The sequence below is a fragment of the Dendrobates tinctorius genome, unplaced genomic scaffold, assembly GCF_039654945.1.
Source record: "Dendrobates tinctorius isolate UK_male_01 unplaced genomic scaffold, ASM3965494v1 ptg000294l, whole genome shotgun sequence".
In the NCBI taxonomy this organism is placed as follows: Eukaryota; Metazoa; Chordata; class Amphibia; order Anura; family Dendrobatidae; genus Dendrobates; species Dendrobates tinctorius.
In genome coordinates this window covers 3,036,131-3,324,488 of record NW_027361961.1, presented here as the reverse complement: position 1 = coordinate 3,324,488, position 288,358 = coordinate 3,036,131, and the positions used below count along the sequence as shown (strand labels likewise).

The 288,358-nt window shown below is 46.6% G+C and overlaps 2 protein-coding genes across 2 annotated transcripts; one reads left to right on the top strand and one right to left on the bottom strand.

Annotated features, from left to right (window-relative positions):
• Nucleotides 1-10,483: 10,483 nt before the first annotated feature.
• On the top strand, nt 10,484-34,006 carry LOC141073000 (uncharacterized). The gene is made up of 7 exons (XM_073560280.1): nt 10,484-10,687; nt 17,006-17,155; nt 17,285-17,464; nt 17,547-17,670; nt 17,754-17,851; nt 18,050-18,140; nt 32,792-34,006. The coding sequence occupies exons 2-7, from the start codon at nt 17,078-17,080 to the stop codon at nt 33,811-33,813; spliced, it is 1,593 nt and encodes a 530-aa protein (XP_073416381.1). The 5' UTR covers nt 10,484-10,687; nt 17,006-17,077; the 3' UTR covers nt 33,814-34,006.
• A 53,874-nt stretch (nt 34,007-87,880) lies between these two features.
• On the bottom strand, nt 87,881-212,316 carry LOC141073005 (uncharacterized). Its single transcript, XM_073560287.1, is given in 9 exon segments — nt 87,881-89,517; nt 110,954-110,964; nt 170,592-172,144; nt 210,457-210,547; nt 210,746-210,843; nt 211,623-211,746; nt 211,829-212,008; nt 212,138-212,247; nt 212,250-212,316. Coding segments are annotated over 9 exon segments (3,369 nt in total). The 3' UTR covers nt 87,881-88,382.
• Nucleotides 212,317-288,358: the final 76,042 nt, after the last annotated feature.

The window sequence follows — 288,358 nt, the reverse complement described above, 5'->3', positions numbered from 1 at the left end:
CCAGGCGGTCCCAGTCCTTTCGGAGAGGCTCCTTCTTCAGAGGACAGTCAGAGTTTAGGGGCCGGGCGAGGTCTAATAGAAGCTCCTACAAAGGCTCCTTCAGCCAAAGTGGGAGGAACAGAGGTCCCCCATTTGCATCGACATCTAGATCGAGGAGACAATGACGCCATAGGCATTGGGGGGAGACTTCGCCACTTTGCAGCAAACTGGTCACGAGTCACCAACAATCAGTGGGTCCTCAGAACCATCAGGGAAGGTTACAGGATAGAGCTCTATTCTCCTCCCCCCGACAGATATATTGCCCCCACTGTCGTCCAGGAGGACTCCGCAATGTGGTCGGATCTTCAGGACATGTTAGACTCAGGGGTCATAATACCAGTTTCACCGTCAGAAAGAGGGAAAGGGCACTACTCTTCCCTGTTTGCAATCACAAAGAAATCCGGCGAGGCCCGCACCATCATAAACCTGAAGCCACTAAATGCTTGGGTCAGATACAGGAGGTTCCGGATGGAATCAATCCGATCCGCAATTCCTCTGATAGACAGGGACGCAGTTATGTGCACCCTAGACCTAAAAAAGGCATACTATCAGGTTCCTATTCATCCCTCATCCCAGGGCCTACTAAGGTTCGCGATCAGTTCACCAGCCCGGACCTGCCATTTCCAGTTCCAGGGTCTTCCATTCGGGCTGGCCTCAGCTCCCAGGATCTTTACAAAGCTGGTGGTAGAGGTGGTGGCCTACCTGAGAGATCAGGGTATTGTGATTGTGCCGTACCTGGACGACTTCTTACTGGTGGCAAGATCCAAAGAAGCGCTCATCCGAGACAGGATCCGAACAACTACTGTGATGGAGTTCCTGGGCTGGGTGATCAACTGGGAGAAGTCGGACCTCACACCAGACACCAGAAAGGTATTCCTGGGAGTCCTCCTAGACTCAGCCGACAGAATATCCTGGCTACCCGAGCAGAAGCAGAAGTCCATTCAGGCCAGAACCAGAGGCCTGTTGAAGCGTCAATGCTCCATAAGGGAAGCAATGGAGGTCCTGCGCCTCATGACGGCCTGCATCCAGTGTGTCCGTTGGGCTCAATTCCACTCGCGGTTGTTACAAAGAGAGATTCTCGCGAGGTGGGACAGGAGTCAGGCGTCGCTAGACAAACCCCTAAGGCTCTCAGGATGAGTAAAGGAGTCCCTTCGCTGGTGGTTACAGGCCAGGAACCTTCAGGTGGGCGTGCATTGGACAACCTCTCCATACGTGGTAGTCACCACAGACGCAAGTGCGTGGGGATGGGGAGCCCACATAGAAGGGAAGATCTTCCAGGGGAAGTGGCCAGCAAGCATCAAGGCCAGATCCTCCAATTTCAAGGAACTCTTCTCGGTCTGGGAAGCGTTGCGGAGAAACCGGTCGGTACTAAAGAGTCGTCATGTTCGCATTTTATCCGACAATACAACGACAGTGGCATTCCTGAAACACCAAGGAGGAACCAGACATCAACCACTACAGGCACTGGCGGAAAAGATATTCACGTGGGCAGAACGGACAGTTCGATCCGTGACCGCGGTACATCTAGAGGGTTCCCAAAACGAAGTGGCAGACTACCTGAGCAGACAACAGATCCACCCGACAGAGTGGGAATTGAACGTAGAGATCTTCGACCAGCTTTGTCAGCGCTGGGGGAACCCCAGTATAGATCTCTTCGCAAGCCGGAAGAACTCGAAGGTTCCCAGATTCTACTCCCTAAATCCGATGGACCATCCAGAGGGCGTAGACGCCCTGAGTCAGACTTGGGGAGAATCCCTCTCTTATGCGTTCCCACCACTGGCCCTCATACCGGCAGTGCTCAGAAAGATACGCGAGGACCACGCAAGAGTGATATTGATAGTGCCATACTGGCCGAGGAGAAGCTGGTTTTCCCTTCTGGGAGCCATGGCAGTAGAAGATCCAGTCGAGCTGCCCTTGTGGGAGAACATCATCCACCAGGGCCCGATCCACCACCCGGACCCAGCAAGACTCCATTTATCGGCTTGGATCCTGAGAGGGACATCCTGAAGGCAAAAGGATTGTCGGAGCAGGTCATATCCACCCTACAGGCCAAGCAGGAAGCCGGTGACGTCGGCAATTTATCGGAAGATATGGAAAAGATTCTGTCTGGAGGGTGGCAGGTCCGAGCTCGTGGCAGGTACCCCTGATCTCCCTAACATACTAGGGTTCCTGCAGGCAGGTTTTAATAAAGGCCTCAAGCCCAGCACTCTAAAAGTCCAGGTTTCAGCTTTGAGCGCCTTCTTCGATTATCAGTTAGCTGCACATCCCTGGGTGATAAGGTTTATAAAAGCCACACAGCGCCTGCGCCCCACGATTAGGCAGCTCACCCCGCCATGGGACCTGGGCCTGGTACTTCGGTTCCTCTGCTCGGACACTTTCGCCCTTAGTGAGAAGATAGCCATCCCTGCTCTCACTTGTAAAACGGCCTTTCTAGTAGCCATTACCACGGCCAAAAGAATAGGGGAGATCCAGGCCCTATCCACTAAGGATCCATACCTCCAGATAAGAGAGGAGAGTATAATCCTAAGGTTAGACCCGGCATTTACCCCGAAGGTAGCCTCTACAAGAAATCTGAACCAGGAGGTAGTGTTACCCTCTTTCTGCGATAATCCCCGAAATGAGAAGGAGCGGCGGCTCCACTCGCTAGACGTGAGGCGCGCAGTTATAGAATACCTAGAGGCCACCAATAGTTGGCGTGTCGACCCGAACCTGTCCGTTCTCTTTGGAGGTAGGAATAAAGGGAAGAAGGCCTCTAAGGCGTCCATCGCGCGTTGGATTACCTCAGTAATCTCGGACGCCTACCAGGCTGAAGGCGCCAGCCCGCCTGATTCCTTAAAAGCCCACTCTACGAGGGCGGTATCGGCCTCATGGGCCGAGCGGGCGGGGGCGTCAGTTGATCAAATTTGTCGAGCGGCAACCTGGGCTAGTCTTAATACATTCTGCAAACACTACAAACTAGATGTGTTAGCTGGCCAACAAACCGCATTTGGGAGAAAAGTTCTCCAGGCAGTAATCCCACCCTGAGGAGGTGCTTTGGTACTCTCCATGGTGCTGTCAGGTGGACGTCCTGGAAAATAGGTATTAGACCTACCGGTAATGATGTTTCCAGGAGTCCATCCTGACAGCACGGGTAGTTCCCTCCCTGTTATGTTATACTATGTTGTATTATGTTATGTCATATGCTGTAATATGATTGTTTCATTAAACCGTTACTAGCATCATCCACCTTGTGGTACTTGTCAAATCACTGAGGGAAAGGGGGTGGGACATGGCCTTTTAACCTCTCGTGTGCTTTCCTGTCCCTGTAAGGAGGAGGAGGAGGACGTCCTCCATGGTGCTGTCAGGATGGACTCCTGGAAACATCATTACCAGTAGGTCTAATACCTATTTTTTGTACACTTATATCAGAGAGTGGTGTCACACAAAAGTGTTAATAAATAACATTTCCCACTTATCTAGTTTACATCAGAACAATTTTGGAAACAAATTTTTTTTGTTAGGAAGTTATAAGGGTTAAAAGTTGACCAGACCAGCGATTTCTCATTTTTGCAACAAAATTTACAAAGCCTTTTTTTTAGGGACCACCTCACATTTGAAGTCACTTTGAGGGGTCTATATGATAGAAAATACCCAAAAGTGACACCATTCTAAAAAGTGCACCCTTAAAACTGATCAAAACCACATTCAAGAAGTTTATCAACCCTTCAGGTGTTTTACAGGAGCAGAAGCAACATAGAAGGAGAAAATTATTTAACTTTTTAATCACAAAAATGATCTTTTAGCACTAATTTTTTTATTTTCACAAGGTTAAAAGGAGAAAATGGACAGATAAAGTTGTTGTACAACTTCTGAGTATGCCGATACCCCATATGTGGGGGAAAACCACTCTTTGGGCGCATGGCAGGGTTCGGAGAGGAAGGAGGGCCATTTGACTTTTTCAAACTAAAATTGACTGGAATTGAGATTGGACGCCATGTTGCGTTTGGCGAGCCCCTGATGTGCCTAAACAGTGGAAACCCCCCACAAGTGACCCAATTTTGGAAACTAGACCCCCTAAGGAACTTATCTAGCTGTGTGGTGAGCACTTTAAACCCCAAGTGCTTCACAGACGTTTGTAACGCCCAGACGTGAAAATAAAAAATCATATTTTTTCCACAAACATGATCATTTAGTCCCCAATTTTTTATTTTCCCAAGTGTAACAGTAGAAATTGGACTACAAAAGTTGTTGTCCAATTTATCCTGAGTACACTGATACCCCATATGTGGGGGGGAACCACTGTTTGGGTGCACGGCACGGCTCAGAAGGGAAGGAGCGCCGTTTGACTTTTTCAAACTAAAATTGGCTGGAATTGAGATTGGACGCCATGTCGCGTTTGGAGAGCCCCTGATGTGTCTAAACATTGGAAACCCCCCACAAGTGACCCCATTTTGGAAATTAGACCCCCTAAGGAACTTATTTAGATGTGTGGTGAGAACTTTGAAGTGTTTCACTAAAGTTTATAATGCCCGGGCGTGAAAAAAAAAATCATATTTTTTGCCCACAAAAATGATCTTTTAGTCCCCAATTTTTTATTTTCCCAAGAGTAACAGGAGAAATTGGACCCCAAAAGTTGGTGTCCAATTTGTCCTGAGTATGCTGGTACCCCATATGTGGGAAAAAACTGTTTAGGCACATGTCGGGACTTGAAAGGGAAGTAGTGAAGTTTTGGAATGCAGACTTTGATGGAATGGTCTGCGGGTGTCATGTTCCATTCGGCAAGCCCCTGATGTGCCTAAACAGTAAAAAAAAAACCCACAAGTGACATCATTTTGGAAATTAGACCCCCAAGGAACTTATCTAGATGTGCCCCTTTTTGGAACTAATCTACTGTTGCCTCTAAATCTAAGTAAATTAGTAGTGCATGGAGGTGTGGTACAATTTGAAGCAATCTTTCATACACAGGCCAGGTTTTGCGGGGCAGGTTTCGCATTGATAAACTGTGTCCTTGCGTATTCCCCATTTGTAACACACTCGGCACCTTTTTAGCGGCTTACCTTTTCTTCCATTTGGCGGGACCACCCCGGGAAATGCTGACTTGATACGATACGAACACCTTCAGTTCTGGAAGTACTGGGGCCCGCTCCTTCCTGAGTGCCAAATATCAGGGCCTTAACCACTACCTCCTGGAACTGAAGGTACGGTGTGGCATGCACATTGTGACAATAGGAAAGCGGTAAGCATTGCCATTTGTACGATGTGCACAGCCAGCTTTTTGTACCACACCTTGGCCTTTCTCAAAGCACTGTACGGTTGGAGGAGTTGATCGGAGAGATCAAAGCCCCCCCATGTTTTTGTTGTACCCCAGTGCACAGGTCGGTTTGCTGACCTGTGTAGAGGTACCCCGTACAGTGCTGAGTGTGCTGCCATCACTGTGTATGGTGGTCAAGAGAAGGACATCCCTCTTGTCCTTGTACTTGACCACCAGCAGATGGTCGCTGCATTGGGCTCTGCTGTCACCCCTTCTGAGCATCTGCCCAAGTAATATTTTTGGGAGACCTCTCTGATTTTTGCAGACAGTACGGCAGGTGAGGTACTTCGTGCAGAGAGGGACTTGAAGAGTGGGGTGCTGGTATAAAAGTTATCGGTGTAGATATGATAACCTTTATCCAGCAGTGGGTGCAACAAATCCCACACAATTTTCCCACTCCCAGGACAGGAGGATACTCAGGGGGTTCAATCCTGGTGTAATTTCCTTCGTAAACTCTAAACCTGTTGGGTGTATCCTGAGGTACTCTCACACAGTTTGTAGAAGTTGATTCTGTACGTGGTCCTCTTGCTGGCCAGGTACTGATGGAATCTGAGCCGTCCCTTAAAATGAACTAAGGACTCATCCACGCAGATGTCCCTTTGGGGCACGTACACTTCAGCAAACTTTTTGTTGAGGCGTTCGATGACCGGCTGAACTTTGAACAGACTGTCAAAGTTGGGGTCATCTTGTGGGGGACACTGTGCATTATCAGTATAATGCAGAAATTTGTGGATGGCCTCAAAACGCTTCCGGGTCATGACCTTTCTTCATATAAAATATCAACACTCCAATATGGCCGAAGTTCTGGCTTCTTCACGATCCGCATGTGAAGGACCAGGCCTCAAAACTGCATCATTTCAACTGCATCTACAGGAGACCAGTTAGAAAATGATGAACCAGAGTTTTGTGCCAAAAACTGACGAGCGTACAAATTAGTTTGCTCCACCATGAGGTTAATAAAATCCTCAGAGAAAAAGACTGAAAAAGTCAATTTCTGTGAGGCCGGTGGTGTCAAACTTGATTCCTGATTCTGCCACAAAATCAGGAATCAGTGGTTCGTAATTTTTGGGGGGCGAGGTCCACACAGGGTCTGCAATGGGGTGCGCTTGTTCTGCTTCTGGAACGGTGGGCGTTGCCTCATCTTCTGTCCTGGGGTGTCTGTGTGGCAGTTCCGCAGGACCCGAGGAGGAAGATGAGGTGGAGGAGTAGAGGATGAGGGTGAAGAATCGGAAAAGTAAAGAAATGTGGGATTCTCTCCCTCGCTATCAGTGTCGGAGGCAAGGAAAGCATATGCCTCCTCCAACAAATAGCGCTGTTGGGACGAATGTGATGAGTGGGACAGTTCATTTTTTGTGTGAATATGGTGCTTTGTGTGTACTTTATTTATAACTGTGTGTGTGTGTGTGTGTGTGTGTGTGTGGGGGGGGGGGGGAAGGTGATTGGTGCTAACTTGTCTGAAAAGAAAAAGCTAAAAGTAAAAAAGCAAATAGGGAGAAAAAAATGCCTGTGAAAAGAAAAGTCTAAAACAGCCAGCACAAGCTCTGATAAGTGAACTGTAGTCAGGTGACGCAAAGAGGGGCGAAATAAAAAAGGAAATAGGCAGGCAGAAGCTCTGATAAGTGAACTGTGTTACTTATCAAAGTTTGGCAGCTGCGGGATATGCGTACGGAGTTGACGCAAAGGGGGCTGAGAAAAAAAAGCGAGCACGAGTGTTGATTGATTAACTGCGTCACCAATCAAAGCTCGGTGGCTGCTAAATGTGCGCACGGAGGCGACGCAAAAGGGGGGTGGAGGGAGGTAAAAATAGGGGGAAGGGGAAAGAGGGGGATCAGGGATCAACACTTACGGTTGTAGTCAGTTGGCGCAAAGGGGGTGAAAAAAAATGGAAATCGTCAGGCACAAGCTCTGATAATTGAACTGCGGCACTTATCAAAGTTTGGCGGCTGCGGGATGTGCGTACGGAGGAGGCGTAAAGGGGGGTGGAGGGGGGTAAAAAGGGGGAAGGGGGAAGAGGGGAATTGGGGTGGATGAAGAGAGATCGGGCAGCGATTAGGTAACACTTACAGATGTAGTCTCTGTCTTCTTTGTTCTTTCTTTTTTCTTCAGCAGGGATTGTGGTGTCAAAGGCTCCTGTGGCACCATAAATCCCAGCACAGGAGGAGCTCTGGCAGTGTGACCGCTCTCCAGGAATCCTCAGCTAGTGTGAGGACCCCAACAATGTGGTCACACAGGTCACAGGCAGGTGACAGGTCACAAAGCGGTCACATCACTGCTGTGACCTGTCATTGGTGGGATTGAATGATCCCACCAATCAGAGCTTTCCCTGGTGACCCTGGCAACAGCCTAGGATCAGAGCTCACAGCTCTGATTCCTAGGCAGGTCACAGCCAGGTCACCAACAGGGCACAGCGCGGTCACAGCATGACATCGATCATGCCAATCAGCTCCTGAAGGCCCTGCTGAGCTTGTCCTAGGCTTTGGCCAATCCGGGGGGTTTCGCCGGTGCCTACCTTTGCCTGTGTACTCGATCCTAGCCTGAGACCTCATTGTTTCAGCCAATCTGATTGGCTGAAACAATGAGAAAGGCTGCGATTGGCTGTTCAGAATTGAACAGCCAACCACATCGCTCGGGAGGCCGGGGGTGGGATCAGAGCCTAAGGTAAGATAGCATCTGAATTTTAATGCGATCACCGCGACTTAAGTCGTGGTATCGCATTAAAGAGCATGATGTACTATCCCGTCCAGGGTCATACAGGCCCAGGTCACCTGGACGGGTTTGTATGTCTAAGGCTGCTTTTACACTTGCCGTGTTTTTTGTGGCCATATTGCCGTGGTTTTTGCGGTCTCCCACAAAAAACGGGCCACAAAAAACCTTCTCAGATCGCCGTTTTTCCCTGTTGTAGAAAACTGCAGGGAAAAAAATGGCAATCAGCAAATATGGTGTATCGCAAAGCAAGCTACCGTTGTTTTTGCAGTACCATTGTTTTAAATGGAGGCTGTGTCTGCGAGCCATGAAAAATATCGAGCAAGGTCGATATTTTTTCACGGCCGCATATACGGCCCTCACAGCCATACGCACCCAGTGCTCCAATGTAAAAATGGCCCGTAAAAACACGGCAAGTGTAAAAGCAGCCTAAGGTCATAAAGGGGTTAATAAAGCAAAATCAACAAAGAAAGTTCCCCTATTGGACCCAAGAGACAAACAAGAAAAGGGAAAATTCTATCTTTAGATCCATAGGGACCTATGATGACCAAACCCCAGAAGCTATAAATACAGTATACTGCGCAGGTATTGACCTATATTGCAGGCAGATCCTGATTTGAAAGATATAATTGTCTCATATCCATCAGTGTCCTATCGGAGAGGTCCCAACTTACATGAGCAACTGCTGCAGAGCCATTTTACAGTAATAAGGACACCACAAGCACAGGGTAATTGGCCTAATAAACTACAAATGGGCTCTTATCCCTGCAATTCTTGCCACTTTTGCAAATATCTGCCCGGTATTTAACAATTTACGAATCTCCATGACAATCGGAAATTCAATATCAGAGATAGAATAAAGGACGAAAGGAGAATACATAGAAGAATGCTCTGCCCAAAGCTATACATTGGAAAAACAATCCAGGAATTCAGGAGAAGGATCTCCAAACACATTAGCATGATCAACAGCGAAGCCAATATTCGTACACGCTGTACATGTGCTGCTCACACGGCTCCGCTCCGTACACCTCATACACACGCGGCTCCTCTCTGTACACCTTGTACACACGCGCTCTGCTCCGTACACCTCGTGCACATGCGGCTCTGATCCGTACACCCCGTACACACACAGCTCTGCTCCGTACACCTCGTACACACACGGCTCCACTCCGTACACCTCGTACACACGCGGCTCCGCTCCGTACACCTCGTACACACGCGGCTCCGCTCCGCACACCTCGTACACACGCGGCTCCGCTCCGTACACCTCGTACACACACGACTCCGCTCCGTACACCTCGTACGCATGCGGCTCCGCTCCGTACACCTCGTACACACGCGGCTCCTCTCTGTACACCTTGTACACACGCGCTCTGCTCCGTACACCTCGTGCACATGCGGCTCTGATCTGTACACCCCGTACACACACGGCTCCGCTCCGTACACCTCGTACACACGCGGCTCCGCTCCGCACACCTCGTACACACGCGGCTCCGCTCCGCACACCTCGTACACACGCGGCTCCGCTCCGCACACCTCGTACACACGCGGCTCCGCTCCGCACACCTCGTACACACACGGCTCCGCTCCGTACACCTCGTACACACACGGCTCCACTCCGTACACCTCGTACACACGCGGCTCCGCTCCGTACACCTCGTACACACGCGGCTCCGCTCCGTACACCTCATACACACACGGCTCCGCTCCGTACACCTCCTACACACACAGGGCTCCGCTCCGTACACCTCGTACACACACGGCTCCGCTCCGTACACCTCGTACACACGCGGCTCCGCTCCGTACACCTCGTACACACGCGGCTCCGCTCCGTACACCTCGTACACACACGACTCCGCTCCGTACACCTCGTACGCACGCGGCTCCGCTCCGTACACCTCGTACACACGCGGCTCCGCTCCGTACACCTCGTACGCATGCGGCTCTGCTACATCCACCCTGTAAGGCTGTGTTCACACACAGCGTTTTTTTAGCGGTTTTTACCGCGGTTTTCACTATAAGACCGCTAAAAATAAGCTTCCCAGTCATTTGTATTCATTTTGCACTTTTTTTACGCACATCGATGCGTTTTTTACCGCGAAAAAAACGCATCGCGGTAAAAAAATGCAGCATGCTCATTAATTTTGCGGATTTTTCCGCGGTTTATGCTTCTTCCATGTGTTTTGAAACCGCTGCGGAAAAAAACGCATCAAAACCGCGCAAAAACCGCCACGGAAAAATAGGTGCGTTTTCTGGGAAGGGATTCAGGTTTTTGAGCAGAAATTTTCTGCAAGGTGTGCACTTAGCCTAAACCCCTCCTGACCCCACACAGAAACTTCCCCTCATCCAGCACCATGACAACCAGCACAGCAGAGTCCTGCATACACTGAGGGCCCTGATCATGTGACTCCTGACTCCTCCCCTCCTGTGACCTCATCCCAGGTCCTGTGCGCACAGAGCAGCCATATATGTGGAGTGCGGCTCTGCGGGTGGAGGTCGGTGCTGGAGAGTCCCTGTTACTTGGCGCGGGGGACATTAACCCCTTCAGCACTGAGGAGACTCTTTTGGGGTCCCTTTGTGGTGTGAACAGTGAGGTAACAGCTGTGGACAGAGGGGTCGCACTGGTTACACACCGTCGCCTATTGGAGCTTTCCGGTAAGCAGCGTTTCCCGTTTCCCCTCATATATGGAGATTTTGGGGTCACCGCCCTAGAACAAGCAGCGTATAGTTCCCCATGTGACCTCTGCCCCCAGACTCCTGTCGGTGATTGACCTTGTGCTTTGTTTCTGCTCATAGTAAATACAAGTTGGATTGGGAGCTGCAGACTCCTGTAATGGGGACGTGTCGCTCGGTAACGAGGGGGGGACGCGGGATGGAATAGTGGCCCCAATAACGTTGGCCTGAGGCACGACCTTGCGCCGTTACACAATTTGTGGTGACGGTTCCTCAGTAATATTATCGGAGCTCCTATCCTTATAGTGAGCCCCTGCAGTGACATCCAGGAGACCCCACAGAATTCAGGAACTCCCATCGGGACATACCGGGCCTTCACTCTCCATGACTGAAGCAATGGACCTGTCTGTGGTCGCCGGGCCGTCCGTCTCCCCTGTATCTGTAGGTTATGGAGCTGACACTGTTGTTAGTAGGCACGAGGATTGTGCGATCACAAAGCCGCTGATGGGTGTTACAAATATCAGGGAAAACTTGGTCAGTGACCTCCAGTACCGAGGACGACATTCTTCAAGTCTTCTGGGAACGAAATTAATGGAATGGAATCTGTAGGAAACTGTTGTTTGGGGGTAAACGTGTCCGCAGTCGTATTTCCCATCACGTGAACTCGTATATTAGTAGTCAGGGTTAGATTCTGAATCTGTTTCCATAGAGAAGATGTTACACAGCCATTCAGCTCGTCTGCTGGTGTTGGTCCCTTGAGAACAGGTAACGTTTGGCAAAAGTCACCTGTAAAAAACCACAATTCCTCCCATTAAGCGATTGGTTTCCCGCAGATCTTACATGGTGCAATCAAGGGCCTCAACTGCTTTTTTTGTGCCCCATGGTGCAATTAACTTGCAAGTCTGTAATACTTTATCTTCCCCTGAGCCGTTAGTGATATTTCAGATGTTTGTTTCCATGAGCGCTAGATACAGGGGTGATCCTGGTGCTGACTGAGCCGTGCGGCCTCCATCTAAGAGAGCGGCCACAATCCCAGACGATGCAGTGGTCGGAGTAATGTTAGTGATTGAGGGAATTTCTGTGAGCAGCAAATTAATGAAGAATGTTTTCTCGGATCTCCTGGGGCATCAAGGAAAAACAGTCTCCCATTTTCACTTGAAATCTGAGCCAAGAAGCTTATTTAATGTGACATATTTAGGGATGAGTGGACAGGGGGAAGTTCAGGTTCTGGTCCATGACCCAAACTTTTGGTTCGGCTACCAGAACAGCACGCAAACTTCCACCAGAACCTGAACCTCATTGAGAATAGTGGATATCCAAACTGCTAAGAAAGGAAAAAAAGTGTTCTCTCTCCACTCCACCACCATTACCGACTTCTCCTGAACACTAGAGAAACAGAAATTCCGTGTTCTGCTTTCAGGCCCGAACAGTGACGGTCCGGCATAAACACCAAACATTTCAGTTCGGATTCTCTCATCTCTAGACTTAATCTTTCAACTTTTCCAAATCATGGCTTTTTTCTTGCAGAATATCTCTGCCCATATCACCAAAGTCTGGTGGAGCTGGTGCTGGTAAACCTAATTCTATTACAGTTTTCCTACTGATACATTTGCTCCTTTCTTCTAGAGTCAGGAGGATTTTGGTGAATATGTCGGCAGTGTAATTTAAGTCCTTGTCCGGATTACCTCTCCTGTTCACTCTATGAATATCTTCTCTAGGATACTCTTTGTATTGTCCCAAAGAGCCCGGGGATTGGAAGGAGCACAGGTTGTGGTTATTATAGGGAACAGGTTTCGAATTTGAGGTGAGGGACGCTTCCTGTAATGTCATGTCCCAGTGTGGATCATCTTCGATCAGACCACGCTTTTGGTTGCCTCCTTGTAAGTTTGACACAGTTCATCATCAACTGTTTATAAATCTGTGACAGACGTCAGCTCGGGGACAATGTGAAGCAATAAACGTAGGTAGTGACGCTCTGTGTTGTATGGATGAACGGAATATAATAACCTACCCACAAATGGATCTGCTTCTCAGAAGAGAAATAAAGCTGTTAATGTTGGATTAGGTGGTGGAGCCGCTCTTTCATCTGCATTGTTGTGAAATAAACTCGTCCATTTTCGAGCTGGACGCTGAGATGAACTACAGTCTGATGTCTTTCATGGATGGGAAAATATAGTGATCGCCAGGATTCTTTACGACTTATACGCCTTCCCACCTGATTGGACATAATCTCATCAGATGCACATTTTTTTTGTTGTGTTGATGAAGGACTGCCATATCACTGTCCTTATTAGCAAACTCAAAACAATGTCTTTTGTCTCTGGTGCATCAACTTACCGTACATCTGTTCATCTCCCAAAAAGTAAATGTGTAAAACCTTTTGGTTCTTCATTTGCTACTGGAAGCATCAAACCTATTTTGTGATATATTTGTCCCTGGACTTTAAAAGTCGGTATTACTCCTCCTTCATCAAGTCCAGCTGTCGTACCAAAGGATGTCACCTGGAAAAGTGAATTATATCTCCTAGTAATTTCTAGAAAACGCTTAGACTCATGAGTTGTTCCCAACATGTATGAAAAAAGGGGTTCGGGAGGTAGAGTTAAAGATGGCAAAGTGACTTTACCATTTGACCACCACATACCAGAAGATTTAAAGTTAAACCTTTTTGCTTGACAATGTTCTTATATGAAGTCCATTTTACCTATCATAACTTTCAGATGTGATCTATGGTCCTGAATTGGGTCGCTTCCAAACTCAGGTCAGCCTGCCTACGTCTTTGCAAAAGTTGAAAATGTCATATGCCATTATTTTGATGACGTCCATCATTTTGTTCAGATGTTAACTTATCCCTTAGTTCAGCCTGACTCATCCGATTCTCCTGAAGACAACATTCTCTCTTTTCAGATGTTTTGGCTTTCCTTGAATCATCCTGTTTCCTTTCAAGACAGTACTCGCGTTGTTCATTTTTCTGAGCTGTTTGAGACAGTTTTGCTTTCTTAGCTTTTGATTAACTTGATCATTAGATGGTCATTTTTTAGGCGATATTTTAAAACAGTCCTTAGTCTTAAGACTCTTAGGGGTACTTCACACTAAGAGAGATCGCTAGCAAGATCACTGATGCGTCACCGATTTTGTGACGCAACAGCGATCTCACCAGCAATCTCGCTGTGTGTGGCATGCATCAGTGACCGTCCCCCCCCCCCCCCGCCGGGTATCGCTGATCGTGCAGGAATGTCCTGGGCCATTTTTTGATCGCCGGTCTCCCGCTGGCTATCATGCATTGCTGCGTGTGGCAGCGGGAGACCAACGATCAGTGAGCTCCCAGCGCTGTAAGCAGACGCTGGGATCTGGTATCCAGGGTAAACAGCGGGTAACTAAGCGCGTGCGGCGCTTAGTTACCCGCTGTGTACCCTGGATACCAGCTCCCAGCGCGAACACGCTGGTATCCAGGGTACACAGCGGGTAACTGAGCACTGCCCGCGCTTAGTTACCCTCTGTTTACCCTGGATACCAGCAAGCTCGCTGGTCCTGGTCGATGGTGAGTCTGCCTGTTTGCCAGCTCACCAGCGATCATGTAGCGATGCACCAGCGATTCTGACCAGGTTGCATCGTTGTCGGGATCGCTGGTGCGTCGCTAATTGAGACGGGACCCTTAGTAATCACCTCACACTGATCAAAGATCTAATAGGTGACTATATTGTAAGGCAGTGGTAGCACAGTACGCAGTGAAGAGGCAGTGACCCACAAAATTCAAACACAAAAGTCTCTTCTGGCATCAGTCGAACATCCCTTCAGCGGATATTAGCTACTGACAAATGGCGCCCTTACAAAATCCAGCTGCTGCAGCCTCTCAACGAGGATGACCCAGATCAGCATGCTGAATTTGCAGAATGGGCAAAATAAAAATTGGAACAGGACTCTCAGTTTACACAGATTATGTTCAGTGATGAGGGCAAACTTTTCTGGGTGGGCCATGTATATGGATACACCTAATTAAAATGGGAATGGTGACAGTTTTCTTGCGTAAGGCGTCTTGCATTGAAATCTGCTGCAATAACCCGGGTACTGCGTTCACCAGACATCAACACAATTTCTATCCTCTCCTCACGTGTTAACCTCAGTGACATGTTAATGTCTGTAAACAAAGAGAAACTTGTAAATAATTCATGAAAGAATAAACTTATGTTAAAACCAAGCACACCATTGTTTTTCTTATGAAATTCTCAATAAGTTTGATGTGTCACATGACCCTCTTCCAATTGGAAAAAATAAAACTGGATCTAAAATGGCCTCCATGGTCACCACCCATCTTGAAAAGTTTTCCCCCCCTCCCATATACTAATGGGCCACAAACAGGAAGTTGATATCACTAACCATTCCCATTTTATTTAGGTGTATTCATATACAGTAAATGGCCCACCCTGTATATTATGGTAAGTCATCTCACTTGGCGGTACACGGAGTTAGGAAAAAAGAAACACTGTCTCTTTAAGTCTTCGGTTGGTTTATTATAAGGCAGCATAAACCAACTAGACATGGAAACTAAACACAGCCATTTGGTCAAAAACAGGAAAACAACAAAGAAAACAAAATTCTGTAACAGAGTCCATTTGTTGCGGGTAACATCTCGCTCTGGATCAACACAGGTTCAGTCTTTCCTCCACAAGACACAAACCACTGGAGAGTCCTCTCTCCAGTCTTGCTTACCTTCACTCGCCAAGCAGGGGAGTCTGGACAAGCCACCTGTGTTCCCGTGCAACTTTCCTGGCCTATGCTCGACGTGAAATATTGGAGGCCTAAGAACCACCTAGTTACCTGATTATTTTTACCCTCCTTTTCCCTCAACCATCTCGGAGGGGCATGGTCACATACCATCTTAAACCTATTGCCTAGCAGGTGGTACCTCAGGGTATCTAAAGCCCATTTTATAGCACACACTCTTTCTCAACAATGGCATAGTTCCTCGGCACTTCCTGAGGCAGCACGGCTCCCAAGCCAACTTCTAACGCATCTGTCTGGACCAGAAACTCCTTGCTGAAGTCTGGTGTGACCAGAACCGGATGTTTACACAGAGCATGCTTCAGCTCCTGGAAAGCCATCTCAGACTCAGCAGACCATTTAATCAATAACGATCTTGTGCCTTGAATGAGGTCCGTCAACGGCGTGGAAATCATGCCGAACCTTGGCATAAACCCACATTGCCAAGAAATGCCCTCACATGCTTCTTGGAAAGCAGTTGTGTACATTTCTGTTATACCTCAATCTTGTTTATCTGGGGCTTGATTTCGCCCCTCCCAACGACATAGCCTAGGAATTTGACCTCTTCCTTCCCTGTGGCACATTTTTGGGGGTTTATGGTGAACCGAGCATTCCTCAACGCATCCAGGACTTCCTGTACATTTGGTAGTAGTCATCTACCAAAGGTACAGGCAGTTCTGGATGCGTTGACTACCCCAGTCAGGGCTGAAGACCACAATATCATCTAGGTAGGCAGCAGCATACTTCTTATGTTGAGCCAGGACTCGATCCATAGCCTTCTGGAAAGTTGCTGGATCCCCTGCAATCTGAAGGGCATTCTGGTGTATTTGAAACACCCGTCAAGAAAGCCGTCTTCTCCTTAGCACTTTGGGACATGGGGATCTGCCAGTAGCCCAACGTTAGGTCGAGGGTTGTAATGTACCTCACGGTTCTAAGTCAATGAGTTCATCCACCATAGGCATCAGATATGCATCATGTTTGGAAACCTCATTCAGCTTGTGGTAATCCTTGCAAAACCGCCACTCACCGTCGGGCTTCGGCACAAGGACAATGGGACTCGACCTTCCACTTTTCGACTCCTCAATCACCCCGAAGTCTAACATTCTCTTCACCTCATTTGCTATTACCTCCCGACGTGCTTTGGGCCTGAGGTTCACCTTTACATGTGGCTCTTTCCATCATGTGACTGACCACATGATTATGACATCACACGGGTCCTGTCAGCTCTGCACTTGGAGATAAAGTGGACATTCCACCCACTCTACACATGTCCATACAAAACCAGCTCATTGTGCAACTTTAACTTAACCCTCACAGCACGTACTGTGCTGGAGGAAAATACTCTGGTTTCATATCACTGACGCTATTCAGAGCAGTGGCACATATCTCCCCTCTATTACATTACTAGTGACTTTGTCACAATGTAAAAAAGAAAACGAAATACTGTAAAATAATCTTCTCATATGTTTCCCTTATTATCTCCAGTAATTGTATTATTACACAGGATTTTATGATGTTACATCGGCTCATCTTCTCATTCAGGTCTCTACAATATCGGATCCTCTCAGTGAAGATCTTCTATATAAGAGAATTTTCCTGATTTACCCATCAAGGATGGATGTGGACAGAGACAAGATGGCAGAGAGGATATTACACCTCACCCTAGAGATCCTCTTCTGGCTTACTGGAGAGGTGAGAGATTCTGATGGCGTCACATTCCATCATTCTTATCTATGGGAATAACAGATGGACAGAACTGGAGAGGTGAGGACTCTGGAAATGTCTGTAGTGAGATTTATTAATGTGTCTCTCCATAACCAGGATTACACTGTAGTGAAGAAGACCTCTAGTGAGCGCTGTCTGGACCCTGTGTCTGAGAGATGGGGAAAACTCCTGAGCCCAATCACAGTGCCTCCGCCTCACCCCCTGATATATGAGGCCATCAATGACCAGAACATCCTAGAACTCACCTACAAGATGATTGAACTGCTGACTGGAGAGGTGACACTGCTGGGAATGCTGGGACATTATACAGTAACTCTATGAAGGAATCGGGGGATGACGGTATTATTGTATGTGTCAGGTTCCTATAAGGTGTCAGGATGTCGCCGTCTATTTCTCCATGGAGGAGTGGAAGTATTTAGAAGGACACAAAGATCTGTACAAGGATGTCATGATGGAGGTTCCCCAGCCCCTCACATCACCAGGTAATAGACAGGACTAAAGACACATTGCCTATAATTATCTGTATGTAAAGAATGAATTCAGTCCCTGTATGTGTTTTCTCCAGCTCTATCCAGTAAGAGGACAACACCAGAGAGATGTCCCCGTCCTCTTCTTCCACAGGACTGTAAACTAGAAGATGCCAATGTTCCTCAGAAACATCAGGTAGATGGAGAGAAGGTGTCAGGAGATCTCCCCTCTGATGTGTAGACGGCTGTGAAGGTCTTGTGCTCAGTGTTGTTGTATCCACCAGTATTATATGTTTTATACTTGTGTAATGAGAACGGTGGAGATGGCAGGATTAGAGCTGATCATAGATGTGACTTCTCCATCTGATTGTGACTTTTACAATATTTGTTTCAGGGTGAAGATCTGACCCATATTAATACTACAGAGCCATATGTGAGGGGTGATGAGCGGTGTAAAGAGGAGATTCCTACATATGACTACCCAGGTGAGTAGTAACCACTAAATACAGAGAAGTCACAGATTGGTCTGTCACCTACTGTGGCTGCTTTATTGGTGCTCTAGTCTGGCCATATCACAACCATGTGATCGCTATTTTGCCTCTAGTTCACAACATTCTCATCCACCCAAAACTGTTCAAATTACTTTGGATTAAAAACACATGAGACGTGCACAAAATTGAACAGGTCAGTAAGAAACTGTTCACACCACCCAAAGACTAAGACACAGAAAAAGCACACAGTATGACAAATGTGCATGAATACTCTGTTGTAAAATATATGTAACAGTAAGCAGCAAAGTGCTAGTAAAAGATAAGAAACACAGGGTATTTAGTTGATACGTTTTTTTGCAAAAAATGTATACTAAGCCACTCCACCACGTCACGGTAACCCTTCATGGAGCAGTCCTATCTAATGTATTTAATACCTGATCATGTGAACAGTACCTACATGAGTAGGGTTAAGAAAGGCGCTGCACGGTATGGGCACGCTAGGCAAAATGGCTTTTTATGCACGTCCCACGAGAGAGGCGGGGGGTCTCTGTTATGATTGTGTCACTGAGGAGGAAAGCAAGACCAAGCTAAGCCACAGAAAGCCAGAGAGGTTGGTAACTAAGCGGATTGCAGACCCCTGATCCTATCCACACAACTAGCAGTAGCCGTGGAGCGTACCTACGACGATTCTAGACGCCTCGACACAGCCGGAGAACTAAATAAGCCTAAAGCAAGAAAGGGGAAATCTAAACTGCCCCAGAGCAGACCCCAAAGGAATAGACAGCCCCCAAACATATAATGTCGGTGAGACAAGATGAAAACACAAACGCAGGTAGGAAAATAGGCTGAGCAAACGATGGGGCCCACACTAACTAGACAGGACAGGAAAGGAAAGGCACTGTCTGCAATCACGCAAAAAACCCTGCAAAAAAATTCCCAACACATCTGATAGAAAAATACTGAAGTCACTAGACTTCGCCCACTATATCAGCACTCTGGCATATTCTGAGAGCAGTGCAAAAAAGAGGCCAATCTAGTAAGGGACAAAAACAAACTGGCACAAGCAGTAACATAAGGATGGAAATTCAGCACAGCCCCAGCCGGGACAGGCTGACCACACAAAACTGAATAGACAAAACTAAATCAAATGTGAACAATAGCAAAAGAACACTTAGCTTGAGCATGCAGGGACTGAGCTGGAACTAAGACCTCAGGAGGCAGGAAAAAATCACCAGCAGGGATAGAGGGAGTCGGCTGTCTTAAATCCAGTCAAAAACTCCAGATGTCCAATCGTCCTCCTCATTGTCAGGTGGCAGGCCTCTGTTAATTAGATCAGCTCCATTACCTCCTGTAACCACCAGTGGGAGCCCGGAAAGCGAACTCGCGACCCCTCTGTCAATATAACCAGCTCCACTACCTTCACTAGTAAGCAGAGGTAGGCCAGAAAGTGAATTCACAACAGGTCTCCCAAAGCTTGCACAAGCAAGAAATCAATGGATTAAAAACACTTGAGACGTGCACAAAATTGAAGAGGTCAGTAAGAAACTGTTCACACCACCCAAAGACTAAGACACAGAAAAAGCACGCAGTATGACAAACGTGCATGAATACTCTGTTGTAAAATATATGTAACAGTAAGCAGCAAAGTGCTAGTAAAAGATGATAACAAACACAGGGTATTTAGTTGATACGTTTTTTGCAAAAAATGTATACTAAGCCACTCCACCTCGTCACGGTAACCCTTCACGGAGCAGTCCTATCTAATGTATTTAAAACTTGATCATGTGAACAATACCTACATGAGCAGGGTTAAGAAAGGCGCTGCACGGTATGGGCACGCTAGGCAAAATGGCTTTTTATGCATGTCCCACAAGAGAGAGGCGGGAGTCTCCCAAAGCTTGCACAAGCAAGAAATCAATGGATTAAAAACACATGAGACGTGCACAAAATTGAACAGGTCAGTAAGAAACTGTTCACACCACCCAAAGACTAAAACACAGAAAAAGCACAGAGTATGACAAACGTGCATGAATACTTTGGGCATTCAAATTATTTTTCTTCATGACTTACAACCTAGCCCCTGGGATTAGGAAACTCTGACCATTACCTACCCATCTGTAAACTACAAAGCCAAATGACAGCGTACATAGAATGTGCTGACAAGTTAGAAAATGACTTGAAGAAAAATATTATGATTGATCGCTAAGAGAAAATGGAGGATTACAATACTGTTGGCTTCCTAGAACATTGATATCTTACTGGATGTGTAGCGCTGTGCTTTGGTCCCCTGCATGGTGTCCCGTTCTGTCACCTTGCGGGAACACCGGCTTCCTCACCACCCCTGCCCACGGCACGATCCTCGGCATGCTCAATTCCCTGCCTTCTTCTTCCTCTGTGCACACCGCACTGTGTCTCAGTGTTGTGCATAGGGCACAGGTGCACATGTTAAATGCTTCCAGCAAGTTCTAGTAAGCATGCAGTAAAATGTGTTTGCACTTGCAAGGTGTCTCCCATCCAATAGCTGGGAGACATCTTTTATTAAAGGCACCCTTCCGTACTGGGATTTGTGGGAGTTGCCTGAGCAACTCCTATAGTTCTGTTAAGTGGTTGGTGGTAACTGTATGTTGCCAGGTCCCCTTCCCTAGACTGATAGTGTCCCGTGTGCCTGTGAATCCGCCATAGTTGCTCGTGTATTCCTGTGACCACTTTGGCAGTGTTCTGATCCTGTGTTCACATCGGTTGTACCTGTCTGCAACCTGGAGGGCTGAATACCCAGGCCAGAAGATGTGACCTTATCCCTGTGTCCGACCTATCTGCACAGGGTAAACCTGTCCCTGTGGCTGTCCTGTGTGAAATTGTCCCAAGAGACCGTCTTGTCTAAACTTGCCCTAAAAGGATGTCTTTCTGAACTTGTCCCAAGTGGCCATCTGGCTTTTGTCCTTTGGAATCAGCAACTACGGCTGGATGTGGCCCTGGAAATAACCGGCAGCTAACTGCCGCACAAATCTGACCTCACCACTAGAGGCTCCAGCAAATACCAAGGTAGCTGCTTAGTCATGCCCCTCCAGGGTAAGTCTGGTACACAAACCACATGCACCACCTGGGAGCGTAACAGGATGAATCTATCATCTATCTTCTGTGCTGCCGAATGTGGTCATATGGTCCCTACAAGTCCAGGTCCAGTCTTTCTGACCAAACTTCACTTTTATGATCGACGACATTAAATGTGCAGTCAGGGCCAAGTGGGAATTTCTGTACAATAACTTCAAACAGGATTGCTATATACTACATAAAAACATCACATCTGTGCCATGATATATCTCTAAGCTGTGCGTGGCTGATGGCTGTAATATACAGTGGGTACGGAAAGTATTCAGACCCCTTTAAATTCTTCACTCTTTGTTTCATTGCAGCCATTTGGTAAATTCAAAAATTCATTTTTTTCTCATTAATGTACACTTTGCACTCCATCTTGACTGAACAAAAACAGAAATGTAGAAATTTTTGCAAATTTGTTAAAAAAGAAAAACTGAAATATCACATGGTCATAAGTATTCAGACCCTTTGCTCAGACACTCATATTAAAGTCACATGATGCCATTTCCTTGTGATCCTTCTTGAGATGGTTCTACTCCTTCATTGGAGTCCAGCTCTGTTTAATTAAACTGATAGGACATATAATGACGGTGAAGCAAGATGAAAAAACACTCACACAGATAGAAAGATAGGCTGAGCAAATGATGGGGCCCAAGCTAACTAAATAGGACAGGATAGAAAAGCTGCTGTCTGCAATCCGCCAAAACCCTATCGAAACAAGAGCCAACAGACTGATAGGGAAAAAAGCCCTGAAGACGTTAGGCTTCAAAAAGACTATCAGTACCCAGGTATTTTCTGAAGACAGAGCAAAAAGGAACTCAGCTCACCCCAGCAGGGAATGGCAGAAATCCAGCAAAACAAGGCAAAGCAAAACAAGGCAAAACAAAACCAAAACACAAATGCAAAAAGCAGAGCAGAAAACTTAGCTTTTGAGGAGCAGGAATCAGACTGGTCTCCAAGAATCCCTCAGAGAAATCACCGGCAAGGCAGAAGGGCGTCGGCTGCCTTATATCCAGTCAGCAATTCCAGTCACCCAGTCATCATCATTCTGCTCAGCTGTTTGGTAATCAGACTCACTACCTTCCTTCACCAGAAGAGGGAGTTCATCAGACCTAAATGGTGAAGGGGAAAATGAACTCACAACAGGGATCCTAGTTAATGATAAACTTACCTGGAGCAGCCAGTGCCAGGCAGCGGCTGCCAAGGCAAACAGGATCATGGGGTGCATTAAAAGAGGTCTGGATACACATGATGAGAGCATTATACTGCCTCTGTACAAATCTCTGGTTAGACCGCACATGGAGTACTGTGTACAGTTTTGCGCACCGGTGCTCAGGAAGGGTATAATGGAACTAGAGCGGGTACAAAGGAGGGCAACAAAATTAATAAAGGGGTTGGGGGAACTACAATACCCAGAGAGATTAGCAAAATTAGGATTATTTAGTCTAGAAAAAAGACGACTGAGGGGTGATCTAATAACCATGTATAAGTATATAAGGGGACAATACAAATATCTCTCCGAGGATCTGTTTATACCAAGGAAGGTGACGGTCATAAGGGGGCATTCTCTGCGTCTGGAGGAGAAAAGGTTTTTCCACCAACATAGAAGAGGATTCTTTACTGTTAGGGCAGTGAGAATCTGAAATTCCCAGGTGGTGATGGCGAACTCAGTCGAAGGGTTCAAGAGAGGCCTGGATGTCTTTCTGGACCGTAACAATATTGTATCTTAGTTATTGTTAGGTTCTTTAGAAGGACGTAGATCTGGGGATTTATTCTGACAGTATTTTATAGGCTGAACTGGATGGACTAATGTCTTTTTTCGGCCTTACTAACTACTGTATTTTTCGGACCATAAGACGCACTTTTTCCCCAAAAATTTTTGGGGAAAGTGGGGGGTGCGTCTTATGGTCGCAATATACTAATCTCCGATCATGGCTGGAGGCTGGTGCAGGTGTCGCGGGGCTCTGTAGTGCGGTGGTGGCAGCGGGCTGTGCTCCGGTGCAGGGGTAGCGGCTCTCTGTGCTCCGGTGGAGGGGCGGTGGCTCCGCCGGCATTTCCTCCAAACCCGGAGGCCTCCGCAAATCCCTTGCTGGCCGCCACCATGTTGCGGTGGCCTCCGGGAACATGGACGCCGGGAAGATGGCCGCCGGTCTGGGGACGGCCCTTGCGCAGGTTCAGATCTCGTCCCGAGATTTGAATCTCGTCCCCCGAGGTCTCGGGACGAGATCTGAACCTGCGCATGCGCCGTCCCCGGACCGGCAGCCATCTTCCCGGCATCCATGTTCCCGGGCTTGGAGGAAATGCTGGCGGAGCCGCCGGCCCTGCACCAGAGCACAGAGAGCCGCCACCTTCACCCCACAGAGCCCACCTGCCCCAGCCCAGCTGCCCCAGCACAGCTGGCCCAGCCCAGCCCAGCCCACCTGCCCCAGCCCAGCTGCCCCAGTACAGCCCAGCTTCTCCAGCACAACCAACCTGCCCCAGCACAGAGCCGCCACCGCACGAGCCTGGACCACTGAATGACCCCTGTGACCACTCCTCCACCTGTGCCGGATCCCTTCCCAGGTAAGCTGAATTCGGACTGTAAGACGGACCCCCATTTCACACATTATTATTTTTTTCCCTATTTTCCTTCTGAAAATTGGGGTGCGTCTTATGGTCCGGTGCGTCTTATAGTCCGAAAAATACGGTATGTTACTGTAGCCCTGCACCAGTTGGGTCTTTTTGGCAGAGTGGCCCGACGGAAGCCTCTCCTCAGTGCCAGACATATGAAAGCCCTCATAGAGTTTGCTAAAAAACACATAAAGGACTCACAGACTATGAGAAATAAGATTCTTTGGTCTGATGAAAATTTTTGATGATAATTCTAAGTGGTATGTGTGGAGAAAACCAGGCACTGCTCATCACCTGCCCAATACAATCCTAACAGTGAAACATGGTGGTGGCAGCATCATGCTATGGGGGTGTTTTTCAGCTGCAGGGACAGGATGACTGGCTCTGATTTGAAGGAATTAATCCAGCTAGGACTTGTACCCCTAATAATTACAAACTATATAGCATGGAAGGTAAAGTTTAACTTTTAATCACTATAGATTAAAATGAGGTTCAGTAACCAACCTCCTATAAAACAAAGTGCTCATGTGCTCATAACATACAGAAAAAAGACAAAAAAGCAACAACAAAAAATGGGCATTACAGAATGCTGTAGATAAGCCCCTGATGATGGTGCCGGCAGCTGTTAGGCGAAAAATAGGGTGACAGATCCCCTTTAAGAAACTTTTTGCAGCAATTTATAAAATACACTGGCAATGTTGCCCCATATATTCAGTCAGGTCAACATTGCTCAATATTTGCAGCCATTTATAAATTGCATAAGCAATATCAAGTCAAAGGGGGGGGGTAGTCATTGCCACATTCCTTCCTCTTTTATCATCAGGTGGGTGTCCCATTCGTGGCCTCCCTCCCGACGTGTTTCGTCACGACTCATCAGGGGAGCCGCATCCAGGCCGACGTGAAAAAAATCGGTACTCCTATCATCCCAGTGGTTACCAAGGTATCGCTGAGATGTTTCTGATCATTGCTTGGTAAATATAGACATCCTCGCTCACCTCTCTTCATTTTTTCAGTGGAAGCGAGTGTCAGACAGTTACTTCACTCTATCAATGTCCTATAAGGTCTTGTGCCATATTTGTCATAGGCCAATCTAGAAACAGTGGTCCTCCTTTATAAGGAGAAGACAGATTAATCACAGAAAAAGCGCATATTACAATATTGTCTCAGACTCTGGGTGGGGGAAAAATAGAGGGGGGGGGTGGAAAACTAATATTTTGGGGATTAATATGAAAATAAATTATGCGCAAAAATGCAGATCTCAATGGAAAGACCAGAGGGAATTATAATTAGGTTGAAATCCCTACATTCACCCTTACTAAGGAAATCCCTACTTAATGTGAAGGTTGGCACTCTAATTATCCTGCGCAATGGCGCCCCCACTCATCGGCGGCTGTCCCTCGCTAGATTCCCTGTTCCCTATGAGATGAAAGAAAAGAAAGACTGTTGTTCATTTAAGCCTCTGGGGTGAACAGTTTTTCAACGAAATATCAATTGCGTTTCCCTCTGTATAAAATACTCTTGTCCCAATCACCCCCTCTGGGGTGTGGTGTAACCTTCCCTTATCCCCATAAACTTCTCAAAACTATAACTTCTCATAACTAAACTAAAAACTAAAACTTCTCATAAACTTCATAAAGTTCTCTTTGAATGTCTGATATTTCTTCATGAAACTCACGTTATAGAAAATATTGGCCCTTACAGTAGTTTAGATTGCCAAGAGCCACAGAGCACCATACTCTAATTACCCCAGAGAGGTTTCACTACTAGTTACCGTATATACTCGAGTATATGTCGACCTGAGTATAAGCCAAGGCATCTAATTTTGCCATGAAAAACTGGATAAACTTATTGACTTGAGTATAAGCCAAGTATGCATTGTCCCCTCATCCCTATCCTGGTATGCATGGCTCCCCGGTCCCTGTCCTTGTATGCATGGCTCCCCCATCTCTGTCCTTGTATGCATGGCTCCCCCGTCCCATCCTTGTATGTATCGCTCCTTATCCCCTATCCTTGTATGTATGGCTCCTTATCCCCTATCCTTGTGTGCATGGCTCCTATAAAAAAAAATCCTACTTACCTTGCTTGCGCACCGTCGCTGCATCTTGTTCCGGCGCCAGCAGCTCTTCCAGCCGAGCGATCACGTAGCCCCGCTCATTAAGGTTATAAATATTCACTCCACGCCTATGGGAGTGGAGAGGCGTGAATATTCATTAACTTAATGAGTGGGACTACGTGATCGCTCGGCCGGAAGATCTGTGGCTGCTGGCGCTGGAACGAACGAAATGCAGTGATGGCACGCAGGGAAGGTAAGTAGGATGTATGCTGGAAATCGGCGGCTCTGGCTGTCACTGTGTAGAGCAATGAATATTCATTTCTCTTTAACAGCGGCACAGGCTTTAGCCACAGCTGCCGGCTCCTGCCTCTGTGACCCGCCGCTCTGATACTCTCCCTCCCCCGCCATTTTTCTGGGAGAGTTGACTCGTGCATAAGCCGAGGTGGACGTTTTCAGCACAAAATAAGTGCTGAAAACACGGCTTATACACGAGTATATAGGGTACTTACTTTTTACTGATGAAGATTGTTGAGTTTGATAATACAGTAGATGTGTTATTGTCTATATTCACAGTTTTTGACTACAATAGTTCCAATAATATTTTGATTTAACCGCTTCCCGCAACCAGTTTTGTGTTCCCAACCAGGGCCCCATTTTTCAAATCACTTTATGTGGTTATAACTTTGGAATTCTTCACAAAGGATAATAGGAAACAAGGGGACCTTACAAATTATTTCCCAACTGCTCTTGAATCAGACAATACCCTATATACTGTTGTACACTACTGTCTGGGCATATGGCAGGGTTAAGAAGGGAAGGCTTGCCATTTAGCTATTTGAATGCAAATCTTGCTGGAATAGTTTGCGAACACAATGTATTGAAGGCACTGTTCATTGTCACCTTACAGCTCAAAAGATGGCCGCCGTGAACAGGCTTGGGACTACCTAATTCATTTTCCAGGTCCCTGTGTCTTGCTCATCACCCTTTGATCCATAGTTCTCAAACAGGCGACCCATGGATGCGGACCCTGAGGCTGCTTTATGTGGCCTGCAGGCATTGTAGACCTCCTGATGATCATGGCCCAGTACAGGGGCCGCCGACGCCAGTGCTTTATTTCTATTGAATGTTTGTCCTCAGATGCACATTAAAGGGAATCTGTCACCCCATTTTAGCCCTATAAGCTGCGGCCACCGCCATCAGGGGCTTATCTACAGTATTCTGTAATGCTGTAGATAAGCCCCGATGAAACCTGAAAGATAAGGAAAACAGGTTAGATTATACTTACCGGGAGGCGGAGTCGGGTGCAGTGGGTATCGCGGTCTGGTGCGGCGCCTCCCATCTTCATATGATGATGTCCACCATGATGTCCTCCTCCTTGCTTCTCCCTCGTCTCCTGTGCAGGCCTACTTTATCTGCCCTGTTGAGGGCAGAGTAAATTACTGCAGTGCGCAGGCGCCAGGAAAGGTCAGAGAGGTCCCGCACCTGCGCACTGCAGTACTTTACTCTGCCCTCAACAGGGCAGATAAAGTACGCCTGCGCAGAAGCAGAGGGAGAACCAAGGAGGAGGATATCATCGTATGAAGATGGGAGGAGCCTGACAGGACGGCAATACCCATCGGACCAAACGCCAGGGTGAGTATAATCTAACTCTTTTTTTTTCTTATCTTTCAGGTTACATCGGGGACTTATCTACAGCATTACAGAATGCTGTAGATAAGCCCCTGATGGCGGTGGCCACAGCTTATAGCGCTAAAATGGGGTGACAGACTCCCTTTAAATGAAACTGTATTGCCACGTAGAGACAAGTTCTCTGTACTGCAATACTAATGCCAGCCGCCAGACAATCAGAGCCGACAGCTGACATCAGCGTGCCAGCGCATGTCAATGAAGTGATTAGCACGCCGGTTTCAACTGCTATCTTCTGATTGGCTGGTGGCTGGCATTGGTATTGCTGTGCATAGAGCCTGTCTCTGCGTGGCAACACATTTCAATTGCATGTGCGTCCATGGTCACACATTCAACAGCAATAAAAAGCTGACCTGGCCGCGATCATCAAGGGATCTACAGTGCCTGCAGACCGCATGGCAGAAAAGACGAGGAGGGAATGGTAGACAGGTGAGAAGAATTTTTTTTCTTTTAGGCGTATGTGAAGAGCAGCACAATAGTGGATCATAATGGGACATTACTATAAGAAGGGGATCAGGATGAGACATTACTGTAAAAAAGGGACCAGAATGGGGTATTACTACAAAATAAGGAACGCAATGGGGACCTTACTACATGAAAGGGACCAGGATGGGACATTACAAAAACAAGGGGATCAGGATGGATCATTACTATAATAAGGAGACCATGATGCGGCATTACTATTAGAAGGAGACCAGAATGGGGCATTGCTACAAGAAGGGGATCAGGATCAGTCATTACCAAAAGGGATAAGAATGGGGAATATTACAACAAGAAGGGGACCAGGATGGGACATTACTATAAGAAGAGGTTGAGGATGCCGACATGACTACAAGTAGGGGACCAGGATGGGATATTACTATAAGATGTTTACCAGAATTACTATATGGTGATAATTTTAAGACATTGTTACTGTATGGGGCCATTTGGGGGAAACAACCTTGTAAAAATATTTAAAAAAGAATGCAGGAAAAAAATATTTTGCTGCTAAAATAAACCAAAAAAGTGCACATTTGTTATCGCCACTTCCATAACGACCCAAGATATAAAACTGTACCATAACCCATACAATGAATGTCATTTAAAGAAATAAAGTAAGCACACCAAACATGTTAAAATCGCTGGCGCGTCGCTAAGTGAAACGGGACCCTTAAACTCTACATAGATCTGGACTTACACATAGAACCCTAGGCTTGGACCACGGTGTTTTTTTTTTCATAGAATCATAGCTTTGGAAGGGACCTCCTGGGCCATCTGGTCCAACCCCCTGCTCAAAGCAGGATTCGCTAAATCATCCCAGACAGATATCTGTCCAGCCTCTATTTGAAGCCTTCTATTGAAGGAGAACTCACCACCTCTCGTGGCAGCCTGTTCCACTCATTGATCACTCTAACTGTCAAAAAGTTTTTTCTAATATCTAATCTGTGTCTCCTCCCATTCAGTTTCATCCCATTGCTTCTAGTCTTTCCGTGTGCAAATGAGAATAAAGATGATCCTTCTACAATGTGACCGCCCTTGAGATATTTGTAGACAGCTATTAAGTCTCCTCTCAGTCTTCTCTTCTGCAAGCTAAACATTCCCAAATACTGCAACCGTTCCTCATAAGACAGGGTTTGCAGACCGGTCACCATTCTGGTCGCTCTTTTCTGAACTTCCTCCAGTTTGTTGATGTCTTTTTTAAAATGTGGCGCCCAAAACTGGACACAGTATTCCAAATGAGGTCTGAAGAAAGAGGAGTAGAGGGCAATAATGACTTCACGTGATCTAGACTGTATGCTTCTGTTAATACATCCTAGAATTGCATTTGCCTTTTTTGCTGCTGCATCACACTGTTGACTCATATTCAGTCTGTGATCTATCTATTAGTATACCCAAGTCTTTTTCACATGTGCTGTTGCTTACCCCTATTCCTCCCATTCTGTATATGCTTTTTTCATTTTTATTGCCCAGATGTAGTACTTTGCATTTTTCCCTGTTAAAAACCATTCTGTTAGTTGCTGCCCACTGCTCCAGTTTATTTATATCTTTTTGAATCCTCTCTTTTCTCTAGTATTAGCTATCCCTCCTAGCTTTGTGTCAACAACAAATGTAATCAGTTTACCCTCAATTCCTTCATCTAAATCGTTGATAAAGATGTTGAACAATACAGGGCCCAGAACAGAGCCCTGTGGTACCCCACTTGAGACATTCTTCCAACTGGATGTGCAGCCATTTACGACCACTCTTTCTGTCCGATCACTAAGCTAGTTATGAATCCACCTAACGTGCCTTGCCTTGTCCATTCCATACTTAGCCATTTTTTCAATAAGGATTGTGTGAGATACTTTGTCCAATGCTTTGCTGAAGTCAAGATATAATAATAATAAATATAATAATAATTTTTATATAGCGCCAACATATTCCGCAGCACTTTACAATTAAGCGGGGACATGTACAGACAGTAAATTCAATACGAGTTAAGACAATTTAAACAGTGACATTAGGAGTGAGGTCCCTGCACGCAAGCTTACAATCTACAAGGAAATGGAGGGGGACACAGTAGGTGAAAAGTGCTTGTTAATTCAGGTCTGGCAATTATAAAAGGGATTTTCATATAAAGCTGCATGATCCGGTCATCAGCCTGTGTGTTTAAATGCAATAGTCAAGTATCAAGTGCAGTTATCGTGTGCATGGAGGGTGTGGAGACAGATGAATAGTAGGGTGCAGATTCAGAATAATATTTGGAAGGAGGGAACAGGGCAAAGTTAGTTTACTGAGTAGTTGATGTGGTAGGCTTGTTTGAAGAGATGGGTTTTCAAAGCGCGCTTGAATAGGTCGGGGCAAGGTATCAGTCTGATCGTCTGGGGAAGTGCATTCCAGAGAGCTGGAGCAGCACAAGAGAAGTCTTGGAGACGGAGGTGTGAGGTTCGGATTACGGGGGATGTTAGTCTTAGGTCATTTGTAGAACAGAGGGCACGTGTATGGCGATAGACAGAGATGAGAGAGGAGATATAAGGCGGTGCAGAACAGTGAAGAGCTTTGTGGGTGAGAGAGATGAGTTTATACTGGACCCTGTAGCGAATAGGTAGCCAGTGTAATGACTGGCACAAGATGGAGGCATCGGTGAAGCGGCTGGACAGAAATATGACCCTGGCTGCCGCATTCAGGATGGATTGGAGAGGAGAAAGTTTGGTAAGAGGGAGACCGATCAGAAGAGACTTGCAGTAGTCCAGACGAGAATGAATAAGAGCGACACTAAGAGTCTTAGCGGTTTCAAAGGTGAGAAAAGGTCGGATTCTGGAGATGTTTTTAAGATGCAGGTGACAAGAGTGAGTAAGTGATCGGATATAGGGAGTAAAGGAAAGTTCAGTGTCGAATATGACCCCAAGACAGCAGGCATGCTGCTTGGGAGTTATGGTTGAACCCTCCAGGGTTATTTCGATGTTAGGTAGAGTGAGGTTAGTGGAGGGGAGAAACACAAGAAGTTCAGTTTTGGAGAGATTTAGTTTCAGATAGAGGGAGGACATGATGTTAGAGACAGCAGACAGACAATCCTTGGTATTTTGAATTAGGGTAGGGGTGATGTCAGGGGAAGAAGTGTATAATTGGGTGTCATCAGCATAGAGATGATACTGGAACCCAAATCTGCTGATTGTTTGTCCAATAGGGGCAGTGTATAGAGAGAAGAGGAGGGGGCCTAGGACTGAGCCCTGTGGGACCCCGATAGTAAGGGGACGAGGAGAGGAAGAGGAGCTGGCAAAGATATACTATATCTACAGCATTTCCCTGATCCACCCAATTAGTGATTCTGTCACAGAAGGAAATTAAGTTAGTCTGACATGACTTATTAGTTACAAACCCATGCTGACTCTGTTTAATCACTTCATTCTTATCCAGGTACTGACATACATGTTGTTTAATAATTTGTTCAAAGATCTTTCCTGGTATAGAAGTCAGACTCACCGGCCTATAGTTGCCTGGGTCCACCTTCTTCCCCTTTTTGAAGATAGGAACATTTGCTCTTCTCCAGTCTTCTGGCACTTCTCCTGTTCGCCAAGAATTTTCAAAGATTATGGAGAGGTGTTAACTGCTGTTCTGTGGTGTGAGAACCAGTGGAGAACAAGGCTGTATCTGGCAGCTGTCGGCAAAATTCTTTGAGCTTCAGTAGGGTGTGGTGCTTTCCAATTGGCTGAAGTAGGTAGCAGATTACTTCAGCTGGACAGCGCACACACCCATACTATATCACAGGCGGCTACCCCAACTAGCATCATGACTGCAGGTAAATACCATTGATACACTGTCTCAGCAGTTATGGGTGCAGGATTACTTAAGGGATACTGAGGCTATTGTTTATTGATGGCGCTTTGTCATTATGCTAAACGCCACAGTCATCTGTTTATTTAGATGGGTGACGCTTTTCTAGTACTATTTATCCCTTTCTATGCTTATCAGGCAGCTTAGGTATTTATGCATTTGATCTTATGTCACATACCTTTGAATTTATTAATCCGTTTTGGGTTACACCCCCTGTGTGCTTCTTAGAATACCAAATGGTAGGGACCAATTATCAATTTTATTGTGTTATGTGTAGCTCTTTATGTGATATAATAACATTTGAATTTTAGACTTTTTTTTTCAAAATTTTGATCTTTGTCCTTCATTTGCTCTCTCTGGTACACCCATACTGCCAGACTGGACAGTACTACTGGTCCCAGGCACCCTAATAGTGACTGGACAGAGCCTGCTCCACCCAGAGTTTCTGATTCCGACATTTCCTCGTTTACTCGCACAACATGCAGAATGAATAAGTCCACGCCTGATGACAGAAGCAGACGTCACAGGAGCCGACCACAGAGAAGATAGGACACACCATTTACAGAAGCCCTAATATGACAAAATGGCAGAAAACCAGAACAGTAGAAATCCCTATACAGAGACTCCATTTTGGAAATTTTAACTCTCAATGAGTTAATCTTTTATTCCATAAGCTTTTTATTCCATATTTGGGAGGCAGAATGATGAACAAACAGTTGAACACCACGTTCTACTGGTTCATCCTATGCGGTTTTCTTTTAGTCTATGAACTGTCATTGTCTTGGTGAATAATTCAATATTTTTACATAACTTGCCCTTTTTAAAGACAGTTTAAGTAGAAATATTGGAAAATATAAAATTCAATGATTTTTTATTCAAATGTAATAATTGATTTTATTCTTGGCAGATGACTGTACCAGATCAGAGGAACAGCTGACATCTTCAGTTTTTAAATCAGATGATCTTGAAATCCCCCATGAAATGAATGCCATTACTCCAGATACTTCAGATATATCATCATCCCTTCACAGCAAAGATCTCTCATCTAATCCTTTGAAACAGGTCCTCTCTTCTGATTCATTACCAACTACTAAGGAAAATCATAGTAACAAAATAAGCATTAAAAAACGAACTGCTCCTAAAGCAAAGAAGCCATTTTCACGTTCAGAATATGGAAATAGTTTTCCCCTTGAAAAGTCCTTTCTTAAACATCAAAAAATTCTCACAGGGAAAAATAAATTTTTGTGTTCCCAGTGTGGGAAATGTTTTAACCAGAAATTAGATCTTGTTAGTCACCAGAGAACTCACACAGAGGTGAAACCTTTTACATGTTCAGAATGTGGGAAGTGTTTTATCCAACAATCAGTTTTCGCTAAGCACCAGATTATTCACACAGGGGAAAAGCCTTTTTCCTGTTCAGAATGTGGGAAATGTTTTAACCAGAAATCAAATTTTGTTAAGCACCAGAGAACCCACACAGGGGAGAAGCCATTTTCATGTTCAGAATGTGGGAAATGTTTTAACCAGAAATCAGATTTTGTTACGCACCAAAGAACTCACACAGGAGAGAAACCTTTTTCATGTTCAGAATGTGGGAAATGTTTTAACCGGAAATCAAATTTTGTTACGCACCAGAGAACTCACACAGGGGAGAAGCCATTTTCCTGTCCAGAATGTGGAAAATGTTTTACAGATGCATCAAATCTTATTGCACATCAGAGAACTCATACAGGGGAGAAGCCTTTTTTATGTTCAGAATGTGGGAAATGTTTTAACCAGAAATCAAATTTTGTTAAGCACCTGAGAACCCACACAGGGGAGAAGCCTTTTTCATGTTCAGATTGTGGGAAATGTTTTGTGAATAAATCAACTTTTCTAAGCCACCAGAGAAATCACACAAGGGAGAAGCCTTTTTCATGTTCAGAATGAGGAAATTGTTTTACAGACACATCAAATCTTATCACTCCTCAGAGAACCCACAAGCCTTTTTCCTTTTCAGAATGTTGAAAATGTTTTGTGAAGAAATAATCTCTTCTTAGTCACCAAATAATTCACACTGGAGAGTTCTTAATGTTGGAAAATGTACATGGAAATCAACTTTAAATAAACATCAGAGAACTCACACGGGGAGAAGCGTTTTCCTTGTTCAGAATGTTGGAAATGTTTTAACCTGAAATTGTATTTTCTTCAAGGGATTGTACTCTATTAGGACAACCCCTTGTCATTCCTTATGATTGGCCTCGATGTAATGTAAAATGTCTGTAAGATCTGTATTTTAAAGTATGATGTTTCTAGAACTTTCTAGAATCTCTGATTGCTACACATCAAGGAGACAAGCCTGTCATGTAGCTGCAATTCCCCCCCCCTCCCTTACAGCCCCCTCCTTTTGCCCCTTATCAGCTCCCTGCTTGCTGGTAACCTGAAACCGTCCATTTCCTCTCGAAGAACAGCTAGGGGGAAAAGATCTCTTTGTTCTGAAAACACAGGCTGTATGCCAGTATATGGGAAGTATTAAAACAAGTCATATTGAAAAAACCATACACCTCAGAGATATAAAACTCACAGTTCTGCAAAGGGCACGAGGCCAGCTTTCTAAGTCCTGATTTTCACGGTTATAACCTCACCAGTACCTGAGATATGTATTGCTCCCAAATGAAGCGTCCTAGCTAGTGCATTCTTGATGCCTCCTTGTTGGATTCGTTAAATCACAAACAATGATGCCCTATGTGTGGTGGTACGGCCTTTTCTTGTTTAGATATAGTTATTCTAAGTTTTGTAGCCAAATCATAACTTGGAGAGAGGGAGGTGGGACCTCTCCAGACCGCCCATTTCATGAGGTCACAAACCCTAGTCTATAGGTATTCCCTACCAAATTCCAGTCAGTTGAGCTACAGAGTCCGTGCTGACAAGACGTGCCGATGAGTGGAGACGTGTGGCTCCGCCTTCTCCCAGCCACATGGTCTGCCTGATATCGACTGAACGCATGTGAGTGTTACTTTCTGTCTTTTAATCCCTTTGTTTTATATTTGTAATTGTACATATGTAATGTCTCAACTTTTTAGCAACTTTTATCTGTACAGTATAATCACTGCCCTTTTGGGAATAAATCTTAAAATTATCAGTTTGTCTCCATGCTCTAAGAAACGAACTATGCACCTCTTTTAGATAATCGCTACTAATTTGGGGTTTGTCACGGACCCTCTTAATTAACTCTGTGATTAAGTAAAGCGTGGCTGGTAGCAGCGTGGTGTGCACGGCTGGCTCGGCTAGCTGGCAGTACAGACGGGTCTTACATGCTGAATGAGGGGCTGCGGCCACAGCATTGATAATTCCCTTACTGCAGTAGTCTAGTGGCCAGTGCACAACAAGCAGCCCGTCCGGCGACTAATTATCCTAGGTGCAGTTCCCTGACTGACCTGAGGGTAGTTCTTGGAAGGTTGTTAGTGGTGGGTCATCCAAAATAACCCCCCTCGGTAAATTGTTAAAGCAAGGTTAGGTTGCTGCATTTTTGTCACATGATACCAGTGGTGTGATAACTAAGATAAGCCCCCCACTGTGCCTGTGATTGCCATGTGCCGGCCGTGTGTCGCGTCCCTCCGTCCGCTGATACACCCGTGTCAGTGGTGGGATTGTGACATATTGGTGACACAGGGTCCGCTGTCCGTCGCATTCTGGTGGCAGCGGGACCCCCGTTCGTCACATTGGTGGCAGCGGTGGGATAATCCTAGAACATTAGTGATTTGGTTTGAGCAATCATTCCTCTCACTAAAAACCTGCACGGTTCCTGCGGGAATCCTGCGTCATAGGTTTTGGAGAACAGACTCAGTGGTTACTAGTCCTGAGACATTTGTATGTACGTGCGAGTATTCCCTCCTCTCCGTTTTTCTTTTCTATCTTTTATTTGGCAACCATGGCTACGCAGGGAGAATCTTAGTATAAGCAGCTCAATAAGGACACCCTGAGGTCCCTGTGCACGTCAAAGCGGATTGACGTCGCCGACAAGACCAAAGCCCAGTTGGTCACGGCTCTAGTGCAATGGGATGAAAGCCAGGGCGCAGAAGGCAGCGCCAGTGCCGATGGTGCAGCCGCAGGGGTCCAGATGGTGCAAACCGCCAGCCAGGAAGTCCTGGACCCCTATCTGCAATTGGCCCTACAGCAACTCCCTGCCAAAGACCATGGGGGACGTCTGCAGCTGATCCAGCAAGCTCGGGAGAGAGCGGAGCAGAGAGCCGAGCGCCAAGCAGAAGCTCAGAGGGCCCATAAGCTGGAGATGCTCCAGCAGGGGTGGAATGCCCCCACAGCTTGAAGCAGTGAGCCCAGCAGCGTCCAGAGTCCGAAACCCCGGCCAGAGCATTTTCCCGTGATGGAAAAGGACGGGGACTTGGACACGTTTCTGCGTGCCTTTGAGAAAGCCCGAAGATAGTACCAGCTGGATTAGGTCCAATGGGCCAGGTACTTGACTCCAGGGCTAAAAGGCAAAGCTCTGGAGGCGTTTGCTTCTCTTCCGCCAGAAGCTGATGGTGACTATGATGCCATAAAGCAGGCTCTGATCGCCAAATACCGGCTGACACCTGAGGTATACGGAAAGAAGTTCCGGAACCTCCAACGTGGCCTACACGATAGCTATAGTGATGTGGTGCAAGGACTCAGGACCCACCGTGACCAATGGATCCATGGACTGTCCGTTGATTCGTTTGAGCAGCTACGGGACCTGATGATCAAAGACCAGTTCCTGCATCTCTGCCCAGCTGAGGTCCGACAGTTCATCTTGGACCGTGAACCACCGAATGCGGACAAAGCGGCGCAGATCGCCGACAACTATGAGGCCAAACAGAAGCCAGAGACGCGGAGGCCAGTCACCACCAGCTGGAGAGGGGGTAAGCCTGCAACCAACCCCAGTGCAACAGCTAGCCGTCACTCCGGAGGCCCTGTCCCTGTTGCCCACACCAGACCTACTATTGACAGTCGCCTGTGTCACCACTACAAGCAGCCTGGTCACCTTAGTTACACCTGTCCGGAGAGGCCGAAGAACCCCCCCCCCAGCCAAGGCCTCTGGGCCCAACGCCTCTGTTCTTTTGGTGGGAGGTGTGATTGGGAGGATTGACAACAACATTCAACCTGTCCAGGTGGGGGCCCGTCTTGCTACAGGCCTCAAGGACACTGGGGCTGAACTAACCCTCATCCGTCCTGGACTGGCGACCCCTGAAGAGTTTATTGAGGGGAAAACCCTGACTGTCACTGGAATTGGGGGTACCCGCTGTCCCTTGCCAGTGACCCGGGTATTTCTTGATTGGGATGCTGGGAGCGGGGTGAGGGAAGTGGGAGTGTCTGAAAACCTGCCCACTGATGTTTTATTGGGGACTGACTTGGGGAGGATGGTTGTATACTATGTCCCTGACACCCTTCCCAAGTCTGATAATAAGGGTAACGTTAACCCTGATGATGGGAAACTGAATGTGTTACCTGCTAATACCTTGATGAGTAATGATGCAACTAACAACCATTCTTTCCCCAGGAATGATGGTGATGTGAATGTACCAAAGCAATCTGATAACCATTCTTTTCCTAGGAATGATGATATATCTGTGCCGACTGAACCTGTTAACCATTTCTTTGAAACGGTAGATATGTCCACAGGTACCGAAGTGGTCTGCCCCGTCACTGTGGAGTGAGATGGCTGAGGAACCCCTGGCAGGAGCAAGCAACAGTGCTCAAGGAAATGGGGAGGTGCATGGGGACCACGAGGAAGGTAGTGCCATGCAACCGTCCAGTGCCACCGAGGAAGGTAACTGGCCCATAAGTAGCACTGCTCCTGAAGTGTTGGGGGTGGATGGGGAGGTAGAGCCCATGGCAGCGCCGATTGGTGGGTCTGTAGAAATCCCCAGGGAGACAGCCTACATAGCAGCTGTCACACGCAGTCAGAGTGCCCAGATCGCAGGTAGCGCCCTGTCTTCTGGACCCTCTTCTGCTACAGGAGAGACTGAACCAGAGGTGAACCCAGAGCCGGTTCCAGAAGGTCCCAGTAAGGAAGGGACCCTGACGTCACTTCTGGCAGCCTCCAGCAAGGAGTTCCAGGCTGCTCTGCACTCAGATGCCCTCCTGGAGAAATTGAGACGCCGAGACATCCACCTACAAGTCTGATAAGGAGAGGGTGTTCTGGGAACGAGGAAGGTTGTACCGGGAGACAGTACCCGGAGATCCCCAAAAGGAGTGGTTGAGGGAAAGACAGCTAGTCGTCCCCCTGCAGTTCAGAACTGAGTTGATGCGTATTGCCCATAAGATTCCACTCTCTGGACACTTGGGGATCAGCAAAACAAAGGCACTTCTATTGGCCCAAGATGGGGACAGATGTAACACAATACTGCCGCTCCTGTGACACCTGTCAAAAGGTGGGTAAGGCGGGGCCTGCTCTTAAGGCTCCCCTTATTCCTTTGCCTTTGATAGAGGAGCCTTTCCAGAGAATCGCGGTGGACATTGTAGGCCCGCTGGCCGTCCCCAGCAGCTCTGGAAAGCAATACATTCTCACCGTGGTAGACTACGCTACCCGGTACCCAGAGGCAGTAGCTCTGTCTTCAACCAGGGCAGATAAGGTGGCTAATGCACTGGTGACCATCATTTCAAGGGTAGGATTTCCCAGGGAGATGCTTACCAATCAAGGAACCCAATTCATGTCTCGCCTAATGGAGGCTCTCTGTGAGAAAATGCAGGTGAAGCACCTGGTATCGAGTGCATATCACCCACAGACTAATGGTTTGTGTAAACGCTTCAACGGTACCCTCAAAAAGATGCTCCGCATGCTGGTTGAGACCCAAGGGCGTGACTGGGAGTGGTACCTCCCACACCTGCTGTTCACTTACAGAGACGTTCCGCAGGCCTCGACTGGGTTCTCCCCCTTCAAGCTCCTGTTTGGCAGGCGAGTCCGGGGACCCCTTGGGTTGATAAGAGAATCCTGGGAAGATGAGCCAAACCCCACAGAAGTGTCCATTGTGGATTATGTCATGCGCTTCCGTGACAAGATGCAGACCTTGACGCAGTTGGTGCATGACAACATGGCTCAGGCTGACCAGAAGCACTGGTACAACCAGAACGCCCGGGAGCGGACCTACCAGGTGGATCAAAAGGTGTGGGTGCTGGTCCCCGTACCAACGGATAAGCTTCAGGCAGCCTGGGAAGGCCCATACGTTGTCCAACAGCTCAACCCGGTCACCCCCGTGGTCACGCTTGACCATGCTCGGGGTAGGCGCAAGGCCTTTCACGTCAACATGCTGAAGGCGCACCATGAACGTGAAGCTTGCGTCCTACCGGTCTGCAACCTGCCCGAGGATGGGGAGTAAGATCCCCTCCTGGACATGCTGGCCCAAGCCAAGGCCAATGGGTCCATTGAGGACATGGAGATAAGTGGCTTGCTAACCGTATCCCAGCGGTCGCAGTTGGTGGAAGCCCTGGAGCCCTTCCGGGCTGTGTTCACCAACTGACCTGGGAGGACGGAGTTAGCGGTTCATGAGGTGGACACCGGGAATCACGCCCCACTACGGCAAACACCTTATCGGATCTCTGAGGCGGTGCAACAAGTCATGGGCCAAGAGATCGATGAGATGTTAAGGCTGGGGGTGATTCGACGGTCAAAAAGCACGTGGGCTTAACCTGTAGTCCTCGTGCCTAAAAAGGATCGAACCACCCGGCTCTGCGTGGACTACAGGAGGCTCAATGCCATCACAACCTCTGATGCCCACCCGATGCTGCGCATCGAGGATCTGCTTAAGCGGTTGGCTAAAGCAAGGTACATATCCATCATGGATTTGAGTCGGGGATACTGGCAGATCCCCCTGAGGCGCAGGAGAAATTCGCCTTTATCACCCCTTTTGGACTGTACGAGTCCACAGTCATGCCTTTCGGCATGAAAAATGCCCCTGCCACCTTCCAGCGAATGGTCAACCACCTGCTTCGGGGACTGGAGGAGTACGCAGTGGCGTACTTTAGACGACATCGCCATCTTCAGTTCCACCTGGGAGGAACACCTTTAGCATCTCCAGGAGGTGCTCAAGCGTCTTCACCAGGCAGGCCTGACTATCAAGCCGGGAAAGTGCCAGATGGGCATGAGCGAGGTCCACTACCTGGGGCACCGGGTAGGCGGGGGTTTCATGAGTCCGGAGCCCGAAAAGGTGGATGCAATCGTGTCCTGGCCCACCCCCCAGGACCAAGAAACAGGTGAAGTCCTTCTTGGGCACTGCAGGGTACTATAGGCAGTTTGTTCAAGACTATAGCACCCTTGACTGACCTCACCAAGCAGAGTCTACCCCAAACAGTCAACTGGACAGATGACTGTGAGGCGGTCTTCCAAGCTTTGAAAGCAGCCCTGTGCAACTCTCCAGTGTTGAGAGCAGTCGACAGCAGTTGCCCGTTTCTGGTACAGACCGACACCAGCGAGTTTGGCCTCAGTGCTGTGCTCAGCCATGTCGACTCGGGGAGCCAGGAGCACCCCGTGTTGTACCTGAGCCGGAAACTTTTGCCAAGGGAAGTGGCATACTCTACCATCGAGAAGGAGTGTCTGGTCATGGTGTGGGCACTGCAACGTTTGCAGCCCTACCTGTACGGGCGCACCTTCACTGTGCTTACCAATCACAACCCTCTGAGCTGGTTACACACAGTGTCTAGAACCAATGGAAGGTTGCTCCGCTGGAGCCTTGCCCTTCAACAGTACGATTTTACGGTACAACACAAAAAGGGCAGCGAACATGGAAATGCCGATGGGTTGTCCTGCCGGGGCGAACCCGCTGAGGTGCGCATGGCCGATTACCGAGAGGTAATGCCTCCGTAGCGCCCTCTAAAGGGGGAGGTGTAATGTGAAATGTCTGTAAGATCTGTATGTTAAAGTATGATGTTTCTAGAACTTTCTAGAATCTCCCATTGCTACACATCAAGGAGACGAGCCTGTCATGTAGCTGCAATCCCCCCTCCCTTACAGCCCCCTCCTTTTGCCCCTTATCAGCTTCCTGTAACCAGAAACCGTCCATTTCCTTGAAGAACAGCTAGGGGGAAAAGATCTCTTTGTTCTGAAAACACAGGCTGTATGCCAGTATATGGGAAGTATTAAAACAAGTCATATTGAAAAAACCATACACCTCAGAGATATAAAACTCACAGTTCTGCAAAGGGCACGAGGCCAGCTTTCTAAGTCCTGATTTTCACGGTTATAACCTCACCAGAACCTGAGATATGTATTGCTCCCATATGAAGCGTCCTAGCTAGTGCATTCTTGTTGTCTTTTTGTTGGATTCGTTAAATCACAAACAGTGATGCCGTATGTGTGGTGGTACAGCCTTTTCTCGTTTAGATATAGTTATTCTAAGTTTTGTAGCCAAATCATAACTTGGAGAGAGGGAGGTGGGACCTCTCCAGACCGCCCATTTCATGAGGTCACAAACCCTAGTCTATAGGTATTCCCTACCAAATTCCAGTCAGTTGAGCTACAGAGTCCGTGCTGACAAGACGTGCCGATGAGTGGAGACGTGTGGCTCCGCCTTCTCCCAGCCACATGGTCTGCCCGATATCGACTGAACGCATGTGAGTGTTACTTTCTGTCTTTTAATCCCTTTGTTTTATATTTGTAATTGTACATATGTAATGTCTCAACTTTTTAGCAACTTTTATCTGTATAATCACTTCCCTTTTGGGAATAAATCTTAAAATTATCAGTTTGTCTCCATGCTCTAAGAAATGAACTATGTGCCTCTTTTAGATAATCGCTACTAATTTGGGGTTTGTCACGGACCCTCTTAATTAACTCTGTGATTAAGTAAAGCGTGGCTGGTAGCAGCGTGGTGTGCACGGCTGGTTCGGCTAGCTGGCAGTACAGACGGGTCTTACATGCTGAATGAGGGGCTGCGGCCACAGCATTGATAATTCCCTTACTGCAGTAGTCTAGTGGCCAGTGCACAAGCAGCCCGTCCGGAGACTAATAATCCTAGGTGCAGTTCCCTGACTGACCTGAGGGTAAGAGGGGCGCCGGAGAGCTGCGAGTTCCAAAGTGAAACTGAGAAAGTGGGATATACACAAATCCCCGCAGTTCTTGGAAGGTTGTTAGCAGTGGTGGGGCATCCAAAATAACCCCCCTGCGGTAAATTGTTAGAGCATGGTTAGCTTGCTGCATTTTTGTCACATGAAGCCAGTGGTGGGATAACTAAGATAAGCCCCCACTGTGCCTGTGCCTGTGCGTCCGCTGATACACCCGTGTCAGTGGTGGGATTGTGACATTGGTGACACGGTCCGCTGTCCGTCGCGTTTTGGTGGCAGTGGGACCCCCGTTCATCACATATTGGCAGCGGCGGGATTGTGACATATTGGTGACACAGGGTCCGCTGTCCGTCGCGTTTTGGTGGCAGCGGGACCCCCGTTCGTCACACTCGATAAAATAGAAATATACCTCCAGTTGTAGGACCATTCCCGAGGCATTGTAACTTGCTTTCCCAGAGCTCATGTGAGGTTGTTAAATCAAACAAGAAAGGTGCCCAATTAATGCCGGTATCATTGTTCCTGCCTTCGGAAGCCTTGGCTTCAGAACATCAACAGGAAGCCAGGGCTGCGGCTGCTCTCTGATTTCCTTTTAATATTTGATTTGTGTGAAGGTGAGGACAGTGACTCCAGCTCTGATTAGGCGCAGGGCTAATGTGATGTAACAACCTCCCATGATTTCCTGGAATACAAGTGCTGACACAGTTGGAATGGTGCTGGCACGGGATGTGAGTATAAGTGTTTTTATTCCTCTGATAAAGTAATGATAAATACAATGATATCCTTCAAGAATCAGGTGTTATCAACATTGGAGTTCATTGACTGTGGGTCTGCTGCTAACTTAATTGATCTGGGACTGGTTCTGAAGTTAGAGTTAGGGACAGTTAGTTTAGAAAGACCCATTCAAATCATCACCCTTGACAAGACACCGTTAGATCACAACTTGGTTAAGAGACGGTGGATTTCACTCTCTAAGTGGGAGTACTCCACTCTGAATCTCTCCTGTTTTGTGTTGGATAATTTACCTGCTGGATTGGTCCTGGTGTTTCCATGGTTGCAGAGTCACAATCCTGTTATTGATTGGTGTCTGAAGGAGATTGTGAGATGGAGCCCCAAATGTTGCCAAAAATGTCTAAAAAATGTACAAATATGCTCCGCTAGTCTAAGGGTATGTTTCCATGGTCAGCATTGGCTCGGTATTTGCTCAGGATTTGACGCAGGTAAAATCAGCGCTAAATTTGCATCAGAGGTCACTGGCATGTCATCTGTGTTTTTGATGCGTTTTTTTACATGCGGATTTGTATGTGTTTTTTTGTAAGCTAAATAAAGAAATACTGCTCAAAAAATAAAGGGAACACTTAAACAACAAAATGTAACTCCGAGTCAGTCACACTTCTGTGAAATCAACACTGATTGTGATTCAATTGCTCCTGATGTTGTGCTAATGGAATAAACAACAATTAGAAATGATAGGAAGGTCACTGACATCCATGTGTCTGCTCAGTAAGTGTGTCCAGGGTTCCCTTTATTTTTTTGAGCAGTGTATATTATTTAACAAGAAAAAAAGAATTGTGATGTCATTTCCTTGTCCAACCTCTACGTACTCCATTGAATGTTTATACTCCATTGATTTTGATCTCGAAAGCTTGCAATGTATACAGTAGTGAAACAAAGGAGGGCACCACCAAATGAAATGTTGGGATCCTCCTGCAGTCAGCAAAAGACAGCTACTATATAGAAGTAGAAAAGCTACTGACCAAAAACAAGCAGGGATCACCAAAACATAGTAACATAGTAACATAGTTATTAAGGTTGAAGGGAGACTTTAAGTCCATCTAGTTCAACCCATATCCTATCCTAACTTGCCCTAATATGTTGATCCAGAGGAAGGCAAAAAAAACCCATGTGGCAACAGTAAGCTTCACATTGGGGGAAAAAAATTCCTTCCCGACTCCACATACGGCAATCAGACTAGCTCCCTGGATCAACGCAATATTAAGGAGACTAATGTATATACCCTGTAATATTATACTTTTTAAGAAAGGCATCCAGTCCCTTCTTAAATTTTAGTAGTGAATCACTCATTACAACATCATATGGCAGAGAGTTCCATAGTCTCACTGCTCTTACAGTAAAGAATCCGCGTCTGTGAGTATGCTTAAACCTTCTTTCCTCCAGACGTAGAGGATGCCCCCTTGTCCCCGTCACAGGTCTAAGAGTAAAAAGATCATTAGAAAGGTCTTTGTATTGTCCCCACATATATTTATACATTGTAATAAGATCACCCCTAAGCCTTCGATTCTCCAAACTAAATAACCCCAAGTGTAATAACCTGTCTTGGTATTGCAGACCCCCTAGTTCCCTAATAACCTTGGTCGCTCTTCTCTGCACCCGCTCCAGTTCAGCTATGTCTTTCTTATACACCGGAGACCAGAACTGTACACAGTATTCTAAGTGTGGTCGCACTAGTGACTTATATAGAGGTAAAATTATGTTCTCCTCATGAGCATCTATGCCTCTTTTAATGCATCCCATTATTTTATTTGCCTTTGCAGCAGCTGCTTGACTCTGGCCACTAAATGTGAGTTTGTCGTCCACCCATACACCCAGGTCTTTTTCAGTGACTGTTTTGCCCAGTGTTTTACAATTAAGCACATAATTATACAATTTGTTCGTTCTACCCAAGTGCATGACCTTACATTTATCCCCATTAAAGCTCATTTGCCATTTATCAGCCCAAGCTTCTAGTTTACATAAATCCTCCTGTAATATAAAATTGTCCTCCTCTGTATTAATTACCCTGCAGAGTTTAGTGTCATCTGCAAATATTGAAATTCTGCTCTCTATGCCCCCTACAAGGTCATTAATAAATATGTTAAAAAGAAGCGGGCCCAAAACTGACCCCTGTGGTACCCCACTGCTAACCGTGACCCAGTCCGAGTGTGCTCCATTAATAACCACCCTTTGTTTCCTATCCCTGAGCCAGCTCTTAACCCACCTACACATATTTTCCCCTATCCCCATTGTTCTCATTTTATGTATCAACCTTTTGTGTGGCACCGTATCAAAAGCTTTTGAAAAGTCCATGTACACCACGTCCACTGCATTCCCTTGGTCCAGTCCGGAACTTACCTCTTCATAAAAGCTTATCAGATTAGTCTGACAGGAACGGTCCCATGTTGATATTGGGTCATGAGGTTATTCTTCTCCAGATACTCCAGTATAGTATCTCTTAGAAAACCCTCCAGGATTTTACCCACAGTTGAGGTTAAACTTACTGGCCTATAATTTCCAAGTTCAGTTTTTGTCCCCTTTTTGAATATTGGCACCACATTTGCTATACGCCAGTCCTGTGGTACAGACCCTGTTATTATGGAATCTTTAAAGATTAAAAATAGTGGTCTATCTATGACTGTGCTTAATTCCTGCAGTACTCGGGGGTGTATCCCATCCGGGCCCGGGGATTTGTCAATTTTAGTGATTTGTAGACGCCGCCGTACTTCCTGCTGGGTTAAGCAGGTGACATTTAATGGAGAATTTTTATCCCTGATCATGTTATCCGTCATGGGATTTTCTTGTGTAAATACTGTTGAAAAAAAGTCATTTAGCATATTGGCTTTTTCCTCATCCTCATCCACCATTTCACCCAGACTATTTTTAAGGGGACCAACACTATCATTTTTTAGCTTCTTACTATTTATGTAGTTAAAGAATATTTTGGGATTATTTTTACTTTCTCTGGCAATGAGTCTCTCTGTCTCAATCTTTGCTGTCTTGATTTGCTTTTTACAGAATTTATTTAATCTTCTGTATTTATTTAATGCCTCATCACTACCTACTTGCTTTAATTCTCTAAATGCTTTATTTTTATCTCTTATTGCGCCCCTTACAGCTCTATTTAGCCATAGTGGTTTCCTCCTATTTCTCGCATGTTTATTCCCATACGGTATATATTGTGCACAGGTCCTATTCAGGAGGATAATAAACGTCTCCCATTTTCTTTGTGTATTTTTATGTCTCAGGATATCGTCCCAGTTAATTGCACCAAGATCATCTCTCATCCGTTGGAAATTTGCCTTCCTGAAGTTTAGTGTCCTTGTAACCCCTCTACTACACATCTTATTAAAGGATACATGAAAACTTATTAATTTGTGATCACTATTACCCAAGTGACCCTCAACCCTTACATTTGATATGCGGTCTGGCCTGTTGGTTAATATTAGGTCTAGCAGTGCCCCCCCTCTTGTTGGGTCCTGAACCAGTTGTGAAAGGTAATTGTCTCTCATCGTTGTCAGAAACCTATTACCTTTGCTGGAACTGCAGGTTTCGGTTCCCCAATGTATTTCAGGGTAGTTGAAGTCCCCATAATAATGACTTCTCCTTGAGTCGCTGCTTCATCTATTTGCTTTATGAGGATATTCTCTGTAGCTTCCATTATTTTTGGAGATTTATAACAAACCCCTATCAGTAATTTATTATTTTTCCCCCCTCCCCTTATCTCTACCCACAGGGACTCTACATTTTCATTAGATTCATATATATTATCACGAAGGATGGGTTTTAAGGATGATTTTACATATAAACACACGCCTCCCCCTCGCTTATTTGTACGGTCATTTCTGAACAGACTATAGCCCTGTAAATTAACCGCCCAGTCATGGCTCTCGTCCAGCCATGTCTCAGATATCCCCACCATGTCATAATTATGTTCCAACAACATTAACTCCAATTCCTCCATCTTGTTGGCGAGGCTTCTGGCATTAGTGTACATGCACTTTATGTATCTCTCTGTACCTCTATTCTTTCTTAAATTATTAACTGTTCTAACCCCACCCCCCATGCCACCTCCACCCCCAATGTCATTATTTGTGCCCAGGTCTCTATCTGCACTGTCTTCCCCTCCTATAAAAGGAATACCCTCCCCCCCCGTCCCTAGTTTAAACACTCCTCCAACCTTCTAGCCATTTTCTCCCCCAGCACAGCTGCACCCTCCCCATTGAGGTGCAGCCCGTCCCTAGCGTAGAACCTGTAGCCAACTGAGAAGTCGGCCCAGTTCTGCAGGAACCCAAACCCCTCCTTCCTACACCAATTCCTGAGCCACTTATTAACCTCCCTAATCTCCCGTTGCCTCTCTGGCGTGGCACGTGGTACAGGAAGTATTTCCAAAAATACCACCTTGGAGGTCCTTGCTTTAAGCTTACAGCCTAATTCCCTGAAATCATCTTTAAGGACCTTCCACCTACCTCTAACTTTGTCATTTGTGCCAATGTGCACCATGACCGCTGGATCCTCTCCAGCCCCTCCCAGTAATCTGTCAACCCGATCAGCGATGTGTCGAACTCGAGCGCCAGGTAGGCAGCACACCGTTCGACGATCCCTGTCTTTGTGACAGATTGCCCTATCTGTTCCCCTAATAATTGAGTCTCCCACTACCAGAACCTGTCTGGCCTGCCCTGCTCTCCTATTTCCCCCCTTACTGGAGCAGACACTCCTCCGGCTTTCAGAGGACATGCCTTGCTGCAGCAGTGCTACTCCTGCACTAACACTCCCCTCTTCCGCCAACTTAGCAAACTTATTGGGGTGTGCCAGATCAGGACTAGCCTCCCTGGTGCTCTTCCCTCTACCCCGCCTTCTGTCACCCAGCTAGCTGCTTCATTGTCCTGCAGCTCCAACCTAGCATCCCCCCCTCATCTATCCCATTGAGCGTCTGCTCAGTGAGCAGAAGACGCCTTTCCATATTGTCTATGGATCTCAGTGTTGCCAGCTGCACATTTAGATCCAGTATCTGGGCTTCCAAATGCACAACGTGCTCACATCTCGCACAGCAGTATGCACCCTCGACCGGCTGTTCAAGGATTTCATACATGCGGCAAGACGTGCACTGGATGGCATTGGCAATAGTGGAGCACATCCTAATGGGGATTGCACCAGACAATAAGATAAGCAAAAATAAATTAAAAAAAAAAAATAAAAGTATTAATATAACAGCAATTCAGTAAGACCTCCCTTGGAAACTCCCTGAATCTAAAGTCACTGAATTTCAAGTCACACACTTACCACAGTTCGCACTTACGCTCAGGTCACACTCGGCTCGTTCACACTTGCTCAGGAAAAAGATTTAAAAGAGTTTTTTTTTTTTTCCCCTTTTACCAGCACACCAGCAAAACAGTATAGTACATTTTATTAGACAACCATAAACAACACCAAAACAATTTTGGTGATCCCTGCTTGTTTTTGGTCAGTAGCTTTTCTACTTCTATATAATGAAAGCTTGCAATGTGTTACCATCTTTTCAGTTAGCCATTAAAAGGTATCAACCACTAAGGACTCTCAATTCTAAATATTTTTCTATACTCCATTGAAGAATGTTTACACACACAGATAGATATGGGATAGATAGACAGATAGTGAGATAATAGATAGATGATAGATAGATATTGGATAGATAGACGGCACTCGGGACTGGAGTGTGCGGCTGCATGTATTTCTATGCAGCTGAATGCTCCGGTCCCGAGTGCACTGCTGGGTACTGAGGAGCAGGAGTCGTGTGAGTTTCTCGCATGTCTGACCCCAGCCAAACATGCGATGTCCTTTCCTTTTTTTTTTATAAATTTTTTTTTAAAAAATTTCTGCACCAGAGAGGGAAAGCCAGCGACTGGGGGCCGATGTTTATAGCCTGGGAAGGGGTTAATACCCATGGATCTCCCCAGGCTATGAATATCAGGCCGCAGCTGTCTGCATAGCCTTTACTGGCTATTAAAATATGAGGACCCCCCAAAAAAAGACTTGGGGTTCCCCTATAATTAATAGCCAGAAAAGCTATGCAGACAGCTGCGGGCTGATATTCATAGCCTAGGAACGGGCCATGGATAGAGGGCCCCCTGGCTACAAACACCAGCAAACAGCCGCCCCAGAAATGCAGTTCTGGCACTCAGCCTTTCTCTTCCCATGCCATGCAGTGGTGGCATATGGGGTAATAAGGGGTTAATGTCACCTTTGATTGTAAGGTGACATCAAGCCCGATTAGTAATGGAGGGACGTCAATAAGACTCCTATCCATTACTAATCCTACAGTATGTAAAGTGTTAAAAAAAGACACAGCCAGAAAAAAAGCATTTTAATGAAATAAAACGCCACACAGCCATTTTATTTTACGCCTAATTCCCTGAAGCCCTCAATCTCCTGGAAAAAAAATAAAAATTAACAAACACAAATACTTCCTGTCCTATGTAGTCCTTAATAACGAGTGTCCCATGACGAGTCCAGCTATGCTACATCAGGATGCATGACATCCAGAGATAGCAGAGCTTGTAGATGACCACTGGAGATCTCCGGCGGTCACCTATACTATAGTTCTCACGGTCAGTTGACCGTGAGAAGTAGCCTAGTGACTGGAGATAACCTCTGGTCACGTGCATGGCAGTTATCGCTAGAACTGCAGTGGACGGGGACTTCCGGCGGTGGGAGGAGGTAAGACCTTATTTAAATTAGTACACATGCATAGTAAGCTGTGTTTACGCAGTTATTACGCATGTGACTAATCATTAGATGTGGTTTTACCGCATCTAATGATGGTCTATGGTAAATTAACGGAGCGGTGACAGAGCGTCACCGAATTGTAAACAGACATGCCCCTGGAAAGACATGCCGCATGTCAGTTTACGCGGGTCTGCCGCATGCATCTTTTAACGCATAGTGGAGATGGAAACCCTCTCCATTATGCTGTAACATCTGGACGCTGAGTGTTAGACGCTGCGGCTGTACGCAGCATCAAACACGCAGCGTTTCCTGACTGTGGAAACATACCCTAAAAGGTCTACCGGGGTACCTGAAGGACATTGGCGAAAATACCTCTATCTCTTTTTCAGAGAACATATCTCCCTATTGTCCCTATGATTGCACGATTGATCTTTGTGAAGAAACCAGATTGCATCTTAATTTCCAAGACAACCAAGAAGGATTGACTTTTTATCTGTATATTTGCTTGTGGCTTTAAGTATTTATATCTGGTGGGTCAAGAAGACAGTCTTGCATACCATTTAACATACTGTGTAAAGGGCCTGTCACACTAAGCGATATCGCTAGCAATATCGCTATAACGTCACTGGTTTTTGTGACGTTATAGCGATATTGCTAGCGATATCGCTATGTCTGATACTTACCTCCGACCGCTCCCCCGCTGATTATCGCTGATCGCGCGAGAATGTCCTGGGCCGTTTCTCGTCGTCAGCTTCCTGCTGGGCTTCCTGTGGCGCCGACAAGCGACGTGTGGACGCGGGCGGGAGGACGTCAGGATCGCCTCGTCTGACAGGTAAGTAACGACCCCCGACCCCTGCTATGCTGCTGGTGAGATCTGCCTGTGTGGCAGCTTACTAGCGACCACTTAGCGATGCACCAGCGATCCGGACCGCGTCATATCGCTGGTCGGGATTGCTGGTGCATTGCTAAGTGTGACAGTAGGAGGATTTTATTAAAAAAATGTCCCGTGCGGAGAGCCAGTGGATTTTTAATTTGGACTCCCTAATCCCAAGGGGACTTAATTCAGAGGTCGAGCTATTTGCGTTTAACTGAAAATGAGAACAGTGCCTAATGGGTTAACACTCAGAACAGAAACCGCAGGTTTAAAAGATGACCATTCCTATGTCGGACCATCCCTGATGAAGGAAGCTGTGTACTTCCGAAACCGGTAGGAAGGAATTGGTCCGCACTACTCGCTGGATTTGACCACGTGAATTCTGACGTCACGTAGGTCCTGTGACTACCCTGCAGCCGGCAGCACAACGCTCTGAACCGCGCTGTGAAGAACGCTGGCACACCGAGGGAGTAGTGAGTAACCAAAGAGACTCACCGGCCGGGACAGTTCTCTCTAACTAACTTTTGGGAAGTAACGTACTGCCGTTTTTATCTAAAGAAATATATAGAATCGCATGTGGGAAGTGCAGCGTCTCACAACTACCCAAGTAATGGAGCTCTGATCTCGTTCAGCTCCTGGGATACGATCACACTCCTGTCCTCTCCATGCGAATTAGAGTACTCTTGCTGGATACATTTGAGGTATATATACTTCTAATTGTTGTTCTTTGTAGTATTCCCACAATATAATATATATGTATATCATATACATTTTTTTTTCTCCATTTTATATATTTATTATTTTCTTTTCTGAAACGTTTCGGTTCTTTTACAATTTATCTTGGTATTGTGGTGCTCTGCAGTCTCACAACTAAGGTGTTTTTTTTGGATTAGTGTGGATACTTCAGCGCAGACATATTTTAATATTTGTCATTTTAATTTACAACAGTGTGGTGTGTTCTGTCGTGCGGCGGGTATCCCTTTTAGAGTACTAGCGCCCCTGAAGACACATTTCTTTCTTTTTGATATTTGTACACCACTTTTTGGGTGGCAGCAGTACAGTAACATTCTTTAGGCTGTGTGTACACGCTGCGGATTTTGCTGCGGTTCCGCAGTGGTTTTGGCCGCTGCGGACCCGCAGCAGTTTTTGCTGCGGTGTACAGTACCATGATTCCCTATGGGAATCAAAAACCGCAATGCAGACGGTGCGGAATTTTCCGCGCGGATTATCTGCGGTTTTCAATCCGCAGAAAGAATTGACATGTCAATTCTTTCTGCGGATTCTGCTGCGGTTTGCCATCTCCTCAATTGAGGAGAGATGAAAAACCGCAGGGCAAAACCGCAGAGCAATCCGCAGGTAAAACCGCAGGTATTTTGACCTGCGGATTTTACAAAATCCGCGCGGATGAATCCGCACCTAATCCGCAGCGTGTGCACACAGCCTAACACTTACATCATGAGTGACTTATGGCTAGACAGAAAAGCAAGACTCAACAACATTAACCCCTTTCTGACATCAGACATACTATCCCGTCCATGGGAATTTTGTACAGTCCTGTGGGACTTGTTCTCGGTCTAAACTCTGTTCTCGTTCTAGTGGGTTGCTGATGCCCCTGCCGGTACCCAAGAGGCCATGGACCCATATCTCAATGGATTTTATTTCTGATCTTCCTGTCTCTCAGAGAATGACTGTTATCTGGGTAATTTGTGATAGATTTTCGAAGATGGTCCATCTTGTACCACTCCCAAAGTTGCCATCTTCCGCTGAGTTGGTACCCTTGTTTTTACAACAGGTGGTTCGGTTTCACGGGATTCCTGAGAACATTGTGTCCGATAGAGGGGTCCAGTTTGTTTCCAGATTTTGGAAAGCCTTTTGTTCCAGTCTGGGAATTCAGTTATCCTTCTCCTCTGCGTTTTATCCCCAGACCAATTTGCTAACTGAGAGAACAAACCAGACCCTGGAGTCTTATTTAAGATGTTTTATATCTGCTGATCAAGATGATTGGGTCTCATTTTTGCCCTTGGCCGAATTTGCACTGAACAATAGAGCTAGTTCTGCCATTTTGATGTCACCCTTTTTCTGTAATTTTGGGTTTCATCCTCAATTCTCTTCAGGGCAAGTGGAATCTTTGTCCTGCCCAGGTGTGGACACTGTGGTTGTGAGAATGCAACAGATATGGGACCAAGTGGTGGATAAATTGTCACTCTCTCAGGAAAAGGCCCAGCGTTTTTCCAACCGGCATAGGACCATTGGTCCCCGGTTTAAAGTGGGTGATATGGTTTGGTTGTCGTCTAAGAATATTCCTATGAAGGTTGCATCTCCAAAATTTAAGCCAAGATTTATTGGACCTTATAGGATTTTGGAGATTCTTAATCCTGTTTCTTTTCGATTGGCTCTTCCAGTTACATTCAAAATCCATAACGTATTTCACAAATCACTGTTGAAGAGGTTTGTTGCGCCAGTAGTTCCTGTGGCGGCACCTCCTGACCCTGTGTTGGTTAAAGGCAATATGGAATATGAGGTAGAGAAAATATTGGATTCTCGTTTGGTTAGACATCTAGGGAGGTTAGCCACAGTGCCATGGGCTTTAAACTTCTTGATGACACTGCACACGGTAGACACAGGAACATTCAGGTCTTTGGAGATAGACTTGTAGCCTTGAGATTGCTCATGCTTTCTCACAATTTGGTTTCTCAAGTCCTCAGAAAGTTCTTTGGTCTTCTTTCTTTTCTCCATGCTCAATGTGGTACACACAAGGAGACAGGACAGAGGTTGAGTCAACTTTAATCCATGTCAACTGGCTGCAAGTGTGATTTAGTTATTGCCAACACCTGTTAGGTGCCACAGGTAAGTTACAGGTGCTGTTAATTACACAAATTAGAGAAGCATCACAAGATTTCTTGAACAGTGCCAATACTTTTGTCCACCCTCTTTTTTATGTTTGGTGTGGAATTATATCCAATTTGGCTTTAGGACAATTCTTTTTGTGTATTTTTCATCTAAGACAAATTAGAAGATAATAATACCAAAGAATTTGTGTTTGCAATCATTTTCAGGAAGAAACTGAGTATTATCTGACAGAATTGCAGGGGTGTCAATACTTTTGGCCACAACTGTATGGGATTCAGGTCTGGACTCATTGCTGGCCACCTTAGAAGTCTCCAGTGCTTTCTCTCAAACCATTTTCTAGTGCTTTTTGAAGTGTGTTTTGGGTCATTGTCCTGCTGGAAGACCCATGACCTCTGAGGGAGACCCATCTTTCTCACATTGGGCCCTACATTATGCTGCAAAATTTGTTGGTAGTCTTCTGACTTCATAATGCCATGCACACGGTCAAGCAGTCCAGTGCCAGAGGCAGCAAAGCAACCCCAAAACATCAGGGAACCTCCGCCATGTTTGACTGTAGGGACCATGTTCTTTTCTTTGAATGCCTCTTTTTTTCTCCTGTAAACTATGTTGATGCCTTTTCCCAAAAAGCTCTACTTTTGTCTCATCCAACCAGAGAACATTCTTCCAAAACGTTTTAGGCTTTTTCAGGTAGGTTTTGGCAAACTCCAGCCTGGCTTTTTTATGTCTCGGGGTAAGAAGTGGGGTCTTCCTGGGTCTCCTACCATACAGTCCCTTTTCATACAGATGCCGATGGATAGTACGGGTTGACACTGTTGTACCCTCAGACTGCAGGGCAGCTTGAACTTGTTTGAATGTTAGTCGAGGTTCTTTATCCAACATCCGCACAATCTTGCGTTGAAATCTCTTGTCAATTTTTCTTTTCCATCCACATCTAGGGAGGTTAGCCACAGTGCTATGGGCTTTAAACTTCTTGATGGCACTGCGCACGGTAGACACAGGAACATTCAGGTCTTTGGAGATGGACTTGTAGCCTTGAGATTGCTCATGCTTCCTCACAATTTGGTTTTTCAAGTCCTCAGACAGTTCTTTGGTCTTCTTTCTTTTCTCCATGCTCAATGTGGTACACACAAGGACACAGGACAGAGGTTGAGTCAACTTTAATCCATGTCAACTGGCTGCAAGTGTGATTTAGTTATTGCCAACCCCTGTTAGGTGCCACAGGTAAGTTACAGGTGCTGTTAATTACACAAATTAGAGAAGCATCACATGATTTTTTGAACAGTGCCAATACTTTTGTCCACCCTCTTTTTTATGTTTGGTGTGGAGTTATATCCAATTTGGCTTAAGGACAATTCTTTTTAGGTTTTTCATTTAAGACAAATTAAATGAAGATAATAATACCAAAGAATTTGTGTTTGCAATCATTTTCAGGATGAAACTGAGTATTATCTGACAGAATTGCAGGGGTGTTAATACTTTTGGCCACAACTGTACATCCACATGGCCTGCGCACCCAATGTTAAAGATAGGTACGCAGGATGCATAAATATATAGGCGGAGCTGAAGGAAGAGGTGCGGCAGTGGGCACCAAAGCCAGCTAATTCTGGCAAAGTGAAAAAAATCAATTGGTACAATCCATGAAACACAAAGCTATGTGTTGAATTGGTGACGGACAATGTGATAGCCAGGTCACAATGCCAAGTATTGTGTGTGCACTTTCATGGATTTGAAGTCATACAAAATTTGGGACTTTGAGACTTTTCAAGTAACACAAAGCCATAGAAAAACTGGCTGTCCAAACATGTCTAAATAGAGTTTTAGATGGTGGTGTATATGTCCATGTTACGTAGGGATCAGATCAGTGATGAGAGAAGAGTATTCTGACATAGCGCATGAGTTTGATGTGTGGCACTATGCAAATTCTATTAGCAAAAAATGAATTCAAGCAAGTGAAAAACGAAGTTGTGGAGACACAGCTACATGGATATCTGCCATAAAATCATTTCTGGTACTGCTGTTGTACAGCAACAGAAAATGTGGATCTTCTGTGGGAAAGAAGGCTCTTTTGGCATCACATTCCAAATACACTTGTGTCTGAAGGTGATTTAATAACAGAATGTGATCACAGAATCGTAAATGATGACGAGGGCACCATCATGAGCAACTTATCAAGACATGGCCAAGATTGTCACGTACCCAAAATTACTAAATTATTTGGCCCGGTACTGCCATACATCAATATTAGAGGTTTTCCACAGTTTTATTTTAACATATAGAACTTAAAGAATTCACTTTGGTTTTGATGGAATGGAGGCGAGATCAAAACGGGCTACTTTGGCACATAATAATTAAGATCATTTCCAAGCTACAGTTAAGAAAGTGATTCCAAATTTAGATACGCACGGATCTAATAGACACAGTTTGTCCTATTCAAAGATCCACAAAGAAATGGCCAGATAAAAAAGTGTACACAACAATGTGTCACAGACATTTGTTCCCGTTGTTCGTTGATGTTCTAAAAATATGTAAAAGCGGACTGGTGCACAACTGGCGTTCACGCTCATAGATGCTGCCTAGAAACATTGCAAAAAAATGTTTTCTATATATAAATGTTCTAAATGTTAAAATATACAGCTGTGTTGAACTTAAAATTATTTTGAAAAGTTGCAGTTCTCTGTTTCAAATAAAAAAAATGTTTGTTTCAACGATAGCACGGTAGCTCAGTGGTTAGCACTGCAGCCTTACAACACTGGGGTCCTGGGTTCAAATCCCACCAAAGACATCATCTGCAAGGAGTTTGTATGTTTTCCCCATGTTTGTGTGGGTTTCCTCCGTGTACTCCAGTTTCCTCCCACATGTCAAAGACATATACTGATAGGGAATTCAAAATTGTGAGCCCCAATGGGGACATTGATGACAATGTGTGTAAAGCGCTGCGGAATATGATAGCGCTATATAAGAAATGCATAATAAAAAATAAAATCAATGGTCACGGTGACCATTTTACTAAAACTTATGAAAAATAATGACTTACTTACACCCAAAGCCAACAGACAATTCTCTATGCTCCTCCTTCTAGACATGCCCTCGGCCTTCGACACAGTTGAACAATGTCTCCTACTACACATCCTCTCTTCCTTTGGTGTCAAAGACCTTGCCCTCTCCTGGATCCCCTCATACCTTTCCAACAGCACATTTAGTGTCTCCCACTCCCACACTACCTCCTCATCCCGCTTTCTCTCTGTTGGAGTCCATAAATGTTTTGTCCTAGGACCCCTGCTCTTCTCCATTTATACCGTTGGCCTGGGACAACTCAAAGTCCCATGGCTTCCAGTACCATCTGTATGCTGATGACACTCAGATCTACATCTGTGGCACAGACGTCACCTCTCTGCTGTCCAAAATCCCGGAGTGTATCAGCCATAGCCTTCTCTCGCTTCCTCAAGTTCAATGTGGATAAGTCTGAACTCATTATCTTTCCTCCATCTCACCTATCTTCCCTACCTGATCTATCTATCACAATAAATGACATAATGCTTTCACCTATACCAGAAATTCACAGCATCTGAGTAATGCTTGACTCTGTCCTGTCCTCCCAACCACTCATCCAAGCTCTTTCCACATCCTGTCACCTCCATCTCAAAAATGTTTCCATAATCTGTACTTTACTCAACCCTCAAACTACAGTACTAAAATGATCGTGAATGCTTTCATCATCTCCCGCCTTGACTATTGCAACATCCCCCGCTGTGGTCTACCTGCTAATACTCTCGTACTGTTGCAGTCTGATTAGTTCATCCCTCTCCACACTACTCTTCTGCTTCCTCCTTTGAACATCCCTTTATTGGTTCCAAATTCCCAAGTGTATCCAGTTGAAACTATTAACACTGATCTACAAAGCCGACCATAACCTGTCTCCTCCATATATCTCCATATATCTCCCAATATCTTCCCTCGCTTAACCTCTGGTCCTCTTAAAATCTCCTTCCCTCCTCCAAACTTATTCATTTCTCCCCAAATCGCCTCCAATACTTCTACCAAATATCCCCCATCCTCTGGAATTCTGTGCCCGTACACATCCGATTATTCAACCTATTCGGATCCTTCACATGGAACCTGAAAACCCACCTCTTAAAGAAAGCATTTTACCTGCAGTGACGATGTAGCCACCTCAACACCATCGAAGCTACGGCATACCTCAGCCTACTGTCTCCTTTCCCATCATCCTGTAGAATGTAAGTCCACAAGGGGAGAGTCCTCTCCCCTCTGTATCAGTCTGTCATTGTTAGTTTGTTTAGTGTAAATTATATCTGTAATTTGTATGTAACCCCTTCCAATGTACAGCACCATGGAATCAATGGTGCTATATAAATAAATAGTAACAATAAAGGCAAAATAGAGTGGGATCCAAATGGGTGTAAATAAGCATAACATATGTTTTGTGAGTTAGAGGCAGTAAAAAGTGATATTGTTGAAATGACAAAGTACAAACAATGTAATAATAAACAAATTTATTTTACTTTTTATAAATTTTGTGTATAACATTGTCTGAACTGGAGTACAAAATCAACGATAAACATTTTTGTAGTTAGCTATCTGCCATATCGGGGCACAATAGTCAAATGCATGTAGAAAGCCCATATGGTTTCCAGATTCTTCAGGGAACAGGATGGAATTGATCTTCGACTCCCTCCTCTCAGTCTACCACCTTACCCGTCCCCTCTGTTCTGCTGATGACCTACGATTAACATCCTCAATAATCCCAACCTCCCACTCCCGTTTCCAAGACTTCTCGCGTGCTGCGCCAGTTCTTTGGAATGCAATACCCAGGATAATTTAATTGATCCCCTATACCCACAGTTTTAAGTGTTCCCTAAAAACACATTTCTTCAGACTGGCCTACCGCCTCAACATATTTATCCAATGATCCCTTTTTGCCCATATAAAATTTTCTTCAAATCCAGGACCCGCATGTCACCTGTTCTCTCATCCTGTGTTCATTTAATAGCTTTCTGTGTCTGTAGTTTTACACATACTGGTTGGTAAAAGGTTCATGCAGCATTACATGAACACCCGATTTCTTACATTATGGCGTTTCACAATAATAAAAGCAAGTGTTACCATCCACCGTTTATGTCTCCCCTATTTCCTCATAGATTGTAAGCTTGCGAGCCGGACCCTCATTCTTCTTGGTGTCTCTTGATTTATGTGATTATTGTTATTCTGTAAGGTCTTTTATTATTGTCTGTACAAGTCCCCTCTAATAGTGTCCCCTAGAAACACTATTATTATAATTATTAAACATTCTGTAAGCAGCCTTCCTGTAATTTGTTGAAAAGATATACTGTAGATATTTCGAATATACATATAAAATATAAATGGGGGTGTGGAGACATGGGGGTCAACAGGAGCTCCAGGTCCGTTAGCCAGAACCGCATAGACCAGGAATTGTTCCACCAAATGCCCGTTCTCCTTTTATCGTTGGCGTAACGCTACTCAGACAACACAGGGTGAGGGTAAAACAGTGTGCCTGTTTTGTGGTTCAATAAACATTACCAGATAACACATAGAACAGTCCCAGCACAGTACCAAGATGGGGCACATTACAGAGTCTCACCCTTCCGCTGACTCACCGGGATAATGGCGGCTGTTACTTCAGAACTCCCACGGTTGGCTACCCCACCTGTGGCACACACACACACAGTGAGGAGGTAGTAACAAGCGTAGAAAGATGACAGTCCATTCAGGGCCAGTTAAAACTAGAGGCACAACCTAGCTTCTCCGAACATCTCCATGAAGACAGGCGACCAGCGGGTCCCAATCCCGGCTTTCTCCAAACGTATCCATGCTTCAGCAATGTTCAATGAAGCAGATCTGTATTCTTCCAACTGGAGCTGAAAACCCCTAGATTGTTTCCTGTAGAATGATAGACCCGTGTCCCTCGTGATGGTGCCATGATGAATTGGCTGCAGTCCTGTCCATGGTCCTTTGGAAGTTTGGCAGAATCTCTGGCTGTCTCTCTCTCTCAGTATCTCTGTCTCTGAGTCTCTTTATACTTGAGGCATGTAACCTATTTTTATAATTACCCAGTGTCCTCCAGTCCAGCATCAAGATTACACACGCAAAAGTATAGATAACAGCATATAAATGTATGTGGGTCAAACCTCACAAGAACTCTGCAGACGCACACAATAGCACATCTCCAATATTACCTTGGCTAGACAGGATTTGACTAAAGGCAAGACCTTATCCTGTGTTGCTAATCATTTTTTACAGGTTCACTCCAGCAGTACCTGTGGACTATAGGTGGTGGGTATACAAAAACTATCAATATACGTAAGTTTGACCGCCAGTGTGAACTGTTGAGGCTGGAATCCCGGTGGATTTACAGGCTCAACACGGTTACCCCTGCAGGTTTAAATGAAGAATTGTTATTTACAGGGGTTTTGATGTTATGAAAAAAAATCTTTTTGCTTGACAATAACTTGGGACACATTTTTGGGTCCTTCTCATGGTGTTTATTGCTTGCTTGGTTTAGCCATATTTTCATTGCAGATCTTTATTCATATACACCTAATAGGTATGTATTTCACATCTTACTTTTCCTTGTTTTTTTTGGACCCTTGCTGGCATATACAGTGGGGCAAAAAAGTATTTAGACAGTCAGGAATAGTGCAAGTTCCACCACTTAAAAAGATGAGAGGCGTCTGTAATTTACATCATAGGTAGACCTCAACTATGGGAGACAAACTGAGAAAAAAAAATCCAGAAAATCACATTGTCTGGTTTTTTTTTCATTTTATTTGTATATTATGGTGGAAAATAAGTATTTGGTCAGAAACAAAATTTCATCTCAATACTTTGTGATATATCCTTTGTTGGCAATGACAGAGGTCAAACGTTTTCTGTAAGTCTTCACAAGGTTGCCACACACTGTTGTTGGTATGTTGGCCCATTCCTCCATGCAGATCTCCTCTAGAGCAGTGATGTTTTTGGCTTTTCGCTTGGCAACACGGACTTTCAACTCCCTCCAAAGGTTTTCTATAGGGTTGAGATCTGGAGACTGGCTAGGCCACTCCAGGACCTTGAAATGCTTCTTACGAAGCCACTCCTTCGTTGCCCTGGCGGTGTGCTTTGGATCATTGTCATGTTGAAAGACCCAGCCACGTTTCATCTTCAGTGCCCTTGCTGATGGAAGGAGGTTTGCACTCAAAATCTCACGATACATGGCCCCATTCATTCTTTCATGTACCCGGATCAGTCGTCCTGGCCCCTTTGCAGAGAAACAGCCCCAAAGCATGATGTTTCCACCACCATGCTTTACAGTAGGTATGGTGTTTGATGCATGCAACTCAGTATTCTTTTTCTTCCAAACACGACAAGTTGTGTTTCTACCAAACAGTTCCAGTTTGGTTTCATCAGACCATAGGACATTCTCCCAAAACTCCTCTGGATCATCCAAATGCTCTCTAGCAAACTTCAGACGGGCCCGGACATGTACAGGCTTAAGCAGTGGGACACGTCTGGCACTGCAGGATCTGAGTCCATGGTGGCGTAGTGTGTTACTTATGGTAGGCCTTGTTACATTGGTCCCAGCTCTCTGCAGTTCATTCACTAGGTCCCCCCGCGTGGTTCTGGGATTTTTGCTCACCGTTCTTGTGATCATTCTGACCCCACGGGGTGGGATTTTGCGTGGAACACCAGATCGAGGGAGATTATCAGTGGTCTTGTATGTCTTTCATTTTCTAATTATTGCTCCCACAGTTGATTTCTTCACTCCAAGCTGGTTGGCTATTGCAGATTCAGTCTTCCCAGCCTAGTGTAGGGCTACAATTTTGTTTCTGGTGTCCTTTGACAGCTCTTTGGTCTTCACCATAGTGGAGTTTGGAGTCAGACTGTTTGAGGGTGTGCACAGGTGTCTTTTTATACTGATAACAAGTTTTAAACAGGTGCCATTACTACAGGTAATGAGTGGAGGAAAGAGGAGACTCTTAAAGAAGAAGTTACAGGTCTGTGAGAGCCAGAAATCTTGATTGCTTGTTTCTGACCAAATACTTATTTTCCACCATAATATGCAAATAAAATGAAAAAAAAACAGACAATGTGATTTTCTGGATTTTTTTTTTCTCAGTTTGTCTCCCATAGTTGAGGTCTACCTATGATGTAAATTACAGACGCCTCTCATCTTTTTAAGTGGTGGAACTTGCACTATTGCTGACTGACTAAATACTTTTTTGCCCCACTGTATTGCCTTTCAAAATTAGAGTAAAATTATATTAGATTTTATGTATCATTATGGTGATTACTATTATGTTCATTCTTTATTATTTTTCATCTTTTTTTTAATTCGTTTACTAACAAAAAACAACATATACACATGTATACAACCAAGCCAGTACAGTTGTGGCCAAAAGTATTGACACCCCTGCAATTCTGTCAGATAATACTCAGTTTCTTCCTGAAAATGATTGCAAACACAAATTCTTTGGTATTATTATCTTCATTTAATTTGTCTTAAATGAAAAAACACAAAAGAGAATGAAGCAAAAAGCAAAACATTGATCATTTCACACAAAACTCCAAAAATGGGCCAGACAAAAGTATTGGCACCCTCAGCCTAATACTTGGTTGCACAACCTTTAGCCAAAATAACTGCGACCAACCGCTTCCGGTAGCCATCAATGAGTTTCTTACAATGCTCTGCTGGAATTTTAGACCATTCTTCTTTGGCAAACTGCTCCAGGTCCCTGATATTTGAAGGGTGCCTTCTCCAAACTGCCATTTTTAGATCTCTCCACAGGTGTTCTATGGGATTCAGGTCTGGACTCATTGCTGGCCACCTTAGAAGTCTCCAGTGCTTTCTCTCAAACCATTTTCTAGTGCTTTTTGAAGTGTGTTTTGGGTCATTGTCCTGCTGGAAGACCCAAGACCTCTGAGGGAGACCCAGCTTTCTCACACTGGGCCCTATATTATGCTGCAAAATTTGTTGGTAGTCTTCAGACTTCATAATGCCATGCACACGGTCAAGCAGTCCAGTGCCAGAGGCAGCAAAGCAACCCCTAAACATCAGGGAACCTCCGCCATGTTTTACTGTAGGGACCGTGTTTTTTTTCTTTGAATGCCTCTTTTTTTCTCCTGTAAACTCTATGTTGATGCCTTTGCCTAAAAAGCTCTACTTTTGTCTCATCTGACCAGAGAACATTCTTCCAAAACATTTTAGGCTTTTTCAGGTAATTTTTGGCAAACTCCAGCCTGGCTTTTTTATGTCTCGGGGTAAGAAGTGGGGTCTTCCTGGGTCTCCTACCATACAGTCCCTTTTCATTCAGACACCGATAGATAGTACGGGTTGACACTGTTGTACCCTCGGATTGCAGGGCAGCTTGAACTTGTTTGGATGTTAGTTGAGGTTCTTTATCCAACATCCGCACAATCTTGCATTGAAATCTCTTGTCAATTTTTGTTTTCCGTCCACATCTAGGGAGGTTAGCCACAGTGCCATGGGCTTTAAACTTCTTGATGACACTACGCACGGTAGACACAGGAACATTCAGGTCTTTGAAGATGGACTTGTAGCCTTGAGGTTGCTCATGCTTCCTGACAATTTGGTTTCTCAAGTCCTCAGACAGTTCTTTGGTCTTCTTTCTTTTCTCCATGCTCAATGTGGTACACACAAGGACACAGGACAGAGGTTGAGTCAACTTTTAGCCATGTCAACTGGCTGCAAGTGTGATTTAGTTATTGCCAACACCTGTTAGGTGCCACAGGTAAGTTACAGGTGCTGTTAATTACACAAATTAGAGAAGCATCACATGATTTTTCGAACAGTGCCAATGCTTTTGTCCACCCTCTTTTTATGTTTGGTGTGGAATTATATCCAATTTGGCTTTAGGACAATTCTTTTTGTGTTTTTTCATTTAAGACAAATTAAATGAAGATAATAATACCAAAGAATTTGTGTTTGCAATCATTTTCAGGATGAAACTGAGTATTATCTGACAGAATTGCAGGGGTGTCAATACTTTTGGCCACAACTGTATATATACACTCGTCAAGGTAATTACAAAAGGACAACAAATTGTTCATACAGCTTCAGTTTAATGAGTCCATATATTGCTGTACGCATAATAAACCATTGACCAAGTGGACAAAAAACATTACTCATCTTTATATCTACTTGGTAACATATATCCCCAAAATGACATTATGCACCTAATTAAACTATAACTATGCTATCCCACCGCCAAGTACCTTTGTGTAATATTAACAACTATATGATGCCATAGAATATGACTGGATGTATTTTAACCATGACATTCATGATGTCGCCAGGTCACCATGTCCCGCTACAGTAAGATGAGAAGAGTTCCACCTGTCCCAAATCTTGTCAAATTTCCCTAAATAGCCCCTGTTTTGATATAATGTTCGCTCGTACGGTGTAATTGAGTTTACCAATTCAATCCACACCTTTAGAGAGGGATGTGTGCCACCCATCCAGCGTAATGCCAGCACCTTCCTAGCCAGAAAGAGTGTCTCACGCAGAAAAATGTTAACATAGTGTCCCCATATTTCTTTGTCTAGTACCCCAAATAAGCAGACTAGAGGACTGAGAGGAACAGGGGCTTGTACCAGAGATGTCAAAAACGACGTTACTTGACTCCAGTAAGATAGGATAATAGGGCAGCCTCATATCATGTGTATAAAGTTTGCTTCCAACGAGCGACATCTCAAACATTCTGATGCTCGGGATCGACCCATTTAAAAAAGCCGTACCGGAGTTAGATATGACTGGTGTATGATATACAACTGGGTGATTCTATTATTGCCTGATGGGGACACCCCAATTAGAGATTCAAGAATCTCCTCCCAATCCTCCTCTTGAGCATCAGGGATGAGACCCTCCCACCTTCCCTTAATTGACACTATAGCAGAGTTGGTTCCCATGAAACCCTGGGGACCCTGCGACTTAATGATTTCCTATTAGAGGGAAAGATGAGATGATTTGAGCTGAACTCGCATAGCGTAGATGCGACTGGAAAGCTGATCTGAGCTGAAGGTAGCGAAAAAACTGGGACCTTGGGACATTATATTTAGAGTGAATTTGCTCAAAGGACATTAGAACATTACCCTCATATAAATCCTTGATCGAGGAAACATTATGTGAAATCCAGAAATTAGTAGACTGGTGGCCCAGCAACACCGGAAAATAAGTGTTATTCCAAAGCAGCATTTCAGCTATGATATCCTCAAAGTGAATTACTTTTTTAATTTGCCTCCAAACTGACCGCGTCAATCGAAGTAAAGGTAGTAATCTAGGGATATTAAGTTTATCTGCCTCTAAGAAGCCTAATGGGCAATCAACATTTGCAGCATGAATTAAATGATTTTCTGAGTTGGGTAGGAGATTATCGAGCATCCGCTTACTTACAGCCTTGATCTGTCCGGCTAGATAATATAAAGAAAAATCCGGTAAGGCCAGTCCCCCCCATCTGCTTGGACTTCTGTAGAGTGGAGAGTTTGCGCTTGGGTCTGGCTTTCCCCCATATGAAAGACGTGGTCAGGGAATTTAAATTCGTAAAGAAGGATTTTGGAATCAACACCGCACTATGTTCACTATGTTGGAGGGAGTAGCTGAGGAAGTAAAACCATTTTAATTAGATTTATACGGCCGGCTACAGATAACGGAAGTTTACCCCACGAGGAAAATTTAATTTTGACTAATTCCAGTAAGGGAGTGATATTGAGCTGTAGGTCAAGCTCACTATTTTTGGATATATTAATTCCTAAATATTTAAAATGAGACACCACAGGCAACAAAGACAAGGTATCAAGGTGGGGCGTTGGGCTATGAGAGAGGGATAATAGGGCAGATTTATCCCAATTGATATATAGTCCCGAGCATTTACCGTATTTTTTGGACCATAAGACGCACTTTTTTCTCCCAAAATTTTGGGGGAAAATGGGGGGTGCGTCTTATGGTCGCAATATACTAACCTCCGATCATGGCTGGCCGCGGGGCTCTGTAGTGCGGTGGTGGCAGCGGGCTGTGCTCCGGTGCAAGGGTAGCGGCTCTCTGTGCTCTGGTGCAGGGGTGGCGGCTCCGCCGGCATTTCCTCCAAGCCCGGAGGCCCTCGCACATCCCTTGCTGGCCGCCGCCATGTTGCGGTGGCCTCCGGGAACATGGACGCTGGGAAGAAGGCCGCCGGTCCGGGGTCGGCGCCTGTGCAGGTTCAGATCTCATCCCGAGATCTCGGGGGACGAGATCTCGTTGCCGAGATTTGAATCTCGTCCCCCGAGATCTCGGGATGAGATCTGAACCTGCGCATGCGCCGACCCCAGACCGGCGGCCTTCTTCCCAGCGTCCATGTTCCCGGAGGCCACCGCAACATGGCGTCCGGACTTGGAGGAAATGCCGGTGGAGCCGCCGCCTCTGCACCGGAGCACAGAGAGCCACCACCCTCATCCTACAGAGCCCACCTGCCCCAGCCCAGCTGCCCCAGCCCCAGCACAGCTGCTCCAGCCCCAGCACAGCCCAGCTGCCCCAGCCCAGCTGCCCCAGCCCTAGCACAGCCCAGCTGCCCCAGCCCTAGCACAGCCCAGCTGCCCCAGCCCTAGCACAGCCCAGCTGCCCCAGCCCTAGCACAGCCCAGCTGCCCCAGCCCTAGCACAGCCCAGCTGCCCCAGCCCAGCACAGCCCAGCTGCCCCAGCACAGCTGCCCCAGCCCCACCACAGCTGCCCCAGCACAGCTGCCCCAGCACAGCTGCCCCTGCCCCAGCACAGCTGCCACAGCCCAGCTGCCCCAGTACAGCCCAGCTGCTCCAGCACAACCAACCTGCCCCAGCACAGAGCCACCACCACACGAGCCTGGACCACTGAATGACCCCTGTGACCACTCCTCCACCTGTGCCGGATCCCTTCCCAGGTAAGCTGAATTCGGACTTAAAGATGGACCCCCATTTGACACATTATTTTTTACCCTGTTTTCCTTCTGAAAATTGGGGTGCGTCTTATGGTCCGGTGCGTCTTATAGTCCAAAAAATACGGTACTAAATTTATAATAGCAATCACATGTGGGAGCGTCTCTTCTTCCCTATCCATGAAATAAGCTAATAGTGTCTAGACGATCAGCTATGCTTATACCTTTAATATTTGGAGAGGACCGTATGCGTATTGCTAGTGCCTCGATCGCAAGAGCAAAGAGGGGCCGGGGATAGGAGGCATCCCTGACGTGTTCCCCTAGATAGAGAAAACAATTCTGATGCAGAATTATTTATAATTATACGAGCTTTAAGTTTCGCATATATTGCACCGATCCACTTTTGAAACTTAGCACCAAAGCCATATCTCTGTAGACATGCAAACAAGAAGAGCCATTCAAGAGAATCAAGGCTTTAGCGGCGTCCAATGACGCCAAAGTCCAATTATTATCCAGCACTAAAGAACTATATTGAATTACCGATTGGACCCATCTGATATTGATAGAGGTGTTCTTACCAGGCATGAAACCAGTCTGGTCAGGGTATATAAGATTCAATATAACCATGTTCAGTCTAGTTGCCAGAACCTTGTTGAAAATTTTGTAGTCCGCGTTAACCAGCAATATGGGACGTTAAGATCCACAATCAAGAGAGTCTTTCCCCTCTTTCTTAAGTATAATAATATTTGCTTCATAGAAAGAGTCCGGTAAACATTCCCCCTCCCAGATCCCCTGAAACACTCTTAAAAGAAGTGGTGCCAATATGTCCCTATATTTTCTGTACAATTCAATGGGAAACCCGTCTGGCCCAGAAGCCCTCCCAGAGGCCATATCCATCGTAGCACCCTCTATTTCTTCTATGGTGAAGTCAGCGTCCAAAAAAGCTTGTTCAGTAGAACTCGGCGTGGGTAATTTTATATCTGAGAGGTAGTCCAGACATTCTAGGATACCAAGGCCACTCCTAGAGCTGTATAATGCTCTATAATAATCATAAAAATGATGAAGTATATCCTCCGTTGAAGTCGCCACCAAATTATCCATTCTCTGGATTGAGTACGGTGTTAGACGTGATTTGCTGATGCACCAAAAAAGCCAAAAATTTACTTGACTGGTTCCCCAGTGCAAAATCGGACTGACAAGTAAAAATTAATTAATGTTTAGATTTAGTGTCCATGTATTGGGTATATAACCTCTGGGAGGTCAGCCAATAATAATAATACCAAATAATTTGTGTTTGCAATCATTTTCAGGAAGAAACTGAGTATTATCTGACAGAATTGCAGGGGTGTCAATACTTTTGGCCACAACCGTAACAGCAAATGAAATCTCGGCAGCTCAAATTTGTCTATCACTTCCAATCCCGTCAACCAGCGGCCTTCTTATAGATGTAGTAAGTCCCCTAACGTCTGTATACCTTTCCCCAACCACTCTGTGTATAATTTATTTTCTCTTCCTAATCCCTCCAGATGAATTTAGAAAAGGCCCTGTTTAATCTGAGAACATCTGCGTGACGAATTAACATTGGGATAGTTTGAATTGGGTACAGTAATCTGGCAAAGCTTGTCATCTTGATTAGGTGGCAGTGACCCAGCAGCGAGAGGGGTAGATTTTCCCACCTCGCCAACTCCTTCTCTATTTTGTCTATGATAGGCTTATAATTGAGATCATAAATCTGTTTCGGCGTTCTCCCCAAATAAATTCCCATGCACTTTATAGATGTTGTCGCTTTCGGGATACCCATCATATTACTCTCCTGGCCACGTTTTACCTCACTCCTCATAAACAGAATCTCACATTTAGACTTACTTAAACGAAAGCCCTGCAATTTTCCAAACTTTTCAATTTCAAGCAGCAACATAGGGAGATCTTCCTCTGGGTTGTTCATGAACAGAATTATGTCATCTGCAAATAGGGCATTTTTGACTGTCTCATTTCCCACCTTTATCCCTTTGTCGGAACTGCAACCACTTAAATATCTCGACATAGGTTCTATCGCCAAATTAAACAGTAAGGGGGACAGCGGGCACCCCTGCCTCGCTCCCTTTTTCAGCTCGAAGGCATGTGAGAGAAACCCCGGCGTGTATACCCTTGCTTTGGGATTCTGATATAGTACCGCCAAAAATTGTCTAAACGGACCTACCAGATTTATTTTATCCAACACTTGACCCAACCATGGCCACCTCACATTATCGAATGCTTTTTCCGCGTCCAGTGTGACCATAGCTGGATCCTCTCCCTTATCCAAATGCTTCCCTCTAATCTTGTCTAGCAATAACATGGCTTTCCTTATATTAGTAACGGCTGATCTTCCCTTCACAAAACCGGTATGTTGCTTTGATATCAGTCTAGGCAGTATCCTAGCCAGCCTGTCTGCCATTACTTTTGAGAGAAGTTTAACATCTTGATTTATTAATGATATCGGTCTATATCCCGAAGGGTCTTCCAAATCCTTCCCTCCCTTTGGGAAAAGCTTTATGTAGGCCGTATTCATCCCTTCTGACATAGCTTCCCCTTGCAAAATGAACCATTAAAGCCATCGAGCCCTGAAGCCTTATTGGCCCCCAGTCCTTTTATCGCCATACTAATTTCTTTCTCCGTGATGCAACCATATAAATCCTGTAATTCCTCCTCCGTCAGTTTAGGGATATCAACTCTACCCAGCCATGTCTCCCCCGCTACATCTTGATGATTCTCATCCTTGTATAACCTAGCATAGAATTTGCCCAGCACTCTGTTTATATCTTTGGGATTAGTCAGTCGTTGTCCTTTTTTATCTCTAATTGCCATTATAGATGTACCCACATATCTTCCCCTAGCCAAATTAGCCAGTATTCTCCCTGCTTTGTCACCATACCTACCGTATTTAATTCTACCTCCCAGTGATTTCTATATAATTGCTCTCTTTTTTCTGCCCATTCTTCAAAAAAATTTTTGGCCCGCATCCAATTATCTTTATCCTCATCCAGTAGTTCTTAAATTTTGTATAGGTGCGCCTAACTTCGCTGCTTGCTGCCAAGTACTGCTCTTTTATTCTTTTTTTATTCTCTGCGTGTAAGCCATGATCACCATCTTCGCTGTTTCCCAATATAGTTTAGGGTTAGATTTGTGCTCCTCATTATACATTGCAAACTCTGTCCACCATTCCCCCACCCGTTTCACAAAATCTTGCTCTTTTGTCATGTTTCCTGGGAATCGCCATAGATAGTCTGGCCCTTTCTGATGTGCGTCAGCTAAGTCTAGAGATATAGGACTATGATCTGATATCATGTCCTCAATATTGACATCACACATTTTGTGTAGTATCTTGTCTGACACAAAGAACATGTCTATTCTCGACCATGTCTTGTGTGCATGAGAGTAATGTGAAAATTCCCGATCCATAGGGTCTGACGTTCTCCACGCATCTTTCAGCTGCCAATTCGATATCATATCTTCCAAATAACTTTGTTCCCCCTATATCTCTTCCCTTCTCCTGGATTTAATCTTATTAAGCTCCCTTCCTGTCCTCTTCCTCCTTAAGCACCTCATTACAATCTCCTCCTATGATTATGTTGTTGCCACTATCAGCTAAATCATATATATCCCTAAAAATTATCTTTATTGGTTAAAAAACCAAAAGTGCACAAACAAAAACAACCGTGTTCCAAAATTACCAATTAAAAATGGGTAAGCTAGAAGTCCTTCTTACGTCAACTAGGCTGTCGCCTTCCTGGCTGCGGATGTTGGCACCCTAAGGGGGAATGTTGTGGTGCCCTCGCTCCATGATGGCTGACTCTGGGAGCCCTGTAACACCCTACAGCCACTAGGGGAACCCTCCTACCCGATGTCCTAAAGGAACCCCTATCAATAGACATAGACGATCCTATATCTAAGAGGACCCTAGACCCCAATTAAAAACAAAAAAAGAACACGATAGGCAATTGGTGATGATTGACATAATTTCACAACGTGGTCAAAGGATAGCAATACTCCAGGGGTTTGGGCCCTTGGTGTGCCAAAATAGACTGTAGTCTCCTAACATGCAGACTAAATTTCAAAAGTTGCTACAAAAATTAGATACTGCTTACACTGCCAACTAATAGTTAGCATAGATGAAAAAATGGTGCTCAGAAAACTATTAGAGCCAACTCAGATGTGGTGACTGTATGAAAAACCTAATGTTGGTTAAATCCGTGTTTTCTAAGCATGCAGTGTATGCTAACACTTTTTCCAATAGCAACAAAAAGACCAACAATGCCACATTTCAAATGTGACAAAAAATGCTGCATGATATTGCCCAAAAGAAGTTATAACCCCATCATTAACCACGTGTATAAAATGGAAGTGGTTTCTAAGCATGCAGACTGAGTTAAAAAAAACCTGCTGCAATAGATACTTTTAATGCCAATTGTTAATGACACAGATAAGTAACAATGCTAAACCAACTTATAACTACAATAAGGTCAATGAAGGACCCGAAATACAGCACATTCATGGCAAGAAAAAAATGTGGTTTGCACACATATAGATATAATTAGCAGGTTTACTGCAGACTATAATCCAATCTATATGTAACCCCACAACTGATAATCAGCAAAGAGAAACAGCCACATATAACAGATATGATGAGGAATGCTGCATATTGCATATCTGAGTTGGCTCTAAAGGCCCCGTCACACTAAGCGATATCGCTAGCAATATCACTATAACGTCACTGGTTTTGTGACGTTATAGTGATATTGCTAGCGATATCGCTGTGTCTGATACTTACCTCCAACCGCTCCCCCGCTGGTTATCGCTGATCGCGCGAGAACGTCCTGGACCGTTTCTCGTCATCAGCTTCCTGCTGGGCTTCCTGTGGTGCCGACGAGCGACGCGAGGACGCAGGATCGCCTCGTCTGACAGGTAAGTAGTGACCCCCGACCCCTGCTATGTCGCTGGTGAGATCTGCCTGTGTGGCAGCTCACTAGCGACCACTTAGCAATGCACCAGCGATCCTGACCGCGTCATATCGCTGGTCGGGATCGCTGGTGCATCGCTAAGTGTGACAGTACCTTAATAATTTTCTGAGCACCATTTTTTCATCTATGCTAACTATTAGTTGGCAGTGTAAGCAGTATCTAATTTCTGCAGCAACTTTTGAAATTTAGTCTGCATGTTTGGAGACTACAGTCTATTTTGGCAAACCAAGGGCCCAAACCCCATGAGTATTGTTATCCTTTGACCATGTTGTGAAATTATTTCAATCGTCACCAATTGCCTATTGTGTTCTTTTTTGCTTTTAATTGGGGTCTAGGGTCCTCTTAGATATAGGATTGTCTATATCTATTGATAGGGGTTCCTTTAGGACATCGGGTAGGAGGGTTCCCTGTCATGAACTCATTTTCTGCTCCACCTCTGGTTGTGACAGGAGGTAGTGTGGTTGGTTTAAGTGGTAGTGATCTGCCACCTGATGAGGAAGATAACGATTGGATCTCTGGAGTATCAGACTGGATATAAGACAGCCGACGCCCTATCCGGCTGCTGGTGATTCAGTCTGCTTCTCAGGTCCTGGACTTCAGCTCTCTTCCAGTCTTCTCAAGTTAAGTTTGTTTTTTGCTATTGTTCACACTTGCGCTTGTTGGTCAATTCAGTTTTTTGTGTAATCAGCCTGCCCCTGCTGGGGCTATGCTGGATTTCCACTCCTATTAATCAGTATTTGCCAATCTGCTTTTTGTCCCTTATTAGATTGGCCTCTTTTTTGCTCTGTCTCAGAATATTTCAGAGTGCTGATCTAGGTTTAGAAGTCTAGTGACTTCAGGGTTAATTTTGCTATCAGAAGTGTTGGACAATATTTTGTAGGTTTTTTTGGCAGATTGCAGACAGTGTCTTTCCTTTCCTGTCCTTTTTAGTTAGCCGGGCCCCATCGTTTGCTCAGCCTATTTTCCTGCCTTTGTTTGTATTTTCATCTTGTTTCACCGTCAATACATGTGGGGGCTGTCTTTCCCTTGGGGTCTGCTCTGGGGCAGTTAGTTTTCCTCTTTTCCTGCTTTAGGCTTATGTAGTTCTCCGGTTGTGACGAGGCGTCTAGGACCAACATAGGAATGCTCCACGACTGCTGCTAGTTGTGTGGTTAAGATCAGGGATCTGCAATCTGCATAGTTACCAACTTCTCTGGTTTTCTGAGACTTAGTTTTGTCTTTTTTTCCTCCTCGGTTTCCCATTCATAACAGTTCCCCTAGTGGCTGTAGGTTGTTACAGGGCTCCCAGGGTCAGCCATCATGGAGCGGGGGTGCCACAACGTTCCCCCTAGGGTGCCAACCTCCGCAGCCAGGAAGGCGACAGCCTAGTTGACGTAAGAGGGACTTCTAGCTTACCCATTTTTAATTGGTAATTCTGGAACACGGTTGTTTTTGTTTGTGCACTTTTTTTTTTGGTGTGAACCATTGCATATGGTTTTATTAATCAATAATGAAAATTTTTAGGGATATATATGATTTAACAGTTGGATACCCTTTTTGGATCAATTTTTGATAATTTGTTGCCACTTTGTTGCCACTATCAGCCAGTATTTTGTTCTGTAAGGACATAAAAAATTTCTTTTGATTTATGTTCGGGGCATATATATTGTACAGGGTAATACTTTCATTATTTATCTCTAATTTCAAACGGATGACCCTACCCTCCTGGTCCATTTCTACGGATGAAACTCTGTGTGCCAATGCTTTATGTATAAGTATTAGGACTCCTGCTTTTCTGTCTACCGAGCTAGAACCATAAACTTCTCCCACCCATAATTTCTTCATTCTAAAAAAGTCTTCTTTACCCAAGTGTGTCTCCTGAAGCAAGGCTATATCTGTTTTCAGTCTTTTCAGGTGACGAAGTATCATCATCCTTTTATGTGGTGAGCACGACCCTTTTATATTCCATGTTATTAATCTAACCATTATTAATTGCAAAATGGTTTCTTCTGCGAGGGCGTGTGAAGCTTCTCCCTCTCAGGTATGGACTACTTGTCAATGTCATCTCAGTCAGTAATAAATTAATTAGTACAATAGTAGTGGGCTCATGAACTTTAACTTCCCTCCCTTTTCCCCCCCTCCCTTTTTTCCCCCCCCTCCCTTTTTTCCCCCTTCTCATCTCACCCTCTCTCCATATAACAACCTCTTTGTTGACTCCTCTTTATTCCGCCATTATCCAAACCAAAAGAGAAATAATTTCCCACCCGCCTATTATCCCATATTTATCATGTTTTACCTATTTTACATCCATTCTCTATCTGACCCCTGACCCTCATGTAGCCTTGGAACTCTGGAATCTTAGATCAACATCTATTTCCCTTAATTTATCATATAAATTTCCTAACATCTTAATACTCACAACCATATTATCTTAAAGTCCTTCTCCATCTCTCCTTTTGGATGTCAGAGAGGTATAAAAATACTTTACTCCCACCACCTTCATCCCCCCAAGCAATATCTCCCAATGTGAACCTAGCATTTGTATGATACTTTCCCCTGGAAGATATCTGAATTTAGCACAAAATACTCCCATCAACATTCAATGAAGATCTTGTCTTCTACCTAGTATATACATCACATCTGGTCATCATTATCCCAACTTTATATATGTCTTTTTGTTGTGAAAACCTCACAATGTCCATAAATCTGGAAGTCGCAAATTCGCCATCAGCCAGTATGATCAGCTTGTAGATCAATTAAATCAGCACCCCAAATTCTCCATTCAGTCCAATAGAACCTGTGGAAAGAAATAAGATGGGAAAAAAAAAATAGGAGAAGGGGGATCTCTCCACCAGCTGTCCTGTAGTCTTCCTTGAACATACATAGTCCTGTCTGATATTGACCCGGTCGGGTGAATATACCTGTGAATTTGTAAGTTTTGTACACCACCATGTGGTTCACAGATGATATCCCTTATTACTGTACGTCTTCCTATTTTAGGTGATTGGGAGTGTAAGTAGTCTTTCTGTAGCTCAACCTGGACCACAAAAATTTCTCCCTTCCATCTTCATATTATCATGTGAGGTATTCCAGTCATACTTTTCACTTATGCTGACCCCAGGATATATCTTGACACAATCTCATAAGCGTTAGATCACTTAGCATTCTGTCTTGTTTGGTTCTTTCTGAATGCCCTTGTCATTGGGGTTCTTTGTTCCTTAGCCATTGTCTCTCTCTCATTATCTCCTTCCAAATGCAAATCCGACCTCAGGCTATATGGATAGGGTCTCCCCCTCTTGTCCTCAGCATCTCCCCCTGTCTCCTCTCTCAGCGGGCTGGTATTATCAGGTGATTGTTGGCCAGATGAAGGTTGCTGCTGGGACATAATTTTCATGGCCTCCTTAGGATCTGTAAATGACCTCATCACACCATCTCTTGTCCTAAAACACAGCGTTGCTGGGTAGATTCGCTTAATGCCCTTCTTCTCCGTGTCACCTCTGCTGAATAGTCTCCAAATAAATGGACTTTATGTCCCTGAATTATCAGTGGTCGCCTTCTTCCTTTATAAGCCCTGAGTATTTCTTCCTTATCTTTAAAGTTCAAGTACTTTGCCACTGCCTGGCGCTGTCTCTGAGCTTCCTTGTTATTCTGTTTATTTCTGCCCCTCTCAGTCTCAGAGGCCTCTCTGGGGGCCTATCCTGTGTGCACGCTCCACTCTGCAGTTATGTGATGGTCCAAGTTCTTTCGGCAGTTCCACCTCATAAATATCATTTAGCTGCTGTGCGTTTATTGTCTCTGGGAGGCCTATCATTTTCAGATTACTTCTGTGGGACCTATTCTCCAAATCCTCTAGTTTATCCACAGTGTAGGAGGCTTGTTTCTTTAACCCCTTCCTGCCATCCGACATGCTATCCCGTCCATGGGACCTGGGCCCCTATGCCCATGGACGGGATAGTATGTCTACTGCGATCAGCGGCGCCCACGTGGTGAGCGCCGCTGATCGCGGCCGGGTGTCATCTGATTATCACAGCTGACACCCAGCACAATGTGTCAGGGGAGGTCACGGACCGCCCCCGACACGATAACCCCTTGCACACCGCGATCAAACATGATCGCGGTGTACCGGGGGTTAAAGGGAAGCATCGGCAGTGAGGGGGCTCCCTCCGTGCTTCCCTGAGCCCCCCACGGCAGCGCAATGTGCAGCACTGCTGCGGGGGGCTCCTTTCCTGCAGGCCCCCGAATCCAAGATGGTGACGGGGGCCTTCGGGGGCCTGCAGGAAGCTGGCTTCCTCAGTGCCTGTAAAGCGCAGGCATGAGGAAGCCTTCTGCACTGCCTGTGACAGATCGCTGATCTGTCACAGTGATCTGTGATGTGACAGATCAGCGATCTGTCACAGGACAGTGATGTCCCACCTGGGACTATTTAATAAAGTTAGAAAAAAAATAAAAAAAAGTGTTAAAATAATTAAAAAAAAATCGCCAAATAAATTAGAAAAAAAAAAAATATTCCCCCAATAAATCCATTTTTTGGAAATAAAAAAAAAATAAAATAAAAGTACACATATTAGGTATCACCGCGTCCGTAACGACCCGCCCTATAAAACTGTCCCATTAGTTAACCCCTTTAGTGAACCCCTTAAAAAATAAAAATAAAAAACGAAGCAAAAAATAATAATTTATTATCATACCGCCAAACAAAAAGTGTAATAACGCACGATCAAAAAGACGCATATAAATATCCATGGTACCGCTGAAAACGTCATCTTGTCCCGCAAAAAACGAGCCATGATACAGCATCATCAGCGAAAAAATAAAAAAGTTATAGCTCGCAGAATAAAGCGATGCAAAAATAATTATTTTTTATATAAAATAGTTTTCATTGCATAAAACCGACAAAACATAAAAAAAACGACCTAAATGAGGTATCGCTGTAACTGTACTGACCCGAAGAATAAAACCGCTTTATCAATTTTACCACACGCGGAACGGTGTAAACGCACCCCCCCAAAAGAAATTCATGAAACGCTGGTTTTTGTTCATTCTGCGTCCCAAAAATCGGAATAAAAAGCGATCAAAAAATGTCACGTGCCCGAAAATGGTACCAATAAAAACGTCAACTCGTCCCACAAAAAATAAGACCTCACATGACTCGGTGGGTCAAAATACGGAAAAATTATAGCTCTCAATATGTGGTGATGCAAAAACTATTTTTACAATAAAAAGCGTCTTTTAGCGTGCGACAGCTGCCAAACATAAAAACCGCCATAAATAGTAAATCAAACCCCCCGTTATCACCCCCTTAGTTAGGGAAAAGTAATAAAATAAAAAAAATGTATTTATTTCCATTTTTCCATTAGGGTTAGGGTAGGGTTAGGGCTAGGGTTAGGGCTAGGGTTAGGGTTAGGGCTGAGATTAGGGTTAGGGGTGTGTTGGGGTTCGGGTTGGAGTTAGAATTGGGGGTTTCCACTGTTTGGGCACATCAGGGGCTCTCCAAATGCAACATGGCGTCTGATCTCAATTCCAGCCAATTCTGAGTTGAAAAAGTCAAATGGTGCTCCTTCCCTTCCAAGCTCTGCCATGCGCCCAAACAGTGTTTTACCCCCACATGTAGGGTATCAGCCTACTCAGGACAAATTGAAAAACAATTTTTGGGGTCCAATTTCTCCTGTTACCTTTAGGAAAATAAAAAATTGGGGGCAAAAATATCATTTTTGTGGAAAAAAATGATTTTTTTATTTTCACGTCCGAGTGTTATAAACTTCTGTGAAGGACTTGGGGGCTCAATGTGCTCACCACGCAACTAGATAAGTTCCGTAGGGGATCTAGTGTCCAAAATGGGGTCACTTGTGGGGAGTTTCAATAGTTTAGGTACATCAGGGGCTCTCCAAACGCACATGACAGCCGCAGACCATTCCATCAAAGTCTGCATTCCAAAACGTCACTGCTTCCCTTCCGAGCCCCGACGTGTGTCCATACAGTAGTTTTCTCCCACATATGGGGTGTCAGCGTACTCAGGACAAATTAGACAACAACTTTTGGGGTCCAATTTCTCCTGGTACCCTTGGGAAAATAAAAAAAATGGTGACTAAAAGATCATGTTTGTGGAAAAAATACGAATTTTTTATTTTCACGCCCGGGCGTTATAAACTTCTGTGAAGCACTGGGGGGTTCAAAGTGCTCACCCCACATCTAGATAAGTTCCTTAAGGGGTCTAGTTTACAAAGTGGTGTCATTTGTTGGGGGGGGTCCACTATTTAGGCACATCAGGGGTTTTCCAATCGCGACATGGTGTCCGATCTCAATTCCAGCCAAAAACGTCAAATGGCGCTGCTTCCCTTCCGAGCTCTGCCATGCGCCCAAATAGTGGTTTACCCCCACATGTGGGGTATCAGCGTACTCAGGACAAATTGCACAATAACTTTTAGGGTCCTGTTACCCCTGGGAAAATAAAAATTGGGGTGAAAAGATAATTTTTGTGGAAAAAATATGATTTTTTAATTGTACCGCTGTACGTTATAAACTTCTGTAAAGCCCTTGTGGGTTCAAAGTTCTCACCACATATCTAGATAAGTTCCTTGGGGGGTCTAGTTTCCAAAATGGGGTCACTTGTAGGGGGTTTCCACTGATTAGGTACATCAGGGACTCTCCAAACGTGACATGGCGTCCAATCTGAATTCCAGCCAATTTTGCAAACGGCGCTCCTTCCATTCTGAGCTCTGCCATGCGCCGAAACAGTCATTCCCCCCACATATCAGGTATCAGCGTACTCAGGACAAATTGCACAATAACTTTTGCAGTCCAATTTCTCCTGTTACCCTTGGTAAAGTAAAAAAAATTGAACCTGAAGTATTTTTTTTATGAAAAAAAGTTAGATGTTCATTTTTTTTTTAAATATTCAAAAAAATTCCTGTGACGCACCTAAAGGGTTAATAAACTTCTTGAATGTGGTTTTGAGCACCTTAAGGGGTGCAGTTTTTAGAATGGTGTCACTTTTGGGTATTTTCTATCATATAGACCCCTCAAAGTGGCTTCAAATGTGATGTGGTCCTAAAAATAAAATGGTGTTGTAAAAATGAGAAATCGCTGGTCAACTTTTAACCCTTATAACTTCCTAACAAAAAAAAAATTTGGTTCCAAAATTGTGCTGATGTAAAGTAAACATGTGGGAAATGTTAGTTATCAAGTTTTTTGTGTGCCGTATCTCTGTGATTTAAGGGCATAAAAATTCAAAGTTGGAAAATTGCGAAATTTTCAAAATTTTTGCCAAATTTCCGTTTTTCTCACAAATAAACGCAAGTTATTGGAATGAAATTTTACCACTAACATGAAGTACAATATGTCACGAGAAAACAATGTCAGAATCACCGGGATCCATGGAAGCGTTCCAGAGTTATGACCTCATAAAGGTACAGTGGTCAGAATTGTAAAAATTGGCCCGGTCATGAACGTGCAAACCACCCTTGGGGGTGAAGGGGTTAAGTCACTGATTTGTTTTTCTAGCTGAATAACTTTGTCCTCCACCTCAGAGATTCTCTGCTCGGCTTCCTGCAGTTTCTGCTCCTGATGAGTCATATTGCTTTGCAGCTCTTTAGTGGTAGATTGAATCATGTCAGCCACTGCCTGCTTAAAGTCTTCAGCCAGGTATGATGCCATTTCTTTTGCTAGCTGTTTAAAATTTAATAAGCCATGAGCATGTAGCTGCGTTTCCAATGTGCCTCCTGTCTCCACTATCTACCCCTGGCTGAAATTTCCTTCTTTCTCTGGGGCTTCCTCCTCCCATTCTATCTCCTCATGTGCTTGCCTCCGTCTCCGCTGCCATTGCTGTGCTCCCACTCTGCAGGCCTCCTCCCCCTGCTCCTTCCCTGCGCCTCTCGTGACAAACCGATCCATGTCACGGCCGGTCCCGGGTGGTCCCACGATTATCCCGGTACCTTTTGTGAGTCAGGGCTCTGTGTAAATGCAGAGTATTTGCGGCGGTCAGCGGGAGCTCCCTCACATGCATCTGCACATGGTGGCGCCGGAACCGGAAGTCACTTCCACGCTCTTTGACAGGTGACACAGGAGTGGCAGTAGTAGGTTACATCTGTCCCCATCTTGGGCCAATAGATGTGTTGAGACAGCCGGGCCTTAGTTTTTCTGATCTCCAAGTGTCCATTGAGTGAGATCTCATGGGCAATCCGCAACAACTCACCCCTAAATTGGTACGGGACAACAGCTGTGTTTCCCTCAACCACTCCTTTTGGGATTTACCGGGGACTGTTTCCTAGTAAAACCTCCCTCATTCCCAGAACATCAGTCTCGGAGGTGGGCTCCTGGGCAAGGTCTCCAGGCTCACATCTGAGTGCAGAGCAGCCTGGAACTCCTGGCTGGAGGCAGCCAGAAGAGACATCAAGGTCCTTTCCTCACGGGAACCCTCTGGGACCTGCTCTGGATCCATCTCTGCTTCAGTCATCCCTCTGACTGAGGAGGGTCTAGAAGGCAGGGCGTTACCTACATTCTGGGCATTCTGACTGTGGGTGACATCAGCTACGTAGGCTGTCTCCCCGGGGATTTCCACAGACCCATCAGCTGGCACTGCTATGGGTTCTACTTCCCCATCCACCTCATTACCTCAGGAGCAGTGCTATATATTGGGCAGTTACCTTTCTCTGTGGAATTGGTCATTTGCACAGCATCATCTTCCTCATGGTTCCCGTGCATCTCTCTATTTCCCTTAGCACAGTTGCTTGCTCCTGTTAGGGGTTCCTCAGCCATTTCACCCCGCAGCATGACGTGGCTGAGTACTCCTGCACCTGTAGACACATCAGCATTATCAGATAAATTGTTATCAGGTAATTCACTGACAGGTAAAGCAGGCATATTCACATCATTAACATTACCCTCAATATCAGAATGGGGAGGGGTGTCAGGGACATAATACGCGAACATCCTCCCAAATCAGGCCCCAACAAAACGTTGGTGGGCAAGTTTTTGGACAAATCCACTTCCTTCACCCCACTCCCGGGACCTCAATCTAAGATAATCTGGGCCATCGGCAAGGGACAGCGGACGCCCCGGTGACAGTCGGGGTTTTTACCTGGAATAATCTCTTCAAGGGCCGCCAGATCGGGTCAGATGAGGGTTCGTTCAGCCTCGGTGTCCTTGAGGCCTGTAGCGACATGTCCCCCCAAGGTGACGTGCTGCAAATTTTCACAGACCCTCACGCCCGCCCCACCCACAAAAAGAACTGCTGCGTTAGCCCTGCGGCCTTGGCTGGGGGATTCCTCTGCTTCTCCCGACAAGTAGCGCTGAGATGTCCAGTCCGATGGCAAGAAAAACACTTGCGAGTGTCTGATGTAGGTCTTGCGCTGGCAAAGGGAGCCTAAGCCTCCGGTGAGTCGGCTGGCAGGGGCACTTGGGTTGGTTGATAGCTTACCACCTTTCCAGCTGGCGGTGACTGGCTTCCGCACTTCCGGTTAATGGTTGGCCTCATAGGTGTCAGCAGGTGCGCTGCTTTATCCATGTCTTTTGGCTCCAGGTCCATCACAAACTGTCGCAACTCAGCTGGACAAAGATGTAGTAGCTGGTCTTTGATCATCAGGTCCCACAGCATCTCAAAGGTGTCTACTGACAGTCCTTGGATCCACTGGTCAAAGTGGGTCTTGAGTCCATGCACCACATCGCTGTAACTGTCATGTGGGCCACATTGGAGGTTCCGGAACTTTTTACGGTAAACCTCAGGGATTAGCTGGTACTTCTTTATCAAGGCCTGCTTGATGGCCTCATTGTCTCTATCTTGGTCTAGCGGGAGAGAAGCAAATGCCTCCAGAGCTTTTCCTTTGAGTCCTGGGGTCAGATATCGGGCCCATTCGGTCACAGGCAGCTGGTACTGTCTGCAGGCTTTTTCAAATCCCCACAGAAAAATGTCCAAGTCCCCATCCTTTTCCATCACGGGAAATGCTCCCTGCCAAGGTTTAAGGAACGGAGCAATGCTGGACTCACTGCTGGGCAGGGGGGACCTCCGCCCCTGGATTCGGGTTAACTCCAGCTGGTACTCCTGCTCGGCCCTCTCTCACTCTTGGAATTGCAGGATCAGCCTCAGATGTTCCCCATAATCGTCTGTGTGGAGTTGTTCTAAGGTCATCTGCAGGCGGGGGTCCACGCTACCCTGGTTGCAAGTAAGCCCGGCATTCAGCAGTTGGACGTCTAGTGCAGTACCACCTGCACTTGGGCTGGCTATTGCCTCCACTGGGCTCTGACAGTGGCCTTGAGCAGCTTCCAGTTGCACCAGATCCATGACCATTTGGCCCTTGGTTTTGCCCATGGGGTCAATCTGCTTTGATGTGCATAGGGCAATAAGAGTGTCCTTGGACTGCTGCCTATAACAGGCCTCTCCCAGCATAACCATGGTTGCCAAACAAAAGATAGGATAGAAAAACGAACAGAGGGGTGGGGTAATTGCTATACACACTGTACTGTCTCAGCACTAATAAACACTGAATTCGTTCTCCAAAACTTTTAGTGCAGGGTCTTCGCAAGAACCGTACAAGTTTTTAGTGAGAGGAATGATTGCTCAGACCAGATCACTAATGCTCTATTATCCCACCGCTCTGCCACCAATATGTCATGAACTGGGGGTGTTTGGTTGCCCCCAGTTTGTCAGGAATTTATTATATCCCACTTTCCAGTTCCAGTTTTGAACTTGCAGCTCTCTGGCGCCCCCCTTACCCTCAGGTAAGTCAGGGAACTACACCTAGGATAAGTAGTCACCAGAAGGGCTGCCTTGCTGTGTACTGGCTATTGGCGCTCTACAAGGAGGGCGGTATGTATATTCCCATTCCCAGGCAGGAAATACACATGTAAAACCTCCGTTACGTCCATGCCAGAATCTACCAAATACCCCAGAACACACTTTTGCTGCCACCAGCTCCTAGTTCTGATATTAACATCAATATCGGGTCAGGAGCCAACCCTGACGCAATTCTGAACAGCCAATTGCAGCCTTTCTCATTGTTTCAGCCAATCAGATTGGCTGAAACAATGATGTCCCAGGCTAGGATCGGAGTACCAATGTATTCGATCCTAGGCCAGTGCCTAGCAATGCCAGGCACCGGCTAAAAGCCCCCCCCGGATTGGCGCTATTTTTTTCCCTTTTTTTTTCACCCCCCTTGCGCCACCCCCGTGCACGCATACTGCTGCCGCCGAACTTGGATAAATTAAACAGTTCACTTATCAGAGCTCGTGCCGGCTGTTTTAGACACTTTTACTTTTGCCACCCCCGTGCACATATCCAGCAGCTGCTGAATTTTGATGTGACACGCAGTTCACTTATCAGAGCTAAGGCCTGCTGTTTTAGACTTTTTTTTCCACAGCCATTTTTTCTCCCAGTTTTTTCTTTTCAAAATAGTTTACACCAATCACTATCCCACCCCACACATACAGTAATCATTAAAGTAAACACAAAGCACCATATTCACAGAAAAAATGTCCTCCTCATCAAATTCATCCCAACCGCGCTATTCAGTGGAGGAGACATATTCTTTCCTTGCCTCTGACACTGATAGCAAGGGAGAGGATCCCACATTTCTGTACTTTTCAGATTCTTCTCATCTTCTTTCTCTACCCTCTCCTCGGGTCCTGTGGAACTGCCATGCAGATGCCCCAGTACAGAAGATGAGGCAGCGCCCACCATTCCCACAGCTGAACCAGCTCACCCAGTATGGACCTCGCCCCCCGAACCACTGATTCCTGATTTTGTGGCAGAATCAGGAATCAAGTTTGACACCACCGGCCTCACAGAAATAGAGTTTTTCAAAGTATTTTTCTCTGATGATTTTATTAACCTCATGGTGGAGCTAACTAATTTGTACCCTCGTCAATTTTTGGAACAAAACCCGTGTTCATCATTTTCTAACTGATCTGGCAGGGCTAGGCAAAGGGTACAGGACAGAGCCATATGCGAGACAGCATGGCAAAGCCTAGTACGAAATGTGCAAGAGCGCACGAAACAGGGACAAGACAAAGAACGAGGCAGAGACCTGCGCATGCAGAGAGCATGACAGGGACAGTCTAGCAGCGGAGCGTAGGCAGAAGCCCAGAGCCGTGCCAAGGGAGGACCTTGGGACTAGACAGGGTACAGAGCAAGGCCTGCACGTGTAGACACGCCAGGGAGAGGTTCAGAGCGGAGGCCTGCACATGTAGAGACACGCCAGGGAGAGGTTCAGAGCAGAGGCCTGCAGGTGTAGAGACACACCAGGGAGAGGTTCAAAGCAGAGGCCTACACGTGTAGAGACACGCCAGGGAGATGTTCAGAGCGGAGGCCTGCACGTGTAGAGACACGCTAGGGACAGAGACGAAGGCCTGCACGTGTAGGGAGACACATCAGGGCAGGGTACAGAGACGGAGACCTGCATGTGTAAGGACACGTCAGGGCAGGGTACAGAGACGGAGGCCTGCAAGTGTAAGGACACGCCAGGGACAGAGACAGAGGCAGGGTACCTGAAGCCACAAAGCAGAGCGAGACATGACACGTGGACAGAAACATGGAACAGCATCAGAGCAAACAAGGACAAGGCAAAGCAGAGCAGGGACAAAACATGGCACGAAAGACAAACACTAGACAAGACACGAGACCAGAGACAGAATACGAGCACGGAGCGTGTGCAGAGACGCACTACAGAGCAAGGTGCAAGGGCACAGAATAGAGGGAGCGCCCCACAGACCAAGCAGCCTTGCATGGACACCACACAATACTCAGGCCCTGAGCATAGGAAGGGGCGGCCTGATATAGGGCATAGCACCTCCTCTTCCAGGTCAGGACCAGGGGAGCACTTCCGGGTTCAGATCCACAGGATAACAGAGCGTAGTCACATGATCAGAGTTCCAGACATGACGAGACGACTGCAGAATCAGTGCTGAAACCTAGACAGGTCACATGATCAGAGTTCTAGACATGACGAGATGATTACCAAACCAGACAGTGCAGGATCCTAGGAAAGGTCACATGATCAGCGTTCCAGACATGACAAGATGATTGCAGAACCAGACAGTGCAGGATCCAGGCAGGGACACATGATCAGGGATTCTAGACATGACAAGATGATCACAGAAGGCAGAGCAGAAACGCAGGCATCCTGCAGCTCAGACATGAGGTGAGTGTGCACACTGCTCTAGGGAATGAGCAGGATAGCAGACAAGATATGCGCATGCACATCGCTCCAGGAGTTCTTGAGAGAAAACAGACATGACAAACAATTTTCCAGTAATTTATTTTTCACACTATACTGTAGGTATGATAATGGTTTCTCTCTGTGTGGGATTTTTGATGTTTAACCCCTTCATGACCCAGCCTATTTTGACCTTAATGACCTGGCCATTTTTTGCAATTCTGACCAGTGTCCCTTTAGGAGGTAATAACTCAGGAATGCTTCAACGGATCCTAGTGATTCTGAGACTGTTTTTTCGTGACATATTGGGCTTCATGTTAGTGGTAAATTTAGGTCGCTAATTTTTGCGTTTATTTGTGAAAAAAATGGAAATTTGGTGAAAATTTCGCAATTTTCAAATTTTGAATTTTTATTCTGTTAAACCAGAGTTGTGTGACACAAAATAGTTAATAAATAACATTTCCCACATGTCTACTTTACTTTAATTCAGCACAATTTTGGAAACAAATTTTTTTTGTTTGGAAGTTATAAGGGTTAAAAGTTGACCAGCGATTTCTCACTTTTACAACAAAATTTACAAAACCATTTTTTTTAGGAACCACCTCACATTTGAAGTCATTTTGAGGGGTCTATATGGCAGAAAATACCCAAAAGTGACACCATTCTAAAAACTGCAACCCTCAAGGTACTCAAAACCACATTCAAGAAGTTTATTAACCCTTCAGGTGCTTCACAGGAACTAAAGCAACGTGGAAGGAAAAAATGGACGTTTTAATTTTTCCAACAAAAATTTTCTTTTAGCATCAATTTTTTCATTTTCACATCAGTAACAGGATAAAATGGATCCTAAAATTTGTTGGGCAAATTCTCCTGAGTACAACGATACCTCATATGTGATCATAAACCACTGTTTGGGAGCACGGTAGGGCCCGGAAGGGAAAGAACGCCATTTGACTTTTTGAATGGAAAATTAGCTTCAATCGTTAGCGGACACCATGTCGCGTTTGGAGAGCCCCTGTGTGCTTAAACATTGGAGCTCCCCCACAAGTGACCCCATTTTAGAAACTAGACCACCCAAGGAACTTATCTAGATGTGTAGTACGCACTTTGAACCCCCAAGTGCTTCACAGAAATTTATAGCGCAGAGCAGTGAAAATAATCATTTTTTTTCCTCAAAAATGATTTTTTAGCCCGCTTTTTTTATTTTCACAAGGCTAACAGAAGATATTGAACCACAAAAGTTGTTGTGCAATTTGTCCTGAGTACACCGATACCCCATATGTGGGGGGGATCCACTGTTTGGGTGCATGGGAGAGCTCAGAAGGGAAGGAGCGCCATTTTGGAATGCCGACTTGATGGAATGGTCTGTGGGCGTCATGTTACGTTTGCAGAGCCCCTGATGTTCCTAAACAGTGGAAACCCCCGCAAATGACCCCATTTTGGAAACTAGACCCCTTATGGAACTTATCTAGATGTGTAGTGAGCACTTTGAACCCCCAAGTGCTTCACAGAAGTTTATAAACGCAGAGCCATGAAAATAAAAAATCATTCTTTTTCCTCAAAAATGATTTTTTAGCTCGCTATTTTTTATTTTCCCAAGGGTAACAGGATAAATTGGACCCCAAAAGCTGTTGTCCAGTTTGTCCTGAGTACGCTGGTACCCCATATGTGGTCATAAACCACTATTTGGGCGCTCAGCAGGGCTCAGAAGGGAAGGAGCGCCATTTGACTTTTTGAATGGAAAATTAGCTCCAATCGTTAGTGGACACCATGTCGTGTTTGGAGAGCCCCTGTGTGCCTAAACTTTGGAGCTCCCCCACAAATGACCCCATTTTGCTGACTACACCCCCTAAGGAACTTATCTAGATGCATAGTGAGCACTTTGAACCCCCAGATTCTTCACAGACGTTTATAACGTAGAGCCGTGAAAATAAAAATATTTTTTTTCCTCAAAAAATGATTTTTTAGCCCACTATTTTTTATTTTTATAATGGTAACAGGATAAATTGAACCCCAAAAGTTGTTGTCCAGTTTGTCCTGAGTATGCTGGTACCCCATATGTGGGGGGGAACCACTGCATGGGCACACGTCGGGGCTCGGAAGGGAATTAGTGACGTTTTGAAATGCCGATATGATGGAATGCTCTGCATCATGTTACGTTTGCAGAGCCCCTGATGTTCCTAAACAGTGGAAACCCCCCACAAGTGACCCCATTTTGGAAACTAAACCACCCAAGGAACTTATCTAGATGTGTGGTGAGCACTTTGAACCCCCAAGTGCTTCACAGAAGTTTATAATGCAGAGCTGTAAAAATTAAAAATCATTTTTTTTCCACAAAAATATTTTAGCCCCCAATTTTTTATTTTCCCAAGGGTAACAGGAGAAATTAGACCCCCAAACTTGTTGTGCAATTTTTACTGAGTACGCTGATACCCCATATGTGGGGGTAAACCACTGTTTGGGCACACGTCGGGGCTCGGAAAGGAGGGAACACTGTTTGGCTTTTTGAACGCAAAATTGGCTGGAATAATTGGTGGCACCATGTCGCGTTTGGAGACCCCGTGATGTGCCTAAACAGTGGAAACCCCTCAATTCTAACTCCAACCCTATCCCCAACACACCCCTAACCTTAATCCAAACCCTAATCATTACCCTAACAACCCTAACCCCAACACACCCCTAACCCTAATCCCAACTCTACCTCAAGCCACAAGCCTAACCATAATCCCAACCCCAACCCACCCCTAACCTTAACCCTAGTTCCAACCCTAACCCTAATCCCAACCCTAATTCCAACCCTAACCCTAATTCCAACCCTAACCCTAGTTCTAACCCAAATTCCAACCCTAACCCTATTTCTAACCCTATTTCCAACCCTAACCCTAATGGAAAAATAAAAATAATTTCTTTATTTTATTATATGTGCCTGCCTATGGGGGTGATAAACGGGGGGTTTATTTACTATTTTTTTCATTTTGATCACTGTGAAAGAATATCATAGTGATCAAAATGAATGAATGAATCTGCAGTGTTTGCAGATTCAGGCGGGCGCACTGCGCATGCGCCCACCATTTTCCAAGATGGCGGCTCCCATGAATCAGGATGGCGGGACACCGGGAGCCGGAGCGGGACATCGGAGGTACCGGGGGGGTGTCGGAAGGTGGGGGGAGCGGAGAAAAGGGGGAGGGGAGCACATTACCACCGTCAGTCGGTATCGGGGAGCCGATCGGCCCCGTGAGTCGTGGGGGGGGGTCGGAACTGGGTCTCCAGCCATGGCCGATGCTACTGCAGCATCGGCCATGGCTGGATTGTAATATTTCATCAACTTTCATTGATGAAATATTACTATTGTTCTGATTGGCTGTTTCACTTTTAACAGCCAAATAGAGCGATCGTAGACACGTGGGGGTGAAGTCACGCCACGTGGGCGAAGCCACGCCCATGTGAAGTACAAAGCCCCCTGTATCTGCAGGTCAAGTGACCTTTCAGTGAGCCCGGTCACCCGACCCGCAGGGGGGCTTTGAAGTCATGACACAGGGTATGCGTCATGGGTCGGATTGGCACCGACTTTCATGACGCATACGCTGTGTCACAGGTCGGAAGGGGTTAAAGGGGATATCCGCTACTTGGACAAACTCTTCTCACTGGAAAACGAAAGATTGATCCAGCTTCTACTCTACAAATCTAAGACATGTTTAAAATGATGAATTATTTATTTTTTCAAAGTTAAAATATAGTCATATCAAAAAGACTTTTTTTCTTTATTGGTTGAAACATGTAGGAAAAATGTATTCAAAAATCATAAGGAAAAGACTAATAGAATACGAAATGCATTTTGAAAGCAAATACATTCTTAAACTTGGTTCATGGTCTACAATTTTGGATATATCAAACAATAAGAGTAAGTCAGAGAGCAGCGGTGGCCATAGCTTCCTGTTGATGTTCAATATATCCGAAGTCAGGGACAGTGAAGCCAGCGCTGATTTTGTAAAAACCTCACATTAGCTCCAGGAACGTGAGCGCCAAGACCACTGGAACGACACTGGCACGGAGAGGGAGTATGAGTATTTTTACTTGAAATAGGCCAAACATGAGGACTGACAGGGGGTTGTCCTAGTAATGGACAACCTCTTTAATACATTTTTTAGTTAAAATATTTCCAACATTCTGAACATGAAAAATGCTTCACCCCTTTGTGACTTTTCTGATGTTAAAGAGTTGATTTTAGTGTAAAACATTACCTACATTATAAACATGAAAAAGGTTTCTCCCCTGTGTGGGTTCTCTGGTGTATAACGAGGTCTGATTTCTGGTTAAAATATTTCCCACATTCTGGACAGGGAAAAGGCTTCTCCCCTGAGTGGATTCTCTGATGCCTATCCAAATCTGATTTCTGATTAAAACATTTCATACATTCTGAACATGTAAAAGACTTCTCCCCTGTGTGGGTTCTCAGGTGGCGATCACAATTCGCTTTCCGGTTAAAACATTTCCCACATTCTGAACATGAAAAAGGCTTCTCCCCTGTGTGAGTTGTCTCGTGCTTAACCAAATCTGATTTCTGTGTAAAACATTTCCCAGATTCTGAACATGAAAAAGCCTTCTCCCTTGTGTGGGTTCTTTGGTGAGTAATAAGACTTGATTTCTGGTTAAAACATTTCCCACATTCTGGACAGGGAAAAGGTTTCTCGCCTGAGTGGGTTCTCTGGTGCCTATCCAAATCTGATTTCTGATTAAAACATTTCATACATTCTGAACATGGAAAAGGCTTCTCCCCTGTGTGGGATCTTTGGTGAGTAATAAGACTTGATTTCTGGTTAAAACATTTCCCACATTCAGAACATGAAAAAGGTTTCACCCCTGTGTGAGTTCTTTTGTGTATAACAAGATTCCCTTTATCGTTAAAACATTTCCCACATTCTGAACATAAAAAAGGCTTCTCCCCTGTGTGAGTTCTCTGGTGCCTAACCAAATCTGATTTCTCATTAAAACATTTCCCACATTCTGAACATGAAAATGGCTTCTTCCCTGTGTGGTTTCTTTGGTGTACAAGAAGTTTGCATTTCTGGTTAAAACATTTCCCACATTCTGAACAGAAAAAAGGCTTCTCCCCTGTGTGAGTTCTCTGGTGCTTAACCAAATCTGATTTCTGTGTAAAACCTTTCCCACATTCTGAACATGAAAAAAGCTCCCCTGTGTGGGTTCTCTGGTGCTTAACCAAAGTTGATTTCTCGCTAAAACATTTCCCACATTCTGAACATGAAAAAGGCTTCTCTCCTGTGTGGTTTCTTTGGTGTACAACAAGATTGCATTTCTGGTTAAAACATTTCCCACATTCTGAACAGGAAAAAGGCTTCTCTCCTGTGTGAGTTCTCTGGTGACTAACAAGATGTGATTTGTGTTTAAAACATTTTTCACACATGGAACAAGAAAATCGTTTCTCCACTGTGTCAATTTTTGATTGTTTAAGAACAGACTTTTTGATGGGAAAACTGTTTCCATATTCTGAACATGAAAATGGCTTCTCTGATTTAGGAGTATTTCCGTTTTTAATGCTTATTTTGTGACTCTGATTTTCCTTCATTGTCTCTAGTAAATCAGAAGACAGGACCTGTTTCAAAGAATCAGATGAGAGATCTTTGCTGTGAAGGAATGATGGTATATCTGGAGTAATGGCATTAACTTCAATTGTATCCAGTGGCATCTCAAAATCATCCGATTTAAAAATTGAAGATGTCAGCTGTTCTTTTGATCTCCTGGTACAGTCATCTGCCAAGATATAAACCAATTATTATTTTTGAATAAAATATCTTTGAATGTTATTTAACATTTCAACTTAAACTGTCTGTAAAAATGTCAAGTTATGTAAAAATATTGAATTTTTCACCAAGACAATGACAGTTCAAAGTCTAATAGAAACTCTCATAGGATGAACCAGTCGAGCGTGGTGTTCAACTGTTTAATCATTCTGCCTCCCAAATATGGAATAAAAAGCCACAAAGATTCGTTATGTTGACAAACATATTACCAATAAAAACTTCTATTCATCTAACAAAAAAAAACAAGTCCCCACTCAGGTCCATCATCTGTCAGTGGAAAAACAGGTTTCCACTTTATTAGTGGCTCAAAGTCTCTTGAAAACTAACATGGCTTCCATTAACCAATCCGGCAATAACCACTCTCCCGACGTCAAATTTCCCCCTCGCTTCTGAGCCTTTCAGTGAGCCCAAACTACTGTACATGTATTTGGCATTACTATAGTGAGAAGAACCCATTTAATTTACGGTGTGTGTGTCTACTGGAGCACAATCAGGGCACTAAATGCTTGGTAATAAAATGGCAAATGTGCAAATTTTTTTCTCCCACATCCACTGTACGCTAATTTCCAGAAAGTGCATGTGGTTTCAAATATAGTCATTACTCCAATAGATTAGTTCTCTAAGGGTTATAATTTCCAAAATGGAGTCATTTTATGGGGATTTCTACAGCTCTGATTTTCTGAAATTTTGTCATATTAGGGCTTCTGCAGATGGTGTGTCACATCTCTTCTGGGTTCTGCTCCTATGACGTCACCAGGCGTGTCCTTATTCATATGGCAGCTGGGAATGGTAATGGAGTAGACGTTGGAACCAGAAGCTCTGGACGGCATAGGCTTGATTCAGCCACTAAGATTAGGGTGCCTGGGACAAGTAGTACCATCCAGTCTGGCAGTATGGGTGTGTGTACTGTCCAGTTGAAGTAATCTGCTCCCTGATTCAGCCAACTGGATAGCACCATATTCTATGAAAGCTCGAAGCATATTGAAGGCAGCTGCCAGATACTGCCCTGTTCTCCTCTGGTTCAGTCTTCTATGCTCAGATCACGGCTTGTGTATTTGTTTCCTATTGTGATCCCGTCCTGTTTGCTGACTACTCTTGCGTCTTCTGATTTAGTATTTTCTCTACCTTACTGGTTCTAACCCAGCTATCTGATTATTGTTGTTCCCATTTCACACCACCGAACAGCAGACAACACTGTGGCCCAAGCCAAGGGGGTCTCTATGTAAGTCCAGTTCCATGTAGAGGTGTTGAACGGTGATAAGCAAGACAATCCCTGGGATCAGGAAAATGGAGTAGATAGCGCTAAGCCTGTTCGTGTTCATCATCTTTTGAGCTGCCAGATGGCCACAAACACTGCTCCAAATACATTGTGTCTGCAAGTTATTCCAGTAAGATCTGGATTCAAATAGCTAAATAGTGCTCCTTCCCTTCTCCACCATGAAATGTGCCCAGACAGTAATGTATAAGACTGAGTTCACACGTAGCAGAACTTCCGCGGAAGTTACCGCGAGAATTCCGGAATTCCATTCCGCGGGAAAATCGCATTTTAAATTCCCGCGATTTTCCCACGGAAAAACTAGCGTTTTGCAAGCGTAATTAGCTTGCGGAATGCTAGCGTTTTCCAAGCGATCTGTAGCATCGCTTGGAGAACTGATTGACAGGTTGGTCACACTCGTCAAACACAGCGTTTGTCGAGTGTGACCAACTTTTTACTATTGAGGCTGCCTATGCAGCATCAGTAGTAAAAAGATCTAATGTTAAAAATAATTAAAAAAATTAAAAATCGTGTTATATTCACCTTCTGACGTCCCGCGCAGTGTCCCCAGGCCTCTGCGATGCTCCGGCAGGTCCCGTTCCCAATGATGCATTGCGGCAATGACCTTTGATGACGTGACAGTCTTGCGAGACCGCTACAGTATCACGAGACAGCGACGTCAGCAAAGGTCATTATCACAATGCATTACTGGGAACGGGACCTGCCGCGTGTATCGCCTGGGGACACTGCGAAGGACATCGGAAGGTGAATATAACCCGATTTTTTTATTTTAATTCTATTTTTTACAGGGATATGGTACCCAGAGCCTGGAGGACAGTCTTCTCTCCTCCGGACCGTGGGTACCATCTGCAAATGTTCTGCTTACTTTTTACATGGTGGCCACATGCGGAAAGTAAGCATGCTGCTTAGTTTTCCGCGATGCGATTCCGTCGTGGGAAAATCCGCAGCATTAGCACAGCATTGCGGAATCCCATAGGATTGCATGGGATGCTGTTTTTTTGTGTTTTCGCGGCAAAATCGCGCGTTAAAAACCGCCGAGAAAACGGGAAAAAACCGCGACGTGTGAATGCAGCCTAACCGTATATAGGGTATTATCGGATACAAGAGCAGTTGTAAAATAATTTGTAATGGCCATCTGTTTGCTATTACCCTTTTGTGAAAATGAGAAAATTGTGGTTTATATTTTGTGAAAAATTATCACCACATAAAATGACACACATCAGATTTGAAACATGGGGCGTGATTAAGAACACAAAACTGGCTGCAGGAACTGGTTATCAGAGAATTTTGGGAACGAACTACTGTAGTCAAAAACTGTAACTATAGACAATATCACATCTACTGAAATGATCAAAGTCAACAATCTTCATCAGTAATAAATGAGTAACTAGTGGTGAAACCTCTCTGGAGTGACTACACTATGGGGCTCGGTGGCTCTTGCCAATCTAAACTATCGTAAGGACCAATATTTTCTGTCAGATGAGTTTCAAGAAGAAATATTAGATAGTCAAAGATAAGAGTAATGAAAGTATTAGCGCCCCCATTTCAGGAGAGATTGTGCAGTAATCTGAATTCCTTAGGATTGAAAACATAATGGAATTTATGACGTGGAGCGATTAGATGAAATCAGGGCTGGAGCCATGCCAACACATCTCCTGCAGGCGTGAATAAGTGTATATTACAGCCATCAGCCACGCACAGCTTACAGATATATCATGGCACAGGTGTATTTTATGTAGTTTATCTCACAATCCTCCTTGAAGTTAATTGGTTTTAAAAGAAATTGAAAAGTCATTATAAAGGGAAACTCTGTTATTTACAGAAATTCACACTTGGCCCCGACTGCAGATTTAACCCCTAAACTCCTTTACCCCCAAGGGTGGTTTGCATGTTAATGACCAATTCAATTTTTACAATTCTGACCACTGTCCCTTTATATGAGGTCATAACTCTGGAACGCTTCCATGGATCCCGGTGATTCTGACATTGTTTTCTCGTGACATATTGTACTTCATGATAGTTGTAAAATTTCTTTGATATGACTTGCGTTTATTTGTGAAAAAAATGAAATTTGGTGAAAATGTTGAAAATTTCGCTATTTTCCAACTTTGAATTCTTATTTTTAAATCACAGAGATACGGCACACAAAATACTTAAAAAGTAACATTTCCCACATGTTTACTTTACATCAGCACAGTTTTGGAAACAAAAATTTTTTCTGTTAGGAAGTTATAAGGGTTAAAGTTAACCAATGATTTCTCATTTTTATAACACCATTCTTTTTAAGGACCACATCATATTTGAAGTCACTTTGAGGGGTCTATATGATAGAAAATACCCAATAGTGACACCATTCTAAAAACTGCACCTATGAAGGTGCTCAAAACCACATTCAAGAAGTTTATTAACCCTTCAGGTGCTTCACAGGAATTTTTGGAATGTTTTTAAAAAAATGAACATTTGACTTTTTTTCACAGAAAAATTAATTCAGGTCCAATTTTTTTTATTTTACCAAGGGTAATAGGAGAAATTGGACTGAAAAAGTTATTGTGCAGTTTGTCCTGAGTACGCTGATACCTGATATGTGGGGGGGAACCGCTGTTTCGGCGCATGGCAGAGCTCAGAAGGGAAGGAGCACCGTTTGACTTTTTCAACGCAAAATTGGCTGGAATTGAGATTGGACGCCATATCACGTTTGGAGAGCCCCTGATGTGCCTAAACAGTGGAAACCCCCCACAAATGACCCCATTTTGGAAACTAGACCTCCCGAAGGAACTTATCTAGATGTTTGGTGAGAACTTTGAACCCCCATGGGCTTCACATAAGTTTATAACGTACAGCCGTATAATTAAAAAATCATATTTTTTCCAAAAAAATGATAATTTCACCCCCAAGTTTTATTTCCCCAAGGGAAAGAGGACCCCAAAAGTTATTGTGCAATTTGTCCTGAGTACACTGATTCCCCATATGTGGGGGTAAACCACTGTTTGGGCGCATGGCAAAGCTCGGAAGGGAAGGAGCGCTGTTTGACGCAAAATTGCCTGGAATTGAGATTGGGTGCCATGTCACGTTTGGAGAGCCACTGATGTGCCTAAACTGTGGAAACCCCCACATGTGACCACATTTTGGAAACTAGACTCCCCAAGGAACTTATCTAGATGTGTGGTGAGTACTTTGAACCCCCAAGTGCTTCACAGAAGTTTATAACGTAGAGCGATAAAAATAAAAATCATTTTTTTCCACAAAAATGATATTTTTGCCCCCAATTTTTTATTTTCCCAAGGGTAACATGAGAAATTTGACCCCAAAAGTTGTTGTGCAATTTGTTCTGAGTAGGCTGATACCCCAAATGTGGGGTAGGCATGCATGGTAGAGTTCAGAAGGGAAGGAGCACCGTTTCAACGCAGAATTGGCTGGAATTGAGATCAGACGCCATGTTGCATTTGGAGAGCCCCTGATGTGCCTAAACAGTGGAAACCCCCAATTCTAACTCCAACGCACCCCTAACCCTAATCTCAGCCCTAACCGTAGCCTTAACGGGAAAATGGAAAAATACATTTTTTTATTTTATTTTTCCCTAACTAAAGGGGTGATAAAGGGGTGTTTGATTTACTATTTATGGCAGGTTTTTATATTTGGCAGCTGTCACACGCTAAAAGACACTTTTTATTGTAAAAATAGTTTTTGCATCACCACATTTTGAGAGCTATAATTTTTCCATATTTTGACCCACCGAGTCATGTGAGGTCTTATTTTTTGCGGGACGAGTTGACGTTTTTATTAGTACCAATTTCAGGCACATGATATTTTTGATCACTTATTATTCTGATTTTTGGGACGCAGAATGGACAAAAACCAGCATTTCACGAATTTCTTTTGGGGGGGCAGTTACACCGTTCCGCATGTGGTAAAATTGATAAAGTGGTTTTATTCTTCGGGTAAGTATGATTACAGTGATACCTCATTTATATCTTCTTTTACGTTTTGGCACTTTTATACAATAAAAACAGTTTTATATAAAAAATAATTATTTTTGCATCGCTTTATTTTGCGAGCTATAAACTTTTTTATCTTTTTCTGATGACGCTGTATGGCGGCTATTTTTTTGCGGGACAAGATGACGTTTTCAGCAGTACCATGTTTATTTATATCCGTCTTTTTGATCGCGTGTTATTGCACTTTTTGTTTGGTGGTATGATGATAAAGCTTTTTTTTTGCCTTTTTTTTGAAGGGGTTCACTAAAGGGGTTAACTAGTGGGACAGTTTTATAGGGCGGGTCATTACGGAAGCGGCGATACTAAATATGTGTATTTTTATTGTTTTTTTATTTACAAAAAAAATTAGGGATTTTTTTTTATTTAGGATTAGGATATTTTTTTTACTTTTTTACTTTGTCCCACGATCAGCGATCTGACAGGCACTGCAGAGGCTTTCTCAGCGCCTGCTATCAGCAGGCGCTGAGAAAGCCACCTCCATGCAGAACCCCGAAGGCCCCCGAGGTCATATTGGATCCGGGGGCCTGCAGGGAGGAGACCCTCAGAGTGACAGGAGCACATCGCATTGCTCCAAGGGTCTAAGGCAAATGCGCAGGGAGCCCCCTCCCTGCGCGATTCTTCCCTATGCCCCCGGTACACTGTGATCATATTTGATCGCAGTGTGCCAGGGGTTAATGTGTTGGGGCGTGTGCCAGGTGTCAGCTGTGATAATCAACTGACACCCGGCCGCGATCAGCAGGGCTCCACCCGTGAGCGCTGCTGATCGCGTATGACGCACTATTCCGTCCATGGGACTTAAGTCCCTGGTCACATGGATGGAATAGTACATCTAATGTAAGGAAGGTGTAAAATAAATGAATATTTAACTTTTTTTCACAAAAAATTTACTTCAGATTCAATTTTTTTAATTTTACCAAGGGTAACAGGAGAAATTGGACCCCAAAGGTTGTTGTGCAATTTCTCCTGAGTAGGCCGATACCCCATACAGCTCTGGCAAAAATTAAGAGACCACCACATCAAAACCCTGTCATGGGAAGCCCATTCTCCAGACCTGAACCCCATTGAAAACCTCTGGAATATAATTAAGAGGATGAAGGATAGTCATAATCCATCAAATAAGGAAGAACTGCTTAAATTTTTGCACCAGAAGCAGTGTGAAAGTCTGGTAGCAGCAGGTCAAGACACGTGAAAGCTGTTTTTAAAAATCATGGTTATTCCAAAAAATTTCTGAACTCTTCCTGAGTTATAAACATTAATTTTGTTGTTTATAAATGATTATGAACTTGTTAACTTTGCATTATTTGAGGTCTGAAAGCACTGTTTTTTTTCATTTTGACCATTTCTCCTTTTCAGAAAAATAAAACAAATTTTTTTGCTTTGAAATTCGGAGACATGTTGTCAGAAGTTTGTAGACTAAAAGAACAATTTGCATTTTACATAAAAATATACCTATAAAAAGAAAAATCAGACAAACTGAACATTTGGAAGTGGTCTCTTAATTTTTGCCAGAGCTGTATATGCAGGTAAACCACTGTTTGGGTGCATGGCAGAGCTCGGAAGGGAAGGAGCGCCGTTTACTTTTTCAACACAAAATTGTCTGGAATTAAGATCGGATGCCATGTCACGTTTGGAGACTCGCTGATGTGCCTTAACAGTGGAAACCCCCCACAAGTGACACCATTTTGGAAACTAGACCCCCTAAGGAACTTATCTAGATGTGTGGGGAGCACTTTGAACCCCCATGCGCTTCACAGAAGTTTATAAAGTAGAGCCATTAAAATAAAAAATCATTTTTTACACAGAAATGATCTTTTTGCCCCAAATTTTTTATTTTCCCAAGGGTAACATAAGAAATTGGACCCCAAGAGTTATTGTGAGATTTGTCCTGAGTAGGCTGATACCCCATATGTGGGGGTAAACCACTGTTTGGCACATGGCAGAGCTCTGAAGGGAAGGAGAGCCAGATTTTACTGTTATGGTTTGCAGGTGCCATGACCCACTGGGAGAGCCCATGAGGTGCCAAAACAGCAGAACCCCCCATAAGTGACCCCATTTTACAAACAAGAGTCAGTGATAAGCGGTCATAGAGGAGCGCTTAGGAAGCAACCCAGGGGCAGACAAAAATGTCAGGTCTCCACCGCAGCTCCAGCCGGAAACCTTTAAAGGAGGATAGGAGCAATGAGAAAATGGAAACGGTCTTAGTAGCGCAGGAGAGAGACTCAGACAAGAGATGGGGTTAAACCACAATGCGTTTCGACGGAGAATCCGTCTTCATCTTCCACCTGATGAAGACGGATTCTCCATCGAAACGCGTTGTGGTTTAACCCCATCTCTTGTCTGAGTCTCTTTCCTGCGCTCCTAAGACCGTTTCCATTTTCTCATAACCCATTTTACGAACGACACCTTTCAATGAATTCATCTAGGGGTGCAGTGATCATATTGACACCATGGGTGTTTCACAGAATTTTATACTATTTGGCAGCCATGTGGAGAAACTCGGGAGGAACGGAGTGTTATTTGCCTATTCAAGTGAAAGGGTCTGTGCACATGTGTGTTTCCACGGACCGTGTGTCCGTGGGCTAAACATGCTGACGTGTCCATTATTTAACCCCTTAACCCCCAAGGGTGGTTTGCACGTTTATGACCAGGCCAATTTTTACAATTCTGACCACTGTCCCTTTATGAGGTAATAACTCTGAAACGCTTCCATGAATCCTGGTGATTCTGACACTGTTTTCTCATGACATATTGTACTTCATGTCAGTGGTAAAATTTCATTGAAATAACTTGCGTTTATTTGTGAAAAAAACGGAAATTTGGCGAAAATTTTTAAAATTTTGCAATTTTCCAACTTTGAATTTTTATGCCCTTAAATCACAGAGATACGGCACACAAAAAACATAATAAGTAACATTTCCCACATGTTTACTTTACATCAGCACAATTTTGGAACCAAAATTTTTTTTGTTAGGAAGTTATAAGGGTTAAAAGTTGACCAGCGATTTCTTATTTTTGCAACACCATTTTATTTTTACGGACCACATCACATTTGAAGCCACTTTGAGGGGTCTATATGATAGAAAATACCCAAAAGTGACACCATTCTAAAAACTGCACCCCTTAAGGTGCTCAAAACCACATTCAAGAAGTTTATTAACCCTTCAGGTGCGTCACAGGAATTTTTTGAATATTTAAAAAAAAATTTAACTTTTTTTCGCAAAAAAATACTTCAGGTTCAATTTTTTTTATTTTACCAAGGGTAACAGGAGAAGTTGGACTACAAAAGTTATTGTGCAATTTGTCCTGAGTACGCTGATACCTGATATGTGGCGGGGAACCACTGTTTCAGCGCATGGCAGAGCTCAGAAGGGAAGGAGCGCCGTTTGACTTTTTCAATGCAAAATTGGCTGGAATTCAGATCGGACGCCATGTCGCGTTTGGAGAGTCCCTGATGTACCTAAACAGTGGAAACCCCCCACAAGTGACCCCATTTTGGAAACTAGACCCCCCAAGGAACTTATCTAGATATGTGGTGAGAACTTTGAACCCCCAAGGGCTTCACAGAAGTTTATAACGTACAGCCGTACAATTAAAAAATTATTTTTTCCACAAAAATGATCTTTTCACCCTCAATTCTTATTTTTCCAAGGGTAACAGGACCCTAAAAGTTATTGTGCAATTTGTCCTTAGTATGCCGATACCCCACATGTGGAGGTAAACCACTATTTACCAAAACAGTGGAAACCCCCCACAAATGACACCATTTTGGAAACTAGATCCCCCAATGAACTTATCTAGATGTGTGGTGAGAACTTTGAACCCCTCAGTGCTTCACAGAAGTTTATAATGCCTGGGCGTGAAAATAAAAAAATCGTATTTTTTCCACAAACATGATCTTTTAGTCACCAATTTTTTATTTTCCCAAAGGTACCAGGAGAAATTGGACCCCAAAAGTTGTTGTCCAATTTGTCCTGAGTACGCTGATATCTCATATGTGGGAGAAAACTACTGTATGGGCACACGTCGGGGCTCGGAAGGGAAGTAGTGACGTTTTGGAATGCAGACTTTGATGGAATTGTCTGCGGGTGTCATGTTGCTTTTGGAGAGCCCCTGATGTACCTAAACAGTGGAAACCCCCCACAAGTGACCCCATTTTGGAAACTAGACCCCCTAAGGAACTTATCGAGATGTGTGGTGAGCACTTTGAACCCCCAAGGGCTTCACAGAAGTTTATAATGCCCGGGCATGAAAATAAAAAAATCGTATTTTTTCCACAAACATGATCAATTAGTCCCCAATTTTTTTATTTTCTCAAGGGTAACAGGAGAAATTGGACCCCAAAAGTTGTTGTCCAATTTGTCCTGAGTACGCTGATACCTTATATGTGGGAGAAAACTACTGTATGGGCACACGTCGGGGCTCGGAAGGGAAGTAGTGACGTTTTGGAATGCAGACTTTGATGGAATGGTCTGCGGGTGTCAAGTGCGTTTGGAGAGCCCCTGATGTACCTAAACTAGTGACCCCATTTTGGAAACTAGACCCCCCACGGAACTTATCTAGATGTGTGGTGAGCACTTTGAACCCCCAAGTGATTCACAGAAGTTTATAACGCCCGGGCATGAAAATAAAAAAATCATTTTTTTTCCACAAAAATGAAATTTTTGCCCCCAATTTTTTATTTTCCTAAGGGTAACAGGAGAAATTGGACCCCAAAAGTTGTTTTGCAATTTGTCCTGAGTAGGCTGATACCCTATATGTGGGGGTAAAACACTGTTTGGGCGCATGGCAGAGCTTGGAAGGGAAGGAGCACCATTTGACTTTTTCAACGCAGAATTAGCTGGAATTGAGATCCAACGCCATGTTGCGTTTGGAGAGCACCTGATGTGTCCAAACAGTGGAAACCCCAATTCTAACTCCAACCCTAACCCCAACATACCCTAACCCTAATCTCAGCCCTAACCCTAGCCCTAACCCTAATGGGAAAATGGAAATAAATACATTTTCTTTTAATTTTATTATTTTTCCATAACTAAGGGGGTGATAACGGGGGGTTTGATTTACGATTTATGGCGGATTTTTATGTTTGGCGGCTGTCGCACGCTAAAAGACGCTTTTTATTGTAAAAATAGTTTTTGCATCACCACATATTGAGAGCTAGAATTTTTCCATATTTTGACCCACCGAGTCATGTGAGGTCTTATTTTTTGCGGGACGAGTTGACGTTTTTATTGGTATCATTTTCGGGCACGTGACATCTTTTGATCGCTTTTTAGGATGCAGAATGAACAAAAACCAGCGTTTCATGAATTTCTTTTGGGGGGTGCGTGCGGTAAAATTGGTAAAGGGGTTTTATTCTTCAGGTCAGTACGGTTACAGCGATACCTCATTTATTTATTTATTTTTTAACAATAAATTTTTATTGAAAGTTTACATTTTACAAATAAGGTGATAGCAAATCTCAATACAGAGCTGTATTTGCAATATGCATAAGAGAGCATGTAAACTGTTGACAAACAAACAGACAAACTAACAACAGGGTAGGAGGTAAAGGAGGGGAGGGGGGAAGCCTGAGGAGGGGGGTATGTTGTGTCCAATTATCGTTAATGATTCAATCAGATTCAGGGGGATCTGGGTTGGTTAGATGAAATACAGGAGTGGCAAAGGGGGTGTGGTTGGCGTACTCCACCCAGGGAAGCCATATTTTCTCAAACTTACCGACTTTATCTGTAAGTATGGCAGATAATTTTTCGTTGATCATATACCAAGAAAGGCGTGTTTTAACCGCAGATAAATCTAAATTTGTTTTTTTCCATGCCATAGCTATGGTTTGTTTGGCTGCCAGGAATATGAATGCAATGAGGGTTTGAGTGTGTTTAGGGATGTTGGGGATGCGTTTGTTGAGTAAGGCCTCCCAAGGGTTTTTTTTAAGGTTTATATTTGTTATAGAGGAAACCAAATGGTAGATTCTGATCCAAAATCTACGTACGGTCGGGCATAGCCACCATGTATGGAACATATCTCCTGTGGAGTTGCACCCTCTAAAGCAATTTGGAGAATAGTTGGCGACTGCCTTAGCCACTCTGGCTGGGGTCAGGTACCATCGGGTTAACACCTTATAGTTAGTTTCCAGCATAAGGGTATTTAATATTCCTCCAGTAGAGGAGGACCAAATTTGGGACCACTCCGAATCTGTCAAGGTGGAACCAATGTCGGACTCCCAGCGAGAAGTGCATTTTAAGCAGCGCCTATGAGAGGAGGAGTTGATATGTGAGTAGAGGAGAGATATAGTACCTGGAGCATGTGGATTTTGACGGCATTTTTGTTCGAAGGGAGTAAAGGAGTAGGGAGGAGTAGAATTTTTTAGTAATGAGTTGACAAAGCTTTTAAGTTGTAGATAGCGAAATATCTCTCCAGGGGGAAAATTATATTTTTCACTCAGGACCGAGAATGGAATAATCCCATCAACGTTAAAAAGATGGTGGACTCTGGTTATCCCTGCAGTGACCCATAAATGAAAGTTCCTAAGGGATTCCATGCCTGGGGGAAAATGTAGATTGCCCCAAAGGGGGGCGAGGGGTAAAAATGGTGAGATTAGCTGCGAGGAATATTTCAACGAGTCCCAAATCCTAAGAGAGTGCGTTATAATAGGATTCAAGATGTGTTTTCGCTGGGCTGGGAGTATCCATAGTAGTGTGTCGAGGGTACCTGAGTGAAATTCAGGGGCCTCTAGAGATAGCCACAGTGGGGGTTCGGAGTAGGCATGATATAGGGTCAGTTGACCCAATTCGGCTGCATGGTAATATTTAGAAAGATTGGGAACTCCCAAGCCTCCTTTCAAACGGTGACAGTAGAGGGTAGCTCTATTAACCCTGGGGAGGCCACCTCTCCAAACAAAAGCATCTACTAATCGTTGGGCTATTTTGAGGTAGTGTGAAGGGACAGGGACTGGCAAGACACGAAATAAGTAAAGTAATTTGGGGAGAATGGTCATCTTTAGTGCTCGTACCCGGCTGAGCCAGGAGAGATGTAGCTTCTCCCATGACTGAAGTAGTAGACGGAGTTTGCGGAGCATGTTAGGATAATTGGCTGCATAAAGGGAGTCTAAACTGGCAGTCAGTTTCACCCCTAGGTAATCCAGATGGTTAGTGGCCCATTGAAACGGAAAGTCGTGTTGGAGCTGTGAAACAATAGGTGAAGGGAGGGATATATTCATGGCATAAGATTTTGAAGGATTAACTTGTAGACCGGAGATAGATTCAAAATTACTAAGGGTTTGAAGTAGGGCCGGCAAGGACGTCTGAGGGGTTGATAGAAGAAGTAGCATGTCATCTGCGAACAAAAAGAGCTTGTGAGAAACTGACGCTATTTCTACACCCTGTATATTAGAGTTGAGGCGAAGATGAATAGCTAATGGTTCGAATGCCAAAAGGAATAATAAGGGCGAAAGAGGGCATCCTTGCCGAGTGCCTCTACTAATGGGGAAAAGTGCAAAGGAAAAGCCATTGTAGCGTACGTAAGCGGATGGGGAGCTGTAAAGAGCGTGAATCCAAGAAAGAAAGTGGTCAGGGAACTTCCATTTCCGCAAGACCGCAAACAGATAAGGCCAGGAAATGGAGTCAAAGGCTTTTTTAATATCCAGTGACAGTAACATGCTTAATATGTTGCGCTGTTTGCAGAGGTGCAGCAGGTGGGAGACCCTCCGTATTGTGTCTGAGGCTTGTCTACAAGGGACAAAGCCTACTTGATCTCTATGTATTAGGGTTCCCAAACCTGAGTTCAACCGCTGAGATAGAATTTTAGCTAGTATTTTAAGGTCTACGTTAATAAGGGATATTGGTCTATAATTAGACCAGAGTAAGTGGTCTGAGTTGGGTTTTGGTATCATGGATATAGCGGCCATTAAAGAGGCTCCTCCTGGATTGTTACTGTCCCTTAAAGAGTTACAGTAGTTAGTGAGGTGGGGAATTAGTACCAATGCGTATTTTTTATAATAGAGGGCCGTAAATCCGTCGGGACCTGTTTTTTTATTAATTTTCAATTGCTGAATAGCTAGTTCTATTTCACTAGGAGTAATGGCTTGATTTAGGAGTTCAATCATGTCAGAGCTAAGGGCTGGGAGGGGGGTAGAATCTAAAAAAGCATCTAACGTTTCTGAGTTTATAGTGGTAGAGACGTTATACAACTGCCTAATTTTTTGTTGGAACATATGAGTAATCTGTTGTGGGTTGGATGTAATGCCCGAAGGTGTACGTAAACGTATGGGGGGGCGGGGTAGGGGTAGGCATTTTAAGCGACGAGCTAAGTTAGAATTATTCTTATTATTAAGGGCGTAGAAGCGTTGTTGTGACCAGCGTATGGCCCGGTTCGCGTTCTCAGAAAGACAGAGGTCTAATTCTGTACGAGCGTGGGAAAGGTTTTGGTACGTAGCAGCTGAGGGTGAGTTCTTCATCCGGGACTCTAAAACTGATACCTTGCTCTCTAATTCAGCTGCCCTTGCACGTCTGTCTTTTTTCTTGCGCGAGGCCTCTTGAATACAGAAGCCTCTTAGCACTGCCTTATGAGCTTCCCATAGGGAAATTGGCGAGGAAGCTGATTGTTGATTCAAAGAGAAGTAATCATCAAGGTGGTTTTTCAGTTTTTGACCGATATCAGGGTAAGAGAGCAATGAATCGTTCAGAGTCCAGTTGAATGATCGGGGCCGTGGGTGGAGAGTAGAGCATGTGAGTTGAATTGGAGAGTGATCTGACCATGGAGTAGATTGAATAGAAATATTTGACACATTTGGAATAAAGGGTGGATGAACAAAGATATGGTCAATTTTAGTGTACACTAAGTGGCGTGAGAAGTAAGTATAGTCTTTATCTGAGGGATGCAAGTCTCTCCATAAGTCCACCCAATGTTGTTGGGAGAGGAGCTTGTTAAGGGCAGCTGAGTCCGCAGAAGAATATAATGGCAAGGGAGTAGGGGATTGAGGGTTTGTGGACTTGTCAAGGCTGGCTTTAAGTATACAGTTGGAGTCCTCGCATAATAGCGTAGTCCCTTGGGCATGTTCTGAGACTAGTTCCAATAATTGGGATAAAAAGGCAGCTTGATGAGTGTTAGGAGCATAGTAGGAAACAATAGTCACCAATTCATCTGAAATTGAGCCCGTCACCATTAAATAACGGCCTTCTTTGTCTACGACCGAGGATTTAAAAACGAAGGGAACCGATTTTTTGAAGCAGATAGCGACGCCTTTGGTTTTGTTTGGGGCGTTCTCTAAATAAAAAAGTGGGTAAGAGGTGGACATAAACTTAGGGTGAGAGCTAGTTGAGAAGTGTGTCTCTTGGAGACATACCACGTCTGCTTGTTGAGATCTGTAGTAGCGGAAGGCCTTAGTGCGTTTATGCGGAGAATTAAGGCCTCGCACGTTGTGTGATACGATTGTTAGTGGCATGGTGAAAAGATGTTAGACACGCCTTTGATAGCTGTTAATCGTGGTTTGTAGGTAAAAGTAGAGGTATTAATATGGAATGGACTAAATTGGTGGAATTCACTCGGGCAAGTAGTAGGAATGGGAGATTGGGTAGACGGAACAATACATGTAGTTTGAATAGGACAGCAGAAACCTATAGGGGAAAAAGGGGCAACTTTAACATTGGCTAAGCACGACGTGCTGAGCGGCAGTGTGTAAAAACACTGTGGGGTCATGTGGAATTGTTAGGGACAACGCAATATAATATATAATAGGTAAAATTAGATGCAGGGGGAGCATAAGAGTGAGGTGGGTCAAAGTGAGCTGGATATATAAGACAACGGACTTAGGAGTATTCAAACAATTACCAGGATTTTAGATAACTATGTTTATAATGTAGGGAGTGTGGTACGGGTAAGCGAGAAAGTGGATCTAGTTATGGTCTAGTGTCCCTGAAAAAAGAATTAGACAACGCAATTGTAGAAGAGGTGTAATCCTATTAAGTAGTTATGTACCCAAAGTGGAAGGTAACATAGCATAGTATATTACTGGATTAACAAAAGAACAATAGATTTAGAACAAGTCACATAGAGGTAACAGTATTAATTACCAACATAAACAAAGTAAACCGTTATAAAGCATTGTATAATATTTGGTTTGCAACAGTATAGTAAAATATAGAACAAATCTCCGGTATATAATGGAGTAAAAACCATCGACATGTAAATTGAGCATAGTCACTTAACCTTCTTGGAGATCAAGTCGAGGGGCAATCACCAGTCCAGATCGCCAGAAAAAACGAAGAACTCGACTACCTCCGAAGGAATGAATGTTGGAACTGCGTGCTCCGAAGATACCTGAAAAAATAAACTGAGAAACCATATATAACGACTTTGTCAAAGAGGACGTTGAGATATTTCTAGAACTCGGGTGAATATGCACAGTCAAAGTTTCTAAGCAAAAAAGAAGAATAGGCTGACAGTTTGTATATAAGGCCATAGAGACATCATGTAAAATAGCCTATGTCCTAAACTCAAAGTAGAACTAATGTTTACTTAGATTATCAAGGGGAATAGGTGGATCTTGCGGACTGGAGCGGCGATTCCTGGGCCGAGGCTGTGAAGAAGATGGTGGGGTGGAGAAGGGGGATCCATGAGCTGTAGCCTAGTGAGGCAGCGGCTCGCCCCTTCGGGGGAGAGGACTGTGGACCATTTCGAGATGAGTGAGCATCAGTTTAAAGGGGAATCCCCAATGATACTTAATGTTCATGGAGTGGAGAATGTCTAGGTATGGTTTCATAGCTCGCCTTTTGGCGATGGTGGTAGGGGCCAAGTCAGGGAAAAGTTCGTAGTGGTGGCCTTGGAATACCAAAGGTGCTGACTTTCTCGCCGCCTGTAAGAGTTGTTCTTTTGTTTTGTAGAAATGCAGCTTAAGAATTTTGTCCCTTGGTGGGCCTTCTGGCTTGCGTTTGCTCAAAGCTCAGTGGATGGTCCATTTCCAAGCGCTCAATTGAGATACCCGGTAGAAGTTCCTGAAACAGAGCTGTCGCCGTGGACTGAAGATCAGTGATTGTCTCTGGCAGTCCCCTGATTCTAATGTTACTCCTACGGGCTCGATTTTCAAAATCTTCTAATCTATTATTGAGGGTGTAGATCTCGTCATGAAGCATCTCGATATCATTTTCCTGAGTGGCAAGATTTGTGAGGGTAGAGTCCATCTTGTCTTCAAGGTTAGAAGTACGGGAACCCAGCTCTCTGATCTCTTTAGTTAGGTCTTTAGTCAATTTGTCCGACATTTTGAGTAATTCAGAGTGTAAAATAGACTGGAACTGCGAAAGTAGAGCTGTTTGGTCCGAAGTTGGGGTGTTAGGGATTCTGGTTGTAGAAGCTGGAATCATCTCTGAGTCTGCTCCATCTGGTATAGAAGAGTTGGAGGATTCTGACTGGGAGAGTGGTCCAGGGGACATGTTGGCATCCAGATCCGTTAGTGGGAGAAACCTATTGCTAGAGTACTTTGAGTTGGTTTTGCGCAGTTTAGGCATGAGGGCGACTATATACTGTAAGGAATCCCAGTATTATATGTCCAGCTTTAGAAAAATGAAGTCAGAGGTGAAGCATGTGACGCGTTGTCCCCTGCAAGGTGTGAGGGGGTGTGGATTAAGTCATTATGGAAGTCTCAGGGTATAGTATAGAATAGATCTAGGCCGACTGATGGTATATTTTTGACTTGGCCAGCAGGTGGCGTAATTTGACTAAAAGTCTGAAAAGTGGCCAAAGTAGTAGAGTAGAATGGCTTTAGAGCAAGTTATATGGAATGGACACTAGGTGTCTCTGTAGAATCATTGGAAAGAGATATGAATGCAGATCGTGCAAAACAAATAAGATGCAGGTATATTTTGTTCATGAAAATCTTTGTATCCAAAAGGTAATGTAGTCTGTCCTTCTGCAATAATAAAAGGACTTTTATATTTCCGCGTCTCCTCTGCTGTTGTACTCTTCTCCGGGTCGGTGCTGCCGATGTTTCTGCCTCTGTGTCCCACAAGGAGGGTGGAAGGGCTCTCCTGGGGCTGTGGGATTAGTTTGGTAGAGTCTCCGCTGCTGTCCTCTTAAAGTCTGGAAGATGTGGCACTCTGAGGCTGGTTCTTTTGAGAAGCTGTGTGGCAGTGTATCCTTCCGCCTTTCACCCCACAGCTTCAGCTGCAGCTTCTGAGAGGCTGTAACTTCTGATGTCTTTATCCCAGTTCAACCATCCAGGTGTCAGAATGTTCAGTCCGGATTAGGGAATAAAGACAGATAAAATTCTGGATAAAAAAGCCTCTTTTGTGCTTTGTAGGTCGCTTCAAAGAGGTACCAGAGTGGGAGCTCAGATCCCCTGCATCCTACACCAGCAGAGGTCAGGCCCTCATTTATGTCTTTTTTATGTTTTGTCGGTTTTATGCAATGAAAATTATTTTATATAAAAAATAATTATTTTTGCATCGCTTTATTCTGCGAGCTATAACTTTTTTATTTTTTCGCTGATGATGCTGTGTGGGGGCTCGTTTTTTGCGGGACAAGATGATGTTTTCAGCGGTACCATGGATATTTATATGCGTCTTTTTGATCGCGCGTTATTGCACTTTTTGTTTGGCGGTATGATAATAAATCATTATTTTTTTCTTCGTTTTTTATTTTTATTTTTTAAGGGGTTCTCTAAAGGGGTTAACTAATGGGACAGTTTTATAGGGCAGGTCGTTACGGACGCGACAATACCAAATATGTGTACTTCTGTTGTTTTTTTTCTGTTTTTCTTTCCAAAAAATGAATTTATTGGGGAATATTTTTTTTTTTCTAATTTATTTAGTGATTTTTTAAAAATTATTTTTACACTTTTTTTTTAACTTTATTAGGTTGTCCCAGGGGGGACATCACTGTCCTGTCACATCACAGATCATCACAGATCAGCGATCTGTCACAGTCATAGACGCAGACTTCCGACTTCCTCATGCCTTCGCTTTGCAGGCACTGAGGAAGTCAGCTCCCTACATCCAAGATGGCGGCGGGGACCTGTAGTGAAAGAGCCCCCTGCAGCAGCGCTGCACATTGCGCTGCGGTGGGGGGCTCAGGGAAGCACGGAGGGAGCCCCTTCCCTGCCGATGCTTCCCTTTAACCCCCGGTACACCACGATCGTGTTTGATTGCGGTGTGCAAGGGGTTAAAGTGTCGGGGACGGTCCGTGACCGCCCCTGACACATTGTGCCGGGTGTCAGCTGTGATAATTAGCTGACACCCGGCCGCGATCAGCGGCGCTCACCACGTGAGTGCCACTGATCGCTGTGACATACTATCCCGTCCCTGGGAATTCCCAGGGCACATGGACGGGATAGTGCATCACATGGGATTAAGGGGTTAAATTAACTGGCTCCCATAGCGTGTCGGTGTCCCCGCCTGCTCAGGACACCGGCACCTGGCCCCCCCGACGAGAGGTATGTCTTTTTTTTTATTCGCAGCAGCAGCAGCATATGGGCCATAATCTATGGAGCATCTTATGGGGCCATAACCTTTAAGGAGCAGCATATGGAGCATATTCTATGGAGCACCTTATGGGGCCATAACCTTTATGGAGCAGCATATGGGGCATATTCTATGGAGCATCTTATGGGGCTATCAAGATAAATGGACCAGCATATAGGGCATATTCTATGGAGCATCTTATGGGGACATAACCTTTATGGAACATTATATGGGGCATATTTTGTATGGAGCATCATGAACTGTATGGAGCATTATATGGGGCTCCTGATTCAATATGGATATTCAAAAACATTTAACCTACTGATGTCTCAATTAATTTTACTTTTATTGGTATCTTTTTTTATTTTTATTGGTATCTTTTTTTATTTTTGAAATTTACCAGTAGTTGCTGCATTTTCCACCCTAGGCTTATACTCGAGTCAGTTGCCAGTTTTTTTTGGCAAAATTAAGGGCCTCGGCTTATACTCAAGTATAAAGAGTAGACTAATTTGTGTGACACCACTCTCTGATTTAAGTGTACAAAAATTAAAAGTTTGAAATTGCAAAATGTTAAAAAATTTGTCAAATTTGTTTTTTTTTCATAAATAAACGCAAGTTATATTGAGGAAATTTTACCACTAACATGAAGCACAATATGTCACGAAAAAACAATCTCAGAATCAGTGGAATCCGTTGAAGCGTTCCAGATCTATAACCCAAAACTGACATTGGTCAGAATTTTAAAAATTGACTTGGTCAGTAAGTACCAAATTGGCTCTGAGGGGTTAATGTTGTTGATCATAAAAGCAAAGATTGGCCAGAAAGACTACACTGTAATGGTGATCACACAATTGTAATACGATCAGAATAGACAATCTATAAAGCAGCCACAGACGGTGACTGAGAAAAATCTGTGACTTCTCTGCATTTAGTGGCTTCTACTCACCTGGGTAGTCATATGTAGGAATCTCCTCTTTACACCGCTCATCACCCCTCACATATGTCTCTGTAGTATTAATATGGGTCAGATCTTCACCCTGAAACAAATATTGTAAAAGTCACAGACAGATGGAGACGTCACATCTATGATCAGCTCTAATCCTGCCATCTCCATCGTTCTCATTACACAAGTATAAAACATATAATACTGGTGGATAAAACAAGACTGAGCACAAGACCTTCACAGCCGTCTACACATCATAGGGGAGATCTCCTGACACCTTCTCTCCATCTACCTGATGATCCTGAGGAACATTGGGATCTTCTTGTTTACAGTCCTGTGGAAGAAGAGGACGGGGACATCTCCCTGGTGTTGTCCTCTTACTGGATAGATCTGGAGGAAACACATACAGGGACTGAATTCATTCTTTACATACAGATAATTATAGGCCGTGTGTATTTAGTCCTGTCTATTACCTGGTGATGTGAGGGGCTGGGGAACCTCCATCATGACGTCCTTGTACACATCTTTGTGTCCTTCTAAATACTCCCACTCCTCCATGGAGAAATAGACGGTGACATCCTGACACCTTATAGGAACCTGACACATACAATGATATCATCATCCCCCGATCCCTTCATAGCATTACTGTATAATGTCCCAGCATTCCCAGCAGTGTCACCTCTCCAGTCAGCAGCTCAATCATCTTGTAGGTGAGTTCTAGTATCTTCTGGTCATTGATGTCCTCATATACCAGGGGGTTACATGGAGACCTTGGGTTTGGACTCAGGGGTCTTCCCCATCCCTCAGAAACAGGGTCCTGACAGCACTCACTAGAGGTCTTCTTCACTGCTGTGTAATCCTGGTTATGGAGAGACACATTAATAAATCTCACTACAGACATTCCCAGAGTCCTCACCTCTCCAGTTCTGTCCATCTGTTATTCCCATAGATAAGAATGATGTAATGTGACGTCATCAGAATCTCTCACCTCTCCAGTAAGCCGGAAGAGGATCTCTAGGGTGAGGTGTAATATCCTCTCCACCATCTTGTCTCTGTCCATATCCATCCTTGATGGGTAAATCAGGAAAATTCTCTTATATAGAAGATCTTCACTGAGAGGATCCGATATTGTAGAGATCTGAATGAGAAGAAGATGAGACGATGGAACATCATAAAAATCCTGTGTAATGATACAATTACTGGAGATAATAAGGGAAACATATCAGGAGATAGAACATGTAGATGTTGTATTCTCTAGTCTTTTATGGACTGGAACATAAATTGAATTTCTGACTAACACATCTCCTCCATGCTCCCAGTCACTGGCTATGTTACTCACTGCTTCAGTAACTGATTGGCTGCAGGAATCACAAGTTCATTGGGACTGACCAAGTAATACAGAGACTGGCGGGGACCCAAGCAGCAATGGTATTTTTATTATTTTACAACATACTGCGTTCTTCCCTGACATCTAATAAAACCTATATATTTAGGCCACAGACAACAAGCAGTTTCTGCCTCGGAGTCGGCAGCTGAATACGTTCCTCATAGACTCATCTTCCATAACGCTAATTCTCGTCTCATTTCCCGACACTGGAATCGGCATTAGCAATACTGCAGGAGATATTCATTACACGGGACAGGAGAAATAACTACTTCATGATGAGGACGACATCTTCATCTTCTACTACGGCTCTAGGAACATATTTGGCCAGAGTCCGTCACTGACTCCATCCCCACCGGCCGTCTATATGAAGGTTTCCCGTCTTCCCCGCACTGTAATCTTCTATCACGTTAGATCTCAGGTCTGAGTCACACACAGAAGTTTGAGGTTTTTATAAAAGATTTTTGTAAGTACAACAAGACAGGAGTTATTTGATAATGTCTCCATGTACAGCGTTTTATTTTCTCTTTATGTTTTTTTTTTTTAGCATTTTGTTGTAGGCTTCCATATATTACATGAAAAAACACCCCCCCAAAAATTGGGGATGGAGGTACTGTGGAAAAATGATACTGTGTGTGGGAATCAAGAAAGTGGCACTGTATGGTATCAAGAATGTGGATAAGTGAGGATTTATTATCTAGTGGCTTGGGCAGAAGAATATTGTGTGGGGCATCTTGTACTATCATAATGTGTGGGGGAATGGAGGTACTGTGGGAACATTATACTGTGTGGGAGCAATGTACTACAAGAGTAATAAATGTTTCCTTGGTTACCGTCTTTCATAGTTGGGTCGTTTGTATCTATCAGCGGAAAAAGAGCAAAACCATTGTGATGCTTATAAGGAGACAACACAAAAAACCCCTAAATATAAAATTTCTGTACCAACCCCACAATCTGTGACTCTTCAGGGTAAATCGCTCTCTCACCATTGGATTAGAGCTGATACTATGGAGCTAAAGTGACTAAACAGACTTTCTGTCACCTCCATAAAGGGTGTGGTGTAGTGACCACTGTGTCCGCTAGGGGGCGCTGTGTGGGTGTCCCAGGACAGGCGTATAAGCATTTCCAGTGTCCTGATAGGTGAAGGATGCTGAATGATCGCAATGTATCTCAAGGTGGGTGGCCTTGAGATGAAGACTTGTGTATGTGTTGATCAGCAGTGATACTGCTGAGGTTTCGTGCCAATGGGTTATGGAGAGCTACCTACAAATCCACCCAGGGGTGTGGCATAAAACATACATAGATTTCACTTGCACATATACTAACAGCTAATATATACAATATAATCAATTGCTTAAAATGGCCACCATAAACCAGATAATGCCTTGGGACTTTCCATAGACAAAAAGGAAATGAACACCAGAGGTCTCAAATTTTGGCCTAACTGCAGGAAAGGCGACAGTTATACGTTAGTTGCTTAATCATTCTGTTGCTATGCGTTAACCGCAATATTCCATATATTTAGATAACCAAATAACCAATACCAGAGAAGCTTGACCATATGATCCTTAACTAATCTGCCCTTCTATATGCAGCTATAAAAGCATATGTTACTCAATAGCATCAGTATTGATGGAATGTTATTCTGTCACCTGGGTGTGCAGTGTCATTCTTGAGCGCTCTAATACTCAGCCTAATTGGGAACGGACGCCGCACATACAGGGATAGATGTATCCTAACAAACTTTCCTTCACATCTGACGCCTGAACATGGGACTGGACAAAACACATGGGGACCCTGCTGACAGGAGAGATGGGAGTGTCAGCCTCGGTCTCTGCTCACGGGATGGAGACTGTACAGCTCCATAGTAAGGTAAGAAAATTCCGTCATCTTGCCTGAATGTTCCCTGTACCCAGCCTGGGTTTATACCTCTTGCAGGTCAGGTGTGGTCATCATCGCATTCCCAGGTAGTGTAAAAAGTCCACGCCCTTAATCAAACCCTGGGATATAAGCCAAAGTGCCTGCTGTGTGCCGTGCTGTGCGTGATTATGTTTTTAATATAGGTTACCTTGACGCGGTGAAGCAGCTTGGTATACATTTTTTTGCAAAAAAACGTATCGACTAAATACCCTGTATTTGTTATCCAGCACTTGCTGATTACTGTCATATATTTTACTGCAGAGTATTTTTGCAAATCTGTTCTCTTGTTGTGTCTCAGTTAGTGGGTGGTGTGAACGTTGTCTTACCGACTTGTTCACACTTGTGCATGTCACATGTGTTTTTAATCCGTTTTTCCTTGCCTAGCACGGTTTGAGAGACCCCACCCCTCTCTTGTGTGGCATGCACAAAAGAGCTGTCTTGCACCACAAGCCCATACTAAGAAGCGCCTGTCCGAATCCTGCTCATTTTAGACACTGTTCAGATGTTCAGGTTTTAAATACATTAGATAGGGACTGCTTCAATACGGGTTACCTTGACGCGGTGAAGCAGCTTGGTATACATTTTTTTGCAAAAAACGTATCGACTAAATACCCTGTATTTGTTATCCATCACTTGCTGATTACTGTCATATATTTTACTGCAGAGTATTTTTGCAAATCTGTTTTCTTGTTGTGTTTATGTTTGTGTAGTGATCCCAGCAAAGAGCAAACAGATGAACGGCATACTAGGGCACACAAATCACCACATTACCAGACGGAGCTATTTATCTGAAGTATTGCGGCATATAATTCAGTCAAAAAATGGAGGTGCTTGCATGAAAAAACATGAATATTTCAATGTGAAGCGAAAAAAGATGAAATATGCAGCACTCACCGATATGGCTGAAAAACTGTGCGTCTTTATTTCACATAATATCCATCAAATGTGTGGACATGCAGGACGTTAGAGGAATGCTAGGGGAGGGAGGTGCCGGACAACGGCCGATTACTCGCTTCTACGGGTCCAGGTGAGGGGATTACCTAAAGGTCATTCCCTTTATAGGATCACAGACCTTACTAATTAACATACATAAGTTGTGAAGCAAACATTTACAAAAAAATATATAGTTATACAATATACAGAGTGCAAGATACTAGTAAAGAATATATCTTTCCATATTGATTTACAAGATAATCTATATTTTTACAATATCAAAGGAAGATTATAATCTAAATAACTTTATATATAACATTTTTTATAAAAATACTGATAGATCGATCCAGTCATTTAGTCCCAAAGGACCTTGTGCGTTCGCTTTCAGGATCCATTTTGCTTCTTGTTGCAATAAAGCTTTGTCATGGTTACCTCCTTGAGGTGGAAAATTGACCTTTTCAATCCCTGCAAAACTCAAAATTTCTGGGTTAGCTTTATGCACATCTTGAATATGCTTAATTAATCGCAGTGAGCCCTTTCCTGATGTAATAGATCTATAGTGTTCACCAAAACGTATCATAAGTGGTCTTTTAGTTTTTCCAATATAAAAATAACCACATGGACAAAAAATAATATAAACCACGAATTTAGTTTGACAAGAAATGTAGTTTTGTACCTTATTTTCAATAGAGCCAAAATGTATAGAATTCCCTGTCAGGTGAAGATGATAGTATTTGCAGAGACCACATTTATAATTTCATTTTATTGATAAATCTCGTAGCCAATTTTTTTTGAGGAGGACGAAGTCTATGATGTACTAATAAATCACCTATATTATGTGCCCTTTTGTATGCAAATTGAGGAACTAATTTATCATCTGTGTGTAAGGTTTTTTCTGCATCAATGAGATGCCAGTGTTTTCTCACTGCTGCATGTATTGCTCTATCCATTGCACTATGTTTGAAACAAAAATTACATTTTTTTGTAGGTTTGACTACACTATTTAATATTTTAGTCCTTTCCTTTAACCCCTTTCTGACATCAGAGACGTACTATCCCGTCCATGGGACCCGGGCCCCTATGCCCATGGACGGGAAAGTACGTCTGATTATCACAGCTGACACCCGGCACAATGTGTCAGGGGCGGTCACGGACCGCCCCGACACGTTAACCCCTTGCACACCGCGATCAAACATGATCGCGGTGTACCGGGGGTTAAAGGGAAGCATCGGCAGGGAGGGGGCTCCCTCTGTGCTTCCCTGAGCCCCCCACAGCAGCGCAATGTGCATCGCTGCTGCGGCTCTTTCCCTGCAGGCCCCCGAATCCAAGATGGCGACGGGGGCCTGCAGGGAGCTGGCTTCCTCAGTGCCTGCAAAGCGCAGGCATGAGGAAGTCTGCAGTAGTGCCTGTGACAGATCACTGATCTGTCACAGTGATCTGTGATGTGACAGATCAGCGGTCACAGCACAGTGATGTCCCACCTGGGACTATGCAATAAAGTAAAAAAAAAATAAAAAAAAGTGTTAAAATAATTTTAAAAAAATCGCCAAATAAATTAGAAAAAAAAAAAAATATTCCCCCAATAAATCCATTTTTTGGAAATAAAAAAAACAAAACAATAAAAGTACACATATTAGGTATCGCCGCGTCCATAACGACCCGCCCTATAAAACTGTCCCATTAGTTAACCCCTTTAGCGAACCCCTTAAAAAATAAAAATAAAAAACGAAGCAAAAAATAATGATTTATTATCATACCGCCAAACAAAAAGTGTAATAACGCGTGATCAAAAAGACGCATATAAATATCCATGGTACCGCTGAAAACGTCATCTTGTCCCGCAAAAAACGAGCCGCCACACAGCATCATCAGCGAAAAAATAAAAAAGTTATAGCTCGCAGAATAAAGCGATGCATAAATAAATATTTTTTATATAAAATAGTTTTCATTGCAGAAAACCACGAAAACATAAAAAAATGACCTAAATGAGGTATCGCTGTAACCATACTGACCCGAAGAATAAAACCACTTTATCAATTTTACCGCACGCGGAACGGTGTAAACGCACCCCCCCAAAAGAAATTCACAAAACGCTGGTTTTTGTTCATTCTGCGTCCCAAAAATCGGAATAAAAAGCGATCAAAAAATATCACGTGCTCGAAAATGATACCAATAAAAACGTCAACTCGTCCCGCAAAAAATAAGACCTCACATGACTCGGTGGGTCAAAATACGGAAAAATTATAGCTCTCAATATGTGGTGATGCAAAAACTATTTTTACAATAAAAAGCGCCTTTGTGACAGCTGCCAAACATAAAAACCGCCATAAATAGTAAATCAAACCCCCCGTTATCACCCCCTTAGTTAGGGAAAAATAGGACAGATTGGACAACAACTTTTGGGGTTCAATTTCTCCTGTTACCCTTGGGAAAATAAAAAATTGGGGACTAATTGATCATGTTTGTGGAAAAAATTTGATTTTTTTATTTTCATGCCCGGGCATTATAAACTTCTGTGAAGCCCTTGGGGGTTCAAAGTGCTCACCTCACATCTAGATAAGTTCCTTAGGGGGTCTAGTTTTCAAAATGGGGTCATTTGTGGGGGGTTTCCAATGTTTAGGTACATCAGGGGCTCTCCAAAGGCAACATGACACCTGCAGACCATTCCATCAAAGTCTGCATTCCAAAACGTCACTACTTCCCTTCCGAGCCTCGACGTGTGCCCATACAGTAGTTTTCTCCCACATATGGGGTATCAGCATACTCAGGACAAATTGGATAACAACTTTTGGGGTCCAATTTCTCCTGGTACCCTTGGGAAAATAAAAAAATGGTGACTAAAAATCATGTTTGCGGAAAAAATAAGAATTTTTTATTTTCACGCCCGGGCTTTATAAACTTCTGTGAAGCACTGGGGGGTTCAAAGTGCTCACCACACATCTAGATAAGTTCCTTGGGGGGTCTAGTTTACAAAATGGTGTCATTTGTGGGGGGTTTCCACTGTTTTGGTACATCAGGGGTTTTCCAATCGCGACATGGTGTCCGATCTCAATTCCAGCCAAAAACGTCAAATGGCGCTGCTTCCCTTCCGAGCTCTGCCATGCACCCAAATAGTGGTTTACCCCCACATGTGGGGTATCAGCATACTAAGGACAAATTGCACAATAACTTTTAGGGTCCTCTTACCCTTGGAAAAATAAGAATTGACGGTGAAAGATCATTTTTGTGGAAAAAATATGATTTTTTAATTGTACGGCTGTATGTTATAAACTTCTGTGAAGCCCTGTTACACTTGGAAAAATAAAAAAATTGGACCTGAACTAATTTTTTTGTGAAAAAAATGTAAATGTTCATTTTTTTTAAACATTCAAAAAATTCCTGTGAAGCACCTGAAGGGTTAATGAACTTCTTGAATGTGGTTTTGAGTACCATCAGGGGTGCAGTTTTTAGAATGGTGTCACTTTCGGGTATTTTCTATCATATAGACCCTCAAAGTCACGTCAAATGTGATGTGGTCCCTAAAAAATAAATGGTGTTGTAAAAATGAGAAATCGCTGTTTAACTTTTAACCCTTATAACTTCCTAACAAAAAAAAAAATTTTGGCTCCAAAATTGTGCTGATGTAAACATGTGGGAAATGTTACTTATTAAGTATTTAATGTGACATGAAAATTCAAAGTTGGAAAATTGTGAAATTTTCAATATTTTTGCCAAATTTCAGTTTTTTTCCACAAATAAACGCAAGTCATATCAACAAAAGTTTACCACTATCATGAAGTACAATATGTCATGAGAAAACAATGTCAGAATTGTAAAAATTGGCCTGGTCATTAACGTGCAAACCACCCTCGGTGGTAAAGGGGAAAATATTTAATATTACACTTACTGACCCAACTCCACATCATTTGCTGGCTTTAGTTGGTTGTCCAAGACTTTTAACCTTGATCTATCCTTAGGGTCCCATTTCACATAGCGACGCACCAGCGATCCCGACAACGATACGACCTGGTAAGGATCGCTGGTGCGTCGCTACATGGTCACTAGTAAGCTGCCAAATAGGTAGATCTCTTCAACGATGCAGCAGCGATCCCGACAACCATACGACCTGGTAAGGATCGCTGGTGCGTCGCTACATGGTCACTAGTAAGCTGCCAAATAGGTAGATCTCTTCAACGATGCAGCAGCGATCCCGACAACGATACGACCTGGTAAGGATCGCTGGTGCGTCGCTACATGGTCACTAGTAAGCTGCCAAATAGGTAGATCTCTTCAACGATGCAGCAGCGATCCCGACAACCATACGACCTGGTAAGGATCGCTGGTGCGTCGCTACATGGTCACTAGTAAGCTGCCAAATAGGTAGATCTCTTCAACGATGCAGCAGCGATCCCGACAACGATACGACCTGGTAAGGATCGCTGGTGCGTCGCTACATGGTCACTAGTAAGCTGCCAAATAGGTAGATCTCTTCAACGATGCAGCAGCGATCCCGACAACCATACGACCTGGTAAGGATCGCTGGTGCGTCGCTACATGGTCACTAGTAAGCTGCCAAATAGGTAGATCTCTTCAACGATGCACCAGCGATCCCGACAACGATACGACCTGGTAAGGATCGCTGGTGCATTGTCACACAGCAGCTAATCTGAAAGATTCCAGCCTGCGTCCCTGAGTTCTGCGTCGCCAACGAGGTCGCTCATCGGCATCAAACACAGCGATGCATGCTGGCCAGCTGGATGCCGACGATGAAAAAATGGCCCAGGACATTCGAGCACAATCAGCGATATCCAACGGGGGGGGCCGGTCGCCGCTATGTGTCACATGCAGCGAAATCGCTGTTGCGTTACAAAATCGGTGACGCACCAACGATATCGCTATGTGAGACGGTACCTTTAGAAAAGTTCATCATTGGCTGGACTGTGACACACGATCCCCCTACTGAACAGCTGTTCTGTGTCTGCCGCAGTCAGAGCTGCTCGGTTATGGAGCGGCTCCATCTCCTGTATTTCGATAGGGGACGGAAGTGCAGGACGCGGCCACTGTACAGTAGACTGAGCAGCTCAGTAACTGTGGAAGTTCGAGCTGATCGGCCAGGCTTCACAACACCACAGAACAGACATTGATTCTAAGGCCGGGGTCACACTGGCGATTAAATCGGATGAATGCAATGCGATAAAAAAATCGCATTGCATTCGTCCCAATGTTATTCTATGGGGCAGCTCCCATCATGCGATTTTTGATCGGATCCGATCCTCGGACCGAGACAATCGCAGCATGCTGCGATTGTCACCGATTTTCGGATCGGATTCGACAATACAAGTCTATGGGGGCGAGAAAAAATGGGACTAAAAACGGACCAGATGTGTGACTTGCGATAAAATCGCACCCGGTGTCCTTTAGCAAAAGCCGGCAATTCTTGCAATACAGTAAAATCACACTGACCGGTTAAATAATGAATAGATCTAGACACATGTATTATATATATATATATATTAGACATGTCATAGAGACACATTAATATATATTACAGATTCATACAGTTTATCATAGCAGAATAGCCGCAGAAACATTTGCCGGCTTTTGGATATTTATTCTCCTGCCCGACATGAAATGACACATGGTTTACATATAGTTAACCATTTCATTTCATGTTTTTTTTGGTATGTCTATCACTATTAATTAGATGAGGGTTTGTGGTTAAAATTTTGGACTTGTAGGGGTTAATTTAAGGGGTTAATTTGTTGTATGAAATTACGGGGACTCCCTGCAGCCTCAGTGACGTCAGCAGGAGTCCCTGCAATTTAATCCAACGAATTAACCCCTTAAATTAACCCCTACAAGTCCAAAATTTTAACCACAAACCCTCATCTAATTAATAGTGATAGACATACCAAAAAAAACATGAAATGAAATGGTTAACTATATGTAAACCATGTGTCATTTCATGTCGGGCAGGAGAATAAATATCCAAAAGCCGGCAAATGTTTCTGCGGCTATTCTGCCATGATGAACTGTATGAATTTGTAATATATATATATTAATATGTCTCTATGACATGTCTAAAATATATATATATATGTGTGTGTCTAGATCTATTCATTCTTTGTGTGGGGAAACCTGTCATTGGGCTCCATTATATGTCCATTTAGCTACCCTGCAAGAAAATCTCGCCAGACGGATGTCAAACGGATCCTTACATGCGATATGTCCAATGACGGACACAGTCCGTCATCAGACATTTCCCCTGCTTTGATGAGGGCTCCGGCGCTGAGCCTGCATCAAAGCCGGGACATGTCAGCTGTTATGAACAGCTGACATGTGCCCGCAATAGGCGCGAGCGGAATCGCCGTCCTCCTGCGCCTATTAACTAGTTAAATGCCGCTGTCAAAGCTGATCTGCTCATCGCCCATATGTAGCAGAGCCGATCGGGTTGCGCAAGCTTCTAGCCTCCTATGGAGGCTACTGAAGCATGCCAAAAGTAAAAAAAAAATGTTTAAAAATAAAAAAAAATTAAAAAAAACCCTAAAAGTTCAAATCACCCCCCTTTCGCCCCAATCAAAATAAAACAGTAAAAAAAAAATCCCACATACACATATTAGGTATCGCCGCATTCAGAATCGCCCGATCAATAAAAAAAAAGCATTAACCCGATCGCTAAACGGCGTAGCAAGAAAAAAATTCAAAACGCCAGAATTACATTTTTTTGGTCACCAAGACATTGCATTAAAATGCAATAACGGGCGATCAAAAGAACGTATCTGCACAAAAGTGGTATCATTAAAAACGTCAGTCCGGCACGGAAAAAATAAGCCCTCACCCGACCCCAGATCACGAAAAATGGAGACGCTACGGGTCTCGGAAAATTGCGCAATTTTTTTTTTTTTTTTAGCAAACTTTGGAATTTTTTTTCACCACTTAGATAAAAGAGGACATAGACATGTTTGGTGTCTATGAACTCGTAATGACCTGGAGAATCATAATGGCAGGTCAGATTTAGCATCTAGTGAACCTAACAAAAAAGCCAAGCAAAAAACAAGTGTGGGATTGCACTTTTTTTGCAATTTCACTGCACTTGGAATTTTTTCCCCGTTTTCGAGTACACGATATTGTAAAACCAATGATGTCATTTAAAAGTACAACTCGTCCCGCAAAAAATAAGCCCTCACATGGCCATATAAACGGAAAAATAAAAAAGTTATGGCTCTGGAAAGAAGGGGAGGGAAAAATGAAGATGTAAAACCAAAAATACCCCTGGTCGTTAAGGGGTTAAAATCGCATCAATTAAGAAAAATCGCATCAAAAACGGATCAATGGTTAAGATACCTTTGTGCGATTTCGGACCGTTAAAATGGGACCGTTTTTTTAATGTTTGTGTGTGACTCCAGCCTAAGGCCATCAATGGTAAAGTTGTGGACTCCTCTTTACACCTATTACATGCAATACTACCTCAATGATCATTACTATAACTTCACTGTAACTAGAGTTAGTATGTAACCAGTGCTGCAGCCAGATTCTGTGTGACTTGCTGGGAATTGTAGTGCTCTGCACAACCAGCAGGGAAAGTTGGGAGCATTTAGACATTTTTGTTTCAGGATGAAATAAACTCATTTTCCTTTTTCATCTGCTTTGCTTCCATCCTGTAATCTGCATGTGTGCGTTGCAGAGATCAGAGTTACTCTGTAAGGCCTACTTTACACGTCAGTATTTTTGATCAGTATTTCATCAGTATTTGTATGCCAAGACCAGGAGTGTCTCCAAAACAGAGAACATGTGTCAGTCTTTCAGTTATAGTTTTTTTCTGTAAGTTCCACTCCTGGTTTTGGTATACAAATAGGTCGCCCTCCCAGGGCTGTGGGGGTACTCGGTACCAGGCCGGTATCAGTGGGATGTGTCACAGCAGCGGTGACCCGGTCCGTGGCCCTGGGCGCCCAAGTAATAGGAAGATGTGAATGGTGGAATGTAGTTAAATGAATAGTTTGTGACGCCACCTGTGGTGTTCGGCAAGGGAGGTGTTAAGCCGACGCTGCAGACAGATCCTCCGGGACAGATGGTGTGGTGCAGCGATGATGGTATAGCTCTCCACAGGCAGGGCTGCTGTCCCAGGGCAGTGTAGATGTGGGGACATTCAGATGGTGTAGTGTCCGGCGCAGGGCATGTAGCAGTGTCAGGCAGATGGACGCAGGAAGGAATGGAGGACACCAGGGCATGTAGTTCCAAAGCTTTACTCACAGTCAGTAATGCCCGCTTCTGTGCCGTGTCCTCCGGGTCAGGGACTCAGCCAACCTCCAGGCAAGATGGAAAGCTCCCCTCCAACTTATGTGCCTTTCCTGAACGTCTCCTCTATAGCTCCTTTAAGTGTGAAGATCTCCAGTACCGTGGTACTCTGGAGTTCCTCCTGACAGATGTTCCCAAGAACTCTACTTGTACGGCAGACTGCTTCGGGGACTCCCTTCTCCCGTGTCCCGGCTCTCTATCCGTGTTGCTGTTGTGCCCCCAAGTCTTAGATGGGATTAGTGCATTTACAGCCAACTACTCCACCGCTGTCTGCTGCAGAACCATAAGTGTCCATACAACCTCGAGGACCGGGCCCCGGCCTTGCGCTGAGAACCTATAGGCAGGGTTCCTCTTCCAACCCACATCCTCTCTGTTCTCTCTACTCCTTCATTCCGTACTTGTATTTCTTTCTTATGGAAGCTTAGATTTCAGTTTTACGTCTTTCTCCTTCTTTTCCTTTCCCGTGCCAGCTGGCTCAGATCACTGAGGCAGCTGCAGCACTCCTTCCTCCATCCCTTCTTCCAGGGATCCTCACTCCTGTCTGAGTGACTTCCTACCCAACTGACCTTCTGTCAGACTCACCTGTCATCCTACACTTTCCCACTCTTTTATATCTTAACTCCACCCACCTCCCAGCACGTCCAGTGTTCCAAGCAGGGAACCACCAAAGGTGTTCTGCTACTCTCTAAGCACTGAGCCACAATGTGGTTGTGCAGAACTACCCTGTTGTGTGGGGTGCGAGTGTTGGAGCGGGGAAAGGAGTTCCCACCTTATCCGGACGGTGGGGCACTACACCTTAGGAGAAGGTGCAGAACCTCTGTGGCGACTGAGCCTCAGGGGCGCCACACAAACACTGATGCAAAAATACTGACGTGTGAATGAGGCCTAAGGCTAAGTTCACATTAGCGTTCGGGGGTTCTGCGGAGGGCTGCGTACTTCCTCCGTTAAGCTCCACATACTTCTGCATGCGTCCTGCACGTCCTGTGTTTTGTGCGGACGTCAGGCGCGTCAAAATGACGCATCTGCATGTCCTGCATACACAATGTTAAAGATAGGTACACAGGACGCATGCAGAACTATGTGGAGGTTAACGGAGGAAGTACGCATCCCTCCACAGAACCCCCGAACGCTAATGTGAACCCGGCCTAAGAGCCTGGAACATGGCTCCAAGGATTTACTGATAAGAACTTTCTCCAGCGCCGGCCGATGTCACCGCAACGACTAATATAGAAACCACATGGACAAATTATCAAATATTAGAGGATAACACAAGTCACAATACAGAAAGGAGTAAGGGCCTCATCCCAGGAGCTACAGCCTGAGGAAAGGGTTAAAAAGCCTTCACTAGACCCCCGTACAGCTGTATAATGAGGCCCAGGCTTTATAGTGAAGGGACAGGAGTGAGGGCCTGATCCCAGGAGCTACAGTCTGAGGAAAGGGCCAAAAAGCCTTCACTAGACCCCTGTACAGCTGTATAATGAGGCCCAGGCTTTATAGTGAAGGGCCAGGAGTGAGGGCCTGATCCCAGGAGCTACAGTCTGAGGAAAGGGCTAAAAAGCCTTCACTAGACCCGTGTACAGCCATATAATGAGGCCCAGGCTTTATAGTGAAGGGACAGGAGGGGGAAAGGAGCAAGAAGAGCCGGACTGCCCATCACTAACCTGCAGAGCCGCACTCCACATATATGGCTGCTCTGTGCACACAGGACCTGTGATGAGGTCACAGGAGGGGAGGAGTCAGGAGTCACATGATCAGGGCCCTCAGTGTATGCAGGACTCTGCTGTGCTGGTTGTCATGGTGCTGGATGAGGGGAAGTTTCTGTGTGGGGTTAGGAGGGGTTTACAGTGTGGATGTAGCAGAGCCGTGTGTACGAGGTGTATGGAGCGGAGCCGTGCGTGTACGAGGTGTACAGAGTGGAACATGTGTACGATGTGTATGGAGCAGAGTCGTGTGTGTACAAGGTGTACGGAGCGGATCCGCAAGTGTACGGAGCGGAGCCGCGTGTGTACGAGGTGTACGGAGCAGAGCCGCGTGTGTACGAGGTGTACGGAGCAGAGCCGCGTGTGTACGACGTGTACGGAGCAGAGCCGCGTGTGTACGACGTGTACGGAGCAGAGCCGCGTGTGTACGAGGTGTACGGAGCAGAGCCGCGTGTGTACGAGGTGTACGGAGCAGAGCCGCGTGTGTACGAGGTGTACGGAGCAGAGCCGCGTGTGTACGAGGTGTACGGAGCAGAGCCGCGTGTGTACGAGGTGTATGGAGCAGAGCAGTGTGTGTATGAGGTGTATGGAGCAGAGCCGTGTGTGTACGGAGCAGAGCCACGTGTGTACGAGGTGTACGGAGCAGAGGCGCTTGTGTACGAGGTGTACGGAGCAGAGCCGCGTGTGTACGAGGTGTACTGAGCAGAGCCGCGTGTGTACGAGGTGTACGGAGCAGAGCCGCGTGTGTACAAGGTGTACGGAGCAGAGCCGCGTGTGTACAAGGTGTACGGAGCAGAGCCGCGTGTGTACAAGGTGTACGGAGCAGAGCCGCGTGTGTACAAGGTGTACGGAGCAGAGCCGCGTGTGTACAAGGTGTACGGAGCAGAGCCGCGTGTGTACAAGGTGTACGGAGCAGAGCCGTATGTGTACAAGGTGTACGGAGCAGAGCCGCGTGTGTACAAGGTGTACGGAGCAGAGCCGCGTGTGTACAAGGTATATGGAGCGGAGCCATGTGTGTACGAGGTGTACAGAGCGGAGTCACGTGTGTACGAGGTGTACAGAGCGGAGCCGTGTGTGTACGAGGTGTATGGAGCAGAGGCGCGTGTGTACGAGGTGTACGGAGCGGAGCTGTGCGTGTACGAGGAGTACAGAGCGGAACCGTGCGTGTACGAGGTGTACAGAATGGAGCTGTGCGTGTGCGAGGCGGACAGAGTGGAGTCGTGTGTGTAACATGTGTACGATGTGTATGGAGCGGAGTCGTGTGTGTACAAGGTGTACAGAGCAGATCCGCAAGTGTACGAGCTGTACGGAGTAGAACCACATGTGTATGAGGTGTACGGAGCGGGACCGCACGTGCACGGAGCGGAGACATATGTGTACAAGGTGTACGGAGCGGAGCCGCGTGTGTACGAGGTATACGGAGCAGAGCCGCGTGTGTACGAGGTGTACGGAGCAGAGCCGCGTGTGTACGAGGTGTACAGAGCAGAGCCACGTGTGTACGAGGTGTACGGAGCAGAGCCGCGTGTGTACGAGGTGTACAGAGCAGAGCCACGTGTGTACGAGGTGTACGGAGCAGAGGCGCTTGTGTACGAGGTGTACGGAGCAGAGGCGCTTGTGTACGAGGTGTATGGAGCGGAGCTGTGTGTGTACGAGGTGTACGGAGCAGAGCTGCGTGTATGAGGTGTATGTAGCGGAGCCGTGTGTGTACGAGGTGTACGGAGCAGAGGCGCGTGTGTACGAGGTGTACAGAGCAGAGCCACGTGTGTACGAGGTGTACAGAGCAGAGGCGCTTGTGTACGAGGTGTATGGAGCGGAGCTGTGTGTGTACGAGGTGTACGGAGCAGAGCTGCGTGTATGAGGTGTATGGAGCGGAGCCGTGTGTGTACGAGGTGTACGGAGCAGAGGCGCGTGTGTACGAGGTGTACGGAGCGGAGCTGTGCGTGTACGAGGTGTACAGATCGGAGCCGTGCGTGTACGAGGTGTACGGAATGGAGCCGCATGTGTACGAGGCGTACAGAGTGGAGTCGTGTGTGTACGAGGTGTACAGAACGGAGCTGTGCGTGTGCAAGGCGTACAGAGTGGAGTCGTGTGTGTAACATGTGTACGATGTGTATGGAGCGGAGTCATGTGTGTACAAGGTGTACGGAGTGGATCCGCAAGTGTACGAGGTGTACGGAGTGGAACCGCATGTGTATGAGGTGTACGGAGCGGGACCGCATGTGCACGGAGCGGAGACATATGTGTACAAGGTGTGCGGAGTGGAGCCGTGTGTGTACGAGGTGTAAGGAGCAGAGCCGCGTGTGTACAAGGTGTACGGAGCAGAGCTGCGTGTGTACAAGGTGTACGGAGCAGAGCCGCGTGTGTACAAGGTGTACGGAGCAGAGCCGCGTGTGTACAAGGTGTACGGAGCAGAGCCGCGTGTGTACAAGGTGTACGGAGCAGAGCCGCGTGTGTACAAGGTGTACGGAGCAGAGCCGCATGTGTACAAGGTGTACGGAGCAGAGCCGCGTGTGTACAAGGTGTACGGAGCAGAGCCGCGTGTGTACAAGGTGTACGGAGCAGAGCCGCGTGTGTACAAGGTGTACGGAGCAGAGCCGTATGTGTACAAGGTGTACGGAGCAGAGCCGCGTGTGTACAAGGTGTACGGAGCAGAGCCGCGTGTGTACAAGGTATATGGAGCGGAGCCATGTGTGTACGAGGTGTACAGAGCGGAGTCACGTGTGTACGAGGTGTACAGAGCGGAGCCGTGTGTGTACGAGGTGTATGGAGCAGAGGCGCGTGTGTACGAGGTGTACGGAGCGGAGCTGTGCGTGTACGAGGAGTACAGAGCGGAACCGTGCGTGTACGAGGTGTACAGAATGGAGCTGTGCGTGTGCGAGGCGGACAGAGTGGAGTCGTGTGTGTAACATGTGTACGATGTGTATGGAGCGGAGTCGTGTGTGTACAAGGTGTACAGAGCAGATCCGCAAGTGTACGAGCTGTACGGAGTAGAACCACATGTGTATGAGGTGTACGGAGCGGGACCGCACGTGCACGGAGCGGAGACATATGTGTACAAGGTGTACGGAGCGGAGCCGCGTGTGTACGAGGTATACGGAGCAGAGCCGCGTGTGTACGAGGTGTACGGAGCAGAGCCGCGTGTGTACGAGGTGTACAGAGCAGAGCCACGTGTGTACGAGGTGTACGGAGCAGAGCCGCGTGTGTACGAGGTGTACAGAGCAGAGCCACGTGTGTACGAGGTGTACGGAGCAGAGGCGCTTGTGTACGAGGTGTACGGAGCAGAGGCGCTTGTGTACGAGGTGTATGGAGCGGAGCTGTGTGTGTACGAGGTGTACGGAGCAGAGCTGCGTGTATGAGGTGTATGTAGCGGAGCCGTGTGTGTACGAGGTGTACGGAGCAGAGGCGCGTGTGTACGAGGTGTACAGAGCAGAGCCACGTGTGTACGAGGTGTACAGAGCAGAGGCGCTTGTGTACGAGGTGTATGGAGCGGAGCCGTGTGTGTACGAGGTGTACGGAGCAGAGCTGCGTGTATGAGGTGTATGGAGCGGAGCCGTGTGTGTACGAGGTGTACGGAGCAGAGGCGCGTGTGTACGAGGTGTACGGAGCGGAGATGTGCGTGTACGAGGTGTACAGATCGGAGCCGTGCGTGTACGAGGTGTACGGAATGGAGCCGCATGTGTACGAGGCGTACAGAGTGGAGTCGTGTGTGTACGAGGTGTACAGAACGGAGCTGTGCGTGTGCAAGGCGTACAGAGTGGAGTCGTGTGTGTAACATGTGTACGATGTGTATGGAGCGGAGTCATGTGTGTACAAGGTGTACGGAGTGGATCCGCAAGTGTACGAGGTGTACGGAGTGGAACCGCATGTGTATGAGGTGTACGGAGCGGGACCGCATGTGCACGGAGCGGAGACATATGTGTACAAGGTGTGCGGAGTGGAGCCGTGTGTGTACGAGGTGTAAGGAGCAGAGCCGCGTGTGTACAAGGTGTACGGAGCAGAGCTGCGTGTGTACAAGGTGTACGGAGCAGAGCCGCGTGTGTACAAGGTGTACGGAGCAGAGCCGCGTGTGTACAAGGTGTACGGAGCAGAGCCGCGTGTGTACAAGGTGTACGGAGCAGAGCCGCGTGTGTACAAGGTGTACGGAGCAGAGCCGCATGTGTACAAGGTGTACGGAGCAGAGCCGCGTGTGTACAAGGTGTACGGAGCAGAGCCGCGTGTGTACAAGGTGTACGGAGCAGAGCCGCGTGTGTACAAGGTGTACGGAGCAGAGCCGTATGTGTACAAGGTGTACGGAGCAGAGCCGCGTGTGTACAAGGTGTACGGAGCAGAGCCGCGTGTGTACAAGGTATATGGAGCGGAGCCATGTGTGTACGAGGTGTACAGAGCGGAGTCACGTGTGTACGAGGTGTACAGAGCGGAGCCGTGTGTGTACGAGGTGTATGGAGCAGAGGCGCGTGTGTACGAGGTGTACGGAGCGGAGCTGTGCGTGTACGAGGAGTACAGAGCGGAACCGTGCGTGTACGAGGTGTACAGAATGGAGCTGTGCGTGTGCGAGGCGGACAGAGTGGAGTCGTGTGTGTAACATGTGTACGATGTGTATGGAGCGGAGTCGTGTGTGTACAAGGTGTACAGAGCAGATCCGCAAGTGTACGAGCTGTACGGAGTAGAACCACATGTGTATGAGGTGTACGGAGCGGGACCGCACGTGCACGGAGCGGAGACATATGTGTACAAGGTGTACGGAGCGGAGCCGCGTGTGTACGAGGTATACGGAGCAGAGCCGCGTGTGTACGAGGTGTACGGAGCAGAGCCGCGTGTGTACGAGGTGTACAGAGCAGAGCCACGTGTGTACGAGGTGTACGGAGCAGAGCCGCATGTGTACGAGGTGTACAGAGCAGAGCCACGTGTGTACGAGGTGTACGGAGCAGAGGCGCTTGTGTACGAGGTGTACGGAGCAGAGGCGCTTGTGTACGAGGTGTATGGAGCGGAGCTGTGTGTGTACGAGGTGTACGGAGCAGAGCTGCGTGTATGAGGTGTATGTAGCGGAGCCGTGTGTGTACGAGGTGTACGGAGCAGAGGCGCGTGTGTACGAGGTGTACAGAGCAGAGCCACGTGTGTACGAGGTGTACAGAGCAGAGGCGCTTGTGTACGAGGTGTATGGAGCGGAGCTGTGTGTGTACGAGGTGTACGGAGCAGAGCTGCGTGTATGAGGTGTATGGAGCGGAGCCGTGTGTGTACGAGGTGTACGGAGCAGAGGCGCGTGTGTACGAGGTGTACGGAGCGGAGCTGTGCGTGTACGAGGTGTACAGATCGGAGCCGTGCGTGTACGAGGTGTACGGAATGGAGCCGCATGTGTACGAGGCGTACAGAGTGGAGTCGTGTGTGTACGAGGTGTACAGAACGGAGCTGTGCGTGTGCAAGGCGTACAGAGTGGAGTCGTGTGTGTAACATGTGTACGATGTGTATGGAGCGGAGTCATGTGTGTACAAGGTGTACGGAGTGGATCCGCAAGTGTACGAGGTGTACGGAGTGGAACCGCATGTGTATGAGGTGTACGGAGCGGGACCGCATGTGCACGGAGCGGAGACATATGTGTACAAGGTGTGCGGAGTGGAGCCGCGTGTGTACGAGGTGTAAGGAGCAGAGCCGCGTGTGTACAAGGTGTACGGAGCAGAGCCGCGTGTGTACAAGGTGTACGGAGCAGAGCCGCGTGTGTACAAGGTGTACGGAGCAGAGCCGCGTGTGTACAAGGTGTACGGAGCAGAGCCGCGTGTGTACAAGGTGTACGGAGCAGAGCCGCGTGTGTACAAGGTGTACGGAGCAGAGCCGCGTGTGTACAAGGTGTACGGAGCAGAGCCGCGTGTGTACGAGGTGTACGGAGCGAAGTCACGTGTGTACGAGGTGTACAGAGCGGAGCCGTGTGTGTACAAAATGTACAGAGCTGAGCCGCGTGTGTATGAGGTGTACGGAGCAGAGTATCGTGTGTACGAGGTGTGCAGAGTCGCGTGTGTACGAGGTGTACGGAGCGGAGTCGCATGTGTACGAGGTGTACGGAGCGGAGTCGGGTGTGTACGAGGTGTACGGAGCGGAGACATATGTGTACAAGGTGTACGGAGCGGAGCCGCGTGTGTACGGAGCAGAGCCACGTGTGTACGAGGTGTACGGAGCAGAGCCGCGGGTGTACGAGGTGTACGGAGCAGAGCCGCGGGTGTACGAGGTGTGCGGAGCAGAGCCGCGGGTGTACGAGGTGTACGGAGCGGAGCCATGTGTGTACGAGGTGTACGGAGCAGAGCCGCGTGTGTACGAGGTGTACGGAGCAGAGCTGCGTGTGTACGAGGTGTACGGAGCAGAGCCACGTGTACGAGGTGTACGGAGCGGAGCCGTGTGTACGAGGTGTACGGAGCAGAGCCGCGTGTGTACGAGGTGTACGGAGCAGAGCTGCGTGTGTACGAGGTGTACGGAGCAGAGCCACGTGTGTACGAGGTGTACGGAGCAGAGGCGCTTGTGTACGAGGTGTACGGAGCAGAGCCGTGTGTGTACGAGGTGTACGGAGCAGAGCCACGTGTATGAGGTGTATGGAGCGGAGCCGTGTGTGCACGAGGTGTATGGAGCAGAGGCGCGTGTGTACGAGGTGTACGGAGCGGAGCTGTGCGTGTACGAGGTGTACAGAGCGGAGCCGTGCGTGTACGACGTGTACGGAATGGAGCCGCATGTGTACGAGGCGTACAGAGTGGAGTCGTGTGTGTACGAGGTGTACAGAACGGAGATGTGTGTGTGCAAGGCGTACAGAGTGGAGTCGTGTGTGTAACATGTGTACGATGTGTATGGAGCGGAGTCATGTGTGTACAAGGTGTACGGAGTGGAACCGCATGTGTATGAGGTGTACGGAGCGGGACCGCACATGCACGGAGCGGAGACATATGTGTACGAGGTGTACGGAGCAGAGCCGCGTGTGTACGAGGTGTACGGAGCAGAGCCGCGTGTGTACGAGGTGTACGGAGCAGAGCCGCGTGTGTACGAGGTGTACGGAGCAGAGCCGCGTGTGTACGAGGTGTACGGAGCAGAGCCGCGTGTGTACGAGGTGTACGGAGCAGAGCCGCGTGTGTACGAGGTGTACGGAGCAGAGCCGCGTGTGTACGAGGTGTACGGAGCAGAGCCGCGTGTGTACGAGGTGTACGGAGCAGAGCCGCGTGTGTACGAGGTGTACGGAGCAGAGCCGCGTGTGTACGAGGTGTACGGAGCAGAGCCACGTGTACGAGGTGTATGGAGCGGAGCCGTGTGTACGAGGTGTACGGAGCGGAGCCGCGTGTGTACGAGGTGTACGGAGCAGAGCTGCGTGTGTACGAGGTGTACGGAGCAGAGCCACGTGTGTACGAGGTGTACGGAGCAGAGGCGCTTGTGTACGAGGTGTATGGAGCAGAGCCGTGTGTGTACGAGGTGTACGGAGCAGAGCCACGTGTATGAGGTGTATGGAGCGGAGCCGTGTGTGCACGAGGTGTATGGAGCAGAGCCACGTGTGTACAAGGTGTACGGAGCAGAGCCACGTGTGTACAAGGTGTACGGAGCAAAGGCGCTTGTGTACGAGGTATATGGAGCGGAGCCGTGTGTGTACGAGGAGTACAGAGCGGAGTCACGTGTGTACGAGGTGTACAGAGCGGAGCCGTGTGTGTACGAGGTGTATGGAGCAGAGGCGCGTGTGTACGAGGTGTACGGAGCGGAGCTGTGCGTGTACGAGGAGTACAGAGCGGAGCCGTGCGTGTACGAGGTGTACGGAATGGAGCCGCATGTGTACGAGGCGTACAGAGTGGAGTCGTGTGTGTACGAAGTGTACGGAATGGAGCTGTGCGTGTGCGAGGCGGACAGATTGGAGTCGTGTGTGTAACATGTGTACGATGTGTATGGAGCGCAGTCGTGTGTGTACAAGGTGTACGGAGCAGATCCGCAAGTGTACGAGCTGTACGGAGTAGAACCACATGTGTATGAGGTGTACGGAACGGGACCGCACGTGCACGGAGCGGAGACATATGTGTACAAGGTGTACGGAGTGGAGCCGCGTGTGTACGAGGTATACGGAGCAGAGCCGCGTGTGTAGGAGGAGAAGGGAGCAGAGCCGCGTGTGTACGAGGTGTGCAGAGCAGAGCCACGTGTGTACGAGGTGTACGGAGCAGAGCCGCGTGTGTACGAGGTGTACGGAGCACAGGCGCTTGTGTACGAGGTGTACGGAGCGGAGCCGTGTGTGTACGAGGTGTACGGAGCAGAGCCGCGTGTATGAGGTGTATGGAGCGGAGCCGTGTGTGTACGAGGTGTATGGAGCAGAGGCGCGTGTGTACGAGGTGTACGGAGCGGAGCTGTGCGTGTACGAGGTGTACAGAGCGGAGCCGTGCGTGTACGACGTGTACGGAATGGAGCCGCATGTGTACGAGGCATACAGAGTGGAGTCGTGTGTGTACGAGGTGTACAGAACGGAGATGTGCGTGTGCAAGGCGTACAGAGTGGAGTCGTGTGTGTAACATGTGTACGATGTGTATGGAACGGAGTCATGTGTGTACAAGGTGTACGGAGTGGAACCGCATGTGTATGAGGTGTACGGAGCGGGACCGCACATGCACGGAGTGGAGACATATGTGTACAAGGTGTACGGAGCAGAGCCGCGTGTGTACGAGGTGTACGGAGCAGAGCCGCGTGTGTACGAGGTGTACGGAGCAGAGCTGCGTGTGTACGAGGTGTACGGAGCAGAGCCGCGTGTGTACGAGGTGTACGGAGCAGAGCCGCGTGTGTACGAGGTGTACGGAGCAGAGCCGCGTGTGTACGAGGTGTACGGAGCAGAGCCGCGTGTGTACGAGGTGTACGGAGCAGAGCCGCGTGTGTACGAGGTGTACGGAGCAGAGCCGCGTGTGTACGAGGTGTACGGAGCAGAGCCGCGTGTGTACGAGGTGTACGGAGCAGAGCCACGTGTACGAGGTGTATGGAGCGGAGCCGTGTGTACGAGGTGTACGGAGCGGAGCCGCGTGTGTACGAGGTGTACGGAGCAGAGCTGCGTGTGTACGAGGTGTACGGAGCAGAGCCACGTGTGTACGAGGTGTACGGAGCAGAGGCGCTTGTGTACGAGGTGTATGGAGCAGAGCCGTGTGTGTACGAGGTGTACGGAGCAGAGCCACGTGTATGAGGTGTATGGAGCGGAGCCGTGTGTGCACGAGGTGTATGGAGCAGAGCCACGTGTGTACAAGGTGTACGGAGCAGAGCCACGTGTGTACAAGGTGTACGGAGCAAAGGCGCTTGTGTACGAGGTATATGGAGCGGAGCCGTGTGTGTACGAGGAGTACAGAGCGGAGTCACGTGTGTACGAGGTGTACAGAGCGGAGCCGTGTGTGTACGAGGTGTATGGAGCAGAGGCGCGTGTGTACGAGGTGTACGGAGCGGAGCTGTGCGTGTACGAGGAGTACAGAGCGGAGCCGTGCGTGTACGAGGTGTACGGAATGGAGCCGCATGTGTACGAGGCGTACAGAGTGGAGTCGTGTGTGTACGAAGTGTACGGAATGGAGCTGTGCGTGTGCGAGGCGGACAGATTGGAGTCGTGTGTGTAACATGTGTACGATGTGTATGGAGCGCAGTCGTGTGTGTACAAGGTGTACGGAGCAGATCCGCAAGTGTACGAGCTGTACGGAGTAGAACCACATGTGTATGAGGTGTACGGAACGGGACCGCACGTGCACGGAGCGGAGACATATGTGTACAAGGTGTACGGAGTGGAGCTGCGTGTGTACGAGGTATACGGAGCAGAGCCGCGTGTGTAGGAGGAGAAGGGAGCAGAGCCGCGTGTGTACGAGGTGTACAGAGCAGAGCCACGTGTGTACGAGGTGTACGGAGCAGAGCCGCGTGTGTACGAGGTGTACGGAGCACAGGCGCTTGTGTACGAGGTGTACGGAGCGGAGCCGTGTGTGTACGAGGTGTACGGAGCAGAGCCGCGTGTGTACGAGGTGTATGGAGCAGAGGCGCGTGTGTACGAGGTGTACGGAGCGGAGCTGTGCGTGTACGAGGTGTACAGAGCGGAGCCGTGCGTGTACGACGTGTACGGAATGGAGCCGCATGTGTACGAGGCGTACAGAGTGGAGTCGTGTGTGTACGAGGTGTACAGAACGGAGATGTGCGTGTGCAAGGCGTACGGAGCGGAGTCATGTGTGTACAAGGTGTACGGAGTGGAACCGCATGTGTATGAGGTGTACGGAGCGGGACCGCACATGCACGGAGCGGAGACATATGTGTACAAGGTGTACGGAGCAGAGCCGCGTGTGTACGAGGTGTACGGAGCAGAGCCGCGTGTGTACGAGGTGTACGGAGCAGAGCCGCGTGTGTACGAGGTGTACGGAGCAGAGCCGCGTGTGTACGAGGTGTACGGAGCAGAGCCGCGTGTGTACGAGGTGTACGGAGCAGAGCCGCGTGTGTACGAGGTGTACGGAGCAGAGCCGCGTGTGTACGAGGTGTACGGAGCAGAGCCACGTGTGTACGAGGTGTACGGAGCAGAGCCGCGTGTGTACGAGGTGTACGGAGCAGAGGCGCTTGTGTACGAGGTGTACAGAGCGGAGTCACGTGTGTACGAGGTGTACAGAGCGGAGCCGTGTGTGTACAAAATGTACAGAGCAGAGTAGCGTGTGTACGAGGTGTACGGAGCAGAGTAGCGTGTGTACGAGGTGTGCAGAGTCGCGTGTGTACGAGGTGTACGGAGCGGAGTCGCCTGTGTACGAGGTGTACGGATCGGAGTCGGGTGTGTACGAGGTGTACGGAGCGGAGTCGCGTGTGTACGAGGTGTACGGAGCGGAGTCGCGTGTGTACGAGGTGTACGGAGCGGAGCCGCGTGTGTACAAGGTGTACGGAGCGGAGCCGCGAGTGTACGAGGTTACGCAGCAGAGCTGTGCATGTACGAGGTGTACGGAGCAGAGCCATGTGTGTACGAGGTGAACAGAGCGGAGCCGTGTGTTTACGAGGTGTACGAAACGGAGCTGCATGTGTACGAGGCGTACAGAGCGGAGTCGTGTGTGTAACGTGTACGAAGTGTACGGAGCGGAGCCGTGTGTACGAGGTGTATGGAGTGGAGTCGTGTGGGCACAATGTGTACGGAGCGGAGCCGCGTGTGTACGAGGGGTACGGAGCGGAACCGCAAGTGTACGAGGTGTACGGAGCGGAACCGCAAGTGTACGAGGTGTACGGAGCGGAACCGCAAGTGTACGGAGCGGAGCCATATGTGTACGAGGTGTACGGTGCGGAGCCGTGTACGAGGTGTACGGAACAGAGTCATGTGTGTACGAGGTGAACGGGGCAGAGTAGCGTGAGTACGAGGTGTGCAGAGTCGCGTGTGTACGAGGTGTACGGAGCGGAGTCGCGTGTGTACGAGGTGTACGGAGCGGAGTCGCATGTGTACAAGGTGCACGGAGCGGAACCGCATGTGTACAGAGCGGAGCCATATGTGTACGAGGTGTACGGAGCGGAGCCGTGTACGAGGTGTACGGAACAGAGCCATGCGTGTACGAGGTGTACGGAGCGGAGCCGCCTGTACGGAGCAAACCCGTGTGTGTACGAGGTGTACGGAGCAGAGCCGCGTGTGTACGAGATGTACGGAGCAGAGCCGTGTGTATGAGGTGTACGGAGCAGAGCCGCGTGTGTACGAGGTTTACGGAGCAGAGCCGCGTGTGTACGAGATGTACGGAGCAGAGCCGTGTGTGTATGAGGTGTACGAAGTGGAGCCGTGTGTGTACAAAATGTACGGAGCAGTGTGTACGAGGTATACGGAGTGGAGCCGTGTGGGCAAGGTGTACGGAGCGGAGCCGTGTGTGTACAAAATGTGCGGAGCAGTGTGTGTACGAGGTGTATGGAGCGGAGCCGTGTGTGTATGAGGTGTACGGAGCGGAGCCGCGTGTGTACGAGGTGTACAGAGCTGAGCCGCGAGTGTACGAGGTGTACGGAGCAGAGTCGCGAGTGTACGAGGTGTGCGGAGCCATGTGTGTACGAGCTGTGCGGAGCAGACTGTATATAACAGTAGTACTGGGTGTATTCTGCCCTCAGAGCGGAGCCATGTGTGATGCTTCGGGTATATAGTCCACAGTGCAGACACTTGCTGTGTGTGATGAGCGAGTGGAGTAGGATCCCAGTAATAGGTTGGGGTCACACTTGCATGTGCGATGCAAGAAGCTCGCGCATCAATACTTGGCGCTGCCTCTGGGTATTGATGCAAGAGACTTGCGTATCGCACTTGCAAGTGTGACCCCGACCATAGTAAGAGAATCTCAGCTGCTCCCGCCATTCATGCCGTACACAGTGTGCAGTAATAATAAATGTGCTACTTGGATCTGAACATCAAGACGTGTTAGTGTAATAAACTTTCTGAAGCACTCGCTGGATGGGGGCGCTGTGGGCAGGAATATCTTATAGGGCGCTGCACAATTTATAATGCAATTTCTCGAGAATGAGGTGACCCCCGAGAATGTGGCAGAAGATCTCGCTTCCGCACCTCCGGAGGGAATAATCACTGTTTCGTTTTTGGATTGTACATTTGTCTGGAATAATGTGCAGCTGCCAGAGCAGCGACCCCCCCAAACCCCAGAGTGACCCCATTTTAGACACTGTACTCATCAGGGAAGTCATCTAAGGGTGTAATGGGCATTTTATCCTCACTGGTATTTCACTGATTTCTTTACCACTTGGCTGTGAAGATAATCTTACATTTGTTCCGAGGCGTAGCGAGGGGTTCAGCTCAGGGGGGAAACATCTGAGTGGAAACATGGGGAAAAGGGAAACATTATAAATTAAAGAGATAGAAAATGAAACTTGGTCTGTACAGGACAGGCAGGGGAAGGGGTTACAGGACACATATAATACCTTATATATAAAACATTTAAGAGGCCGGAGGGGAAGAGAAGGAATGGGAAAGGCCCAGAAAGAAAAGGGAAAGGAAGAACAGCTGTAAACAGGTGGAGAGACTAGAGAAATACTGACTGATACATAATGTAAGGTGCTGTTAATTAGATCCTAATAGCGGCACAGTTACCGTGAATTCACATCCGCTTTGCTTGGACAGTCAAACACAGCAAACAAAGCAGCAGAAAATACGCAGCCTTTACTCTACATGTGAACACGGTCTACATTTCAAAGCAGAGTGGACGTGATTCCATGAAATCTCCGCTCTCTGTCGTTACGATTACAGGGACACCAAATATGCCCATGTTATTTGCTGATTGGGGATATTTCTTATTTAAATAAAAACATTAAAATGTAATTTTTTTGTTATGGGATGTCAGAGTTTCAAATGCCGTGTATTTTCTTTTCGGTGCTTGCATGCCTGCATAGATGCTGGTAAGCAAACCGTTCATCTAAGTTACGCGCACCTCCAATTTTCCTCATTCAGCGGCTTCCATGATGATGGGCTTGAGAATCCTGTTAAGATGCTGGTGTAACACTGCTGGAATCCAGTGGCCGAAGGAGCATGAGCAAGAAACAGCAGGAGTAGCAGAAGTTCTGACAAGTAGCTGTAGGAGTGGTAGCAACAATTCATAGAGAAGTGAGAACTGTCTGTGTAAGGGCAAGGTTAGACAACTATTTAACCCCCAAAGACTGATTGTCATAGAAAATTGGTGTCATAGAAAATATTAATATCTCTGAAACCCCTCTCACCCCCCTCCCTCCTTTTTCCTCATACCAGTTTCCAGAGAGGAGGCAAAGGGCTGACAGCCTCCTAAACTTAGACAATAGACTGTACAAATTACCTATAGTGAGAAGTGAGCCAGCCTAATTATCATGCAGGCCGCCCTTTGTAAAGAGATAGGACTAAAGCAGACACCTCACAAGGTTTTCCAGTAAGACCACCAGCTGACACTAGTTGCAGAATTGTACAATAGACAAAGAGATGTGAACCATCTTAGTTAAAATGCATGAAGTCCTGTTACAGAGGGATGACTGAAACAAGATGTCTTTTGTAAAAAAAAGACTGAGATTTACACTACACCCTGGCTTACTAAGGAGGACGTCCATTGAGTTGCAGATTGAACAAATCTTATATGCCTTAAGTTTTGAGTGGATTAAAGCAGACACCCTCATCTGTTAGAAAGAGCTATTGTCACCCAGTATACACTTTCCTTTCACCAGAGCAGCTTCACTCAGACATAATGTCTCCGAAAGGAAATATTGAATATAGAAATCTGTATAATTCCAATATTGTTGAAACATACATTTTCAGCACTGGGGCTAACAGGGGAACAAGACGCATAATTTTTCATGTCTGTGAGCCCTGCCTATGAGCCACAAATCCACAGTGGCCAGGTAACTGACAACAGCTATGTCATGTTTACTATCTATGGAAAGCTAAAATCCCGATGGAAAATATAGCGGCAATCTCCAACTTCTGTGACCATCAGGAGTGAAGTTATCGCAGAAGTTGGGATTTCATGAAATCCTGAAGGGCTGAGGACCGCCCACAGCCCGGCCCACGTGAGGTAATCACAGGGGAGGAGAGAGTGTGTGTGTGTGTAACTCAGGGGCTGATAAAAGGTCAAGGCAAATTATGATCTGTGCTCAGTGCTGAGGAAGATACAGTGTAAGGTTGATCCAGCTAACAAGACACTTTCAACAGGATTACTTCCATCCGCTAGCTGACTCATCTCTTGCGAGTGGCGCAGTAAGTTTTTTCTGTTTTATCCCTTTCATTTTCTGTAACTGTATATGCTGTATTGTTTGTCCCCTCTGTAAAATCTTTTGTACAGCGACACAGGCGTGATTTTGCTTTGTCTTTTCAACGCCCCCTCAGCTCCGATTGGGGGCCACTATTGCGCTATCATTCTCTGATTGGGCGACATAGTCATGAAAGAAGACAACGTAGTTGCGCTTCCATACTTTGTTCCTGAGCGCTGTGGATCGTATTATACGGTTTTCCTTTAGCGTCTCCGTGTGAGACGCTAGTGCGTTATTATTCATGAGTTTCACTACGCGGTTTGCTTCAGCGTCCCTGAATCGCTAGTGCGCAATTATTAGTGGATCTTACTACACCTCCTGGTTGCTCCGTCTGCAAGGTAGGCATTGTTTGGGGTCTCAAATTAGGATCTTTGTAGCGTTTCCTTTTATAGGTCAGCTATCTATTATATGCAATCATAACTCAATTCTACTTTTTTATACTTTTACACTTGCAAGCAAATGGAGGACTGCTTGGCTTCTATCTGTGAACATATGCTTTGACGTGGACAGCCATTTTAGATTTTCTGCCGCGCCTGCCCCCCGCCATTGTAGGATCTTTGTAGCATTTCCATTACTTTTCTGTCAGCTATCAATTATATGCAATCCTAACATTTAACATGTACAGTTATAGCAATTGTGTCCTTGTTTTGTTGAAACTTCTCTCATCTTTACATTTTATTTTGCAGTTTGCACATCATGAACGACGTGGAGCATTGCGTTGTGGTTGCTGCATTGCTTTTTGAGGCAGCTCGGCGACAAGATGAGGCACGGATGGTAGAGAGGCGTTCCAAACGAAAGAGGTACAACCAAGAGGTACCACGCCCAATGGTATCGACTATGTCGCTGCCTGAGGAAGAAGAGCCAGAGATCCGGCCTGACTCCCCTGTCGGAGATGTAAGTACCTTATTTGCTTCCCTCTAAGTAGCATTTAAACTTAGTATGTACATGGCATAGTTGAATAGAAAATAGTAACTCCGGTTTTACATGATAACTTTGGTAATATGCAAAATTAATCCCTTCCAGTACAGATAAGTATACTCCTTTACTTGTTTCGGCCCACTCAGTTTTCATGCCGTTTCGTATCCTATAGTACTAGTCCCGCCCTCACATTTGTTTCCAGTGCATGTGAACACTTGTGACTGCTACTCATGATAGCCAATGCAAACGCATTACTGTATTTGGGTGTTGCTGTATGATGTACAATAAGTTTTAGTTTTCGCTTTAACATACATTTTCTGTTCACGCAGGAGCGTTGTGAAGCTTTGTCAACACCAACATGTGGCAGTGATGACATCGCCAGTACGGCAATCAGCACTGAGGAGACTAGTGGAGAAGCTGCACCTTCATCTATACCTCGGCGTCTAACATCATCATGTCGCAAAAGAAAGGCCATCACCTCGCCTTCACCTGATTTGATCGAACTGGCAAAGACAGTTTTAACCCAGCAGAACAAACCCGCCATTAGCGGCTTTGCACACTATCTGGATGACAAACTGCGTACGCTGGATGAAACCCAAAGGATGCATGCCGAAAGGGTAATATTAGAGGTATTAAGTAAAGCAGCAATGGGGAAACTGACTGACACGTCTACTGTGTTCGAGAGAAATCTGTGTTCACAGTACTCATGGACACCTATACAAGAGCCTCTTGACAGCACACCGAGGAGGGGGATTGAGCCTCCACAAATCCTGAACCTTGGGCCCCCACAGTATCCCATGTTACCTCAGGCTTCCCAATTTTGTACTCCGCCAAGGCAACGATTTAACGATTCTGACCCGTATTACCAACAATTGTAGTTCGAGTGATGTTTTCTTTTGTTTACTGTTTACTTATGACATGTTGTGTTTATTTTATTGCTTACATATTTTTGACTCTAATAAAAATGTTAATTTGCTTCAAACTTGTGGCTTGCTTTAATCAATTCTGCATACAGTAATTGGACGGCCTACTAAGGCGGGGTAATGGGCTGGGTGGAGGTCAGGTCAGGGACGCCATCAGGGCAGTACTCCCGCTACAGATGCCCAGATATAATGGGTTTGTTTTTATTAGTTTATTTTAATTATTTTTTTTAAAGTTTATATTTGAAGGGTTTTTTGTGTTTTTTTTTCTTAAGTATTTTTTTTAAGGTTTAGAAATAAGTTGACACAGCAGCGGATCTAAACTAGAAAAAAATATATATATATAATTTCAGACATTATATATAACAATTTGAATTTTAAACTAACAAAAAATAAAAAAATGTTAATGGCTGCCACCCTGTTGTTGGGCCACAACATACCTCCCCAGCATCACTCCATGTTGGTGCACAACTTCCATCATCCGCCGGTGTGATGCCAGCAGGTCCTGTAAGGTTGGCATTTCTGTTGAAGGAATGGTAAGTTAACCAGGCTTGCTCCGTTACAACATCTAACTAAAGGTACATGTTTGTGGTTTAACACTTACAGTTTTGGGGCGCCCCTGTTTCCTCAGATGAGGAGCTGATAGCCCAACCTGATCCTGTGGCACCACAGGCTAGGGAAGCATCCTTCTAACACCCAAGTATCCTTTCCAACTTGTAGGGAACTTATATTATGTGCTTCACTTACCGGAAGCCGAGTCTGCAACAGTGTCACGAAGCGATGCTGGAGAGAAAGCATTTCTGGGTGAAGATGAGGATGACCCCAGATGTGGAGGTGGGGTAGCAGCAGGAGACGGGGTTACAGCTTGGGAAGGGGTAGCAGCAGGAGATGGCTGTGCTGGTGGGGACGGTGGTGCTGCTGAAGATGGTGGTCCTAGGGATAGGAAAAAAAAATTATTGAGCGGAATACTCCTTCAACTTGATTTGGGCTTTTGGGGCAGGGCTTTGGCTACTTTAAATCAACACATAAAGAGAAAACCACAATCAAAAGAGCCCACTTTTTTATATAAAAATCAAAAATTTTTATTATTTCATCAAAGAGAACATGAACATGGGAAAGACATAAAGTGCAAATGTGCATGGACAGGCAATATACCAAAAGAGTACAGATTTATACAGGGCATCAAAGCGTACTAAGTGTTATGATTGAGTCACCGTAGGAGGTAAAAACAGAAATGCTAGCTAAGTCCAGAAAACCAGAGAGGTTGGCAGCTATCGGATTGCAGACCCCTGAACCTATCAACACAACTAGCAGTAGCCGTGGGGGGTTCCTACGATGCCCTAGACCCCTCGATCACAGCCGGAGAATTAAATAGCCTAAAGTAAGAAAGGGAAATCTAAACTGCCCCAGAGCAGACCCAAAAGCAAAAGGCAGCCCCCCACATATAATGACGGTGAAGCAAGAAGAAAGAACACAGACAGAAAGATAGACTGAGCAAAGACGGGGCCCAAGCTAACTAGATAGGAAAGGACAGGAAGGCTGCTGTCTGCAATCCGTGAAAAACCCTATGAAAATAAGAGCCAACAGACTGACTGAAAAAGGCCCTGAAGACGCTAGGCTTCAAAAAGCTATGTCAGTACTTAGGAATATTCTGAAGACAGAGCAACCCGCAAAAGGAGATTCAGCTCACCCCAGCAGGGAATGGCAGAATCCAGAAAAGCAAGGCAAACAAAAACAAAACACAAATGCTAAAAGGCAAAGCAGAAAACTTAGCTTTAGAGGAGCAGGAATCAGAATGGTTTCCTAGAAGTCCACAGAGAAATCACCTGCAGGGCAGAAGGGCGTCGGCAGCCTTATATCCAGTCCGTGACTCCACTCAGCCAGTCATCATCATTAGACTCAGGTGCCTGATAATCAGGCTCATTACCTTCCTTTACCAGAATAGGGAGTTCACCAGACCTCAGTGACGAAGGGGAAAATGAACTCACAACAGTACCTCCCCCTTGAGGAGGGGTCACCGAACCCTCAACCACGCCACCAGGGCGATCAGGGTGAGCCCGATGAAAGGCACGCACCAATCTTTTGGCATGAATATCAGAGGCAGAGACCCAGGAATTATCCTCCTGACCATAACCCTTCCACTTAACCAAATACTGGAGTCTCCGTCTAGCCAGACGGGAATCCAGTATTTATCGGTCGTCCATGACAGCACCACCTGAGAGAGGGGATCCGCCCTTCAGGAACAGGAAACCTACAGATACAAAAGGGCGGCACCTCTCCCACGCATCAGTTGGTTTCCTGTTCCTATAGGACGGGACTTCCTACAGATGGTCCATCATGGAGTCGTCGAGGGATTCCCAGGCCGGCTGACCGACCCAGGTAGCGGGGGGTCTCCTACCTCGGTCAAGCTCGGGTCCCTGGATGCGCCACGGTGGGGCCGGGTAGGTCTCCACGACAGTGGTTGGAGCAGGCGGAGCAGAGGGTCCGGTGGACAACCGTCTCCATAGGGCCGGCACGAGGTATGTATGACCCCTGGAACCCCTCCTGTTACATCCACCCGGTCTCCGCTTGGTCCTCTCTCTCTCTCTCTCCGGGGGGCTGGCGGTCGCGCCTGTGCGGCGGGCGCGGGTCGGCGCATGGGGGGCGGCGGGCATTCCGGAGCCGGGGGCGCCGTGTCGGCTCCTTTCCGCGCGCTCCCGCGCTCTTGATCGCGCTGTGGAAGTGACGCAGCGGAAGGGGCGGGCCGGGAACGCCGAAACCGGAAGTCGGATGCCGGCCGGCTTTCCAGGTGGCGCCGCCGCTGCTCGGCGGTCTGGGGCGGCGCGCGGTACCCGGGGAGGGGGGGGGGAGGAACGGAGCATGTGGGGGGGGGGGAGTCGCGGGGGGGAGGACCCGGGGGGGAGGTGCCGCGCCACAGCCCTGCTAATCTGGACACTGATGGGAGGCATTAAAAGACAGGAGGTGACGCTGCTGGGGTGCTTCTGAAGGCCCAGCAATGGATTCGACAGAAGCCCCCACAGAGCAGCAGGACGAGGCGCAGGAGCGCCCAGAGAAACAGGCCACTGTGATTTCACAGGCGAGTGGCCAGCAGAAGAAGAGACGGACGGGCGAACAGAGCCACAGAAGTTCCTCCAGGCTAAAGGACCCTCCTGCCTCCCTCCGTGACCCGGTACCTGCCTCATCTGCATGGGTAAGAGATCTCCGTGAATGTACCCTGATGCAGTGTTTTATTTTTGTTCCTTCGCAGGCAAGGAAAGCTACGGGGAAGCAGAAGCACAGGGTGTGCCCTCTGTAATTGCCCTTTGCCAGACGGCCACCCTAAAAAGTTGTGTCAGCCATGCGTGCGACAAACGGTAGGGGTTGGATAGGGGTACCCTAGGGGTAGATTGACAGGCCCTTACACTCTTCCCCGTCCATACAGGTGGCGGAAGAAACACCGGACTTCACCACAAGCCTGAGGGAGATAATCAGGACAGAAATGAAGGCCCTATCTAAAAAAGACTCCTCTAAGGGAAGAGATGTTAACCTCTCTGGTTCAGAGTCCTCGGCCGCACCTGGAATCGATATCTCCTCAGATTCCCCGGCCTCCACTTCATCATCTTCAGAGGAAGACTCGAGCCGTTTCTGCTTTCCCTTAGACCAGATGGATAAGTTAGTTAAAGCAGTAAGGTCTACTATGGGGGTAGCAGACACAAAACCGGAACTTTCAGTACAGGATGTGATGTTCGGAGGCCTAGATCCCAGAAAGCGTAGATCCTTCCCGTTGAATGATAAAGTCCAGAACCTAATAAATAGGGAATGGAAAAAGCCTGAAAAAAGAGGTTCCTTGCCACCTGCCTTCAAACGAAGGTACCCGTTTGATGACCCAGTGGTAACCAAATGGGACAAGGCCCCTAAGCTGGACGCGGCAGTGGCCAAAGCCTCCAAAAAATCCTCCATACCTTTCGATGATATGGCCTCCTTAAAAGACCCGCTAGACAAAAAAGCGGATTCTTTTCTGAAAGGAACATGGGAGACGTCAGCGGGTGCATTGAGACCAGCGGTAGCGGCCACATGTACGGCCAGATCCTTGATGGTCTGGCTGGATCAGCTGGATTCCCAGTTGAAAGATGGAACTTCAAGAGCATACATTCGAAAAGCCTTACCAGTTATCCAAAGTGCTGCTGCTTTTCTGGCTGATGCGTCAGCAGATTCTGCGAGGATGGCGGCTAGAACCGCAGGTTTATCCAACGCAGCTCGAAGGGCTCTCTGGTTAAAATGCTGGCCAGGAGACATCCAGGCCAGATCTCGACTCTGTTCCATTCCTTGTGAGGGTGAATACCTGTTTGGGCCCGTCCTGGATGAACTTTTAGAAAAGGCCGGGGACGATAAAAAGAAGTTCCCCAGTCTGCCGAACCCCTCTTTTAGACGCCCCTTTACTAGGAAAGGATATTTCCGTAGGAGGCCGTCCAGGGATCAGGGCAGATGGGACGACAAAAGAAGGAAAGGTACTGGATTCATGTTCGGAGGAGGGGGGCGCCAGGAAGGTCCAGCACGGGACACTAAAAAGCCGCCCCAATGACTAGTTGCTCCGGTAGGGGGGAGACTAGCTGCCTTCTACCCGGCCTGGGCATTAATCTCTAATAGCAACTGGATACTTGGGGTGGTAACTGCGGGCCTACGACTAGAATTCTCCCGGGTTCCCCAAGATCGTTTTAAGGTCACTCCTCTTAGGTCATCCTCATCAGAACAGTCTGCCCTGGAAGCTGAAGTTCGGGATCTTTGCCGTAAAAAGGTCCTAACTAGTGTTGAGCATTCCGATACCGCAAGTATCGGGTATCGGCCGATACTTGCTGTATCGGAATTCCGATACCGACTTCCGATATTTTTTCAATATCGGAATTCGGCATCGGAATCGGAAGTTCAGTTGATTGACGGCCTGACGTCATCATGATGCGCGGTGTGTGCGCATCATGATGCGCCGTCATTTCGGGCCTTCCGGGGGTCTCTGCCGGCCTGCCGGGGGGCTGTGCCGGCCTGCCGGGGGGCTGTGTGGACTGCCCGGGGTCTGTACCGGCCTGCCGGGGGGCTGTGCCGGCCTGCCGGTGGTCTGTGCACCCTGTGGGGGTCTGTACCGGCCTGCCGGGGGGCTGTGCCGGCCTGCCGGGGGGCTGTGCTGATGTCCGGGGGTCTGTGCAAGCATCGTCCGATGGGACTACAAGTCCCATCGGGCGATGCCTGCTACCATGACAGTGATTGACACATTAGCCAATGATGGGACAGTAGTAGTCCCATCATCCGGCTAATGTGTTAAATGTTAAAAAAAAAAAAAAAAAAAAAAAAATACTACATACATACTACATGCATGCTACATACATACTACATGCTACATACATACTACATATATACTACATACATACTACATACATGCTACATACATACTACATGCATGCTACATACATACTACATATATACTACATACATACTACATACATACTGCATGCTACATACATACTACATACATACTACATACATACTACATATATACTACATGCATGCTACATACATACTACATGCTACATACATACCACATACATACTACATATATACTACATGCATGCTACATACATACTACATGCTACATACATACCACATATATACTACATACATACTACATATATACTGCATGCTACATACATACTACATATATACTACATGCATGCTACATACATACTACATGCTACATACATAACACATATATACTACATACATACTACATACATACTACATGCTACATGCATACTACATGCTACATACATACTACATATATACTACATGCATGCTACATACATACTACATATATACTACATGCATGCTACATACATACTACATGCTACATGCATGCTACATACATACTACATACATACTACATGCTACATACATACCACATATATACTACATACATACAATACATTCATACAATACATACATAGACATACAGTACATATAACATAGAGTAACATACTTACCAATACTTGTCACATTGTTCCCCGAAGCCATTGTCGTCTACGGAATAAATATTAACATAACAAACCACAAAAATACTCACCCACGATCCGAAGCAGTCCACGAGTGTGTCCCACGACGATCTTGGGTAGAGAACTGCAGCATCAGATGATGCTGCCGTTCTCTACGGGCTGCAGGAATCCAATGATGGAAGGTAGGTATCCTTCCGCACTGTATTCCTCCGCCACTTAAAAAAAAAAGTCCCTAGTCTCACTTTATGCCATTGCTGTGTGGGAAATTCCCACGCAGCAATGGCATAAAGTGAGACTAGGGACTTTTTTTTTTAAGTGGCGGAGGAATACAGTGCGGAAGGATACCTACTTTCCGTCATTGGATTCCTGCAGCCCGTAGAGAACGGCAGCATCATCTGATGCTGCAGTTCTCTACCCAAGATCGTCGTGGGACACACTCATGGACTGCTTCGGATCGTGGGTGAGTATTTTTGTGGTTTGTTATGTTAATATTTATTCCGTAGACGACAATGGCTTCGGGGAACAATGTGACAAGTATTGGTAAGTATGTTACTCTATGTTATATGTACTGTATGTCTATGTATGTATTGTATGAATGTATTGTATGTATGTAGTATATATGTGGTATGTATGTAGCATGTAGTATGTATGTAGTATGTATGTAGCATGCATGTAGCATGTAGTATGTATGTAGCATGCATGTAGTATATATGTAGTATGTATGTAGCATGCATGTAGTATATATGTAGTATGTATGTAGCATGTATGTAGCATGTAGTATGTATGTAGTATGTATGTGGTATGTATGTAGCATGTAGTATGTATGTAGCATGCATGTAGTATATATGTAGTATGTATGTAGCATGCAGTATATATGTAGTATGTATGTAGTATATATGTGGTATGTATGTAGCATGTAGTATGTATGTAGCATGCATGTAGTATATATGTAGTATGTATGTGGTATGTATGTAGCATGTAGTATGTATGTAGCATGCATGTAGTATATATGTAGTATGTATGTAGTATGTATGTGGTATGTATGTAGCATGCAGTATGTATGTAGCATGCATGTAGTATATATGTAGTATGTATGTAGCATGTATGTAGTATGTAGTATGAATGTAGCATGTATGTAGTATGCATGTTGTATGTATGTAGCATGTAATTTTTTTTTTTTTTTTATTTTTTTTTACATTTAACACATTAGCCGGATGATGGGACTACTACTGTCCCATCATTGGCTAATGTGTCAATCACTGTCATGGTAGCAGGCATCGCCCGATGGGACTTGTAGTCCCATCGGACGATGCCTGCACAGACCCCCGGAGCCTGCACAGCCCCCCGGCAGGCCGGCACAGCCCCCCGGCAGGCCGGCACAGCCCCCCGGCAGGCCGGCACAGCCCCCCGGAGCCGGCACAGCCCCCCGGCAGGCCGGCACAGCCCCCCGGCAGGCCGGCACAGCCCCCCGGAGCCTGCACAGCCCCCCGGCAGGCCGGCACAGACCACCGGAGCCTGCACAGACCCCCTGGCAGGCCGGCACAGCCCCCCGAAAGGCCCGTACAGACCCCAGAGAGGCTGTACAAGGGCAGGAAAGGGTTTTTCTTATTCCGATACCGGAAGTCCCATAGACTTGAATGGGACTTCCGGTATCGGAATCGGCGATACCGATACTTTTTTTAAAGATCGGCCGATACCATCCGATACGATACTTTGAAGTATCGGACGGTATCGCTCAACTCTAGTCCTAACTACAGTTCCAGTTGAAGAAAGGGGGAAAGGTTTCTACTCCCCTTTGTTCCTGGTCCGCAAGCCAGACAGTTCCTTTAGGACCATAATAAATCTTAAATCCCTCAATGATTTCCTGGTCACACGTCCATTTAAGATGGAAACAATTAATTCAACAATAAAATTACTGTTTCAAAACTGCTTCATGGTGGTGTTAGATTTGAAAGATGCTTACTACCATATACCCATTCATGCAGATCATCAGAGTTTTCTCAGAGTGGCAGTGCAGTTAGATGGGTCAGTTCAACATTTCCAGTATGCGGCCCTCCCCTTTGGGGTAGCAGTCGCTCCCCGTGTGTTTACGAAAGTAGTAGCGGAAGTTATGGCCCATCTACGTGAATCAGACATTTTAGTAGTCCCCTACTTAGATGACTTCTTGATTGTAGGGAAAACGGCTAACCATTGTTTGGAACAGCTACAAAGGGCAATGTCTGCCCTAGAACGGTTAGGATGGCTGCTTAACATTAAAAAATCTCGATTACAGCCGATGAGAATCCAACAATTCTTGGGCCTCATCCTAGATTCCGTAAAACAGGAATGCCGTCTGCCCCCGGAGAAGCTAGTTCGCCTACACTGTCAGGTCCTGAACGCTTCCAAAAACCCAACCATGTCCCTCAGGAAAGCCATGTCCCTTCTAGGTTCACTTTCCTCCTGTATCCCGGCGGTCCAGTGGGCCCAGTTTCATTCAAGAACTCTACAGGGCGAGGTCTTAAGGCATCAAAAAATCCTTGGGGGTTACTTAGAGGGCCAGCTAACCTTGTCCCGAAACACAAGGGAGTCCCTAGAATGGTGGCTAGATGAGAATAATTTATCCAGAGGGGTTCCCTGGGAATATGACATATCCCGCATAATCACCACGGATGCTAGCCCTTCCGGTTGGGGGGCTCATATGGGGGAATTTCTGGTCCAGGGCCTATGGGAGCATCATCAGATAGAGATGTCATCCAACTTGAAAGAATTGACAGCAGTAGAGCTGGCGGCTAAAGAACTGCTTGTGTATCTACAGGGCCATCATGTGCGAGTGTTTTCCGACAATCTGGTCACCGTAGCGTATATCAACCACCAAGGCGGGACCCGTTCCAAATCCCTGATGAATGTAGCAGAACGGCTGTTCCAGCTAGCAGAGCAGCATTTCCTATCATTAACAGCTCTACATATAAAGGGGAAAGACAATACCACGGCAGATTTCCTGAGCCGCAATCTCTTAAGGCAAGGAGAATGGTCCCTAAAAAACTCTATCTTCGACCTGATTGTTCAGAGGTGGGGACTGCCAGAGATAGATCTCTTCGCCACCAGAGAAAACAAGAAAGTAAGACAATTTTGCTCACTAAATCCCAGAGAAGACCCCCTGGCGGTAGACTCCTTGCTGATAAAGTGGGATTTCGGGCTAGCCTACGCCTTCCCTCCCCTATCGCTATTACCTCTAGTGGTGAGGAAAATCAGGAGAGACAGAGCGAAAGTTATAGTGATCGCTCCGTTTTGGCCCAGGAGGGCTTGGTTCTCATGCCTAAGGACCATGTCAGTGTCCGATCCTTGGGTCCTCCCGGAGATCCCGGATCTCCTATCCCAGGGCCCAGTCTTTCATCCTCAGGTGGCTGGTCTACATCTGACGGCGTGGAGTTTGAACGGACACTGCTGAAAGATAAAGGCTTCTCCCCAGACCTGGTTGACACTCTACTTAAAAGTAGAAAGATCACTACTACCAAGATCTATGTCAGAATTTGGAAGAGATTCCTAAAGAACTCTAGAGTAGTCGCTGGGGGTTCGGCTCCTATAAATCAAATCTTAGAATTTCTTCAGAAAGGTCTAGAAATGGGGCTCTCCATTAGTACCCTCAAAGTACAAGCTTCAGCCTTGGGGGCCCTCTTTAGCTGCAACATCGCGGGTAATTACTGGGTCAGTAGATTCATCAAAGCAGCAGGTAGATCCAGGCCAGTGGTGAAGGATAGATTCATGCCTTGGGACTTGAACCTAGTCCTTACGGCCATGACAGAAGCTCCATTCGAACCCATCTCATCAGCCTCTATAAAAAACCTGTCCCTCAAGGTAGCCTTCCTGGTAGCTCTAACCTCAGCTCGTAGAGTAAGCGACATCCAGGCATTATCTAGGCGTCCTCCTTATTTACAGTTTATGGACGATAGGGTAATACTCAGACCTGACCCGGCGTACTTACCGAAAGTAGTTTCTAGCTTTCATAGAACACAGGAAATAGTCCTTCCATCCTTCCTCCCTAATCCAGCTAATGAGAAGGAAGAGAAATTACACACCTTAGATGTTAGAGAATGCCTTAAAGAATATCTGGCGGTTACTGACCCCTGGAAAAAGGAAAATGCCCTATTTATCTCCCATCAGGGTCCCAGGAAAGGCTGTAGAGTGTCAAAAAATACACTAGCTAGGTGGATTAGAGAGGCTATTTCAATTGCATACACCTCAAAGGGCAGACCGGCACCTGCAAACCTGAGGGCGCATTCCACCAGAGCCATGGCGTCCTCGTGGGCCGAGAGATCAGAAGTCTCCATTGACCAGATATGTAAGGCGGCTACTTGGTCCTCTCCGAGCACCTTTTATAATCATTATAGGCTAGACTTGGGTGCTTCCACAGACCTCTCTTTTGGTATAAGGGTACTGCAGGCTGTAGTCCCTCCCTAAATAGTTATTACTCTCTGTAATTCTCTCAGGTGGTGCTGTCATGGACGACCGATAAAGTCTTAGTTACTCACCGGTTAACGGTGTTTTTCGGAGTCCATGACAGCACCCGTATATTCCCTCCCTTTTAGTAGTTTAATTTTGGATATGCACTTCTTTCTCTTATATGTACACTAGTAAGGAATAGTTGTATAAAAAACACTGTGTATAAATTTTGCTATTAACCATTGTGGTCCTCTTGTGCTCTGTAATCCAACTGATGCGTGGGAGAGGTGCCGCCCTTTTGTATCTGTAGGTTTCCTGTTCCTGAAGGGCGGATCCCCTCTCTCAGGTGGTGCTGTCATGGACTCCGAAAAACACCGTTAACCGGTGAGTAACTAAGACTTTTCTCTACCTCATATTCCATGTTACCTTCAACCAATACAGGGTCCGGAGGTGCCACCCCAGGAACAACTGGTTCAACAAACCTCTTCAACAAGGACTTATGGAACACATTATGGATTTTAAATGTGACAGGGAGAGCCAAACGAAAAGAGACCGGATTAATAATCTCCAAAATCTTGTAAGGTCCAATAAATCTAGGCTTAAACTTAGGAGAAGCCACCTTCATAGCAATATTTTTTGATGATAACCACACCATATCACCAATCTTAAACTGGGGACCAATGGTCCTATGTCGATTGGAAAACCGCTGGGACTTTTCCTGGGAGAGAGATAACTTATCCACCACTTGGTCCCAGATTTGGTGCATTCTCTCCACCACAGTGTCAACACCTGGGCAGGCAGAAGGCTCCACCTGCCCTGAAGGAAATCGAGGATGAAACCCAAAGTTACAAAAAAAAAGGTGACATCAAAGTGGCAGAACTAGCTCTATTATTTAAAGCAAATTCAGCCAAGGGCAAAAATGAAACCCAATCATCCTGATCAGCGGAAATAAAACATTTCAAATACGACTCCAAGGTCTGGTTTGTTCTCTCTGTCTGCCCATTGGTCTGAGGGTGAAAAGCAGAGGAGAAGGACAACTGAATTCCCAGCTTGGAACAGAAAGTCCTCCAAAATCTAGACACAAACTGAACTCCTCTGTCAGATACAATGTTCTCAGGAATCCCGTGCAAGCGAACCACCTGTTGCAAAAACAGGGGCACCAACTCAGAGGAAGACGGCAACTTAGGGAGTGGTACAAGATGAACCATCTTAGAGAACCTATCACAAATCACCCAAATAACAGTCATTCTTTGAGAGACCGGCATATCAGAGATGAAATCCATTGAAATATGGGTCCATAGCCTCCTGGGGACCGGCAAAGGCATCAACAACCCACTAGAGCGAGAACAAGATTTAGACCGGGAGCAAGTCCCACAGGACTGCACAAAATTCCTGACATCATGAGACAAGGTGGGCCACCAAAAAGAGTGACTCACCAGATCTCTAGTACCAAAAATACCTGGATGACCAGCCAATGCAGAGCAATGAACTTCAGACATCACTCTCTTCTTCCACTGGTCAGGAACATACAACTTTCCACTGGGACAACGCTCAGGTTTGTCCTCCTGGAACTCTTGCAGAGCAAGTCTCAAATCAGGCGTGATGGCAGAAAGAACTACCCCTTCGCCTAAGATGGTAGCAGGCTTGGTCACCACAGGAGAATCAGCAAAGAAGCTCCTAGAGAGGGCGTCTGCCTTGACATTCTTAGTTCCAGGAAGAAAAGAGACCACAAAATCAAAACATGTAAAAAACAAGGCCCACCTAGCCTGTCTAGGGTTCAAGCGTTTAGCCGACTCTAGGTAAATCAAATTCTTGTGGTCAGTGAGGACCACAACTTGATGTTTAGCTCCCTCCAACCAATGTCTCCACTCCTCAAATGCCCATTTCATGGCCAACAGTTCCCGATTCCCCACATCATAGTTACGTTCAGATGGAGAGAACTTTCGGGAAAAGAAAGCACAGGGATTCATTTTAGATGTTACAGGATCCTTTTGGGACAAAACAGCTCCTGCACCAATCTCAGAAGCATCCACCTCTACCTGGAACGGGAGTGAGACATCAGGTTGCCGCAAAACCGGGGCGGAGGTAAATCTTCGCTTCAGCTCCTGAAAGGAAGCAACAGCCTCCGGAGACCAATTCAACACATCAGCACCCTTCTTAGTCAGATCAGTCAATGGCTTGGCAATACTAGAAAATTTTGCTATAAATTTCCGATAAAAATTAGCAAAACCCAAAAACTTCTGGAGGGCCTTCAAAGAAGTGGGCTGAACCCAATCATAAATGGCCTGTACCTTGGCCGGGTCCATTTCAATAGTTAATGGAGACAAAATAAATCCCAAAAATGAAATCCTCTGTACTCCAAAAAGGCATTTTGATCCTTTGACATACAGGGAATTCTCCCTCAAGATCTGGAACACAGTCCGAATATGTTCCACATGAGAATCCCAATCCTTGGATAAGATCAAAATATCATCCAGATAGATAATCAAAAATTTATCGACAAAGTCTCGGAAAATATCGTTCATGAAGCACTGGAAGACAGAAGGGGCATTAGTGAGCCCAAAAGGCATCACCAAAATGTCCCTCCGGAGTATTAAACGCCGTCTTCCATTCATCCCCCTGCTTAATGCGGATAACATTATACGCCCCCCTGAGGTCAAGCTTGGTAAACCAGCAAGCACCTCTAACTCTAGAGAATAGATCCGAAATCAGGGGTAACGGATACTGATATTTAATAGTAATTTTGTTGAGGGCACGATAATCAATACAAGGCCTTAAAGAACCATCCTTTTTGGCCACAAAAAAAAAACCGGCACCTAAGGGTGAAGAGGATGGTCTAATATGACCCTTCTCCAACGCCTCCTTAATATAGGACCGCATAGCCTCGTGCTCGGGTACAGATAAATTGAAGAGCCGACCCTTGGGAAATTTACACCCCGGGCTCAGTTCAATTGCACAGTCATAACTCCTATGAGGAGGCAAGGACGCAGACTCATTCTCACTAAATACATCATAAAAGTCCGCCAAATAGTCAGGAACATCATGCGACTGAGGAGAGGTGGAAAAAACCGGAGCCTCACTACAGGCACACCGACAACCCCAACTCACCACAGACACAGATTTCCAATCCAAGACTGGATTATGAATTTGCAACCAGGGAAACCCCAGAACAACGGCATCATGCAGACCATGTAACACCAAAAATCTGCAATTTTCTTGATGGTCTGGGGCGACCCGCATGACCACCTGGGTCCAAAACTGAGGTTTATTTTTCGCCAAAGGAGTAGCATCAATCCCCCTCAAAGGGATAGACGTCTGCAGAGGTGTCATCCGAAATCCACAACGTTTAGCAAAATCCAAGTCCATTAGGTTTAGCGCTGCTCCCGAATCCACAAAAGCCTTGGCGGAAAATGTGGACAGGGAGCAGATCAGAGTAATTGCCAGAAGAAACTTAGGTTGAACACCACCAACAGAAAACGTGTGTGCAAAGCGTTTCTCTCGTTTAGAACAAACAGAAATAATATGTGAGGCATCTCCACAGAAAAAACACAGCTTATTACGCCTTCTGAAGTCCTGACGTTGCGCCTTAGACAAAACTCTATCACATTGCATAGGTTCAGACGTCTGTTCTACCGGTGGCAACACCTCTCGTGCAATCCTGCGTTCACGTAAATGCCGATCAACCTGAATGGCTAATGACATAGAATCGTCCAGACCAGAGGGAACAGGAAATCCCACCATAGTATCTTTTACGGCTTCTGACAAACCCTTCCGAAAGAGAGCAGCCAAGGCATTATCATTCCAGGTAGTAAGGACCGCCCACTTTCTGAACTTTTGACAGTACAACTCTGCAGAATCTCGACCCTGGTTCAATGCCAACAGGGTCTTTTCAGCCTGATCAATAGCATTAGGTTCGTCATACAACAACCCCAAGGCTTGAAAGAATGCGTTCACATTAGTCAGAATAGGATCATCTGGTTTCAAAGAAAACGCCCAATCCTGGGGATCGCCACGCAGCAAAGAGATGACAATTTTAACCTGCTGCGCGGAACTCCCTGACGAGTTAGGCTTCAAGGCAAAAAATAATTTACAATTATTTTTGAAACTCAAAAATTTAGATCGATCCCCAAAAAATACATCAGGTGTAGGGATCTTTGGTTCAACAGCATGCGAACGAGCAAGGTAGGCGGAAATTCCCCGCACTTCCGCAGCGAGCTGCTCCACACGATCAGACAATTGCTTTATCTCCATTGAGAGAAAAAAAAAATTCCCCCTACGGCCTCAGAGATATAGAGGAAAGAATATACACACTTTTTTTTTTTTAAACACAATACTTTCCTTCTATTGAGTACCCTAGGATCTGCGGTATGGCGGGTGATTCTGTTATGATTGAGTCACCGTAGGAGGCAAAAACAGAAATGCTAGCTAAGTCCAGAAAACCAGAGAGGTTGGCAGCTATCGGATTGCAGACCCCTGAACCTATCAACACAACTAGCAGTAGCCGTGGGGGGTTCCTACGATGCCCTAGACCCCTCGATCACAGCCGGAGAATTAAATAGCCTAAAGACAGAAAGGGAAATCTAAACTGCCCCAGAGCAGACCCCAAAGCAAAAGGCAGCCCCCCACATATAATGACAGTGAAGCAAGAAGAAATAACACAACACAGACAGAAAGATAGACTGAACAACGACGGGGCCCAAGCTAACTAGATAGGAAAGGACAGGAAGGCTGCTGTCTGCAATCCGTGAAAAACCCTATGAAAATAAGAGCCAACAGACTGACAGTGAAAAAGGCCCTGAAGACGCTAGGCTTCAAAAAGCTATGTCAGTACTTAGGAATATTCTGAAGACAGAGCAACCCGCAAAAGGAGATTCAGCTCACCCCAGCAGGGAATGGCAGAATCCAGAAAAGCAAGGCAAACAAAAACAAAACACAAATGCTAAAAGGCAAAGCAGAAAACTTAGCTTTAGAGGAGCAGGAATCAGAATGGTTTCCTAGAAGTCCACAGAGAAATCACCTGCAGGGCAGAAGGGCGTCGGCAGCCTTATATCCAGTCCGTGACTCCACTCAGCCAGTCATCATCATTAGACTCAGGTGCCTGATAATCAGGCTCATTACCTTCCTTTACCAGAATAGGGAGTTCACCAGACCTCAGTGACGAAGGGGAAAATGAACTCACAACAGTACCTCCCCCTTGAGGAGGGGTCACCGAACCCTCAACCACGCCACCAGGGCGATCAGGGTGAGCCCGATGAAAGGCACGCACCAATCTTTTGGCATGAATATCAGAGGCAGAGACCCAGGAATTATCCTCCTGACCATAACCCTTCCACTTAACCAAATACTGGAGTCTCCGTCTAGCCAGACGGGAATCCAGTATTTATCGGTCGTCCATGACAGCACCACCTGAGAGAGGGGATCCGCCCTTCAGGAACAGGAAACCTACAGATACAAAAGGGCGGCACCTCTCCCACGCATCAGTTGGTTTCCTGTTCCTATAGGACGGGACTTCCTACAGATGGTCCATCATGGAGTCGTCGAGGGATTCCCAGGCCGGCTGACCGACCCAGGTAGCGGGGGGGTCTCCTACCTCGGTCAAGCTCGGGTCCCTGGATGCACCACGGTGGGGCCGGGTAGGTCTCTACGACAGTGGTTGGAGCAGGCGGAGCAGAGGGTCCGGTGGACAACCGTCTCCATAGGGCCGGCACGAGGTATGTATGACCCCTGGAACCCCTCCTGTTACATCCACCCGGTCTCCGCTTGGTCCTCTCTCTCTCTCTCCGGGGGGCTGGCGGTCGCGCCTGTGCGGCGGGCGCGGGTCGGCGCATGGGGGGCGGCGGGCATTCCGGAGCCGGGGGCGCCGTGCCGGCTCCTTTCCGCGCACTCCCGCGCTCTTGATCGCGCTGTGGAAGTGACGCAGCGGAAGGGGCGGGGCCGGGAACGCCGAAACCGGAAGTCGGATGCCGGCCGGCTTTCCAGGTGGCGCCGCCGCTGCTCGGCGGTCTGGGGCGGCGCGCGTTACCCGGGGAGGGGGGGGGGGAGGAACGGAGCATGTGGGGGGGGGGGGAAGTCGCGGGGGGGGGGGGGAGGACCCGGGGGGGGAGGTGCCGCGCCACAGCCCTGCTAATCTGGACACTGATGGGAGGCATTAAAAGACAGGAGGTGACGCTGCTGGGGTGCTTCTGAAGGCCCAGCAATGGATTTGACAGAAGCCCCCACAGAGCAGGCCCTGAAGACGCTAGGCTTCAAAAAGCTATGTCAGTACTTAGGAATATTCTGAAGACAGAGCAACCCGCAAAAGGAGATTCAGCTCACCCCAGCAGGGAATGGCAGAATCCAGAAAAGCAAGGCAAACAAAAACAAAACACAAATGCTAAAAGGCAAAGCAGAAAACTTAGCTTTAGAGGAGCAGGAATCAGAATGGTTTCCTAGAAGTCCACAGAGAAATCACCCACAGGGCAGAAGGGCGTCGGCAGCCTTATATCCAGTCCGTGACTCCACTCAGCCAGTCATCATCATTAGACTCAGGTGCCTGATAATCAGGCTCATTACCTTCCTTTACCAGAATAGGGAGTTCACCAGACCTCAGTGACGAAGGGGAAAATGAACTCACAACAACTAAGCATATAAAGATCCATATAGATAGCTAGGGATCCATTTAATATACATATCAATATACAATTAAACTATGCAGCATGCTGGCCCACATCAAGATAAGTGTGTATAAATAATCATGGAACCACCACCGCACAGCTAGTCTTACCTATATAAGAATGCCAATGCCCTGGGACCTGTACCCACCCCAACGCGCGTTTCGGCCTAGCCTTCATCAGGGGGCTCACTGGACCTGAAGCGCAGGTCCGCCGGCTTCTTGCGGATCTGGGTCATGGAGCGCTCGACACCGAATCGGCGGGCTAGGCCTCTTTATCCTCCTAAGCACCGCCCTTTTGTGGTGCATGGAATGCTGATGGGATTGATTGCATCCGTAGTCCCGTGCATCACACTGCCTGATAAGATAGCGAACCTCGGCATCCCATCAAGGAGAAGAACGCCGCCTAGTCGCCATCTTTGCAATTATGGGGACCACGCCACAATAACTACGCCCACCAGAGCGTCGTGACGTCACGACATACGTTTGATGCCATTGGGGATGCTAATGCGTCCTCGAAGGGAAGCAACCCTCAGTTCAGCGTATCCGCCTGATCGGAGTCGCAACTGCATTCGCAAAATGTCGCTTCCTAGATACAGCATCTATGGTCAGACGGGAACGCTGGTGTGTGCACCGTTGCTGTTTTGTATGGATATCTATACATCTAATTGTTAACATAGATGCATAGACATTAAAATAGGAATAGATTTGAATGCATATTGGTATGTACACCATGTCCCTAATTATTATGCAAATTTTCTTTTTCTCTGTTTTTCCTAAAGGGTTAGTGCAAATGACAGTCAGTGTAATAAAAGTCATCACGTGTTGGAGTATGTATATTTAAGTTTATTAAAGAAACATCCCAATGAAAACAGTATAATCTTAAAAAAATGCACTGTTCCAAATTATTAGGCACAGTAGAGTTTATAAAAATGTCATATGTTTTAAAAAAATGAAAATGCACATTTGTAGAATTTAAATCATTAGGAGGTCACCTCGAATTAATAGAGCAGCTGCTAAAAAGCTAAATACATGTTTATATACTGTATATATTCATTCCAAAAAAAGGCAGCACTCCATAGTAACTTTTTTTCAAAGTGGTGGTGAGTATTATTCAGCCCACATATCAAGGCAACGTTTCGGCTCAATTGAGCCTTTCCCCAGCAGTGGGTGTTACAGAAAAGTGTCTACTTATAGACCATATAACAATCTCTTAATAGTGTCAATCATTTTACAATACAAGAAATTACAATTCAGTGCATACAATTTCTTTCATTATAGTCAATAGGCTCCATATGTGCAAACAGTGCAAAAAGTGCTTTGTGCTCAATACAATCTTTATACTTTGCATTAACTTCATCTTATTAGTGTTTTTGTGATTGCACATTTAATCATACAATATTACAGTGTCTCATAATCCGTTTGGTTTACATACCACCACATGGAGGACGCCATGAACACAGAGAACGCTATATCTGGCGTTCCTGTAGCTCTACTGCGCATGCGCTATGAGTCATCAGCTCTGTCATGTGTAGCCAGCCAATTGAAAAGCAAGTGTGGCATTTCTTCTCTCTGCATCACCTCAAAGACGCCATATTGTGTGTGGCAGAAGGTCATATAATGCTGTTATTTACATATAGGGAAATCCATAAGGTTGCCATTCCTTTACCTTGATTTAATATTATATTGTTAATTGCCCTTGAGCCCCGGACAACACCCTTGGTTGCTTCCGATTTATCCAAATAGCCACTCACGTGCGCCATATGACCTTCATCAGGCCACCTGATTCACCCCATTGGTTAAAGGGCAATATATATCAGTTATCCCCGCAGCCATAAAAATCCACTAATCATCAAATTAATGTAAAATTGGCTGGCCACATGACAGACCCCATATAGAAAACGTTCGCAAAAACTTTAGTAAAAAAAAAAATTTTTTACAAAAATTGCTTTCCATACAGAAAAAAATTATTATTTATCAAAAGTCCATTCGTCCTCCATGTTCCTAATATCTTCACCAGGGTAATTTCAACACTTATGAATAGTGATAAATCTGAAAAAGAATAAAAAAGAATTAAAACCTGGGATAATCATTCCCAATATATCCATAGGTCAACAATAAAACACATATAGAGGAACAATTTTATATAACAGTGTGTATTTTAAATTCAGCATTTAACCCTTTCGGTCTTAATGTATTCAGCTCATAGATCCACTTCAGTTCCTTTTTCTTAAGTATGAGTTCTCTATCCCCACCCCTTCTCTGTACAGGGACCACATCAATTATTCTAAATCTCAAGTCCCTCTCGGTATGATTACACTCAACAAAGTGTTTCGGGACCGGCAAATCAAGTTTCTTCTTTCTAATAGTATATCGATGTTGGTTTATTCTGGTCTTAAAATCCCACGTGGTTTCCCCAACATACCACAACCTACAGGGGCATTCCAAGAGATATATCACATGATCAGAATTGCATGTTAGAAATTCATTTATCTTATATATTTTAGAGGTCTCATGGTGTTGGAAAGTTGAACCCTTTAACATAAGTGAAGAATTCACACACGACAAATATGGATAACTGTAAGGCTACTTTCACACATCAGGTTTTCGCCGTCAGGCGCGTTCCGGCGTCGTGCCGGAGCGCCGGATCTGGCAAATGTTTTGTAAAACCGGATGTGACGTATCCGGCTTTCTGCCAGATCCGTCTTGCGCATTACAGCCAAAACCGGATCCGTCTCATCCGGTTTATCCGGTTTTCGATCCGTTTTTCGACGGATTACGCCAGATCCGGTTTTTAAAAATGCCCCTTGTGGCCTTCCGAACGGGATTGGCTACTGGAAAACTATATATAGCATGTTCCTACAGCCCTTCTTTGACAGGTTGTAGAGGAGAAAGTGCAGGTTGGAGAGAAGAGCAAGTTACTGGCGAAGATGGATGTTGTGATTGGAAATATTTTGAAGAATTTGGCGGATTTTACAGCACAGGCGAATCGTTTGAGGGTGATTGTTCTGGAGAAGGAGAGAGCGAGACAGCAGCGCATCAGGCATCGTAGACGACTTTTGTGGATCCACCCCATCACAGCCAAGAGAATGACGCGTGGGGTCTATTCTACACTCTGCATGGACCTTAGACGAAACCCGGAGAAATTTTTTGGATATGTTCGGATGAAAATGGAGAATTTTGATTACTTGGTGGAGCGCATTGCACACCTCATAAGAAAATCGGACACCTATTGCCACTTCTCTGTTTCACCCACAGAGCGTCTGATGGTGACTTTAAGGTAAGCCACATTTATTGGATATGCTCGCATCAGAGCACACTTTCACTGCAATCTTGTTGGTGGTAGTTTGTATCTCCAAGTGTTATAGCTTACTTTTGGTATGTAATGCTGTTAATTTAACCCCTTCACCCCCAAGGGTGGTTTGCACGTTCATGACCGGGCCAATTTTTACAATTCTGACCACTGTCCCTTTATGAGGTCATAACTCTGGAACGCTTCCATGGATCCCGGTGATTCTGACAATGTTTTCTCGTGACATATTGTACTTCATGATAGTGGTAAAATTTCGTTCAAATAACTTGCGTTTATTTGTGAAAAAAACAGAAATTTGGCGAAAATGTTGAAAATTTCGCAATTTTGCAACTTTGAATTTTTATGCCCTTCAATCACAGAGATACGGCACACAAAAAACTTGATAACTAACATTTCCCACATGTTTACTTTACATCAGCACAATTTTGGAACCAAAATTTTTTTTAGTTAGGAAGTTATAAGGGTTAAAAATTGACTAGCGATTTCTCATTTTTGCAACACCATTTTATTTTTACGGACCACATCACACTTGAAGCCACTTTGAGGGGTCTATATGATAGAAAATACCCAAAAGTGACACCATTCTAAAAACTGCACCCCTCAAGGTGCTCAAAACCACATTCAAGAAGTTTATTACAATTAAAAAATCATATTTTTTCCATAAAAATGATCTTTTCACCCCAATATTTATTTCCCAAGGGTAACAGGACCCTAAAAGTTATTGTACAATTTGTCTTGAGTACGCTGATACCACATATGTGGGTGTAAACGACTATTTGGGCGCATGGCACAGCTCAGAAGGGAAGTAGCGCCATTTGACTTTTTTGGCTGGAATTGAGATCGGACACCATGTCGCGTTTGGAAAGCCCCTGATGTACCAAAACAGTGGAAACCCCCCACAAATGACACCATTTTAGAAACCAGACCCCCCAAGGAACTTATCTAGATGTGTGGTGAGCACTTTGAACCCTCAAGGGCTTCACAGAAGTTTATAACGTACAGCCGTACAATTATAAAATCATATTTTTTCCACAAAAATGATCTTTTCGCCCTCAGTTCTTACTTTCCCAAGGGTAACAGGACCCTAAAAGTTATTGTGCAATTTGTCCTGAGTACGCTGATACCCCATATGTGTGGGTAAAACACTATTTGGGTGCATGGCAGAGCTCGGAAGGGAAGCAGCGCCATTTGACTTTTTTGGCTGGAATTGAGATCGGACACCATGTCACGCTTGGAAAGCCCCTGATGTACCTAAACAGTGGAAACCACCCAAAAAGGGACCCCATTTTGGAAACTAGACCCCCTAAGAACTTATCTAGATGTGTGGTGAGCACTTTGAACTCCTCCAGTGCTTCACAGAAGTTTATAACTCCTGGGCATGAAAATAAAAAATCGTATTTTTTCCACAAACATGATCATTTAGTCCCCATTTTCTTTTATTTTCCCAAGGGTACCAGGAGAAAATGGACCCCAAAAGTTGTTATCCAATTTGTCCTGAGTACACTGATACCCCATATGTGGGAGAAAACTACTGCATGGGCACACGTCGGGGCTCGGAAGGGAAGTAGTGACGTTTTGGAATGCAGACTTTGATGGAATGGTCTGCGACTGTCATGTTGCCTTTGGAGAGCCCCTGATGTACCTAAACAGTGGAAACCCCCCACAAATGACACCATTTTGGAAACTAGACCCCCTAAGGAACTTATCTAGATGTGTGGTGAGCACTTTGAACCCCCAAGGGCTTCACCAAAGTTTATAACGCCCGGGCGTGAAAATAAAAAAATCATATATTTTTCCCACAAAATGATATTTTTGCCCCCAATTTTTTATTTTCCTAAGGGCAACAGGAGAAATTGGACCCCAAAAGTTGTTTTGCAATTTGTCCTGAGTAGGCTGATACCTCATATGTGGGGGTAAAACACTGTTTGGGCGCATGGCAGTGCTTGGAAGGGAAGTATCACCATTTGACTTTTTCAATGCAGAATTGGCTGGAATTGAGATCAGACGCCATGTTGCATTTGGAGAGCACCTGATGTGCCCAAACAGTGGAAACCCCCCAATTATAACTCCAACCCTAACCCCAACACACCCCTAACCCTAATCTCAGCCCTAACCCTAGCTCTAATCCTAGCCCTAGCCCTAACCCTAATGGGAAAATGGAAATAAATACTTTTTTTATTTTATTATTTTTCCATAACTAAGGGGGTGATAACGGGGGGGGGGTTTGATTTACTTTTTATGGCGGTTTTTATTTTTGACAACTGTCACATGCTAAAAGACGCTTTTTATTGTAAAAACAGTTTTTGCATCACCACATATTGAGAGCTATAATTTTTCCGTATTTTGACCCACCGAGTCATGTGAGGTCTTGTTTTTTGCGGGACGATTTGACGTTTTTATTGGTATCATGTTCGGGCACGTGACATTTTTTGATCGCTTTTTATTCCGATTTTTGCGACGCAGAATGAACAAAAACCAGCGTTTCATGAATTTCTTTTGGGGGGTGCGTTTACACCGTTCCGCGTGCGGTAAAATTGATAAAGCGGTTTTATTCTTCGGGTCAGTATGGTTACAGCGATACCTCATTTAGGTCTTTTTTATGTTTTGTCGCTTTTATACAATAAAAACAATTTTATATAAAAAATAATTATTTTTGCATCGCTATATTCTGCGAGCTATAATTTTTTTATTTTTTCTCTGATGATGCTGTGTGGTGGCTCGTTTTTTGCGGGACAAGATGATGTTTTCAGCGGTAACATGGATATTTATATGCGTCTTTTTAACCGCGCGTTTTTGCACTTTGTGTTCGGCGGTATGATAATAAATCATTATTTTTTGCTTCGTTTTTTACTTTTATTTTATAAGGGGTTCACTAAAGGGGTTAACTAATGGGACAGTTTTATAGGGCAGGTCGTTACGGACGTGTCGATACCAAATATGTGTACTTTTATTGTTTTTTATTTCCAAAAAATGAATTTATTAGGGAATATTTTTTTTTTAAATTTATTTAGCGATTTTTTAAAAATTATTTTTACACTTTTTTTTAACTTTATTAGGTTGTCCCAGGGGGGACTTCACTGTCATGTGACAGATCGCTGCTCTGTCACATCACAGATCACTGTGACAGATCAGCAATCTGTCACAGGCAGTGTGCAGGTTTCCTCCTTGCCTGCGCTTTGCAGGCACTGAGGAAGCCAGCTGCCTGCAGGCCCCTGAAAGTCCCCGTCGCCATCTTGGATCCGGGGACCTGCAGGGAAAGAGCCCCTCGCAGCAGTGCTGCACATTGCGCTGCTGTGGGGGGCTCAGGGAAGCACGGAGGGAGCCCCCTCCCTGCCGATGCTTCCCTTAAACCCCCAGTACACCGCGATCGTGTTTGATCGCGGTGTGCAAGGGGTTAACATGTCGGGTGTCAGCTGTGATAATCAGCTGACACCTGGCCACGATCAGCGGTGCTCACCACGTTTAGGAGGTGGGCCACTGACACTCAGTGGAATGACGCTGCACTTAAGAGTCAATTTGTGCAGGGTCTGTCTCCAAAGTTGCAGCATACTCTGGTGCAGTACGCCGCCCCCAGGTCGCTGGAGGCCGCCATGTCCCTTGCCATCCGGGTAGATAGTCAGTATCACGTGCCGCCCAAATGCTGCAGACCCTTATTAATGAGCTTAGGGGGCTGCGCAGAGGGTTGGTGCGGCAGCTGCGGCTGTTGGTGGGCTCTGGGGGCTTGGTCCAGGAACAGGCTCAGCCAGAACCCAAGATATCCCTCCATGACGGATTTTCTGTAGGGAGAGATCAATTCTTGGTATTTCAGCAAGCCTGCAAATTGTATTTCAGGCTGCGCCCTCGTTCATCAGGGAGTGAAGAGCAATGGGTGGGAATCATTATGTCCCTTCTTAACCCCTTCACCCCCAAGTGTGGTTTGCACGTTCATGACTGGGCCAATTTTTAAAATTCTGACCACTGTCCCTTTATGAGGTAATAACTCTGAAACGCTTCCATGGATCCCGGTGATTATGACATTTTTTTCTCGTGACATATTGTACTTCATGTTAGTGGTAAAATTTCATTCATATAACTTACGTTTATTTGTGAAAAAAACGGAAATTTGGCAAAAATTTTGAAAATTTCGCAATTTTCCAACTTTGAATTTTTATGCCCTTAAATCACAGAGATACGGCACACAAAATACTTAATAAGTAACATGTCCCACATGTTTACTTTACATCAGCACAATTTTGGAACCAAAATTTTTTTTTGATAGGAAGTTATAAGGGTTAAAAGTTGACCAGCGATTTCTCATTTTTACAACACCATTTTATTTTTACGGACCACATCACACTTGAAGCCACTTTGAGGGGTCTATATGATAGAAAATACCCAAAAGTGACACCATTCTAAAAACTGCACCCCTTAAGGTGCTCAAAACCACATTTAAGAAGTTTATTAACCCTTCAGGTGCTTCACAGGAATTTTTTGAATATTTTAAAAAATGAACATTTAACTTTTTTTTCACAAAAAAAATAATTCAGGTTCAATTTTTTTTTATTTTATCAAGGGTAAAAGGAGAAATTGGACAGGAAAAGTTATTGTGCAATTTGTCCTGAGTACGCTGATACCTGATATGTGGGGGTAACCACTGTTTCAGCACATGGCAGAGCTCAGAAGGGAAGGAGCGCCGTTTGACTTTTTCAATGCAAAATTGGCTGGAATTCTGATCGGATGCCATGTCACGTTTGGAGAGCCCCTGATATACCTAAACAGTGGAAACCCCCAAAAGGTGACCCCATTTTGGAAACTAGACCCCCCAAGGAACTTATCTAGATATGTGGTGAGAAGTTTGAAACCACAAGGGCTTCACAGAAGTTTATAACGTACAGCGGTACAATTAAAAAATCATATTTTTTCCATAAAAATGATCTTTTCACCCCAATTTTTATTTCCCAAGGGTAACAGGACCCTAAAAGTTATTGTACAATTTGTCTTGAGTACGCTGATACCACATATGTGGGTGTAAACGACTATTTGGGCGCATGCAGAGCTCGGAAGGGAAGCAGCGCCATTTGACTTTTTTGGCTGGAATTGAGATCGGACACCATGTCGCGTTTGGAAAGCCCCTGATGTACCAAAACAGTGGAAACCCCCCACAAATGACACCATTTTAGAAACTAGACCCCCCAAAGAACTTATCTAGATGTTTGATGAGAACTTTGAACCCCCAAGGGCTTCATAGAAGTTTATAACGTACAGCGGTACAATTATAAAATCATATTTTTTCCACAAAAATGATCTTTTCACCCTCAATTATTACTTTCCCAAGGGTAACAGGACCCTAAAAGTAATTGTGCAATTTGTCCTGAGTACGCTGATACCCCATATGTGGGGGTAAAACACTATTTGGGTGCATGGCAGAGCTCGGAAGGGAAGCAGCGCCATTTGACTTTTTTGGCTGGAATTGAGATCGGACACCATGTCACGTTTGGAAAGCCCCTGATGTACGTAAACAGTGGAATTCCCCCACAAATGACCCAATTTTGGAAACTAGACCCCCTAAGGAACTTATCTAGATGTGTGGTGAGCACTTTGAACTCCCCCAGTGCTTCACAGACGTTTATAACACCCGGGCATGAAAATAAAAAAATCGTATTTTTTCCACAAACATGATCATTTAGTCCACATTTTCTTTTATTTTCCCAAGGGGACCAGGAGAAAATGGACCCCAAAATTTGTTGTCCAATTTGTCCTGAGTACACTGATACCCCATATGTGGGAGAAAACTACTGTATGGGCACACGTTGGGGCTCGGAAGGGAAGTAGTGACGTTTTGGAATGCAGACTTTGATGGAATGGTCTGCGGCTGTCATGTTGCCTTTGGAGAGCCCCTGATGTACCTAAACAGTGGAAACCCCCCACAAATGACACCATTTTGGAAAGTAGACCCCCTAAGGAACTTATCTAGATGTGTGGTGAACACTTTGAACACCCAAGGGCTTCACCGAAGTTTATAACGCCCGGGCGTGAAAATAAAAAAAATCATATATTTTTCCCACAAAATGATATTTTTGCCCCCAATTTTTTATTTTCCTAAGGGCAACAGGAGAAATTGGACCCCAAAAGTTGTTTTGCAATTTGTCCTGAGTATGCTGATACCCCATATGTGGGGGTAAAACACTGTTTGGGCGGATGGCAGAGATTGGAAGGGAAGTATCACCATTTGACTTTTTCAATGCAGAATTGGCTGGAATTGAGATCAGACGCCATGTTGCGTTTGGAGAGCACCTGCTTTGCCCAAACAGTGGAAACCCCCCAATTCTAACTCCAACCCTAGCCCCAACACACCCCTAACCCTAATCTCAGCCCTAGCCCTAATCCTAGCCCTAACCCTAATGGGAAAATGGAAATAAATACATTTTTTTTAATTTTATTATTTTTCCATAACTAAGGGGGTGATAACGGGGGTTTGATTTACTATTTATGGCGTTTTTTATTTTTGACAGCTGTCACATGCTAAAAGACGCTTTTTATTGTAAAAATAGTTTTTGCATGACCACATATATAATGCGAGAGCTATAATTTTTCCGTATTTTGACCCACTGAGTTATGTGAGGTCTTATTTTTTGCTGGACGAGTTGACGTTTTTATTGGTATTATGTTCGGGCACGTGACATTTTTTGATCGCTTTTTATTCCGATTTTTGCGACACAGAATGAACAAAAACCAGCGTTTCATGAATTTCTTTTGGGGGAGTGCGTTTACACCGTTCCGCGTGCGGTAAAATTGATAAAGCGGTTTTATTCTTCGGGTCAGTACGGTTACAGCGATACCTCATTTATGTATTTTTTTGTTTTGTCGCTTTTATGCAATAAAAACAATTTTATATAAAAAATAATTATTTTTGCATCGCTTTATTCTGCGAGCTATAACTTTTTTATTTTTTCTCTGATGATGCTGTGTGGTGGCTCGTTTTTTGCGGGACAAGATGATGTTTTCAGCAGTACCATGGATATTTATATTCGTCTTTTTGACCGCACGTTATTGCACTTTTTGCTCGGCGGTATGATAATAAATCATTATTTTTTGCTTCGGTTTTTATTTTTATTTTATAAGGGGTTCGCTAAAGGGGTTAAGTAATGGGACAGTTTTATAGGGCAGGTCGTTACGGACGCGACAATACCAAATATGTGTACTTTTATTGTTTTTTTATTTCCAAAAAATGAATTTATTAGGGAATATTTTTTTTTTTTTAATTTATTTAGCGATTTTTAAAAAATTATTTTTACACTTTTTTTTAACTTTATTAGGTTGTCCCAGGGGGAACTTCACTGTCCTGTGACAGATCGCTGATCTGTCACATCACAGATCAGCAATCTGTCACAGGCAGTGTGCAGGTTTCCTCCTTGCCTGCGCTTTGCAGGCACTGAGGAAGCCAGCTCCCTGCAGGCCCCTGAAGGTCCCCGTCGCCATCTTGGATCCGGGGACCTGCAGGGAAAGAGCCCCTCGCAGCAGCGCTGCACATTGCACTGCTGTGGGGGGCTCAGGGAAGCACGGAGGGAGCCCCCTCCCTGCCGATGCTTCCCTTTAACCCCCAGTACACCGCGATCGTGTTTGATCGCGGTGTGCAAGGGGTTAACGTGTCGGGGGCGGTCCATGACCGCCCCTGACACATAGTGCCGAGTGTCAGCTGTGATAATCAGCTGACACCTGGCCGCGATCAGCGGAGCTCACCACGTTTAGGAGGTGGGCCACTGACACTCAGTGGAATGACGCTGCACTTAAGAGTCAATTTGTGCAGGGTCTATCTCCAAAGTTGCAGCATACTCTGGTGCAGTACGCCACCCCCAGGTCGCTGGAGGCCGCCATGTCCCTTGCCATCCGGGTAGATAGACGCCTTAGGGAGAGACATATACAAAAAGTGCCCCCTGATGTCCTCGCTAGGGAGGAGGACCCACCAGTGCAGACGGAGGAACCCAGACAGCCCAGTGTTGTTAATGCAAAAAAGGGGGTGTTTGCGGCTCGTCGTGGTGGGGGGGTATGTTTTTCCTGTGGGAAGCCTGGTCATTTTATGAGAGCCTGCCCAGTTCATGCCAAGTCTCCTGACGAACCTATGCAAGTAGGAGGAGCTAGTTTGTGTACAGAGCTGCCTACGGTTCGGGGAGTGGTGTCGGCATGTTTGTACTGTGGGCAGACTGGTCATGTCCTGAAGGCTTGCCCATTGCGTGCCAAATTTTCTGTGCCATCTGAGAAGCCGCATTCCCCTGGTCGCTTGGAGGGAGGTGACCAGAAGTATACATTTCCTCCATTTTGCCCTCCCAAAGTACCATGTCAGCAGAGGTCTTGGCTGGCAGTGTACCGGAGGTAAAAGATTGGCGGACGAGGGAAGTAGCCAGCTGGGGGCGCTCATGTCAGGGCTGCTGCCTATGAACTACTGTCTCTACCGTCTCTCTTCAGCGGACCCCTTCCTCTCCGGTGAGGGCAGCAGATGTGCTGCAGGAGAGTAGGGGCAAGTCTCAACCCTCGCCATTGGCCAACCCTGGGAGGCACAGATCTCGTGGTGGAAGGGGTTGGAGGGTGGTGTACCCCTTGCTGAGGTGCGGGGTTGTGAGTGTGGTGACACAGGGGGACGCCTCTGCTGTCAATCCCAGAAAGAGTTCTCCAAGTGGTGACAAACGAACGAGTGGCAATAAACGTTCAGGTCCGGACCTGTGTGTGAACGAGTGTGTATGGGTGGCCACCAAAAAACATCCAGTGGAAGTGTGTTATGGAGTCTTACCAGCTCATATCAAACATACACATACACAACCCGTTCCCCAGGTCAGAGCTTCGGAGATGTGTGTTGCCTCCAGAACATACGTTGCCAAAACCAGCGGGCTCGTTTGTCATAAACCTGAGGTGCAGGTAGTTTCCACAGAATATCAGTGACCTGTTATTTGGCTATCCAGGACGTTTGGACCAGCCGCTTCAGTTCCGTCTTGTCCCGCCACTTAGCCATCCGAACTTCTGCACTATGTCAGTTCCATTGGAGTCAGCTTCCACTTACATGCCCAAGATTACCCAGTCATCGTCAGTGTCAGCTTCTACCCGTATACCCGACTCCCGCCAGTCAGCTCTACCATACCTGTATACTCTGGTTACCCATTTGTCCCGCTGGGACAGATGCCATGTGTCTAGTGTCTAACTGGAGGTGGCACCTGTGTCCTCCCGGTACTCCATTTACATCATGTTCGAGGGGTCTTACTGCGAATACCTGGGGTTCACTAATCACCCCCCCTTCGGAGCCCCTGGACCGTGGTCCCGAGGCTCCACTCAAAAAATAAATGAATGTGAACTTCACCACCAGTGCCTCCGTTTCCATTCGTTACAACATGATACAGGATTTTAGTTTTTTTGTCTAGTCTCGCTTTAATATAGGTCAATATTAAATAAAGTCTGCTGATGAGTCGCCTTTGGTGAGGATGACGAAACCCATAGAAATGAGAGGTTTGGAGAGTGCGTTTGTATACATCAACTCACCCTATATATTGAGATGTGGGGTATATGTTTTTTCTGTTAGTCACCTTCTGACTAACCTTCAGGGGGTGAATTATGGGTATAGTTTTACATTTGGAATTAATAAAGTTTCATTTCATCCTTTTGTCAGCAAACATGAGGAATGACACGAGACAACCCCATTAAGAAGATCCAATTTTTATTAAAATGATTCCAACATTCTGAACATAAAAAGTCTTCTCCCCTATGTGACATCTCTGATGTTTATTAACAGTTGATTAATATTTACATTATGAACATGAAAAAGGGTGAATTATCTGGTGCTTAACACAAACTGATTTACTGTTAAAACATTTCCCACATTCTGAGCATTAAAAAGGTTTCTCCCCTGTGTGAATTCTCTGATGCTTAACACAAGCTGATTTACTGTTAAAACATTTCCCACATTCTGAGCATGAAAAAGGCTTCTCCCCTGTGTGAATTCTCTGGTGCTTAACACAAGCTGATTTACTGTTAAAACATTTCCCACATTCTGAACATGAAAAAGGCTTCTCCCCTGTGTGGGCTCTCTGGTGACTATCAAGATGCACTTTCTGGTTAAAACATTTCCCACATTCTGAACAGGAAAAAGGCTTCTCCCCTGTGTGAATTCTCTGATGCTTAACACAAGTTGATTTATTGTTAAAACATTTTCCACATTCTAAGCATGAAAAAGGCTTCTCCCCTGTGTGAATTCTCTGGTGCTTAACACAAGCTGATTTACTGTTAAAACATTTCCCACATTCTGAACATGAAAAAGGCTTCTCCCCTGTGTGAGTTCTCTGGTGCTGAACCCAAGCTGATTTACTGTTAAAACATTTCCCACATTCTGAACAGCAAAAAGGCTTCTCTCCTGTGTGAGTTAGTTGGTGTTCATCAAGATTCCCTTTCCAAGTAAAACATTTCCCACATTCTGAACATGAAAAAGGCTTCTCCCCTGTGTGAATTCTCTGGTGCTTAACACAAGCTGATTTACTGTTAAAACATTTCCCACAGTCTGAACATGAAAATTGCTTCTCCCCTGTGTGGGCTCTCTGGTGCCTAACCAAATCTGATTTATGGTTAAAGCATTTCTCACATTCTGAACATGAAAAAGGCTTCTCCCCTGTGTGGATTCTCTGATGGCTATCAAGATACCGTTTCTGGTTAAAACATTTCCCACATTCTGAACAGGAAAAAGGCTTCTCCACTTTGTGAGTTCTCTGGTGAGTAACAAAATGTGATTTAACTGCAAAATATTTCCCACATTCTGAACATGAAAAAGGCTTCTCCCCTGTGTGAGTTCTCTGGTGGTAATCAAGAACCGATTTCCAGTTAAAACATTTTCCACATTTTGAGCAGGAAAAAGGTTTTGCTCCTGTGTGAATCCTCTGGTGAGCAACAAAATGTGATTTATGTCCAAAACATTTCCCACATTCTGAACAGGAAAAAGGCTTCTCCCCTGTGTGAGTTCTCTGGTGACTAATAAGATGTGCTTTTCGGTTAAAACATTTCTCACATTCTGAACATGAAAAAGGCTTCTCCCCTGTGTGGATTCTCTGGTGCCTAACACAATCTGATTTATTGTTAAAACATTTCCCACATTCTGAACAGGAAAAAGGCTTCTTTGCTTTCAGAGCGGTTTGTTTTTCAATGCTTATTTTGTGACTTTGCTTTTCCTTAGTAGTCGGTAATGAATCAGAAGACAGGACCTGTTTTACAGGATCAGATGACAGATCTCTGCTGTGAATGTATGATGGTATATCTGGATTAACAGCAATCACATCAGTTGTATCTCGTAGGATCTCAAAATTATCATATTTAAAAATTGAAGATGTCAGCTGTCCCTCTGATCTCCCGGTACAGTCATCTGCTAAGATAAAAAATTATTATTTTTTAATAAAATATCCATGAGTTTTATATTTTTGAACATTTCTACTTAAACTGTCCATAGAAATGGCAAGCTATGTTAAACATTTTATTTACCAAGACAATGACAGTTCACAGTCTAATAGAAAACCTTGCTGGATGAACAAGTAGTGTGTGGTGTTCAACTGTTTGTTCATTCTGCCTCCCAAATGTCCAATAAAAAGAAACCAATCAATGTTATGTAGGCGAAAATAATACCAATTCTCATCTCACAAAAAAACAAATCTCCACTCAGGTCCATCATCTGTCAATATAAAAACCGAGGTTCCCACACTATTAGTGGCTCAAAGGCTGTTGAAAAGCTACAAGGTTTCTATAAACCAATCCAGCAAAATCCACTCTCACGTCTGAGTCTTGCAGTGTGCGCAAACAACATTTAGGATCCCTGTATTTAGCAATATTATAGTGAGAAGAATCCATTTAATTTGCAGTGTGTCTTCTGGAGCATAATCTGGGCACTATGTGTTGGGTAATATAGTGGAAAATGTGTAATTTTCACTGCATGTTAATTTCTGGAAAGTGGGTGTGGAGTCAAAATATTCAGTCCTCCTACACACGTGGACAAAATTGTTGGCACCCCTCGTTTAATGACAGAAAATTCCACAATGGTCACAGAAATAACTTGAATCTGACAAAAGTAATAATAAATAAAAAATATATAAAAATGAACAAATGAAAGCCAGACATTGCTTTTCAGACATGCTTCCACAGAATTTAAATAAAAAATAAAACTCATGAAATAGTCCTGGACAGAAATGATGGTACCCTTTGTTAGGGTTGAGGATCGCACTAAATATGATGGTAACCTGCTGCTTAGTAATGGCGGAGTACTAGCTGAACACTGACGGGTTAACCACTGACCCGGTGTGTATAGAAGCGAACTCTGTTACCTCACAGAGCCACTGGAAGAAATGCCAGAGCCTGTTTATCTTCACTGGACTCGGCAGGGGAGCGCTAGTGTAGGGCCACAGGGCTCTGCCCCAAGGACACAGGGTTAGAGTCCCTGTAGTACCACTAGCGTTCAGCGCCGCGGCTGTGATGCCTGGACAGACGCTTATAGAATGCTGTGCCCTGTTAAAAGTCACAGGATGCAGCAAGTAGTTCCTTGCCGCACTAAGAGCATACAGCGCAGCACTGGTGGACGCCACTAACCAGCCTATGCCTAGAACAGAAAAGAGCTTAAGACGCGCACAGCGCCGCTCTAACGGATGCTGCTGTACATGCAGTAGCGTAGTGTGCTATGATTAGGTAACCGAGGAGGGTAACGAGGAATAGATTAGGCAACCAGATAACCAGAGAGGTTGTAGCTAGCGAACTGCAGATCCCTAAACTGACAACACAACTAGAATTAGCTGTGGGACAATGCCCTAGACGCCTCGACACAGCCACAGAATTAACTAAGCCTAAAGAGAGAAATGGGAAAGCTAAACTGCCCCGGATTAGAACCCCAAAGGAATAGATAGCCCCCAAACATATATTGCCAGTGAGACAAGATGAGGCACAAACAAAGGCAGAAAATAGAGTAAGCAAATGATGGGGCCCAAATCTATCTAGATAGAACAGGACAGGAAAGGATACTGTCTGCAATCACGCAAAAAACCCTAAGGAAAATCCAACACGTCTGATATGCAAAAATACTGAGGCCACACAACCTCTCCCCCACTAGATCAGAACTCTGGTGTGAACAGGGTCCAGCACAGGTCCCAACAGGGAACGAGGCTGAACTAACACCAGCTAAGCAAAAATCAGAGACAAGCAAAAATGGATCCAATGCAAAAAAAAGATTCAAGAAGACAAATAACTTATCTGAAAGATGCAGGACGGAGCAGTAGACAAGCAGACATCAAAATATGCTCAGGAAGCAAACAAAATCACCGGCAAGAGCTGAGGGAAGGTTGTTCACTTAAATCTCCCCAGTCTGTAACACCTGACCTCCAATCATCCAGCTCAGGTGATTGACTTCTGTCAGCTAGACCAGCTCCATTACCAGGATCAACCACCAGAGGGAGCCCAAACTCAGAAGCCAGGTCAAAAGTGTTCACAACAGTATCCCCCCTTGAGGAGGGGTCACCGAACCCTCACCCACACCACCAGGCCGATCAGGATGGGCCCAGTGAAAGGCGCAAACCAATCTCTCGGCATGAATGTCCGAAGCAAAGACCCAAGAATTATCCTCCTGACCATAACCTTTCCACTTGACCAAGTACTGGAGTCCCTGTCTAACCAGATGAGAATCCAATACCTTCTCTACTTCATACTCCAGATTACCCTTAACCAATACAGGATCAGGGGGCGCAGCCATGGGAACTACTGGCTCCACAAACCTTTTCAACAAAGATTTATGAAAGACGTTGTGAATCTTGAACGTTCCTGGAAGAGCCGAACGGAAAAAATGGGATTAAGGCATTCCAAAACCTTATAAGGTCTAATGAAATTTTGGAGACGAGGGCGTGGCCTGGAGTGAGATGTGAGCAGATGTGTGCTCATTCAGCTCCTGCACAGTATCTAGCCAGGACACACTTTGTGACACTTAGAAACACTTCATTATCTCCCTACTGTGAAGATGAAAGTGTGGTGACCCTGTTTCATCCTCTGGAATGCTCCTATATCATCCATGACAGGCAAAAAAGGCCTCAGAAAGAATGCCGGGAATCCGGACAGGACAGCCCAAGATGGCGCTCATGCTGCTGGTGAGGTGGAGGAGGGGCTGGCCCGAGATGAGAGCAGGAAGATGGATGCTGTAAGTAGATTACAGCATTTTGCCAGGACCACAGGAGGGCACAGACTCAAAACGAAGGTGGAGGAGGAGATGTGTGCACATCACAGAGGTATGAGAAGGGAGAGGAGGAAACTGAGCAGGGGGGTGTTGTGAATTCGCTTTCTGGCCTCCCTCTGGTTATTACTGAAGGTAGTGGAGCTAGTCAGATTGACAGAGGGGTTGCAAGTTCTCTTTCTGGGCTCCCTCTGGTGGTTACAGGAGGTAATGGAGCTGATCTGATTAACAGAGGCTTGCCACCTGATGATGAGGATGACGATTGGAGATCATGGGTTTCACATTGGGATTTAAGTCAGCCGACTCCCTTGATCCCTGCTGGTGATTTTCTTCTTGTCTCCTGAGGTCTGATGTTTCCAGCTCTTTCCCTGCATGTTCAGCTAAGTGTTCATTTGCTATTCTATTTGCATTTGATCTGGTTTTGTCTATCTCAGTTTTGTGCTGGTCAGCCAGCTCTGGCTGGGGCTGTGCTAAATCACCGTCCATATGTTACTGCTTGTGCCAGTTTGTTTTTGTCCCTTATTAGATTGGCCTCTTTTTGCTCTGCTTTCAAAATATACCAGAGTGCTGATATAGTGGGCGAAGTCGTGCAACTTCAGTGTTTTTTGCATCAGACGTGTTGGACTTTTTGCAGTGTTTTTTGCATGATTGCTGACGGTGTCTTTCCTTTCCTGTCTAGTCAGTGTGGGCCCCATCATTTGCTCAGTCTATTTTCCTGCCTGTGTTTGTGTTTTCATCTTGTCTCACCGACAATATATGTTTGGGGGCTATCTATTCCTTTGGGGTCTGCTCTGGGGCAGTTTAGATTTCCCCTTTCTTGCTTTAGGCTTAGTTAGCTCTATGGCTGTGTCGAGGCATCTAGGATCATCATAGGCACGCTCCACGGCTAAAGCTAATTGTGTGGATAGGATCAGGGGTCTACAATCCGCTTAGTTACCAACCTCTCTGGTTTTCTGTGGCTTAGCCTGGGCCTGCTCTCCTCCTCGGTGACCTGCTCATAACAGGGAGGTGGACAATGTTGAAAGTGAAGATGAGATTCAGAGTGGCTCTCAGGGAAGTGACACAGGACATGGTGAGGTGAATGCAGAGTTGCTGAGGGGAAAGAAGGGAGAACTGTTATTGCAGGAGGAGCCGACCTTAAAAGATGTTTTTCGCGCCATAATACACTGTGACTCCTCTATCAGCAACATGGCGAGACAGCTAGGCAACATCCAAGCTAACGTGACTAAAATTCAGCACCCTATGCATGTGGTGAAGGAGAGAGTGGGAGAAGTTGAAAAAAGTGTCAGCTCTGCGGAGGACTATCTAGAAGGAGCTGAGAAGGAATATAATCAAATGGCAATGACCCTTACTGCTGTGGATGACTTGGAAAACAGGTCCCGGCGCAATACCTTGAGATTGGTTGGCATGCCAGAAAAAGTTGAGGGCAATACCACTACGGAATTCTTTGAGAAATGGCTCTTGGAAAAGATGGGTGCTGATAAATTGTCACGGTTCTATGCCATTGAACGAGCTCACGGGGCTCCCACGCGTCTCCTCCCCCCTGGATGTCCACCACAGACTGTAATAGCTAAAGTGCTCCATTACCGGGACAGAGATACCATTTTGAGGCTTGCTAGAGATCACTCAGACCTTGTGATTAATAGTTCTGCAATTTCCATTTTTCTGGACTATTCTATTGAAGTGCAAAAGCAAAGAGCCAGATTTATTGATATCAAGAAAAGGTTACAGGAAATTGGTGTGAAATATTCCATGTTATACCCTGCCAAGCTGCGGATCGTAACTGCAAATAAAGTTCAGTTTTTCTCTGATGCCAAGGATGCTCTCAGATGGCTGGACTGTAATGAGAAACAACTACGGTTGGAAAAGGAGAAAGTCTCTGCAGACTGAAGGTTTCATGGACTGAGCGTCTGTTGACCTAATTGCCACTTATGGTGGCTTCCTGGGAGGTTCTTTGTGGCGATATACTATGTTCATTTTTGTTCACAAGTTTAAGACATAGAGGATCCTTGTATTGGAGGATCTGATTTGGGAGTGGATATGGCGAGGTTAAGATCGGATAAGGATAATAAACGCCTGTTTTTCTTTTTTCCAATACGGGAAAAGATATCTGGCTTTCTTTGCTACAATTTTTTTTGTTCTAGGGATAGTTGTTGGGGGAGGGGGGGGTGGAGGGTAATGGGGATGGTTTATGTCATGCTTCTTCTTCAGGACATTTACATGTTGTTGCACATTTTATGTCATATACAAGTCTGAGTATCAATGTTGGGTGACGTGAAATTTCTGAGCTGGAATGTTAGAAGCCTTGCAGGTGATGTTAAAAATCAAGTAATTTTTCAGTTTTGGCGCGCAGCGAAGCCAGCTATAATATGCTTGCAGGAGACTTACAGTATATGGTCCCAGACAGGATTCACACCCTGAATGGGCGTTGGATACAAGTGAGCTATCATGCTACGTACTCTGTCTATTCGAGGGGAGTAAGTATCTTGATATGTAAGGGAACGAAGTTTGAAAAGCTCAACGTGATCATTGACCCGGAGGGGCAGTACGTGTGTCTATTATGCAAACTTAGTGGTAGGCCTATACTGCTCATATCTGTGTATGTTCCGCCACCGTATAACAATACACTGTTTTTGAAAATACTTGAAATTATCGTGGGCTTCCCTGGAGTCCCATACTTGGTGGTGGGGGATCTCAACAATGTACCTGACTCTCATTGGGACAGAGGTAGGGGAGAGGAAATGAAACCGGGGGGTAACTGTACTCCATTTGGTGCTTTGTTGAGAGAAACATCTATGATTGATCTCTGGAGGGTCCGAAACTCTGGGGTGCGTAGATTCTTGGGCTTCTCAGAGACTTTTTCTTCTTTGTCAAGGATCAATTTGGCGTTGGGGGACAACCAGATGTTAAGACTTGTGACAGATGTGGGATATTTGACTAGAACGGTGTCTGACCATTCTCCTGTGTATGTCGTACTTGGTGAGCAGGGTCAGATAATGAATAACAAACCCCCTTGGCGATTAAACCCCTTCTGGCTGCAGTTAATTGATAAAGGAGGTGATCTAGAGAAAGAGCTCCAAGAGTTCTTCAAGGTTAATAGTGGTACGGCCCATGAGGGAGTTGTTTGGGAGGCCATGAAAGCTTTCTTTAGGGGGCTTTGTATTAAAGGAATATCTAGGGTTCAGACGAATACTAAGCAATGGGTATTCAGGGAACTGAGAGAGGCGGAGGAGGCACTGACCTTGTACCCATCCACTCAGGCGGAGGAGAGGCTTAAAAAGGCTCAGGTTGCAATAAATGCGCTTTCCTTACGGATGGTGGAACAAAAAAAGATGTTCCAAACTATGCAATACTTTGAAGAAGGAGAGAGAGACGGTTATCTCCTGGCCCTAGTAGCTGCTGCACAGACAGACAATGCTTATATAATTGCCTTGAGGGGAGACGATGGGCAGGAGGTTAGAGATACTACGGGCATACTAGAGATGATGGAGGGTTTTTATATTAATTTATATAGATCACAGGCACATCCGACAGATACAGAGATTAATGATTTCTTGGTCAGAGCTGAGCTTCCCAGATTGTCTGCAGAGAATCAGCAATTATTGGATAGACGGTTTAGCTTGGAGGAGCTGGAGATAGCGATGGCCTCTATGGCTAATGAAAAGGCTCCAGGGATGAATGGCTTGACTGGTGAAGTATACAAAAAATGTAGGAAATTTTTGCTACCTGTTTTGCTGGAAGTATATAAGGCAGGGATGGATAGAGGTGAACTTCCACGGTCCATGCGGGAGGCAATTATTGTTGTGCCCCCTCAGAAAGGCAAGGACCCTACTGACCCGGCCTCGTATCGCCCAATCTCACTACTAACGACAGATACAAAACTTCTGGCTAAAATGATGGCTAACCGTCTTAATAAAGTTATAACATCTATAGTGCATGGGGATCAGGTAGGCTTTATGCCTAACAAGTCCACAGCGATGAATTTGAGGAGACTTTTTATTAATATGCAAGTGAAGGCGGATAGTGACGGGCATAGAACGATCTTGTCGTTGGACGCGGCCAAAGCATTCGATAGCGTAGAATGGAAATACTTGTTGGCTACTGTGACGTCCGCCTGCGGGTCTGGGCTGCAGCCAGGCAACACCCCGAGAAACACTGATACCCTTTACCCCTATACAGGGATCTGGATTTATAGCAGAGCCCAGGAGGCGCTGTCTGAATAGGAGCAGTGACCAGAGCAGGACGGTCGCCAGAAAGGTGTTCCAATACAGGACACAAACGTGGAGATATGCGAGTCTAAACCAGTCGGGCAGCAATGGTACAAAAACGGTAGACAGAAGCAGAGTCAGATTCAGGCCGAGAGTCATAAACCAGGAGAGTAGCAGAGGTACAGAATCGTTAGGCAGAAGCAGAGTCAGATTCAGGCCGAGAGTCATAAACCAGGAGAGTAGCAGAGGTACAGAATCGTTAGGCAGAAGCAGAGTCAGATTCAGGCCGAAAGTCATAAACCAGGAGAGTCGCAGAGGTACAGAATCGTTAGGCAGAAGGAGAGTCAGAAGTCCAGGCCAAAGTCAGTCAGTCAGAAAGCAATTCACACAGTAACACACAGGGGAACCAAGAATATATCCGGCGGCTTGCAAGACCAGTCCCAAGGTATTTCAGGGATCAGGTCACCCCTCATAGGTTCCTGGACTGATGATGTCATCAGTACCGCCCCCAGGACCAGGCCAGATGGAGATGCAGTAACCTCTTGATGACTGACAGAGGGGTGGAGCCTGCGTCCACCAGATGCCTGCGCAGGTGCCCTTACTCTGTCAGCACCATAACTCCCGGGCGAGCCATGGCGCCTCCTAGTGACCGCGACAGGAGCAGCAGACCCAGAATTTAACGGCGACGTGACAGACCGGCGCCTCCTAGAGGCTAAAGCCGGGACAGTAGGCTCTGAGCCTGACGTGACAGAACCACGGCCCTGTCCAGTGGCCGAGGCAGGAACAGCTGTCCCTGAGTCTGACGATAAAGTGGCGGTCCGGCGCCTCCTAGAGGCCGCGACCGGAACAGCAGGCCCTAAGTCTGGCGGAAACGTGACAGTACCCCCCCCTCCAAGAGGGGCCTCCGGACCCTCAAAACCCGGTTTATCAGGGTGAAGGAGGTGAAACCTTCTAATCAACCCCTTGGCATGAATGTCACTAGCGGGGACCCAGGACCTCTCCTCTGGGCCATAGCCTTTCCAATGAACTAAATATTGCACAGACTTTCTCACTAAACGGGAATCAAGGATGCCCTGGACTTCGTACTCCAAGGCACCCTTGACCAAAACTGGAGGAGGAGGGGACTGGACAGGATGAATTGGGGAGCGGTACACCTTGAGAAGGGATTTGTGGAAAACATTAGGAATTTTAAAAGACTGAGGGAGCCTTAAACGAAAGGCTACCGGGTTAATTACTTCTAATATCTCGTAGGGACCAATAAACCTGGGCCCCAGTTTGGCAGATGGCACCTTAAGCTTAATGTTTCTGGTAGACAGCCAAACTTTGTCCCCAACTCCTAGGTGCGGCCCCGTGGACCTCCGTTTATTTGCAGCCGAAGCCTGCCTGACCTGGGACCCTTTCAAGTTTGTGTTCACCTCCGACCAGATTGTCCTTAAGTGACGTATGGAATTCTCTACTCCCGGAAGCTCCGACATCTTGGCCGAAAATGAACCAAAACGTGGGTGCAAACCATGATTGCAGAAGAACGGGGTGGTTTTGATAGATTCCTGGTACTGGTTATTTAGAGCGAACTCAGCTAATGGGAGATGTTCCGCCCAATCAGACTGATGTTCCGAGACATAGCAGCGAAGATATTGCTCTAGAGCCTGGTTGGTACGCTCCGTTTGACCATTGGTCTCAGGGTGGTAAGCGGAGGAGAAGGATAATTCAATACCAATACGTTTGCAGAATGCTCTCCAGAATTTGGAAACAAACTGGATACCTCGGTCGGACACGATATTCTCTGGAGCGCCATGCAGCCTTATTACATGAACAATAAACAACTTACTCAGAGTTTCTGAATTAGGTAATCCAGAGAGGGGAACAAAATGACATTGCTTACTGAACCTGTCCACCACCACCCAGATACATGTCTTCCCCTCTGAGGGTGGTAGGTCAGTAATGAAGTCCATGGAGATGTGGGTCCATGGACTCTCTGGAGCGGGCAAGGACTGGAGCCAGCCGGCAGGCCGATTGTGAGGGGACTTGGCGCGAGCACAGATTTCACAAGCTAGTACATAATCCTTGCAGTCCTTAACTACCGTTGGCCACCAAAAACTCCTAGTCACAAGTCTGGCGGTATTATTGACCCCAGGATGGCCTGCCAGGACGGAGTCGTGCGACTCCTTCAGAACTTGTAGGCGAAACGGCGCTGGAACAAACAATTTCTGGGGGGGCGTCGAGTCAGGGGCTGGTTCTGGGGACCTACGGATCTCCTCCAGAAGGTCCAGAGACACAGCCGACACAACAATACCATTGGCCAGTATTGGAACTGGCTCCGAGTCCTCAGCCTGTGAGGGGCAGAAACTTCGAGAGAGAGCATCAGCCCTCACATTTTTGGTACCAGGACGAAAGGTTATTAAGAAATCAAACCTAGAGAAGAACAAGGCCCACCTCGCTTGTCTAGGATTTAATCTTTTTGCTGACTCCAGGTAAGTCAGATTCTTGTGATCTGTAATCACAGTGATCTTATGTTTGGCGCCTTCGAGGAAGTGGCGCCATTCCTCGAAGGCCCATTTGATCGCCAATAACTCCCGATTACCTATATCGTAATTCTTCTCAGTGGCAGAGAATTTGCGGGAGAAAAAGGCACATGGGCGAAGCTGAGTGAGTGATGCAGTGCCTTGCGACAGCACTGCTCCCACTCCGACCTCAGAGGCGTCCACCTCTACAATAAACGGGCGGTCCAGATCAGGCTGAACCAAAACTGGGTTGGCTACAAAGCACTCTTTTAACGTAGCAAAAGCCTGAATTGCCTCAGGGTTCCAATTGGTCACGTCTGCCCCTTTTCGGGTCAAATCCGTGAGTGGTTTAGCAATTTCGGAGAAACCCCTGATGAATTTTCGGTAATAATTTGCAAACCCTAAAAATCGCTGCAGCGCTTTTAGCGACTTGGGTTGCACCCAAGTTTTAATAGGTTGGATCTTGGCAGGATCCATACGGAAGCCTGTGCTTGAAACCACATATCCTAAAAATTGTACCTCCTCCGCAAAAAAAACACATTTCTCCAGTTTAGCAAACAGGGAGTGTTCTCGCAGTCTCTGCAGTACAGAGCGAACGTGCTGAGCATGTGTCACAGGGTCAGCAGAATAAATCAAAATGTCATCTAAATACACGACGACATACACCCCACAAATGTCCCTGAAAATGTCATTTACAAAGTGCTGGAACACGGCAGGTGCGTTACTGCGTCCGAAGGGCATTACCAGGTACTCAAAGTGGCCAAGAGGGGTATTAAAGGCTGTTTTCCACTCATCCCCGTCTCTTATGCGGACTAGATTGTATGCCCCCCGGAGGTCCAGTTTAGTAAACCAACGGGCTCCCATTAGCTGATTAAAATGATCAGGGATGAGTGGAAGCGGGTACTGGTTCTTTATAGTGATTGCATTCAATTCCCGGTAGTCAATGCAGGGTCTGAGACCACCATCTTTCTTTTCTACAAAGAAGAAGCCAGCTCCAACTGGTGAAATGGACGGTCTAATAAACCCCTTTTTTAAGCTATCAGCTATGTACTCGTTCATAGCCTGACGCTCTGGACCTGAGAGATTAAATATTCTCCCTTTTGGGAGACAGGCATCTGGAATCAGATCTATAGGGCAATCATACTTTCTGTGAGGGGGTAGCTTTTCAGATTTTGCAATAGAAAAGACATCCTCAAAATCTCTGAAGGCAAACGGTATGTGGAGGGGTTTAACTTTAACTTGGTTTACTGTTAGCGACATGCAGTTTTCCTGACAGTGTGAACTCCAGCGTATAACATCGCCTAGGTGCCAGTCGATGACTGGATTATGCTGGCGTAGCCATGGCATCCCCAAAATGACTGCAGCAGACAAATTATCCATCACAAAAAATGACATAACCTCGGTATGCAATGCTCCCACCGACATAGTGATTTTGTCAGTAACAAATTTAACCCCCTCCTGGACAATAGATGTGCCATTAATAGCCGTAGTTTTTATAGGGGCATTAAGTCTTAATAGGGGTACACCGAGACTTTTAGCAACCAAAGAATCCATAAAATTCCCTTCAGATCCACAATCCACATATGCGTTCACACACTGAGATTTCTGACCAAAAGAAAGGGCAATAGGCAATAAAACTTTAGCCGCATCTGCGGGCAATACCTGTACCCCTGGGCAACCATAGCCAGAGTTGCCCAGAGGCCGATGTCTCAGTAGTATGGATCTCTGACGCTCAGCTCTCTCTGAAGACTCCAGACTGCAGCATACTGGTGCAGGAAGATGAAAGTGCTCCTTCAGGCTGTGCACTGAACCAGGTGTTTAGGCCAGAAATCAGCTCAGTCAGAAGAAGGGAGAGAAAAAAAAAGTTCAGGGAGACTGCTTTTGTATATGCTGGATATATACACAAGAAGCAGTTTTTTTTTATATGGCCGGATATAATGTGACGTCTGCCTGCGGGTCTGGGCTGCAGCCAGGCAACACCCCGAGAAACACTGATACCCTTTACCCCTATACAGGGATCTGGATTTATAGCAGAGCCCAGGAGGCGCTGTCTGAATAGGAGCAGTGACCAGAGCAGGACGGTCGCCAGAAAGGTGTTCCAATACAGGACACAAACGTGGAGATATGCGAGTCTAAACCAGTCGAGCAGCAATGGTACAAAAACGGTAGACAGAAGCAGAGTCAGATTCAGGCCGAGAGTCATAAACCAGGAGAGTAGCAGAGGTACAGAATCGTTTGGCAGAAGCAGAGTCAGATTCAGGCCGAGAGACATAAACCAGGAGAGTAGCAGAGGTACAGAATCGTTAGGCAGAAGGAGAGTCAGAAGTCCAGGCCAAAATCAGTCAGTCAGAAAGCAATTCACACAGGGGAACCAAGAATATATCCGGCGGCTTGCAAGACCAGTCCCAAGGTATTTCAGGGATCAGGTCACCCCTCATAGGTTCCTGGACTGATGATGTCATCAGTACCGCCCCCAGGACCAGGCCAGATGGAGATGCAGTAACCTCTTGATGACTGACAGAGGGGTGGAGCCTGCGTCCACCAGATGCCTGCGCAGGTGCCCTTACTCTGTCAGCACCATAACTCCCGGGCGAGCCATGGCGCCTCCTAGTGACCGCGACAGGAGCAGCAGACCCAGAATTTAACGGCGACGTGACAGACCGGCGCCTCCTAGAGGCTAAAGCCGGGCAGTAGGCTCTGAGCCTGACGTGACAGAACCACGGCCCTGTCCAGTGGCCGAGGCAGGAACAGCCGTCCCTGAGTCTGACGATAAAGTGGCGGTCCGGCGCCTCCTAGAGGCCGCGACCGGAACAGCAGGCCCTAAGTCTGGCGGAAACGTGACAGCTACGTTGCAGCATATGGGCTTTGGGGAAGTGTTTATCAAATGGGTTCAGTTGCTATATACTGCTCCTAGGGCCAAGGTACGTGTAAATGGCCAAATGTCTGAGGGGTTTTCCTTGTTTAGAGGCACACGACAGGGATGACCTTTATCCCCTTTATTGTTTGCTATAGCAATAGAGCCACTGGCAGCAGTATTTAGAAGGGACCAAAATATTGTAGGATTTAAATATGGGATACATGAGGAAAAAGTGGCACTCTATGCTGACGACATGTTGCTATTTTTGGGAGATGCGGAAGGTTCCTTGGGGAGGGTGATGAGGGTTCTTGATGAATATGCCGGTATATCTGGGATCTGCATTAATTGAGATAAGTCCGTTTTGTTGCTGCTGGGTGGTGGGACTCTTGTAGGAGATCAGCCAACTCCGGTTCAAGTGGTTACAGAATTCACTTACTTGGGCATTAGGGTTTCAAATAATATTGAAGATTATGAAAGACTTAATTTGAACCCGCTGCTAGGTAAATTTAAACAGAAAATTACAGCATGGAGGAAATTAAATTTAGCAATGGCTGGGCGTGCTAACTTAATAAAGATGATACTTATGTCTCAGCTTTTGTATGTGCTACACAATGCACCAGTTTGGCTGCCTCAAAATAGATTTTATAAAACTAACGCCATTTTCCGTGATTTGATATGGAAAGGAGGTCGAGCTTGTATTAAGTTGGAACTGTTGCAACGTCCAAAAGATGATGGAGGTTTGGCGGTTCCCAACCCATGGCTGTATTATATTGGGTCCCAATGCCAGCATTTGATAGGATGGGGGGGATCATGATCTTATAAGCTCAGTGGGGAAGGTTATTTCTCATGTGGTAGGGAGGGGCCCGCTGCTGGTTGCTGTGGAGGCGGGTAAATTTCGTCTGAATCCTAAAAGGTTTCCAACTTTGGTGTTGCTTGAAAAACTGTGGAAAAAATAAAGCTATGGAGAGGTATAGGGGAATACATGAGATACACAGCCATTTGGTTTGACCCCCGGCTGACTGAACTGCTAAGTCTACGGAATTTTGGACAGGGGAGAAGAATAGGTATATGGTATGTGTCACAGATGCTAGATGGTGAGACATTTAAAACATTTGAAACACTAAGGGAAGAGTTCCCTTTGGTGCATACTATGTTTTATCAGTATCTGCAGCTGTGACACGCATTCTCTAGACAGTGGAGAAGGTCACCGATAGTGATTCAGAATGACAGTATGTTGAATATGCTTGGCCCCCAGAGGGGTACTAGGGGTCTTATATCGATAATTTACAGGGGATTGCTAGGTACGTTTTTGGATAGACACCCATTGATGGCTAGATCCAAATGGACAAGGGATTTAGGAGACATATCGGATGAGCAGTGGGGGTCGGTTTTACAATATGTCCCTAGAATATCTATAAGTGAATCTGGGAGGGTGTCACAGTTATACACTATACATAGGGTATATAGGACACCTGTGTGGATGAAAAAAGCTGGACTAAGGGCAGACTCTGGATGTCCGAGATGTACGATGGATGAAGCTGATATTCTTCATATGCTATGGTCTTGTCCAAGATTACAGGCATTTTGGATTGGGGTCCTGGATTTGGTGGAAGCAAATATTACTCGAGATCCATTGACATGTATTTTAGGACATGTAGAGGAGGTGGTGTTGGATGAATGGGGTAGACTAGCAATAGCCAGATTGCTTTATGTTGCAAGGAAGACTATCACATTGCACTGGTTAGATGAGAATCCGCCTACTAGGAAGGAATTTGTAAATAGAGTTAATTTTGTAATCCTTTTGGAGTGAAGCGTATACAAGAAAAGAGGCAAGATGAACCACTACGAGAATATCTGGGGGGGCTGGTTGGACTTTCCCGGATTGGCTTCCGCAGAACTCGTCAAAAATAGGTTATTATGGTTATAAAAAATGTACAACAATGTAATGCATGGATAAGGATTGTAGATGCGCGACGGGGGGGGGGAGGTTTTCTTGTTATGGGAAGGGGGAGGGATGTGTTTGGTGTATTTGCATTTATTAAAAAATGGGAAAAGTATTATAATTTGTACTCTAATGTATAATTATGTATGTAATACTATCCTGTATGCTTTCTTGAATAAAAAGTATTTGATTTAAAAAAAAAAAATTTTGGAGAGGCAACGTTCATAGGAATATTTTTGAGGACAACCAAACAATGTCACCCACTTTAAACCGTGGACCAACAGTCCTATGCCGGTTGGCAAACCATTGGGCCTTCTACTGAGAGTGAGACAAATTATCCACTACTTGATCCCAAATCTGCTGCATTCTCTCTACCACAGAATCAACACCTGGACAGGCCGAAGCCTCCACCTGCCCTGAAGAAAACAGAGGATGAAACCCGAAGTTGCAGAAAAAAGGAGACATCAAAGTGGCAGAACTAGCCCTATTATTTAGAGCAAATTCAGCCAAGGGCAAATAAGAGACCCAGTCATCTTGACCAGCAGACACAACACATCTCAAATAGGTTTCCAAGGTCTGATTTGCTCTCTCAGTCTGCCCATTGGTCTGAGTGTGAAATGCAGGGGAGAAAGACAACTGAATTCCCTGTTTACAACAAAAAGCTCTTAAAAATCTGTAAACAAACTGGACTCCTCTGTCAGACACAATTTTCTCCGGAATACCGTGCAAAGGAACCACCTGCTGTAAAAACAAGGGCACCAACTCAGAAGAGGATGGCAACTTTGGCAGTGGTACAAGATGGACCATCCTGGAAAATCTATCACAGATCACCCAGATACCAGTCATTCTCTGAGTGACAGGGAGGTCGGAAATAAAATCCATTGAAATATGGGTCCATGGCCTCCTGGGCACTGGCAGGAGCATTAACAAACCACTAGAACGAGAAAAGGGTTTGGACCAAGAACAAGTCCCACAGGACTGCACAAAATTCCTGACATCACGAGATAAAGCAGGCCACCAAAAAGACAGACTCACCAAGTCTCTGGTACCAAAAATACCAGGATGACCAGCTAACGCGGAGTAGTGAATTTCAGACATTACTCTTCTCCTCCACTGGTCGGGGACATACAATTTCCCCATAGGGCATCGTTCAGGTTTGTCCTCTTGAAATTCCTCCAGGGCAAGTCTCAAATCGGGTGAAATAGCGGAAAGAACCACACCCTCATTTAGAATGGTAGTAGGCTCAGTCACATCAAGAGAATCTGGAAAGAAACTCTTAGAGAGGGCATTCACCTTAATATTCTTATTGTCCGGAAGAAAGGAGACCACAAAATTAAAACGCGTGAAAAACAAGGCCCACCTAGCCAGTCTAGGATTCAATCGCTTGGCTGATTCGAGATAGATCAAGTTCTTGTGGTCAGTGAGGACCACAACTTGATGTCTGGCCCCCTCCAACCAATGTGTCCACTCTTCAAACGCTCACTTCATAGCCAACAACTCCCGATTTCCCACATCATAATTACGTTCAGATAGGGAAAACTTTAGACAAAAGAAGGCACAAGGATTCATCTTAGGCCTGTTTCACACATCAGTTTTTCACCATCAGTCACAATCCGCCAAAATTTGATAATGGCGGATCCGCTTTCTTGTGGCTGATCTGCCATTTTATCCCATTGAGATACATTAGTGGCGGATTTTGGCGGGTGGTCGTCCGTTAGGCCTGTTTCACACATCAGTTTTTCACCATCAGTCAAAATCCGCCAAAATTTGAAAATGGCGGATCCGCTTTTCTTGTGGCGGATCCGCCATTTTTTCCCATTGTGATACATTAGTGAAGCATTTTGGCGGATGGTCATCCATTAAGTCCGCTATTCGGCGGATCTGCCAGATTTCTGGCGGATTCTGTCTGAGGTGAACGGACTTTGCAAGGTTTTTTGGCGCTGTCAAAATGGCGGGAGACGGCATATCCGCCGTCGTCTGCCATGTGGTAGAATGGGCACCTATGGGCGGCGGATCCGCTGGGATCCGATATTTTGCAGAATCCGCCGGCGGAATCCGCTTTTTCGCACTGAGCATGCTCAGAAAAAAAGATACTTTTCCAGACAGTCCAAAAACTATATAAGGTGGACTAATTAAACATTGGGCCCAGACATCCGGCACGAGCCACACTGAGGAGACAGAGACAGAGCCAGCACCTGCCCAGCAACAAGACACCTGGAACCACAAGCTCCCTGGAGCCACAAGCCCAGGAGCAAGAGGCCTGCCAGCACCTGCCCAGCACCAAGCCAGGACCGAGCGGCCTGCCATTGCCAGCCAGCACGAACAGCCTGCTAGCAAAGCCTGCAATTATTGTGTGAGTATAAAACCAATTTGTGTGGGGCATGTCTGTGTGTCTGTGGCTTGCCTGCCTGTGTGTGTGTGGTCTGCTGTTATGAGCTCATTTTCTGCTCCACCAGCTGGGAGTTCTCCTTCCGCTCTCACTCTGGTAGTGACAGGAGGTAGTGAGGTTAGTTTAATTGGTAATGTTCTGCCACCTGACAAGGAGGATAGTGATTGGATCTCTGGAGTATCAGACTGGATATAAGACAGCCAACGCCCTATCCTGTTGCTGGTGATTCAGTCTGTTTCTCAGGTCTTGCACTTCAGCTCTGCTCCAGTCTTCTCAAGTTAAGTTTGTTTTTTGCTAATGTTCACACTTGCTCTTGTTGGTCAACTCAGTTTTTGTGTGGTCAGCCAGCCCGGCTGGGCTGTGCTGAATTTCCACTCTTATTTATCTGTATTTGCCAATTTGCCTTTTTGTCCTTTATTAGATTGGCCTCTTTTTGCTCTGTCTCAGAATATTCCAGAGTGCTGATATCGTGGTAAAAGTCTAGTGACTTCAGGGTTAATTTTGTTATCAGAAGCGTTGGACATTATTTTTGGTAGGGTTTTTTGGCAAATTGCAGACAGTATCTTTCCTTTCCTGTCCTTTCAAGTTAGTTTGGCCCCATTGTTTGCTCATCCTATTTTTCTGCCTTTGTTTGTGTTTTCATCTTGTTTCACTGTCAATACATGTGGGGGGGCTGTCTTTCCTTTGGGGTCTGCTCTGGGGAGTTAGTTTTCCTCTTTTCTTACTTTAGGCTTATTTAGCTCTCCGGTTGTGACGAGGCGTCCAGGACCACCGTAGGCACGCTCCACGACTGCTTCTAGTTGTGTGTTAAGATCAGGGCTCTGCAGTCTGCATAGTTACCAACCTCTCTGGTTATCTGAGACTTAGCGTGTGTTGCTTTTTTCCTCCTCAGTGACCCATTCATAACAGTCTGCCTTCCTGCATGTATGTTTGTGGCCTCCCAGTGTTGCATGTCTGTGTGTGTATCTGTATTTTTATTATGGTTTTTTTTCCATACTTTAATTGTTTTTCTGTTGCATGTGTACTGCAATTTATTTTCATAGTACTGTAATTTTATTTGCATATTTGCAATTGTGCTGTGATTGTGTTGTGTATTGTATGTTGTGTAACTGTGGTATTGTATGTGGTGTTACTGTAGTATATCACTGTTTTTTTATTTTTCATTTATTGTGGTATTTAAAATAAAGAGAAGAGTAGCTCCTACTTGTGAAAAAAAATATAAAAAAAAATTTAATAAAAACTGTTTATAAAAACTGTCCGTAGTATTATTTTAAAACCAGGTAAAATTAAGGATGGGTATACATGCAAAAAAGGTTACATTAAGTGTTGGTTTTTGGTATACAAGTGTGGTTATACTCTCAAGTGAGAGATTGTAAGGGAATTTACACATACAAACACTTGGGTATACTCTCAGTGAGAGTTTCAGGGAATTACACACATGCAATCACAGTGTGGTTACACTGTCAGTGAGAGATTGTAAGGGAATTTACACACATGCAAACACTTGGGTATACTGTCAGTGAGAGTTTCAGGGAATTACACACATCCAATCACAGTGAGGTTACACTCTCAGTGAGAGATTGTAAGGGAATTTACACACATGCAAACACTTAAAAGTGTGGGTATACTCTCAGTGATACATTGTCTGCGAATTACACACATTAATACCAATGAAGAATTTTTTTTTTATGTTACTAAAATTCTCTTTATACTTTCAGATCCGTTCAGGAAGAACCCACCAGGCCGCAGCATACCCGCCAGACTGCAGCAGATGCACATAGGAAAAACTTCAGTTTTCCCAGTAAGTATAAAGGCCTGAAAGCTTTTGTTAACCTTTGTATAGTAGCTTAACAAGTGTCTTTATACTTGCAGATCTGTTCAGGAAGGACCCGCCAGGCTGCAGCAGAACCGCCAGCGATCCGTTGAGGAAGGACCCACCAGCCAGACCGCAGCAGACCCAGAAGCCAGGCCGCAGCAATAATGTCTTCTTCTGGGAGCTCCCCCTCACATCATCAGCGAACTGAGGTAAGTAATTTTTTTTTTTTTTTTTACCCTTATTTTACACATTTTTTTTTTAACCCTATATGAATGTATTATGTTTTCACAGGAAGCTGAATCTGAGGAGCTTCCAGGAGGAGACATGCAGGGTGGAGAAATGCAAGGAGGGGGCGCGCAGAGTGTAAGTTTAGCAGATACAAAAACTCACATACATACATACATACATACATACATAATGCTACACCCAACACAAACATTCATCACAGCACACACAATAACTACGCCTCCATCCAACCAAAAATTATTATTTTTTTTACAGTCTTCAGAATCCAGTGCCCGCACTAGAGCGACTCCCAGGACATCCCATCATCGTCGAGGTGATTTTTTTTTTTCTTCACAGGTTTCACAGCGTGCTTCCCACAGACCTGTGGAAGATTCTCTCATCATTGATGTGGACACCCTCATTGAGGTTGTGCAACCACGGGAGCCGCTGTGGAACACTGCAAACCACTTACTTGCCGACCAACCAACCACCCGACGGCTATGGGATGAGGTGTGTTCGGAGGTTGTTGAGAACTGTGGGAGGAGCTCGATGCGAGGGCCAGGGATTTTGTGCGTAAGTATTCCAATTTCAGTAACTTATATTACAGCATGTGAAGTGTTGAATACTAACAACTTTTTTTTTTCCTTCACAGGTGACAGGGTTATCATACGGTGGCGGTCACTCAGGGATCGCTTCAAGAGGGACTTCAACAAGGAGATGCAGGCCCCGAGTGGATCAAGAGGAAGCAGGAGCACCCAGTATAAACATTACAGAGCCCTGTCGTTCCTCCGGTCGACGATGGTGAGCAGAAGGTAAATATTCCACACACCATTTCTGTAGTTCAAATGTTAATGTCATGGTCACGTGTGTCAGGTCGCAGATGATGCCGCAAGGCGAACCCATAACACACGTGACCCTGGATACACCGCCTCCAGTGGGGCGAATTTAAATAATAGAACGTGCAGGTGGATACGCCGCCTCCACCTGGCGAATTTAGGTATTACACGTTATAAATATATTTCTGGAAACACCGCCTCCAGTAAGGCGCATTTAAATAATAAGGGGGGAACCTGGGAAACTTTAACAATGGTGGGCCCTGCGATAGGGAATGGGGACATGGAGACCTCCTAAGCTTCCCTGAGCCAGTGTCCCTGCACTCCTAACATTCCCTATACAGGCTCCGCACCTGTCGCCGCACGCGAACCTTAACCCCTTGCTCGCCCTGACCCTAAACCCTCACTAGGGAATGGGTCGGTGCGGAGACTAATCCCACCACTGCACTAACAACACACATGAGGAAAGAGACAATACAGGGGAAACACCACTTAGCTTTGCTCTGTTGCGTACGCTCCTAGCAACAGAGCCCACCACCTGTGTGCATCTTCTCCTCCACCCTGATCCATCACCATAACTGGATCCATCACCATCGTGCAGCCTGGGAGCAGAGTCCATCACCACTTGCAGCAGTCCAGTACACAGAGTCCCAAAATGAGTCCAGCCTCTGCCAAGAATCCAAGCATGCTCGAGTCCAGTTCTCAGAAACCAAGTCGAGCATGCTGAGTGCAACTCTCTTCCTAGTCGCCACTCCTCTAAGCCATGCCCGCACTTCCTGCCGACACCATAAACTGCGACTCCACCAGGCCATGCCAGTCCTTCCTGCAGACACCATTAGCTGGCACTCGTTCTCTCTGGCTGACTGCGCAGGACTCCAATCCAGCTCCATCCTTCCACCAGGCTCTCCAACAACTCAGCAAGAAATATCACCAGCAGTGAGTGAACACCCTGAGACCCATTTATAGAGTGTCACACCTGAACCATAATTAAGTGCAACCTAACCTAAGGTGCAATACCACTAACCACCACCGGGGACAGTCAAAACACCTTTGAACTTAACCAAAGTAAAAAAAGTTCACTTTGTGCTTTTAATACCGCCAGATCCAACACTGGATCATGACAGTACCCCCTCCTTAATGAGGGGCCTCTGGACCCTCAAGACCACCCCTCATTAGGGAAACACCTACAGCGGGGACGCCCAGACCCTGAGTTCACCCCACCATTCCCTGACACTTCAGGTTTATGACAAACACCGCTGGTATTGGCAATACATGTTCATTTTGGAGGAACCACTCATCTCCACAGCGCCGACCTGGGGAACGAGTTTATGTATGTATATGTTTGCTCAGAGCTGATCAGACTCCACAATACATTTCCACAAGATGTTTTTTAGTGGGCACCCATACATGCTCGTTCACACACAGGTCCGGATCTGAACGTTTATTGCACACATACATATGTCATAACTTGGTGAACTCACTCTGGACTCAACAGAGGCATCCCCCTGTGTCACCACACTCACACCCCCACTATTCACCAAGGGACACCACCCTCCAACCCTTTCACCATGAGGACTGCGCCTCCTAGGGTTGGTTAATGGCGAGGGTAGAGATTTGTCCCTACTCCCCCGCAGCACCCCTGCTGCACACACCAGGAGGAGAAGGGGACCGGGAAATGGAGGAAATATACTCTCGCTGGTCGCCTCCACACGACCAGGAGGGCGGCTTCTTCGATGGTATGAAGATTTGGCGTAAAACCCCGTGGACTATCACACCAGTCAGCTCACCACAGGGGCGTACCCCTTCACCTCGGGGAATACCAGGCAGCTCCGTGGGGCACCATTCCTCCCACCTGCCTGGGTGCGCCCGCCTGCATGAACCAGTCCTGCTCCCCAGCAGCGACTCTAGGGGGTTTTAGTACCATAGCCGCAGGAATATGGAGGAAAATATATACACTCGCTGGTCGCCTCCACACGACCAGGAGGGGCGGCATCGAAGATTTGGCATGAGCCCCGCGGACTATTCACCAATCTGCTCACTACAGGGACGTACCCCTTCACCTCGGGGAATACCAGGCAGCTCCGTGGGGCACCATTCCTCCCACCTGCCTGGGTGCGTCCCCTGTAAGAGCAAGTCCTGCTCCCCAGCAGCGACTATACACCTAGTCTGCTCACCACAGGGATGTACCCCTTCACCTCGGGGAATACCAGGCAGCTCCGTGGGGCACCATTCCTCCCACCTGCCTGGGTACCTCCCCGTGCATGAGCAAGTCCCGCTCCCCAGCAGCGACTCTAGGGGCTTTTGCCAGACCGCAGCCGCCATTTTTGTTTCTCTGGTTATCTGAGCAGAGGCCCCAGACCCTGATAACTGCTGCTGCAGCGGCTCTAACACACCATGCCGCTCCCCACTGCACCTCAGTGAGGCCCGGCAGCAATTACCACAGGTCTCCACATGGCCGAAGCTCACCAGAAAAAAAAAGTATGGCTGGTGATAATGTCATGATCACGTGTGTCAGGTCGCAGATGATGCCGCAAGGCGAACCCATAACACACGTGACCCTGGATACACCGCCTCCAGTGGGGCGAATTTAAAAAATAGAACGTGCAGGTGGATACGCCGCCTCCACCTGGTGAATTTAGGTATTACACGTTATAAATATATTTCTGGAAACACCGCCTCCAGTAAGGCGCATTTAAATAATAAGGGGGGAACCTGGGAAACTTTAACAATGGTGGGCCCTGCGATAGGGAATGGGGACATGGAGACCTCCTAAGCTCCCCTGAGCCAGTGTCCCTGCACTCCTAACATTCCCTATACAGGCTCCGCACCTGTCGCCGCACGCGAACCTTAACCCCTTGCTCGCCCTGACCCTAAACCCTCACTAGGGAATGGGTCGGTGCGGAGACTAATCCCAGCACTGCACTAACAACACACATGAGGAAAGAGACAATACAGGGGAAACACCACTTAGCTTTGCTCTGTTGCGTACGCTCCTAGCAACAGAGCCCACCACCTGTGTGCATCTTCTCCTCCACCCTGATCCATCACCATAACTGGATCCATCACCATCGTGCAGCCTGGGAGCAGAGTCCATCACCACTTGCAGCAGTCCAGTACACAGAGTCCCAAAATGAGTCCAGCCTCTGCCAAGAATCCAAGCATGCTCGAGTCCAGTTCTCAGCAACCAAGTCGAGCATGCTGAGTGCAACTCTCTTCCTAGTCGCCACTCCTCTAAGCCATGCCCGCACTTCCTGCCGACACCATAAACTGCGACTCCACCAGGCCATGCCAGTCCTTCCTGCAGACACCATTAGCTGGCACTCGTTCTCTCTGGCTGACTGCGCAGGACTCCAATCCAGCTCCATCCTTCCACCAGGCTCTCCAACAACTCAGCAAGAAATATCACCAGCAGTGAGTGAACACCCTGAGACCCATTTATAGAGTGTCACACCTGAACCATAATTAAGTGCAACCTAACCTAAGGTGCAATACCACTAACCACCACCGGGGACAGTCAAAACACCTTTGAACTTAACCAAAGTAAAAAAAGTTCACTTTGTGCTTTTAATACCGCCAGATCCAACACTGGATCATGACAGTTAACATGTTTAACCTATTTTTTTTTCAGCAATGTTAAATGAAATCAATATATTAATATTTTTTTTTTCTCTTTTTTAGCACCGTCTGCAGCACTTGGGAGCCTGCTTCTGAGTTGCCTCCCTCTGGAGGGATCCCTTCAGAGACCGCCACCGGTCACCACATCGAGGTATCCGACCCCTCTCTACCTTCCCTCTTGTCTCGTCCCTCTATCCCCTCCACCAGCACTGGAGCAGCAGGGCAGACTTCATCACATGAAGCTGCAGGTGACGATTTACAGTACCCTTTACCCCGCCCCTCTGACACTGCCGCAACATCTCAACCAACTTTTGGTTCTGGCCGGCAGCGTCTGAGAGGTCTGGAAAGGATGACCTTGTCTGACTGTTTGAGTCTAAACTCATCCGTCCAGAATGCTTTCCACATTTATGGGCAACAGTTAGCTTCTGGGTTGAACATGATAAATCAAAGTATCATGGAACTCAGAAGCTACATGGAACGGATGAATGCAGAGTCAAACCAGACGCCGAGACATATTTTTTTTCATTCAGTTGTCCGGCAAATGGAAGGTTTAAATACTCACCAGCAGATGCATGTGATGCAAGCCTGTCACAATGCCCTAGTGGCTGCAGTGTTCGAAGCATCCCATTCTACCCATGCACCTCATTCCACCGTCCATCCTCCCTCTGTCCATCCTCCCTCTGTTCATCCTTCCCCCGTCCATTCTTCCACCGTCCATCCATCCTCCTACCACTCCTTCTCCTTTCTCTAGTTCCCCATTCCATTCTTCCCAGTACCTTCCTTCTCCATTGCATTATACCCCAATGCCCTCACCATACCCACCCCCACACACACCTTCAATGTTCCCACAAACCTCCTCTGTCCATCAACTCCCATCCCAACCTCATGTTTTCAACCCCCCTTCCACTTCTGATCCTCACCAACTCCGTTCCCAGTCCTCCACCCCCCCCCTCGATGTGGTCAACCCTGTTAACCCCTCCGATGATATCTCCACCCAACAATACCGGCATATGTAATTTTCTAAAAAAATTAAAATAACAGTTTTCTAAAAAATTAAAATAACAGTATATAATTTTGAAAAAATGCAAAAACAAACATGTTTTTGTTTCAAAACAATTTTATTGTGTAGTTTACTTTTTTTCTTTAGTTCTTGGTAAAGGTTGAAAGTACACCGGTGGTGTACAGATACAAATACACTACACTTGATAACATTTCAAAGTACACCGGTGGTGTAAAGGTAAAAAAACACAACACTGTTATTACCCACTATGAAAGAAAAAAGGAAAAATTACTAAAGTTTTTCTTATCCAAAAAAGGAACTTTGGTAAAAAAAAAAAAAAAAAATTATACCTCGTCATCTTGCCAGTCAACTCTTCCTTCTGGTGACAGAAAATGATCCCCAAATGTGTCCCTCATTCTTGACACTGACACAGAACTCCGAACACTTGTCTGCTGATAATCCCACAAGGTGGTTTCACAAACATTTTCTTCCATGGAAACAGGTTCCTTTGAAAGTACAAAATTGTGCAGGATTACACATGTTTTCACCACCTCATCCACAGTCTCAGTTTTCATTTTTATGGCCGTTAACAGCACTCTCCATTTTGCAGTTAAAATCCCAAAAGCGCACTCCACCACTCTTCGCGCTCTTGTCAATCGATAGTTAAATATTTTTTTGCTGTGTGTCAATCCATGACTACCATATAGCTTGAGATGATGTTTGGACAGTTGAAATGCGCCGTCACCAACACACACAAATGGCATTGGTGGGCCTGTTGTTCCAGGGAGTGGTCTTGGAGGTGGGAAATCAAAATTGTCTCCATACAAACGACGGCCCATTGTGGACATCTTGAATACCTGAGAATCATTTGATCGACCATACGCACCAATGTCCACCGCAATAAATTTGCATTTTGAGTCTGCAATGGCCATCAGTACAATTGAGAAGAATTTCTTGTAGTTGAAAAATTCTGATCCAGATCCAATGGGCTTCACAATCCTTATATGCTTCCCATCAACTGCACCAACACAATTTGGAAACTGGCAGATTTCTTGAAAGTTGTCCGCCATCTCCAGCCACCTTTCCTGTGTTGGCTGTGAGATGCACTCCTCGTGTAGACAATCCCACAATGCCCGGCGGGTCTGTTGGACAATTCCAGATATTGTTGATATCCCAAGCCGGAACTGGTAATGGAGGGAGGTGAAGGATTCTCCAGTTGCCAGGAATCTGGTAAAAAAAGGGGAAAAAGTAAAATTAGTACAAACTACAAGCCATAACATGACAATAAGAGTCTGCAGAATCTTAAAACTTTTAAAAAATAGATAACTTACCGAAGGGTCACCATCAAACGCTCCGCCGGTGAAATAGAAGAGCGCATGTAGGCGTCCCTTCTCCGGATTTGCGCTCCAACACGCTCCACCAATATCTCAAACAGGTCCTGTCTCATCCGCACATAATTGAAGAACTTGTCCGGATTATCCCTCAATTCCAGATACAGTGTAGAAAACACGCCAAGGGTAAATCTCTGTGCATTTATCGGATGAATCCACTGCCTTCGTCTCTTCCTTCTCCAATGCAGGAGTCGCAGTCTTCTTTTCTCCCTCTGGAGAGCAATAATTGCCAAACGATTGCAGTGAAAATCAAATTCCACACAGAGGGTGTTAATATTTGCTATGACTCCTTTTATCTCTGCCACTAGCTCAACAACCTTTCAAAGATATTGTTTTACAACACCATAGATATAGTTTCCCCTAGTTTCCAGGATCCAATCACATTTGGGAGCATTTTCCAAGAACCAATCATATTTGGGAGCATCCCATTTGGAGGGTGTGTAAAAAACGGATCCGTCAGAAAACAGACCCAATGGATAGCAAAAACGGATGACAGCGGATGGAACGGATCCTGTTTTTGACGGATCAGTCTAAAATCCGTTTAGCGGATCCGTCAAAAACCGGATCCGTACCATCCACTTGCACCCGTTTTAGCATTTTTAGCGGATCCGCCATTTTCACTTTTTGGCGGATTTTGACTGATGGTGAAAAACTGATGTGTGAAACAGGCCTTAGCCTAAAGCAAGAAAGGGGAAAGCTAAATTGCCCCGGTGTAGAACCCCAAAGGAATAGATAACCCCCAAACAGATATTGTCGGTGAGACAAGATGAGGCACAAACGCAGGTAGAAAATAGAGTGAGCAAATGATGGGCCCCAAACTGTCTAGATAGGACAGGACAGAAAAGATACTGTCTGCAATCACGCAAAACCCCTAAAAAATCCAACACGTCTGATATACAAAAACATTGAGGCCACACGACCTCTCCCCCACTAGCGATACTGAAAAGAATGACATAAGCTGTGATATATGAGCGGGGTCCAGCACAAATCCCAGCAGGGAATAATGCTGAACCCACACAGCAAAGCAGAAAAAGGCAAAAACTATGTCAAATGCAAAAGATTCCAGCAAACAAATAACTTATCTGAATGATGCAAGACCAAGGAGGGGAAAAAGCAGACTTCACAATGCACAGGAAGACAAACAAATCACCAGCAGCAACTGAAGGAAGCTTGCTCACTTAAATCCTCCCAGTCTGTAACCCTGACTTCCCATCATCGTCTTCAGGTGATAGACTTCAGTCAATACGACCAGCTCCACTACCCACAGCAACCACCAGAGGGAGCCCCGACTCAGAAGTCAGATCAAGTGAGTTCACAACAGTGCACCATCTTGGAGAAATGGTCGGTGACTACCCAAATAACCGTGCTGCCACTGAACTTGGGCAGTCCCACCACAAAGTCCATACCGACCATCTCCCAGGGCCCTGCTACCGGCAGGGGGTAAAGTAGCCCAGTGGGTTGCTGCCGAGGGGACCTATTCTGAGCGCAAGAGACGCACGCCTGAATATAGTCCCTGACATCACATGCCATATGTGGCCACCAGTACGTCCTTGCCAGAAGCTCAGAGGTCCGTTTTGTCCCAAAATGTCCACCCATCCTGGAGGAGTGAGCCCAAGAGAGGACCTCCGGCCGCAGATAGGCAGGGAGAAATATCTTGCCCGGAGATACTGACTCAAGGGTGACCGAAACCATGGTCCTCAGACTCTCAGATGGGACGATCAGCCGAGGCTCCTTCTCCTCCAATGACAGCACGGAGCAGGAGAGAGCATCGGCCCGGATGTTCTTCTCTCAGGAGAGAAAATGGATGGTGAAGTGGGACCAGGAGAAGAACAAGGACCATCTGGCCTAGCGACCGCTGGGCTGTCTGCAAATACACCAAGTTCTTGTGGTCGATTAACACCTGGAAGGGGTGGCGAGCCCCCTCTAGGAGGTATCTCCACTCCGAGAAGGCCAACTTCATCGCTAGCAGCTCCCTGTCCTCAATGGAATAATTCCTTTCCGCCGGCGTTAAGGTCTTGGAGAAAAAGAAGTATGGGTGCTTCCGACCTTGCGCATTCTTCTGAAACAGGACCACTCCAGCACCAACAGAAGAGGCATCCACCTCCAAAATGAAGGGTTGTTCTACATCGGGGCGATGTAGAATGGGAGCGCTAGCAAAATGAGACTTAATGGAGGAGAAGCCCTTGGAGACAGGTTCCGACCACAACTTGGGATTTGCACCCTTCTTGGTTAGGGCCACTAAGGGGGCTACCAAAGTCGAGAAGTGGGGGATGAATTGTTGATAGTAATTTATGAACCCCATAAAGTCCTGCACCGCTTTGAGAGAATGGGGCTCCTGCCAATCCATCACTGACTGTAGCTTGGCAGGATCCATGGCCAATCCCTGGGCGGAGATGATATAGCCCAGGAAAGGCAATGACTCCTGCTCAAACACACACTTCTCCAACTTGGCATAGAGGGAGTTTTCCCGCAGGAGATCGAAGACTTTGCAAACATCTCTCCGGTGGGAGTCGATATCTGGAGAGTGGATAAGAATATCATCCAGATAGGCTACTACCGAAGTGGTAAGAATATCCCGGAAGATGTCGTTCACAAAGTCTTGGAAGACGGCCGGGGCATTACAGAGCCCGAAGGGAATCACCAGGTATTCATAGTGCCCATCCCTGGGTTAAAAGCCGTCTTCCATTCGTCCCCCTCACGGATGCGAATCAGGTTGTAAGCCCTCCGCAGATCGAGTTTGGTAAACACTCTCCCTCCCCGTAGCTTATCCAACAGCTCCGATATCAGGGACAAAGGGTACTTATTCTTAATGGTACTGGCGTTAAGACCCCGGTAATCGATGCAGGGACGCAGTTCTCCGCTCTTCTTCTGGACGAAGAAGAAACCCGCCCCTGCTGGTGAAACCGACTTCCTAATGAATCCTAGTCAGTCAAAGAAAAAAGAAACATCCGGCACTGTCCCCGAGGAAGAAATACCCGCAAAGCCACTTATAACCGCTATCAGTGTGACACCTGTAACCCTTGCTGAACGGGTGCTCTATCCATGTGAAGAAAAAACATGAACTATCATAGTAGAAAAAGACAGCAGGATGGCACTCACCGTTCTCTTGAAATGATTCACTTTATTTCATGTTAATAAAGAATAGGCAATGGCACGGGAGAAATGCAAAAAGACGGACGACAGCAGTTTCGTGAACAATGCACTAGGTCCCATGCTCAGGCTCAAGGAAACACTAATTTATACCACATGTGTGAACAAAAGAAACTTCACCCTTTACCTGAACGTGTCTTAAAAAAACCCCAAAATAAAAATAAAAACAAGCATAATTTACATACACCATATGCAATAAAACTAGCAATCATAACCGCTTCAGAGAAATACGGACATATCCACTTTTTCATTTAGACCCAAAGGACCTGTGGCTTTTGTACGGAGGATCCATTTAGCCTCTATTTGTAAAAGATGTTTTTTTATGGTTCCCTCCATGCTGCGGTGCAGACACCCTTTCAATGCCAGTAAACCGTAATGCTTCCGCATTCCCCCCATGTACCTTCCTCATGTGTTCTATAAGTCTAGGGACACCCTTTCCTGTGCTGATGGAATTGAAATGTTCCCTGAATCTTACACAGAGGGGCCGGATAGTTTTCCCAATGTAGAAAAAAAACGCATGGGCAAAACAATGCATACACTACAAAGGAGGTCCTGCAAGTAATGAATTCCGTGACTTCGTGAAATATAGGCCCCATTTTTACAGTTTTGCCACTTAATTTAAATGGACACCAAGAACAGTTTTTACATATATAATTTCCCTTTGGGGCACTAGATTCCAACCAATTATTTCGTTTGTTTTGAAATCTGTTCTTGACTAATAAATCCCGAAGGTTAGTACTTCTTTTACTCGCAAATAAAGGACCCCTACTGACCACATCTGTGAGGTCTCTGTCACTTTCGAGTAGGTGCCAATTCTGTCTGATGACTGTTCTAATGTGTCTATCCATAGCATTATATGTAAAACTAAAAACAAACCGTTTCTCTTTTCCCTTTTTGATCTGCCCGTTAATAACTGGTTCACTATTAACCCTCTGTAAGGCGGAATCTAGAACAGAATCAGGATATCCTCTTTTTTGGAATCTGCTACGCAATTCATTCGCTTGTCTCTGAAAACCTTCATTATGACTATTAAATTTCTTTAATCTCAAAAATTGGCCATAAGGCAAGGAATTCTTTACATAATGGGGGTGTGCACTATTATAATGTAAGAGGGAGTTTGTGGATGAAGATTTACGAAAAATTTCTATTTACAAAACTCCATTGGTTAACTTTAATCTGACAACCAAAAAATCTATTTCTGAGCCTCCAAATTGCGAAGTAAACTTCATATTCATATTATTATGTGAATTAAGAAACTCCACAAATAAATTGAAATCCTCTTTTGACCCGTCCCACACAATGAAAATGTCATCCACATAGCGAATAAATCATTTTATATACTTCAAAAAGGGATTGGTGACCGCATAAACTACTTTCTCCTCCAAAACTGCCAAAAACAGGTTAGCGAGGGTGCACGCGACGGGCGTACCCATCGCTGTACCCTCCGTTTGCCTATACCAGACATTGTCAAATTGGAACGCGTTATGCGTAAGAATAAAATAAAGACCATCTATGATGAAATTGATGGTTCCCAGATCTCTATCAGAACTCAAAAGCACTTGTCTAATTGCGTCTACTCCACCCTCATGTGGAATTCTGGTGTATAGATTTTCCACATCTATGGATGTCATCTGGAAATTATCCTGCCAATCAATTTCTTTTAGAACTGTCACAAAATCTTTTGAATCTTTTATGTATGAAGGAATCTCCTTGAGGAGAGGACGCAGAAGCCAGTCTATGTACTGGGATAGGGGCTCCGTGAGAGATCCTATCCCAGACACTATGGGGCGGCCTGGAGGATTATTAATGGACTTGTGTATTTTAGGTATATGATACCAATGAGGCTTTCTCGGAAATTCTGGAAACAATTTCTCAGCTTTACGTTTTGAAAGTACATTATTCTGGACCTGTTGTCTTAAAAGAGACCGCAATTCTTCTTTGTATCTATTGGTGGGATCACTTTTTAAGACACAGTAAGTTGAAGAAACGAATAACTGCCTATTCGAGTCGGCAACATAACTGTCCTTATTTAGTAGAACCACGTTACCTCCTTTATCTGCTGAACGCAGGATTACATCTGACCAGCCCTGAATTTCTTTAATGGCCTGTCTTTCCTCCAAAGTTAGATTTGCGGTCTGTTTTGAATATATCAATGCCTCTAAATCCTTCACTACCTTTGTTCCAAACACATCTACCACATTTCCAGGGGAAATGGGAGGCATGTATGAGGAACTACAACCTCCCAAAAAAGGAACATAATTATGTGCGGTGGTTACATTAGACTGAGTTACAGGATCAATATCCATCAGAATTAATGCGTCATCTCTAATATCCGCTAGCGATCCATGTCCAGCCATAAACCCCAAAGGGCCAATGGTGCATGGAATCTCTCCAGGGTAACTACTGGTTTCAGAGGAAGCATTATTAGATGCAAAAGATTTATGCAAATGGATTTTTCTCAGTGCTTTGAAAAGATCTATTTGGAAATCAACCATATTAAAGTCCTGAGGAATGCAATAATTAAGACCCTTGGACAATACATCTAAATGTCTCTTTTCCAGGACACGGTCTGTTAAATTGATGACCAAATTTTGCATGGAATCAGTCTCCTCTATGTTTTCCAAGACACCTGTTTCCTTTTTCGTAAATTGCCGCTTGGGCCTCCTCTTTCCTCTGCGGATTCTATGTGTAAAGGGAATGACGTAGACTCTGCGATATTCTTCCAATCACCTGGACATGCAGACGGAATAATGTCCTCATTAGCGCTAGAGTCTGAATCAGTAGTCAAATAATCCCTTTTATTGTGTCGTGATTTTGTGTTCTCCCTTTTGAAATTTCTTCTCTTAAAACGAGGGTTTGACTGTAAATTTTTATTTTTGTTCCATGAAAAAATTTGATTAGTGTCAAAATCATGTTTGTCCCGGATAAATTTGTCTTTTTTTCTTTGCTTGATCTCCGTCTGTAAAACCACCAGTTTGCTATCCAATTTTTTTATTAAGGGTTAACCATTGCTGTTCTGTGATTCTTGTTTTTAACTCTTCTTTTGTTTTCTTAAGATCCATTTTCACTTGCTCATAATTAAGCACATTCTGTTGTAAAACCAAATTCAAAAGATCCTGTGAACATTTTAGCAGGATTTTATTCCATTCGTCAGAAAATCTTGCATTATCCTGGAACTGTGCCATCGGTTTGAACACTCTTAACCCACGAGGTACTCTGCCACAGTCCTTGTATGATTGCAAAGAGTTATTTGTCCAAAAAAGGTTGATTTCTCTTTCTGCCGCTTCTTGCAGTTTAAATTCCAGTGTCTTGGTGCTGTATGATAAAATGCTGTCTGACTTCTCACAATCTGTGAAATAGGAGTCTACGTTCTCCCGGCCTGCCAATATGCTATTAGATAAAGGGAAGGTGCTCGTCTCCATTATTGCGGAGAAAAAACTGCATACACCATGCGGATTTTTTTGCTGCTGGGTAAATCACAGGACGTGCTCCGGAAATAAAGCAGTGTTCAACAATAGTCAGTCAAAGAAAAAAGAAACATCCGGCACTGTCCCTGAGGAAGAAATACCCGCAAAGCCCCTTGTAACCGCTATCAGTGTGACACCTGTAACCCTTGCTGAACGGGTGCTCTATCCATGTGAAGAAAAAACATGAACTATCATAGTAGAAAAAGACAGCAGGATGGCACTCACCGTTCTCTTGAAATGATTCACTTTATTTCATGTTAATAAAGCACAGGCAATGGCACAGGAGAAATGCAAAAAGACGGACGACAGCCGTTTCGTGCACAATGCACTTCAACAGGTCCCATGCTCAGGCTCAAGGAAACACTAATTTATACCACATGTGTGAACAAAAGAAACTCCACCCTTTACCTGAACGTGTCTTAAAAAAAACCCAAAATAAAAAATAAAAACAAGCATAATTTACCTACACCATATGCAATAAAACTAGCAATCATAACCGCTTCAGAGAAATACGGACATATCTACTTTTTCATTTAGACCCAAAGGACCTGTGGCAGAGTCTACGTCATTCCCTTTAGACATAGAATCCGCAGAGGAAAGAGGAGGCCCAAGCGGCAATTTACGAAAAAGGAAACAGGTGTCTTGGAAAACATAGAGGAGACTGATTCCATGCAAAATTTGGTCATCAATTTAACAGACCGTGTCCTGGAAAAGAGACATTTAGATGTATTGTCCAAGGGTCTTAATTATTGCATTCCTCAGGACTTTAATATGGTTGATTTCCAAATAGATCTTTTCAAAGCACTGAGAAAAATCCATTTGCATAAATCTTTTGCATCTAATAATGCTTCCTCTGAAACCAGTAGTTACCCTGGAGAGATTCCCTGCACCATTGGCCCTTTGGGGTTTATGGCTGGACATGGATCGCTAGCGGATATTAGAGATGACGCATTAATTCTGATGGATATTGATCCTGTAACTCAGTCTAATGTAACCACCGCACATAATTATGTTCCTTTTTTGGGAGGTTGTAGTTCCTCATACATGCCTCCCATTTCCCCTGGAAATGTGGTAGATGTGTTTGGAACAAAGGTAGTGAAGGATTTAGAGGCATTGATATATTCAAAACAGACCGCAAATCTAACTTTGGAGGAAAGACAGGCCATTAAAGAAATTCAGGGCTGGTCAGATGTAATCCTGCGTTCAGCAGATAAAGGAGGTAACGTGGTTCTACTAAATAAGGACAGTTATGTTGCTGAGGCGAATAGGCAGTTATCCGTTTCTTCAACTTACTGTGTCTTAAAAAGTGATCCCACCAATAGATACAAAGAAGAATTGTGGTCTCTTTTAAGACAACAGGTCCAGAATAATGTACTTTCAAAACGTAAAGCTGAGAAATTGTTTCCAGAATTTCCGAGAAAGCCTCATTGGTATCATATACCTAAAATACACAAGTCCATTAATAATCCTCCAGGCCGCCCTATAGTGTCTGGGATAGGGTCTCTCACGGAGCCCCTATCCCAGTACATAGACTGGCTTCTGCGTCCTCTCCTCAAGGAGATTCCTTCGTACATAAAAGATTCAAAAGATTTTGTGACAGTTCTAAAAGAAATTGATTGGCAGGATAATTTCCAGATGACATCCATAGATGTGGAAAATCTATACACCAGAATTCCACATGAGGGTGGAGTAGACGCAATTAGACAAGTGCTTTTGAGTTCTGATAGAGATCTGGGAACCATCAATTTCATCATAGATGGTCTTGATTTTATTCTTACGCATAACGCGTTCCAATTTGACAATGTCTGGTATAGGCAAACGGAGGGTACAGCGATGGGTACGCCCGTCGCGTGCACCCTCGCTAACCTGTTTTTGGCAGTTTTGGAGGAGAAAGTAGTTTATGCGGTCACCAATCCCTTTTTGAAGTATATAAAATTATTTATTCGCTATGTGGATGACATTTTCATTGTGTGGGACGGGTCAAAAGAGGATTTCAATTTATTTGTGGAGTTTCTTAATTCACATAATAATATGAATATGAAGTTTACTTCGCAATTTGGAGGCTGGGAAATAGATTTTTTGGTTGTCAGATTAAAGTTAACCAATGGAGTTTTGTATACAGAAATTTTTCGTAAATCTTCATCCACAAACTCCCTCTTACATTATAATAGTGCACACCCCCATTATGTAAAGAATTCCTTGCCTTATGGCCAATTTTTGAGATTAAAGAAATTTAATAGTCATAATGAAGGTTTTCAAAGACAAGCAAATGAATTGCGCAGCAGATTCAAAAAAAGAGGATATCCTGATTCTGTTCAAGATTCCGCCTTACAGAGGGTTAATAGTGAACCAGTTATTAACGGGCAGATCAAAAAGGGAAAAGAGAAACGGTTTGTTTTTAGTTTTACATATAATGCTATGGATAGACACATTAGAACAGTCATCAGACAGAATTGGCACCTACTCGAAAGTGACAGAGACCTCACAGATGTGGTCAGTAGGGGTCCTTTATTTGCGAGTAAAAGAAGTACTAACCTTTGGGATTTATTAGTCAAGAACAGATTTCAAAACAAATGAAATAATTAGTTGGAATCTAGTGCCCCAAAGGGAAATTATACATGTAAAAACTGTTCTTGGTGTCCATTTAAATTAGGTGGCAAAACTGTAAAAATGGGACCTATATTTCACGAAGTCACGGAATTCATTACTTGCAGGACCTCCTTTGTAGTGTATGCATTGTTTTGCCCATGTGGTTTTTTTCTACATTGGGAAAACTATCCGGCCCCTCTGTGTAAGATTCAGGGAACATTTCAATTCCATCAGCACAGGAAAGGGTGTCCCTAGACTTATAGAACACATGAGGAAGGTACATGGGGGGAATGCGGAAGCATTACGGTTTACTGGCATTGAAAGGGTGTCTGCACCGCAGCATGGAGGGAACCATAAAAAACATCTTTTACAAATAGAGGCTAAATGGATCCTCCGTACAAAAGCCACAGGTCCTTTGGGTCTAAATGAAAAAGTGGATATGTCCGTATTTCTCTGAAGCGGTTATGATTGATAGTTTTATTGCATATGGTGTATGTAAATTATGCTTGTTTTTATTTTTATTTTGTATTTTGGGGTTTTTTTAAGACACGTTCAGGTAAAGGGTGGAGTTTCTTTTGTTCACACATGTGGTATAAATGAGTGTTTCCTTGAGCCTGAGCATGGGACCTAGTGCATTGTGCACGAAACGGCTGTCGTCCGTCTTTTTGCATTTCTCCCGTGCCATTGCCTATGCTTTATTAACATGAAATAAAGTGAATCATTTCACGAGAACGGTGAGTGCCATCCTGCTGTCTTTTTCCAAATGAATCCCCTTGCCAGATTCTCCGATATACTGAGATATGGCCTCTGTCTCCGAGAGATAAAGGGGGTAGACTTGTCACTGAGGAGGCTCAGCACCAGGCAAGAGGTCAATAGGACAGTCGTAGGGGTGATGGGGCGGAAGAGTCTCCGCCATGCTCTTGGAGAACACGTCTGCATACTGTTCATAGTGTTTGGGGAGAGAGGAAAGATCTGCGGGGAATTTGGTGGAAGCAACCTGAACGCACTCCCTCTGACATCTACCCTCACAGGCTTTACCGCAACCGAGAATCCTCACCGAGGACCACTCTATATGGGGAGAGTGGAACGTAGCCAGGGAATCCCTAAAAGGACCTGATCGATACCCTCGGCCATGACGAGGAGGGATATCGTCTCCTGATGGGACAGAGACACAGAGAGTATCAATGGGGTGGTCTGGTGGGTAATTTGAGAAGGTAGAGTCACGCCGTTCACCACCTTGACGGTGATGGGCTTGGCCATCATAACCAGGGGTATAATGTGCCATTGAGCGAAGGCAGAAGACATGAAATTGCCCTCCGCTCCGGAATCCACGCAAACTTCCACCGCCAGAGTGGAAGAACCTACCTCAAGCTTACCCTTAAAGGTCAGCTTCGAGGAAAACGCCGCTGATTCTAGTGAGCCCCCTCCTATGGCCACTAGAGGTGCGCGTTTTCCTGGCCGTTGTGGGCACCGGTTGGCAAGGTGACCAGACTACCGGCCAACATGACAGACCACAGGTGCTCGAGCGGACCGGGACCTGGGTCCTGCGCAAGGAGCCCCCATGGCCCCCTGAGGCTCGGATGCCTTAGCAAAACTAGGTGCCAAACTAAACCTCTGCCTACACTGGGACCGCTCCAACCCTCACTCGGTGAAGCGAAGGTCTATACGGGTGGAGACGGTGATAAGCTCCTCCAGTGTGGCAGGAATCTTCCTGGTGGCCAGAGCGTCCTTCACATGATCAGCCAAGCCTCTCCAGAAAGCCAGAATGAGGACCTTATCTGACCACTCCAACTCGGAGGCCAGCGTCCGGAACTGGATGGTGAAGTGACCGACCATGGACGAGCCCTGTGACATAGCCAGCAGCCGGAGCGCGGTGTCATGGGTGACTTGCGGTCCCAAGAAGACCTGCTTCAGAGTGGCCAAGAACAGAGAAGCACTATGTACCACATGATCACCACGTTCCCAAAGCGGTGTGGCCCACTCCAAAGCCCTGACTGACAAGAGGGAGATGACAAATCCCACTTTAGCCCGCTTGGAGTGGAATCGTGCAGCCAGCAGCTCTAGCTGTATCGCACACTGGCTCACAAAACCCCTACATGAAGCACTGTCGCCCGAGAACTTCTGGGGCAGCGGGAGGTGGGACAGAGTCGGGGCAGGGATCGCAGTGGTCACACGAGAGACAGCCTCTGTGGCTGCCTGGAGCGTGACCGCGGTAACATCGCAGCTGAGGCTGGACGCTCAAGAGCCGCCAACCTGCCCTCCAGCTGCCGGAAGTACGCCCTGAGTCACTGCTCGTCCGCCATTACTAGCCAGACCCTTGCGCTAGTATAATGTTAGGGTTGCGGATTGCACTAAATATAAAATATAAAGTGCGATCGCAACCCGGGGTTTATGGTGCAGAGATGGTAACCTACTGCTTTGTAATGGCGAAGTACTAACTGAACACCGGCGGGTTAACCACTGACCCGGTGTGCACAGAAGCGAACTCTGTTACCTCACAGAGCCGCTGGAAGAAATGTCAGCGCCTGTTTATCTTCACAGGACTCGGCAGGGGAGCGCTAGTGTAGGGCCACAGGACTCTGCCCCAAGGACACAGGGTTAGAGTACCTCCAGTCCCACTAGCGTTCAGCACCGCAGCTGCGATGCCTGGACAGACGCTTATAGAATGCTGTGCCCTGTTAACAGTCACAGGATGCAGCAGGTAGTTGCTTGACGAACAGCACAGCACTGGCAGACGCCACTAACCAGTCTAAGCTTAGGACTGGAAAGCGCATAAGACGAGCACGGTGCCGCTCTAACGGATGCTGCTGTACATGCGGTAGCGTAGTGCCTTAGGTAGAGTGGCACACTCTGGCGCTAGCATGTGTGAGGAGCTGGGAGCACTGCGGCGCTAGGCAGTGCCACAACTCGGTGCTGACTCTGACTCTAGAAACCCTATCTCATGCACAACCAAGGGAGGGGAGTTATAATGAGTCAGTCACCTGTAACAAGCATCCATCTTCACACACACACTTTGCCATATTAGTCTATACTAGCGCACGGCCGTGTAACCGTGTGACCCTTTTATAGGCGCAGCCTTCCGGGACCTTCCTGATGGCTCAATCCAAGCTGCTTGAGGACCTGAGTGTGTGACCTCCGACCTCCAATGAGAGTTCGTCCCACCGGCATGCTCAGAAGGCTGCAAAAAGGACTTACTGTAGCCTCTGGAGCTGCTCACTGCTGGCTAGTGCAGATTGCTAAAGCTGAACCAGAGGTGGCAGCAGCAGCAACCAGCCTGACAGCCAGTGGCATAACTACAAAGTTATGGGCCCCAGTGCGAACTTTCAAATGGGGCCCCCCCATGCCAAAATACACGCACGTCTCCGCTCCGTACACGCGCGGCTCCATAAACTTCATACACGCGCGGCTCTGCTCCGTACACACATGGCTCCTCTCCGTCCACAGCCGGTGACTGAGAAGAATCTGTGACTTATCTGCATTTAGTGGTTACTACTCACCTGGGTAGTCATATGTAGGAATCTCCTCTTTACACCCCTCATCACCCCTCACATATGTCTCTGTAGTATTAATGTGGGTCAGATCTTCAACCTGAAACAAATATTGTAAAACTCACAGACAGATGGAGAAGTCACATCTATGATCAGCTCTAATCCTGCCATCTCCACTGTTCTCATTACACAAGTATAAAACATATAATACTGGTGGTTTAAACAAGACTGAGCACAAGACCTTCACAGCCATCTACACACCACAGGCGAAAACTCATGACACCTTCTCTCCATCTACCTGATGATCCTGAGGAGCATTGGGATCTTCTTGTTTACAGTCCTGTGAAAGAAGAGGATGGGGACATCTCTCTGGTGTTGTCCTCTTACTGGATAGATCTGGAGGAAACACATACAGGGACTGAATTCATTCTTTACATATAGATAGAATCATAGAATCGTAGAGTTGGAAGGGACCTCCTGGGCCATCTGGTCCAACCCCCTGCTCAAAGCAGGATTCGCTAAATCATCCCAGTCAGATGTCTGTCCAGCCTCTGTTTGAAGACTTCCATTGAACGAGAACTCACCACTTCTCGTGGCAGCCTGTTCCACTCATTGATCACTCTAACTGTCAAAAAGTTTTTTCTAATATCTAATCTGTGTCTCCTCCCATTCAGTTTCATCCCATTGCTTCTAGTCTTTCCTTGTGCAAATGAGAATAAAGTTGATCCTTCTACAATGTGACAGCCCTTTAGATATTTGTAGACAGCTATTAAGTCTCCTCTCAGTCTTCTCTTTTGCAAACTAAACATTCCCAAATCCTGCAACCTTTCCTCATAAGACAGGGTTTGCAGACCGGTCACCATTCTGGTCGCTCTTTTCTGAACTTGCTCCAGTTTGTTGATGTCTTTTTTAAAATGTGGTGCCCAAAACTGGACACAATATTCCAGATGAGGTCTGACCAAAGAGGAGTAGAGGGAAATAATGACTTCACGTGATCTAGACTGTATGCTTCTGTTAATACATCCTAGAATTGCATTTGCCTTTTTTGCTGCTGCATCACACTGTTGACTCATATTCAGTCTGTGATCTATTAGTATACCCAAGTCTTTTTCACATGTGCTGTCACTTAGCCCTTAGATAATTATAGGCCGTGTGTATTTAGTCCTGTCTATTACCTGGTGATGTGAGGGGCTGGGGAACCTCCATCATGACGTCCTTATACAGATCTCTGTGTCCTTCTAAATACTCCCACTCCTCCATGGAGAAATAGACGGAGACATCCTGACACCTTATAGGAACCTGACACATACAATGATACCATCATCCCCCGATTCCTTCATAGCATTACTGTATAATGTCCCACCATTCCCAGCAGTGTCACCTCTCCAGTCAGCAGCTCAATCATCTTGTAGGTGAGTTCTAAGATCTTCTGGTCATCAGTGTCCTCATGTATCATGGGGTGAAGTGGAGGCTCTGTGATTGAGCTCAGGGGTCTTCCCCATGCCTCAGACACAGGGTCCTGACAGCGCTCACTAGAGGTCTTCTTCACTACTGTGTAATCCTGGTTATGGAGAGACACATTAATAAATCTCACTACAGACATTTCCAGAGTCCTCACCTCTCCAGTTCTGTCCATCTGTTATTGCCATACATATGAATGATGTAATGTGACGTCATCAGAATCTCTCACCTCTCCAGTAAGCCGAAAGAGGATCTCTAGGGTGAGGTGTAATATTTTCTCTGCCATCTTTTCTCTGTCCATATGCATCTGTGATGGGTAATTCAGGAAAATTCTCTTTTGTAGAAGATCTTCACTGAGAGGATCCGATATTGTAGAGACCTGAATGAGAAGATGAGCCGATGTAACATCATAAAACTCCAGTGTAATAATACAATTACTGGAGATAATAAGGGAAACATATGAGGAGATTATTTTACAGTATTTAGTTTTCTTCTTTACATCTATTAATAAAACCTATATATTTAGGCCACAGACAACAAGCAGTTTCTCCCTCAGAGTCGGCAGCTGAATATGTTTCTCATAGACTCATCTTCCATAACGCTAATTCTCGTCTCATTTACCGACACTGGAATCGGCATTAGCAATACTGCAGGAGATATTCATTACACGGGACAGGAGAAATAACTACTTCATGATGAGGACGACATCTTCATCTTCTACTATGGCTCTAGAAACATATTTGACCAGAGTCCGTCACTGACTCCATCCCCACCAGCCGTCTATATGAATGCTTCCTGTCTTCCCCATACTGTAATCTTCTATCACATTAGATCTCATGTCTGATTCACACGTAGGAGGGAGAGTCCCCACTGTGTAACCGGACCGAACCAAGGGGACTGTCACCAAGGTTCCTAGGGAAACTGTTTCCAGGGGACATAATTAGAGGACGGAGCAGGGATAGTTCTAGAAGGAGTGGGGGCGGAGCAAGTATAAAAGGAACTGAGAACGACAGCAGGGGGCACTCGACAGAGCGGAAGAGAGGGAGCAGGAAGCCTAGGTGGCGCCAGAGAGCCAGAGTGAGAAGTAGTGAGCGATGACCATAGAGATTGGAGAGGGATCCACCACCGCCAGGGAGGAGACAGCCCCGAGCAGCCCAGCAGAGGGACACCGACCGAACGACCGCGCTCCCGCTCCCGTCACCTCAGCCCGCAGTTGCGGCCTGCCAGCTGCCACCCGCAGCCGCCACTGCCCGACTCCAGCCCGTGGCTGTGGCCTTCTCACTGCCACCCGCGGCCGCCGCTGCCCGACTTCGGCCCACGGTCTGCCTGCCGCCGTCCGCAGCCAACACTGCCCGACTTCACTCAGCGGTTGTGGCCTGCCTGCCACCACCCGCAGCTACCACTGCCCGAGTCCAGCCCGCGAACACGGCCTGCCCGCTGCCACCCGCGGCCGCCACTACCCGACTCCAGCCCGCGGCTGTGGCCTTCTCACTGCCATCCGCGGCCGCCGCTGCCCGACTTCGGCCCACGGTCTGCCTGCCGCCGTCCGCAGCCGTCACTGCCCGACTTCACTCAGCGGTTGTGTCCTGCCTGCTACCACCCGCGGCCGCCGCTGCCTGACTTCAGCCTGCGATTGCGGCCTGCCTGCCACCACGTCCAGGGCCCCGGCCACCGCCATCCCGCCTCCCCCGGGAGGCACAACACAGATGGACTCTTCAGGGGCAAGTTGTGCCCTCGCTCCACCTGGGCGTAGGAACGCCAGAAGCTTACGTCAACTCCTCATCGGCTGGGCCCAGCGGCTGAAATGCAGAGTAGACACCGACCACCACTCTGCCGGACGTCAGAGAAGGATAAGTGACACGTTGTAGTTGATCAATCGTAGTACTTGGACCTGTAGTCGGCCATACCGCGGCCTCATAGTCACCCGTTCCGACCGGGAAGTTATTATCGTGTTACCTGTGTATTATTGTTTTGATCCCGTGGATAACTGTTGTTAGCTTGCTAGTTACTCAAGATAGCCCATTATATATATTACATTCTAAGCTCACTCCAGCTCCCGTCTCATCACTGCATCCCGCGTACCTGCGACTACTACTGCGTAGTCGGCAGGATGCAGTCTCTGAGCGCAAGCGGAGATGCTGTGGACCAAGGGGGCGAAGGCGGACCCCGGTCCAGTTTATCCTTGGGGGCTATGCTGAGTAACCTGCCCAGGTTCTCCGACAGCAATACTATGCTGTGGAGCTGGATGGAACGGATGTGAGGGCAATTTAGGATGCATCCGATGACCCCTGACCTAGAGGCTGAGGTGGCCCTAATGGCGTTGGACGAGGAGGCCTGGGATTCCATGATGTTAAGGCCCCAGGGACAGCGAAACACCTTTATCAGGGTATTACAGATCTTGGAGGAGATTCATAGGGACCCAACAGACGTGGGAGAATTGAGAACCCGGTTATTCAGTCGTATGCAAGGGGAAGGGTACATGAACGTCCTTCAAGAGCTATACACGGCCATTGAGCGAAAGGACGGTGTAGGCGTAGGACCCATTGACATAACCCTACGCGACCTCTTAGTGACCGGGCTCCGAGACCCCCTGACTAAACAAGCACTGCGAGAGTGGGTCCGGGTAAACCCGTGTATGGCTTTCTCTGAGGTAGGTTAGTCAGTCACGCGCCCGAGAACAAGAACAAGGGCTGACAGTTCCCATGGGGAAGGTCTGGAGCACTAAAGTCTCCATGAATGCCACTGGAGAGCCCCAATGGGTGGAAGAAATGAAACAGGAGCTGAAGAGCATAGGGGCGAATTGGCCAAGGTGAAGGGCCGAGACCACAAGTGGTCGGCTTGGGCCGGGCCCGGAACCCTGGGGCCCTCGTAATCCCAGGGAAGGTCGGTCCCTGCGGCCTCGGGAGTGCTTTGACTGTGGCGAACTGGGCCACTTCGCCCGAGAGTGCCCTCGTCGTGGGAGATACCCACCCCGGTGGCCATTAAACTAAAGGGCTCTGAGCTGGGGGGACACCGCTCGGAGCCAGAACCCACAACGCGGGGTGGTGGAAGTCCCGAAGATCTGATTGCAAAGTGTCCGCTGATATGGGCAGAGTTCGAAGGACATGCAGTGCGCTGTCTGGTGGATACGGGGTTGCAAGTTACGACCAAGCCGGAAACCTATTTCTGGCAGCACTTTCCCGAGGCTATAAGGCCCCAGTGGGGTCCGTGATAAAGCTACTAGCCGCCAACCAGCTACCAGTCCCTTTTGTCAGAGTAGCCTGGATGCAGACTTCATTGTGCGGCAAACATCTCGGCCGCCGAGGTGTGGTCCTGACCCAGGGAGACGCAAGCGAAAGACACACTGTCACCCTAGGCATGAACATATTGAGGGAGTTTGGCAGTCTACTCCTAAGCGAGCCAACACAAGAGACCTTGAAACAATGGGGCTCCCGCACTTCCCAAGGGCAGGTCTTCCAACAGGTGGTGCGGGGGATGCGGGTCCCACAGGACTGCCAAGAGGGAGATGTGCTGGGAAGAGTGATCGTGCCTGCGGCCCCTCAGCTCATGCTGCTGCCAGGGCATAAGGTGGTAGCCCTGTCCGTCTGGGCTACCATGTACCTCTGGAGGGAGTAGAGGTGCAGGTGGAACCGTGCTTCTCGGAGTACCTACCCCCTGGCATCATAGTGGCCCGCGCCTTGGCCACTGTGAGGAAGGGGACAGCCATCGTGCGCTGTGTTAACCTAGAAGATCGAGACATCGTCCTAAGACCATGTGCCGAAATGGCGAAACTGGTGAAACCTCTTGAGGAAGTGATCCTGACCCCAGCATTACAGCTAAAAGTGAATGCGGGGAACTCATGGGCGGTGACTGTTGTGAGTTCATTTTCCCCTTCACTACTGAGGCCCGAGGAACTCCCTCTTCTGGTAAAGAAAGGTAGTGAGCCTGATTATCAAACACCTGAACCTGATGATGATGACTGGCTGAGTGGAGTTACTGACTGGATATAAGGCTGCTGACGCCCTTCTGCCCTGCGGGTGATTTCTCTGTGGGATCCTTGGAGACCAGTCTGAATTCCTGCTCTTCTAAAGCTAAGTTTTCTGCTCGGCTTTTTGCATTTGTGCTTTGACTTTGTTTTGCTTTGTTTTTCTGGATTTCTGCCATTCCCTGCTGGGGTGTGCTGAATTCCTTTAGCTCTGTCTTCTGAAAATAGCTGAGTGCTGATTTAGTTTTTGAAGCCTAGCTGCTTCAGGGTCTTTTTCCATATCAGCTTGTTGGCTTATGTCTTTGATAGGGTTTTGGCAGATTGCAGACAGCAACCTTCCTTTCCTGTTCTGTTTAGTTAGCTTGGGCCCAATCGTTTGCTCAGCCTATCTTTCTATCTGTGTGAGTGTTTTTTCATCTTGCTTCACCGTCATTATATGTTGGGGGCTGCCTTTTACTTTGGGGTCTGCTCTGGGGCAGTTTAGATTTCCTTTTCTGTCTTTAGGCTATTTATCTCTCCAGCTGTGATCGAGGGGTCTAGGGCATCGTAGGAACCCCCCACGGCTACTGCTAGTTGTGTTGATAGGTTCAGGGGTCTGCAATCTGATAGTTGCCAACTTCTCTGGTTTTCTGGACGTAGCTTCGATTTTTGTGTCTGCCTCCTACGGTGACTCAATCATAACAGAATCACCCGCCATACCGCAGATCCTAGGGTACTCAATAGCAGGAAAGAATTGTAAAAAAAAAGTGTGTAGATTTTTTCCTCTATATCTCTGAGGCCGTAGGGGGAATTTTTTTTTTTCTCTCAATGGAGATAAAGCAATTGTCTGATCGTGTGGAGCAGCTCGCTGCGGAAGTGCGGGGAATTTCCGCCTACCTTGCTCATTCACATGCTGCTGAACCAAAGATTCCTACACCTGACGTATTTTTTGGGGATCGGTCTAAATTTTTGAATTTCAAAAATAATTGTAAATTATTTTTTGCCTTGAAGCCTAACTCGTCAGGGAGCTCCGCGCAGCAGGTTAAAATTGTCATCTCTTTGCTGCGTGGCGATCCCCAGGATTGGGCGTTTTCTTTGAAACCAGATGATCCTATTCTGACTAATGTGAACGCATTTTTTCAGGCCTTGGGGTTGTTGTATGATGAACCTAATGCCATTGATCAGGCTGAAAAGACCCTGCTGGCATTGAACCAGGGTCGATATTTTGCAGAATTGTACTGTCAAAAATTCCGAAAGTGGGCAGTACTTACTACCTGGAATGATAATGCCTTGGCTGCTCTCTTTCGGAAGGGGTTGTCAGAAGCCGTAAAAGATACTATGGTGGGATTTCCTGTTCCCTCTGGTCTTGACGATTCTATGTCATTAGCCATTCAGGTTGATCGGCGTTTGCGCGAACGCAAAGCTGCACGAGAGGTGTTGCCACCTGTTGAACAAATGTCTGAACCTATGCAATGTGATAGCGTTTTTTCCAGAGAGCAGCGTCAGGAGTTCAGAAGGCGTAATAAGTTGTGTTTTTTCTGTGGAGATGCCTCGCATATTATTTCTGTCTGTCCTAAACGAGAGAAACGCTTTGCACACACGTTTTCTGTTGGTGGTGTACAACCTAAGTTTCTTCTGGCTATAACTCTGATCTGCTCCCTGTCCACATTTTCCGCCAAGGCTTTTGTGAATTCGGGAGCAGCCCTAAACCTAATGGACTTGGATTTTGCTAAACGTTGTGGATTTCCGATGACACCTCTGCAGACGCCTATCCCTTTGAGGGGGATTGATGCTACTCCTTTGGATAAAAATAAACCTCAGTTTTGGACCCATCAAGAAAATTGCAGATTTTTGGTGTTGCATAATCTGCATGATACTATTGTTCTGGGGTTTCCCTGGTTACAAATTCATAATCCAGTTTTGGATTGGAAATCTGTGTCTGTGGTGAGTTGGGGTTGTCGGTGTGCCTTTAGTGAGGCTCCGGTGTTTTCCACCTCTCCTCAGTCGCATGATGTTCCTGATTATTTGGCGGACTTTTATGATGTATTTAGTTAGAATGAGTCTGCGTCTCTGCCTCCTCATAGGAGTTATGACTGTGCAATTGAACTGAGCCCGGGGTGTAAATTTCCCAAGGGTTGGCTCTTCAATTTATCGGTACCCGAGCACGAGGCTATGCGATCCTATATTAAGGAGGCGTTGGAGAAGGGTCATATTAGACCATCCTCTTCACCCTTAGGTGCCGGGTTTTTTTTTGTAGCCAAAAAGGATGGATCATTAAGACCTTGTATTGATTATCGTGCCCTCAACAAAATTACTGTTAAATATCAGTATCCGTTACCCCTGATTTCTGATCTATTCTCCAGAGTTAAAGGTGCTTGCTGGTTTACCAAGCTTGACCTCAGGGGGGCGTATAATCTCATTCGTATTAAGCATGGGGATGAATGGAAGACGGCGTTTAATACTCCGGAGGGACATTTTGAGTACCTGGTGATGCCTTTTGGGCTCACTAATGCCCCTTCTGTCTTCCAGTGCTTCATGAACGATATTTTCCGAGATTTTGTCGATAAATTTTTGATTATCTATCTGGATGATATTTTGATCTTCTCCAAGGATTGGGATTCTCATGTGGAACATATTCAGACTGTGTTCCGGATCTTGAGGGAGAATTCCCTGTATGTCAAAGGATCTAAATGCCTTTTTGGAGTACAGAGGATTTCTTTTTTGGGATTTATTTTGTCCCCGTCAACTATTGAAATAGACCCGGCCAAGGTACAGGCCATTTACGATTGGGTTCAGCCCACTTCTTTGAAGGCCCTCCAGAAGTTTTTGGGTTTTGCTAATTTTTATCGGAAATTTATAGCAAAATTTTCTAGTATTGCCAAGCCATTGACTGATTTGACTAAGAAGGGTGCTGATGTGTTAAATTGGTCTCCGGAGGCTGTTTCTTCCTTTCAGGAGCTGAAGCGAAGATTCACCTCCGCCCCGGTTTTGCGGCAACCTGATGTCTCACTTCCGTTCCAGGTAGAGGTGGATGCTTCTGAGATTGGTGCAGGAGCTGTTTTGTCCCAAAAGGATCCTGTAACATCTAAAATGAATCCCTGTGCTTTCTTTTCCCGAAAGTTCTCTCCATCTGAACGTAACTATGATGTGGGGAATCGGGAACTGTTGGCCATGAAATGGGCATTTGAGGAGTGGAGACATTGGTTGGAGGGAGCTAAGCATCAAGTTGTGGTCCTCACTGACCACAAGAATTTGATTTACCTAGAGTCAGCTAAGCGCTTGAACCCTAGACAGGCTAGGTGGGCCTTGTTTTTTACACGTTTTGATTTTGTGGTTTCTTTTCTTCCTGGAACTAAGAATGTCAAGGCAGTCACCCTCTCTAGGAGCTTCTTTGCTGATTCTCCTGTGGTGACCAAGCCTGCTACCATCTTAGGCGAAGGGGTAGTTCTTTCTGCCATCTCGCCCGATTTGAGACGTGCTCTGGAAGAGTTCCAGGAGGACAAACCTGAGCGCTGTCCCAGTGGAAAGTTGTATGTTCCTGACCAGTGGAAGAAGAGAGTGATGTCTGAAGTTCATTGCTCTGCTTTGGCTGGTCATCCAGGTATTTTTGGTACTAGAGATCTGGTGAGTCGGTCTTTTTGGTGGCCCTCCTTGTCTCGTGATGTCAGGAATTTTGTGCAGTCCTGTGGGATGTGCTCCCGGTCTAAATCGTGTTCTCGCTCTAGTGGGTTGTTGATGCCTTTGCCTGTCCCCAAGAGGCCATGGACCCATATTTCAATGGATTTCATCTCTGATATGCCTGTCTCTCAAAGGATGACTGTTATTTGGGTGATTTGTGATAGGTTCTCTAAGATGGTTCATCTTGTACCACTCCCTAAGTTGCCGTCTTCCTCTGAGTTGGTGCCCCTGTTTTTACAACAGGTGGTTCGCTTGCACGGGATTCCTGAGAACATTGTATCTGACAGAGGAGTCCAGTTTGTGTCTAGATTTTGGAGAACTTTTTCTTCCAAGCTGGGAATTCAGTTGTCCTTCTCCTCTGCTTTTCACCCTCAGACCAATGGGCAGACAGAGAGAACAAACCAGACCTTGGAGTCATATCTGAGATGTTTTATTTCTGCTGATCAGGATGATTGGGTTTCATTTTTGCCCTTGGCCGAATTTGCTTTAAATAATAGAGCTAGTTCTGCCACTTTGATGTCACCTTTTTTTTGTAACTTTGGGTTTCATCCTCGATTTTCTTCAGGGCAGGTGGAGCCCTCTGCCTGCCCAGGTGTTGACACTGTGGTGGAGAGAATGCACCAGATCTGGGACCAAGGGGTGGATAAGTTATCTCTCTCCCAGGAAAAGGCCCAGCGGTTTTTGCAACCGACATAGGACTATTGGTCCCCAGTTTAAGGTTGGTGATATGATGTGGTTATCATCAAAAAATATTGCTATGAAGGTGGCTTCTCCTAAGTTTAAGCCTAGATTTATTGGACCTTACAAGATTTTGGAGATTATTAATCAGGTCTCTTTTCGTTTGGCTCTTCCTGTCACATTTAAAATCCATAATGTGTTCCATAAATCTTTGTTGAAGAGGTTAGTTGAACCTGTTGTTCCGGGGGTGGCACCTCCAGACCCTGTATTGGTTGAAGGTAACATGGAATATGAGGTAGAGAAAGTACTGGATTCCCGTCTGGCTAGACGGAGACTCCAGTATTTGGTTAAGTGGAAGGGTTATGGTCAGGAGGATAATTCCTGGGTCTCTGCCTCTGATATTCATGCCAAAAGATTGGTGCGTGCCTTTCATCGGGCTCACCCTGATCGCCCTGGTGGCGTGGTTGAGGGTTCGGTGACCCCTCCTCAAGGGGGAGGTACTGTTGTGAGTTCATTTTCCCCTTCACTACTGAGGCCCGAGGAACTCCCTCTTCTGGTAAAGAAAGGTAGTGAGCCTGATTATCAAACACCTGAACCTGATGATGATGATGACTGGCTGAGTGGAGTTACTGACTGGATATAAGGCTGCCGACGCCCTTGTGCCCTGCGGGTGATTTCTCTGTGGGATCCTTGGAGAGCAGTCTGAATTCCTGCTCTTCTAAAGCTAAGTTTTCTGCTCGGTTTTTTGCATTTGTGCTTTGACTTTGTTTTGCTTTGTTTTTCTGGATTTCTGCCATTCCCTGCTGGGGTGTGCTGAATTCCTTTAGCTCTGTCTTCTGAAAATACCTGAGTGCTGATTTAGTTTTTGAAGCCTAGCTGCTTCAGGGTCTTTTTCCATATCAGCTTGTTGGCTTATGTCTTTGATAGGGTTTTGGCAGATTGCAGACAGCAACCTTCCTTTCCTGTTCTGTTTAGTTAGCTTGGGCCCCATCGTTTGCTCAGCCTATCTTTCTATCTGTGTGAGTGTTTTTTCATCTTGCTTCACCGTCATTATATGTTGGGGGCTGCCTTTTACTTTGGGGTCTGCTCTGGGGCAGTTTAGATTTCCTTTTCTGTCTTTAGGCTATTAATCTCTCCGGCTGTGATCGAGGGGTCTAGGGCATCGTAGGAACCCCCCACGGCTACTGCTAGTTGTGTTGATAGGTTCAGGGGTCTGCAATCTGATAGTTGCCAACTTCTCTGGTTTTCTGGACATGCTTCGATTTTTGTGTCTGCCTCCTACGGTGACTCAATCATAACAGGTGACTATACGTTCCATCCAAACCGCTGGGTCCTCGCCCGAGGAGAAGGGCCGAGCCATCTTAGAGAAAATGCGAGCAGAACTCTCTGGCTTAACCCCGGCCCAAGTAGAAGCACTCCTAGGCCAGTACCGAGAGGTATTCGCCAATCATGAAGACGACTTTGGGTGCACCATGGCCATCATGCACGGCATTCTCACCGAAGGAACGGCCCCTATCAGGGAGAGCGATACTGACAGATTCCCCCTCGCAACTATACCAAGAGGTAAAAACACTACTGGGCCAAATGCTGTGTAAAGGGGTTATCTGGGAAAGCCAGAGTCCTTGGGCGGCCCCCATTTTGTTGGTCCAAAAGAAAGACGGCACCTTGCGGTTCTGCGTGGATTACCGAACGCTGAATGCCTGTACCATCAAAGACTCATATCCGCTGCCCCGTATAGAGGAGTCCCTATCAGCCCTGGGACAGGCAACGTACTTTTCTACCCTGGATCTGGCCAGTGGGTACCGGCAGGTGCCAATGTCGGAAGAAGACCGCACCAAGACCGCGTTCATCTTGCCCATGGGACTGTTCGAATTTAATCGCATGCCTTTCGGGCTAGCCAACGGCCCCGGGACCTTCCAATGGCTAATGGAGCGATGTCTGGGAGATCTCAACTTTGAGGCCACGCTGATATACCTCGACAACATCATCATCTACGCTGCCACGTTCGAAGACCACTTGCAGCGGTTGGGGCAGGTGCTCGGTTGGCTGCAAAAGTACGGGTTGAAGGTAAAATCCCAGAAATGCCATCTGTTCCGTACGCAGATTGAATACCTAGGGCATATCGTCTCCACCGAGGGCGTTAGACCGTGTAAGGAGAAGGTCGCCGCAATACAGGGGTGGCCTACTCCTGAGACGGTAAAAGATGTACAAGCTTTTCTGGGGTTGGCCGCATATTACCGTCGCTTCGTAAAAAGTTCACCCGCTGGGCCCAAGCCCTGCAGGACCTGCTTAAAGGGGCCCCTGCTGGGGCCAATAGTTGGAAGATCCAGTGGCAGGAACCACAGGAAACAACCTCCCGAGATCTCAAACCCGCGCTCTCGGAAGCCCCAGTGTTGGCCTACACGGATTTCTCGCAGCTGTTCATACTGCACACCGACGGGAGCTTACACGGGGCTGGGAGCTGTATTGTCACAAGTACAAGACTGCTGGGAAAGAGTCATCGCTTATGGTAGCCAATCGCTTCATGACTCCAAACGTAATCCTGACATTTACAGCTCCTTTAAGCTCGAGCTTCTCGCGGTAGTGTGGGCCATGACGGAGCGGTTCGCGGAGTAACTGGCAGGCTATGAGGTAGTGGTAGGACTGACAACAACCCACTGGCCCACCTCGACAATGCCAAACTGGGGGCCTAGAACAATGGTGGGTGGCCCGGATGGCCAAATTCAAATACAAAATCATCTACAAACGGGTAGCTGAGAATGTACATGCCGATGCTCTCTCTTGGATTCGACATGCGGCCCCCGGGCAAAGCCGGGATGAAGAACTGGAAGGAGAAGAGACGCCGTTTGCTCTGGCCCCCGCCGGAATCACAGCCGTGACCCGAGAGCAATTCCATACAGGACCCACTAGGGGCATGTTAGAACAATCCCAGGATGAATGGATCCAACAGCAGCAAGAAGATGAAGAGACTGGCCCTCTGCGTCAATGGGTAGCTGGGAGACAGTTACCCAGTGACGCCCAAAGAAAGACATTGACTCAAGACACTCTGCTAATGCTACATCAGTGGGAAAAGCTGGTAATCAAATGAGGATTATTGTGCCGAAAGGCAGTGCCGCGCACAGCACCAATGATAGCCTGGCAGGTGGTAATACCGGGAGCCCGGCTCACTGAACTTACTCGCGAGTCTCACGAAAAAGGGGCTCATTTTGGGGCACAAAAGACTTTTCAGTGGCTACAACAAATGGCCTACCACCCCTGTTTACAAGCCAAAGTGGAAGGAGTTTGCCGTGCATGCTGCCTGTGTGAGCTAACTAAACCACCTGAGCAACAGGCTCCCGTACAAACAATAGTAACAGCGGCACCCTTCGAACTCCTGATGATAGACTATTTAACCATTGGTCCGGCTCATCAGGGGTACGAGCATTGTCTAGTCATGGTGTACCATTTTACCGAATTCGCCGTGGTGACCCCAACTTGGGATCAAACAGCGGAATCGGCCGCCTTTGCGATCTGTAAGAACTTTATCCAAGTATACGGCTGCACCCAGTGGATTCATTCAGACCAACGTGCGTGCTTTCTGGGGAAAGTAATGGAAGAACTACATCACTTATATAGCATCGATAAATTCCGAACTACACCATACCATCCTCAAGGGAATGGGGCCTGCGAGCGATTTAACCGGACATTAATCCAAATATTACGTATCCTGGAGGACGACCGAAAAGCCCGCTGGCCCGAATACATCCCCGAACTGGTCTGGGTATATAACATCCGGGTACACCGAGTCACCGGCTATACTCCGTATTCGCTACTGTTCGGCCGGGAAGGCAAAGGAATCACCGAGGTGGAGTTGAATCCGGAGGACAGGAGTCTCCTCATGGGTCCGGAATCACCGGTATCGGCTACAAACTGTGCACCGGATCGTTCATGCAAAACTTCAGGACCTGGAACACCCGGGGAAGACGCCGTCCCAATCCACCGAATTTCATGCAGGAGATCGCGTACTCGTACGAGATCAGTGCCCCCAAATCAAATTGGGACACCGCTGGGAAGAGAGCCCCTACCGAGTACTGCGACGAGTAAGCCCAGATGGGCTAGTGTACGAGATACAATCTGAAAACGAGGGGGATCACCCCGCCCGAACAGTACATCGCAATATGTTATGACCCTGTACATCCACAGACCGTGAACGGCCCGAGGCCCCTCCTCAGGCTCCAGAACCTCTGCCAGTAATATGGAATGAGGATAACGAGGAAGATCCTCCGGTGGTACAAACGGACACTTCTAAAACCAATACCCCAATAACCCTAGTCAATCAACCATCTTCCACCACCCCTGAAAACTCCACCACAGTCGAACCACGATGCTCTGAGCGGTCTACAGCTGGCAAACCCCCCGAACACTATGAACAGGACTAATTAATGTGGCAGAAAAGACTTCTACATCAAGAGGCAGGGCCAGACCCCTCCAAGCCCTCGCCCGAGGACTGGCGAGCATACAAGATGGGGAGTGTAGGAGAAAGAGTTCCCACTGTGTAACCGGACCAGAACTAAGGGGATTGTCACCAAAGTTCCTAGGGAAACTGTTTCCGGGGACATAATTAGAGGATGGACCAGGGATAGTTCTAGAAGGAGTGGGGGCGGAGCAAGTATAAAAGGAACTGAGAATGCCAGCAGGGGGCACTCAAATATGCAAATATAGTCCGTGGAGCCTCATTTAAGAGTCTCAAACACGGGACTAGCCAGATCTTCCTCCAGGGAAGGACCCAGCCAAGGAGTGGCTCCTTTCGGAAACCACCATTACCACCATATTAAGTGGCCCTTTAAGTCAATATCCAGCTCTTTACGAGTTGGCTGGTCCCGTGTTTGAGACTCTTAAATGAGGCTCCACGGACTTTATTTGCATATTCGTATTTCCCAGGGAGCAATGCACCTAGGATTTCACTGATTGAGCGCCTTTGCCGGCTGCCGCAGTGTTTTCTTTGACTTGTCTCCCTGAGGTCAGTGATTGTTTCGTGAAGCAGGGGGCACTCGACAGAGCAGGAGAGAAGGAAGCCTAGGTGGCGCCAGAGAGCCAGAGAGAGAAGGAGTGAGCGACGACCAGAGAGATTGGATAGGGACCCACCAAGGCCAGGGAGGAGACAGCCCCGAGTAGCCCAGCAGAGGGACGCCGAATGAATGACCGCGCTCCCGCTCCCTTCACCTCAGCCCGCAGTTGTGGCCTGCCCGCTGCCACCCGCGGCCGCCGCTGCCCAACTCCAGCCAGCAGCTGCAGCCTGCCCACTGCCACCCGCGGCCACGACTGCCCGACTCCAGCCCGCGGTTGTGGTCTGCCCGTGGCCACCCACGGCCGCCACTGCCCGAGTCCAGCCCGCGGCTATGGCCTTCTCACTGCCACCTGCGGTCGCTGCTGCCCGACTTCAGCCCGTGGTTGCTGCCTGCCTGCTGCCACCCACGGCCGCCGCTGCCCGACTCCAGCCTGCGGCTGCGGCCTACACGTCCACGGCCCCAGCCACCGCCATCCCGCCTCGAGGCACAACGCAAAGGAACTCTTCAGGGGCTTGTTGTGCCCTCGCTCCACCTGGGCGTAGGAACGCCAGAAGCTTACGTCAACACCTCGTCGGCTGGGCCCAGCGGCTGAGACGCCGAATAGACACCGACCACCACTCTGCCGGATGTAAGAGGAGGGTAAGTGACATGTTGTAGTTGATCAATCGTAGTTCTTGGACCTGTAGTCGGCCATACCGCGGCCTCATAGTCACCCATTCTGACCGGGAAGATATTATCGTGTTACCTCTGTATTATTGTTTTAATCCCTGCGAGGATAAGGCTAAGTGCACACGTACTGGAACTCTCGCGGAAATTACCGTGAGAATTCCGGAATTCCATTCCGCGGGAAAATCGCATTTTAAATTCCCGCGGAAAAACTAGCGATTTGCAAGCGTAATTAGCTTGCAGAATGCTAGCGTTTTCCAAGCGATCTGTAGCATTGCTTGGAGAACTGATTGACAGGTTGGTCACACTCGTCAAACATAGTGTTTGACGAGTGTGACCAACTTTATACTACTGAGGCTGCCTATGCAGCATCAGTAGTAAAAGATAGAATGTAAAAAAAAATAAAAAATAGTGTTATTCTTACCTTCCGACGTCCCGCGCATCCGTTCCCAGTAATCCTTTGCGAAAATGCCCGCGATGACGTCCGTTCTCGCGTTCCCGCGAGAACGGACGCCATCGCGGGCATTTTCGCAAAGGATTACTGGGAACGGAAGCATGGACAGAGGCGGGAAGGCTGCGCGGGACGCCGGAAGGTAAGAATAACAATATTTTTTATTTTAAATTCTATTTTTTACAGGGATATGGTACCCAAAGCCCGGAGGACAGTCTCCTCTCCTCCGGACCGTGGGTACCATCCGCAATTGTTCTGCTTACTTTCCGCATGGTGTGCACAGCCACATGCGGGAAGGAAGCGGAACAATGCATTCCTACGGGTGCGGGATCGCCGCGATTCCGCAAATTAATGAGCATGCTGCGGTTTTTACCGCAAAGCGATTCCGCCGCGGTAAAAACCGCAGCATTAGCACAGCATTGCGGAATCCCATAGGAATGCATGGGATGCTTATTTTTCGCGTTTTCGCGGCAAAATCGCGCGGTTAAAACCGCCACGGAAACGCGAAAAAAACGCCACGTATGAACTCAGCCTTACTGTTGTTAGCTTGCTAGTTACTCGAGATAGCCCCTATATACAGTACATTGTGCACAGGTCCTATTCAGGATGCTAATAAACGTCTCCCATTTCCCTTGTGTATTTTTATGTCTCAGGATATCGTCCCAGTTAATTGCACCAAGATCATCTCTCATCGGTTGGAAATTTGTCTTCCTCAAGTTTAGTGTCCTAGTTACCCCTTTTCTACACATCTTATTAAAGGATACATGAAAACTTATTATTTTGTGATCACTATTACCCAAGTGACCCCCAACCCTTACATTTGATATGCGGTCTGGCCTGTTGGTTAACATTAGGTCTAGCAGTGCCCCCCCTCTTGTTGGGCCCTGAACCAGTTGTGAAAGGTAATTGTCTCTCATAGTTGTCAAAAACCTATTACCTTTGCTGGAACTGCAGGTTTCGGTTCCCCAATGTATTTCAGGGTAGTTGAAGTCTCCCATAATAATGACTTCTCCTTGAGTCGCAGCTTCATCTATTTGCTTTACGAGGATATTCTCCGTTACTTCCATTATTTTTGGAGACTTATAATAAACCTCTATCAGTAATTTATTATTTTTCCCCCTCCCCTTATCTCCACCCACAGGGACTCTATATTTTCATTAGATTCACATATATTATCACGCAGGATGGGTTATAAGGATGATTTTACATATAAACACACGCCTCCCCCTCGCTTATTTGTACGGTCATTTCGGAACAGACTATAGCCCTGTAAATTAACCGCCCAGTCGTGGCTCTCGTCCAGCCATGTCTCAGATATCCCCCACCATGTCATAATTATGTTCCAACAACATTAACTCCAATTCCTCCATCTTGTTGGCGAGGCTTCTGGCATTAGTGTACATGCTCTTTATGTATCTCTCGGTACCTCTATTCTTTCTTAAACTATTAACTGTTCTAATCTGTTCTAACCCGACCACCTGTGCCACCCCCACCCCTAGTTTCCTTATTTGGGCCCAAGTCACTATCTGCACTATCTTCCCCTCCTATAAAATTAATACTCTCCCCCAATCCCTAGTTTAAACACTCCTCCAACCTTCTAGCCATTGCCCTATCTGTTTCCCTAATAATTGAGTCCCCCCCTACAGCACCTGTCTGGCCTGCCCTGCTCTCCTATTTCCCCCCTTACTGGAGCAGACACTCCTCCGGCTTTCAGAGGACATGCCTTGCTGCAGCAGTGCTACTCCTGCACTAACACTCCCCTCATCTGCCAACTTAGCAAACTTATTGGGGTGCTCCATATCAGGACTAGCCTCCCTGGTGCTCTTCCCTCTACCTCGCCTTCTAACTGTCACCCAGCTAGCTGCTTCACTGTCTTGCAGTTCCTTACTACCATCCTGCCCCTCATCTATTCCATTGAGTGTCTGCTCAGTGAGCAGAAGACTCCTTTCCATATTGTCTATGGATCTCAGTGTTGCCAGCTGCACATTTAGATCCAGTATCTGGGCTTCCAAATGCACAACGTGCTCACATCTCGCACAGCAGTATGCACCCTCGACCGGCTGTTCAAGGATTGCATACATGTGGCAAGATGTACACCAGATGGCATTGTCAATAGTGGAGCACATTCCTAATGGGGATTGCACCAGACAGAAAAGTTAATTAAAAATAAATGCAAATTATTAATAAACTACCAACAGCAATTCAGTAATTCCTTCATTGTAAACTCCCTGAATTCAAAGTCACTGAATCACAAGTCACACACTTACCACCGTTCGCACTTACACTCTGGTCACACTCAGCTCGTTCACTCTCGCTAAGCCAGAAGATTTAAAGAGATTTTTTTCCCTTCAGCAGCAATCCACCCTGCAAGCTCAATGCACTTCCAAAAACAGGAGGAGATGACATAAAGCGACAATTTATGTGCAATATAATCATTATAATTTGTTATAACTAACCACAGTTCGTTACTATGTCCGGGCAATGCCGGGCTCTTCAGATAGTGGTAAATAAAGGTCATCATGACCTGGGCAACAGGGAGGGCTACATGCGCTACATTGATTTACATTGCTGTAAATGGTATAAAATACTGCTTCTTCGGTGAATAAACTAGAAAAAGTGACTTGCTCACAATCAGTGTGCATGCTTTTCTCCGAGCACTTGTTATCTGAGGGACTAATTTCTTAATTCAGCCTCACTGGTGATCCAACATATCTGACTTTTGGTCAGAACAAAAACAGCTACAACACAAGGAAATTGTTCTGTGTGCTCATGTAGCTCAGAATGAGGTCTCCCACGCAATATGATGGCCTCCACAGACCCCACACAGTATGACGGCCCCCACAGCACCTCACACAGTATTATGGCCACCACAACCTGCTACACAAAATAAGGACCGCCACTCACTATGGAGTCTACCACAGGCCCCCCATAGTCAGGATAATGGCCCCTACCAGCCATACACTCAGTATGAGAACCCAAACAGCTCTTCTCTTAATATTAAGCCTCCACAATTCCTGATGTTTAAAAAAAACACACTCACTACTCACCCAACCCTGTTCCCGAGGTGCGCTGCTCCAGTCTGTGAAGTGTGAGTACTGAGGCTCCATATACAGGTGTGATGTAGTGACGTCATTGTACCTGCAGTGCACGGAGTCTCAGACTCACAGGTGAAGGCTGAATGGTGGATCCGGAGCTTCCGACTCCCTGATTCACTATTCTATTCACTGTCATAGGAATGTGGATATCTCTGAAATTGTGATGATGAAAAGGAGAGGGTGACCAATACCAAACCCCATGAGCCCTCTCAATTCATGGGCATCATAGGGACTGAGTGGGCCACCTTTATGGATGATACACTTCTGCCTATCCAGCTATCGTATGGTAAATATCTCATAGATCCTGGGTTCATTAGTATCTGCCCCAAGAATGGGGCTAAGTGTTTATTAATTAGTTGTTGGTGGTCAGAGGTAGTCAGTAAGGTGGATGGAAACATTACACTGTGTGTGTGGTGGGATAGCAGTACTGTGGGAACATTACACGGTGTGTGTGGTGGGATAGCAGTACTGTGGGAACATTACACTGTGTGTGTGGTGGGATAGCAGTACTGTGGGAACATTACACTGAGTGGAGGAAATGGTGATCCTGTGAGATGATTATACTATGTGTGGGGGTATGGCGGTACTGTGGAAATATCTTGTGTGTGAGAGATGCCAGTACTGTGGAAACTTTATACTGTGTGAGAGGCATCATATGTGCGGCATTTGTACAAAAAGACTGCAATCTGCTGTCCAGATGAGACCATACGGAATCAATGGGAAGAGGGAGAGTTTCAGGAAGAAAGAGTCTAGATGGTACACAGGTCAGGTGACCTTGATGATGTAGTTTACTGTTATCATAAAGGCCATAGCCCCAAAGCCAGAACCGATTTGGCACCAAGCAAAAGAACGGGGGGTCGGGGAAGAATCTGAGGTACCAGGACATGGTGAAGTGCCCGAGGCAGCTGGTTGTGGCGGCAGAACCCTGCTTACAGGGGCATTATGGGGGCATTACACTGTGGGGGGCATCATATATACTGACTAAGGGGCATAATGGGGGCAATACACTGTGTGGGGCCAAGAAAGGGGCCCTGTACTATGAGAACAATCCGTTTCCTCCCTTCCTGTCTCCCATAGTTGGGTCGTATGTATCTATTACATGAAACAGCGCAGAAACGTTATGATTCTTATAAAGTGGCAACAAAGACCCCAAAAGAGCCTCAGTGCTGAAGGGGTTAATGTTCCCCCTCGCCCAGTAATGGGGAATCTCCAGCACCTACCTCCACCCACAGAGCCGCACTCCACATATATGGCTGCTCTGTGCGCACAGGACCTGGGATGAGGTCACAGGAGGGGAGGAGTCAGGGGTCACATGATATCTGGAGTGCAGACACTTTATTATTATTATTATTTATATAGCACCATTGGTTCCATGGTGCTGTCCATGAGAAGGGGTTACATACAGATTACAGATATCACTTACAGTAAACAAACTAACAATCACAGACTGATACAGAGGGGAGAGGATCCTGCCCTTGCGGGCTTACATTCTACAGGATGGTGGGGAAGGAGACAGTAGGTTGGGGGGTTGCAGCAGTTCCGGTGTTGGTGAGGCGGTAGCTCCAGTAGTGGTGAGGAGGCAGCGGGGATCACTGCAGGCTGTAGGCTTTCTTGAAGAGGTGGGTTTTCAGGTTCCGTCTGAAGGATCCGAGTGTGGTTGATAGTCGGACATGTTGGGGCAAAGAATTCCAGTGGATGGGGCTATTCGGGAGAAGTCTTGGAGGCGGTTGGGTGAGGAGCGAATAAGTGTGGAGGAGAGAAGGAGGTCTTGGGAGGACCGGAGATTACGTGAGGGAAGGTATCGGGAGGTTAGTTCAGAGATGTATGGAGGAGACAGGTTATAGATGGCCTTGTAGGTTAGTATTAGTAATTTGAATTGGATACGCTGAGGGAATGGGAGCCAGTGAAGAGATTTGCAGAGGGGAGAAGCGGAGGAGTAGTGAGGAGAGAGATGAATTAGTCGAGTGGCAGAGTTAAGGATGGACTGGAGAGGTGCGAGGGTGTTAGCAGGGAGGCCACAGAAAAGGATGCTGCAGTAGTCGAGACAGGAGATGATGAGGGCATGCACAAGCATTTTAGTAGATTGAGGGTTGAGGAATGGACCGATTCTGGAAATATTTTTGAGCTGGAGGCGACAGGAGGTGGAGAGAGCTTGGATGTGCAGTTTGAAGGACAGGGCAGAGTCAAGGGTTACTCTGAGGCAGCCGACTTCTGGTATGGGGGAAAGCGTGATGTCAATTGTTATAGATAGGTCGGGTAAGGAAGATCTGTGAGATGGGGGAAAGATGATCAGTTCAGATTTGTTCACATTGAGTTTGAGGAAGCGAGAGGAAAAGGAGGATATGGCAGATAGACACTCCGGGATTCTGGAGGGCAGAGAGGTGACATCTGGGCCAGAGAGGTAGATCTGCGTATCATCGGCATAAAGGTGGTACTGAAATCCATAGGACTTTATGAGTTGCTCTAGGTCAAGTGTATAGATTGAGACGAGTAGGGGTCCTAGAACAGAGCCTTGGGGGACGCCAACAGAGAGTGGGTGGGATGAGGAGGTAGTGTGGGAGTGGGAGACACTGAATGTGCAGTTTGAAAGGTATGAGGAGATCCAGGATAGGGCGAGGTCTTTGATGCCAAAGGAGGAGAGGATCTGTAGTAGGAGGCAGTGGTCAACTGTGTCGAAAGCAGAGGACAGGTCAAGAAGGAGGGAGTATAGAGTATTGTCCGTTAGCTTTGACTGTAAGCAGTTCATTCGTAATTTCGGTCAGGGATTTCTCAGTGGAATGATGGGGACGGAAACCAGATTGTCAAAGAAAAAATTTAGATTAGAGGTGAGAGGAAAGTTTCAGCGTGAACATACTGTTCCAGGAGTTTGAAAGCGAATGGTAGCAGCGATATTGGGCGATAGCTGGACATGGCTGTTGGGTCGAGGGTTGGCTTTATAAGGATAGGCGTGTTTGTGGCATGTTTAAAAGCAGAAGGGAAGGTTCCAGAAGTTGGTAATAGGTTGAAGAGGTGGGTTAGGGATGGGATAAGAGTAGTGGTGGTGTTGGGGAGGAGGTGGGATGGGATAGTGTCAAGTGCACAAGTGGTGAGGTGTGATTTGGAGAGAAGATGAGCAAGCTCCCCTTCAGTGATGTTGGAGAGAGAGGATATGGGGTTTGGGCATTGGTCTGGCATACAAAGGGGTTGAGGTGGTTGGGCAATAAAGACTTGCCGTGTTTGGTCTATCTTGTTTTTGAAGTGTGTGGCAATGTCCTCAGCAGAGATGAGGGAAGTCGGAGGGTGCAGTGGTGGGCAGAGGAGGGAGTTCAAAGTATTAAACAACTGTTAGGGGTTGTGGGATAAGGAAGATACAAGGGTTGTAAAGTAGGCCTGTTTAGCAGAGGTGAGAGCTGATTTGAATGTAAGTGTTGCTTGTTTGAGTGCAGTGAACTCATCTTGCGAATGCATTTTCTTCCAGCACCGTTCTGCAAAACCGAATGCTTGCCTAAGCTTTTTGGTGATGTTATTGTGCCAGGGTTGTCAATTGATTCTTCGCACTCTGTTATGCATGACAGGGGCGACTGAGTCGATGGCTCATGCAAGAATAGCATTGTGGAAACTAGTGGCAGTGTTTGTGTCGTGGAGTGAAGATATGGAGGACAGTGGTAGAATAGAGTCAGAGAGTGTGCGAGTGTCTGGATGTGCGATGCTTCTGCGGGGGTGCGCATGTTGCTGGACATGGGTGACAGGTGAAGAGGACAGGGATGAGAACGTGAATAGATGGTGGTCAGATAGAGGGAGAGGGGAGGTGATGACGTTAGATAGAGAGCAGAGAAGGGTGAAGACCAGGTCTACTGTATGTCCGTCTGTGCAGTGCGCCATAGCGATACAGCATATCTCTGTCAGCGCTTTGTTCCTCCTCCTGCTCTCCTCACAGCTCCACATGAGCAGCTTGTCTATGTTGCTACACGCTATTCTGAACCAACAGTCACATTTTTTTGGAATATTAACAGGTTTTGCCATTGTCTGAAGAAGGTCCATGATAGTGACCGAAACGTAACAAACAGAATGTACACAGTGTGGATTATTAAGCTGTGAATAAAACTAAACTATTTTTTCTGCATTTGGGAGTGCCGGATTTCTTTTTCTGTACTACAGAGATATGGGAGCAGTACCGAGCTTACTACAGAAATATGGGAGCAGAACCGAGCTTACTACAAAGATATGGGAGCAGAACTGAGCTTACTACAGAGATATTGGAGCAGAACCGAGCTTAGTATAGAGATATGGGAGCAGAACCGAGCTTACTACAGAGATATGGGAGCAGAACAGAGCTTACTACAGAAATATAGGAGCAGAACGGAGCTTACTACAGAGATATGGGAGCAGAACGGAGCTTACTATAGAGCTATGGAAGCAGAACTGAGCTTACTACAAAGATATGGGAGCAGAACCAAGCTTACTACAGAGATATTGGAGCAGAACGGAGCTTACTACAGAGACATGGGAGCAGAACCGAGCTTACTACTGAGATATGTTAGCAGAACAGAGCTTACTACAAAAATATAGGATCAGAATGGAGCTTACTACAGAGATATGGGAGCAGAACGGAGCTTACTATAGAGCTATGGGAGCAGAACCGAGCTATATGGGAGCAGAAATGAGGGCTACTACAGAAATATAGGAGGCAAAACGGAGCTTACTCCAGAGATATAGAATCATAGAATCGTAGAGTTGGAAGGGACCTCCTGGGCCATCTGGTCCAACCCACTGCTCAAAGCAGGATTCGCTAAATCATCCCAGTCAGATGTCTGTCCAGCCTCTGTTTGAAGACTTCCATTGAAGGAGAACTCACCACTTCTCGTGGCAGCCTGTTCCACTCATTGATCACTCTAACTGTCAAAAAGTTTTTTCTAATATCTAATCTGTGTCTCTTCCCATTCAGTTTCATCCCATTGCTTCTAGTCTTTCCTTGTGCAAATGAGAATAAAGTTGATCCTTCTACAATGTGACAGCCCTTTAGATATTTGTAGACAGCTATTAAGTCTCCTCTCAGTCTTCTCTTTTGCAAACTAAACATTCCCAAATCCTGCAACCTTTCCTCATAAGACAGGGTTTGCAGACCGGTCACCATTCTGGTCGCTCTTTTCTGAATTTGCTCCAGTTTGTTGATGTCTTTTTTAAAATGTGGTGCCCAAAACTGGACACAATATTCCAGATGAGGTCTGACCAAAGAGGAGTAGAGGGAAATAATGACTTCACGTGATCTAGACTGTATGCTTCTGTTAATACATCCTAGAATTGCATTTGCCTTTTTTGCTGCTGCATCACACTGTTGACTCATATTCAGTCTGTGATCTATTAGTATACCCAAGTCTTTTTCACATGTGCTGTCACTTAGCCCTATTCCTCCCATTCTATATATGCTTTTTTCATTTTTATTGCCCAGATGTAGTACTTTGCATTTCTCCCTGTTAAAAACCATTCTGTTAGTTGCTGCCCACTTCTCCAGTTTATTTATATCTTTTTGAATCCTCTCTCTCTCTTCTCTAGTATTAGCTATCCCTCCTAGCTTTGTGTCATCAGCAAATTTAATCAGTTTACCCTCAATTCCTTCATCTAAATCGTTGATAAAGATGTTGAACAATACAGGGCCCAGGACAGAGCCCTGTGGTACCCCACTTGAGACATTCTTCTAACTGGATGTGCAGCCATTTACGACCACTCTTTGGGTCCGATCACTAAGCCAGTTATGAATCCACCTAACAGTTGCCTTGTCCATTCCATACTTAGTCATTTTTTCAATAAGGATTGTATGAGAGACTTTGTCAAATGCTTTGCTGAAGTCAAGATATACTATATCTACAGCATTTCCTTGATCCACCCAATCAGTGATACCGTCATAGAAGGAAATTAAGTTAGTCTGACATGACTTATTAGTTACAAACCCATGCTGACTCTGTTTAATCACTTCATTCTTATCCAGGTATTGACATACATGTTGTTTAATAATTTGTTCAAAGATCTTTCCTGGTATAGAAGTCAGACTCACCGGCCTATAGTTGCCTGGGTCCACCTTCTTCCCCTTTTTGAAGATAGGAACAACATTTGCATTTGCTCATATGGGAGTAGAACGGAGTTTACTACAGAAATATAGGAGCAAAAAGGCGCTTACTATAGAGCTATGGGAGCAGAACTGAGCTTACTACAGAAATATGGGAGCAGAACTAAGCTTACTACAGAGATATGGGAGCAGAACAGAGCTTACTACAGAAATATGGGAGCAGAACCAAGTTTACTACAGAGATATGGGAGCAGAACTGAGCTTACTACAGAAATATGGGAGCAGATCTGAGCTTACTATAGAAATATGGGAGCAGAACCAAGCTTACTACAGAGATATGGGAGCAGAACAGAGCTTACTACAGAGATATAGGAGCAGAACCAAGCTTACGACAGAAGTATAGGAGCAGAACGGAGCTTACTACAGAGATATGGGAGGAGAACCAAGCTTACTACAGAGATATGGGAGCAGAACCGAGCCCTAAGAAAAAAAATAATGGAACCTGAGTGCCCCTATCACTAACTAATAATGTCCCCATTTATAACAAATAATGTCCTCTCAGTGGCCACAAAGCTCTGAATATACAGAATGATGGTCCTACATACCACAAAACAAAATGCAATGGTCCCCAAAGCCCTTTATTATACATTGAGGACCCCAGATCTCCCTATATATGGTAAAATGGCTACATCGCCCCTATATAAAATAAGTTGTTCCTATTGCCCCTAAATATAGTGTGATGGACCCCAATGACCCTATATATGTGGCGCCCCTGAGGCTCAGTAGCCACAGAGGTACTGCACCTCCTCCTGAGGTGTGGTGCCCCACCATCCAGGTAAGGTGGAAGCTCCCAACCACACTCCAACACCTGCAGCCCACACCACAAAGTAGTGTAGCAAAGCACCTTCGGCGGCTCCCTGCTTGGAGTATAGCAAAGCACCCATTGGTGGCTCCCTGCTTGGAACACGAAACGTGCTGGGATGTGGTTGGAGTTAGTTTATATTACAAAGAGCGGGAAGAGTTTAGGATTCCGTCATCAAGTCACTGAGAGTGAGTGAGGATGCAGAAGGACAGAGAGTGAGACAGAGAAGATCCCCGGGAGAGGGGTGGATGAAGGAAGTGCTGCAGCAGGCCACAGTGACCTGGGTCTGCTGGCACAAGAAAGAGACATAGAAAGGAAACCTGATTTTTCCATAGAAAGAAAGGATTAGTACGGAACGTGAGGAATAAAAGAGAACAGAGGACGTGGGTTAGAGGAGAACCCTTCCTAGAAGTTCTAAGCGCAAGGCCGGGGCCCAGTCCCCGAGGTTTAATGGATACTAATGGTCCTGCAGCAGACACCGGAGGAGTAGAAGTTAACAATACTTTATTCCCACATCAGACTTGGGGGCACACCAGCATCAGAGAAGTGAGCCGGGACTAGGAAGCAAGGAGTCCCCGAAGCAGGCTACAGCTGTCTGCTGTACAAGGAAGGTTCATAAGAACTTAGGGGCATTATGACATCACAATGAGGGGCGGGGCTTGACGCGCACACACTTTTCCCCCCAGTATGTAGATAGGGGCAAAATTGTTTGGTGAATTGGAACGCGTGGGGTTAAAATTTCGCCTCACAACATAGCTTAGGATGCTCTCGGGGTCCAGACGTGTGACTGTGCCAAATTTTGTGGCTGTAGCTGCGACGGTGCGGATGCCTATCCCGGACATACACACATACATATATACACACACACACACACACACACACACACACATACATACACACTTTGAGCTTTATATATTAGATATAGTAGAATGTCTCCCGTTCCCCCATGTATATAGTAGGATGGCCCCAGTTCTCTCATATATATAGCATGATGACCCCAGTCCCCCCCTTGTATACAGTGAAATGGCCACAGTTCACAAACATATATAGTAGGATGGCCCCAGTTACCTCATATATATAGTATGATGTCCCCAGTCCCCCCCTTGTATATAGTGAGATGGCCTCATTTCACAAATATATATAGTAGGATGGCCCCAGTTCCCCATGTATATAGTATGATAGCCCCAGACCCCTCCTGTATATAGTATGATGGCCCCAGTTCCCCCATATACATAGTAGGATGGCCCCATTTCCCTCATATATATATAGTAGGATGACCCCAGTTTCCTTATATATAAATGATGACAGCCCCAGTTCACTCATATATATAGTATGATGGCCTCAGTTCACTCATATATATAGCATGATGGCCCCAGTTCACTCATATATATATAGTATGTTGGCCCCAGCCCCTATATATACACAGTATGGTTGTCCTAGTTCCACCCCATATGCATAGTAGGATCGCCCCAGTCCCCATATATACAGTTTGATGGCCGCAGTTTCTCCCCCATATATACAGTAGGATGATCGCAGTTCCCCCCCCATATATACAGTATGATGGCCGCAGTTTCCCCAAATATATACAGTAGAATGGCCGCAGTTCCCCCCTATATACAGTAGGATGCCCGCAGTTTCCCCCCATATACATAATATGATGGCAGCAGTTTCCCCCCATATATACAGTAGGATGGCCGCATTTTCCCCCCCCATATACATAGTAGGATGGCCGCAGTTTCCCCCCCATATACATAGTAGGATGGCCGCAGTTTCCCCCCCATATATACAGTAGGATGGCCGCAGTTTCCTCCCCATATACATAGTAGGATGACCGCAGTTTCCCCCCAATATATACAGTAGGATGACCGCAGTTTCCCCCCCCATATACATAGTAGGATGGCCGCAGTTTCCCCCCCATATATACAGTAGGATGACCGCAGTTTCCCCCCCTATATACAGTAGGATGCCCGCAGTTTCCCCCCATATACATAATATGATGGCAGCAGTTTCCCCCCATATATACAGTAGGATGGCCGCATTTTCCCCCCCCATATACATAGTAGGATGGCCGCAGTTTCCCCCCCATATACATAGTAGGATGGCCGCAGTTTCCCCCCATATATACAGTAGGATGGCCGCAGTTTCCTCCCCATATACATAGTAGGATGACCGCAGTTTCCCCCCAATATATACAGTAGGATGACCGCAGTTTCCCCCCCCATATACATAGTAGGATGGCCGCAGTTTCCCCCCCATATATACAGTAGGATGGCCGCAGTTTCCCCCCCATATACATAGTAAGATGGCCGCAGTTTCCCCCCCGTATATACAGTAGGATGGCCGCAGTTCCCCCCCCATATACATAGTAGGATGGCCGCAGTTTCCCCCCCATATACATAGTAGGATGGCCGCAGTTCCCCCCCCCATATATACAGTAGGATGGCCGCAGTTCCCCCCTATACATAGTAGGATGGCCGCAGTTTCCCCCCATATACATAGTATGATGGCAGCAGTTTCCCCCCCATATATACAGTAGGATGGCCGCAGTTTCCCCCCCATATACATAGTAGGATGGCTGCAGTTTCCCCCCCATATACATAGTAGGATGGCCGTATTTTCCCCCCCATATATACAGTAGGATGGCTGCAGTTTCCCCCCCATATACATAGTAGGATGGCCTCAGTTTCCCCCTATATATACAGTAGGATGGCCGCAGTTTCCCCCCATATACATAGTAGGATGGCCGCAGTCCCCCCCCATATATATAGTAGGATGGCCGGAGTTTCCCCCCATATACATAGTAGGATGGCTGCAGTTTCCCCCCCATATATACAGTAGGATGGCCGCAGTTTCCCCCATATACATAGTAATATGGCCGCAGTTCCTCCCATATATACAGTAGGATGGCCGCAGTTTCCCCCCCATATACATAGTAGGATGGCCGCAGTTTCCCCCCCATATATACAGTAGGATGGCCGCAGTTTCCTCCCCATATACATAGTAGGAAGACTGCAGTTTCCCCCCAATATATACAGTAGGATGACCGCAGTTTCCCCCCATATACATAGTAGGATGGCCGCAGTTTCCCCCCCATATATACAGTAGGATGGCCGCAGTTTCCCCCCCATATACATAGTAAGATGGCCGCAGTTTCCCCCCCATATATACAGTAGGATGGCCGCAGTTCCCCCCCATATACATAGTAGGATGGCCGCAGTTTCCCCCCATATACATAGTAGGATGGCCGCAGTTCCCCCCTATATACAGTAGGATGGCCGAAGTTTCCCCCCATATACATAGTATGATGGCAGCAGTTCCCCCCCATATATACAGTAGGATGGCCGCAGTTTCCCCCCCATATACATAGTAGGATGGCCGCAGTTTCCCCCCCCATATACATAGTAGGATGGCCGTAGTTTCCCCCCCATATACATAGTAGGATGGCCGCAGTTTCCCCCCCATATACATAGTAGGATGGCCGCAGTTTCCCCCCCCATATATACAGTAGGATGGCCGCAGTTTCCCCCCATATACATAGTAGGATGGCCGTAGTTTCCCCCCCATATACATAGTAGGATGGCCGCAGTTTCCCCCCCATATATACAGTAGGATGGCCGCAGTTTCCCCCCATATACATAGTAGGATGGCTGCAGTTTCCCCCCCCATATATACAGTAGGATGACCGCAGTTTCCCCCCCATATACATAGTAATATGGCTGCAGTTCCCCCCCATATATACAGTAGGATGGCCGCAGTTTCCTCCCCATATACATAGTAGGATGGCCGCAGTTTCCCCCCCATATATACAGTAGGATGGCCGCAGTTTCCCCCCCATATATACAGTAGGATGGCTGCAGTTTCCCCCCCATATATACAGTAGGATGACCGCAGTTTCCCCCCCATATACATAGTAATATGGCTGCAGTTCCCCCCCATATATACAGTAGGATGGCCGTAGTTTCTCCCCATATATACAGTAGGATGGCCGCAGTTTCCCCCCATATACATAGTAGGATGGCCGCAGTTTCCTCCCCATATACATAGTAGGATGGCCGCAGTTTCCTCCCCATATACATAGTAGGATGACCGCAGTTTCCCCCCATATACATAGTAGGATGGCTGCAGTTTCCCCCCATATATACAGTAGGATGACCGCAGTTTCCCCCCCATATACAGTAGGATGGCCGCAGTTTCCCCCCCATATACATAGTAATATGGCCGCAGTTCCCCCCCATATATATAGTAGGATGGCCGCAGTTTCCCCCCCATATACATAGTAGGATGACCGCAGTTTCCCCCCATATACATAGTAGGATGGCTGAATAACCAATCAGCGATCTGTCACAGCACAGTGATGTCCCACCTGGGACTATGCAATAAAGTAAAAAAAAAAATAAAAAAAAGTGTTAATATAATTTTAAAAAAATCGCCAAATAAATTGGAAAAAAAAAAAAAAATATTCCCCCAATAAATCCATTTTTTGGAAATAAAAAAACCAAAACAATAAAAGTACACATATTAAGTATCGCCGCGTCCATAACGACCCGCCCTATAAAACTGTCCCATTAGTTAACCCCTTTAGCGAACCCCTTAAAAAATAAAAAACGAAGCAAAAAATAATGATTTATTATCATACCGCCAAACAAAAAGTGTAATAACGCGTGATCAAAAAGACGCATATAAATATCCATGGTACCGCTGAAAACGTCATCTTGTCCCGCAAAAAACGAGCCACCACACAGCATCATCAGCGAAAAAATAAAAAAGTTATAGCTCGCAGAATAAAGCGATGCATAAATAAATATTTTTTATATAAAATAGTTTTCATTGCATAAAACCACGAAAACATAAAAAAATGACCTAAATGAGGTATCGCTGTAACCATACTGACCCGAAGAATAAAACCACTTTATCAATTTTACCGCACGCGGAACGGTGTAAACGCACCCCCCAAAAGAAATTCACAAAACGCTGGTTTTTGTTCATTCTGCGTCCCAAAAATCGGAATAAAAAGCGATCAAAAAATATCACGTGCTCGAAAATGATACCAATAAAAACGTCAACTCGTCCCGCAAAAAATAAGACCTCACATGACTCGGTGGGTCAAAATACGGAAAAATTATAGCTCTCAATATGTGGTGATGCAAAAACTATTTTTACAATAAAAAGCGCCTTTGTGACAGCTGCCAAACATAAAAACCGCCATAAATAGTAAATCAAACCCCCCGTTATCACCCCCTTAGTTAGGGAAAAATAGGACAGAATGGACAACAACTTTTGGGGTTCAATTTCTCCTGTTACCCTTGGGAAAATAAAAAATTGGGGACTAATTGATCATGTTTGTGGAAAAAATTTGATTTTTTTATTTTCATGCCCGGGCATTATAAACTTCTGTGAAGCCCTTGGGGGTTCAAAGTGCTCACCTCACATCTAGATAAGTTCCTTAGGGGGTCTAGTTTTCAAAATGGGGTCATTTGTGGGGGGTTTCCAATGTTTAGGTACATCAGGGGCTCTCCAAAGGCAACATGACACCTGCAGACCATTCCATCAAAGTCTGCATTCCAAAACGTCACTACTTCCCTTCCGAGCCTCGACGTGTGCCCATACAGTAGTTTTCTCCCACATATGGGGTATCAGCATACTCAGGACAAATTGGATAACAACTTTTGGGGTCCAATTTCTCCTGGTACCCTTGGGAAAATAAAAAAATGGTGACTAAAAATCATGTTTGCGGAAAAAATAAGAATTTTTTATTTTCACGCCCGGGCTTTATAAACTTCTGTGAAGCACTGGGGGGTTCAAAGTGCTCACCACACATCTAGATAAGTTCCTTGGGGGGTCTAGTTTACAAAATTGTGTCATTTGTGGGGGGTTTCCACTGTTTTGGTACATCAGGGGTTTTCCAATCGCGACATGGTGTCCGATCTCAATTCCAGCCAAAAACGTCAAATGGCGCTGCTTCCCTTCCGAGCTCTGCCATGCGCCCAAATAGTGGTTTACCCCCACATGTGGGGCATCAGCATACTAAGGACAAATTGCACAATAACTTTTAGGGTCCTGTTACCCTTGGAAAAATAAGAATTGACGGTGAAAGATCATTTTTGTGGAAAAAATATGATTTTTTAATTGTACGGCTGTATGTTATAAACTTCTGTGAAGCCCTGTTACCCTTGGAAAAATAAAAAAATTGGACCTGAACTAATTTTTTTGTGAAAAAAATGTAAATGTTCATTTTTTTAAACATTCAAAAAATTCCTGTGAAGCACCTGAAGGGTTAATGAACTTCTTGAATGTGGTTTTGAGTACCATCAGGGGTGCAGTTTTTAGAATGGTGTCACTTTCGGGTATTTTCTATCATATAGACCCTCAAAGTCACGTCAAATGTGATGTGGTCCCTAAAAAATAAATGGTGTTGTAAAAATGAGAAATCGCTGTTTAACTTTTAACCCTTATAACTTCCTAACAAAAAAAAAAATTTTGGCTCCAAAATTGTGCTGATGTAAACATGTGGGAAATGTTACTTATTAAGTATTTAATGTGACATGAAAATTCAAAGTTGGAAAATTGTGAAATTTTCAATATTTTTGCCAAATTTCAGTTTTTTTCCACAAATAAACGCAAGTCATATCAACAAAAGTTTACCACTATCATGAAGTACAATATGTCATGAGAAAACAATGTCAGAATTGTAAAAATTGGCCTGGTCATTAACGTGCAAACCACCCTCGGGGGTAAAGGGGAAAATATTTAATATTACACTTACTGACCCAACTCCACATCATTTGCTGGCTTTAGTTGGTTGTCCAAGACTTTTAACCTTGATCTATCCTTAGGGTCCCATTTCACATAGCGACGCACCAGCGATCCCGACAACGATACGACCTGGTAAGGATCGCTGGTGCGTCGCTACATGGTCACTAGTAAGCTGCCAAATAGGTAGATCTCTTCAACGATGCAGCAGCGATCCCGACAACGATACGACCTGGTAAGGATCGCTGGTGCGTCGCTACATGGTCACTAGTAAGCTGCCAAATAGGTAGATCTCTTCAACGATGCAGCAGCGATCCCGACAACGATACGACCTGGTAAGGATCGCTGGTGCATTGTCACACAGCAGCTAATCTGAAAGATTCCAGCCTGCGTCCCTGAGTTCTGCGTCGCCAACGAGGTCGCTCATCGGCATCAAACACAGCGATGCATGCTGGCCAGCTGGATGCCGGCGATGAAAAAATGGCCCAGTACATTCGAGCACGATCAGCGATATCCAACGGGGGGGGGCCGGTCGCCGCTATGTGTCACATGCAGCGAGATCGCTGTTGCGTTACAAAATCGGTGACGCACCAACGATATCGCTATGTGAGACGGTACCTTTAGAAAAGGTCATCATTGGCTGGACTGTGACACACGATCCCCCTACTGAACAGCTGTTCTGTGTCTGCCGCAGTCAGAGCTGCTCGGTTATGGAGCGGCTCCATCTCCTGTATTTCCATAGGGGACGGAAGTGCAGGACGCGGCCACTGTACAGTAGACTGAGCAGCTCAGTAACTGTGGAAGTTCGAGCTGATCGGCCAGGCTTCACAACACCACAGAACAGACATTGATTCTAAGGCCGGGGTCACACTGGCGATTAAATCGGATGAATGCAATGCGATAAAAAAATCGCATTGCATTCGTCCCAATGTTATTCTATGGGGCAGCTCCCATCATGCGATTTTTGATCGGATCCGATCCTCGGACCGAGACAATCGCAGCATGCTGCGATTGTCACCGATTTTCGGATCGGATTCGACAATACAAGTCTATGGGGGCGAGAAAAAAATGGGACTAAAAACGGACCAGATGTGTGACTTGCGATAAAATCGCACCCGGTGTCCTTTAGCAAAAGCCGGCAATTCTTGCAATACAGTAAAATCACACTGACCGGTTAAATAAAGAATGAATAGATCTAGACACATGTAATATATATATATATATATATTAGACATGTCATAGAGACACATTAATATATATTACAGATTCATAAAGTTCATCATAGCAGAATAGCCGCAGAAACATTTGCCGGCTTTTGGATATTTATTCTCCTGCCCGACATGAAATGACACATGGTTTACATATAGTTAACCATTTCATTTCATGTTTTTTTTGGTATGTCTATCACTATTAATTAGATGAGGGTTTGTGGTTAAAATTTTGGACTTGTAGGGGTTAATTTAAGGGGTTAATTTGTTGTATGAAATTACGGGGACTCCCTGCAGCCTCAGTGACGTCAGCAGGAGTCCCTGCAATTTAATCCAACGAATTAACCCCTTAAATTAACCCCTACAAGTCCAAAATTTTAACCACAAACCCTCATCTAATTAATAGTGATAGACATAACAAAAAAAACATGAAATGAAATGGTTAACTATATGTAAACCATGTGTCATTTCATGTCGGGCAGGAGAATAATTATACAAAAGCCGGCAAATGTTTCTGCGGCTATTCTGCCATGATGAATTGTATGAATTTGTAATATATATATATTAATATGTCTCTATGACATGTCTAAAATATATATATATATGTGTGTGTCTAGATCTATTCATTCTTTGTGTGGTGAAACCTGTCATTGGGCTCCATTATATGTCCATTTAGCTACCCTGCGAGAAAATCTCGCCAGACGGATGTCAAACGAATCCTTACATGCGATATGTCCAATGACGGACACAGTCCGTCATCAGACATTTCCCCTGCTTTGAGGTGGACTCCGGCGCTGAGCCTGCATCAAAGCCGGGACATGTCAGCTGTTATGAACAGCTGACATGTGCCCGCAATAGGCGCGAGCGGAATCGCCGTCCGCCCGCGCCTATTAACTAGTTAAATGCCGCTGTCAAAGCTGATCTGCTCATCGCCCATATGTAGCAGAGCCGATCGGGTTGCGCAAGCTTCTAGCCTCCTATGGAGGCTACTGAAGCATGCCAAAAGTAAAAAAAAAAAATGTTTAAAAATAAAAAAAAATTAAAAAAACCTAAAAGTTCAAATCACCCCCCTTTCGCCCCAATCAAAATAAAACAGTAAAAAAAAATCCCACATACACATATTAGGTATCGCCGCGTTCAGAATTGCCCGATCTATCAATAAAAAAAAGCATTAACCCGATCGCTAAACGGCGTAGCGAGAAAAAAATTCAAAACGCCAGAATTACATTTTTTTGGTCACCAAGACATTGCATTAAAATGCAATAACGGGCGATCAAAAGAACGTATCTGCACAAAAGTGGTATCATTAAAAACGTCAGTCCGGCACGGAAAAAATAAGCCCTCACCCGACCCCAGATCACGAAAAATGGAGACGCTACGGGTCTCGGAAAATTGCGCAATTTTTTTTTTTTAGCAAACTTTGGAATTTTTTTTCACCACTTAGATAAAAGAGGACATAGACATGTTTGGTGTCTATGAACTCGTAATGACCTGGAGAATCATAATGGCAGGTCAGATTTAGCATCTAGTGAACCTAACAAAAAAGCCAAGCAAAAAACAAGTGTGGGATTGCACTTTTTTTTGCAATTTCACTGCACTTGGAATTTTTTTCCCGTTTTCGAGTACACGATATGGTAAAACCAATGATGTCATTTAAAAGTACAACTCGTCCCGCAAAAAATAAGCCCTCACATGGCCATATAAACGGAAAAATAAAAAAGTTATGGCTCTGGAAAGAAGGGGAGGGAAAAATGAAGATGTAAAACCAAAAATACCCCTGGTCGTTAAGGGGTTAAAATCGCATCAATTAAGAAAAATCGCATCAAAAACGGATCAATGGTTAAGATACCTTTGTGCGATTTCGGACCGTTAAAATGGGACCGTTTTTTTAATGTTTGTGTGTGACTCCAGCCTAAGGCCATCAATGGTAAAGTTGTGGACTCCTCTTTACACCTATTACATGCAATACTACCTCAATGATCATTACTATAACTTCACTGTAACTAGAGTTAGTATGTAACCAGTGCTGCAGCCAGATTCTGTGTGACTTGCTGGGAATTGTAGTGCTCTGCACAACCAGCAGGGAAAGTTGGGAGCATTTAGACATTTTTGTTTCAGGATGAAATAAACTCATTTTCCTTTTTCATCTGCTTTGCTTCCATCCTGTAATCTGCATGTGTGCGTTGCAGAGATCAGAGTTACTCTGTAAGGCCTACTTTACACGTCAGTATTTTTGATCAGTATTTCATCAGTATTTGTATGCCAAGACCAGGAGTGTCTCCAAAACAGAGAACATGTGTCAGTCTTTCAGTTATAGTTTTTTTCTGTAAGTTCCACTCCTGGTTTTGGTATACAAATAGGTCGCCCTCCCAGGGCTGTGGGGGTACTCGGTACCAGGCCGGTATCAGTGGGATGTGTCACAGCAGCGGTGACCCGGTCCGTGGCCCTGGGCGCCCAAGTAATAGGAAGATGTGAATGGTGGAATGTAGTTAAATGAATAGTTTGTGACGCCACCTGTGGTGTTCGGCAAGGGAGGTGTTAAGCCGACGCTGCAGACAGATCCTCCGGGACAGATGGTGTGGTGCAGCGATGATGGTATAGCCCTCCACAGGCAGGGCTGCTGTCCCAGGGCAGTGTAGATGTGGGGACATTCAGATGGTGTAGTGTCCGGCGCAGGGGATGTAGCAGTGTCAGGCAGACGGACGCAGGAAGGAATGGAGGACACCAGGGCATGTAGTTCCAAAGCTTTACTCACAGTCAGTAATGCCCGCTTCTGTGCCGTGTCCTCCGGGTCAGGGACTCAGCCAACCTCCAGGCAAGATGGAAAGCTCCCCTCCAACACTCCGCCAACTTATGTGCCTTTCCTGAACGTCTCCTCTATAGCGCCTTTAAGTGTGAAGATCTCCAGTACCGTGGTACTCTGGAGTTCCTCCTGACAGATGTTCCCAAGAACTCTACTTGTACGGCAGACAGCTGTAGCCTGCTTCGGGGACTCCCTTCTCCTGAGTCCCGGCTCTCTATCCGTGTTGCTGTTGTGCCCGCAAGTCTTGAATGGGAGTAGTGCATTTACAGCCAACTACTCCACCACTGTCTGCTGCAGAACCATAAGTGTCCATACAACCTCGGGGACCTCGGGGACTGGGCCCCGGCCTTGCACTGAGAACCTATAGGCAGGGTTCCTCTTCCAACCCACGTCCTCTCTGTTCTCTCTACTCCTTCGTTCCGTACTTGTCTTTCTTTCTTATGGAAGCTTAGATTTCAGTTCTACGTCTTTCTCCTTCTTTTCCTTTCCCGTGCCAGCTGGCTTAGATCACTGAGGCAGCTGCAGCACTCCTTCCTCCATCCCTTCTTCCAGGGATCCTCACTCCTGTCTGCGTGACTTCCTACCCGACTGACCTTCTGTCAGACTGACCTGTCATCCTACACTTTCCCACTCTTTTATATCTTAACTCCACCCACCTCTCAACACGTCCAGTGTTCCAAGCAGGGAACCACCAAAGGTGCTCTGCTACTCTCTAAGTACTGAGCCGCAATGTGGTTGTGCAGAACTACCCTGTTGTGTGGGGTGCGAGTGTTGGAGTGTGGAAAGGAGTTCCCACCTTACCCGGATGGTGGGGCACTACACCTTAGGAGAAGGTGCAGTACCTCTGTGGTGACTGAGCATCAGGGGCGCCACATAGCCCCTCCGTTAAACACAGCACGTCCGCGGGCTGCAAGATAAACAAAGTCGACGGTACAGGAACATACAAAATTTTGTAATGCTGCATAAACATTTCTTATACTAAACTTCCTAATATAGGAGGCATTGTTTCTTGAACGTTGCAAACAATTCTTAATTAACCATCTAAATTTCAAGTCAAAAGTGCAATTTTTCATACTTTATGTAATTCTAAGTGCTATTATCTGTGACTCACTATCACTTCAGTATTCTTCACCTTTCTTTCTCTAGTACACATTTCTTCTTCTCTTTCTAGTGCACATTTTCTGTTTTCTTTCAAGTGACACCTGTGATACCTGGTTCACCATCTACATTCTCAACTCTTTATTCAAATCTCTCATCCCTGTATCAAAAACATTCCTAATTCTATGTAAAAGCTATCATAAAACACATTATCAAATACTTCACATTAAAACTCTCAACAATTATTCTTGTAAGTGCTGGACACCGCTCCCAGCCGGGATCTCTTGCAGTGTCCTTTGAGGCAGACATCATCTTCGCAAAGTGTCCATATGAAAACCAAGAGAGGGCACCTAAAGAGGTGCAACTATTTACAGGTAAAAGTTTTTCGATCACTCCAAGTTCATGATCGCTAGTTCAAATTGGAAGGCTGCCAACAACACAGGGCAACACTGGGAAAACAAAAATAACCATGATGGTCAAAAATAAACAAAAGGCACAACGGTGCAAACAAACCCTCCTGGGTCATGAGAGTTACTGTAAATTATTAGTGTTGGTCCCCTCCTGGGGTTCTGGAAGCTGATTGGGAACTGCTACCAGATGTGGTATCTTCATCTTGATTCTGGTTTCTTGCTATAGGGCACTGAAGCTGTGGTAAAGGGAACCCATGATGCATCTCAATGCCCATCAACTGCTCCTCCTCAATAGGTGATTCCGCTGCTCTGGTACGAGGCCTAGCACCAAGGGACTCCGCAGCTTGTCGGCACTGATAGGCAACTATACGAGGGTTCGGCAGCCAAGGGATCCCGAGGTTACTATCCCAAAGCGACTGAGACTCATCTATCCCCCGAAGATGTTGACTCGTGCGCGCCTGTTCCAGCCGTACCCTTCTCAGTAGGGACCTCTTCCACCACCCCATCTCTTACTGCCCCCAGCAGACTCTTCCAACTGCCCCATTTCGAGTTGTCGCAAACCCACCTCGGACAACGTGAATTCGGAGGTCAACCCATTAGGAGGGCCGGGATATATACCTGGTGCCTCCTGGCGGTGTGGCCTCCGCTCCGGTGCAGGCATGGCGTTAATGGGCGCCGCCCGATGAGACACCGGGGACGGCGGTGGAGCCAATGGCAGCTCCGGCTCTGCGGGGGTCGCTGGCGGGACCTGCGCAGCCGCGTCGGGTCCGAGCAGGGGCTTCTCTTCCTCTGCTTCAGCTCCCTGGGCTGTGTACAACTCCTCCGATAGTAGCGGCAGAGAGGGAATAGAGCACGCTGCCGGTGACATGGCAGCGGTCGCAGGCTCCACAGGGTCTGCCGGGAAGAGGTCCAGTGCAGCAGTGGCTGGTACCGGTGTCGCGGGTACCGCAGGTGTAGGCCCCTCCTGGGCGCGCTGCAGATTCAATGTCCATAATGCTTTCTGCCTCAGTTGCAGGCGGCGCGTCAGCTGGGCAATTTCGTCCTCCAGCTGCTGACGGTTCATCTCCACTATGGGGTCGGAGACTTCAGCCATGGCGCCGGGGAGATCCAAATTAACCTCCGCGTGCTCTACGGGCCTCCTTCCCTCTGTCTCCAAAATGGCGTTCTGGCGTTCTTCTCCCTGCCTCGGCCCCTTTCCTGCCACTGGCTTCTTCTGCCCCTCCTTCCGGGGGCGGCGTCTTCTTCCAGCGCCTCCATACCAAGCCAGTATACGAACCCCTCGGGGGGTGGGCCATGTTGCTGTCACATAGTAATTCAGGCAGGGGAGGCCCAAGACTCTTTGCGGTCTTTTCCTAGGACCTCCTATCTTTTCACGCCCTTCTCCGCACCAGCGGCCATTTTTAATATTCATGTCACAGTCTATTAAATTGGGTCTTCTACACATTTTCAAAAGTTCAAAGTCCAACAAATCTCAGGCACACAGAACCCGATGGCATCGGGTCTCGTCATCCTGTTCGTGATGCCAAGTTGGGTCACCCTCCCAGGGCTGTGGGGGTACTCGGTACCGGGCCAGTATCAGTGAGATGTGTCACAGCAGCGGTGACCCGGTCCGTGGCCCTGGGCGCCCAAGTAATAGGAAGATGTGAATGGTGGAATGTAGTAAAATGAATAGTTCGTGACGCCACCTGTGGTGTTCGGCAAGGGAGGTGTTAAGCCGACGCTGCAGACAGATCCTCCGGGACAGATGGTGTGGTGCAGCGATGATGGTATAGCTCTCCACAGGCAGGGCTGCTGTCCCAGGGCAGTGTAGATGTGGGGACACTTAGGTGGTATAGTGTCCGGCGCAGGGCATGTAGCAGTGTCAGGCAGATGGACGCAGGAAGGAATGGAGGACACCAGGGCATGTAGTTCCAAAGCTTTACTCACAGTCAGTAATGCCCGCTTCTGTGCCGTGTCCTCCAGGTCAGGGACTCAGCCAACCTCCAGGCAAGATGGAAAGCTCCCCTCCAACTTATGTGCCTTTCCTGAACGTCTCCTCTATAGCTCCTTTAAGTGTGAAGATCTCCAGTACCGTGGTACTCTGGAGTTCCTCCTGACAGATGTTCCCAAGAACTCTACTTGTACGGCAGACTGCTTCGGGGACTCCCTTCTCCCGAGTCCCGGCTCTCTATCCGTGTTGCTGTTGTGCCCCCAAGTCTTAGATGGGATTAGTGCATTTACAGCCAACTACTCCACCGCTGTCTGCTGCAGAACCATAAGTGTCCATACAACCTCGAGGACCGGGCCCCGGCCTTGCGCTGAGAACCTATAGGCAGGGTTCCTCTTCCAACCCACATCCTCTCTGTTCTCTCTACTCCTTCATTCCGTACTTGTCTTTCTTTCTTATGGAAGCTTAGATTTCAGTTTTACGTCTTTCTCCTTCTTTTCCTTTCCCGTGCCAGCTGGCTCAGATCACTGAGGCAGCTGCAGCACTCCTTCCTCCATCCCTTCTTCCAGGGATCCTCACTCCTGTCTGAGTGACTTCCTACCCAACTGACCTTCTGTCAGACTCACCTGTCATCCTACACTTTCCCACTCTTTTATATCTTAACTCCACCCACCTCCCAGCACGTCCAGTGTTCCAAGCAGGGAATCACCAAAGGTGTTCTGCTACTCTCTAAGCACTGAGCCACAATGTGGTTGTGCAGAACTACCCTGTTGTGTGGGGTGCGAGTGTTGGAGCGGGGAAAGGAGTTCCCACCTTATCCGGACGGTGGGGCACTACACCTTAGGAGAAGGTGCAGAACCTCTGTGGCGACTGAGCCTCAGGGGCGCCACACAAACACTGATGCAAAAATACTGACGTGTGAATGAGGCCTAAGGCTAAGTTCACATTAGCGTTCGGGGGACATGCCCGAACGGGAACGCAACAAGTTGTGTTTTGTGCGGACATCAGGCGCGTCAAAATGACGCATCTGCATGTCCTGCATACACAATGTTAAAGATAGGTACACAGGACGCATGCAGAACTATGTGGAGGTTAACGGAGGAAGTACGCATCCCTCCACAGAACCCCCGAACGCTAATGTGAACCCGGCCTAAGAGCCTGGAACATGGCTCCAAGGATTTACTGATAAGAACTTTCTCCAGCGCCGGCCGATGTCACCGCAACGACTAATATAGAAACCACATGGACAAATTATCAAATATTAGAGGATAACACAAGTCACAATACAGAAAGGAGTAAGGGCCTCATCCCAGGAGCTACAGCCTGAGGAAAGGGTTAAAAAGCCTTCACTAGACCCCCGTACAGCTGTATAATGAGGCCCAGGCTTTATAGTGAAGGGACAGGAGTGAGGGCCTGATCCCAGGAGCTACAGTCTGAGGAAAGGGCCAAAAAGCCTTCACTAGACCCCTGTACAGCTGTATAATGAGGCCCAGGCTTTATAGTGAAGGGACAGGAGTGAGGACCTGTTCCCAGGAGCTACAGTCTGAGGAAAGGGACAAAAAGCCTTCAGTAGACCCGTGTACAGCCATATAATGAGGCCCAGGCTTTATAGTGAAGGGACAGGAGGGGGAAAGGAGCAAGAAGAGCCGGACTGCCCATCACTAACCTGCAGAGCCGCACTCCACATATATGGCTGCTCTGTGCGCACAGGACCTGTGATGAGGTCACAGGAGGGGAGGAGTCAGGAGTCACATGATCAGGGCCCTCAGTGTATGCAGGACTCTGCTGTGCTGGTTGTCATGGTGCTGGATGAGGGGAAGTTTCTGTGTGGGGTTAGGAGGGGTTTACAGTGTGGATGTAGCAGAGCCGTGTGTGTACGAAGTGTATGGAGCGGAGCCGTGCGCGTACGAGGTGTACAGAGTGGAGTTGTGTGTGTGTAAGGCTGGTTTCACATTTGCGTTTTTTTTCGCGGTAATTTAGCGCTAAATAGCGCATGCGTTTTTTTTTCCTATACTTTGCATGGGATGCGCTTATGTGCGCATACACATGCGTTTGTACGCGTTTTACCGCGCATGCGTTTTTTTGCGGTATGCGCTCGGGTGCACAAAATGCAACTTGTTGCATTTTTGTGCGTCCGATTTGCCTCAAAAAAACGCATGCGCGCGCAATGCGTTTTTTTACAGCAAGACACCCATTATCTATGGTGAGCATATGTGCGCATTGGCATGCTTATGTATGCGTTTTTTTGCACATGCGTTTTTTTTTTTACCATTAGTTTAGACAATGGAATTTAGGGGTTTGGGTAAAGTTAGGGTTAGTTAAGGGGGTTTAGGGTTAGGGTCAGGGTTAGTGTTAGGGTCAGGGTTAGGGTTAAGTATGGTTTGGTTAAGGGTTAGGGTCAGGGTTAGGGTTAGGGTCAGGGTTAGGGTTAAGTATGGTTTGGTTAAGGGTTAGGGTCAGGGTTAGGGTTAGGGTCAGGGTTAAGGTTAAGTATGGTTTGGTTAAGGGTTAGGGTCAGGGTCAGGGTTAGGGTTAGGGTCAAGTATGGTTTGGTTAAGGGTTAGGGTCAGGGTCAGGGTTAAGTATGGTTTGGTTAAGGGTTAGGGTCAGGGTTAGGGTCAGGGTTAGGGTTAAGTATGGTTTGGTTAAGGGTTAGGGTTAGGGTCAGGGTTAGGGTTAAGTATGGTTTGGTTAAGGGTTAGGGTTAGGGTCAGGGTTAGGGTTAGTAAAGTCATGGTTTGGGTTAGTGTGAGGGGCCACCTAATGTTGGAAAAAACGCAAACGCGGTAAAAACGCACTAAAAACGCATACAAACGCATAAAAACGCTGCGTTTTTTTCATGCATGCTCATAAAAATGCTTGAAAAAAACGCAGCAGTTGTATGCTTTTGTATGCGTTTTTCAATGCGTTTTTTTGCGGGAAAAACACGCTGCAAAAAAAAGCAAGTGTGAAACAGGCCTAACATGTGTACGATGTGTACGGAGCGGAGCCGCGCGTGTACGATGTGTACGGAGCGGAGCCGCGCGTGTACGATGTGTACGGAGCGGAGCCGCGCGTGTACGAGGTGTACGGAGCGGAGCCGCGCGTGTACGAGGTGTACGGAGCGGAGCCGCGCGTGTACGAGGTGTACGGAGCAGAGCCGCGCGTGTACGAGGTGTACGGAGCAGAGCCGCGCGTGTACGAGGTGTACGGAGCAGAGCCGCGCGTGTACGAGGTGTACGGAGCAGAGCCGCGCGTGTACGAGGTGTACGGAGCAGAGCCGCGCGTGTACGAGGTGTACGGAGCAGAGCCGCGCGTGTACGAGGTGTACGGAGCAGAGCCGCGCGTGTACGAGGTGTACGGAGCAGAGCCGCGCGTGTACGAGGTGTACGGAGCAGAGCCGCGCGTGTACGAGGTGTACGGAGCAGAGCCGCGCGTGTACGAGGTGTACGGAGCAGAGCCGCGCGTGTACGAGGTGTACGGAGCAGAGCCGCGCGTGTACGAGGTGTACGGAGCAGAGCCGCGCGTGTACGAGGTGTACGGAGCAGAGCCGCGCGTGTACGAGGTGTACGGAGCAGAGCCGCGCGTGTACGAGGTGTACGGAGCAGAGCCGCGCGTGTACGAGGTGTACGGAGCAGAGCCGCGCGTGTACGAGGTGTACGGAGCAGAGCCGCGCGTGTACGAGGTGTACGGAGCAGAGCCGCGCGTGTACGAGGTGTACGGAGCAGAGCCGCGCGTGTACGAGGTGTACGGAGCAGAGCCGCGCGTGTACGAGGTGTACGGAGCAGAGCCGCGCGTGTACGAGGTGTACGGAGCAGAGCCGCGCGTGTACGAGGTGTACGGAGCAGAGCCGCGCGTGTACGAGGTGTACGGAGCAGAGCCGCGCGTGTACGAGGTGTACGGAGCAGAGCCGCGCGTGTACGAGGTGTACGGAGCAGAGCCGCGCGTGTACGAGGTGTACGGAGCAGAGCCGCGCGTGTACGAGGTGTACGGAGCAGAGCCGCGCGTGTACGAGGTGTACGGAGCAGAGCCGCGCGTGTACGAGGTGTACGGAGCAGAGCCGCGCGTGTACGAGGTGTACGGAGCAGAGCCGCGCGTGTACGAGGTGTACGGAGCAGAGCCGCGCGTGTACGAGGTGTACGGAGCAGAGCCGCGCGTGTACGAGGTGTACGGAGCAGAGCCGCGCGTGTACGAGGTGTACGGAGCAGAGCCGCGCGTGTACGAGGTGTACGGAGCAGAGCCGCGCGTGTACGAGGTGTACGGAGCAGAGCCGCGCGTGTACGAGGTGTACGGAGCAGAGCCGCGCGTGTACGAGGTGTACGGAGCAGAGCCGCGCGTGTACGAGGTGTACGGAGCAGAGCCGCGCGTGTACGAGGTGTACGGAGCAGAGCCGCGCGTGTACGAGGTGTACGGAGCAGAGCCGCGCGTGTACGAGGTGTACGGAGCAGAGCCGCGCGTGTACGAGGTGTACGGAGCAGAGCCGCGCGTGTACGAGGTGTACGGAGCAGAGCCGCGCGTGTACGAGGTGTACGGAGCAGAGCCGCGCGTGTACGAGGTGTACGGAGCAGAGCCGCGCGTGTACGAGGTGTACGGAGCAGAGCCGCGCGTGTACGAGGTGTACGGAGCAGAGCCGCGCGTGTACGAGGTGTACGGAGCAGAGCCGCGCGTGTACGAGGTGTACGGAGCAGAGCCGCGCGTGTACGAGGTGTACGGAGCAGAGCCGCGCGTGTACGAGGTGTACGGAGCAGAGCCGCGCGTGTACGAGGTGTACGGAGCAGAGCCGCGCGTGTACGAGGTGTACGGAGCAGAGCCGCGCGTGTACGAGGTGTACGGAGCAGAGCCGCGCGTGTACGAGGTGTACGGAGCAGAGCCGCGCGTGTACGAGGTGTACGGAGCAGAGCCGCGCGTGTACGAGGTGTACGGAGCAGAGCCGCGCGTGTACGAGGTGTACGGAGCAGAGCCGCGCGTGTACGAGGTGTACGGAGCAGAGCCGCGCGTGTACGAGGTGTACGGAGCAGAGCCGCGCGTGTACGAGGTGTACGGAGCAGAGCCGCGCGTGTACGAGGTGTACGGAGCAGAGCCGCGCGTGTACGAGGTGTACGGAGCAGAGCCGCGCGTGTACGAGGTGTACGGAGCAGAGCCGCGCGTGTACGAGGTGTACGGAGCAGAGCCGCGCGTGTACGAGGTGTACGGAGCAGAGCCGCGCGTGTACGAGGTGTACGGAGCAGAGCCGCGCGTGTACGAGGTGTACGGAGCAGAGCCGCGCGTGTACGAGGTGTACGGAGCAGAGCCGCGCGTGTACGAGGTGTACGGAGCAGAGCCGCGCGTGTACGAGGTGTACGGAGCAGAGCCGCGTGTGTACGAGGTGTACGGAGCAGAGCCGCGTGTGTACGAGGTGTACGGAGCGGAGCCGTGTGTGTACAAAATGTACAGAGCTGAGCCGCGTGTGTACGAGGTGTACGGAGCAGAGTATCGTGTGTACGAGGTGTGCAGAGTCGCGTGTGTACGAGGTGTACGGAGCGGAGTCGCATGTGTACGAGGTGTACAGAGCGGAGTCGGGTGTGTACGAGGTGTACGGAGCGGAGACATGTGTACAAGTTGTACGGAGCGGAGCCGCGTGTGTACAAGGTGTACGGAGCGGAGCCGCGTGTGTACGAGGTGTACGGAGCAGAGCCGCGGGTGTACGAGGTGTACGGAGCAGAACCGCGTGTGTGCGAGGTGTACGGAGCGGAGCCATGTGTGTACGAGGTGTACGGAGCAGAGCCGCGTGTGTAGGAGGTGTACAGAGCAGAGCTGCGTGTGTACGAGGTGTACGGAGCAGAGCCACGTATGTACGAGGTGTATGGAGCAGAGGCGCTTGTGTATGAGGTGTACGGAGCAGAGCCACGTGTGTACAAGGTGTACGGAGCAGAGCCGCGTGTGTATGAGGTGTACGGAGCAGAGCCGCGTGTGTACGAGGTGTACGGAGCAGAGCCGCGTGTGTACGAGGTATATGGAGCGGAGCCGCGTGTGTACGAGGTGTACAGAGTGGAGTCACGTGTGTACGAGGTGTACGGAGCAGAGCCGTGTGTGTACGAGGTGTATGGAGCAGAGGCGCGTGTGTACGAGGTGTATGGAGCAGAGGCGCGTGTGTACGAGGTGTACAGAGCGGAGCCGTGCGTGTACGAGGTGTACGGAATGGAGCCGCATGTGTACGAGGCGTACAGAGTGGAGTCGTGTGTGTATGAGGTGTACAGAACGGAGCTGTGCGTGTGCAAGGCGTACAGAGTGGAGTCGTGTGTGTAACATGTGTACGATGTGTATGGAGCGGAGTCATGTGTGTACAAGGTGTACGGAGCGGATCCGCAAGTGTACGAGGTGTACGGAGTGGAACCGCATGTGTATGAGGTGTACGGAGCGGGACCGCATGTGCACGGAGCGGAGACATATGTGTACAAGGTGTGCGGAGCGGAGCCGCGTGTGTACGAGGTGTACGGAGCAGAGCCGCATGTGTACAAGGTGTACGGAGCAGAGCCGCGTGTGTACAAGGTGTACGGAGCAGAGCCGCGTGTGTACAAGGTGTACGGAGCAGAGCCGCGTGTGTACGAGGTGTACGGAGCAGAGCCGCGTGTGTACGAGGTGTACGGAGCAGAGCCGCGTGTGTACGAGGTGTACGGAGCAGAGCCGCGTGTGTACGAGGTGTACGGAGCAGAGCCGCGTGTGTACGAGGTGTACGGAGCAGAGCCGCGTGTGTACGAGGTGTACGGAGCAGAGCCGCGTGTGTACAAGGTGTACGGAGCAGAGCCGCGTGTGTACGAGGTGTACGGAGCAGAGCCGCGTGTGTACGAGGTGTACGGAGCAGAGCCGCGTGTGTACGAGGTGTACGGAGCAGAGCCGCGTGTGTACGAGGTGTACGGAGCAGAGCCGCGTGTGTACGAGGTGTACGGAGCAGAGCCGCGTGTGTACGAGGTGTACGGAGCAGAGCCGCGTGTGTACGAGGTGTACGGAGCAGAGCCGCGTGTGTACGAGGTGTACGGAGCAGAGCCGCGTGTGTACGAGGTGTACGGAGCGGAGCCGTGTGTGTACAAAATGTACAGAGCTGAGCCGCGTGTGTACGAGGTGTACGGAGCAGAGTATCGTGTGTACGAGGTGTGCAGAGTCGCGTGTGTACGAGGTGTACGGAGCGGAGTCGCATGTGTACGAGGTGTACAGAGCGGAGTCGGGTGTGTACGAGGTGTACGGAGCGGAGACATGTGTACAAGTTGTACGGAGCGGAGCCGCGTGTGTACAAGGTGTACGGAGCGGAGCCGCGTGTGTACGAGGTGTACGGAGCAGAGCCGCGGGTGTACGAGGTGTACGGAGCAGAACCGCGTGTGTGCGAGGTGTACGGAGCGGAGCCATGTGTGTACGAGGTGTACGGAGCAGAGCCGCGTGTGTAGGAGGTGTACAGAGCAGAGCTGCGTGTGTACGAGGTGTACGGAGCAGAGCCACGTATGTACGAGGTGTATGGAGCAGAGGCGCTTGTGTATGAGGTGTACGGAGCAGAGCCACGTGTGTACAAGGTGTACGGAGCAGAGCCGCGTGTGTATGAGGTGTACGGAGCAGAGCCGCGTGTGTACGAGGTGTACGGAGCAGAGCCGCGTGTGTACGAGGTATATGGAGCGGAGCCGCGTGTGTACGAGGTGTACAGAGTGGAGTCACGTGTGTACGAGGTGTACGGAGCAGAGCCGTGTGTGTACGAGGTGTATGGAGCAGAGGCGCGTGTGTACGAGGTGTATGGAGCAGAGGCGCGTGTGTACGAGGTGTACAGAGCGGAGCCGTGCGTGTACGAGGTGTACGGAATGGAGCCGCATGTGTACGAGGCGTACAGAGTGGAGTCGTGTGTGTATGAGGTGTACAGAACGGAGCTGTGCGTGTGCAAGGCGTACAGAGTGGAGTCGTGTGTGTAACATGTGTACGATGTGTATGGAGCGGAGTCATGTGTGTACAAGGTGTACGGAGCGGATCCGCAAGTGTACGAGGTGTACGGAGTGGAACCGCATGTGTATGAGGTGTACGGAGCGGGACCGCATGTGCACGGAGCGGAGACATATGTGTACAAGGTGTGCGGAGCGGAGCCGCGTGTGTACGAGGTGTACGGAGCAGAGCCGCATGTGTACAAGGTGTACGGAGCAGAGCCGCGTGTGTACAAGGTGTACGGAGCAGAGCCGCGTGTGTACAAGGTGTACGGAGCAGAGCCGCGTGTGTACGAGGTGTACGGAGCAGAGCCGCGTGTGTACGAGGTGTACGGAGCAGAGCCGCGTGTGTACGAGGTGTACGGAGCAGAGCCGCGTGTGTACGAGGTGTACGGAGCAGAGCCGCGTGTGTACGAGGTGTACGGAGCAGAGCCGCGTGTGTACGAGGTGTACGGAGCAGAGCCGCGTGTGTACGAGGTGTACGGAGCAGAGCCGCGTGTGTACGAGGTGTACAGAGCGGAGCCGTGTGTACAAAATGTACAGAGCTGAGCCGCGTGTGTACGAGGTGTGCAGAGTCGCGTGTGTACGAGGTGTACGGAGCGGAGTCGCATGTGTACGAGGTGTACGGAGCGGAGTCGGGTGTGTACGAGGTGTACGGAGCGGAGTCGGGTGTGTACGAGGTGTACGGAGCAGAGCCACGTGTGTACGAGGTGTACGGAGCAGAGCCACGTGTGTACGAGGTGTACGGAGCAGAGCCACGTGTGTACGAGGTGTACGGAGCAGAGCCGCGTGTTTAGGAGGTGTACAGAGCAGAGCTGCGTGTGTACGAGGTGTACGGAGCAGAGCCGCGTGTGTACGAGGTGTACGGAGCAGAGCCGCGTGTGTACGAGGTGTACGGAGCAGAGCCACGTGTGTACGAGGTGTACGGAGCAGAGCCACGTGTGTACGAGGTGTACGGAGCAGAGGCGCTTGTGTACGAGGTGGACGGAGCGGAGCCGCGTGTGTACGAGGTGTACAGAGCAGAGCCACGTGTGTACGAGGTGTACGGAGCAGAGCCGCATGTGTACGAAGTGTACGGAGCAGAGCCGCATGTGTACGAAGTGTATGGAGCGGAGCCGTGTGTGTACGAGGTGTACGGAGCAGAGCTGCGTGTATGAGGTGTATGGAGCGGAGCCGTGTGTGTACGAGGTGTATGGAGCAGAGGCGCGTGTGTACGAGGTGTATGGAGCAGAGGCGCGTGTGTACAAGGTGTACGGAGCGGAGCCGTGCGTGTACGAGGTGTACGGAATGGAGCCGCATGTGTACGAGGCTTACAGAGTGGAGTCGTGTGTGTATGAGGTGTACAGAACGGAGCTGTGCGTGTGCAAGGCGTACAGAGTGGAGTCGTGTGTGTAACATGTGTACGATGTGTATGGAGCGGAGTCATGTGTGTACAAGGTGTACGGAGCGGATCCGCAAGTGTACGAGGTGTACGGAGTGGAACCGCATGTGTATGAGGTGTACGGAGCGGGACCGCATGTGCACGGAGCGGAGACATATGTGTACAAGGTGTGCGGAGCGGAGCCGCGTGTGTACGAGGTGTACGGAGCAGAGCCGCGTGTGTACAAGGTGTACGGAGCAGAGCCGCGTGTGTACAAGGTGTACGGAGCAGAGCCGCGTGTGTACAAGGTGTACGGAGCAGAGCCGCGTGTGTACAAGGTGTACGGAGCAGAGCCGCGTGTGTACGAGGTGTACGGAGCAGAGCCGCGTGTGTACGAGGTGTACGGAGCAGAGCCGCGTGTGTACGAGGTGTACGGAGCAGAGCCGCGTGTGTACGAGGTGTACGGAGCAGAGCCGCGTGTGTACGAGGTGTACGGAGCAGAGCCGCGTGTGTACGAGGTGTACGGAGCAGAGCCGCGTGTGTACGAGGTGTACGGAGCAGAGCCGCGTGTGTACGAGGTGTACGGAGCAGAGCCGCGTGTGTACGAGGTGTACGGAGCGGAGCCGTGTGTGTACAAAATGTACAGAGCTGAGCCGCGTGTGTACGAGGTGTGCAGAGTCGCGTGTGTACGAGGTGTACGGAGCGGAGTCGCATGTGTACGAGGTGTACGGAGCGGAGTCGGGTGTGTACGAGGTGTACGGAGCGGAGTCGGGTGTGTACGAGGTGTACGGAGCAGAGCCACGTGTGTACGAGGTGTACGGAGCAGAGCCACGTGTGTACGAGGTGTACGGAGCAGAGCCACGTGTTTAGGAGGTGTACAGAGCAGAGCTGCGTGTGTACGAGGTGTACGGAGCAGAGCCGCGTGTGTACGAGGTGTACGGAGCAGAGCCGCGTGTGTACGAGGTGTACGGAGCAGAGCCACGTGTGTACGAGGTGTACGGAGCAGAGCCGCGGGTGTACGAGGTGTACGGAGCAGAGCCGCGTGTGTGCGAGGTGTACGGATCGGAGCCATGTGTGTACGAGGTGTACGGAGCAGAGCCGCGTGTGTAGGAGGTGTACAGAGCAGAGGCGCTTGTGTACGAGGTGTACGGAGCGGAGCCGTGTGTGTACGAGGTGTACGGAGCAGAGCCACGTGTGTACGAGGTGTACGGAGCAGAGGCGCTTGTGTACGAGGTGTACGGAGCGGAGCCGTGTGTGTACGAGGTGTACGGAGCAGAGCCGCGTGTGTACGAGGTGTACGGAGCAGAGCCGCGTGTGTACGAGGTGTACGGAGCAGAGGCGCGTGTGTACGAGGTGTATGGAGCAGAGCCGTGTGTGTACGAGGTGTACGGAGCAGAGCCACGTGTATGAGGTGTATGGAGCAGAGCCACGTGTATGAGGTGTATGGAGCAGAGGCGCGTGTGTACGAGGTGTACGGAGCGGAGCTGTGCGTGTATGAGGTGTACAGAGCGGAGCCGTGCGTGTACGAGGTGTACGGAATGGAGCCGCATGTGTACGAGGCGTACAGAGTGGAGTCGTGTGTGTACGAGGTGTACGGAACGGAGCTGTGTGTGTGCGAGGCGTACAGAGTGGAGTCGTATGTGTAACATGTGTACGATGTGTATGGAGCGGAGTCGTCTGTGTACAAGGTGTACGGAGCTGATCCGCAAGTGTACGAGGTGTACGGAGTGGAACCGCATGTGTATGAGGTGTACGGAGCGGGACCGCACGTGCACGGAGCGGAGACATATGTGTACAAGGTGTACGGAGTGGAGCCGCGTGTGTACGAGGTGTACGGAGCAGAGCCGCGTGTGTACGAGGTGTACGGAGCAAAGCCGCGTGTGTACGAGGTGTATGGAGCAGAGGCGCGTGTGTACGAGGTGTACGGAGCGGAGCTGTGCGTGTACGAGGAGTACAGAGCGGAGCCGTGCGTGTACGAGGTGTACGGAATGGAGCCGCATGTGTACGAGGCGTACAGAGTGGAGTCGTGTGTGTACGAGGTGTACGGAACGGAGCTGTGCGTGTGCGAGGCGGACAGAGTGGAGTCGTGTGTGTAACATGTGTACGATGTGTATGGAGCGGAGTCGTGTGTGTACAAGGTGTACGGAGCAGATCCGCAAGTGTACGAGCTGTACGGAGTAGAACCACATGTGTATGAGGTGTACGGAGCGGAGACATATGTGTACAAGGTGTACGGAGTGGAGCCGCGTGTGTACGAGGTATACGGAGCAGAGCCGCGTGTGTAGGAGGAGAAGGGAGCAGAGCTGCGTGTGTACGAGGTGTACAGAGCAGAGCCACGTGTGTACGAGGTGTACGGAGCACAGGCGCTTGTGTACGAGGTGTATGGAGCGGAGCCGTGTGTGTACGAGGTGTACGGAGCAGAGCCGCGTGTATGAGGTGTACGGAGCGGAGCCGCGTGTGTACGAGGTGTACGGAGCAGAGCCACGTGTGTACGAGGTGTACGGAGCAGAGCCACGTGTGTACGAGGTGTACGGAGCAGAGCCACGTGTGTACGAGGTGTACGGAGCAGAGCCGCATGTGTACGAAGTGTACGGAGCAGAGCCGCATGTGTACGAAGTGTATGGAGCGGAGTCATGTGTGTACGAGGTGTACGGAGCGGAACCGCATGTGTACGAGGTGTGCGGAGCGGAGCCGCGTGTGTACGAGGTGTACGGAGCAGAGCCGCGTGTGTACGAGGTGTACGGAGCAGAGCCGCGTGTGTACGAGGTGTACGGAGCAGAGCCGCGTGTGTACGAGGTGTACGGAGCAGAGCCGCGTGTGTACGAGGTGTACGGAGCAGAGCCGCGTGTGTACGAGGTGTACGGAGCAGAGCCGCGTGTGTACGAGGTGTACGGAGCAGAGCCGCGTGTGTACGAGGTGTACGGAGCAGAGCCGCGTGTGTACGAGGTGTACGGAGCAGAGCCGCGTGTGTACGAGGTGTACGGAGCAGAGCCGCGTGTGTACGAGGTGTACGGAGCAGAGCCGCGTGTGTACGAGGTGTACGGAGCAGAGCCGCGTGTGTACGAGGTGTACGAAGTGGAGCCGTGTGTGTACAAAATGTACGGAGCAGTGTGTACGAGGTATACGGAGCGGAGCCGTGTGGGCAAGGTGTACGGAGCGGAGCCGTGTGTGTACAAAATGTGCGGAGCAGTGTGTGTACGAGGTGTATGGAGCGGAGCCGTGTGTGTATGAGGTGTACGGAGCGGAGCCGCGTGTGTACGAGGTGTACAGAGCTGAGCCGCGAGTGTACGAGGTGTACGGAGCAGAGTCGCGTGTGTATGAGGTGTGCGGAGCCATGTGTGTACGAGCTGTGCGGAGCAGACTGTATATAACAGTAGTACTGGGTGTATTCTGCCCTCAGAGCGGAGCCATGTTTGATGCTTCGGGTATATAGTCCACAGTGCAGACACTTGCTGAGTGTGATGAGCGAGTGGAGTAGGATCCCAGTAATAGGTTGGGGTCACACTTGCATGTGCGATGCAAGAAGCTCGCGCATCAATACTTGGCGCTGCCTCTGGGTATTGATGCAAGAGACTTGCGTATCGCACTTGCAAGTGAGACCCCGACCATAGTAAGAGAATCTCAGCTGCTCCCGCCATTGATGCCGTACACAGTGTGCAGTAATAATAAATGTGCTACTTGGATCTGAACATCAAGACGTGTTAGTGTAATAAACTTTCTGAAGCACTCGCTGGATGGGGGCGCTGTGGGCAGGAATATCTTATAGGGCGCTGCACAATTTATAATGCAATTTCTCGAGAATGAGGTGACCCCCGAGAATGTGGCAGAAGATCTCGCTTCCGCACCTCCGGAGGGAATAATCACTGTTTCGTTTTTGGATTGTACATTTGTCTGGAATAATGTGCAGCTGCCAGAGCAGCGACCCCCCCCCCCCCAAACCCCAGAGTGACCCCATTTTAGACACTGTACTCATCAGGGAAGTCATCTAAGGGTGTAATGGGCATTTTATCCTCACTGGTATTTCACTGATTTCTTTACCACTTGGCTGTGAAGATAATCTTACATTTGTTCCGAGGCGTAGCGAGGGGTTCAGCTCAGGGGGGAAACATCTGAGTGGAAACATGGGGAAAAGGGAAACATTATAAATTAAAGAGATAGAAAATGAAACTTGGTCTGTACAGGACAGGCAGGGGAAGGGGTTACAGGACACATATAATACCTTATATATAAAACATTTAAGAGGCCGGAGGGGAAGAGAAGGAATGGGAAAGGCCCAGAAAGAAAATTGAAAGGAAGAACAGCTGTAAACAGGTGGAGAGACTAGAGAAATACTGACTGATACATAATGTAAGGTGCTGTTAATTAGATCCTAATAGCGGCACAGTTACCGTGAATTCACATCCGCTTTGCTTGGACAGTCAAACACAGCAAACAAAGCAGCAGAAAATACGCAGCCTTTACTCTACATGTGAACACGGTCTACATTTCAAAGCAGAGTGGACGTGATTCCATGAAATCTCCGCTCTCTGTCGTTACGATTACAGGGACACCAAATATGCCCATGTTATTTGCTGATTGGGGATATTTCTTATTTAAATAAAAACATTAAAATGTAATTTTTTTGTTATGGGATGTCAGAGTTTCAAATGCCGTGTATTTTCTTTTCGGTGCTTGCATGCCTGCATAGATGCTGGTAAGCAAACCGTTCATCTAAGTTACGCGCACCTCCAATTTTCCTCATTCAGCGGCTTCCATGATGATGGGCTTGAGAATCCTGTTAAGATGCTGGTGTAACACTGCTGGAATCCAGTGGCCGAAGGAGCATGAGCAAGAAACAGCAGGAGTAGCAGAAGTTCTGACAAGTAGCTGTAGGAGTGGTAGCAACAATTCATAGAGAAGTGAGAACTGTCTGTGTAAGGGCAAGGTTAGACAACTATTTAACCCCCAAAGACTGATTGTCATAGAAAATTGGTGTCATAGAAAATATTAATATCTCTGAAACCCCTCTCACCCCCCTCCCTCCTTTTTCCTCATACCAGTTTCCAGAGAGGAGGCAAAGGGCTGACAGCCTCCTAAACTTAGACAATAGACTGTACAAATTACCTATAGTGAGAAGTGAGCCAGCCTAATTATCATGCAGGCCGCCCTTTGTAAAGAGATAGGACTAAAGCAGACACCTCACAAGGTTTTCCAGTAAGACCACCAGCTGACACTAGTTGCAGAATTGTACAATAGACAAAGAGATGTGAACCATCTTAGTTAAAATGCATGAAGTCCTGTTACAGAGGGATGACTGAAAGAAGATGTCTTTTGTAAAAAAAAGACTGAGATTTACACTACACCCTGGCTTACTAAGGAGGACGTCCATTGAGTTGCAGATTGAACAAATCTTATATGCCTTAAGTTTTGAGTGGATTAAAGCAGACACCCTCATCTGTTAGAAAGAGCTATTGTCACCCAGTATACACTTTCCTTTCACCAGAGCAGCTTCACTCAGACATAATGTCTCCGAAAGGAAATATTGAATATAGAAATCTGTATAATTCCAATATTGATGAAACATACATTTTCAGCACTGGGGCTAACAGGGGAACAAGACGCATAATTTTTCATGTCTGTGAGCCCTGCCTATGAGCCACAAATCCACAGTGGCCAGGTAACTGACAACAGCTATGTCATGTTTACTATCTATGGAAAGCTAAAATCCCGATGGAAAATATAGCGGCAATCTCCAACTTCTGTGACCATCAGGAGTGAAGTTATCGCAGAAGTTGGGATTTCATGAAATCCTGAAGGGCTGAGGACCGCCCACAGCCCGGCCCACGTGAGGTAATCACAGGGGAGGAGAGAGTGTGTGTGTAACTCAGGGGCTGATAAAAGGTCAAGGCAAATTATGATCTGTGCTCAGTGCTGAGGAAGATACAGTGTAAGGTTGATCCAGCTAACAAGACACTTTCAACAGGATTACTTCCATCCGCTAGCTGACTCATCTCTTGCGAGTGGCGCAGTAAGTTTTTTCTGTTTTATCCCTTTCATTTTCTGTAACTGTATATGCTGTATTGTTTGTCCCCTCTGTAAAATCTTTTGTACAGCGACACAGGCGTGATTTTGCTTTGTCTTTTCAACGCCCCCTCAGCTCCGATTGGTGGCCACTATTGCGCTATCATTCTCTGATTGGGCGACATCGTCATGAAAGAAGACAACGTAGTTGCGCTTCCATACTTTGTTCCTGAGCGCTGTGGATCGTATTATACGGTTTTCCTTTAGCGTCTCCGTGTGAGACGCTAGTGCGTTATTATTCATGAGTTTCACTACGCGGTTTGCTTCAGCGTCCCTGAATCGCTAGTGCGCAATTATTAGTGGATCTTACTACACCTCCTGGTTGCTCCGTCTGCAAGGTAGGCATTGTTTGGGGTCTCAAATTAGGATCTTTGTAGCGTTTCCTTTTATAGGTCAGCTATCTATTATATGCAATCATAACTCAATTCTACTTTTTTATACTTTTACACTTGCAAGCAAATGGAGGACTGCTTGGCTTCTATCTGTGAACATATGCTTTGACGTGGACAGCCATTTTAGATTTCCTGCCGCGCCTGCCCCCGCCATTGTAGGATCTTTGTAGCATTTCCATTACTTTTCTGTCAGCTATCAATTATATGCAATCCTAACATTTAACATGTACCGTTATAGCAATTGTGTCCTTGTTTTGTTGAAACTTCTCTCATCTTTACATTTTATTTTGCAGTTTGCACATCATGAACGACGTGGAGCGTTTTGTTGTGGTTGCTGCATTGCTTTTTGAGGCAGCTCGGCGACAAGATGAGGCACGGATGGTAGAGAGGCGTTCCAAACGAAAGAGGTACAACCAAGAGGTACCACGCCCAATGGTATCGACTATGTCGCTGCCTGAGGAAGAAGAGCCAGAGATCCGGCCTGACTCCCCTGTCGGAGATGTAAGTACCTTATTTGCTTCCCTCTAAGTAGCATTTAAACTTAGTATGTACATGGCATAGTTGAATAGAAAATAGTAACTCCGGTTTTACATGATAACTTTGGTAATATGCAAAATTAATCCCTTCCAGTACAGATAAGTATACTCCTTTACTTGTTTCGGCCCACTCAGTTTTCATGCCGTTTCGTATCCTATAGTACTAGTCCCGCCCTCACATTTGTTTCCAGTGCATGTGAACACTTGTGACTGCTACTCATGATAGCCAATGCAAACGCATTACTGTATTTGGGTGTTGCTGTATGATGTACAATAAGTTTTAGTTTTCGCTTTAACATACATTTTCTGTTCACGCAGGAGCGTTGTGAAGCTTTGTCAACACCAACATGTGGCAGTGATGACATCGCCAGTACGGCAATCAGCACTGAGGAGACTAGTGGAGAAGCTGCACCTTCATCTATACCTCGGCGTCTAACATCATCATGTCGCAAAAGAAAGGCCATCACCTCGCCTTCACCTGATTTGATCGAACTGGCAAAGACAGTTTTAACCCAGCAGAACAAACCCGCCATTAGCGGCTTTGCACACTATCTGGATGACAAACTGCGTACGCTGGATGAAACCCAAAGGATGCATGCCGAAAGGGTAATATTAGAGGTATTAAGTAAAGCAGCAATGGGGAAACTGACTGACACGTCTACTGTGTTCGAGAGAAATCTGTGTTCACAGTACTCATGGACACCTATACAAGAGCCTCTTGACAGCACACCGAGGAGGGGGATTGAGCCTCCACAAATCCTGAACCTTGGGCCCCCACAGTATCCCATGTTACCTCAGGCTTCCCAATTTTGTACTCCGCCAAGGCAACGATTTAACGATTCTGACCCGTATTACCAACAATTGTAGTTCGAGTGATGTTTTCTTTTGTTTACTGTTTACTTATGACATGTTGTGTTTATTTTATTGCTTACATATTTTTGACTCTAATAAAAATGTTAATTTGCTTCAAACTTGTGGCTTGCTTTAATCAATTCTGCATACAGTAATTGGACGGCCTACTAAGGCGGGGTAATGGGCTGGGTGGAGGTCAGGTCAGGGACGCCATCAGGGCAGTACTCCCGCTACAGATGCCCAGATATAATGGGTTTGTTTTTATTAGTTTATTTTAATTAATTTTTTTAAAGTTTATATTTGAAGGGTTTTTTGTGTTTTTTTTTCTTAAGTATTTTTTTTAAGGTTTAGAAATAAGTTGACACAGCAGCGGATCTAAACTAGAAAAAAAAAAATATATATATAATTTCAGACATTATATATAACAATTTGAATTTTAAACTAACAAAAAATAAAAAAATGTTAATGGCTGCCACCCTGTTGTTGGGCCACAACATACCTCCCCAGCATCACTCCATGTTGGTGCACAACTTCCATCATCCGCCGGTGTGATGCCAGCAGGTCCTGTAAGGTTGGCATTTCTGTTGAAGGAATGGTAAGTTAACCAGGCTTGCTCCGTTACAACATCTAACTAAAGGTACATGTTTGTGGTTTAACACTTACAGTTTTGGGGCGCCCCTGTTTCCTCAGATGAGGAGCTGATAGCCCAACCTGATCCTGTGGCACCACAGGCTAGGGAAGCATCCTTCTAACACCCAAGTATCCTTTCCAACTTGTAGGGAACTTATATTATGTGCTTCACTTACCGGAAGCCGAGTCTGCAACAGTGTCACGAAGCGATGCTGGAGAGAAAGCATTTCTGGGTGAAGATGAGGATGACCCAAGATGTGGAGGTGGGGTAGCAGCAGGAGACGGGGTTACAGCTTGGGAAGGGGTAGCAGCAGGAGATGGCTGTGCTGGTGGGGACGGTGGTGCTGCTGAAGATGGTGGTCCTAGGGATAGGAAAAAAAAATTATTGAGCGGAATACTCCTTCAACTTGATTTGGGCTTTTGGGGCAGGGCTTTGGCTACTTTAAATCAACACATAAAGAGAAAGCGACAATCAAAAGAGCCCACTTTTTTATATAAAAATCAAAAATTTTTATTATTTCATCAAAGAGAACATGAACATGGGAAAGACATAAAGTGCAAATGTGCATGGACAGGCAATATACCAAAAGAGTACAGATTTATACAGGGTATCAAAGCGTACTAAGTGTTATGATTGAGTCACCGTAGGAGGCAAAAACAGAAATGCTAGCTAAGTCCAGAAAACCAGAGAGGTTGGCAGCTATCGGATTGCAGACCCCTGAACCTATCAACACAACTAGCAGTAGCCGTGGGGGGTTCCTACGATGCCCTAGACCCCTCGATCACAGCCGGAGAATTAAATAGCCTAAAGAAAGAAAGGGAAATCTAAACTGCCCCAGAGCAGACCCCAAAGCAAAAGGCAGCCCCCCACATATAATGACGGTGAAGCAAGAAGAAAGAACACAGACAGAAAGATAGACTGAGCAAAGACGGGGCCCAAGCTAACTAGATAGGAAAGGACAGGAAGGCTGCTGTCTGCAATCCGTGAAAAACCCTATGAAAATAAGAGCCAACAGACTGACAGTGAAAAAGGCCCTGAAGACGCTAGGCTTCAAAAAGCTATGTCAGTACTTAGGAATATTCTGAAGACAGAGCAACCCGCAAAAGGAGATTCAGCTCACCCCAGCAGGGAATGGCAGAATCCAGAAAAGCAAGGCAAACAAAAACAAAACACAAATGCTAAAAGGCAAAGCAGAAAACTTAGCTTTAGAGGAGCAGGAATCAGAATGGTTTCCTAGAAGTCCACAGAGAAATCACCTGCAGGGCAGAAGGGCGTCGGCAGCCTTATATCCAGTCCGTGACTCCACTCAGCCAGTCATCATCATTAGACTCAGGTGCCTGATAATCAGGCTCATTACCTTCCTTTACCAGAATAGGGAGTTCACCAGACCTCAGTGACGAAGGGGAAAATGAACTCACAACAGTACCTCCCCCTTGAGGAGGGGTCACCGAACCCTCAACCACGCCACCAGGGCGATCAGGGTGAGCCCGATGAAAGGCACGCACCAATCTTTTGGCATGAATATCAGAGGCAGAGACCCAGGAATTATCCTCCTGACCATAACCCTTCCACTTAACCAAATACTGGAGTCTCCGTCTAGCCAGACGGGAATCCAGTATTTATCGGTCGTCCATGACAGCACCACCTGAGAGAGGGGATCCGCCCTTCAGGAACAGGAAACCTACAGATACAAAAGGGCGGCACCTCTCCCACGCATCAGTTGGTTTCCTGTTCCTATAGGACGGGACTTCCTACAGATGGTCCATCATGGAGTCGTCGAGGGATTCCCAGGCCGGCTGACCGACCCAGGTAGCGGGGGGGTCTCCTACCTCGGTCAAGCTCGGGTCCCTGGATGCGCCACGGTGGGGCCGGGTAGGTCTCTACGACAGTGGTTGGAGCAGGCGGAGCAGAGGGTCCGGTGGACAACCGTCTCCATAGGGCCGGCACGAGGTATGTATGACCCCTGGAACCCCTCCTGTTACATCCACCCGGTCTCCGCTTGGTCCTCTCTCTCTCCGGGGGGCTGGCGGTCGCGCCTGTGCGGCGGGCGCGGGTCGGCGCATGGGGGGCGGCGGGCATTCCGGAGCCGGGGGCGCCGTGCCGGCTCCTTTCCGCGCGCTCCCGCGCTCTTGATCGCGCTGTGGAAGTGACGCAGCGGAAGGGGCGGGGCCGGGAACGCCGAAACCGGAAGTCGGATGCCGGCCGGCTTTCCAGGTGGCGCCGCCGCTGCTCGGCGGTCTGGGGCGGCGCGCGGTACCCGGGGAGGGGGGGGGGGGGAGGAACGGAGCATGTGGGGGGGGGGGGGGGGAGTCGCGGGGGGGGGGGGGGAGGACCCGGGGGGGAGGTGCCGCGCCACAGCCCTGCTAATCTGGACACTGATGGGAGGCATTAAAAGACAGGAGGTGACGCTGCTGGGGTGCTTCTGAAGGCCCAGCAATGGATTTGACAGAAGCCCCCACAGAGCAGCAGGACGAGGCGCAGGAGCGCCCAGAGAAACAGGCCACTGTGATTTCACAGGCGAGTGGCCAGCAGAAGAAGAGACGGACGGGCGAACAGAGCCACAGAAGTTCCTCCAGGCTAAAGGACCCTCCTGCCTCCCTCCGTGACCCGGTACCTGCCTCATCTGCATGGGTAAGAGATCTCCGTGAATGTACCCTGATGCAGTGTTTTATTTTTGTTCCTTCGCAGGCAAGGAAAGCTACGGGGAAGCAGAAGCACAGGGTGTGCCCTCTGTAATTGCCCTTTGCTAGACGGCCACCCTAAAAAGTTGTGTCAGCCATGCGTGCGACAAACGGTAGGGGTTGGATAGGGGTACCCTAGGGGTAGATTGACAGGCCCTTACACTCTTCCCCGTCCATACAGGTGGCAGAAGAAACACCGGACTTCACCACAAGCCTGAGGGAGATAATCAGGACAGAAATGAAGGCCCTATCTAAAAAAGACTCCTCTAAGGGAAGAGATGTTAACCTCTCTGGTTCAGAGTCCTCGGCCGCACCTGGAATCGATATCTCCTCAGATTCCCCGGCCTCCACTTCATCATCTTCAGAGGAAGACTCGAGCCGTTTCTGCTTTCCCTTAGACCAGATGGATAAGTTCGTTAAAGCAGTAAGGTCTACTATGGGGGTAGCAGACACAAAACCGGAACTTTCAGTACAGGATGTGATGTTCGGAGGCCTAGATCCCAGAAAGCGTAGATCCTTCCCGTTGAATGATAAAGTCCAGAACCTAATAAATAGGGAATGGAAAAAGCCTGAAAAAAGAGGTTCCTTGCCACCTGCCTTCAAACGAAGGTACCCGTTTGATGACCCAGTGGTAACCAAATGGGACAAGGCCCCTAAGCTGGACGCGGCAGTGGCCAAAGCCTCCAAAAAATCCTCCATACCTTTCGATGATATGGCCTCCTTAAAAGACCCGCTAGACAAAAAAGCGGATTCTTTTCTGAAAGGAACATGGGAGACGTCAGCGGGTGCATTGAGACCAGCGGTAGCGGCCACATGTACGGCCAGATCCTTGATGGTCTGGCTGGATCAGCTGGATTCCCAGTTGAAAGATGGAACTTCAAGAGCATACATTCGAAAAGCCTTACCAGTTATCCAAAGTGCTGCTGCTTTTCTGGCTGATGCGTCAGCAGATTCTGTGAGGATGGCGGCTAGAACCGCAGGTTTATCCAACGCAGCTCGAAGGGCTCTCTGGTTAAAATGCTGGCCAGGAGACATCCAGGCCAGATCTCGACTCTGTTCCATTCCTTGTGAGGGCGAATACCTGTTTGGGCCCGTCCTGGATGAACTTTTAGAAAAGGCCGGGGACGATAAAAAGAAGTTCCCCAGTCTGCCGAACCCCTCTTTTAGACGCCCCTTTACTAGGAAAGGATATTTCCGTAGGAGGCCGTCCAGGGATCAGGGCAGATGGGACGACAAAAGAAGGAAAGGTACTGGATTCATGTTCGGAGGAGGGGGGCGCCAGGAAGGTCCAGCACGGGACACTAAAAAGCCGCCCCAATGACTAGTTGCTCCGGTAGGGGGGAGACTAGCTGCCTTCTACCCGGCCTGGGCATTAATCTCTAATAGCAACTGGATACTTGGGGTGGTAACTGCGGGCCTACGACTAGAATTCTCCCGGGTTCCCCAAGATCGTTTTAAGGTCACTCCTCTTAGGTCATCCTCATCAGAACAGTCTGCCCTGGAAGCTGAAGTTCGGGATCTTTGCCGTAAAAAGGTCCTAACTACAGTTCCAGTTGAAGAAAGGGGGAAAGGTTTCTACTCCCCTTTGTTCCTGGTCCGCAAGCCAGACAGTTCCTTTAGGACCATAATAAATCTTAAATCCCTCAATGATTTCCTGGTCACACGTCCATTTAAGATGGAAACAATTAATTCAACAATAAAATTACTGTTTCAAAACTGCTTCATGGTGGTGTTAGATTTGAAAGATGCTTACTACCATATACCCATTCATGCAGATCATCAGAGTTTTCTCAGAGTGGCAGTGCAGTTAGATGGGTCAGTTCAACATTTCCAGTATGCGGCCCTCCCCTTTGGGGTAGCAGTCGCTCCCCGTGTGTTTACGAAAGTAGTAGCGGAAGTTATGGCCCATCTACGTGAATCAGACATTTTAGTAGTCCCCTACTTAGATGACTTCTTGATTGTAGGGAAAACGGCTAACCATTGTTTGGAACAGCTACAAAGGGCAATGTCTGCCCTAGAACGGTTAGGATGGCTGCTTAACATTAAAAAATCTCGATTACAGCCGATGAGAATCCAACAATTCTTGGGCCTCATCCTAGATTCCGTAAAACAGGAATGCCGTCTGCCCCCGGAGAAGCTAGTTCGCCTACACTGTCAGGTCCTGAACGCTTCCAAAAACCCAACCATGTCCCTCAGGAAAGCCATGTCCCTTCTAGGTTCACTTTCCTCCTGTATCCCGGCGGTCCAGTGGGCCCAGTTTCATTCAAGAACTCTACAGGGCGAGGTCTTAAGGCATCAAAAAATCCTTGGGGGTTACTTATAGGGCCAGCTAACCTTGTCCCGAAACACAAGGGAGTCCCTAGAATGGTGGCTAGATGAGAATAATTTATCCAGAGGGGTTCCCTGGGAATATGACATATCCCGCATAATCACCACGGATGCTAGCCCTTCTGGTTGGGGGGCTCATATGGGGGAATTTCTGGTCCAGGGCCTATGGGAGCATCATCAGATAGAGATGTCATCCAACTTGAAAGAATTGACAGCAGTAGAGCTGGCGGCTAAAGAACTGCTTGTGTATCTACAGGGCCATCATGTGCGAGTGTTTTCCGACAATCTGGTCACCGTAGCGTATATCAACCACCAAGGCGGGACCCGTTCCAAATCCCTGATGAATGTAGCAGAACGGCTGTTCCAGCTAGCAGAGCAGCATTTCCTATCATTAACAGCTCTACATATAAAGGGGAAAGACAATACCACGGCAGATTTCCTGAGCCGCAATCTCTTAAGGCAAGGAGAATGGTCCCTAAAAAACTCTATCTTCGACCTGATTGTTCAGAGGTGGGGACTGCCAGAGATAGATCTCTTCGCCACCAGAGAAAACAAGAAAGTAAGACAATTTTGCTCACTAAATCCCAGAGAAGACCCCCTGGCGGTAGACTCCTTGCTGATAAAGTGGGATTTCGGGCTAGCCTACGCCTTCCCTCCCCTATCGCTATTACCTCTAGTGGTGAGGAAAATCAGGAGAGACAGAGCGAAAGTTATAGTGATCGCTCCGTTTTGGCCCAGGAGGGCTTGGTTCTCATGCCTAAGGACCATGTCAGTGTCCGATCCTTGGGTCCTCCCGGAGATCCCGGATCTCCTATCCCAGGGCCCAGTCTTTCATCCTCAGGTGGCTGGCCTACATCTGACGGCGTGGAGTTTGAACGGACACTGCTGAAAGATAAAGGCTTCTCCCCAGACCTGGTTGACACTCTACTTAAAAGTAGAAAGATCACTACTACCAAGATCTATGTCAGAATTTGGAAGAGATTCCTAAAGAACTCTAGAGTAGTCGCTGGGGGTTCGGCTCCTATAAATCAAATCTTAGAATTTCTTCAGAAAGGTCTAGAAATGGGGCTCTCCATTAGTACCCTCAAAGTACAAGCTTCAGCCTTGGGGGCCCTCTTTAGCTGCAACATCGCGGGTAATTACTGGGTCAGTAGATTCATCAAAGCAGCAGGTAGATCCAGGCCAGTGGTGAAGGATAGATTCATGCCTTGTGACCTGAACCTAGTCCTTACGGCCATGACAGAAGCTCCATTCGAACCCATCTCATCAGCCTCTATAAAAAACCTGTCCCTCAAAGTAGCCTTCCTGGTAGCTCTAACCTCAGCTCGTAGAGTAAGCGACATCCAGGCATTATCTGGGCGTCCTCCTTATTTACAGTTTATGGACGATAGGGTAATACTCAGACCTGACCCGGCGTACTTACCGAAAGTAGTTTCTAGCTTTCATAGAACACAGGAAATAGTCCTTCCATCCTTCCTCCCTAATCCAGCTAATGAGAAGGAAGAGAAATTACACACCTTAGATGTTAGAGAATGCCTTAAAGAATATCTGGCGGTTACTGACCCCTGGAAAAAGGAAAATGCCCTATTTATCTCCCATCAGGGTCCCAGGAAAGGCTGTAGAGTGTCAAAAAATACACTAGCTAGGTGGATTAGAGAGGCTATTTCAATTGCATACACTTCAAAGGGCAGACCGGCACCTGCAAACCTGAGGGCGCATTCCACCAGAGCCATGGCGTCCTCGTGGGCCGAGAGATCAGAAGTCTCCATTGACCAGATATGTAAGGCGGCTACTTGGTCCTCTCCGAGCACCTTTTATAATCATTATAGGCTAGACTTGGGTGCTTCCACAGACCTCTCTTTTGGTATAAGGGTACTGCAGGCTGTAGTCCCTCCCTAAATAGTTATTACTCTCTGTAATTCTCTCAGGTGGTGCTGTCATGGACGACCGATAAAGTCTTAGTTACTCACCGGTTAACGGTGTTTTTCGGAGTCCATGACAGCACCCGTATATTCCCTCCCTTTTAGTAGTTTAATTTTGGATATGCACTTCTTTCTCTTATATGTACACTAGTAAGGAATAGTTGTATAAAAAACACTGTGTATAAATTTTGCTATTAACCATTGTGGTCCTCTTGTGCTCTGTAATCCAACTGATGCGTGGGAGAGGTGCCGCCCTTTTGTATCTGTAGGTTTCCTGTTCCTGAAGGGCGGATCCCCTCTCTCAGGTGGTGCGGTCATGGACTCCGAAAAACACCGTTAACCGGTGAGTAACTAAGACTTTTCTCTACCTCATATTCCATGTTACCTTCAACCAATACAGGGTCCGGAGGTGCCACCCCAGGAACAACTGGTTCAACAAACCTCTTCAACAAGGACTTATGGAACACATTATGGATTTTAAATGTGACAGGGAGAGCCAAACGAAAAGAGACCGGATTAATAATCTCCAAAATCTTGTAAGGTCCAATAAATCTAGGCTTAAACTTAGGAGAAGCCACCTTCATAGCAATATTTTTTGATGATAACCACACCATATCACCAATCTTAAACTGGGGACCAATGGTCCTATGTCGATTGGAAAACCGCTGGGACTTTTCCTGGGAGAGAGATAACTTATCCACCACTTGGTCCCAGATTTGGTGCATTCTCTCCACCACAGTGTCAACACCTGGGCAGGCAGAAGGCTCCACCTGCCCTGAAGGAAATCGAGGATGAAACCCAAAGTTACAAAAAAAAGGTGACATCAAAGTGGCAGAACTAGCTCTATTATTTAAAGCAAATTCAGCCAAGGGCAAAAATGAAACCCAATCATCCTGATCAGCGGAAATAAAACATTTCAAACACGACTCCAAGGTCTGGTTTGTTCTCTCTGTCTGCCCATTGGTCTGAGGGTGAAAAGCAGAGGAGAAGGACAACTGAATTCCCAGCTTGGAACAGAAAGTCGTCCAAAATCTAGACACAAACTGAACTCCTCTGTCAGATACAATGTTCTCAGGAATCCCGTGCAAGCGAACCACCTGTTGCAAAAACAGGGGCACCAACTCAGAGGAAGACGGCAACTTAGGGAGTGGTACAAGATGAACCATCTTAGAGAACCTATCACAAATCACCCAAATAACAGTCATTCTTTGAGAGACCGGCATATCAGAGATGAAATCCATTGAAATATGGGTCCATAGCCTCCTGGGGACCGGCAAAGGCATCAACAACCCACTAGAGCGAGAACAAGATTTAGACCGGGAGCAAGTCCCACAGGACTGCACAAAATTCCTGACATCATGAGACAAGGTGGGCCACCAAAAAGAGTGACTCACCAGATCTCTAGTACCAAAAATACCTGGATGACCAGCCAATGCAGAGCAATGAACTTCAGACATCACTCTCTTCTTCCACTGGTCAGGAACATACAACTTTCCACTGGGACAACGCTCAGGTTTGTCCTCCTGGAACTCTTGCAGAGCAAGTCTCAAATCAGGCGTGATGGCAGAAAGAACTACCCCTTCGCCTAAGATGGTAGCAGGCTTGGTCACCACAGGAGAATCAGCAAAGAAGCTCCTAGAGAGGGCGTCTGCCTTGACATTCTTAGTTCCAGGAAGAAAAGAGACCACAAAATCAAAACATGTTAAAAACAAGGCCCACCTAGCCTGTCTAGGGTTCAAGCGTTTAGCCGACTCTAGGTAAATCAAATTCTTGTGGTCAGTGAGGACCACAACTTGATGTTTAGCTCCCTCCAACCAATGTCTCCACTCCTCAAATGCCCATTTCATGGCCAACAGTTCCCGATTCCCCACATCATAGTTACGTTCAGATGGAGAGAACTTTCGGGAAAAGAAAGCACAGGGATTCATTTTAGATGTTACAGGATCCTTTTGGGACAAAACAGCTCCTGCACCAATCTCAGAAGCATCCACCTCTACCTGGAATGGGAGTGAGACATCAGGTTGCCGCAAAACCGGGGCGGAGGTAAATCTTCGCTTCAGCTCCTGAAAGGAAGCAACAGCCTCCGGAGACCAATTCAACACATCAGCACCCTTCTTAGTCAGATCAGTCAATGGCTTGGCAATACTAGAAAATTTTGCTATAAATTTCCGATAAAAATTAGCAAAACCCAAAAACTTCTGGAGGGCCTTCAAAGAAGTGGGCTGAACCCAATCATAAATGGCCTGTACCTTGGCCGGGTCCATTTCAATAGTTAATGGAGACAAAATAAATCCCAAAAATGAAATCCTCTGTACTCCAAAAAGGCATTTCGATCCTTTGACATACAGGGAATTCTCCCTCAAGATCTGGAACACAGTCCGAATATGTTCCACATGAGAATCCCAATCCTTGGAGAAGATCAAAATATCATCCAGATAGATAATCAAAACTTTATCGACAAAGTCTCGGAAAATATCGTTCATGAAGCACTGGAAGACAGAAGGGGCATTAGTGAGCCCAAAAGGCATCACCAGGTACTCAAAATGTCCCTCCGGAGTATTAAACGCCGTCTTCCATTCATCCCCCTGCTTAATGCGGATAACATTATACGCCCCCTGAGATCAAGCTTGGTAAACCAGCAAGCACCTCTAACTCTAGAGAATAGATCCGAAATCAGGGGTAACGGATACTGATATTTAATAGTAATTTTGTTGAGGGCACGATAATCAATACAAGGCCTTAAAGAACCATCCTTTTTGGCCACAAAAAAAAAAACGGCACCTAAGGGTGAAGAGGATGGTCTAATATGACTCTTCTCCAACGCCTCCTTAATATAGGACCGCATAGCCTCGTGCTCGGGTACAGATAAATTGAAGAGCCGACCCTTGGGAAATTTACACCCCGGGCTCAGTTCAATTGCACAGTCATAACTCCTATGAGGAGGCAAGGACGCAGACTCATTCTCACTAAATACATCATAAAAGTCCGCCAAATAGTCAGGAACATCATGCGACTGAGGAGAGGTGGAAAAAACCCGGAGCCTCACTACAGGCACACCGACAACCCCAACTCACCACAGACACAGATTTCCAATCCAAGACTGGATTATGAATTTGCAACCAGGGAAACCCCAGAACAACGGCATCATGCAGACCATGTAACACCAAAAATCTGCAATTTTCTTGATGGTCTGGGGCGACCCGCATGACCACCTGGGTCCAAAACTGAGGTTTATTTTTCGCCAAAGGAGTAGCATCAATCCCCCTCAAAGGGATAGACGTCTGCAGAGGTGTCATCGGAAATCCACAACGTTTAGCAAAATCCGAGTCCATTAGGTTTAGCGCTGCTCCCGAATCCACAAAAGCCTTGGCGGAAAATGTGGACAGGGAGCAGATCAGAGTAATTGCCAGAAGAAACTTAGGTTGAACACCACCAACAGAAAACGTGTGTGCAAAGCGTTTCTCTCGTTTAGAACAAACAGAAATAATATGTGAGGCATCTCCACAGAAAAAACACAGCTTATTACGCCTTCTGAAGTCCTGACGTTGCGCCTTAGACAAAACTCTATCACATTGCATAGGTTCAGACGTCTGTTCTACCGGTGGCAACACCTCTCATGCAATCCTGCGTTCACGTAAATGCCGATCAACCTGAATGGCTAATGACATAGAATCGTCCAGACCAGAGGGAACAGGAAATCCCACCATAGTATCTTTTACGGCTTCTGACAAACCCTTCCGAAAGAGAGCAGCCAAGGCATTATCATTCCAGGTAGTAAGGACCGCCCACTTTCTGAACTTTTGACAGTACAACTCTGCAGAATCTCGACCCTGGTTCAATGCCAACAGGGTCTTTTCAGCCTGATCAATAGCATTAGGTTCGTCATACAACAACCCCAAGGCTTGAAAGAATGCGTTCACATTAGTCAGAATAGGATCATCTGGTTTCAAAGAAAACGCCCAATCCTGGGGATCGCCACGCAGCAAAGAGATGACAATTTTAACCTGCTGCGCGGAACTCCCTGACGAGTTAGGCTTCAAGGCAAAAAATAATTTACAATTATTTTTGAAACTCAAAAATTTAGATCGATCCCCAAAAAATACATCAGGTGTAGGGATCTTTGGTTCAACAGCATGCGAACGAGCAAGGTAGGCGGAAATTCCCCGCACTTCCGCAGCGAGCTGCTCCACACGATCAGACAATTGCTTTATCTCCATTGAGAGAAAAAAAAAAAATTCCCCCTACGGCCTCAGAGATATAGAGGAAAGAATATACACACTTTTTTTTTTTAAACACAATACTTTCCTTCTATTGAGTACCCTAGGATCTGCGGTATGGCGGGTGATTCTGTTATGATTGAGTCACCGTAGGAGGCAAAAACAGAAATGCTAGCTAAGTCCAGAAAACCAGAGAGGTTGGCAGCTATCGGATTGCAGACCCCTGAACCTATCAACACAACTAGCAGTAGCCGTGGGGGGTTCCTACGATGCCCTAGACCCCTCGATCACAGCCGGAGAATTAAATAGCCTAAAGACAGAAAGGGAAATCTAAACTGCCCCAGAGCAGACCCCAAAGCAAAAGGCAGCCCCCCACATATAATGACAGTGAAGCAAGAAGAAATAACACAACACAGACAGAAAGATAGACTGAACAACGACGGGGCCCAAGCTAACTAGATAGGAAAGGACAGGAAGGCTGCTGTCTGCAATCCGTGAAAAACCCTATGAAAATAAGAGCCAACAGACTGACAGTGAAAAAGGCCCTGAAGACGCTAGGCTTCAAAAAGCTATGTCAGTACTTAGGAATATTCTGAAGACAGAGCAACCCGCAAAAGGAGATTCAGCTCACCCCAGCAGGGAATGGCAGAATCCAGAAAAGCAAGGCAAACAAAAACAAAACACAAATGCTAAAAGGCAAAGCAGAAAACTTAGCTTTAGAGGAGCAGGAATCAGACTGGTTTCCTAGAAGTCCACAGAGAAATCACCCGCAGGGCAGAAGGGCGTCGGCAGCCTTATATCCAGTCCGTGACTCCACTCAGCCAGTCATCATCATTAGACTCAGGTGCCTGATAATCAGGCTCATTACCTTCCTTTACCAGAATAGGGAGTTCACCAGACCTCAGTGACGAAGGGGAAAATGAACTCACAACAACTAAGCATATAAAGATCCATATAGATAGTTAGGGATCCATTTAATATACATATCAATATACAATTAAACTATGCAGCATGCTGGCCCACATCAAGATAAGTGTGTATAAATAATCATGGAACCACCACCGCACAGCTAGTCTTACCTATATAAGAATGCCAATGCCCTGGGACCTGTACCCACCCCAACGCGCGTTTCGGCCTAGCCTTCATCAGGGGGCTCACTGGACCTGAAGCGCAGGTCCGCCGGCTTCTTGCGGATCTGGGTCATGGAGCGCTCGACACCGAATCGGCGGGCTAGGCCTCTTTATCCTCCTAAGCACCGCCCTTTTGTGGTGCATGGAATGCTGATGGGATTGCTCGCATCCGTAGTCCCGTGCATCACACTGCCTGATAAGATAGCGAACCTCGGCATCCCATCAAGGAGAAGAACGCCGCCTAGTCGCCATCTTTGCAATTATGGGGACCACGCCACAATAACTACGCCCACCAGAGCGTTGTGACGTCACGACATACGTTTGATGCCGTTGGGGATGCTAATGCGTCCTCGAAGGGAAGCAACCCTCAGTTCAGCGTATCCGCCTGATCGGAGTCGCAACTGCATTCGCAAAATGTCGCTTCCTAGATACAGCATCTATGGTCAGACGGGAACGCTGGTGTGTGCACCGTTGATGTTTTGTATGGATATCTATACATCTAATTGTTAACATAGATGCATAGACATTAAAATAGGAATAGATTTGAATGCATATTGGTATGTACACCATGTCCCTAATTATTATGCAAATTTTCTTTTTCTCTGTTTTTCCTAAAGGGTTAGTGCAAATGACAGTCAGTGTAATAAAAGTCATCACTTGTTGGAGTATGTATATTTAAGTTTATTAAAGAAACATCCCAATGAAAACAGTATAATCTTAAAAAAATGCACTGTTCCAAATTATTAGGCACAGTAGAGTTTATAAAAATGTCATATGTTTTAAAAAAATGAAAATGCACATTTGTAGAATTTAAATTAGGAGGTCACCTCGGATTAATAGAGCAGCTGCTAAAAAGCTAAATACATGTTTATATACTGTATATATTCATTCCAAAAAAAGGCAGCACTCCATAGTAACTTTTTTTCAAAGTGGTGGTGAGTATTATTCAGCCCACATATCAAGGCAACGTTTCGGCTCAATTGAGCCTTTCCCCAGCAGTGGGTGTTACAGAAAAGTGTCTACTTATAGACCATATAACAATCTCTTAATAGTGTCAATCATTTTACAATACAAGAAATTACAATTCAGTGCATACAATTTCTTTCATTATAGTCAATAGGCTCCATATGTGCAAACAGTGCAAAAAGTGCTTTGTGCTCAATACAATCTTTATACTTTGCATTAACTTCATCTTATTAGTGTTTTTGTGATTGCACATTTAATCATACAATATTACAGTGTCTCATAATCCGTTTGGTTTACATACCACCACATGGAGGACGCCATGAACACAGAGAACGCTATATCTGGCGTTCCTGTAGCTCTACTGCGCATGCGCTATGAGTCATCAGCTCTGTCATGTGTAGCCAGCCAATTGAAAAGCAAGTGTGGCATTTCTTCTCTCTGCATCACCTCAAAGACGCCATATTGTGTGTGGCAGAAGGTCATATAATGCTGTTATTTACATATAGGGAAATCCATAAGGTTGCCATTCCTTTACCTTGATTTAATATTATATTGTTAATTGCCCTTGAGCCCCGGACAACACCCTTGGTTGCTTCCGATTTATCCAAATAGCCACTCACGTGCGCCATATGACCTTCATCAGGCCACCTGATTCACCCCATTGGTTAAAGGGCAATATATATCAGTTATCCCCGCAGCCATAAAAATCCACTAATCATCAAATTAATGTAAAATTGGCTGGCCACATGACAGACCCCATATAGAAAACGTTCGCAAAAACTTTAGTAAAAAAAAAAATTTTTTACAAAAATTGCTTTCCATACAGAAAAAAATTATTATTTATCAAAAGTCCATTCGTCCTCCATGTTCCTAATATCTTCACCAGGGTAATTTCAACACTTATGAATAGTGATAAATCTGAAAAAGAATAAAAAAGAATTAAAACCTGGGATAATCATTCCCAATATATCCATAGGTCAACAATAAAACACATATAGAGGAACAATTTTATATAACAGTGTGTATTTTAAATTCAGCATTTAACCCTTTCGGTCTTAATGTATTCAGCTCATAGATCCACTTCAGTTCCTTTTTCTTAAGTATGAGTTCTCTATCCCCACCCCTTCTCTGTACAGGGACCACATCAATTATTCTAAATCTCAAGTCCCTCTCGGTATGATTACACTCAACAAAGTGTTTCGGGACCGGCAAATCAAGTTTCTTCTTTCTAATAGTATATCGATGTTGGTTTATTCTGGTCTTAAAATCCCACGTGGTTTCCCCAACATACCACAACCTACAGGGGCATTCCAAGAGATATATCACATGATCAGAATTGCATGTTAGAAATTCATTTATCTTATATATTTTAGAGGTCTCATGGTGTTGGAAAGTTGAACCCTTTAACATAAGTGAAGAATTCACACATGACAAATATGGATAACTGTAAGGCTACTTTCACACATCAGGTTTTCGCCGTCAGGCGCGTTCCGGCGTCGTGCCGGAGCGCCGGATCTGGCAAATGTTTTGTAAAACCGGATGTGACGGATCCGGCTTTCTGCCAGATCCGTCTTGCGCATGACAGCCAAAACCGGATCCGTCTCATCCGGTTTTCGACGGATTACGCCAGATCCGGTTTTTAAAAATGCCCCTTGTGGCCTTCCGAACGGGATTGGCTACTGAAAAACTATATATACCGTGTTCCTACAGCCCTTCTTTGACAGGTTGTAGAGGAGAAAGTGCAGGTTGGAGAGAAGAGCAAGTGACTGGCGAAGATGGATGTTGTGATTGGAAATATTTTGAAGAATTTGGCGGATTTTACAGCGGAGGCGAATCGTTTGAGGGTGATTGTTCTGGAGAAGGAGAGAGCGAGACAGCAGCGCATCAGGCATCGTAGACAACTTGTGGATCCACCCCATCACAGCCAAGAGAATGACGCGTGGGGTCTATTCTACACTCTGCATGGACCTTAGACGAAACCCGGAGAAATTTTTTGGATATGTTCGGATGAAAATGGAGAATTTTGATTACTTGGTGGAGCGCATTGCACACCTCATAAGAAAATCGGACACCTATTGCCACTTCTCTGCTTCACCCACAGAGCGTCTGATGGTGACTTTAAGGTAAGCCACATTTATTGGATATGCTCGCATCAGAGCACACTTTCACTGCAATCTTGTTGGTGGTAGTTTGTATCTCCAAGTGTTATAGCTTACTTTTGGTATGTAATGCTGTTATTTTAACCCCTTCACCCCCAAGGGTGGTTTGCACGTTCATGACCGGGCCAATTTTTACAATTCTGACCACTGTCCCTTTATGAGGTCATAACTCTGGAACGCTTCCATGGATCCCGGTGATTCTGACAATGTTTTCTCGTGACATATTGTACTTCATGATAGTGGTAAAATTTCGTTCAAATAACTTGCGTTTATTTGTGAAAAAAACAGAAATTTGGCGAAAATGTTGAAAATTTCGCAATTTTGCAACTTTGAATTTTTATGCCCTTCAATCACAGAGATACGGCACACAAAAAACTTGATAACTAACATTTCCCACATGTTTACTTTACATCAGCACAATTTTGGAACCAAAATTTTTTTTAGTTAGGAAGTTATAAGGGTTAAAAATTGACTAGCGATTTCTCATTTTTGCAACACCATTTTATTTTTACGGACCACATCACACTTGAAGCCACTTTGAGGGGTCTATATGATAGAAAATACCCAAAAGTGACACCATTCTAAAAACTGCACCCCTCAAGGTGCTCAAAACCACATTCAAGAAGTTTATTAACCCTTTAGGTGCCTCACAGGAATTTTTTTGAATATTTAAAAATTTTTCAGAAAAAAAATACTTCAGGTTCAATTTTTGTTATTTTACCAAGGGTAACAGGAGAAATTGGACTGCAAAAGTTATTGTGCAATTTGTCCTGAGTACACTGATACCTGATTTGTGGGGGGAATGACTGTTTCAGCACATGGCAGAGCTCAGAAGGGAAGGAGCGCCGTTTGACTTTTTCAATGCAAAATTGGCTGGAATTCTGATCGGACGCCATGTCACGTGTTGAGAGCCCCTGATGTACCTAAACAGTGGAAACCCCCCACAAGTGACCCCATTTTGGAAACTAAACCCCCCAAGGAACTTATCTAGATATGTGGTGAGAACTTTGAACCCACAAGGGCTTCACAGAAGTTTATAACGTACAGCGGTACAATTAAAAAATCATATTTTTTCCATAAAAATGATCTTTTCACCCCCAATATTTATTTCCCAAGGGTAACAGGACCCTAAAAGTTATTGTACAATTTGTCTTGAGTACGCTGATACCACATATGTGGGTGTAAACGACTATTTGGGCGCATGGCACAGCTCAGAAGGGAAGTAGCGCCATTTGACTTTTTTGGCTGGAATTGAGATCGGACACCATGTCGCGTTTGGAAAGCCCCTGATGTACCAAAACAGTGGAAACCCCCCACAAATGACACCATTTTAGAAACCAGACCCCCCCAAGGAACTTATCTAGATGTGTGGTGAGCACTTTGAACCCTCAAGGGCTTCACAGAAGTTTATAACGTACAGCCGTACAATTATAAAATCATATTTTTTCCACAAAAATGATCTTTTCACCCTCAATTCTTACTTTCCCAAGGGTAACAGGACCCTAAAAGTTATTGTGCAATTTGTCCTGAGTACGCTGATACCCCATATGTGTGGGTAAAACACTATTTGGGTGCATGGCAGAGCTCAGAAGGGAAGCAGCGCCATTTGACTTTTTTGGCTGGAATTGAGATCGGACACCATGTCACGCTTGGAAAGCCCCTGATGTACCTAAACAGTGGAAACCCCCCACAAGTGACCCCATTTTGGAAACTAGACCCCCTAAGAACTTATCTAGATGTGTGGTGAGCACTTTGAACTCCTCCGGTGCTTCACAGAAGTTTATAACTCCCGGGCATGAAAATAAAAAATCGTATTTTTTCCACAAACATGATCATTTAGTCCCCATTTTCTTTTATTTTCCCAAGGGTACCAGGAGAAAATGGACCCCAAAAGTTGTTGTCCAATTTGTCCTGAGTACACTGATACCCCATATGTGGGAGAAAACTACTGTATGGGCACACGTCGGGGCTCGGAAGGGAAGTAGTGACGTTTTGGAATGCAGACTTTGATGGAATGGTCTGCGGCTGTCATGTTGCCTTTGGAGAGCCCCTGATGTACCTAAACAGTGGAAACCCCCCACAAATGACACCATTTTGGAAACTAGACCCCCTAAGGAACTTATCTAGATGTGTGGTGAGTAGAGTTGAGTGACTTTTGGTTTTTTAGGGTCGCGTTTCGTTTCGGGAAACCCGACTTTTCCAAAAGTCGGGTCGAGCAAGATCGTCCGATTATAGGGAAAAGTCGGGGTCGTCCCGAAACACGAAACCCAATGGGTAATAAAAGTCGGCAGTGAGAGGAGGACAGGAAACACACCTACAGTGCCCATTTGAATGCCAAAAGCATCAATTCTTCTTACTTAAGCTTGTCAACCTTAATTAACTTCATAATACAAGTTACGCACTGAAAAATGGGGGTTATTTGGCTAAATTTGTGGGGGGGGAGGGCTGGCTGCAGGTTTTCATGTGCCCTGGGCGAAAGAGCGCCCCTTTAACACATACCACAACTCATCATGCTCCGATACGGCAGAGAAATAGCGGTATAGTACAATGAAAAATACCTCACTTTTTACATCTCATGACGAGGCCCATCTATTTCTCCATACAAAATCATTGGTCCCATATAATGTTTGAAACAGTATATGATGAGCTCCACATAATGCTACAGTATATGTTGGTCCCCATGGATGAAGCTCCACTGTCTTATGGGCCCAAATAATGCTCCAAACATAATGGGCCCCATTTCTAATGCTCTAGTGTATAATGGGCCCTGTAAATGCTTCTCCAGTGTCTGATGTCCACCTTTGGAATGTTCCAGTGTATGGTGGGCCCCATCTATCATTCTCCAAAGTATAGTGCTCCCCAAAAATTGCTGTCCCAACATTGAAAACAATCAAATAAGTCTCCTCGCTAGGGAATCCCTGTACTTGTCTGGACAGGTGCTGTAGCTTGCTTAACAGCTCGCCAGCCGTTCTCACGCCCAGTATGGATTGCACGTGATTGCACAAAGGTTAGAAGGGGTACCGTATCCCCGGATAACATGTATGGATAGCGTACACATTCAAAATATATGTCTATACAGCATGAGGCAGGCTCAGACGGTGTTAGGCCCAGTATGGATTGCACGTCATTGCACAAAGGTTAGAAAGGGTACCGTATCCCCGGATAACATGTATGGATAGCGTACACATTCAAAATATATGTCTATACAGCATGAGGCAGGCTCAGACGGTGTTAGGCCCAGTATGGATTGCACGTCATTGCACAAAGGTTAGAAGGGGTACCGTATCCCCGGATAACATGTATGGATAGCGTACACATTCAAAATATATGTCTCAGGAGGCAGGCTCAGACGGCGTCAGGCACAGTATGGATTTGACGGCCCAGATTACACAGCGGAGGACCAGGGAGAGGTAAAGATTGCAAATGCTGGGGCCCTGGCCAAGCAAGGGGGGCCCACTCGTGGGCGTCGGTACTGGCACTGGGCCCCTCATAGTACAGCGGTGTGTCTGACGGCGGGTGTGCACCACCACCGTCAGAGACACTTGATTGCACTATGAGGGACCCTGTGCCAGTGCCCGCGCCCAAGAGTCGGCCTACCCACCTGTCCAGGGCAACGGCACTCGCACGATGTCGTGCGGTAGGTGGTGACCCCGGCCATGGGGGGGGGGGAGGCAGCACAGTTAGGGAGTTTTAGAAAGTGGCATATGTTGATGTTGGACATTCAGCTGATGCAAAAGGCGAAATAGGTGAAGTACCAGGAAGAGGTGGACCAAAGCAAGCCATTTTTCTGTCACCCTATGTGTCATCAGGGGAAGGTGGGACAAAATCCTTGGAAACCCATGCGTGGTTCATTTTAATGAAGGTTAGATCATCCACATTTTGGGTTGACAGACGGGTCCTTTTTTCTGTCAGGATTGATCCAGCTGCACTGAAGACTCTTTCCGATAGCACACTTGCAGCTGGGCAAGCGAGCTCCTGTAAGGCATATTGTGCCAATTCAGGCCAGGTGTCCAGTTTAGCGGCCCAATAGTCAAAGGGGAATGACCTGTGTGGGAGAACATCGATATGGGAGGAAAAGTAGTTTGTAACCATAGTTGACAACTGCTGTCTCCTGTCACTTTCCATCGATGCAGTATTACCAGTTGTGTGAGCGGTATTTGAAAAATCAGTCCACAACATTGTCATGAAACCCCTGTATCCAACACCACTTCTGCTGTGTGCACCACGAACACCTCTGCCAAGCTGCCCCCGGCCCGTACGGCTCGTGTGAGAACCATCACCGCTGCTGTGTGCTGGGAATGCCTCAAGCAACCGATTTACCAGAGTTGCTTGTTTATTAGCCAATATTAGGTCAAGGTTCTCCTGTGGCATGATGTTTTGTAATTTGCCTTTATAGCGTGGATCCAGGATGCTGGCCAACCAGTAGTCGTCATCGTTCATCATTTTGGCAATGCGGGGGTCCCTTTTTAGGATCCTCAAGGCATAATCTGACATGTGGGCCAATGTTCCCGGTGTCAATGATGCACTGCGAGTGCTGGTTGGAGGAGAACTTTCTGGCAAATCCACATCCCTCCAGTCACGCACAAACCCTGTACCAGACCTTGCCACGCCAACATTTTCACTTGCCCCACGAGATGCATCCT

Coding starts and splice junctions, on each gene's coding strand:
- LOC141073000 (XM_073560280.1), top strand. CDS start 17,078: ATGGATGTGGACAGAGACAAGATGGCAGAGAGGATATTACACCTCACC. Junction 17,852..18,049: donor ATGTTCCTCAGAAACATCAG/GTAGATGGAGAG, acceptor TATTTGTTTCAG/GGTGAAGATCTGACCCATAT. Junction 18,141..32,791: donor TCCTACATATGACTACCCAG/GTGAGTAGTAAC, acceptor TATTCTTGGCAG/ATGACTGTACCAGATCAGAG.